This window comes from Cupressus sempervirens, chromosome 3, assembly GCF_028749045.1.
Source record: "Cupressus sempervirens isolate cs-2001-9-10 chromosome 3, ASM2874904v1, whole genome shotgun sequence".
Lineage (NCBI taxonomy): Eukaryota > Viridiplantae > Streptophyta > Pinopsida > Cupressales > Cupressaceae > Cupressus > Cupressus sempervirens.
Genome location: NC_143120.1, coordinates 1,056,425,460 through 1,056,713,817, shown reverse-complemented (window position 1 = coordinate 1,056,713,817; position 288,358 = coordinate 1,056,425,460). Strand labels below are relative to the sequence as shown.

The window sequence follows — 288,358 nt, the reverse complement described above, 5'->3', positions numbered from 1 at the left end:
TGTTTTCATCTTCTCTCATTCTCATTTGGTCAAATTGTCCTCTAAGACTTTTTGCTTTGGCTCTTCTTACATTGTCATCTCCTCCATAGATATCTCTCAGTTTGGTCCACATTGCATAAGTAGTTTTGCAATCCTTGAAAAAAAAATTCAGCATAACTAAGAGAAAATGCAATATCAACCATCATGATATTATGATTCTTCCTTTCAGCAATATCTTCAATTGATAATGTTCTAGTAAGAATTTTGTATTCAGCATCAAGATATTTTCAACCTAAATTATTGATGGTAGCCAGATGTAACCTCGTAAGTCCTTGCCATGCTACAAAATTGTCTCTATTCAGTTTGGGAATTTCTCTTTTGTAAGACATCCTAGTCTTTAGCTTAGGTCCTTGAAACCTTCTCTACAAGCACCAAAAGCTCTGATACCAATTTTTGGAAATGTAAGAGGAGTAACTAAGAGGGGAGGGGTGAATCAATACTACTAAAATAAATCCTAGATCCCTTAGATGTCAGTACAAAATTGCAAATTGAAAACTGAATACTATTGAAGCTTGATAAACACACATAAAATGTTGTAACTCAGTAATAGCTAAATTAGCTTGGTAAATGCTTAACATATAAACTTTTTGATGTTTAATGTGATTACCATTACTTTAATTGAGTTGCAAACATATAAAAGAATATAACATGAACACATTTGACACCAGGATTTAATATGGAAACCCAATTTGAGAAAAACCATCAATTGTAACTAGTTACTATTTTTCACTCTTTTGAAGTGGACCATATTAGGAGCCAACATTGTTAAAGGTTACAAAACACATTGTTAGGTGTGATCCTATTAGAGAATTTAATCACCCTGTTAGGAGTGGCCTTGTTAGAGGTCTTTAGACAATTCAATAGAACTGCCACCTTGTTAGAGGATTTGCAAATAGCAATTAAGCCAGCTCTGTTAAGAGATTTAGATCGCTACTACAATGGTTAGAGAGAAACAATGAGATGACCTAATTTAAATGCAACTAATTTGCTGATTAAAAATCTCTATTTTGGCTTATACTTGATCCTTCTTGATTAAATATAGCTTTGCTTCGCCACAAGGATATTCTTCTTATCCTTCAAATTCACTTCCTCTTCTCATCATTCATTCTTTAATAACATCTTCATGCCTTTTTATACACTTTGAAATCACAACTTGACCTTATACTTATATCTTCCACTTTGTCAAGTCGGCTCAAATACAACTTAGAATAATTAATATTCATCACCATAGTTAATTGGAATCAATAGATAAATCAATTAAGATTATCATGCAAAAATAAGAAAATCCTTCATTAGCCAACCTAGCTTGGTAGAAACTAACTCAGAAATGATTTCCTTTGTTAACCAACAGAAGCTCGGTTAACACTTCCAACTCAAAAAAATTGTTTGGCAACTGAGTGAGCTCAATTAGCACTAGTTCCATCCAACTTTCATTTATTAACCGAGTGAGCTTGGTTAACACTCATGTTCTATGTCTTTTCCTTTGATGCCCGAGTGAACTCAGTAGACACTACCTTCTAAACTAGGCAAACATAGGAATGCTCAGTAGACACTTAGAACTATCTTCACAACTCGAGTGAGCTTGGCATAGACTAACTGATAATGATATGACATTTGTGTAATGTCAAAGAAAACATACAATTAATCAGTTATATCTAACAGTTTAGTCCCTTGCAATAACTACTAATCACATTATTATTTTGCAGGGAATCATATGTTTTATGAAAAAATTAATGATGAATATTTGCATATATTTGGGTCGACCATATGCAAAAGGTATCATATTTTGATTTCATTTCTAGATCATGTTTCCTTAATTTAATTAATTTCTTTAAGTAAATTAAAAGATGGCTTTAGTTCATTTATGAATCTAATAGTTTTTTCTTTTCTTAAAAGGTGGAATTTGCAAGGTAAAGAGTTAAAGAACCAACTCATTGATGCCAGACATCACTTTTTGGACCCAACATCTTTCAAAGACTTAGGCTCCTTGAGAAAGAAGGCCAAGCTTTGGATTATATTAGGTTCAACTATAGGACCCAAATGAAAAAAAACCTAGTTATCAATAACCCCCCTATATTCCCATTATTAAGTGGGATAATATTATAAAGGATGCCACTGAGATAAAAGAAAAAAATGATGGAGAATCGGTACCACCCAAGGAAAGAACGTATGTCATAATATTAAGAATAAAATTATGTAATAATTACTCTTAATACTTATGTGATCTAATATATTTCAAACTTCACATTGGTTTCCTAGCACATCAAAGGAAACCAAAGCAAGAAAATAGAAGCACGGGTAGCACAAGCTTGGCCCAAGTGGATATTCAAAACTTGTTGCACGAGTTGTAAGTATAAGTAAATAAAAAACTATGTGAAAATATTTATAAATTGTAAAAAAATTGGTCTTGATGAAATTTATTACAAAAAAAATTCATAATGCCAAGCAAAAATGTAGGTCATGGAGTTTTAAAAAATAATCTCTAAAGAGGACAAGAAATTAGGCTACACAAAAGGTTATATAGTTGATGCTAAATGACTTCGAGCAATAAGTATGCAAGGTTCTTCTGCTAGATCAGTTGATGAGGTAAATAAGTCAATTGATTTATATTTCAAATTGAATACTCTACCAACTATTGTATTTGATATTAAGTTCTGAAAATATAAGTCGTTATATTTTTGTAAAGTAAGGAAGCAATGATTATATATTTTATATATGAATTAAAATGAATGATTAAGATTTCTCAGTATTTGTCTTGTATTTATATGTATATATTGTTGATAAATGTACTAATTATTTACATTAGATTGTAGCTTGCCAATCCTAATACATCAGTGGAGCACCATGGAGGTGGTGATTCGAATGCGGATCTGAGTACTCAAGGTATATATTTTCTATTTGATTTTTTATTTCTAAATTATTAATACAAGTAAACATTTTGGATGTTGGGCGGGTGTGTAAATGAGCTTCCACCTTCACATGGTTGGCCCTAATTAGTAGATAATATTAAACTATTCTCGAAACCAAGTGAAGCATTAACCTATGATTACATGACAACTAACTATGTGAATCTCTTAGTTTCAAGAAATGCAAAAGGACATCATAGTGAAACTCATTTATTTATGAAATTTAGTTGTAGCGTATGAAGTATTCAAAAGAATGGATTACAATGGGATTTCCTCAAATTATTCTTCTCTAAGGTATTCTATTGTTTCTATTTATCTGCAATCATGTTTAATTGCATTTGATAACTTTTGTTGTAAATTAGGAGATTTGAAGAAGAATTTGAATAGTGAAAACAAATGATATTAGATCATTCTAAAGTATACATTGATTCATGAACTATTCTCATTATTTCTTTGGAGTGTGGTGATATGTTGAATAATATTACAGGGAGGAAGCAGAGGATCCTAAAGTATAGTCATTTTCTCAAGAAAGAGAAAAAAACTCTTGAGATAGTTGAGCTTGTATCAAAAAACATTTATAGACATTATTTCAAACTCCACAGGACCTACCAACATTGAAGAGGTATCTCTGTGAATAAATCCTATCTTTCTCTTAACAAGGCTTTGATACCATGTTAAAGATCTCGTGTAAGATCAGAGTTCTGATTATTCATCCAGTCTTAATTTTTTCTCCTACAAATCCTAAATGACCCCCAAATTAAATTTCCTATTTAGAAACTCTTTTTAGGATATGAAATAGTATCAAGGAATGGGTATTTGGTTTTTTCTCCTAACTTTTTTACCTAATAGTTATTACAAGATTCATATAGATGTAAAAATTTAATGAATGTGATCATTACTATATTCAAACATTATATAAATAATAATAATAATAAATTATAGAGAAATAATTCTAGTATGTATATTAAAGTCACTCTTAAACAAATTTTTAAATATTTTTTAATGTCTTGTCAGATTTGACATTAACTTAAACCAAGATCTCATCATGACTTGTGTCATGTCAATTAATTTCCCACACTTCAACTGATTGTTTGAACGAAGGTACATTCATCACCTTCTCTTTAATTTAAACCCCTCAATTTGATTACAAGATGTCCTTGCACTGAAACAAGCATAGCATGCCATGCAAGTAGCGAACAAATTGTAATATAAAAGCATTCATTTTTTGGCCTGAAAGCAATAGGAAAAGTTATTTTATTCAATCATTACTTTGATGTACTTATTATTCTTCTAGTTCTGATTTATTTACATGTAATTACAACAAGGACGAGATTAGTTGTTTTTTTAATTTTAGAATTAGAGAGGACAATTGCAATATACTTTGATGTATGTATTTTTCTTCTAAATCTTTGGTTCTGAGCAATTGCAATATATGTGTGATTGTGGTTGTCAGGACACTAACCATACATATATGGTTTGTTGGAATATGTTGGATAAGCACAATAATAAATATTCAGATCCTACAAGAGCACTTGAAAAATATGGAATCTTGATCTTAAATATCATTTTTTGTATTTGTTGAAGAGAACTATTCATTGTAGAAGGGCATTGCAATGATCTAATGTTTCTACATTTAGCTATAGTAACACTTGATGGAGATTCGCGGCCATGTCTTTGCCTTCCATCATCATTCTCTTTTAAAATAAGATTACTCGTGTACTTGGACCAATTCTATGATACATTAAACAAAAGAGTAGGTATTATTCATGTTACCTTAATTAGATGGTTTATTTCATGTTTCCAATCAATTCCTCCTTCCATGTTGGCAATTTTAATATGTTCCCTATTTGAAATATGATATACCATGAAAATTTATGGTAGTTCACTAAGTGCTTCCACTCTCATGGGAGTTTGTGATTCCCTGAAGCTAAATCACTCAAGTCATAAAAGATCTCAGCTTCTTTGGTATAGTTTGGCATCAATAATTCTCTAATTAAATTTACACCTTTTGCAAAGCCCAATGAGTTTAAGCTTTCATCTTCATAGAGTTGTCTAAGGTTAGTTGAAAGGTTGCAAGCAATGGTAAAATCGAATACCAAACTACAACCAAGAAAATCAACTACACTCTTTATAATTCTTTTTTAATAGTAGTTTGATCAGTAATTGACATTAATGCAAGCATAATGCAATCACTATTGTAAATAAAAAAATTGTTGTTTTTTACCTCTTCTAGATAATCTCCATGATCTCTGATGATCTTATAGATGTGCTATAGTGGCTCTACCTTCTAAATTTTCACAAATTTGATTGTGGCCTTCTCTTTGGCACTAGAATTGATGGTGTTCTCTTAGACAGTGGCATATGAGAGCTCATCATATAGGCCAATATATGTTTTGAATTATAATGAAGTTAGGTGTATGTGGAACTTAAACTAAGAAGAGGCAAAGGGAGAATGTGGCTCTCATAGTATAAGAAATTTTGGCTGCCAAAACCAATGGGGGATTAAGATACCCAATACTAAGCTTGACTAAATTCCAAAAAAAAAGACTCCCAACTGTTCAATAAAGCATATAACTTGCAGTCCTGAGTCTAGAAAAATGGACCTAAAACATACCTTCTAACTCCAAACTCACTAAACTCTCAAAGAAAAATAACAAATGAACTTGAATTCATAATTATCTTACTAAGACCTCTCCAACTTCTAATTTTAGGGCTTCTAGTCATTGAGGAGATACTCAAACCTTCAAACCCTTGAATTGATGACGATTTCACTATTGAATATGGAAACTGGCCTTCAAACTCCAATACTTCACTTGTTCTAATCTTCAAAAATGTTCCTCAAAATTCTATGAATGTAATTAATCTTCCAAACATTTATTCTGATCATATAAAACTTTTGTCATGTTCTAAATGCAGATTACCTGCATTTTTATTACAACAGCATGTAACTTGTTGATTTTCGATGAACTCTTCACAAAGGGAAATGATTATATTTCAAACCCATGAGATGACTATTAATACAACCAAGAAGATCCTTAACATATTCCTCTAACTCCATTTAGTGATAACATGCAGCTAAAGTGGTGTTTCATTCTCACAAAGTACTAGTCTATTATTCTAAAATAGGGAGTAATGATCCTATATACAAGTTTAACATCAATAGTTATTCTTAGACATTACTTGCCATATCAAAAGAACTTAATAATCACCAAAACCTCAAGAAAAATTAAGGAGAAGATGCTAAGATTGTACCTCAAATACCAGTATATGCAGATTTTCACAAAACAAAACAAACTTGTATTATACAAAGTTATACATCATAATTTGCACTTTTCTACTCCACCTCTCTTCTTTTCTATGTCTCCACATGAGATTACATTGTTTTATATCATAAAAATACCTTTCACCTCCTCTAAGAGGTTTTCCAAGATGGATGACTATCCATTTTCCACAAAACTCTTCATTTTACAAAAATTGCTGACAACAACTTTTTTTTTGGACAATTTTACAATTTTTTGCACATATTTGCATTTTATGCTTTCACATATTTTCTAGGCACCCTAAATAGGTTCAACATCTTATTATGACCTTTTTAACACTCTATCTATTTCCTTACATGACATTTCCCATATTTTGACTCTCTTTGACCCACATTGCTTAAAACATGAACTTGGTCAACATGACCTTAATTGAACACTTAATAACATGAACTTAAATGACTATTACCCTAATCTAACATGACTCAAAAACATGTTACTTATGACTTTAAATTCCATGGGAGATGGTCAGGGTACTCTTGCACCATATGAGTGGTAATATATGATGTAAATAATTTGGCAACACAGTTGCTATATGATTTTATAGTTACCATAGTTGAAGTATAGTCGATATGGAGATTGTTTCAGAAGATTTTTCCATTTGTAAAAAAGCAAGATCAATAGTGTCCCTTTTTTCATTCTTGTTATTTTTTGGTTTATCTAGAATGCACACCACTAGAAAGGCATTTAAATGTAATAAAAATGTTGGTTGCATCTACCACATAGAAAACCTTAAATAGCTTTGAATCATATTGATCATGACTTGTACTTGCTTCAGATCATTGCAACACCCTTCCATAATGAATAGTTCTCTTCAACAAATAAAAATAATGATATTTAAGCTCAGGATTCCATATTTTGCTAGTGCCCTTGAATGATCTGATTATTTTTTATTGTGCTTATCCAACATATTCTAGTAAACCATATGTATGGTCAATATCCACACAACCACAATCTCATGTATATTGCAATTGCCCAAAACTGAAGAGCTAGAAGAAAAATAAGTACATCAAAGTATATTGCAATTGCCCATCTTCATTCATATCAAACAATTTTTTTTAATATTTTAGCAAGTTGTCGCAATTGTGACAGCCTGCCCAATAGAACATCATTGGACCAACTACAATGTCATCAGACTTTTGTCACATCTGCGATCTATTATTGTCACATCCACAGCATGGCTATCTCACACTGTGGCACTTGCGATGGTATTGCGATAGATTTTTGTCAGCCATAAAGCATGAACATTGCTATAGGGATGGTATAATGGAACACTTGGTTGTTGTAATTGTGACGCCCACCTATTGCAATTAAAACAATGTGGCAATAATCGTTTGGTGTTATCATCTACCAAAGTGTGATGTTTCCTACATCACAATTGCAAAGGAAGATATTTTCATCATAATGTACGATGCCAAAAGTGTGACACCCATCTGACAAGAGCCATTTCTTGGAACTGTCGCTTAGGAAATGGTTGACCATCACAATTTTGAGGTCCTACCATTTCAATTTAGGTCCAAAAGTAGTAGTGTGAGAATCAAACCCTTAATGTTCTAAAATATGTAATAATAATGTAAAGAATACATTGCACAATCTACAATAGGAGGTTGATTTCCTACAGGAAGTCTTAAATAAACAAGATTGAGAAAAGAATGTGACATGAACTTTTTTTGGTAGGTGATGGAAGGAAGTGCCACTGGAAGTTTAAATTTATTGCATTCAAAAGATGGAAATGAACAATGGAGTGAAATGGATGAAAGTGAGATAAGAGTAGTTCAATAATTTAGAGAACGAATAATAAGAATTTTAAATATGATAAGGATTATATGAATTCTATTCCTCCTATCACATATATTAATATATAAATAAAATATTGCAGCATTCATCCACTTATAGATTCTCTTCTTTTACAATCAAGCCTTAATCTAATAAAACATGTCAATGAAATATCAATTGCATAAATAGAAATAGAATCACACAATTAATCAAATAAAAATAAAAACACACAAACAATCTAAACTAAATCACTAGTCATCCCAAGAAGTGGATCTTGCCTCCTCAATATGGTTGGTAATGAAATTAAATGTTTTTGAATAAAGATACTTAGTGTTTGGTAATTAGAAAATTGTCTAAGTATAGAATTTGGTTCATAGCAGTGTATTTTTTTGTTTATAACATGTTATAGATGTCATATTATGACAAGAAAAGTTACATGGAGATAGTATACATGTTGGTGATGACGTGTATAACCTTAGAAGTTTGTATAGACTATATAGAATAGAGATAATCATATTTTGATGATGCAGGACAGCAAAAATAAAGGAAAGAATTGTTTTGTTTGCAAAACAATTACTTGTCAAATTAGAGCCGTCATCCTAGATGTTTACTATAACTTGGAAAAGTGAATTGTGGTCTTAGTCGACCCAATAGTAATTTATGTAAAGGAATGGTATTTATGCAAAGGACTTCTTGTGATAAGAAGGTGTACAATCTTGGTGTGTTGTATAAGAAAAGTGTCATCTTGTAAGATTGTGAAGTCAGTGAACTTTTGTGAAATCAATATATGCAAAGTTTTATCTAGTGATCTGAGATCGAGCTAAAGATCAAAGATTGGTCAAAGAAGGAAAATAATAGTAGATTAATTATTTAAGAAATGAGCTCTTCTTATAGTTGAAATTGCATGTTTAGTCAGTGGGCTCTTCTTGCATACATTATACTACAGCTTCTAACATGGTTGGAATCTCCTAATAGGGATTCAAAATCTCCTAACATGGATTCCTTATATTGAATTTTCTCATTGACTCCTAATAGGTTCCATCCTCTAACAAGGAACATATATATCTATATATTATCTAGTAGGTATCATCCACACCAAGGTTTTCTCTTGCCCAGGGTTTCCCTAGTTAACAAAATATGGTGTTATGAGTTATCTTTGTGCATTGTTACTATTACTATCTAGGATTACTTTAGTGCTTCGTTTTGCATGGTTTAAAGTAAGTAATAATATCTAGTTGATGACTAAAATTTGTAGATTACCAATTCACCCCTCCCCCCCCCCCCCCCAGTAATCCCTATTTCTAACAATTGGTATTAGAGCACAGTTACTTTGAAGAGGCTTAATAGCTTAAGTAAGATCCCTATGGATATGGAACAATTGACGAAGAACCTCGAAGAAGCTCTTGAACAAATTGATCTCCTTACTAAAGAAAGAGATAGCTAAAGGATAGATATGAAGACTCCAAAGTATACATTGGTCAGTTGAAAGAAAAGATTTAACATCTGAAATCCAAGCTTGAATCTACTGAATCTAGAACTACTGATGATAACTATTCAAAGTTGAAGATAGATTAAAAGATCTTGAAGCATGTGTTGAAGATTAAAAATCTAAAGTTGACTTTGAGAAATGATTCTAGAAAAGTTGAATCTAATTTGAAGATTGAAAATGTAGATCGGAGTGCAAGTCCGGCAAAGAAAACATCTAAGTTTGAAACATTGAAAGAAGATCATGAACAACTCCATAAGTACAATACTATTGTGAAAGGTGAATTAACACAATGCAAATAGCAGCTTGAGAAACTTTATTCTAGTAGAGAAAAGCTTGATGATTCAATGTCTATACAGAGACCTTCTTATGACAAGACTGGTCTTGGCTTTCTAATTAACATGTCTGCAAAGAAACCTGAGATTAGATCAGATCTAAAAGAAAAAGACAAATCTGATGATAAGATTGAATCTAGTCAATCTTCTGAGAAACCTAAAGAAGTTGAGAAAAAAAAAAGTTAAAATCTTGGATGAACCAAAGAAAGTAGAAACTTTTAAGGCAACCAAGTATGAATTTAGAGGTAAGTTCTTTAATGTAATGAAATAAGTCATATGAAAAGAGATTGTACAAATAAGTCATTTAATCATGGTAAGGACTTTTATTATCACAATTGTCATGGTATGGGTCATAATGCAATTGATTGTAAGAAACCCAAGTATGATCGTGATAGAAGAAATAGTAGAATGTCTAAATATACTAACCCTACAAATAGAAGAAGATCTCATAAAAGGACATCAAGAGAAAGAAGATCTTATGAAGATAGAAGATAGATTGTGTGTTATAAGTGTAAGAACTTATGACACATTACTTGAAATCGCAATGCACCTGATGATCAGTAGAATCCTAGAAGCAAAGCACCTGTATATCAGTTATGCAACAACTTTAGACACATAGTGAAGTATTGTAGAATGGATAGAAACTTCAGATATAGAAGGAACAATGAAAGAAACTTTAGGAACAGAAGGAATGATAGAAGGAACCAAGAAAGGAAATCTAGAACTAGTAGAATCAATGAAGAACAAAGAAACATTGTGAGTGACCTTCAAGAAGAACTTAATGAAGCATTCATGAAAGGAACAAATATCTCAAAAGAAAAGTTAGATGATAATGAGATAGAAAGATCAAAGTTAGTTGTTGACTTTGATTCAATTAAGTTGAATTAAGCTTATTCACAGCATTAGAATTTGAGAACTTTAGTCAAAGACCAAATTAAAGGTAGTGAAATTGGGAAAAGGTATATCTAGTTATGTTTAGATGGTACCTAAGCCTACTTATGATTTGGAGCTCATCTAAACAAGTTATGAAGGAATTTAGAGCTATTGGTATTATAGTAAAGGCTAATTGTATAACAAAAGATGAAAAGTATGTTTTTGCAGAGAATTTTGTGATGCAAAGTTTTAAGGATGATTTTCATGAAGGAAGGAGGCTATAGTAAACCTTGAGTAACATTTGAAGATTGGACAAATGATTCTAGACAGTTATGTGATTACAAAAAATAGTTAACATCTTTTTCATATTTGTGAAGTACGCAATTAATGCAAGTTCAAGTTTATGGATAAATGGAGTACATAATTGAATTTTACTTCATTATGAACACATTTGAAGTGAAGTGCATTCAAAAGAAACTTGTCAGAGTGATTTTGAAGAAAACCCTATTTTTGGAAAGAGGTATTTTATTTTCTTAGCAAATCTATTTGGTAAAAAGTTCATATTGATAAAGATCACGGATATGTTGTTAGTACACAGTATTGAGAATGAGGATAGACCCAAGTTTAAGATAGTTTCCATAAAACTTAATGAAGGAAATGCTAACTCTACACTATCTATTACTCTGAACAACATAGTTTACCTTGAAGATGTAGAAGATTAATTGAATTGCAAGTTTGAGTCAATTAGCAGTGAATATATGAATAAGGATATGGAACTAGTATTTAACCATGACATTACAGTGAAGCTCGAATTTGAACACTTAAAGGAATTGGACTTATTTAAATATTATTTCTACCATGAGCTAGATACAGATGAATGGACACAAATTATACTGAGTAGGATACATGATGGAAAACTGTGGATGCAAGATAATATAGTAGACATTTATGTCGACCTTATACAGGATGTAACTAGTCTTAGTAAACAAGGTAGTGTACCCATTGGTGAGAATATGGTTAAGAAGAAAGTGAAAAGTTACACTAAGGTAGTAAATAATGGGAAGGCTATGGTAATTAGCTCCATCAAGCAAGATGATGTGAGATTTCTTAGTAGAATTATGCTTATTCAGTTTGTACAAGTTCTAATATAGATGAACTCTTAGTAGGATTTATATTTGTAGCTTATAAGATATGTGTTGAGAAAGAGAAAGTGAATCTAAGTGAAACATTGAGGATGAAACTCTTGGAAAACCTTGAAAAGATTAAGAGAACCAAGAATGGTGTGTTTAGATTCCAATCATTGATAAATCACATATTCTTTCATGTGCTTAAGAGATTTTCCTACTTATTGGTAACAAATATAATGAGTAGTGATAGATGTACTATGGAAAAGATTACAAAGGTATGCAGAAGACACCCTAAAGACAAAGTATTAGATAGTGGAAACCTAATTATGAGGAATTTTCAAATTGAGATAAAACAGAGATTTGGGATTTTACTAGTAATTATGGATAGGTTCAAACAAGACATTTGTATGTTGGTTGATACAAATCACACTTACATTCAAGCAGTAGAACATCAGGAAACATTTTTAGATCCTTTGAGCTATGAGTTGAATGATCATGTTGCAATTGGCTACATTGATTTGTTGTTGAATTTAGAGAAAGATAAAGCTGAGTATAGATTTGGCATGTATGATGAGATCATCATGCTCATCAAGCAACCTTGGAAAAGGCATCACACAAGAAGGTTGAGTCAATAATGAAGAAGGCATTATCTAAGGCCAAAATGACAGAGAGTCAATCTAAGGTCGTGAGATAGAAAATCAAGCAAGGTGTATTAAACATACAACCTTTGTTAGTTTCAATTGCTGAGCCAACTTTGGGACAAAGCATTCCATATGTAGCAGTGTTTGATGTTCAACCCAGTAAACAAAAGAGAAAATCAAAAAGATTAGTTGAAGTAGTCTCTATAAAGACTAAGAGAGTCAAACAAATGGCTAGAGGACCTAGTAAGAGGTAGAAAACATTGTTGACAATTGAGTCAAAAAGAAAGAAAGCAGAAAAGGTGACTCCACCTAAACAAGCAGCAGGAAAAACTTGGCAAGCATGGAAGATAAAGATTGAGAAGATTAATATAGCTATTGCAAATGAGGGAAACTTTGTTCAGATAAACAAATTTTATGATTTATATAATAATTTTGAGAAGGATCAAAATGATATATCTACTATGAGACATCTCATTGGAAATAATCTAAGTATGAAGGATATCAAAGGAGTAGTGAAATAGAAAGTCTATGAGAGACATATAGATAAGAAGACTCCAGGAAGAGAAGAAGACCTTGAACTTCAAAATTTTATGCTAAGGGCCATTTGCAAGACTGATGATGAAAATTAAATTAAGAGATTTTTGAATAAACTCGCACCATACTTAAGAAATAAGTTGAGGCCATTCTTATTCATGGTTGGTGAGAAGGATAAATTGAGAAAGGAGATAGTAGCAACTACCAGTAAGATGTTGGAATGATAGGTAGCATCTCCTCCAACTCCTAGAACCTTGATCAGTAAGTGGTGATACCATGAAGATTGATCAAACCAATATTACTCTTAACATTGATGATACTAATCCATTTGGTGGTTCCAAACAAAATGTACCAGATACTGAAGATATTGAGGATAAGTTAAGGCAAATTGAGGAAGAAAAGAGGCTACTAGAAGTTGAAAAGAAGAAGATAGAAGAAGCCAAGTAGCAATTGCTTGAGGAAGAAAGGAAAAGAAAGGAAGATGAAGATAAGAGAAGGATTGTAGAAGAAGAGAAGAAAAAGAAAATAGAGGAAGAAGAAAGAGAGGAAAGGGAAAGGAAAGAAGAGGAAGAGAGAAAACTAAAGAAGCAGCAAAGAAATAGAGGGAGGATGAGACTAAACCATCTAGTTCATCTACTCTGCTCTCTCTTGCAATTTTAGCTACTGATGATGATGATCAAACTGATTTGATTTCATCCTTATCTAAACTTTTATAGAAGAATAAAATGGTGAAATCTTTGCAGAGATCATTAATGGAAGTGACTGATAGACTGCACAGTATTTTGACAATATAGCACACTAAGTTAGATCCTAAATAGAGAGCACAAGCAGTGCTAAAGTCATTCAATGAAGAATTCACAACTTGTTGAATGTTGCAAAGGAAAAGGCTCAAAATTCCCATGATGCTAATCTATTTAGCACCATCTGCTAGAATATCAAGAACAACTTAGTCAATCATACATACATAAAAGAACTTCAGAAATGCTAGTAGGAAGCAAAATCTTTGTATGTTAAGTGTACCTTATCACAATACTAACTAAAGACATTGACAGTCAAATAGAGACAAAAATGAGTGAGCTAGAGGCTTTATCTAGCCAGATCCAACATACATCTAGCACAGTTGATGATTTTGAGAGTTAAGTTGCCAGCGTTCATAGTGAGATTAGGAAATTGTAACTTCAAAAAGAGCAAATCTTGAAGAGAACATCTTATTTTAGAGAATCCATTGCTTTGAAGTTATCTTTTTTTGAGAAGTAGCTAGAGTAATGTGTCAAGACCAAGGACACATACACAAACTTTTTGTATTCAAATATCAATGCAGTTGAGATTGAATCATATGTTTTATGTGCAATTCTCACATCAGAAGAGTCTACAAAAGAGACATGGACCAAAGGTATGAATGGTTTGAAGACTATTTTTGATGATTGTATGAAGATTATTTAAGCATAAGGATAGTAGTTTTGGACAGTTTTTGGACAAATTCTTCACATTTTGACCTGTGTCATTGATGTCAAAGGGGGGGAGATTCATGTGAAAATTGCATACATGTCATTATTGGGAGAGATACAAAGGGGATAGAAACATGTGAAGATTGTAAAAGTGTAAAGTATATTGTAAGGGGGAGCATATATGTAAAGTTACACAAGTTGTAATAGATGTAATGTTTATTTTGATAGTTAAGTTTTTGTCACTTAGCCATAGTTAAGTTTTTGTCACTTAGCCAATTTTCCTTATTTTGTTGTCATCAATGACAAAGGGGGAGATTTTTGACAATTGGATAATAGTGATATGTGATTATTGTCATTTATGCCAACACATGATGTACATGCTAATAGGAAACCTAAAAAATAAAGATACTTAGTGTTTGGTAATTAGAAATTGTCTAAGTATAGAATTTGGTTTATAGCAGTGTATTGTTTTGTTTATAACATATAGTAGACGTCATATTATGACAAGGAAAAGTTACATGGAGATAGTATACATGTTTTTGATGATGTGTATAACCATAGAAGTTTGTATGGACTTTATAGAATAGAGATAATCATTTTTTGATGATGCAAGACAGCGGAAATAAAGGAAAGAATCATTTTGTTTACAAAACAATTACTTGTCCAATTAGGGTCAACATCCTAGATGTTTACTCTAACTTGGAAAAGTGAATTGTGGTCTTAGCTGACCCAGTAGTAATTTATGTAAAGGCATGTTTTTTATGCAAAGGACTTCTGGCGATAAGAAGGTGTGCAATCTTGATGTATTGTATAAGTGAAGTTCTATCTTGTAAGATTTCAAAATGAGAAAATTTTTGTGAAAGTGATATATGCAAAGTTTTATCTGGTGATCCGAGATCAAGATGAAGATTAGAGATTACTCAAAGAAGGAAAATAACAGTAGATTATTTGTTTTGGCAGTGAGCTCTTCTTGTAGTTGAAATTGCATGTTTGGGCAATGGGCTCTTCTTACATGCATTATACTAAAACTCCTAATAGGGTTGGCACAACTCCTAACAAGGTTGGAATCTCCTAACAGGGACTCCTTATACTAAATTTTCTCATTGACTCCTAACAGGGTCCATCCTCTAACAAGGAACATATATATCAGTATATTATCTAGTAGGTATCATCCCCATCAAGGTTTTTCCTTGGCCAGGGTTTCCCTAGTAAAAAAATATGGTGTTATGAGTTATCTTTGTGCATTGTTAATATTACTATTCAGTATCACATTAGTGCTTTTTTTATGCATGGTTTAAAATCAGTAATAATATCCAATTGTTGACTAAAATTTTTAGATTATTGATTCACCCCCTCCCCCTCTCAATAATCCCTATTTCTAGCATTTATATAAGTATATGTTGAATAATAATTAAGGAAATATTAAATAGTTTTTTGTAACAAACAAGTGAGAAAGAGGCTCACATAAATCCTTTGGAAGTAGCCATAAACCAAGAACAAAGTTGTTGGAACAACAAGCCTAAATAAAGATTGAAATTACTTCTTTTCTCCAGTTTTGTAGCCATGTACAAACCAAAGATGTTATTTGTATAAAGCTACAAGATTGTATCTATGTGAGGAATCAATAATTCTTGCCCAACATAGGATTGTAACTCTATCATAGATACAATGGAAGAGTCCACATGAATAGAAGCACTCATTATTGTAGAAAAATATGTAATCGCTGGCCATAACAATAAATTTAGAATTATTATATTTCAAAAGTCATCAACATCTTCTAAATGGTGGACTTTATGGATATTCTGTCACCAAGATATATAAATGGGCCTATTCTGGACAAAACCCATCTCTGAGAATTTTTTCAAATTCATCCTCATTTGCTTGGAAATGACAACGTAAAATTGACTATTCATATTTTTTTCTAGAAATATTTAGCTGAAAATATTTGATCATAAACTAAATCCAAGGCATTAGATAATAATGTTAATTAGTAAAATAATCAATAATAAATTCTATTAATTTATCCACAAACTATATTAAATATTACTTATTCATATCTAATCATATGCAACATAAAATGGTAAACTAGGATAAAATGCAATGGAAATGAAGTATGGAAATGAATATGAAGGTATATAAAATGTATTAAAAGATGATATAAAATGGGTCATAATTGCTTCTCATTAGTCGAGTTGACTCTAGCTAAGAGATCTGGGGGCTCTCTTGTTTTTATGAGCTATCTGCCCATCTTTCTAAAAATAAAAGATTTTGTCAAGTGTCAACATTCCTACATTTCCTCATACTATGATGCTTCCATGAGGCTCCAAGATCCAAAATTTTTCCACATGGCAAAGGGTCCCATCTCTCACGCTTAAGTCAGCCCAATACACACGTGTAGATGAATAGTGGAGACTATGCAAAAGATTAAAAGATCGTCATCTAATCTATAAAATGGAAAACTACAAGATGTTTCCAAGTATCATTATTCTGGTGTATCTTCATACTACAGAGTCTCTACAAGGCTCAAAAGCCTAGAATTGCATGACAGTCATTAGATCTAGCACATCTTGGGGGTCTCCTAGCTACATCTCAATAGTCCACTGGAAATAAGGATAGTCTACATCAATGGCCCACGTATTTTTGTGAGATGGTCTTCTCATTTCACAAAAATGTGAGATGTTGCCACACATCTCCATTTCAAAGTTTTTTCATGCTGCACTATTTTAGTAAGCCCCAAAACCCAAAATTATGCCATGTGGTTGGGGTTTGCACCTTTCATGCTATTTGCCTCCTTCGTTGGGAGGAATCACTTCACTACATCTCAGTCATCATCTACAAATAAAGAGAATCTACATAAATGATTGAGTTTTAATCTATCATAATCATCTTTTCTAGGAAAACTTGATTTATTCCTCACAGTCAACCCCTACATTTTTTAGGTAGATACCACATAGTTTTATCCTTCCCCATTATTTTGTTTGTCCAAGCATGCTATCAGATCCAGTTCTTCAATGTTGAGTGAATTCTTAGCCTACCCTCCATGCATCTATAATGCATGAAATGATCAGATTTTAGTGATTGGATCTCTTATGGTTGGGTGCACTTGTTTTGGTCTCATCCTATCACTTCCAACACCAGATTGTACTTCAAAATCATATTTCATTATAACTTTTTAGTTATTGCTCTCCTCTTCAACTTGACTCCACCCTAGTTAGGGTTTGAACTCAATGTAAACATTAGAGTTATGCCTAATTTATAAAGGAAGTTAGGGGTTCTTATTTGTCTTTATTTTGCAACAGCATTATGTTCTACAAATTTTTCCTTCCATTAATGAAATGGCTCTATTTCTTACCTCTTCTTATCATTCATTATTGTGCATGAATTTTTCCTAGTTTTGAATGTCTCTTTCCTACTTCTTAGAGTTATATGTTGTGTTTAATCTACTGATAATTGTTGTATTCTGAAGATATCTTTCCTTTTAGCATTTAATCAATTCCAAACCTGCATGTGAGTTCTTTGAAGGTAGATTAGAGTCTAGATCTATGTATTGGAGTGTTTTATTGATGTTTTGTGTAGTTTTAGGAAGAGTTGTAACCGCAATTCTACCTTGGTGCATCATCTTTCCCTTTCTACATTTTAATTTTAGTTTTCTTCTCCCTTTTCCTCTCAAGTAGTAGTTTAGTGCACCTTAATAGTAAGAAAGTTAGCCTTCTCTAGAGACTCAATCTCATAGTTCAAGTCCCATAGCTTGGAGATTGTTTCCATGTTTTACAAGGTTTCCTTTAAGTTAAACTTTAGGAAAAGGTGCAAAAAAATTTGAAAAAAAAATTTGGCATGCCCGGTGGGATAATCATTTAAAGATTTAAATTAGTTTCTAGAACCTCCACCAGTCATACCACAATTTTTGGCACACCCGACTGGACATAGATTCAGCTTCATAAGTCCAATGGTTAGCTAGTTGATCTCTATCCATTGACAATTTTCACTTTTTTCTTAGTGCAATTAGCATTTGAAGACACTCATTCAACACCATGGTGTCTCTATGCATCTTTCAGCTACAATAGACCAAGTGCTAGTATGATTTCATATTTTTATGCTTCTTCATAATTTCTATGAATATGTTTGCTTAAATGTTTTACCATGGATCCCCTTCATAGAGATACCTCTCACTTTCCCCCATATCGTGAAGAGATTATTCCTTAGCCATCCCATCCTCTATCTCAGCCACACCCTAGTTATGACCAACACGATTACCTAGATCACCAAGAGGTTGAGTTTACTCTGACCCATCATGTCATCTATGACCAAATATGTGAAAGTTTCCCCCTCCAAGTTCATCATAGTCGAGGGGTTCTAAGAGCAGCAAGAGAGAAAGAACAAATCAAGCCCAAATGTTGATCCCTCCTTATGTCTAGTCTCCCCTACAACATCAAATGATCAACCTACTCAGTTTCCCATGGAGCCTTTTAATGATCCCAAGACCAAGTTAGAAGAGATCTACAACCACATAGATGGCTTGTGCCTTGTTTTTTCCAACATGGGACAGATTTTTTATGAAGTTCATAATCCTTATGAGTTTTCAGATAGTGGGAAATTCACCTTTGTTATGCTCCTCATGAATTCTTGGATTGATGTGATGTGTAGCAACAAGGAGATGTGGATATGTGACCCTTATGTGTGTTAGGTGGCATCTAAGATAGTTAATGTTTTCAAAGAGGCTTAGGAGGCTCCCCTCCATTTGTAGTAGGAGGAAGAATTCAAACAAAAGAGATTTGAGGAGGAGGCAAGACTCAAGCTTTCCCAAATGTAAGAGGAAAATGTGAAAGAGCCTTCAAAGAGGAAGTTTTCTAGCTTTAAACCAAGTAGCCCTCTTCATATTTCTACTTCAAGCTACCTTGAGTCTTAGCCTACACTTTAGACAGCTCCACATGTGAATGATGGGGAGCTCCAAAATGATTGTTGTCCCTTCTTTATGGTTCATGAAGAAGTGGATAGGTCTTTTTCCACATCAGAGATAGCAATAGAGTAGCCATCAATTGAAAAACATGTGCTGTAGCATGAGGTGAGGGAAAAGAGCTTCCCAAAGACATCCTTTTCTTTGAGGAGAAACACATTAATGTGCATGAGGCTTCTCCTTAGCTTGCATGCAATGTCACAATAGAAAACCTAGGAAGAAGATTTTCTTTCTACTTCAATCCATCATAAGGACTATTTTGGCATGGGTACATCACAGTGAATGGGGAAGATTGAACTCAAGTCTATCTTACAAGCCCTCTTCTCCATATGAGGAACATTTTTTGCAGGAGCTCAAAGAGGTGGAGGTAGCAGTTGAGCATAGCAAAGAGGATCTAATCCTCTTATTTGAAGAGCTCCCCTCCCTTTTTGAAGAAGAAGAGGTTGTTCCTTCTTTTGAGGAAAAAATCATTGCTTTTGAGCCTTTACAAGAAGATGTTGGAAGCCAAGCAAGAAGAAAATAATTTATTGTAGTAGATAATCCTCTATGATATGGAGGATGGAAAAGAGAGCCTCAAGGATAGCTTTGTCCTTGAGGAAGAACATGCTAATGTGCATGGGGTCTCCCCTCAACCTATGCATTTTACTATAATAGAGAAAGAGGATTCTAATGAAAAACAAAATTTGGGATGAGATGGAGATGTTTTACTCATCCATGGACATCAAGAAATATGGCCCTTTATCAAAAGATCATGAGTTGTAGCAACATCAAGTGGAGGTGCACACCATACTAGTAGCTCCCAAGGAGGTGGTTCATGAGCAACATGAAGATGATGTGGAGATTATTTCTTCACAAAAGTAGATGGATCCACTTCCAAACTAGAAAGATACTTCCATTTTAGAGCACATCAGTGCGATCAAGGATGATTTCTTTCACCTAGAGTCATTAAGAGGATGCCTCATTAGGCATCTAGCTCTTCAACAATGCAAGTTACCCTTAGTCACACTCATCCCAAAGCATGAGGAAGATTATCGTAAGAAAGAGTGAGCATGTCTTGCTCAACAAGATAATGTCTCAATGCTAGAAAGCTTCATTGTTTTTAGCACTGGAAAGGAACTCCATGCAGTAGTGTGCTTGTTGTGCTTGCTACTATTTTCAGTTGCCCACATGCATGGGAGGAGAAATCAACTTGTAAGGAAGGATGGCTACTTCAAAAATCCATTCAGTGGCTTTGTTTGATATTTTTCATTGTAAATACTTGTATATAGTAGGTTTGATATTTCTTGAAGTGCACAAGCACAACTATTCCCTTCTAGATATAGCAAATTTTGTAGTTTGTTGGTTACAGAGGTAGAATTTTGTGAAGTTGCAAGTGGGGCAATGTTTCATTCTCTTCAGTGACTCCATTCCTAATGGATTGCTTAAGGCTACTAATCCTTGCTTAGTAGGAAAGCATCCCCTCTAAGATGCCAAGAATGTTGGCCATTTTGGCCCACCCATTCAACCCATCACTCATATCTAATTAGAGAAACATTCAATGGGTTAGATTCTTTGTTTTGTGTTAATCCACTAAAGTTGGTAGCTAACATTTTGTGTTATCTCAATCCCTTCATTTGTCGAGTTGGCTCAATTTTTTGTATTGATTATTTTGACTTAGTTTGTTCTTTAGTTAGGTTGTAGTTCATCTTTTGCCAAGTTGACACGGTTTTTTCTTGGTCTGATTGAATTTGGCTATGAGATTTGATGACTCTTGTGTTTTCACGAGCTATCTACCCATCTTTCTAAAAGTGTAAAATTTTGCCAAGTGTCTCTATTCTGGCATTTTCTCATACAAAAATGCTTCCACGAGGCTCTGAGATCTGGAATTCTACATTGTGGTGATGGGTCCCATCTCTGGTAGTTAAGCTAGCCCAATATATACATCCACAAATCAATAGTGGAGATTTTGCAAAAGATTAAAAGATCTCCATCCAATATATCAAATGGTAAAACACAAGATGTTTCCAAGTGTTTCCATTCAAGTGCTTCTTCATATTGTGGAGTCTCTATGAAGCTTTGAAGCCCAAAATTGCATGACATTCATTAGATCTGGCACATCTTGAGGGTCTCCCCACTACATCTCAGTCATCTACTAGAAATAAGGAGAATCTATGTCAATGGTCTACATATTTTCATGAGATGATCTTCTCATTTCATGAAAACATGAGATGTTTCCATGTATCTCCATTCTAGATTTTTGTCATGTTGCAATATTTCAACAAGGCCCTAAAATCCAAAATTTCACCATGTGGTTGGGTTCCCTGCCTTTCATGTTATCTGCTTCCTTTGTTAGGAGGAATCTCTTCACTACATCTCAGTTGTCGGCTGGAAATAAGGAGAATCTACATCGACAGATGCATTTTAATCTATCATTGGGAAGATTTTCCATGGCTAGCATCTTTTCTAGAAAAATTGGATTTATTCCCTGTGGTCAACCCCTCCATATTATGGGTGGATATTACATCATGTTATCCTTCCCCATTGTTTTTTTTGTCCATGGCATGCTATCAAAGCTAGTTCTTCAATGTTGAGTGACTTCTTAGGCTACGCTCCATGCCTCTTTAATGCATGAAATGGTCATAATTTAGTGACTCGATCTCTTGTGGTTGGGTGCACTTATTTTAGTCTCATCTTATCACTTCCAGTATCAAATTGCATGTCAAGATCAAATTTCATTCTAAATTTTCAATTATTGCTCTCCTCTACAACTTGACTCCACCCTAGTTAGGATTTGAACTCAATGTAAACATCAGAGTTATACTTGATATATAAAGGCAGGTTGTATATATTTCTTAGGGGTTCTTCTCTATCTGTATTTTGCAGCAACATTATGCTCTTCAACTTTTTCCTTCCATTAATAAAATAGCTCTGTCTCTTACCTCTTCTTGCCATTCATTATTGTGCATGCCTTTTTCCTTGTTTTGAATGTTTCTCTCTTACTCCTTAAAATTATATGTTGTGTTTAATCTACTGATAATTGTTGTATTGTGAAGATATCCCTCCTTTTAGCATTTAATCAATTCCAAACCTACATGTGAGTTCTTTGAAGGTATATTAAAGTCTAGATCTATGTATTGGAGTGTTTCATTAATGTGTTGTGCAGTAGTAGATAGAGTTGTAACTATAGTTATATTTTGGTGCATCACCTCTCCCTTTTTGCATTTTAATTTAAGTTTCCTTCTCCCTTTTACTCTCAAGAAATAGTTTAGTGCACCCTAATAGTAAGGAAGTTGGCCTTCTCTAGAGACACAATCTCATAGTTCAAGTCCCATAGTTTGGAGATTGTTTCCATATTGTTTCACAAGGTTGAACTTCAAGAAAGGGTGCAAGCTTTCATGATAATAGTAGCTAAGGAAAATAAATAGAAAATTTAAATTTATATTATGAATACATGAGTGAATAAATAAAATAAGGTATAAGAATCATAGGGGCACTTGTTGCATTAATGACTAGTAAATTTTTTATGATTTCACTTTGCACGCTCCATCTTTTCTCACTTCTAAATCTCCAAGTGAGAGACCCTACAATCATAAGAGAGAAATAGGGTTAGATCAAGGGGATCTAAGAAATGACCAGTCTATCATCATTACACCTCATACACACATCCATATTATCTAAATCAAAAACTTTTTTTTTTTCTAACCAGTTTGCGTTGTGTGCAACAAAATTCAATCAATGACACATGGATGTAAATGTGGCATCCACAAATTTTTGATTCTAGTGTGTCATTAATCAATAGATATCTGGCATAAAACAAGAGAGGTGTATAATATTTAAGGGATGTGTTAACTTATCACATGAAACCTTTTATAATATCAATAAGCAGATCACAATCAAAGTAGGCTAAAAAATTATCTAAGGGAAAACATTCTCATAATTGAAACCTTATAGTTCTATAGATAGTAGTATAAGCGGCAAGGATTGATCAAGTTTTGTTTTGTGGTTACAATTAACAAATAGTTAACATAATGATGCTAAGCAAGGGAAATTTTTCTAATGCTATACCTATATCAGCACCGATGACATCATGAATTCATGTATGAAGTGTTGAATAGGAAAAAGTAACTTTTTATTGCAATGACAATGTGGTGTATGTTGATGTGGATCTAAAATTAGTTATGTAAGACAAAGAAGAGATTCAGAAAAGGTTTAAAAGGGGACCATCAATTGTAGTTAAAGGAAAAGAAACTTTCATTATGGAGCACACATTAAGTGAACAACATATAAGAAACACTAAAATATCCATGGTGAGTGTAATGATTTGATGATGCTAGCTACATTAGTAACAGGGTGAGTGTGAGTGCAACATGTGAAAAATAGTGAAGCAATCCAAACATAAAATAATTTTAAATTAGAAACATAATACAATGAGCCTTAGTATCATCAAAGATTGCAATCAGAAAGTCAATAAATAGTGCTAAGTTTCAAGTCAAAAATTTTAACAGTTAACATGATGACATAGAATAGTGATATTGTTAAAGACATTGTCATTCATATCAAAAATATTGAAATGATTAAATAATTATTTTGACATGGGGGTTACAAGGATGGTGAAAACATGAATGAGCATGTAATAATATTTTGTACATGTTAAAAAGGAGTAATGTGCTTGTGTGCTTTCAACTAAGGAGGTGCAATAGAAACAAAGCAAGAGATGAAGGTGAGAAAGTGAAAATGGAATGTAATGTGGGAGAGATTTCATACTATCACTTTTAATATGAATACACATCAATCAAAGAAATGCATAAGTTTTACCGAAGTAAAGGAATGTGATAATATGTTTTAAAAAAATTGTAATCTCAAAGTAAATAATGAGTATGTTACAGGTGAGATAGAAAAGTATTGGAGTGGGTCAACTACAGAAATAAATGATAATGTAAGTGTCTTGCTAATAGAAACAACATAAAGGTGTAATTTTTTTCTTATCAAGCGAAGTCTACAAGGAAAATAGTGATAGTGTGTTAAGCTAAGTGAGAGGCTATATTGGCAGAATGTGAAAGAAATACTATCAAAAAATATGTGCATGAGAACACAAAGTTTGTAGCTTTCTTGGTGAAAAATATTTTTCAATAATGTATTAAAGTGGTGGCTTCTCAAGCATTTGGTAAAAATGGACAAGAATGAACTTGAAAATTCTACTTCTAGATTTTGCAAGCACCATCAAGACACAACATGGAAGAGAAAATAAGTATACTGAAGACCTAATGGGAGCTATTGGTTTTCATCTTAGCATGCCTATAGAAATTGTTCTAGATGAGATTTTGGCAAGAAATTATTGTTTAAAAGAGGATTTTTCAATGGAAGATATATTAGAGCTTTTGGGTCTTGCAATAAATGAATCTCTAAACAAGGATTTGGGTAGTCAATGCAATCATCCTATAAGGTACATCAAATCAGCATTCACAAGCACTTATAAAACAATCTCATGGGCCAAGAAAGCACATCATGAGAAGAAAATGATATCTTCCATCTTAAGAAAGAATACATTAATTTAAGGTGGTCAGATGCTTGGTTTAGCTAAAAAAGGTCCCTCCTAAGAGTACAAAAGCAAAATATGCAGATATCGTGGCAAAGCCAAAAAGAAAATTCAGAGAGAAAGTAGATTGTGAATGGATTTATAAATAAATTTCTAGTAGTTTGGGCTCTAAACAGGAGAATGGAATGAAAGATGAAGTTCAACAATTTCACAAACTAAGATTTGCAAAGTTTGATGTGCAGATTACTTCAATTGATAAGGACAACCTTCCTAAAGAAAATTATAGAATAAATTGTCAAGAATGTAGTTGTATAACAGAGAGTCCCAATGTCAAGGATCTCAATAATCTCACTTGCTAAACAATTCAATTCCTTGGAAATGTTTTACTGTCTCATTCTAAAATGGGTATTGTCAAAAATGAAACTAAAGAACTGAGTCAAAAACTAGAAAAATTAATGTTTGACTCTGCACAATGTAAAGATATACCTAGGTAAAAATAAGTTGTAAAGCAACAAGGAAAAACCTTGTTTTTCTAAGTAAATATTGTGTCTTTTCTAAAATAAGATTTTATGCAAGAAAACCTAACCTATCAAGAGCACACGTAAATAAGAAAACATTAGTTGTACATGTTCATATGAAAGAATAGAAACAAATTGAAATACAACTAAAATAAGCTTGAGTTTAACAACTTATGCAACCAAAAAATAAAATCCTTCTGCAACCTCAAAGCAACTCAATAAGGGCACCCATAAGAGGCCTTGCTGGTGTACTCAAGTGTGAGGGATGTTTATATGCTCTCCCAAACACAACTATTGAATCTCAATGTAATGAAAATGCAATATGGAATATGTGAATCTAGACTAAATGAGTGTAGAATACCTTCAAGAAATGGCTATGAGTGACCCAATCTCAAAGAATTCTAAGATATGAAATGGAAATGCAAAGAAGTAACAAGAATCTATCATGAGAGATGCAAGCATAAATGAAAGTAATCTAACATCTACCAAAGGGTTAGTAAAAATGCATAAAAAATACTATGAAAGCTCTAACTCTATACTAGCATGATAACAATGCAAATGAGAGAGATGTTAAATGCTTGAGACAAGGGCTCTATTTATAGGTTTGAGAGAGGCCTTGGGGAGGTGGCATCTATGTGGCATCCACATAGGTGCCACAAGGGAGACACGTGCACTAAGGGGACAAGCCATGTAAAGGTCAAAATAAGCCTTTTTAGTTAAAGTGATGGCTCAAGGTTTGTTCACACATGTGTGAGAAACTTTGGAGAAAGGAAAGGGGGACAAATATGTAAGAGGTGTAAGAGGTGTGAATAAAATAATAAAATAGAAGCTTTATTGGATCTTGAGTTGCTCACACATGTGTGAGCAAACACTTAAGAGCTAAAAGGTGTTTAGAAATGTGTTTAGGTTAATTAAGTGAGATTAACTAATGGGTAGGCTTAGAAGGATGAGAGTGATGGGTGTAGACGAGGTTTTTAGGATGGGATTAGGATTAAATTGAATTGAATTTAACTTAATCATAGGATTAAAGAATTTTATAGTGGAGGGAATTAAACAAATTAGAATTTATTTAAAAGTGGATTTATGGAGCACTATGCATTAAATGAATTTAATATATTAGAGGGGGAGTATTCAAATTAAATTTAAATACATTAAGGAAATGAGCCTATTTAATTAAATAAGTAAAAGAACATGACAAATATAATTAATTATAATGTCAAAGGAAATATTAAATGACTTAATATAGTTTTTGGGATTATTTTAAGTGCCTATATTTTTTCCCTCTTTGATGTGATGTTAGGATGACATTATATCAAAAAAAAAAAGAAAATATAGGTTGCCCTAGAGAGGATAGGAGTCGTAGGAGTTGCATCATAGTGATGACAGTAGAAGAGGATGCCCCCTCAAGGAAATGGGGTGAAAGAGGAAAATATTCTGCCACATTTTCTCGAAAATATACACAAGGAAAAAGGAAAGAAAAAAAAAAACTTAAAAGAAGGCCTTGCATGACTTGTTGGTAAGAGTGGAATGAAGTAGGGTGAATTGGATAATGATTAATCTAAATGCAACTTAACTAAATGAATGCATGGGATTCTATTGTGTTCATATAGGAGAGCGCACCCTAGTTTGATATTACAAGAGGAGTTATGCATCAAATGCTATAGTAGCATAGATGGAAAGGTTCCTTTGCATGGACTAGACTCTTAAAATACAATGTAGATTTTGTAGCTATGATGGAACAAATGATAGATACACATTAGAGAGGTTTGGGCACACCCAAAGTCTTTTTAGGGATCTTGGTGGAAAGTGTACTAATCTATTGCCCGTAGTGAGAAATGCATAATCATAACTCAAAATTGTCATAGATGTGTTAAAGAATCATGAAAATAGATCATATCACAAAATGACATTTGTAATCAGGTTAAGTCATTCAAAAGATACCAATATATTGAAGATCAAGGCACACTTGAGAAGGTTATCGTTGATACACAAGATAAATTCAAAAAAAAGACCTTATGACTGAGTATTCATTCAGTTCATAGTTCTTGCCATGAACTTTATTTGGATGGTGAATTTGTAAAGCCTGTGTAGGAAGGATTCATCCTGTAAAGAAAAAATTGATTGTTTGATTTAATTGTATTGAAATGTTTGTAATTGTTTTCTAGCAATTGTGTGAAAGGAACAAGGTCCTCAAAGCATTTAGTCTCAATGTGAATTTGTGTAAGTTTTGTTTGCAATCATTATTTTGATAAGCTTAGTTTGAGGGGGTGAAGCTCAGTCTCATGAGAAGAGACAATTAATAGAAGAATTTAAATAAGATATGATAAGATGATGGATGAATTGAATTGGAATGGAAGAGGAATGCAAGAGAGCAAGTGATAAATGTTCTCTAGAGGAAAGTCTACTTAATGGAAGACTAGAAATTTGATCAAGGTATATGCAAATGGATGGTAAAATGAAGGAATTGATTATGGAAATTGATTTGTATGAAATGATTAGAAGAAGGGAATTTGATCAAATTAGGGGATAAATGAATTGATGAAAATGACTAGATTGGGACCATTGACAAGGGAGACGCAAGGAATGGTAAATGGATGCAAAGGGTGGGGATACCTAAATGGTGGAACAATATGGGGGACCAAACGATTTGGTATAGGATAATGGGGAGCCAAGGACCATGTTTCAAAGGAGTTAAAATGCCCCATACAAAGGATAGGAAAATGAAAGGAAATATTGTGGGAAAGGATGCATGAAAATGGAAAGATGGTGTGAAGGCCACTATATGGAGAAAAGGAAGGCATGTGTATTTATAAAGCATGTACGAAGATTGTTTTGTTGTGCTTCTAGTATTGATCATGAGCATAAGCCTAAAAGTGGAATGAATAAGGGATATGTGAGGGAGAGTATCAAATAGGGATAATGATATGAAGAGTATGGATGAAATGTGGTACATGAAATGGATGGGATAACCAAGACCAAGGAAATATGAAAGAAGGATAGAGGTATGTAGGACTATGGATGGAGGATGGAGGGAGGGTTGAGGAAATGAACCTAACAAGGATAAGGGATACAAGATATGGATATGATGTCAAGATCAAATATGTGCAAGTGGATAGAAATATATAGGATAATGGATGGATATGAGAAATGGATGTGGAAAGTGAGCATGAATGGATGGAAGGAAAATGATAGTCAAGATCAAAGAAGGACAAGGATGATGAATGGTAGAGAGGAATATGGAAGATATATAAGGTAGTGTAGTATGGATGAGGCTTTCCCCTAGTGTAGAGTGCAAGTCCAAGAGGACAAGTGAATGGATGGATAAGTGGAATTGGAAGACAATGTATACATGATAGGAAAACAAAGGGAAGACTCAAGCATCTAAATGCATGGATGGTATCCCTTGATATTTATTTCTCTTGATTTTTTATTTTCAAGGAACTTTTACTATTTTCTCATAGATGTTGGTAGGAAAGTGAAAAGAAGGATGAAATGGATTGGGAAATGAAGGTCAAGGAATTATGACAAAGTTTCGATTAAGGGGGTGGAGTGATTTGGAGGAAGACATGGTTTATGGATGCTAGGTTGGAAGACTTGCGAATGAGTGGATGAAGGAGCTAGAAAGATCATCATTGACACACACCTTGAAGGGTGATAGAAAGGAGGAAATTTTAGATGATGTGTAGGAGAAAGTTTGAATTTTGGGATATAGGGACCCAAAATGGATGAAGGAGATGATGTATTTAGGACGATGGATTTTGGGACATAAGGACCCAAAATAGAGTTGGTAAATGGAAGTTTGGATGATTTATGAATGAGGGGAGCCTTTGGATTAGCAAAATTGGATGTCATTTTGAATCTTTCTTTCAGATTAATTGCTTCATTAAGTAGCTTTGGAATCCACATAATTTTTGCATTTTTTATTTTTATCCTTTGAGGCCTTTGGATTTTGTTTTGGATCATATTTTTCTTTTCTTGAACATGTATTTTATAGGGGACATGTTGATCCTTGGATTTTTGAATATTTTTGGCTTGATTCACTTTATCTTTGGCATCCAATTTGCTTCCATTGGCCATGGTACGACAATGTGAGGAAAAATGGGATGGAGAGCTTGTGGATGGTGAACATTGGAAGGAATTCAAGGATGTGTGATTTTGTTTATCTTTAATAGGTATATGAGGGGATGAAGTGGAAAACATGGATATGGTGGATGGATGTATGTAAGGACCCAAAATGGATGGAAGGAATGAAGGTTTTATCTTTGTAACATAAGGACCCAAAATGGATGGAAATGAAGAAGGAAGTGGATTATGTTTATAAGGTCCCAAAATGGACTTGGAATATGGATGATGGGAACATTTAGGTTTGGATGGAGGAATTTTGGATTTGGAAGGAGTGGAAGGCGTACCAACATCTTGAAACATTATTTCTTCAATGGGATACTTATCATTTTCAATACAAAATGTGAGTTCTTGTATATGGGGATCATGAGGGGATTGGATAGGTGTGGCAAGATATTGTGGAGGATTAAGATCGTGATGGGGATTATGAGGGATAATATGATCTTGAGATGGATTCGGATCATGAAATGCAAATAAAGGGATACTTTGATCTTGACTTAAAAGATAATCATGTAGTGGGATGGAAGGAATTATTGGATCATCTAGTGGGATAGGATCATATAATGGAGTGATGAAATAGAATTATGAGATGGAAGATTTTGATCTTGACATTGAGGAGCACTAATGGATGAAGTAGAAGGAAAATCTTCATGAAGTGGAGGATCAATGGATGCTAAGACATGATATGGAGGGGAATCAATAATGTGTGTGGTACATAGAATGTCTTGATCTTGATTAGGAAGGGGATAATGAGATGGAATATGAGGGATAAATGGATCTTGAGGGATACTAGAATAATGGTATGGAGAAAAGCTCAAATCTACAGGAGAATAGGAATCGATAATGACATTCTTTAGAGGAAGGTTTTGAGATGGAATTAGGTGTATGACTTTGGGTGATTAGATCATTTTGTTTTTGTTTTCACACTTAGACAAGGTTTCTAGTGAGATAAACCTATTACAAGGTGGGGATGATGTTGATTTTGGAGAATTAGGATTGTGTGGAGGTTGAGGCATGGGTAGGGGATTGGGATAATTTTTTTGGACATTAAGCTCAAAGTATGGGGAATTACATGTAGGATTTGAGTTGGATGGGACATGAAGATTATGGTCTTTGAAACATGGGGGAAGAGGACATATGTCTTGGGAGGTAGATTTTTGCTTTTGATTTCCTAGGCTTAAGATAAAATTCTTGAGTTCCTCAATTTCTTTGGCAATGACATTTTTGTTTGAGGAATTATGTGGGCTATGAATGGAATTGTATGTGGTTGAAGGATAATGAGGTGGATTTCCCTTATCAAAGGTAGAAGAATAAGGAATGTGAGATGGATTAGGATTGGACATACAATTTTGAGGATTGACTTGATATGGGGTTTGTACTAGAGGTGTGACTCCATATTGTCTTTGAAAGTCCCCAACCATTTGGTTAAGCCAAATTTTATCCATGGAACTTAGATGAGGGGTGATGAAAGATTTGATGATGGATGAAATATGGACTTGGGACTAGGAGAAATTTTGGACTTTGTGTTTGATTGGATTGGATTTGATTTGATTTGATTTGATATTGGATGAAGGTTTGAGATAACCTTGATTTGATAAAGACCTTATGATATTGCAAACAATTGGATGTTGGATTTGAATTAAAGTCCAAGGTATATGGCGGTGATCCTATGTCCAAAGTAGAAGATTTGATGAAAAAATGAAATAGAAGAATATTTGAATACAGGAAATTAGAAAGATTGATTTTGGATGAAGATATAAATGGATTGTATTAGGAATCGGTTAGAAATTAATGAACTTGACAATGGATTGGATTAAGAATCATGAGGATGAATCATTGAATGAGGGAATTGGATCTTGATGTGGATTATGAATCGTGACTAGGATGAAGACCAAGAATTTGATTGAATGATGAAGAAGATGAGGAAATGAATAGGATGGTTGAGATGATTAAGACATTGAGGAATGATTTTAATGATTAAGACAAGAGATGGATGATGGTGATAAATTTGATGGATAGAAGAAGTCATGTGGAAAACAAGAGCCATTTTTTTTTTTTTTTTTTGCTTTTGAAATGTATTTGGATTTTTGAATTTTTATGATGTTTTTGGATTTTTATAAAACATAACATGCAAAGCATACAATGATATATATATACAAGAAAAATCTTGGATGGTGTATCCCCTTCAAATGGGGAGGTTTTTGAACACTTAGCATGTCGAACACACCAAAAATCCTATAAGGTTTTAACTACGATATAAAGCTCAGCTAAGGGATTCCTTGATATATGAAAGGTACGTGAGGCCCAAACCTATAGATGAAAGAAAATGATGTCATATAGCTGGAAGGAGACGGTAACTCAAATATCCACCTTCACTTCCCAAAGGTATAAAGTTATTTTGGGCTTAGCCAAGAGTAACAATATTTTACTTCCAAGAGAGGTGTCTTTTGATTCACCTCCCAATATTTATACTCCACTGGAGTGGTACAGTTGAGATCATCCCAAGGGGTGATGAAATCCCCAATCACACCTCCTAAAAAAGTGTAAAACAAGGCCACTTATTTTTTGTGCACTCAAGATCACCCAAAGGCACGAGAGGAGTGAATATGTAAGTGGTCTTGGGATTAAAAGACACTTTTTCTTTTCCAATTGAAGCTTTAGGTTTTGTAATTTGTTTTTGAAGATACTCGTGTTTATAGCATACATTGTTCTTTTCAACTTGACAGTGTCATCAACATAATAAACATTGAGAGTCCGCCAACATAAGAAAATTGAGTGTCATCAACATAAGAAATATGATTATGTATTTAAATTGAGTGAGTTTTTTTTTTAAGCACCAAATCCAAATGTTCATTACAATGTTCTTTGAACTATAAGAATTCAAGATTGATGAGATTCATTTTAAACCCAAATTGAAATTGTATTATAGCATTGTTCTTTGACCTTTATGCATTCAAGAGTGTATTTGACTTCTAAGCATTCATTCCAATGAAAAGCTTTTCAATTCCTTATGGCATTCAAGATTTTTTTTTAACAACATCCATCCAAATAAAATGTTTTGTTCATTAATTATGCATTCAAGATTTGGATTTTTTCTGTTTTAAGTTTAGTCATTCAAGAGTGTGTTTAATTTGTCCCATTAAGTGCAATATTCATTCAAAGACAAATGATTAAGCATTTAAGTTCATTTCCAAGAGAAATAAAATATTAAGGAAAACATACAAGAAAATATGGTTAGGTGTTTCTAAAATACTCCCATCTACAATGCTACAATAAACAACTTGATTAGCTTTAGCAAAATCTAAAAAAAATGAAAGCTAACAATGGGAAAATTAATTTTAACTTTTTTTTTATTTTTTCTATACGTAAATAAGCTTAGAATGACTCTAATCACATAGAACCACTAAAAGTCAAATTTTGATTTATACTTTTATTTTTAATTAAAAAAATGTAGACGATAGAATGCAGGTGCAAATGATAAACTTTGGAGATGATAGAAGTTCATAGACGACAAAAGATAAAATAGAGAATACCTAATACTTACTATGGTAAATCACAAACGACAATAGCAAAGTGGAGACACCAAATCTCATAGAGGAAAAAACTTGTAGATGTCAAAAAAATTAGAGACACCAAAACTAAGAGTCGTCGGCAAATCACAGATACCAAAATAGCAGGTCATTGGGAAATCACAAATAGCAGTTTACTACAAAGACACTAATTCAAATGTGGAGATGCCAGAACAAAGGCAAAGATGAAAGAACAAAAACAAATTACAAAACCTAAAGCTTCAATTGGCAAAAAAAAAGTGTATTTTAATCCCAAGACCACTTACATATTCACTCCTCTTGCACCTTCGAGTGATCTTGAGTGCACAAGAAATAAGTGGCCTTGTTTTACACTTTTTTAGGAGGCCTAATTGGAGATTTCATCACCCCCTGGGATGACCTTAACTCTACCATTTTGGTGGAGTATAAATATTGGGAGGTGAATCAAAAGACACCTCTCTTTGAAGTAAAATATTGTTACTCTTGGCTAAGCCCCAAAGAACTTTATACCTTTTGGAAGTGAAGGTGGAGACTTGGGTTACCATCTCCTCCTAGCTATATGACATCATTTTTTTTCATCTACAGGTTTGGGCCTCACGTACCTTGAGTATATTGAGGAATCCCCTAGATGAGTTTTATATCATAGTCAAAAGCCAATTTAGAGGTGGTGACACTAGTACAAATTCGAAGATGCCAATCCAAAGGCAAAGATGCCAGTTTAGAGGCAGAGACACCAAGTTACATGTCAAGGAGGACACTTTACATTTTGGAGATGCTAAAAATGGAAATGACAGTTCATTTGCATAGACAACACTATGCATGAATAGAAATCAAAATCCATGACTTTTTCAAAAAAATGATAATTTTAGCTTAAATTTTGAATGTTTAAAGGGGTGTGGATCCCACTGGGCATGTCAAAATGTATGCAAGAAAACCTAACCTATCGAGAGCATGTTTAAACAAGAAAATATTAGATGTGCATGTGCATATGAAAGATTAGAAACAAATTGAAATACAACTAAAATTAAGCTTGAGTTTAACAACTTATGCAACTAAAAATTAAAATCCTCCTATAACTTCAAAGCAGCTCAAGAAGGGCACCCATAAGAAGCCTTGTTGGTGTGCTCAAGTATGAGGGGTGTTGATGTGCTCTCCCAAACACAAGTATTAAATTCAAATGTAATGAAAATGCAATGAATATGTGAATCTGGACTAAATGAGCGTAGAATACCTTCAAGAAATGGCTAAGAGTAAGTCAATCTCAAAGGATTCTAGGATGTGAAATGGAAATGCAAAAAACCAAACTAGTAACAAGAATCTATCATGAGAGATGCAAGCATAAATGAAAAAAATATAACATCTACCAAAGGGTTAGTAACAATGCATAAAAAATCACTATGAAAACTCTAACTCTATACTAGCATGATAACAATACAAATGAGGGAGATGTCAAATTCTTGAGACAAGGGCTCTATTTATAGGTTTGAGAGAGGCCTTGGGAAGGTGGCATCTATGTTGCATCTACATAGGTTCCACAAGGGAGACACATGGACTAAGAGGACAAGCCATGTAAAGGTCAACATAAGCCTTTTTAATGAAAGTGATGGCTCAAGGTTTGCTCTCACATGTGTGAGAAATCTTGAAGAAAGGAAAGGAGGAAAAATGTGTAAGAGGTGTAAGAGGTGTGAATAAAATAATAAAATGGAAGCTTTATTAGATCTTGAGTTGCTCACACATATGTGAGTAAACACTTTAGAGCTAAAAGGTTTTTAGAAAGGTGTTTAGGATAATTAAGTGGGATTAACTAATGGGTAGGCTTAAAAGGATGAGAGTGATAGGTGTAGACTAGGTATTTAGGATGGGATTAGGATTAAATTAAATAGGATTTAACTTAATCATAGTATTAAAAAATTTAATAAAGTGGAGAGAATTAAACAAATTAGAATTTATTTAAAAGGGGATTTATGGAGCACTCTGCATTAAATGAATTTAATATATTAGAGGGGGAGTATACAAATTAAATTTAAATACATTAGAGAAATGAACCTATTTAATTAAATAAGTAGAAGAATATGAAAAATATAAATAATTAATTATAATGTCAAAGGAAATATTAAATGAACTAATATAGCATTTGTGATGATTTTAAGTGTCTACAAAGATTACAAACATTGGAAATAGCTAGGAACAATAAATGGGTATAGAATGGGCTTTTAAAAGAAACTCATTCAAGACTTAACAACAACAACCTATAGGTGAAGATTTCAAGTAGTTACATTAAATGGGTATTACACTTAATTTGGGTAAATGAAATGATGTGCTTTAAGTTGTAATGATCTAGTCTTAATATGATCAAAATAAATTAAGTCTTGACTTTAGATATTTTGTCAAATACTTGGAAAGTAACCTTGGTATTAAGCTCTGAGACCACTATAATAATCTTTGTTGGATTGGATCAGAAATGTTAAACTTGGACTAACAAGTATTTCGTCAAACAATTGTTATATAAAAAATTCCTTAAGCAAAATTGTTACTGACATACCATTGTATTGATTGCTAACAGAAAGGATAAGAAATAGTAATATTGAACTATTAAATCATGATCTTTCAAAAAGTCCCTAGATGGTGGTCTAAAACACAATATTGCAACAATGAATTATAATCATGCTAACAAGCCAATAGCTATTGCACACTATACTAATGACAGATTTCAAACTTCTTATAAAAGGGAACATATAGTGATTTGAATGCAGATTGTATAAGTATCATACAGACCCATCATTACTATGAGTACCAAACTGGAGGTCTGATTGTGCTTTGAATATCCTCCCAGTGCCCATGTCCTTATCTATGGTCTTAAATGTTGACTACTATTTGTAACATAAAAAAACACAACTACACTTATTCACCTCCATTCTCTCTTTAGGATTCATTGTGGCTGGGGTATATTGTTTATGATCAAACGTAATGGTGTTGGTGTTTCTCAATGTTGAGTTGTTGTCTCTGAATCACTGTCAAGTATACAATTGTCCCTGCAACCCCTCCAATCTCTATAATTTATTTTTTATCACCTCAAACCTGGTACCTCTGGGTGAGATACTCACATGTGGGAGCTACTATAAAGATAACTAGACTATCGTACAATTCCCACCTATCTACTATGCTTCTAGTTCTATTGTATGATGTTATACCACATTGTTACAATCTAACTAGACTTGAAAATGATACTTACATAGGGAACACTATTCTGTCATGGAATGACTGACTACTCTTCTTTTTGTCCAACTCTAATTTTCCAAATATGCCCTGTGTGGTATTAGGCAATACAAACTTTAATCACCTTTCTATCCTATAGCTATAATTTGCTAAGCTAAACTTATCATTTCGATCCTTAGTTCTGAAGGTACAATGTGAGTGTCAGGTTTGTGTCTAGCCTCACCTTTTTCCCTAAGGCATTTTGTCCTTAGGAGATATCCAATCACACTCAAGAAAATGATTAGGATTTGAATAATAATAAATATTCATGGTAACAATTCCAATTCAAATGCCTTCGTTTATGTATACACTAAAAATTGTCCCGAATGACTTTATTAATTTAATTAATAATAGTCACATTCTTCTACTTATTTAATTAAAATTATTTTAATTAAATGGGTTCACTTTTGGCCCAAGTATTTAAATTTAATTTAAATACTTCCTAGCCTTAATGTGTTAAATTTCATTAACACGTGATTCTCCATTTATTTCTTTTAAATAAATTTTATTTATTTAAAATCCTCCATTTCCTATTAATTTTCTTCTAGACCTAAATTAAATTAAATTTTATTTAATTTAATTTTTATCCTAATCTTTATTCAAACTGCCTAGAAGTATGTGTATTCACATGAGTTGGCATTTCTTTTTAAGCACATGGTGTCTACAACTTGAGAACTTTCTACACACATGTGCCACCTCATCATTTTATCCTCCCAATCAAGGGTATGAGATAATGAGATAAGGTGCTCAATCCTTATCCTTATCTTCTAGACACCCTCTAGATGTTTTCTGAGAGTCTTTAAATAGAAGCCTTGTCTCAAGCATGACATATAGAGAGGATTATTGGATTGCATCGATACGCCGTCGCATTAAGTCTAGAGTCACCATATTGAGAGCTTGCATTTTAGGTACGTTTCATGTGGAGTTCATAGGCTGCATTTTAGTGACGTGATAGTTGATAAGATTTACATTTTGTATTGCATTTTAGTTTTTGTGGTGCATGCATATTTAGTTTTTACATTCTAGTTTAGCTTTCATTCTAGTTATAGCTTACATCTTGCATATTCAGTTTACATTCTAGTTTTAGTTTTTATTTTAGCTTGCATCACTAGATAGTCTTCATAATTTCATAGAATACCTTTGAGTGTGACTTTCTCCCTAGTCATATCTTGAAAGTATTCTCCTTTTCCTATAGTCTAGGATCATATTGCACATTCATCTTTGCACTCACACTCACATTTGTACTTCCACACAAGAGATTTACTTATTGTTGTGTTTGTGAGAGCATACCAAACATACCCTCCATCAAGGATACACCAACAATGGCTACACATAGCTGCCCTTGTTGAGTATTAGAGGTGGTTGGAATTTTGGTTTGTTGGTTGCTTTTGTGAATTTCTTTTAGATTAGCTTGATTCCTTAGGCTTCCAGCAATTTGCACATTTTTCCAGCACACATTTTGGCACGCCCGGTGGGACCCACGTCCCTGATCTCGCTTTAGAAGTCCGCTAATACAATTTTTTATAGTTCAGATTAGCATTTTGTCATCTCTGATAGTCGCAGTGTCGTCTGCATTGCATGTCTCCGCCGATCAGCGTCTTCATGAATAAGCGTCTGTGCCGCCGCCGAAAAATCAGGTTCTTTTCCTTTTTTCATCTGCGCATTACTTATTCTGTCGTCTGCGTTAGGGTTTTGTCATTTCCGCTCATTTTTTTGTCACTTCCGCTCTGTGTTCTGTCGTCTCTAGTCTGAATTTGGCATCTTCAATTTTCATTTTAGCATCTCTGATTTTCATTTTAGCGTCTCTGGTTTTCATTTTAGCATCTCCGCTTTTCATTTTAGCGTCTTCGCTTCTCATTTGTAGCGTCTGCAATTTTTATTTTGGCATCTGTGCCCTGCATTTTAGCATCTGCGCTCTGCATTTTGTCGTCTGCGCTCTGTGCTTTTTCATCTTCGTGTTTTAGAGTCTCTGATTATTAGCGTCTGTGACTATTATGGTTTAAACTAACGGTTAACGATTTTCTTAAGTGTTTTGTGAGTTTGCAGGTTGAGGATTTGCGTTAGAGGATGAACTAAAGTGCAAAAGGCTTGGTCACATTTGAAATTGGAGAGTTTTAAATGGGTACATTTAGTATAGAGCACATTTGGATTTGGGCCTTAAAATGAATTCACATTCAAAGTCCTAAATAAAATTAACTTCTTTTCAATATTTTCATTTCAGTAGTTTCGTTTCAGTATTTTCATTTTTGGCATTTTCTTTTAGTACTTTATTTTCTGTTATTTAAAGTTGGAAAGAACCTTGTATGCTTTAAACATGCGTATCTTCAATTAGAGTAGCAAACCTAAATTTTTGTGGATAACGAACAAGTGTCTTTTAAACCCCAAATTCACTTACATATTCTCTCCCCTCGCGCCTTTGGGTGACCTTGGGTGCACAAGAAATAAGTGGATTTGTTTTTCATTTTATTAGGAGGCCTACTTGGGGATTTCATCACCCCTTGGGATGACCTCAACTCCAGCGTTCTGGTGGAGTATAAAAAATTGGGAGGTGAATCGAAAGACACCTCTCTTGGAAGTGTAAATATTGTCACTCTTGGCTAAGCCCTAAAGAACTTTATACCTTTGGGAAGTGAAGGAGGAGATTGGGTTACCGTTTCCCCGTGGCTATGTGGCAGTATTTCCTTTCATCTACAAAATTGGGCCTCACGTACCTAGTGTATATCGAGGACGCCCTTTAGCTAAGCCTTGTACAGCCTAGTATCAGCCTTATTAGGATTGTTGTTGTGTTTGGTGTGTTTGTTCAAATAAAAATTAAAAATCAAAAAAAAAATGAGTGAAACTGTGAGGGAACCTTTGCAGTAAGATAGGTTAGGTGAGGTCTCTCTGACTCATGCTCATTTTTTGGGAAGTTTTTGCACTAGAGTCATGTTTTGAGTTGTGGTTGAGTTATTTTTAGAGTCTTGTTTTGTTCCTGCCATGAACAAAACAGTCAACCAAACCAAGCATAAGAAAGTGAAACTGTCCAAACCCCCTGTCTACAAAGAAAGGAAGAGACTAAACCACGGTGATAAAAAATTTAGCTACATGATCAAGGACATTCAAAAAGAAGAAGCTAGGCAAGACCGCTACGATAAGATCACCTATAACGGAAAACTACGGAACTGGTCTACTTTCCAAGGTGTAAACCCAAGGTTCTTATTTCCTATAAACGAAAATTGAATCAATCGTACAAGTGGCCATCATACATTCATCTTTCTTATTCGTTACCATTTCTCCCATCTTCAAACTTCCTTCTAAGAGAGCTAAAAAACCTAAAAACATCTTTTTCTCATGACGTTAGACTTACATCCATAAGCAAACACCTTATTCTAATCACATTCTCTTATTTGGGACCACAAGTCAATCTCCAAATAGCAAGCAATCTATTAGTGTCCTATCTTGCCTATAAGATCATATTTGACTATCTTTGGTGAGAGAAGGATACTCAAGTCTTACTTATTTGGGATCACAAGTCAATCTCCAAATAGTAAGAAGTTCACTCAATATCTTACCTCGCTTATTTGGGACCACAAGTCAGTCTCCAAATAGTACGTGATACATTTGGTGTCTTATCTTGCCTACAAGATCATATTTGACTATCTTTGGTAAGAAAAGGATACTATTATCTCTCAATATCATTTTGTTTGCTAAATTAAGGTCTCTTGTTCAAATTTGGGTGGTTGACCCACTGATCATCTAAGGTTAGGAGCTCTCATTTTCATTTTCTATTTCTCTCATAAGTCTTCATTCATCATTTGGCCATTCTTGTATGGTAAATACACGATCAGGAAGGTTTACATTCAACCCCAAAACACATTTGTGGGAATCAACAAAGCAATCAGTAATGGAGAATCTTCCTCCTGCAATTGCAACTTCATTAGGAGATGTGTTTCCCTCTAATCCAAACCTCGGTATGCCTAATATCCAAGAGCCACAACAACCTTTTCATAATAGCAATCCAGGTGATAGTGATGAAGAATTAGGCCAAGATGAAGACCCTATTGGTTTTGGTGATATTTCTAGTGAGGTTAAGACCTTCCTTGCAGACCCTTACAATGTAGAGATGATGGAGAAATCCATTAAGGCAAACAAGACCGATATATTCTTAAATCTGATCAAGGATGGTGTTAACGTTCCTACAAGTTTTGATGAGAACATCCTATTTACTCAAGTCAAGAAAGGTGGTGCTCCCTTAGCACCTAGTTCAAGTGCAATACCAACATCAAGCAAAGGAAAAGGACCTACAGTGACAACTAGTGCAATGCCCACATCTAGTACTTTACCACAACCAATGCTTCAAACCAACCCTGATATCTTTCAACAATTCATCAATGCTCTATCAAATTTTGCCACATATGCTAATGCTCCACAAAATATCTCAACAACTTCAAATGTAGGAGGCCTTGGTATTAGTCAAGCGCCAACTCAACCAATCGTCATTTCTACACAGCCTACACCTTCACCTCAGTTGCATGTGCCTATGACCATGGTAACAACATCCGCGCCAAATGCAACAAGTGCATATAGGCAGGGTGGTTCAAATGGAGCAACTCCACCACCCCAGCAATCACAAGCCCAAACGAACTCTAAAGTAACACACCTCACTCAAATGATTCATGAACTACAAAATGAGGTGTGCAGCACAAACAATAAAGGGGTAAAACACTTGTCTCTTGGTGAGATTTTTCCTTTCGATAAATCTGTTCCTATTACTCCATTCCTAGTTGGTTTCAAGATTCCAAAGTTTGACAAATATATGGGAAAAACATGCCCTGTCACACATATAAGGGAATTCTATATTTTGTGTCAAGAGGTGGCATACAGCGATGATTACCTTAAGAGGCTCTTTCCACGAACTCTTGGAGGCCCTGCATTTGAGTGGTTCATAAATCTACCTAAGGATGCTCATTCTACCTTTGATGAGTTGGCAAATAAGTTCATAGCACAATACTCTTACAACACAGACAATCAAGTTTCATTAAGCGACTTGTGTAATACCAAGCAACGAAATGGAGAAACTTTTGCCAATTTCTTGCAAAGATGGAGACATCTTGCTAGTCGTATGCCATATAAAATTGAGGAATCTCATCTTGTAGATATGTTCATCAAAAATTTGATACCTGAAATGTCCTTTCACTTGAAAATGGCGAGTCCTGAGGACTTTCCTACTCTAATCAAAAAGGGTAAAAACATTGAAAGTGGACTTTTAGAAAAAGGCACCATCAGACATTATAGTTCTTCATCTTCCCACAATGAATCGAACAACGATAACAAGCCTAGATCATGGTCTAAGAATAGGGGTGCTACACATGATGGTGTTACGGATGTCAAAAACCTTCGAGGAGGTAGCAATAATAATTACCGCAACCGCAACAACAATAACTCAAATCAAGACAGCCAGGGCAATCAGCAAACGTGATTCTTTCCGCGTAACAATTACAATTATGATTATGATCGAAATAGGATGTTCACCAACTTTCGTGAACCATTGGAAGCCATCTTTCAAAAGGTGGTAGATCATAACTTAATGGTGTTTCCTAATACACGTCCTTTTGATGAAAGTCAACCAAAACCTAGGTGGTATCAAGAAAATGAATATTGCAAGTACCATCACGTCAAGGGACATGATACCAATAAGTGTTTCAAACTCAAGGTGTTTATCCAAAACCTTGTTGATAATGGAAAAATTGAAGTGGAAGGAGGTCCTTCCTCTAAGAATGCTAAGTTGAAAATATTTCAAAAGCCATTTCCTGATCACAACGATGGTAACAATAATACGAATCAAGCCTCCACATCAAACGTTGTACCTTATGATTACTCTACTAGCCACATATCAGGGTTTGACTCCTTGTGTGGAAAAATAGATACCAACGATATATGTGGTTTTCACTCCTTGTGTGGTCACATCGAAAGGGTAGACACTCATGTGAATACCCTTGTCTTACAAGCAGCTAATTGTGATGCAACCACTCGACATGGAAGACTCACCTTGCAAGCAGCTACTCCTAATAATAGTAATTCACCACCTCCATACACACTTGTTGCACCATCCACTCCACAAAGGCCCGCTTCATGCTATGATGTATTATCCCAACTAGTAAGACTCCTGCACAAATATCTATCCTTGAGCTTCTTACCACCTCGCCTGTACATAAGGAAATCTTGGAAAAAGCGCTTTTAGAGTCTCGTGTCCCTAATAATATTAATGCCACCCAATTCACCGCCATAATTGGAAACCTTTCCGCTCAACAACATTTGGTCTTCACAGATAAAGATTTCCAAGCTCCCAATCCCAACCATAATATGTCGCTCCATGTTGAAGTCCTCATACAATGACATAAAATAAAAAGAGTCCTCATAGACAATGGATCTGGCTTAAATCTTTGTACATTAAAGATGATTCGTTTCCTAGGACTTCCAGAGGATCTCCTTGATTCTAGCAAAAGAATTACTATAAAGGCATATGATGAAAGAGAAAGGGAATCAAAAGGAGTTATTATGTTGCCTCTTAAAGTTGGACCAGCCATTATCAATACTAAATGTCATGTCCTAGATTTAGATTTTCCATATAACATCTTGCTTGGTAGACCATGGATACATACTCTCAAAGCAGTGCCTTCCACATACCACCAATGTTTGAAATTCCCGCACCAAGGAAGAGAAGTTACAATTCCAGGGGATCCCACACCTTTTGAATTTTGTAGAAGATTGGAAGGTACTCCAAAAAATCTTTGTCCCATAAGTGAGTTTTCTACAGTCATACCTAAGCCACTTGTCATTAAAGAAATTGCTTCCCATACAGTACCAAAATTAGCCCATGAGAGTTCAAATTTTTGTAAGGGAAAAGAGAAAGTTGGAGAATCCTCATTTACTGACTTGGGAATGGGAGAGTATAAATTTGAAAATGCCTTGTGTATTGGACAACTACCACTCTCTCCTTGTTCCCTTGGAAAGCCTTCACAATTGCCATCCTCTATTAATAAGGATACCATGCAAGTTAACAAAACGACATTTGAACATTGGGGTTCCCTTAGTGATGAACACATGGAGGATAATATTTTAGATTGGTTATATTATGATGGCAAGGACGAACCTGTGGAGTTTCCTAAGGACAAATATGTCAAAGCCCTTCCCATTGTTGAAAGCATGTGATATCATGGTACTGGTCTTGGCCCAAATAAAAATGGAACTAGACAACCCTTAGAAGCTAATAGCTATCCTAAAAGATGCGGTTTGGGTTCCCTCAAACCTAAGGTTACCTTTGCTGACAACTATTTGGCCAAACCTGAATCTGAGACTGAAGAGGAGGAATTCTTTGAAGTACCTTTCCAATACGTTGAAGATGACCTAAACAATCGTGTCCATATCATTACCGTAAATGACCTTTCATCCATTGATCTACCTCTCAAGAACCCTGACATGGTAGACTGGGACCTTCAAGATACGCCACCAAGTTTGGACATTTGTAAATATGATGAGGCAGTGATGGCACTTTTTGGCCTTAAGAATCTTCGAGATTATGAGCATGAAATCCAATATGATGAAAAAGCCTACTTTGGTAGCCAAATCAATTCTCTTAGTTGCAAAAGTGAAAAAGAAAACAAAAATTAAAAAAATCAAAGAAACATCCTCTAGTGAAAACCCTACTAGGGCGCTTTTGGATGATGAAAAAGTGAAAATAAAGGACGCACCTTTTGGTGAAAACCTCCTAGAGGCGCCAGAAGAGGGAGAGTTGAATTTACCATTCAGATCCTTGCCACCAGAAAAGTCATCCATTTTGAATGAAGACACTATTGCAATAAACTTGGGAACAGAAGATAATCCACAGATTACCTACATTGCTGCCACCTTGAGTCCTAAAGAATAAAAAGCTATGACGATATTCTTGAAAAAATGAAAGATCAATTTTGCTTGGACCTATAAGGATATGCCTGGATTGGATACAGATTTGGTAGTACATCATTTGACTGTCGATCCTAAAATTAAGCCAGTAAAACAAAAGTTGCGTAAAATGCATCCTAAGGTAGCACTTCTAGTCAAGGCAGAATTACAAAAGATGCTAGAAGCAAAGTTCATTCGACCCATTGACTATCCTGAGTGGATCTCCAATATTGTGTCGGTAGGAAAAGTGTCTGGGGGCATTCGTGTTTGTTCTAATTTTTGAGACTTGAATCTCGCATGTCCTAAGGATGATTTTCCACTACCCAACATAGACATCATAGTGGATCTGACGGCTGGACATGAGATGTTGTCTTTGATGGATGGATTTTTCGGTTATAACCAAATAAGGATTTCATAAGAAGATCAACATAAAATGGCATTTATCACGCCTTGGGGAACCTTTTGTTATCAAGTCATGCCCTTTGGTTTGAAAAATGTTGGTGCCACATATCAACGCGTGATGACTACCATATTCCATGATCTTCTGCACATCATAATGGAGGACTATGTTGATGACATCTTAGGAAAATCCAAGACTAGAGAAGCCCACATTGATGTCCTTACTACTATTTTTGAAAGATTGGAAAAAGTACAAAGTGCGCCTTAATCCAAAAAAATGTGTATTTGGGGTCAAATCCGGTAAATTATTAGGTTACATTGTATCCAGAAGAGGGATTGAAGTAGACCCTGCAAAAGTAAAGGCCATCATGGATATGCCTCCTCCTTCCTCATTAAGAGAGCTTCACAGTTTTCAAGGAAGATTACAATCAATCAGAAGATTCGTGTCACAGCTAGCTGATAAAGTTCATCCCCTTCAGCATTTGCTTCATAAAGGAAATCAGTTTCAATGGGATTGCTTGTGCCAAAAAGCATTTGAACAAATCAAGGCATATTTGATTAATCCTCCAGTCTTAGTCCCTCCAGTAATAGGATGACCATTGATCTTGTACATTTCAGCTACTGCAGTTGCCTTAGGAGCACTCCTGGCACAATTAGATGATAATGGAAATGAACAAGCCATATATTACCTCAGTCGAACACTAGTTGGTTATGAGCTTAATTACACTCCTATTGAAAAAGCATGTTTGGTCGTGGTCTTTTGTACACAGAAACTACGCCATTATATGCTTAACCATACTACATTTCTCATTGCCAAAATTGACCCACTCAAGTACCTATTGTCAAAAGCTGCCCTCACTGGTCGAGCAGCAAAGTGGGTCTTAATCCTAAGTGAATTCGACATTGTGTATAAGGATCGTAAAGCTATTAAGGGACAAGTAATCATAGATCAGTTAGCTGAAGCACCACTTCCAGGAAATCACCCTATTGTGGCAGACTTTCCAGATGATACCATTATGACTATAGCCCCTAGTATATCATGGAAACTGTTTTTTGATGGATCCTTTACACAAAAGGGATCGGGGGCAGGAGTTTTGTTTGTGACGCCACAAGGGGATTTAATTCCTAAGTCCTACAAAATTTCATTCCCTTGTACAAATAACATAGCTGAGTATGAAGCATTAGTGACAGGAATGCGCCAAGCCATTAAATGGAATATTAAGGATCTGCTTGTCTTTGGAGACTCACAACTGGTTATCAAACAAGTAACTGATGAATATCACACCAAAGATGAAAAATTGTTTCCCTACCGCCGAATAGTTGAGAATCTTAAACAACACTTTACAGAAATTATCTTTCAACAAGTTCCAAGGGCTAACAATAAAGTAGCAGATGCCATGGCCACTATTTCTTCTATGATTGCCATGCCAAGATATAGTCCAAAATGTGAGTTTCTTGTTGAGAATCTTGTTACTCCTGCTTATGAGCACAACGATTCTGAAGTGGTGTGCGAGATTGTTGGTCCTGAATCCCCATGGTATGCCGATATCTTTTCCTATCTATGTCATAAAATTATTCCCATAACCCTCACTCCAAACCAAAGTAAGACCTTTATTCGCCAAGCCGCTCGCTATACCATTATAGGTGATACCCTTTTCCGGAAACATTTTGATGGAACCTTCCTCCAATGTCTCAATTCAGATGAAGCCAAAACGGCGTTAGAAGAGGTTCACCAAGGGATTTGTGGTGCCCACTCTAGTGGCTTTACATTAGCGAAAAAGCTTCTTAGGACAGGTTATTATTGGCCCACGATGGAAGCAGATGTATATCATTTTGTGAAGAGATGTATCCCTTGTCAACAGCATGGCGATTTGATACACGCTCCTGCCCAAGACTTGCAACCTACCATCACACCATGGCCCTTTTCCCGTTGGGGATTTGATCTTGTTGGTCAAGTGTATCCTAATTCCTCTAATGGCCACAAGTATATTATTGCTGCAACTGAGTATTTCACAAAATGGGTTGAAGCCATTCCCTTAACCTACATCACTGGCAGGCAAATTTCTAAATTTATCCTCAACTATATTATTTGCCGCTTTGGTATACCTCAAAATATTATAACTGATAATGGAACCCCATTTAAAAACCAAGAGGTAGCCACATTATGCCGAAAATTTGGAATAACCCATCATTCTCCACCAGATACTACCCTCAAGGCAATGGCCAAGCTGAAGCCACAAATAAAACCCTCCTGAAAATCCTAAAGAAAACTGTTGATGCAGCTGGCCATAATTGGCATCTCCAGATTGCTCCAGCACTTTGGGCCTATCGAACCTCCATTCGCACCCCTACAGGAGCCACTCCATTCTCCCTCATCTACGGTTATGAAGCCATATTACCCATTGAGATTGAGATACCCTCCCTTAGAGTCTCTCTACAAAACCTTATATCTGATGAAGAATACCGAGTTGCTCGCTTGCAAGAGCTGGCACTCCTTGATGAGAGACGCCTCCGCGCCCTTAACCACCTTCGCATGTATCAACATCACCTCCAACTACAACATAATAAGAGGGTCCAGCCGAGAGAATTTGAAGTGGGTGATCTAGTGCTACAACATAATATGAGGAATCTCCAGAACTGTGAAAAGAAAGGAAAATTTGAAGCAAATTGGCTAGGTCCATTCGTTGTTACAGCCAAGTATAGTTCTGGGGCATATCAGATTGCTACACCTGAGGGGGATCCGCTCCCTAAACCTGTAAATATTCAGCATCTCAAGCATTTTTATGCTTGAGCATTTGTAGATCTTGTACAATCTTTAAAAAGTCCTGAAAATTTTTTTTTTAAAAATATATATATATATATATGCCAATCCATTGTCTATCGAAACCTTTCATGTCCTACCATTATTCCTTTTCCATTTGTGCAGAGTAGTACTTAGTTTTTCGCTTGTTTCTAAATCCAACAAAGACCTCTTATCCATGAGGCTTCGTTTTTCATTTCCATTCTTGCATGCTTCCTGTCAAATGGTTGTTTAATCACATTCTGTTGCACACTCTTACGATAGTAACCACACTTGGATACACATAAAATCACTTTGCTAGAGGCTTATGATTCGAGAAGTTCATTCGTTTCACAAACCCCTGCCAGAATTACATAATCATATTATCACAAAACACTTGAATCAACATTTCCGCGTAGGTTGAGTCCTTCCTGTAGGCAATATGGGGACTTTCACTTTTCTAGATTTAAGGCTCTTAGTAGGAATGGTGAATGACTTCTTGGTCATGAAGTCTATTTTGTTTGGTTTGTTATATTTTCTTTATGTCTTTTATGGTTTTTATTGTGTGTTTGTCTCAAATATTATTGCCTGCCGCAATGGGGGCAATTACGCAAAGGGGCTTTGGACATTTATGCTTCCATAGCATATAATGCATACACTCTTTTGCAAAATAAAAATAATGGTGTGCTCTCCATATAAATACAATAGAATCCCTTGTTTTCACTTAGTTAGGGTCCATGTAGTATAGGGTTTCATTCGAAGTCGTGCTTGAGACAAGGGTCTATTTATGTCCTCCTCCTATGCTATGCTCCTGGATCTTTATGGGATGATGATTTTGACAGATGTTCATTAGGTTGCATCTTTAGATGGAGTGTTCATTTTTCATCCTTTTAAGTTACATTAATGGTTCAGTATAGATTGCATTAGTTTGTTCGTCAAATTACATTTTTTAGTGATTATTAGATAGTCTAGTTCATTTTAGCATTAGCATTACATTTAGGGGGCACATACATATCATAATGCATAAGTCTAATAATCGCTAGCCAATCTGCATCACACATGTTAAGCATCATATAGTATATAGAAAAGATACATCACATCCTGCATCATAAATGTCAGTCTCATAAGCATCACATAAAATCCATACATATGCATCATAAACACTCATACACATAGGGAATCATCATGTATATATATCAAAAGAATCAATGTCTGTACATTCCAAATACATGTAGAATCATATAGCACAAATGCATCATCAAAAAACTCGCTGCATCTGCACATATCTGTCAAAATATCGGATCTCTATACAAAATCTAGGAGCCATGCTATGAGGGTCCTGCTCCTCCTGTGTCACCTCCTCGAGGTGGTCGGCTCTGCCCTACTGACTGCTCTGATCTAGCTCTACCACCCGTGGTCCAGGAACTAGCCCCTCTCTCAAAATTAGGCTGCCGCTGGTCGGCAGGTACGGCATCATGATATAGTGACCTATAATAGGCTGCCTCTCGTACTGCCCATGCCTCAGATCACCTGGCTGAGATGGCCTCCTACATCACGTTCATATTGGCCCCTGGTGTAACCATCTTCCTCGCTATGTCTCGCTGCCTGCGGTACTCATCGACCTGAGCCTGATATGTTGCTCGCTTGGCATGCAAGGTAGCCACCTCTCCCTGTACTCTCGCTAGCTCCTCGACATCAGCACGCACTACCATACTTGCAAAATCCCCTGCATCCACTCGTGCCTGTAGCACTGCTAGTGCCTCTTGTGTGCTCTTTTCTCTAACTCTCTGTAGCTGTACCTCTGCCTGTAGCCTGGCAAACTCTACCCGTAGACTATCCCGCTCAGCCCTGACTATGTTCGGCTCCTCTCCCGGTACCTGTCTCTGTGGAGGTGCCTGTGGTGGTACCTATGCCTGTGCCTGTGCCTGTGCTTGTGCCTGTATCTGAGGTCCCCTCTATGGTGGCACCTATGCTACTACGGCACCCCTCCTAGCAATTGCCCTGCGACCATGTGGTCCCTGTTGTGCCCCCTGAGCTGGCACAGCTACCATAGCAACCTGTCCCCCATATCCTGTGCCATCTCCCTCTCCCCATGCCTGCTCTGCTAGAGGAACTACTCCAGGCACTGTCAGTCTGACTGGATGGTGTGTTGCCCACCACTGTGCATAGGTTGGTGTCATACCAGCATCTCCCTTGTCCTGACCATGACCCCATGGCACTCTACCCAGCGGTAACCATGATGCTCGGGCAAATCGTAGCATCGTCCCCCGACCCCATAGCCGACCATACTCGTAGGTCACTATAGGATACAGGAATCTGTTTGGAACCACATCCTACATGCGCCCAAACTGTCGTCGCACCCGAGAAGGCATATATCACATGATCATGTGAGCAGATCGACCAATAATCCAACAATCGATCTAAGTAAATGGGAGATACATCTGATCCTCTGTATCATCCTCACCCCCTGCTGCCTGTACTCTCCCCTAGTGCTCCACTCCATCATAAGGAGTCCAGTCAAACATGATGATCTCATCCAGGCACCTGCGCCAAAATCCCACTGACTCTGTCGATGTATACTGGATAGGAGACCAATATCTGCATGCATATGGCTCTCTAGGCTGCCTAGTCTCTCTCCGTGTGATGGGTCAAGTAACCTCGATGTGCTCCCAAGAACAGACCATTAGTAGTGTCAGTCTTGGTCCCATCGTACACTGTGTCCGGTATGCACACATATGTAAGTCATGATATAGCTCTACTAAGATGGTATGTCCCTAGCAGTAGACCTCGCCATCCTCCTGTAATAGGGTGCTCAACACCCGTGCCCAGCCAATAGGCCACCCATGCCCTGCATGATCTAGTAGCATCCTCCATATCAAAGAGGCTAGATATACCGTCAGTCTTGGTAGTCTCTGCTCCAAGGCTCCCCGCCAAGATAACCAAGATCGTTGTACTGGTAGTCTCTGTCGTCGCCTACCAAAACACTCTCTCAGGAAGGGATCAGCTCCCTCAATTACATACTCTGGGTATGTGCCTCTGATAGGTACTCTTAAGATCCGCCACACATCCAGGAGAGTGACGGTGGCCTCCCCTGTCGGTAGATGGAAGCTCCCTATGGGTGTATGCCATCGCTCTATGAGAGCTGATAGTTGTGCTATGTGCGCTCTCAAATCTGGCCACTCGTGGACATGATCCAATCTACACAACCGCACGTGTCCCCAATTCACGTCTATCAGTCTCTCCTGTATCAGCATAGTCGGTGGATAGTGCTCCCGTGACCTAAAAAGCATTGTACCCTCCTGCAGCATGGACATGCAGTAAGTCAATCATTTTATTTCCAGAATGGGGCATTTCATGCTTGCCATTTCTTATTTTTATTATGACCAGCGTAGACACTGATCGACATAGACGCTGATCAGCGCAGATGCTGATCAGCGTAGATGCCAATCAGCGGAGACGCTGGTCTACGCTTACGCAAAACCTATGTTTTCATCTCCTCTTTGATCTCGAAGACGACACGACAAGCTCTGTCATCTACGATACGCTGTCCCTATTGCGCAGATGATAGACCAAGGTCTTTCATCTTCGATGGTCTTGTCGTAGCCTTGGCGTCTGCGCAGACGACAAGATGTTTCTTGTCGTCTCCGTCTGCGCAGATATCCCTTCTTTGTCGTCTTCGCAGACGACAAGGTGGAGACTGTCGTCTCCACCTGGGATCATTTTTCACCACATTTAGGGCATCATAAATGCATCTAACCTAATCTACCTATCAAATTACTAGGAGGATCAAATGACTCACTGGTGTCCCCATCGCGGCTGGTCTTTGGTGCTCCCGAACGCGCTCACCAAGCTGCAATCTCTCGATCGGGTCCATAGCTGCTCTGGATGCTCTTCTCGTGGTGTGACAATGACCTTCCTATGGGTCCCTTCGAGGCTTATGTAGGCCCCGTGGACCCCGTTTGCGCCCTTCTTCGCTCTAAGCCTTGTCTGTCTCATGATTTCTCCATATTTTCATCCTGTTTTCTCATTTCTTTCTCTCCCTTCTTTCTGTTCCGCAACCTTTTCATGAAAATTGCCCAAATTTGTATTTTTTATGCAATTTTCGTGAGGGGGCATCAGGATTCTCCTCCCTTCTCTGGGGCAACCTATGTGTTCTTTGATATGATGTCGTGCCAACATCACATCAAAGAGAGACAAAATGTATACACTAAAAATTGTCCCGAATGACTTTATTAATTTAATTAATAATAGTCACATTCTTCTACTTATTTAATTAAAATTATTTTAATTAAATGGGTTCACTTTTGGCCCAAGTATTTAAATTTAATTTAAATACTTCCTAGCCTTAATGTGTTAAATTTAATTAACACGTGATTCTCCATTTATTTCTTTTAAATAAATTTTATTTATTTAAAATCCTCCATTTCCTATTAATTTCTTCTAGACCTAAATTAAATTAAATTTTATTTAATTTAATTTTTATCCTAATCTTTATTCAAATTGCCTAGAAGAATGTGCATTCACATGAGTTGGCATTTCTTTTTAAGCACATGGTGTCTACAACTTGAGAACTTTCTACACACATGTGTCACCTCATCATTTTATCCTCCCAATCAAGGGTATGAGATAAGGAGATAAGGTGCTCAATCCTTATCCTTATCTTCTAGACACCCTCTAGATGTTTCCTGAGAGTCTTTAAATAGAAGCCTTGTCTCAAGCATGGCATATAGAGAGGATTATTGGATTGCATCGATACGCCGTCGCATTAAGTCTAGAGTCACCATATTGAGAGCTTGCATTTTAGGTACGTTTCATGTGGAGTTCATAGGCTGCATTTTAGTGACTTGATAGTTGATAAGATTTACATTTTGTATTGCATTTTAGTTTTTGTGGTGCATGCATATTTAGTTTTTACATTCTAGTTTAGCTTTCATTCTAGTTATAGCTTGCATCTTGCATATTCAGTTTACATTCTAGTTTTAGTTTTCATTTTAGCTTGCATCACTAGATAGTCTTCATAATTTCATAGAATATCTTTGAGTGTGACTTTCTCCCTAGTCATATCTTGAAAGTATTCTCTTTTTCCTATAGTCTAGGATAATATTGCACATTCATCTTTGCACTCACACTCACATTTGCACTTCCACACAAGGGATTTACTTATTGTTGTGTTTGTGAGAGCATACCAAACATACCCTCCATCAAGGATACACCAACAATGGCTACACATAGCTGCCCTTGTTGAGTATTAGAGGTGGTTGGAATTTTGGTTTGTTGGTTGCTTTTGTGAATTTCTTTTATATTAGTTTGATTCCTTAGGCTTCCAGCAATTTGCACATTTTTCCAGCACACAGTTTATAACTTTGAAATGAGGAGAGGCACAAACAACTTAGCAATGTGGGTAAAAGACTATTTCAACTTTTAGTCACTGAAGTCATTTTTCATAAAGTGACTTTATAACTTTATAATAACATTAAAATATTTAAATAAATCACTTAAGTCACTTGAACTTTAATATCTATTGAAATACTTGTCTAATTTCCATGTCATCTAAAATAGGAATCTCTCCTCATAATTCCCCATGTGACCAAATACACTTTCTATAGTAAGAATGGAAAATGGAGTCCAAAAGATATTGAATGAAGGCCAAATCCATAAATCCCTTAATGTTGGAGACAAATCAATCCTCAAAAGACCCTCTGACCATCCTTGTTAGCCTATGAGTGATGTAGGGAGCTCCCCTTAATACCATAAACTCATAACAGAAACATAGAAATAACAGAAAAAGTGAGAACAAAATGTGGACTTCTTATTTACACTGTAAATGTGGAATTATAGAATTCATAAGTACAATATGTTGAACCACATGGGCACCTTCATTACAACAATCTACAAGACAAGCTGCCAACTATCACCTAGAGCTGTCCTAGACAATGTTTGGGCCTTTCTTAAATAGGTAGTTGTATGTCACTTGGGAAGGTTCTAGATGCTCAAACTTAATACCTAGGGCTGACAAACCCTAACAATACACATAGAGTCATCCAAATACATCTTTGACAATTTATTTTAGAAATTTTGGTAGCCAAACTTTCGAAGGCCATAACTCATTAACTGTTGCTCTGATTGGTTATTATAACCACTTTTCAAAAATGTCACCTTCTGATCTACAGGCTTTGAACAGCCCTAGCACCTTTCCATCAAGTTTTCAAACCTCATTTGGGCACTCTAAGGCCTCCAACAATGAGCTTGAAGATTTTTCAAAAAAAAATTTTACCAAAAATCTGCAATAACTTCTCTGATACTTATGCTTGAGCAATGATATTTTTATGGTAGGCTTAAAAATTTAAAATGAACCTTCCTATAGAAAATGAGAACATTCTAAGCCCATATGACAAACTTACTAAAAATAGCAAGTTCCCATAAATAGTAACTACCCTATCTACTAGTCTTTATTAAAATAGAAAAGATTGAAATACAAATATTTTTTGGGTGATGCAAGATTGCTCTTACACCCAGGATGCTCTTGCATCAACAAGGGTCTAATATTAGTCTAATCCCTAAAATTTTGATGCTAGAAATAAATGGGGACATTACAGTCCTCCCTTTTCGAGATTTCTTTCCCTCAAGAAATCCAACAATCACAATGAACTCCAACCTCCACTTAAATCCCAAATGAAGTAGTATGTGACACCCTTGTTAACATTGAACCAACTGGATACCACTAGCATCATCAAGACCAACAACATAACCTACAGTATAGCACTCAAAACTTGTGCTAATGATGTAAGAGTCAAAATACCACTAGAAGAATACTCCATAAGAAATATCTTCATCTTGGTTCTCACCCATATAATATAAATTAGATTGGAATTCAGATCAACAATCCCTTTAAGAGACATAACTACAGGAGAACCATATGCACTCATGCCAATTATATCAACTATAAGTATAGCCACGTCAAAATCTATGGATATAGGAACATTACTAACTGCCGCAACACAAAACTGAATCTTTATAGATGGTGAAGACTGAGCCTAATTCCACTCAGGTGAGTGATCAACATCAACCATAAACAATGAATTGTCATAAGATAATGTTGCATCCATGTCAAATGTAGAATTATTCATGAAGTGAACATCAACACTTTGTTGATTGATAGCATAACATGACCCTATCACAACATCGCCCACCTCATCAATAATAACAAGTGTACTACCATCAAAGAAAACATATATAATAGCTTTCATACTACACAACTCTTCATTGGATGGCTCAATCAACACAGAAGTGGCTACTGATATGACAATATCCTCACATACTCCTACTCCCACTATAGCTACATCGACATCAAATACAAGATTCGAGGAATTCATGCCAACAATTGCATCATCTAACTTAACCTTACTTAAATCCTCATCGCATTCCACCTTAATTGTGCCCAACTCATGTAGTGTCTCATAAGAAATGTCCCAGAAATCTAAAGTTGCAACTATATCATCACATTTCACTCTTCAAAAAAGTAATATCATGCTCTACTCAAATCTTGGATTCAAAATCAATTAGGTCATTTGTTTGGGATTTTGATTTAGCTCATTCACTAGCACATCCAACTGTTGCACAATACCTTGTATTTTAGAATGGCAGAGAAGTACACCCTCTACGAGTGTAATGAATACCAAACCTTTTGTCACCATCCATGACACTGACAACCAATTCCTCCACCTGTGGATCAAAATAAAAGTGATGAGAACTCCCCATAGTGTAATGTTGATAAAACCTCTGAATCTTTGTCAAGGGATCATTGTCATCAAACTGAAAATCAAAAGATGGCTCCAATCTTTGGCTCTGAACTATTGGTCAGGTAGGATCTTGGGAAACCCTCTCAGCAAGCCCAACCACAAAATCCTTATTCAAAAGCATCATAGCCAAGGTTTTTACAATCTTCCCTACCAATTGTCAAATAGCACGAGAGCCCCAAATGAGAGCACCCTCGGATATACTGTATGAAACCTCTTGCAGATCCAAGTTCTCAAGAAAATACTCCATGACTAACTCAATACAATAGAAATTATATGTGGAAGCATCAATTTGCTCCCCCATAATCCATGGCTGATCTCTCTAAAAATGTGACAATGCCAACTATCCCATGCTACCTGATGTATGAAAAAAAAATAGATTTGCTTCCAGGAGAAGGAAACAAATCACCATGAGAGCTCATCTCCACTAATGCTATCACCTCCTCTATACATACTGTGGACACCTAAAAACCTTAAGAAAATAAAGTATTTTTATTTTTTGAAAAAATTTTGATGACATCATCATTTATTAATTAATTAATTATTTTATTTATTTATTTATGTTTATGCCATTAAATCCCTTTATCTTAATTAAAAATATTTAATTAAGGAATCCCTCCCAAAAATGTTTAAATCTTATTTAAACATTATTTCCTTGTTTATTAATTATTTAATTAATAAATTGACCAAAAAATTCAAAATAAATAAAAAATTTATTTTTTGCCCAAAACTTGGCCAATTTCCTTAAGACCACTAACCTCTTCCAAAATCTTCTAATCCTTCTTTAATTTTGATTAAAGCCTAATCCCATGATTTCCTACCCCTAATCCCAACTCAAAATATTTAATTAAGATTAAATATTAATCCTCATGTTTATTAAAAAAGTTTTAATAAATATCTCCTCAACCCAAACCCTTGAAATAAATAAAACTTTATTTATTTCCTAAAAATCTAATTTATCATCATCCTAAGAAGTTCTAGACTCTTCTAGAAAGTCTTCATCCTCATCCTAGGAAGTTCTAGACCTTATCCTCATCCAAAGTCTAGACTCTTCTAGAAGATGTCTTTAAACCTAATCCTAATCCCCTCCTAACCTTGTCACATTCCCTAAACATGGGTTAAAACTTTCTAACCCAAGCCAAAGTTAACAAATATCTCCTCCTTCACCCACCCTCATTAAATGTCATCCACTTGCCTATCCCTAAGCTAATCCTAAACCATCCTAATCCATCCTCTAATCATTTGCACAATCCTAAGCAAGCTTAAAACCTTCCTAATCAAGCCCAAGTCGAAATTCTTCTCATCTCCCTCAAAATATCTCAACTATAAAACTTTATGAAGCCCACTAGGCCATAAATGACTCTTCCAAGCCCTTTTATTGCTCTTACAAGCCATTATGAGGGCCTTTATGAAGATTTTATGCCATTGAGCCTCCTTTGTTGACTCATCCTTCCCCTTTCCTCCATCCTCTCACCTTGTGACATGTGTCACTCTTTGATTGGCTGTAAGGAAGCACAATCCATGTGCTCTCCTCTCATGCAATCTGAGCCCTCCATGAGCTTCTTCCCATCCTTGCATCTTAGCCCTCAAACCCTCGAGCCTCTTGCCTATAAATTGGATCCTTCCCCTTTGCAAAACAACACAATCCATGAAGTAAAGTCATAATGTCATTTTAAGAAGCTATTTTACATCAAAACCATACACTCACACCCAAATTCCAACTCCATTTGAAGCCCTTTTTGAAGCATAAAGCTTGAGCATACATCCTATCTATTTAGACAAAGCTACTCAAAAGAGAGCTTCTCATTGAGAGAGCTCATTAATGGCTCATATTCTTAATTGAGAGCTCATCTTAGTCTATCTTGAAGTTTATGAATTTTTTTTAGTTTGTAGAAGCTTTATATAAATTTGGTTTCTATTAGCATACTAACATTGCTCATATACATTTTGGCACACCCGATGGGACCCCGCATGGGTCATCTTCATTAGCTTTTTTAGTCAATTTTTGTATGTCATTTGCTAATTTTGGCTAATTTTGTTTTTTTTTTGTGATTGGTAGGATTGTATAAATTGGTTTTGTAGGTCCACATGAGCATGAAAAAGATAAAGGAACTCATAATCTATCTCATAGTGTTTGCAAATTTTTTAAGCTTATAGGTGGACAAAGCACTTGGAATTCTTCTTCCTCTTCTTGTCTATATTCTTCTTATTCCATCTACTTCTTCTTCTTCTTGTTGTGGGAGATCTTGGCCATTTGTTTTTGAAGGAAGCAAAATCATACACACTTCTTTTTAGTATTTAAAATGAACCCCCAAATCATACTTAAATCCATTAAAAACTAAAAATTTGCAACAAAAAAAAATCTTTTAACAAGTGAAACTAAACCAAACCAATCATTTGCATCCTTGCAACATCAAGGTTTTAGATGCATTCATGCAAAGTTAGGAATACTTCATTTTTGAAAATTTAAAAAGAACTTTAAGTTTTCATTTCAAAAGGTTCAAAATCAATACTAAGTGCACACTAAAATCTAAATCAAACTCAAAGCATCAATCAAGGATAAAATGAACCTCATTTGCAAATATTTTAAAGTTCTTTTAAAAATCTCATGAAAACTAAGAGTCCTAAATGGTTGCCAAAAATTGTCCTAAAAGCTTTGTTATTTGTTCCCAAAAAATGTCTTGTTGCAAAATCTTGAATGCTTCTTAGGTTTTTCATGCATCAAAACAATCTAGGAATATCATTTTTGAGTTTAAAATATGCAAACTAGAACACAAAATCTTGAATGAAAACCAAAGTCCAAAGAGTCATTTTCACTTTTGAGTCCAAAACAATCTTGAATGATCTAAGGTTAAAACAAATTACTTCAAAGTTCTTAAAACAACACACAAAATCTCAATCTTGAATGCTCAAAGGAAAAAACTTGAATGTTTAATCACTTGTCTTTGAATGCATGTTGCTAAACACACTCTTGAATGTCATAGATTAAAATAAAATTTTCCTTGAATGCATGATTAAAACAACAAATCCAATCTTGAATGCCAAGGATCAATTAACCATTGCAATATCAAACACTTCATTTGGAGCTTCTAAAATTGAACAAAACAAATCTCTTTTCCACATGCAATTTAGGTAAAGTTTGATTTTTGGACATTTAAGAAACTTTGTTAAGTTAAATACAAATTTGCAAAAATCAATTTGAGTAGTTTCTTGGACTCACCTATTTTCTAATCACCCATCAATTCAACCATTGGTTGCAATCTCAGTGCCATTTATGGGGATGGGTCTACTTGAAAAAGGTGTTAAATGTTCCACAATCTAACTCACTCACTTGGTCTTTGAACGTTTGTTTTAACTTTATCAAAAAATTTAAATGACCAAAACTCTAGATTAAATCGATCACACTTCAAGTTTGGGCACTAAAATTGAACAGCTATTGACGTGGAGGGCCTCCGGGCGCGTGCTTGACAAATCAAGTCTCACACATCTTTGCTTTGGGCTTAAAACAAAATCACACCAACTCTTGAATGCTTTAAAGGAAATTAATCGATACTTGACGTGGAGGGCCTCCGGGCGCGCGAGTTTTCTTTTGTTGACCTAACTCTTCTTCTTGTTTGCATTCTTCGATCGATTTACTTTTGTTGGCGCTTCAAGTTGGAATTGAATATTGTCTCTTAAATATGAGTGCTTGCAAAGTCTAGATTAGCACACATAAGAGTCAGTTGGTAAAAGAACAAGCGTGTTTTTTTTTTTTTAGCCCAAGGTCATCCAAGTCTTCTCTCTCCTTGTCATCTTTCAAGGTCATCTTGGGTGCATAAGATTAGGATCCAAAACCTTGTTTCTTTTTAGGAGGTCTGCTTGGGGATTTCATCACCCCTTGGATGACCTCAAGTCCAACGTTCTGATAGAGTATAAGAATCGGGAGGTGAATCGAAAGACACCTCTCTTGGAATCAAGATTTTTGTCACTCGGGCTAAGCCTCAAGGAACTTTATACCCTTGAGAAGTGAAAGAGGAGAAGTGGGTTACTGCTCCTCTCGGCTGTGTGACATCTTGTTGGTTTCATCTACGGATTTGGGCCTCACATACCTTTGGGTATATCAAGGACTCCCTAGCTAAACCAACTGTCAGCCTTGTAGAAAACCATCTAGAGTGTTAATATGTTTGAAGTGACTAATCAAAACATTTGTAAAACATACACACTCCTCAGCGCAAGTATCACATTCTGAGAATCAAAAACTTCTATCTGGTTGTTCCTATCTATTGCTTGCTTTTTTATTTGTTGAATGAATGTTTGCCAAACTTGGTCAATCCTAGCTTAGGGTACACTTAGCATAGTCACTGCCTATTCTAGAAGTTGAACAAGTTGAAGAAAAATAACCGAGGTCTCTCAAAGCCAAGCAAATTCAAGAATTGATGTCAAAGCAACCCAAACCCAAATAGAAGTTCCACAAAGTTGAACTCAAACCATCTCAGGCATACCAAGAACTTTCAGCCAAGAGAAAGGAACTAACACCAAGTCCTCGAATTGCCAAACTCCACAAAGTAGAGGATAAAGCTGCTGACGAAGCACTTCAAGAGGCCTGGTTAGAGCGCACCATCAAATTTAGCCAACATCTAGGAGTTAATCATGCTTATGCCTTACCAACTAGGCATGATTTCTATGATTAGACACCATTGTTTCTCCACACCATCTTGGATAAGCTTCATCTTAGAGTCATATTTGTAGAAAAGTCAGCCATCTTAGGTTATCCCCTTAAGCATTATTAGCTCATCCATCTCATTTAGGACCAAACCATCTAGCCAGCAATCCAAAATCCTCACATCCAAGCCTTCAAAAATTGTTGTCACCTTGCTAAAAGTTTTCCATTCCTAAAATCTTTCAAAACCACCAATCTCACCAAGGTTATCCCTTTGACAAAGCTTTGTCTAGGGTAATCTAGCTTTGCCACTTGTTATCCCTCATCACCTTGAGCTAAAGGTTGGGATCCACAAGTGGTCAATCTCGTGTTCTTCCTAAAGGATCATCAGTCTATCCTTAAGTTGACACAATCACCACCAAGCTTGCACATAGGAAAGAAAACCTTTTGTGCTTTGGCAACATATCTTTGAAGTTAGAATCCCCAACCTAATCCTCCTTAGCTTTTTTCATATAGCTTTGCCTCAACCTAGGAAATCATTTGCATAGAAAAGCCTTCCTCCCTTTTGCATCCACCATCATTTGTTGCGTCTCATCCCTAGGAGCATTTTTCATGCCACTCGTCACTCGAGTAGCCAAGAAGAAAGAAATAATGGAGCCCTATCATTTGGATCAAACAGCCTCACCCCCCTTGAGCACTCAGCCATCCTTCAGCCCAGAGAAATCTATGCCATCATCTACTGACATTGAAGTTTTCATGAACCAACCATGAAATGCAGTATTGGTAAACGCCATTATAGACAAGAACAAAGAGACAATCATGGCTAATTTTCGAAGGGACAATATAGGAACCTTTGACTTTGGAAGACCCCCTCCATTATCAGATCCATCTCACCCATTGTTTGGGAAGCTGCCACCACCCATAGGCTCTTATGATCCAAATTATCCTCAATATATGCCAAAAGAAGAACCTCCAGCCAATCCATACGATCCAACAGACCCAAACATACCATCATCCACCCAAGTTGAAATCTCCATGCTGCAAGCCAACCCAGCCACCACCACTCCATCCTTGGTTCATACCTCTCCGCTCCAAACCCCCTTTACCCAAAACACCTCACCATTCACACCCTTCACTATTGTTGCTGCTGCTCCCCAACACAACCTTCCAAATCCACCCATCTCCCAAATTAGTGCTAGCATCTTTGGGCAACCTCAGCAATATACAACAGGGATGTCACCCATGGGGCCAAGTAATCAACCTTTCATCACCCCCAGCTTGTTCACCACAGCCCAAAGCACAATCCCATCATTTCCATTAGGTCTTGGGAGCTCAGTGCCATCAGCCACAAATCCACAAGCTACTATCCTCACTCCATAAAGCTATCAAACCCCACAAGCTACTACCAATGTTTTGCCCAGCTCTCAAGTGACCCAAGCTCCCGCCACCACTCTACCAAGCTTCCAAATCTAGCCACCAAGCTATCAAACCCCATCAATTCCATTTCCTAGCTTTCAATTCCCACCACCTCCACCACCAACTAATACATTACCTCCTATTACCAACTACTTTTCAATGCCACTTCTAGGAGGTAACCCACCAATCCAGCCAACCACCAATTATTTGCAGGTACCATCTCAAATGGGAGCGCAGCCCACATACCTTGGTCAAACCCCACAAGCCCCCTGATCCTTTTCCCAAGCTTCACAACCATCTTATACCTTACCTCCACAAAGAAATTCATTTATCCCATAGCCAGCTTATGTTCCTCAATCCCAACCTCAAATCCCATATCAACAGCAAGCCTCGCAGCACATGCAGCACTATGCGCCACCTCCCCCTCGGCAAACCATCATCCACCATGCAGCTGCCCAAAAAATGTACAATCCCTATCAAAAAATCCCTCACAGCCATCCATATTCAGTGGCCCCATCTAGTGCATACCTACCTCAAGGCACTCCTACATTGGGGGCACCCCAGCCATCACCCATTAATTCAAAATGGGAAGCCATGAAAACAACCTTGAAGAACATCCAAGAGGGAAATGATCCAAAAACTTTCAAGTTTGAGAATGTGTGCCCTTACCCATTTGACAGAGCCATTACCATGACACCATTCCCCAAGCATTTTGAGACACCCAAATTTGACAAATTTAGAGGAAAAGGAGACCCTGTCACACATATCAAAGAATTTTACATGCACTGCCAAGAAGTGGCATACGATGACATCTTCCTCTTGCATCTCTTTCCCAAAAGCTTGGCCAGACCAACTCTTGAATGGTTTTATAGAATCCCCTATGGCACAATTAAAAATTTTGCTGAATTATCTTAGGCATTTGTAGCCCAATATGCCCATCTTGTTGAAACAGAGCTATCAATAGTTGATCTTGTCCACACCAAGAAAAAAGGTGGAGAAAGCCTTCCCAAATATCTGCAAAGATGGCAAACCTTTACCACCCATATATCTTGCACCTTGCCAAAGCGCCATTTGGTGAAAATGTTTATTGATAATGCCCATCCTAGCTTGGCTCACCACATGACCATGAACTGTTTGTAGACCTACAAAGATATCAAAGAGAAAGGAATGATCCTTGAGCAAGGACTCATTAAAGATGGTGTGGTCAAGATTTACAAGGAAGCCAACCAAAATCAATCACATTCCAATGACAAGTCTAGGTATTGGAACAAAAACAAGCATGTTGCAACAGATGGCATCACTGACACCAGACATGTGAATATTGTTGGTCCTTCTCATAACCAGTCCAACCCACCCTATCAACCAAACAATCAGCAAGCTATCAACTACCAACAATAGAATAACCATAGCTATCAAAACCACAATCCAACACCAAACTTTCAAGGGTCTAGCAATCAAGCTAATGCCATCAATGTACCTGCAGGAAAAAAGCCCAAATTCCAACCTACACCTGGAAACTATACACCCCTTGGTGAGCCATTGGATGTCATTTTTGAGAAATTAGTCAAGGAAAACCTCATCAAATTTTCTCCTACCTAGTAAATTGACCCAAGCCAATCCAAAGTTGCATGGTACAAAGACAATGAGTACTAGAAATTTCATAGGGTAAAAGGTCACACTACCCTTAGATGCATGAAACTGAAAGACTATGTGCAGGACCTCATTGATCGCAAAGAAATCACCGTAGGTGCCCAAACCTCTCCCAATGTAGGCTTACAGATATATCAAAATGCTTTTCCTCCTCACAACAACCAAAATCCTGGAAAAGTACCTATCCAAGCCAACAACAACAACACCAACAACCACCAGCCAAACCAACAACATGGGAAGAACAATGACCACACTTCATCCTATATAGACTATGGTAGCCTCATAGGTTGTATATTCGAGAAAGAGCCTTCTGTCAATGTTATCAATATTCAAGGACCAAACCATGAGTTTGCAGTCACCACTTGAAGAGCGTGATTTAACATCACAGGCCCACCAGTTTCACCAGCACCATCAGCTCCATCAAAAAGCTAGTACAATATCATGGAACACCTTGGGAACATGCCAGCCCAAATCTCCATTTTAGACCTTCTTTGCACCAGTCCCGTGTACAAGAATATCCTTGAATGTGCTCTTATAGAATTTTGTGTCCCTTCAGATATCAATGCTAATAATTTTCATAATCTTGTTGGACACCTATCCTCCTCATGTGCCCTATCTTTCAAACCCACTGACATACCCATGGTCGAGCCAGATCACACCCTTCTGCTTCGCATAGCCATCATGGTATCCAATTTTTCTGTGAAAAGAGTAATGATAGATAATAGATCAGCCTTGAATATTTGCACCCTAAAATTCATAAAACAAGCTGGGTATACTGAGGCAGATATCATCAGTGAGGTTATCACCATCAAAGCTTATGACAACTTGGAAAGAACCATGAAGGAACTATTTTGTTGCCAATCAAGGTTGGGTCAGTCATCCAAGAAACACTCTGCCATGTTATTGATCTAAACCTACCATTCAACATCCTCCTCAGTCGCCCATGGATTCATGCCATGAAATCCGTTCCATCCACTTACCATCAGTGCATCAAATTTTTGCATCAAGGCACTGAGGTAACCATCCATGCCGATCCAGAACCCTTTGCTTACTGTAATGCGGTTGAAGCTTCATATAAAAACCATTGCCCTAGAATTGATATCGGCACATCCATCGCCAGCTCATCCCACACTTGTAATGACCCAGAAACCATCTTCGCCTCTACCCTTTCTACCGTGAAGATCAATAACAAGGGCTGTGGAGAGTATAGTCTGTCGGATGCATTTGTTGTCAAGGCACTCCCACTTGATCCACATGCCCATGGATGACTGACATATCACAAAGCTAAGGAAATTCCACCTCCTCGATACAAACAGTTTGGCCCAACAACCTTTGTATCCTCAAAAATCCCTCTTCATGAGGAGCTCACTCCAGATATCAACAATTGGTTACATAAGGATGCACCTCAAAGGAATCAAGCACGCCTTGATCACTTCAGCCAGAAGTATCCCCAAGAACATAAGCTCATCACTGAAAAATGAAACTATCAAGGTGGTGGTCTAAGACCAGAAGAAAGAGGCATGCAATGCCCCATTGACGCACACAAGTGGGAATCGAAGCCAGGTCTTGGCTTTGGCATACCCACAACTGAGGGCACCAATATGGATGGTCACACTTTTTTGAACATTCACCGCGACCTTGTCAAAATTGAAGACATTCCTGAAGAAGTTGAAAAGAGAGCCTACGACAATATCCTAGACCAAATCTCCCTCGGAGACTCTGTTCTCCAAGAACTATCCATCCACCTCATTGACCTACCACTCGCCCATCCACAACTCATAGATTGGGACCAACCAAGCGTCATACACATTGATGAGTTCACATCAGAGGAAGCATTTTTGAGATTCATGGGAGCTGAAACACCTCACAAGAAAACAAAGCCAGATTCTGCCTATATCTACAAGCTAGATCCCAAGGGGTATTTTGGAGAAAATCCCCAACCTAGTTCCGATACACCCAAAACTGGAACTAAGGTGAATCTGAGACTAGCTAAGGTAGGAAAGAGAACCCCTCAGCAAGAACATCCAGAGCCACAAGCAGTACATGAGGATTTAGCATTACCTCCTCAAGATAATCAACCAAAGATATCTTCTATTCTAATTGAGGATACTAGGGAAGTCAACATCGGTTCTTCAGAGATCCCTATGCTTGTTCACATTGCTGCATCCTTATCACAAGACCAAGCTGATCTCCTCTTTGAGGTCTTAATAGAGAACATTGGCCAATTTGCATGGTCATATCAGAACATGCCAGGGCTTGATCCAAAGCTTGTAGTTCATAATCTTGCAGTCAATCCATAGATCAAGCCTGTCAGAAAAAAGCTTAGAAAAATGCACCCCAAGGTGGCATTACTGGTCAAAGCTGAGTTAGAAAGAATGTTAGCTACTAAGGTTATCCGACCTATCGACTATTCAGAGTGGATCTCCAACATGGTCCCCGTCACTAAACCTTCTGGTGACATCAGAATTTGCACTGATTTCAGAGATCTTAACAAAGCTTGTCCAAAAGATGATTTTCCCTTGCCCAACATAGATATGATTGTAGACCTTACAGCTGGACATGAAATTTTGTCCCTCATGGATGGATTTTCTGGGTATAATCAAATCAAGATTGCAGAAGAGGATCAGCATAAGACAACATTCACTACCCCTTGGGGAACCTTTTGCTACAACATGATGCCTTTTGGCCTAAAGAATGTTGGGGCTACCTATCAAACAGCTATGACAGCCATTTTTCATGATCTCATCCGTAGCATTTTGGAGAATTATGTGGATGATATCTTGGTCAAATCTCATACCTTCATGGATCATCTTGCTAACCTAGAGAAAGTCTTTGATAGGTTAGCCAAATATCATCTCATGCTAAATCCCAAGAAGTGTGTCTTTGGGGTCACATCTGGCAAGCTTCTAGGCTTTATAGTGTCCAAACGAGGTATAGAGATTGACCCCAAGAAGGTCAAGGCTATCTTAGACATGCCTCCTCCCCAGACACTGCGATAGCTTCGCTCTCTTCAAGGAAAGCTTCAATCCGTTCGGCGCTTCATCTCCCAGCTTGCAGATAAGTGTACACCATTTTCACATTTACTAAAGAAGGATGATAACTTCAAGTGGGATCCTTTATGTCAGCATAGCTTCGATCGGCTCAAGCAGTACCTCACCAATCCCCCTATCTTGGTTCCACCAGTTCCTGGTCGTCCCCTGATTTTGTACATATCAACAACACCTACTACTCTAGGGGCACTTCTAGCACAACTCGATGACTACAGCAGAGAAAGAGCCATCTACTACATCAGTAAAACCCTAGTTGGTTATGAACTCAATTACATTCCTATGGAAAAAGCTTGTTTGGCAGTTGTTTTCTCAACTCAAAAGCTTCGCCATTACATGCTAAGTCATACCACCCAACTAGTCTCCAAGATTGACCCTCTCAAGTATATGCTCTCCAGAATAGCACTTACAAGTCGTCTATCCAAATGGGTTATGCTCCTTAGCGAATTTGACATCCAGTATGTGGAAAAAAAGGCAATCAAAGGGCAAGCTATAACAGATCACCTAGCTGATGCACCTCTAATAGATGCTTATCCGTTGATCACAAAATTTCCAGATGAGCATATCTATTTAATTGAAGAACAACCCCCATGGAAACTTTATTTTGATGGCTCATACACATCTCATGGATCAAGGGCAGGAATATTGTTGGTCACACCTCAAGGAGATTACATTCCAAAAGCCTTCAAGCTACAATTCCCTAGCACCAACAATATAGCTGAATATGAGGCCCTCATAGAAGGATTAAAGATAGCTGCAAAATGGAACATTGCTGAGCCACAAATCTTTGGCGATTCTCAGCTCATCATCAAGCAAGCCCTAAATGAATATCAAACCAAAGATGAAAAGCTATTACCCTACAAATCAGCTAACCCAGCATTTTACAAGGCTTCAATTTACACAAGTGCCTCGAATATAGAACAAAGTAGTAGATGCTATGGCTACTATAGGCTCACTCTTGGAAATTCCCCAGGCAGCTACACAGTATGAGTTTTTAGTGGAGCAGCTCCTCACACCCGCCTATGCGAATGATGATTCAAACCGTGTAAGTATCTTGGTTGGTCCCCAATCCCCTTGATACCATGAGATTTGCGCTTGCCTTAACGATGGTATCATATCCCCTCACCTCACACGTACCCAATGCTAGAACCTCATTCGAAAATCATCCCACTATGTTATCATATCCAATACCCTATATCGTCGAGGTTATCACAAAACTCTCTCTCAATGTTTAGACCAAAACGAGGCCGTGATGGTGTTAAAAGAAGTACACTCCAGACTTTGCGGTGCCCACACGAGTGGTATTGTCCTAGCGTGACAAATCCTTAGAGCAGGCTACTATTAGCCTACCATTGAAGAAGACTCCTATGACTTTGTCAGAAAGTGTCTCCCATGTCAGCAGCATGCAAATCTTGTGCATGCTCCAGCACAGGATCTACAGCCTATTGCACCACCTTGGCCTTTCGCTTGTTGGGGCCTTGATCTAGTTGGAACTATCACACCCCTCTCATCTGATGGACATAAATGGATAATAACAGCTACAGACTATTTCACTAAATGGGTGGAAGCAGTCTCCCTAGTCTCAGCTACAGGAGTTCAGGTCTCCAAGTTCATCTTGTACCACATTGTTTGCCGCTTCGACATCCCATCCACCATCTACACCGACCACAGAGGTAACTTTGAAAATCTCAACATGGAAGAATTATGCACTTCCCTCCGCATCCATCACCGCTTTTCTAGCCCATATTTCCCACAAGGTAACAGCCAGGCAGAGGCAACTAACAAAACCCTCCTCAAAATCCTAAAGAAAGTTGTCAATGATTCTGACCATGATTGGCACCTACAAATAAATCCAGCCCTATGGGCCTATCAAAATTCCTTCTATACATCCACAAGCACAACTCCATACTCCCTAGTCTATGGTGCCAAAGTGGTACTACCTATAGAGGTTGAACTTCCCTCCTTGCACATATCTTTGCAAGGGCAAATATCAAATGAAGAATACAGAGTAGCTCGGCTCACCCAGCTAGATCTCTTAGATGAGAAGCGACAACAAGCCTATGATCATCTCACAGTCTACCAAACTCGTCTCAAAAGGAATTTCAACAAGAAGGTGCTTCCACGACACTTTCAGCCAAGTGACATGGTCCTCAAAGAAAACATGAAAGTCCAAGCAGATCAAGAAAAAAAAGGCAAGTTTGAACCTACATGGCTTGGTCCTTATGTTTTCACTGCATCCTTTGGCTCTGGAGCCTATCAGCTATCTATACCAGAAGGAGAACTCTTGAATGATCCTACTAACATCATTCACCTCAAGAAGTTCTATGCTTGAAGATCCTTGGTATACCCAGCTTTTGAAAAATACAAAAAAAAATAGTAAAGAGAAATAAGCATCCAATGGTGAAAACTTGGCAATTCAAGCGCCTTGGATAGGTACCTTGGTGAAAACTTGGTAATTCAGGCACCTTGTGTACTAAGACTAATCCATTATCTATCACTATCCTATCCCTCATCCATTCACCCACCATCCCATAAAACACTTGCTTGTTCCCTTGGTGTTCCAACCAAATATCCAAAATCTAATGGAGCTTGTAATATACCTTGTAAATCTTGTACCATAGCTTGTATATCCAAAGCTTGTCCAAAGCTTGTATCCTAGTTTGTATCCTATCACATGCATACAAAGAATCCCATTTTCACTTAATCTTTTCACAAACCATCTACCTATCCGCTTATCAACTATTGCAGACATCCCACCCTTCACCAACATTTCCATCTCACAAAACTCAAACATGAACAACCTTGTACATTTGTAACATATCTTGGTCTGTCAGCTTGTGCATCCTCTTTAGCTTAGTATCATTGTATCTATCTAGCTTTTGTGTCAGTTCCTCCTTGATCAGCCTCTTGCACACATCGCACATCTTGGTTAGCAATTCCAATGCATCCTTTAGCTAGATCTCCTGTCACCAAAGTGTTATCCTTCTTAGTTCAGCTTGCCAAACGCATCACTCATCCAAATCCACCAGCTTAGGTCCTCTCCGATAGATCCTTGTAGGATATAGCTTTCCTCATGTCTGATCTTGGTCCGTTAGTACCTCGTCCTACCCATCTCATTGGCAAATGTTTCTCTTTTGGATTTTCACTTTCTTTTGATTTGGAATCTTCCCTTTTGGGTCTTGAAGTATCTTTTCCAAACAATCTTTTTGTTCCCTCCTCAAAGTTGCCATGATCTTCCATATCATGGTATACTGCGAATGGGGCAATCTGGGCGTAAGGTCTTGATCAAGTCTTTTATTTTTTTTCTTTTCTTCCTGTGGGTTACCCAGTGTCGATTCCACTTTTATTCTTTCAAGATTCATGTGTGATGCTGGGGCAATCCTTGTGTGTTTGTTTTGAGTCAGTCCGTCAGTCCTCTGGACAGTTGGTGAAAAGGCCTTGATGTTCTTGGCAACCTTGGCAATTAACCAACAGTCCTATAGAAAATCTAGTGCTCAACTACATGGTGGTACTTCTCTTTGAAGTATCCCCCCACTCAAAAAGCTTCAATGGTTTTCCTTCATCTCCATTATCCCCCATCCATATCCAGCATCTGTCTCTCCTACCCCAACTTATGCATCAGTATCTCTTTGAATCACTCCTCACCTTTAGCTTTAAGGATCCACAATCCTAGTCTTAGGGATCCACCAATCCAAATCAATCCACCAAGCTTCATCTTTCGAGATCCACAATCCTAGTCCTAGGGATCTCCGAAACCCATCTTCCGTCAATCTGACTCTGAGAAATCTTGTTGCATCAGATTTTTAATCCCCTCATCCATCTCCCCATTCTGGATTCCTTTTATAGCGCTCCGCTCCTTCATCCTCTGCAATCCCTAAGATCTTAAGCTTGCTTCCTCTTGTGCCTCTAATTCTCCCTTTATCATTCTCCCGTAGTGAGAGTTTGAGCTAACTAAACCTCTTCTCTTAAGCCAATTTGAGTCTTCTTGCTCATCTCGGATTCTTGTACTTTTCAAGAAGTTGTCGAGCCCCGCTTTCTCTCCCCACCACCTTCTTAAGGGGGCATATTGCAGTCCATTCTCTCCTCTTCTGCTCTAGCCTTGGGCATCTTATTTTCTTATCTTTGATGCCATGCCACTTGCGGCATCACATCAAAGAGGGGCAAAATGTAGACACTTAAAAACTTTTTTCAAATAAGGTATTTTTATTTTCTGAAAAATTCTTGATGACATCATCATTTATTAATTAATTAATTATTTAATTTATTTATTTATTTTTATGCCATTAAATCCCTTTATCTTAATTAAAAATATTTGATTAAGGAATCCCTCCCAAAATTGTTTAAATCTTATTTAAACATTTTTTCCTTATTTATTAATTCTTTAATTAATGAATTGACCAAAAAACCCAAAATAAATAAATAAATTATTTTTTGCCCAAAACTTGGCCAATTTCCTTAAGACCACTAACCTCTTCCAAAATCTTCTAATCCTTCTTTAATTTTGATTAAAGCCTAATCCCATGATTTCCTACCCCTAATCCCAACTCAAAATATTTAATTAAGATTAAATATTAATCCTCATGTTTATTAAAAAAGTTTTAATAAATATCTCCTCAACCCAAACCCTTGAAATAAATAAAACTTTATTTATTTTCTAAAAATCTAATTTATCCTCATCCTAAGAAGTTCTAGACTCTTCTAGAAAGTCTTCATCCTCATCCTAGGAAGTTCTAGACTATTCTAGAAAGTTCTTATCCTCATCCAAAGTCTAGACTCTTCTAGAAGATGTCTTTAAACCTAATCCTAATCCCCTCCTAACCTTGTCACATTTCCTAAACATGGGTTAAAACTTTCTAACCCAAGCCAAAGTTAACAAATATCTCCTCCTTCACCCACCCTCATTAAATGTCATCCACTTGCCTATCCCTAAGCTAATCCTAAACCATCCTAATCCATCCTCTAATCATTTGCACAATCCTAAGCAAGCTTAAAACCTTCCTAATCAAGCCCAAGTCAAAATTTTTCTCATCTCCCTCAAAATATCTCAACCATAGAACTTTATGAAGCCCACTAGGCCATATATGACTCTTCCAAGCCCTTTTATTGCTCTTACAAGCCATTATGAGGGTCTTTATGAAGATTTTATCCCATTGAGCCTCCTTTGTTGACTCATCCTTCCTCTTTGCTCCATCCTCTCACCCTGTGACATGTGTCACTCCCTGATTGGCTGTAAGGAAGCACAATCCATGTGCTCTCCTCTCATGCAATCTGAGCCCTCCATGAGCTTTTTCCCATCCTTGCATCTTAGCCCTCAAACCCTCAAGCCTTTTGCCTATAAATTGGATCCTTCCCCTTTGCAAAACAACACAATCCATGAAGTAAAGTCATAATGCCATTTTAAGAAGCCATTTTACATCAAAACCATACACTCACGTCCAAATTCCAACTCCATTTGAAGCTCTTTTTGAAGCATAAAGCTTGAGCATACATCCTATCTATTTAGACAAAGCTACTCAATAAGAGAGCTTCTCATTGAGAGAGCCCATTAATGGCTCATATTCTTAATTGAGAGCTCATCTTAGTCTATCTTGAAGTTTATGAATTTTGTTTAGTTTGTAGAAGCTTTATTTAAATTTAGTTTCTATTAGCATACTAACATTGCTCATATACACATACTACACTCATATCTTGGATGAATGTGTTCACCACATCTTCACCTCCATCATCCTCAACCATAGAAGCAAACTCACCACCAACTACAATATGTAATTGAATAGGGTCTAGGGCTGGTGTTGACTATACTCGTTCTAACTCCATGGTAACCTCACCCAACTATGACTATGACTCTTGAAGAGCCAACTGAGTATACTGTAGATATTCCATCATCACCTCAAGCTCTTGGCTAAGCTCATCCACCTCCTCCTCTTTCCCTAACAATGCCTCATAGGTGGTGCTACACCACTCTAGAAGGTCATCTCTGTCATCAACTAACTCAGAGTAACTATGCTTCAAGATCATAACAGCCTCTTAAAGCCCATAAACCATAAGGTCATCTTGCTTATCTAACACTAGGTCACCCCAACCATATGTAGCTAGCATATGTGAAATAACATTGTAATGATCAAGAGATGAATAAATGTCACTATCACTCACCTCCAGCTGATAAGTCACATGATGTCTTTGTAATCTTTGACTCCTATGCAAGCTTTGTGTCTCACTAACCGCACCGTGATAGGGAACTAAATCTAAATTGTCCACCACAAGATCACTCATACATGTTTTATCATCCTTGCACAACTTTACATCCTAGATACAACTACTATGTATCTCAAAAAAATCCTCCAAATAAATAGAAGTCCTTGTAATCTCAATCTCCCCACATGTCTTAGTGTCCACCTCAATAGTAAGATCTTGTAAACATTGCTCCCAAGACTCATCCAAAATCTCATAAGATTCATCACCCAATATCTAACAAGGGGTATCATACCTAGTGCCAATCATAGCATCATCCAAAAAATCACCAAAGGTGTCCATACTATTTGCATCCCTATCACCTAATAGAGTCTCAATTATTGCCACCTGACTCTACACAGATGACTCTATGTTAGGCTATGAATCATTAACCCTTGAGCATGAACCCAAATCTATTGTCTCCATTGTAATAACCAAATCATCGAAATCATAGCTAGGTGACTCTATACATACATTGGTCCCACCTGAGGAAGCCACTGCCTCCTGCACTGAAGCAACACTATGAAAACTCCCATAAAAATCTCCAATAATAATTCCCTCTTCAAGAGAGCCTGAAGTATCAGTGGTAATAACTGCATCAATTGTCTCTGCACTAAATGCAACAACTCTAGGGGCCTCAACGTGTTGAATCTCAGTGTTGTTATCCACCAAGGGTATTAAAACATCTACTTATCTATGTAAAATGGGTCCACCATCAACATTACAAATAGGACTAGTAGGTCTCATACTAAATATAGGTACATCTACATCATGGACACCTATTGGGGAAAGCTAAAGCTTCCTTCCCTGCAACCTTGAAGTCGGCTTTCTAAAGGCAAAAACTATATACTTCAATCTCCTCTCAACTATCTCTAGATCTGAAAATATCTCTACCAACCTCTATTGATGAAGTAAATTCTTTCCATACTCTATTGTAAATCATTCATTTTCATGCTAAATTCTTCATTACTCCACCAGCATCTAGAACTACCAATCCTCCTATGTCTATCCATAGAAAAAGAAAGCTAGAGTGTTGGTCACTCCAAATGCAATAGAAAATCTAAACATAAAATAACTTTCCTACTCCATAGGATAGCAGGACTTATAGCTCTAACAATAACATCACTTTATTTCTCACATAGAAGTACTCTTCCAGACCTCCAATAGAATACAATTTTTAGAACATTTATCAAAAAATTTAAACCATTCAGAATAAACCTTTTGTAAAATGTTTATGATGAAATCTTTGATTAGAATTTTTGATAACCACACAGGTTGGTGGAATGCACAGCTCTGATACCATTGTAATGTTCTACTCTTAATATGATCAAAATGAATTAAATCTTGACTTGAGATATTTTGTCAAACAGTTGGAATGTAACCTTGGTATTAAGCTCTGAGACCACTATAATGATTTTCGTTAGATTGGATCAAAAATATTGAACTTGGACTAACGAGTATTTTGTCAAATAGTTGTTACATAAACAAGTCCTTAAGAAAAATTATTACCGGCATACCATTGTACTGATTGCTAACAAAAAAGCTAAGAAATATTTATATTGAACTATTAAATCATGTTCTTTTAACAAGTCCCTAGATGGTGGTCCAAAACACAATATTGCAATAATGAATTATAATCATGCTAAAAAACCAAAAGTTGTTGCACACTATACTGAGGACAGATTTCAAACTTCATAGAAATAGGAACATACAATGATTTGAATGCGGATTGGATAAGTATCATACAAACCCATCATCATTGTGAGTACCAAACTAGAGGTTTGATTGTGCTCTGAATATCCTCCCAGTGTCCACATTCTTATTTTTGGTCTTAAATGCCAACTTTTGTATATAACTTACTAAAACCCAACTGCACTTATTCACCTTTGTTCTCTTTTCAAGATTCATTGTGGATGGGGTATACTACTTATGATTAGACATAATGATGTTGGTGTTTCTCAATGTTGAGTTGTTGTCTTTGAATCACTATCAAGTATACAATCATCCCTATAGCCCCTCCAATCTCTGTAATGTATTTTTGTTATCACCCCCAACCTGCTACCTATGGGTGAAATACTCACATGTGTGAGATAATATGAAGATAACCAAACTTTTGTACAATGCCCCCCCATATGCTATGCTTCCAACTCTATAGTATGATGTTAGACCACATTGTTACAATCTAACTATACTTGAAAATGGTACTTATGTGGGGAACTACTCTTCTGGCGTGGGATGACTGACCACTCTCCTTGTTGTCCAACTCGAACTTTCCAGATATGCCATGTGTGTGGTATTAGGCAATACAAACTTTAATCACCTTTCTATCCTAGAGCTATAATCCCCTAAGCTAAACATTTCATTCCACTCCTTAGTTTTGAAGGTACAATGTGAGTGTCAGGTTTGCATCTAGCCTCCCTTTTTCCTTAAGGGGTTTCATCCTTAGGAAATATCTAGTCACATTCAAGCAACCGGTTAGGATTTGAATAATAAAAAATATTCGCGGTAACAATCCCAATGCAAATGCCTTCCTTTATAACTTCAAAATGAGGAGAGGTACGAACAACTCAGCAATGTGGGATAAATGACTATTTTGTCTTTTAGTCACTTAATTTGTCATTAAGTGACTTTATAACTTTATAATAACATTAAAATATTTAAATAAATCACTTAACTCACCTAAACTTTAATATCTCTTGAAATGGTGCTCTTTGAAGAGCCTCTTTGCTGCTCTCGGGGGTTGTTAATCCATTGTCTTGGGTGGGCACTAGTTGATCTAGAGGCTTAGCCTTTTGCCAACCCATGGGTGGCATTTGCAGATTGTTCACTGCAGTGGGTGCGTCCTCAGTGGGGGGCTTGCAGCGGCCTACAGCTGTGGAGCTCGTGCCCTATTTTTCTATCTCTCTTGCTAAGTCCAAGTTTGTTGGGAAATAAGGGATCGAGGTATAGCCTCTTCTCAACTTTTCATCGGAGATACAGAGATGGGTGAGCCATCTTCTTTGATGCATGCCAATGATAAGGAAGTGAATGGTAAACCCGAATTGGGGGAAGGTGATTCCTCTCCAAAAGGGATGTTTTGATTAAGAAAAGTAAACGGATGTTTGTAGAGATCTAAGGACCAGCCAGTTTTGGCTATCCAACCTGAGCAAGTTTTGGAGGATGTTGAATACTGGATCAATCATGCTTTTATTTGCAAATTTTTGGGCCTTCACTTTTCTTTGCCTATGATGGAATGCTGGGTGCACTAGATGTGGAACCCAGAAGGCGATATGGAGATTCTATTAGCAGCTAATAACTACTTTATGGTTGTCTTTTCAAGCATGATGGATAGGAATAAGGAATTTGAAGGAGGACCTTATTTCTTTAACCAGGTGGGGCTCTTCATCAAGCCCTAGCACATGGGCTTCAACTCTATTAAGGAGATTCCCTCACGAGTTACGGTGTGGGTTCGCTTACTGAGACTTCCTTTGGAATTCTGGAGGGAAGATATAACAGAACCAGAAATGGCTTTGAATTGATCATGACATATATAGGAAGGATTAGATTGATTAGTTTCCTATCCACATGAGATTTGGCAATGTATCTCAACTATGAGATATTTTCTTTCAATCCCTCACACCAACCACATACGTTGTTTTCATGTACAACCAGCAAACTAAATAATAGAATGGTTCATATAAGTCCTTCATCGCTTTCCATAGAGCAGAAAGAAATTTGTTACAATATTGAGAAATAGGGAAGGTGACAGTTTCCTCCTCTACACGATAGAGACATCTGCAAGAAAAAACATGAGATAAGGTGGCACAAATGTGGAAAATTATATAGTTTGTTTCCACGTTAATCATAGATAATCCTTTTGTACATGTTCATTGATATTAAATCCATGTGAGTATATTCATTTGTGTAAAAACATGGAATCATGTCAAAACATGGAATCACGGAAAAATATGGAATCATGTGGAGGCATATGTAAATATTGTCCATAGAATGAAGCCAACAATCCACCTGGTCAAGTAATGGTTCACATAATCAGCATGACTAGATATAACCATTTCCACCTTGGAAGCTTGACATAATTTTTCAGAATGATGGCAAAAGTAAAAGTTCTAGACCAATAGGTGATAGAAATACTTCTTGCATGGAATGTGATACGAAGATCAATACACTTAAATATGCATGTGAGAATGTTAGTAGTAACAATCAATAATTAATTTCCATCTTTTAATCTCGAAACTACATTGAATACTACTTATATATATTTAACCATATGCAACATGAAATAGTAAAATGGGATGAAATAGAATGGAAATGGAATAGGGAAGTGAGTATGAAAGTAAATGAAATGGATTAAAATATGGCATAAAATGGGTCATAATTAGCTCTCATCATTCCCCCCAACTTAGCATATTGCATGTCCTTGTGCAATCAGTATGATCAAGGTGTCTTTGATTTGAACTAGAAGCACTTAGATTTATGACTTTAGAATTTGTCTCTACCCTAAACCCTTTATTTTCATCATATGAAAAGCTTTCTTATTTTCTCGTGTGTTCAATTTTCTATTACCAATACTCATACATCCTTCAATTTTTCATCTTTTTTTTCTTTTTTTTCTTTTTCTTTTCTTTTATTTTATAACATCATGGTTCAAATGGTTACATGTATGAGGGGCCATGAAAAATTTATCTCACAATGCACAAGCTGATGTAAAATGGGTAAAATGGGTGAGATGAGAGACAGAACAAGGGATATTTTATGATGGGATGATTAAGGATGATGGATGAAATATATATAATAGGATGGGACACCTCCCCCCTACTAAAGGGATTGACCATCCATGGGTTGCATATTGATCAACATAATAAGAAATATAAATAAAGTTAAGAGATAAAATAATGAAAAATAAAATTGATTGTTTTACCAACACGCATGTTCAGAGAGAACAAGGCTAGAACATAGAGCAACTCAGCAACTGTCGCCTCCAAAATTGAAGAATTTGCAACAAGGAACTAAGAAAGGCATCCAAAACTACAACACTAGAAAAGACCTCCATCTAACTGAAAACACTAGAGAGCATACCATTGGAGGGAATCAAAACTGTGACAGAGATGACAACTATAAAAGCCACCACCAGCTAACAGAACCATTGTAGAAAAAATAGTAAGTAGCACATTCCACAGAAACACCTCAACTAAACATGTAGCACATACTAAGGATAATCAAAGATTTGAGGATCGTGTTGAATAGGAGGAGAGCTTGACAAGAGGTGCCAAGAATGAAAGAACCACAAAAGCCAATGAGTGTTCTTGAAAAGAATGATTAGTAGGAAAAACAAGAACACCATTTATTACATTTCCTTCTTTTATTTTTTTATTTTTTTCATTTTTTTTTTCAAATTTTGATAACGACAAGTGATCACTAGCAAGCCAATTTTCAATCACTCACTGCTTAATGGCACTATAAAAACAATTTTCACCACTCATAATTTATTTACAGTTAATATCCGCCAGAAACCAATTTTCAAATATTAACTAGCCAACAACGCCTAAATGTTTTCATTGTTGGATCTTTTATTATTTTTTTCATTTCGTTTTGTTTTTTTACTTTTTTCATTTTTCAATAACCGCATAGAATTGCCAAATAACAAGAAATCTTTACATGGATGATGGAAAATGATACCATCCAAAACTTATGTTTTATCCAAGACCTCAGAGAAGGCACTGTTGAAACTTGATTGCATGATGAACTTGAAATGACGACTACGAATAATCTCCACAAACTTGGGAATACTGAAACAATGAACAAATTAACCTTGATCCAGGTATCTCATACCACTGAATTTGAGAGCTTCTTGGAGAACTTTAGAACACACTAGCACGCTTGGATAAGAGAATTACTCATAAGAATGATGATCCTCACAAGACATAGTGCTCTAAGAATGACAACATGTGATCCTCTAGCATGACGTTGTGTTATCCAATCCTTTTGATGAATAAGAGATATCCATTACATTATATAAACACACCTTCATTATCAAGGACAAGGTGGTAGAGTAAAATGCCAATAATAGTCTCCAATGTATCCATAAAACTTCAAAGAGGAGGAGACACATCTCGAGGAAGGAGTGTGGTAGTTGGTAATACGTTCAAGATTCTTATACATGCCTTATGCCAAAATTTCCTTATGATCTTGAATAGTGAAACCAATATGCACTAGATAGCTAGCAAGCCCACACAATGTTAACAAAGCCAACATAGTGTGCTATGCAATGCTTATGTATAAAAACAACATCACCTGGTATTTGTGCTAAGATCATCTCACCACAACAAGAGACCTGTAACCATATTCTCAAAACTAAGCATATCAAGTATGGTAAAGAAATTGTATCCAATTAATAACCCTACCATTACGTGAGTAATACATTTTTACAAATGATGGGTAGAGTTATTAATATGAATAAACACTTGATAAAAACAAATGAATGTGATTAAAATGAATTATACCAATGTAAATCAACATAAGAATACATACCTTGATGTGGTCCAAGAATCACACAATGAGGTATATCAGAAGCATCAATGAACATTTATTAGGAATCAATCAAGAATTAGAAAAGTCATTCCCCGCAACTTTAATTCATATTGCAAGGGCATGAGAATATTAAACCAAAGAAATAGGATAACCCATTAAAAATGCCTCTCATCACCATTCTCAAACCAAAGAAATAAGATAACCCATTAAAAATACCTCTCATCACCAATCAACCAAATATTTCAAAATGCAATGAATATCCCCCAGCTTAATTTCACATTACAAAAGCATTGAGTTGTTAGGAAAATCCATGAAATCAAGAAATAGGATGGCAGTACAAAGAATCAATATTGACAAATATATATTAATACTTTGATTCTTTTGGAAATGAATAACCATCTAGTTGCAACATATTTTATTTGTCCATTAATGCATATAATCCCTTATGATTGTGCTTAATCAATTATTGGTGCCAAATCAACAAGTATGTGAGAACTACACAATTTAACCATAGGCCTCCAAAGATCAATATGCATAAGTGCAAAAGTAATAAAATATAGATCTTGGAGAATCTGACAACACATTTGCGGAATGAGGAAAGCATATGATTTAATATTACTTAGTGAAGGATTAATATAAATACACATGCTTATGAGTCCAATAATTAAAACTAGTGCAATTTGAAGTATGGGCTCATTTGTGGGTATTTGGGATTCACTAAATGGAACAGAAGAACAAGTTGATTATAATTCAAAAAGTTATATTACATTCTCCAAATGCAATTATGCCAAAATCACATCCCTTATGTGCATCAATACATTCCAATGGTGACTGACCAATTTCTAGCACATCATTACATGGTAAAGAGATCCTTGAAAGTTTATATGTAGTTTTATCCACCTTATTATGAAGCTTATGTGGAAGAATTATAATATCCCTTGGTACATTTGGTGGAGTGCAATGTGAATGGGGTAATGGCAAGAATTGTTGAAGATATAAAGTGGATGGGATTAAGGAGGATGGGTAGAATAGAGATGGTAAGGATGGATAAGGTGGAATATAAGAGGGATATATGAATTGTTGTGAGCATGCATGATTACATTCATTGTTCATACTAGGTGGAGAATTATATTCTGAAGAATTATTTGGACTTTCCAATGCAATAGAGTAATCCATACCTTGATCTTCTTGATTTGAAGTTTGAAATTGTTTATCTATTACAAGAAAAACATGTCCACTTTCACCCTTATCATGGTGAGACTTACATATAGGTTATAACTCATTCATCGTGTTCTCTTGATTGCTCAAGCATATGCATTGATCATATTTCCTGTAGAAAATAGAACAATAAATGGTTAAATTGTCATTCTCAAAATCAATTTGTTCTAAAAATTCATCAATTATTGGCTCATGTTCAAACACAGAAATAACATTTGGACATACCTGCGACAATGGAAGATCAAGATTGTTTCAGCTGCATTCATTAGGTAGAGAGGGTATAAAAACATCACCTTTGGTTGACGCAACTTCCCCACTAGTTTCTTCTTTTATTTTTAAATTTGCAAGTAGGGATCTGGGGGTGGCAGCCCCTAGTGGGATCAAGGGGCAACGCCCCTTGCAGGGTCCTAGGGCATTGCCCGAGGTGTGCTCCCTTCAAATTTTGCATTTTTGAAACAATTTTCACCCAAAATTGATGTACTTGAACAATCTTGAAAATGCATCATTTTTAACATTTTTTCTTCAAAATATCCTTTTCTGCAACAATAACTCACAACAACTAATGATGATGTTAAATTGAATCTAACTTACAAGAACTACTATTAAACTCTAAACTAATGCATCTATATGACTTAAGCAACATAAATTAAGATTAATTACTTAAGCAAGGCTAGCAATTGCAAAAGTTTTCATCCTAACGCATTCTTCCTAACTCAACTCATCAAGCTAACATACCTTTGACACTTTTCCCCAGCATTGATGCCAAAATGATAGGCCAATACTGGGGTAAATGAATTTGAAATATTCAATACTTTAAAATGAGTTTCAACTTGGTCTAATCATGTCAATCCGAGGGCGTAATCTTGTGAAAGGTGTCTAGGCAATATGTCATCAAGGGATGCTAGTTGCAAGATGAGGGATTATGAAGACAACTACAACAGATGAAAGTAAATCTATGGAAAACCAAATAAATCCTGGCAATAGGAATTGTCACTCCCTGGGGATAGGAGCATTAAAAATAGAAATAAACATAAATCTATAAAAATAATAAAAACAACTTATGAAATAAATAACAACATAAATATTTATAGAAATATTAAATTCAACTCTAAATTAACTAATATGAAAATCACTAAACAGATAAAAATATGAACATTTAAATTAACAAAATCAAATTCTTAAATAATACATTAAACAAACACACCAAAATAAAAACACCGTTGTTCTTTTCCAAAGAGCGGACCCTTACTCCCTGGATTACACAATGAGTAGTAGAGAACAAATGGATTCTGCACTACTGTGACCGTGAAAGAACTATTCTTTTAATTATTGCAGAGTGATACAGTGCAAATCTGCATATAATAGTCTCTTCTACAGAAAATGAATATATTCCCTATTTATGGATTTGGTTTCATTTGCACCCTAAACCATGATAACACAAGGCTCTCTTTTTTTTCTTTTTTTCTTTTTCCTCATATGACAAGCTTTGTGTTTTTCTCTTGTTTTCAATTTTGTATTTCCAATATTAATACCTCCTTCAATTTTCATAAGTTTTTTTCTCTTTTCTTCTTTTTCATTTCTTTTCATTTTTTTTTATAGCATCATGGTTCAAATGGTTGTATATAGGAGAAAAACACAAAGGTTCACTAAAGAAATCAACTTTTATCAAATTCTTGAAATCAATCATTTCTTTTCAAAATGGAAAATGATTATATGATAGTACTAATCTTTATCCTAAATGTCGAAAGAGAGCTTCCTAGAAAACTGCAATGCTTGTGTAAAAAGCAAGTATGATCCAAAACATTAAAAAGTCTTCTTAGTTTCGATGCTTGCCCATGTAAGAATGTTTCATTTGTTTTGCAAATGAAGTGTAAAGAAGTTTATTAATCATTTCTGAGCAATTTTCCAGAAGAATGGTGGAGCATCTAGAATGCCATGGTGGCTAGGGTTTAAAAACCCAATTTTTTCCTCTCCAAAATGTGCAAAATGAAATCAAAACAACAATAACCTTGTAGTCTTCACACTTTCTATGCCCTCGAGCATTTTGAAAATGTTTTTGAAGTTTGATAGCTTCTTTGGAGTTTTTTAAGGTATCAAGTGGAATGTAATATATGTTGGGAGGAGGGGGGGAGGTCATGTCAAAGGATTTCTTTACACTCTTCCTCTTTCGCACTTTCACAGTTTCCCATCCATCTTCTACCTTGGTTGCCTCATTTTGCCATGCCTTTATAGTAGCCTCTGAACTACACCCCTACCCCAGACCATTCATATCATGGTGATGCATATTTACAATCAATTGTTCCCTCACATTATCTCAAGAACCTACATGTCTTCTTCTCTCTTCCTTCAGGTGTGGTTGAAATCTTTCTTATGTGCTCCCCTCCAAGGGAGGTCATGTCAAAGGATTTCTTTACACTCTTCCTCTTTCGCCCTTTCACAGTTTTCCATCTATCTTCTACCTTGGTTGCCTCATTTTGCCATGCCTTTAAAGTGGCCTCTAAACTACACCCCTACCCCAAACCAATCATATCATGGTGTTGAATATTTACAATCAATTGTTCCCTCACATTATCTCAGGAACTTACATGTCTTTTCTTCCCTCTTCCTTCAGGTGTGATTGAAATCTTTCTTATGTCCTCCCCTCCAACTAATTGTTCCCTTGGAGTATCATGGGAGCCTATAGGACATTTCATCTCTCTTTCCTCAAGTATGGCTGAAATCTTGCTTGCATTCTCCCCTCCAACAAAACCATCCACTCCATCCATACTCCCTTAACAAAGGTTTCTTCTTTCTTGGTTTGATGTCTCACTATTCACAGCTTGAGAATAACTTTTGTGTAGCTTTTCCCTCTTCTCGATTGTGTGAAGTGTTGAGGAGACATCCTTCCACCAAGAAGCATATGTAGTTCTATTGGAATTAGCACACTGGGTTGTCATATGCCTTGTTTGAAAGCATTTCCTGCATCAACAAGGCTTCATAGTCTAAGAGCTGGACCTAAAACCCTTTCAAAGTTTTTATCTAAATCTCAAAAGGAAGATTGCCTGAAATGTCCATTTCTACCAAGATTCGTGCATATAAGTAGAATGCAAAATATTTGAGGACCCTTCATCCACCATTAAAAAGCTTCCCAATGAATTGCCTATTGCCCTCTAAACAGGAGTCAGAGTAGAAAGGAGAAGGAAGTTAGGAAGCCTCACCCAAATAGGAACCATATCAAAAACTTATAAGCAAGGTTGAAAGTCGGGTGCCAAGGCTTCATCATGAGTGTGAACTTATCCTCCCAATTCCCAAAAGTAACATAAAATCTTATTTTTATGATAAACTTTTCAAAAACTGCAATGAAGAAACCTTGAGCAGCAAGGTAAATTTGGACATACCCTTCCAAAATCAGTCTCATTAATCTGATGTCTATTTATTCAAATCTTTAAGACTCGGCCAAAAACCCCTAAATCTTCCAATTAAGCCAAGATCCCAAAAAAATTTAGCATTCCGAGTCACTTCAACATCAATATCCTCCTCTAACACCACTTATTCAGATCCAATCAAAGGTTTTTGCATAAATCTACACAAATGTTTCAGGGGTTTGACCATTAAATCATTCTTAGAGGCATTACCATAGCTTACCTTCTAAGAGCACAACCCATCCCTCTGGATTCACCCTTTTCCCACACTAAGGCCAAATGCATTTGGCAAGAGAAGAAGGTGCATCATTACCTTCAAGGTCCCCCTACCGTCTTTGTTTGGGTCCAAGCACAAGCGATGCCCTAGATGGCATCTTCTCCCTATACTCGGATGTTTTGCTGCATTTCCCTCCTACAACATGATCCTCCTTGGCACCCCCTAGCCTTCAATTCAACTCATCTTCATGCTACACGTGGGATGACCACCCCTCTAGCTTGTGGAGGTTTCTCCCTCCAAAAACCCCTTAGAATCCTTGCATTTCATCCAAGCCACCAAACTGTCATTCGCCCCCTCAACCTACAAAACGTGATCCGATCAAGGATGAGCCTCCAAGATCGCAATATTACAAGATGCCCTAGCTCCAACGATTGGAATGCTCAATCCAATGGATAGCGTCATTTTTTTAAGTCCTTTTTTTACACCCCAAAAGGTTTTTGGTAATCTAGTGTGAATCGAACCATGGTTAATGCATAGCACCAACTCAACTACTCACTCACCCTTCCAATTTTATTATTTAAAAAATAAGCAATACGAATAGTATAAATTCTACACCAGGTGAAAAGTTCTATATATTCATTTTAATATTATTATTATTGTCTATAAGTTTTCTAGAGTGAAATCGTGTACTATGAACTAATGTTGTCATTTGAAACAAATTAATTCCTCTCATCGAAATAATTTAAGTTCTACAGTTCAATACTGTTTTATTTTCAAAAGTAACTTGTAATTAAAAAATCACACAGAACCCTAAGTATTTCTTTGCATAAACTTATAATCATTATTTAATTTTATATTGGTTACTCTCTTGAGCAAAGTCTATGATTCCTTAAACAACATTAACAGGTATTAGAATCTTCGGAGGTAAAATGCATGTAAAATACCATCTAAGTCTGTTTTTCTTAAACAATTGGCAGGGACTAACTCTAACAGAGCTCATGTTAGATATGTATAGCTACTTTTTCTCTGTTTAATGGTTTGTTTAGTATATATTACGTTGCCAAAAACAGAGCATTCCATGTATCGTTCAATTGAAATTAATGAGAACAGTGTTACATTGTGAAGTTAATTGCTAGAAGGATTACCGCAGCATAAACAGTGTCCTTAAACATTCGAGTTGTTTGTGCATTTTATTCCTTTGTATTCCCACCGTCTCATTCTATAAAAAGAATCAAGGCACAACTTGGATTCAAATATATTTCTGAACATCTTTCCTGTACGACACGATGCAGATAATTGTATTAGATGACAACAATGATATAATTTTTTATAACTAGAAACTGAGCAATCAGCACCAGCGTCAACCTCCACATTTTCGAATTTAAGTAATTTATTTATATTTTTGCTAATCGACATGATTGGCGATTTATATGACGTCAACAAATTACACAACTAAAGGATACTCTCTTGTACAAGAGCACAATCATGTTGATGCAACATAATAACACAACAATTGAAAAATGCATTCAAAACCATACAAAGATAACTCAAAAAAAACACATTAAATATACATGATTTAAACAAAGTGAAACTAAAATATATTTGTTAACAGAAATACCTCTTGGTATAACTCGAATACTATTGCTATTAATTAACAGAGCTCCGAGCTAAACTTGGATAGTCTACTGATAAACAGAACAGCTCAGAATTCTAAGAGCAAGTCGCATTAGGATATGCCAAGAGAGAAGGCCAAAATTCCTTTACAATGGTACTACTAAAGCCTAATATTCTGAATCCAGAAGCTTTAAATAGGAATCAACAAAATCCAGAGAGCAAGGACCCATTTGGAAGGCCTTCAATTATCCTCCTTTATCTTTTCTATAGCTGCTTCGATTGCTGGAACACCCTTCTTGAATGCTTCCCATTGCTCTTTTTTAAGACTTATGCCTGCAATAAATACGATAACAAAATTGAGGCAAGGTTAAAGAGAGAAAAAAATTTAAAAATTATATCATCATCACAAGCCCTAGAGGCCCCATCATAGCTATGTTGAAAATGATTTTCAATTAGTAGAGAAATTCGAAACAAAACCAAACAAGCATTTTCAGCAGAAGGGAGCATATTCGCATGGTGATATCTAATAACTCAGTTTTTGTTGCATGTAACGATAAGCTTTTGTATCAATATTTTCACTAGATGACAAATCATATAAATATGTCCAAAATGTGTTTCTGTTATTTCATTCTACTGTTGGTAATTTCAAAACAAAGCAAAATGAGCATTTTCAGCAGAAAAGACCTTACTAACATAGTGATATCTACTTAAAAGTTTGTTGCATGCAATGGTGTGTTTTTATTTTTAAATTAAAAAATTTAGTTTTATGTTTAATCAATATTTTTAGTAGGTTACCAATAGATCATTATTGTGTATGATAATATTGTTAAAGAATAGTGTAGTTATTAAAACAAGCTAGCCCTTAGTCTTCAAGACACAAGTCAACAACTCATCTGATAGTTTGCAGAAGAACCAGAACAGCTTTGTAAGAAGCAGTCCAGAATAATTATGCTCCCAAAACATTACGGTCATGATCTTCTCACTGGTCACGATGAAATATATACAATTTGACTTGATAGGAGTGGAAGGGAGAAAGATGATACATGTGGGATAACTCCTTGAAACAGACTTGACTGTTTTAAATTGTGTTGAACATATCCTCTGTCCAATTCGCAAAGTAAGAAGTAAAACACACAAGTCAAGGCTAATAACTATCCAGATGAACTGAACAAGAAAAGAAATATTTGGTGCATCTAAATGAAAGAATGTTTGTCCAACAAAGGCAGTTTGATGGATACACAAGGAACATACTAGCTTGGGTACCTTAAGTAGAGGTATCTGTTAAGCATCAAGTGATATCAATCTTATAGGGGTGAGAGGAGTGCGATCGCTGATCAGCTTTTTTTAAAACCATCTAAGCATATAAGCAAGCAATATGTTTGTGATTACAAATATGGGGCTATTTTTACATAAAACTTGAATAATGCTTGCAGATGAAATCAAACCTGAACAATACTTGAAAAAGGAAATTACACTAACATGCTCATATATATATATATATATATATATATATAGTTAAGCAATTTACAACAATCTGGTAGATAAATGGCAATCAAATATGTGATCACTCTATCGTCGCACTCCCATTTTGCCAAAGTGGCCTGCCAACAACTTTTCATTAGAAGTTGTACCATCTCAAAATGGACTCATCTGCCTTTTTATGACCTTTTGGCCCCCTCTCCATAATGTCTTCTTCGCACCATGGACATGCTTGTGCTCAATCTCTTTTTCTCCTATCTTCTTCCATTTTCCATCATATTTCTCCTGGTATCTGTCTGAGCTTCCTATGGCTCCTCTGAACTAATCTCCAAGACCAAGTCGACCCAAGTTGACCTACTCTGGACTAGGTCCACCAAGTTGACCTCGTCCTACCAAGTCGACCTGGTCGGGTCGACATAGTCCCCAGTGATTTAGAGGCTAAGGGACCAAAAGGTCTCAAGGGTTTAATTAGTTTTATTTCATTCTCTTAACGGCTTGTATTGTTTTACCACTCGAAAACTTATATATAAGAAGACTTGGAGGCTTCATTTACATATCATATCACACTCACACCATTATTCATATTTTCAAGCTCTTGCTCTCAAGTCCAGATTTTTGTCTTTTGCATTCAAGCATTCAAGCAAGGAGATTTCTATCGAGCATTGAAGGATTCTTTGTGAACATTTCCTCTTCAAGATCTAGCTTATTGTTGGTCATCAAGGGGAGAGATCTACATTGAAGCATTCATCTTCTTCATTGATGCATATTTATATCCATGGCACCACGATGGGATTATCGTAGATCTGTTGTAAAGTGTGGAGATACCCTACATTCCTAATTCAATATCTACGATACATTTACATACAAAATCCTTACAAACAAGGGTTTCAAACAAGGTGAATCCTAATATTTATCTTGTTCTTCAGTCATTTACATTTACATTTCTAATTTATAGTTAATTCCTGAACCTAGGGCTTGACCAAAGTAAGCCCTCATCAAACCCCAACCACAAAACCTTTCTTTTCTGTGTTGATTTGCAAGGTGGCAACGAAAAGGATTACATATCTGGAACCTAATTTTCGTAAGCTTTCTAGAGTTGTCAATTACAAATTGTTGGGCAATGTCAACCTAGTGGAAAGGCGCCCTTCCAAGTTGACCTAGGCCTTCAATATTTGTTTTCGCCTTTTCGGGGATATTTATGGGTTTTACTCCAAGATCTGCGATCAGAAGTTCAAAAAAAGTTCAGCTCTGCGAGTTTTGGAGCCGAAATACCTTTTTTTCTACGTATTTCAAGGTGTGTCTTCCATATTTTATTTCCCTTTATATCTTTACCCTAGATCTATATCTTAATTGGGTTAATTGTATACATAGCATTGAAATTTACATTATTGAAGCAAATAGTTCAATTTCAAATTTACATTATCCTGTCAAAGGCCAAAGAGAGTGTTTCCTTGTATTGCATTCTTCTTTATGATTTGAATTTAGTATTAGCACCCTTCTTTCTTTGGATTCTAACTAATCTAATTTGGATCATAAGTGGAATCATATTTGAAAATTCCCCTTTCCCTCACATATCTATTTGAATGGCTCAATGAACCTTGGAATAGGGAGACCTACTATCCCATTAAAGTGCCTCCCTTTTCCCTGTGAACATTTTGGTAAGCCCAACATGAACCCCCTTCTTTTTGGTGTTAAGTTGTTTTATGTGCCTTTTTCTTTTGGAATTAGATAGAGTGTTTTCTTTTCTTTATGCTCTTTATTACATCTGCATGGTTGGATCTCATTATCTCTTTTATGAGCTTAATTACACTAAGTCCTACCTACAGCATTCCCGTTAGGCGAAGCAGTAGACTCACGGACTCCTTTGATCATGAATTTCCTTCTAGGACTCATGATGATACTCACATTTTCTCATCTTATAATGGAGCATAACTCTTCTCACTCATCCCATGATGAAGATGATACTTCTACAATTCCTCCTTCACAAGTTGATAAGCTTTCTAATGAATTTGATAAATTGGAAACATGGTTTGCTCAAGAAAATCAGAATCCCAATAGTGTTGCTGCTATTGAAGCTCTTATGAAGCTTGTTAACAACGATGATAATAACCTTTCTATCTTGCGTGATATATCTCACCTTATTAATTCTCATGCTAAGTCTTTGATGGAATGTGCTCAAGAGATAGGATATCCTCCTCCTTCCACAACCATTGAACCTTCTATTCCAATTTCTACCACTCTTTCTAGCATACCTACATATGCTCTGCCTCTTATGACTACTACTACACAAGTGTCCACTCCTTTAAGTATTGATCTTCCTCACCTTTCACTTCCTGTGAGTATTCCTCCTACCTCCATTCCATCTTCGTTACCTTCATATAATGTGGTTCATTTTACCTATTCAAACCCTTTACCCATTCCTTCTCACCCTCCATTGACATCCTTGCATATGCCTTCCGCTTCTTATAACTTTCCTAATCCATCTCGTATCCCTATGCCTGCTAGTGTTTCTTGCGATCCAGCCGTGTACCTTGGTTCAACAACTTGCTCAATTAGCTCAATCTAAGTGCAATATTCCTACATGTGATGTTGCTAATCCCCTTTCCTTGGATATCCTGTGTTGTTATCCCACAACATGTTGAGGTACCTCATCCTGAGACTCATAATGGTAAGGAAGATCGCATAATTCATGTTAAAGCTTTCTAGACTATATGTAGTGATTTTGCTCATGACTATAGGCTTATGGCTAAGTTGTTCCTGCGTACTTTTAGGGATAGAGCCTTGCAATGGTATTGATCTCTACCTCCTTATTCTATTGATTATTTCCAAACTCTTGCTAATGCTTTCATTCAAAAATTTCAAAATAATATTGGTCCACAAATTTAATTAACTGATTTGATGCATTGTAAGCAAAATGCTGAAAAGAAAGTTATTGAATTTATTGGTAGATTTAAACATTTGTATACTCAGATTTCTATCATGTGCCTGATCATGATATTCAGCTTATCTTTATTTCTAATTTACAAAAAGACATTAGGGATAAGATTCTCCTTATTGAGTACCTCATTTTCACATCTATGTGTAGTGCTTCACCATTACCAGTTACAAGTGACTCAACTCAAGAGCACTACTTCGATGGCTCCTGTTTCTAGTGATAAGAGTGATGCGGTCGGAAATCCAACCCAACAATTTTATTAAAATCAAGTCTACAAATATACCTAATGATCAAGTGGCTACTACATCTAGAGGTACGGCTACTTTTTCCTCTATATATCATCTTAATCATCAGTATACTCAATTATCTGAACCTTTGTCTAAGGTGATGACTAAATTGATTCATGCTCGAGTTCTTAACCTTCATCCTATTCGTCAAATTGATCCTAGTCAATTGTTGCCTAGGTCTTTTCATTCAAATGCCTTTTGTCAATATCACTATCAACCAAGTCATGATACTCAAAAGTGTTCTCATTTGACGAATATAATTCGGGACCTTATTGATTCTGAGGTTAAATCTATTGTTCTAAGGTTAAATCTATTGATGCTCAAGTTAATAACACGAATAAATTTGTTGCATCGCCTAATCGGAATTTGCATATTTACACTAATCCTTTACCTTTCCACTGAACAAATGTTATTAATCAACCTTCTTCTGATCACCATATTGATTATGATGAGAAGATACAAGAAGCAAATCATGTGGTTAATCCTGTTGAGTTGGATCCTCAACCTCCGATTTCTTCTCCACTTGAACCTAAACAGACACATAGCTTTAGTCAATCTGATATGTTTAAAGCACCTAACGGTCCTCTTTACATGGCTGCTAGAGTTTAAGAAATACTAATGCAACAAGAAGGCATTCCAAAAACATCATCACTTTCCATGATTGCTTCTTCTAACTTATCAAGCCTTCTGCATTCAAGTGTAATTTCCAGAGCCTGCTGAAACTTGTCATTCAAAATTATTATTTTTTTGGCATTCTTTCTACAATCGACTCTAGTGTAGGGTCCATATGTGTTACCACCTCATTTGATTCCACAACTTTTCAGCAGTCCAAAACAAATCAATACATCGAAGATCAATACGGCATATGTTGATTCCTAGCTGTGGGAAAACAGAAAGACACTATCCTCCGGTCGTCCAGCCAAAACATAAAATTGCATCTGTTAGATCTCCTAGCTCTTGGGGATCGTTGTTCACAGGCTTGTGTGATGTTATGTATGACTTTATCAATAGAACACTCGACACACCACTTAAGACAACCTTTGATCCCAACCACGTTTTGGCTGGCAATTTTACTACAATGGAGGAGATCTGCCCCTCTTTATATATATCTGCAGCAACACTCCCAAGATGCTTTCCTAAAGTTGTGCTTAATCCTTTTCAAGATCAACTTAATTCAGACAACTCTCTATATTGATGAACGGAAGAAATTGACCAAAGGAGGTGATCCCCATCACTAATGACAAACACTTGATGCGGCATATATATATGGTAGTTTCCATCAATTAATATCATCAGCTCTTTTTCGTGTTGGAGAAGAAGTTGGAGATGATTTGTCATCTATTAGTTTAACATGGGTATGTTTGCAGTGGGCCAGCGTCCCTCACAAGATTTGCGACATGGCATAACCATCTCTTGTGGTTCTATAAGACTATTGGTTGTATTGGGCATTGACAGGTCAATCTTTTGGTTTAATGGCAACTTTGGCCTCAATTGGTATCAAAGCTTGGTCACAAGTTCGAACTCGCAGGCTACAGCGAGTGGCGTTGGGAGAGGGATTATTAGCAGGTAGGCCAGCGTCCCTCACAAGATTCGCAACATGGCTTAACCGCCTTCTATGGTTCTATAAGACTATTGGTTGTATTGGGCATTGACAGGTCAATCTTTTGGTGCAACAGTAACTCTAGCCTTTCTAATAGGGTACTCATTGTGAGTCGTGCAGTGTTATCATTTCATTGAAGCTTGGATCTTGCGGTATGCAACACAACCATTAACACCTCATATCTTCTTACTTATGCAAATTGATGCTATATACTGACATTTTGATTTACATTTGGCAGTCAGCCAGATTTTGTGCATGTTTTACACAAGCTGCGGGCTTGCACATTGAGGATATATCATGATGGTAGCCTTGTATTACAAGAAATTCAGACTCCCTGACTTGTTTGTAGTGAAGAACACTTTCACCATCATGCTATTTCATCTGCATGCAATCTTGACTGAACAGGGAGCTGGTCTGATGGCATTTATGAATCCATTGATAAATTTGCAAAAAACTCAGTAATAATATATTAGTTATTACAATAACAAAGAGCATAAACCCCTCTATACCTTGTGTCTAGAGACAACTCGACATGTGACGTCGAGCATAATAGAAGGTGGGACTTTGACTCTTGATAGGATTGTATTGCCTCGTAATTATTAATATAGCTCAGAGCTTTGTGTGCCATAATCCAATAACCTTCCATCGTCGGTTCCCATCCAAGTTTAAATAAATATTCTTTGTTGTAGCCGGTGGCATTGAATTAAAATAAAAACTTATAAAAGTTCTTCACTGAGCGGTCTACACTCAACAAGATTATTTTATCCATTCTTTCATTCCATTTACTCGTAGTCAGCAAGCATCTCCAACTCACCCTCTGCGGCATCGGCTATGTAGTAAGTAGCACCCAGCGTAGTTTGAATTCATTTATGTAGTGGCACCCTCTCACTACGACTTTCAAAATGCTACAACTAACAATTCCTGAGCACTAATGTAACAGTCATACATTTGTTAGCATATTCACAATCCAATAGTTCCTTCCTCATGATTCAAGGGGTGATGTATCAGTTATCCTTGTCTTCGCAATTGTAGTTAACGATGGACTATTTGGAAAGCCTACATTTAGAAGTGGTCAGGAAGTTCCACATCATTATTTCAGATGTGTACTTCAATTATTCCCAGCAAACGATCTGCTTTGATACGAGACCCCTGATCTGGTTTCCCGATCACAGCACTGCTCTGATACCATGTTAAATTTTGATGATCAGGTTTAGCAAGGTGTATGTTGTTTCTCTTTATACATGATTGATACTATTTATCAATATTGTATTTAGTAATTTCAGTAAGCAAGTCTGATTGCTGACTCGTATTTTATATATATATATATATATATATATATATATATAGAGGTCCTTGCAGATGAGATTGCACTTTGAAGACTTGACTGATTTTCTGTGTTCTCTGTGTAAATCTCGATCTGCATAGTTTCTTTTATATACAGTGGAACATGCCCGCAGGGAGACATGTGGAGTCATGTCCTTGAAGGACATGACTTCACATGCCTGTGGGCATGAGACGGCATTTTGAAACAGAACACTACTGACTCCTTCAATTACTTAAATTGATATAACTTATCATCAGTTGGTTCAGGATCGATTAAATTTAATATGTTCATTAATATACTTTATAATAATAATAGTTTATATATATATATATATATGCACATGCCCGTGGGCATGAGACAGCATTTTGAAACAGAACACTACTGACTCCTTCGATTACTTAAATTGACATAACTTATAATCAGTCGGTTCAGGATCGATTAAATTTAATATGTTCATTAATATGTTTTATAATAATAAAAGTTTATATATATGTGTGTGTGTGTGTGTGTGTGTGTGTGTGTGTGTGTGTGTGTACGTATGTTATATACATAAATAGACACTGTCATTTATTATTATAAAATGTGAATGCATTTTAATTTCTTCAGCAAAATACAATTAAATCATTTAATTATATGTAGCCACTTATAAATGATATAACTTATCATCAGTCAGTTCAGGATCGATTAAATTTAATAGGTTCATTAATATGCTTTATAATAATAATAGTTTATATATATATATATATGTATGTATGTATGTATGTATGTATGTATGTAATATAATATAATGTATGTATGTATGTATGTTATATACATAAATAGACACTGTCATTTTTTATTATAAAATTAGAATGCATATTAATTTCTTCAGCAAAATACAATTGAATAGTTTAATTTATATGTAGCCACTTATATATATAATCATTCTTCTATCTTTTATCTTATATATATAAGAATGATTTACTTATAAATTCGTTATCTGACTGAAGCTACAAGTGATCAACAACAACAAAGCATTTTCACATCATGAATACCCATATCATTACATTTTGTGAAGTACAGTCATAATGGGAAATCCTTTCATACAGTTTGAGCCTTGAGGGCTTGATTCATCAGAGATTTTGACAACCTTCAAAACTTTTTCTTGCCACTGATAACATATTCATTCCAGATTATTTGTAACTCTAACCTTTTCTGGGAATGAACTTACATTGAATTTCAAACTAAAACAAATCTTTCATGGTGGCAACCAAAACTAAAAAAGCTTAAAGGATTGAGAAATTAATAACTTTTGAATCTCTGGTAGGCAAAAAATACAAATTGTCATGTCTGAAAGCCATCTACGTCACTCTTTAAGATTTTCATGATAACTAATGAGTTTACTTGAAATGACAAGAATCTCTCCATTTTAGGATGATTAAAGACCTTTCAAACCAAGAGCTATCCCACACAAGGTTTTAAATACCAAAAGTTTTCAAATTTCCAAAGTTTAAAAACAGGGGTAACAAACAGCAGACGTTTTTCTTCAGGACTAATCCTCCCCCCCTCTCTCTTGTGGTGTGCTAAAGAACCCCCCTTTTTCTTGGAAAAGGACAACATGAAAGTTCAATACAACAAATAATATCTATGCTGTTGTAAATGCTGATAAGGTTTACAAAGCTGATACAAGTGCATTTTCCTAGAATGTCCAAATACATAAACCAAACACCAAACTAGAAATAACAATATTAATCTTGTCTAAATGAGTGGAATGGTGAAATTTTGCACTAGAAACACTATTTTATGGTAACACTACCGAAAACACCTCCAAACAATGCCCAATATGAAACAACAGCGATATAACTTGATAAATGACAGTAGTTCACTGTTCAAGTTTGATATCACTTGTTGCTGCTATCTCCGCTTCATTGTCGAAGACTAGATTTTAAGAAGTTACAAATTGCTTAAGGTTCTTGGCAACCTATTCTGGGTTGTGTGCTATTTAGAGGGTGCCATTTGCTGCTCCAACCTCGTGGTATTAAAATCTTCCAGTCATATCTATCTTATATAACCCAATTGAATACACATAAAAAGTATTGATCACTAAAAGTTGTTCCAGTCTGAATACTAATAGATGCTCCACTAGAATTCAAACTCCTAAAGACCTGAAATCCATCTCAAATATCCCAACAAATACACAAAATATAATTTGAAGTACAATAGACAAATGTTTATTTCATGTATGGCCTTCTGAATCATGATAACAACAAAAGTTCAACCCAAAACTCTGTTGACTATCCTCCAAACAAAAGGCACTTCCTATTAACAGGGGATGTCCACCAAAAATGCAGCACGTAGGATAGGAAATCCTCATGCCAGCCACATAGGTATCCCATTACATGGTACAGCCCAAGAAATCAACTATTGCCTTCCTTAAACGTGTATGCCTGTGGCTGTAACTATTGTTCTTTAGTCTCCACAATTTAGAGAATCTGCAATCTACTACTCAAAATATGCACACCAAAAGATACAATCAGCAATAGGAAAGGCTTGCAAGTAACATGTATAGCATGCCAATAACCTCCAAATTTTCCCTCTAAAAAGCATAAACAATATCTGCAAAAATCATTAATAAAACCCTATTAATTTGCAAACCCCTCAGTCTCTGCAAAAAACAAGCTCCATCGCAACTCCAATGTAATTTCTGAAGTGAAACCACCATAAACCAGCTAGGGAGGATGTTTCGCCAGTGAAATCAACTAACTTGAGGGTTTCGTCTTTGAGGGTTTTTTAAAAGAACGCAAGTTCTCGCCACAATGCAAAAGCAAAACCACCAAAACTTTGAGCCATCAACCCCATTATATAATTTTTTAAAGCAATAAAATAATACTATTTTCCTTATGTTGATGTTTGGTAGCTTCTGTCAGCTAAATCTATATATAATTATATATGAGATATGATTTATATATACATGTTATATCATATATGAGTTTATATGAGAGAAATATATATATATGATTAAGTCTTATTATATTAATTATCTAACTAATGAATATTTACGGTACACGTCTCTTCATCACTTATTCTCAAATTTAGATAAGAGGTTGCTGCCATTTCGAAAATACATACCAGACATTATGGCAGTGCTTAGTACATTTGCAGTGATCCACGAAAACCACCATGGTATCAAAGCAGGTTTTGATCAAATATGTGTACTTTCATAAAATCAATCATCTAGAAACAAAGATGCATTGCATTCCTTGCAGCAGAGGTGTGTTACATTATCCAGGCATTGGCATTGTTTGATGCATTGGATGGAGTCCACATTTTGCAACGACATTTTTTAGCATAAGTCATGTTTACTCCTGTAAATTTGTATTAGACTATATAGTATATACAAGTGTTTGAAGACGCCTTGGAGATGCAAACACTTACATTGATGTTGAGAAATATGAATGAAGTCATAGTGTTAAATATTGACAAATATCAATTCATATATGTCGTCGGTAGAAATTGTGTATCGGCCGACGGGTCCCTTCAGGAAGGAAATTGTGTATCAGCCGACGGGTCCCTTCGGGAGGGAAATTGTGTATCAGCCGACGGGTTCCTTCGAAAAGGAAATTGTGTATCAGCCGACGGATCCCTTCGGAAAGGTTTTTATGTAACAACATGTATGTGGCCGACGGACTCCTTCGAGAAAGTTCTTCGGAAAGTATTTATAACCCCTTCGAGAAGCATTGTAGAGATATATCTTATCATCGAAGCATAATGTACTGTGGGCATATGCAAATATAATTCTACTGTTCATGTTCGTGTTCATTGTCTGTATGCATTGTTTTTATTTACCCGTACGGTAAACATTTGGCGTCGTTGCCCGATGGACCTAGTACGCAAGCAGGCGGATATGAATTAAATGCCGAATCAGTTGAACAAAGATAAGAATAAGCTGAAAGAAAAAGATGACATACGTGTTGCACAGGAAAATTTAATTCTGGCTCAGCAGACATAGCGTCGAAGGAGATTTCAAAAAATTGCCGACGGAAACAAGAGCGCGGAAGGATTGTTGAAGGAGACTCAACAACGGCTTGAGTGGTGGAAGAAGCGAAGGAGGAGTTTCTGAACCTACATATGCCACGAGAGGAGAATTCTGACGAAAGGAGATCGACTCGCACGGCTCGGAGTGCCGACGGAGCACGAGCATGGAGTGACCTCTTCGTTCGAGATATACTTCCGGAACGAACGGCTTCGGTTGACAAACCCTCTTCTTCACCAAACAGCGCGGAAGCAGAAAACAGCACGGGTATTGAAAACCGTGCGAAAGCAGAAAACAGCGTGGGTGTAGAGAACAGCGCGGGTGTGCAGAACAGCGCGGGTGTTCAAAACAGCGCGGGAGCTCAGAACAGCGCGGGTGTTCAAAACAACGCGGGAGTGCAAAATGGCGCAGGTACACAACAAAACCCCCAACATACAGTGATAATGGCAGGTCCGAAGGAAAAATTGCCTAAATTTGATGGTGATGAAGCAGCTGATCCCATTCAACATTGTAAAACATGTGAAACGATCTGGAGGGCGAATGGCATAACAGATACAAACGAATGGATCCGACAATTTCTTGCTACCCTACGGGTTGTTGCGATTGATTGGTAAACTGATGCTGATCCATAGAAATTAAATAGTTGGGATAACATTAAGGAGTTCATCGCAAAATTTCAACTTTTGCGTGATGATAATGAAATTGTAGCCGAGATATTCAATACCAAGCAAAAGAAGAATGAAATAGTACGGGTCTTTGCTAGGAGATTGAAGAACTTAATCAGTAAAATGGAGAATAAGCCAGCAGATGGGCTCCAGAAAAGATGGTTCATTGAAAGCCTTCACCCGAAGCTACGGAAAAAGATGAAGATCGTGCCACCATCAACATACAATGAAGTGTACAACCGGGCAATGAACCTCGAAAGTGACCAGAAGACAAAGAAGAAGAAGAAAAACAGCTCGTCCGATTCAGAAGACGATGCATCTTCAGGAGCAGATAGCAGCGATGACGAAGAAAGCAATAAGAAGGTACGGGCCCTCCAGAAGGACATGATGCGGATGATGAAGGAATTCAAAAACATGAACAAGGAGACTAAGGGTAATGACCAATGGTGCACGGAGTGTAAGAAAGAAGGCCATACAAAGGGATCCTGCCCGAAAGATCAATTTTGTGAGATTTGTCAAATTCCGGGACACTCGGTAAAGGAATGCCCTTTCAATTTGAAAGCAAGAACACCGCAGCAAGTGTTCCTGACGCAGGAGGCATCCCCGTCAGGAGGGAACGGGAATACCAGTACGGAAGGTGCCACATCGGGAGGATATAGAAACAATCAACACAATCAAAACAACAACAATAATGGTGGGAGGAGTCGAATCTAGTACGATGCCAATGGCCGGCCGATAGTTCAATGTCGCGCTGCAATCTGTGGGGTCACTTCGCCTGAGAGTGTACAACAGCGAACACACCGAAGTTGTTATGCAGATGGTGTGGACCTGGTGATCATGAAGATGCTAGGTGTCCAAAGTCGAGAGTAAACTTGATCACCATTGGGACGGACGAAGAAGAGGTTCTAGCCATCAAACTGCAGCAAGCGAAAGTGTACCCCGACCCAGCGGAAGAAAAGAAGAGACTAGAGGAAGCACGGGCAGAGATCCAGAAAGCAACACAAGCAGAAACGGCACACCTAAAGGACACGCCGAGTACCTCTATACGGAACTGCACAGAACAGAACATTGTACGGCAAATATTGCAAGCCGAGATACCCATCAGGATAAGTGATCTGTTGCTCACTATGCCTCAACTCCGATCGGCACTCACAAACATCGTTCCCACTACTCAACTACCAAGAGAACATGGAAGGAAGCAGGAAAGTGGAGCAAGTGCAGCGGACAAAAAGGAGAAGGAAAGTGGCGCAAGTGCAGAAGATCCAATGCTGTTAGCTCTTTCATCCGGACGCTATCCGACAGTCGTTGAAATGGGAATTCTCGGGACTGTATTGACGGAAACAATTGTGGACGGAGGGTCCGGTGTCAATGTGTTGCCTGAAGACACTTGGAAAAAGTTGGGACAACCGACATTATGGCTGCCTACATTCCAGCTGCTAACGGCCGATCAACATGGAATCAAGCCATTGGGAGTCCTGACAGCACAACCAGTGATGATTGGAACACAACCATTCTTGTTGGATTTCGTCGTGATCCCACTGAAGCAAAGAGGATATGATGCCATTCTAGGCCGGGGGTGGCTGATACAAGCCAAGGTGAAGCACGATTGGAAGAAAAATACTTTATCACTTGAAAGCAAAGGCCGAAAGTATGTCATTGATCTACACACTCAGATGGTTGGAGAAGAAGCTCTATCGTCGGATTCTAAAGGAGAAGACGATGAGAGGAGACAGAGTATGGAACCCAATCAGGAGGGAGTCCTACGATTGGAAGGAGATGATGATCTGGATTCAGTAAATGGTCTTTACCATGGCAGATAGAGGATTATGAGCTCTTTCCAAGTTGTAATATGCTAAGGATCGACGAAGGTAAGAAAGAAGGAAATGAATGTCCGAAGGAACACAGAGAAGCCGACGGGGGAAATGAATGTCTGAAGGAACATGGAGAAGCCGAAGGAGGAAATGAATGTTCGAAGCAACACAGAAAAGCCGAAGAAGGAAACGCGGGTATGACTGAAGCTGAAGAACAGAACATACAGTACGAACCCAAAAGAAGGAAAGATTCTACTGTACAACTGCGTTGGAAGAAAGTATTACGTCGAACCACAAATATAGCAGAAAGGTATCGGCAGCAAGGAAGACACACGATACCGTCTGCACAGGCAACAAAGAGGAAGGGCTCAATAAAAGTTGTAGCAGTACAGAGTGAAAGTGTTATTGACGGACAGAAGGGGCAATTGACGGAGTCCATGGTACGAAGCTTCGGGAACAAACTGGGCGATATGGAGATGACACAGAACAAGCGTAGCAGGTTTCAACTCGGACAGTGGGTGTTGAAGTACAACGATCGGAATGAAATCAAACCAGGCAAGTTCAAAATTAAATGGGTCGAGACGTACAAGATGCGGGAAGTAAGCAATAATGGAGCAATAAAATAGTGGATGCTAGACCGACAGAAAGTATTCGACGTAGTGAAGAGGTCGAAGTTGAATGTCTGCAATGAAAAAAGTAACGCACCCCCGTGGACGAATAACTGAGAGAAGACTGTAAGTACTGTATATATGTAAATATTGTACATAATTGTTCCAAAAGTGAGATTTTCAAACAAAAAAAAAATTAAAATGAAAAAAGTACTGTACAGATTTTGTCTGCTCACCGTACGGTCTTCACTTGGTTTTGAGTTGTACGGTTTTTAAGTTGGGCGCTAGTGTACGGTTTATTATACTCTGAAGCACCGCACGGATTTAACCTGCTCATCGTACGAAATTTGGAGGAAGAGTACGGTTTTGCAGATTGGAAAGTCTGAGAGGTACGGCTTTCTAGCAAGTGTACGATTTTTCCCTTCCCTGGAAAGTACGGATTTTATGTAGTTTGGAATTCATCATTTTGCATCCGTACGGTGTACGATTTTTTTAAGGAGTTGAAGTGAAGACAATGTACGGATTTTTGAGCTTTAAACAATACGGGTTTTAATGTATGATGTACGGATTTTTGAGCTTTAAACAATACAGGTTTTAATGTATGATGTACGGATTTTATAACAATGATGCACTGTATGGATTTCCATCATTCCTGCCATACAAGTTCAGGGAGGGAAACTGTTGTACGGATTTGTGGTCTTTTGGTGCAGGTAGGCTATGTACGGATTTTATGTAGTCACCGTACGGCTTTTGATCCCTATCACCGTACGGACTTTTCAGATGCAGTGTGGCCGTACGGATTTATCAAATGCATTCGTACGGCTTTTGAGTCCCTATCACCGTACAAACTTTCAAATGTAGTGTGACCATATGGATTTATCAGATGCAATCAGATAGGCACCGTACGGATTTCTTAGTGAATGGAAGAATACCGTACGGTTTCCTTATGTACCGCACGGTGTTTAGGGAAAGGAGTGTCGTATGGTTTTTAGGAAAAGTACCGTACGGCTTCATACTTGAAGGAGAGAGTACCGTACGGTTTTTCACATCTGAAGGATGATGTACGATTTTTCAGATAAATTAATATTTGCAATACAGTTTTCAAATTTGAGGTACGGTTTTGTAGACAAGTACGGCTTTTCCAGAAGATTGAAATAGTGAAGACGCCTTTAGAATTGTTTCATCAAAACCCGTGTGCGTGGCAGCTCTAGGAAGGAGGCATCCATATGCAATCAGTAGACAGTGTCAAGATTGAAGCCGTACGGATTTCATCACAAAAGGGTGACAGGAGGTTTTCTAAAAAAAAAAAAAATAGACGACAAAATCAAGTTGCTCAAAATGAATATCAGATGATGCCATAGGGAAGGGGAAGCATTAGCAATTGCCAGAAAGAGTGTAGAATCGGCAGAAAATGACAAAAATGGTGTGTTCCGTGCAGTTTTGTGTGGGTTTCAGAGTGTTAATTTGGTCTTGGCGGCGAGGGGCAGCGCCCCTCAACCCCGCCCTGTACTGCGACAAGGAGCGCACCCAGGGTGCTGCCCCAGGACCCCACGAGGGCGCTGCCCCTCGACCCCACCGGGGCTGGACCCCCAGTCGTTGCGGATATCAGTCGTGGGAGTCTGACCAGTTGAGAAGAGTTGAAGTTGCTGCAGGCATGGACTTTCTGTGTACCAGAGGCAGTGGGAGCAGGTGTTGGCTGTGAGGTTGTCTTGGTGGATGCATAGAGAGCTCGGGAGGAGCTGATCATCCAGTTGGAGGCAGTGCAGCGACACTTGGCTCAGGGTACCGAGGAGTTGGAAGCAGAGAAAGCAGCACAGGTGGCTATCAAGGTCAGCTTGAAGAGTCAGTATTGTGTTAGCAAAGGCTATAGATGCAACGGGATGAATCTGAAAGTGATATTGTTGTATTAGTTGTTTGAGTTTTGTTGTGTAGTCATCAGGAGACGACTTTTCTTTTTGGGGGGGATGATGTCGTCGGTAGAAATTGTGTATCGGCCGACGGGTCCCTTCGGGAAGGAAATTGTGTATTAGCCGACGGGTCCCTTCGGGAAGGAAATTGTGTATCAGCCGACGGGTTCCTTCGGAAAGGAAATTGTGTATCAGCCGACGGATCCCTTCGGAAAGGTTTTTATGTAACATGTATGTGGCCGACGGACTCCTTCGGGAAAGTTCTTCGGAAAGTATTTATAACCCCTTCGGGAAGCATTGTAGAGATATATCTTATCATCGAAGCATAATGTACTATGGGCATATGCGAATATAATTCTGCTGTTCGTGTTTGTGTTCATTGTCTGTATGATTTGTTTTTATTTACCCGTACGGTAAACAATATATATGCGACACCAGCACGTATAATTAGAGAAGATGACAACAAACAGTTTATTGGAGACTTGTCTATGCAAAGACATCCATTATAGAAGGATTTGAAAGGTGGAGAAGGACAGAGAAAAGGTGAGAAACAGTGACAGAAAAACCTATCTCCACAATCTGTGCATGCATCTACCTGTAAATAAGTAGCAGGTAAGTTGACCAGATAAAGGGCACCAACCATATACATGCGGCTTTTGGAATGTATTATCATCCTTAAAAGTGCTCGATGGATTAAAAGTTAGGCCCCCGCTGTGATTGGATAAAGATGTCCACATCAGTCTTAGCGAAAGGCAGTTACATCAAAAGGGCAATAAACCACCACAGACAGAAGATGTTTTCTTGTTCCACCCACAACATAATTCATCAATTGTGGAGAACAATAAACATTATGTCATGCCGATAAATTGTCGATTGAAATGCCCACGTCATTGGGAGGAAAGAATAACAAACTACCACAAACCAAGATGCTGCTATTGGGAAAGTGTTGGAAATCGCCATTCAACAAGCAGCTACTGAGGCGAGGATAGTGTTGAACTTCACAGAAGACTTTGAAAGGCTGAAGACCAAAATAAAGCAAATAAATTATTTTCTAGATGAAGCTGATGATAATAACAGTAGACAAAAGAAGTCTGCGAAAGAATGCAGTCACAGAGTTTCTGTTACAACCGCTTCTAGATATTTCAGATGAGGATCAATTCAAACATCGCCCATTCCACCATGTGAGTAGCTGCATCGGCTCTTGCTGCAATCGTGTTCTGCAATAAGAAATATAAACGTTAAAGTTCTTCACATATATATAATGTTAGAAATTAATAAAGCCAGTGAACTAATGGGTTAATGTGCGTACAAGCAAGATCCCTTTAATATTAGCCTCTGAAAGCTATGCTCCCTCTTTGGCAGAAGTATATTTGAGTTCATGCAGAATTTGCAAGAAGTCCTTGGTGTCACTGTCATCTCTAGGCAGAATCAGGCACTTCTGTTGTTCAATCTTCCTCACCAGAAACTCGTCAAGGCACATCTTCAAGCTCTTGGCTTGGTGAAGAGGCCCACCCAACGCAATCCAATCTTCTAAAGGTATGATATATTATTATTTTAATATTATCTAAATTATATTAATCAAAATAAAAGTGTGGTCATAATGATTCATGCTTATGATTATTTATTAATTCATTTATATGGATAGATATAAATGTACGTTTATGGAAAATAATTAAGAGGCTAATGTAAATGGTTATCTAAATTTGATATTATTAAAACAAAAGAATATTTCACAAGGGAAATTGTTGATGGTGTTAGTATGAGAGGAGATTGATAATCTCCAACTAACAGGAGCATAGAATCTCTTTTAATGAAATAATTAATGCAATAAATAATTGTTTTCTGATACAATAAAGATCAATGGAATAAAAGATAAAATATTGATGTGTAAACAAGTATTTATTTGTATTTTCATAAGAGCTATTTGCCTTGATCTTTTCCTCAGTGAATGTTATAGCGGCAAAAGGGAGATTGATATCAGATTCAGAGGGATTCTGACACTACATCAAAGGCAACTTTGGATGGGGAGCTCAGAAGATTGAGAATCAAAGGAAGCCTGACACTTCAATAGAGCAACCTTAAAAGAGAGGGAGTGGATAGAGGATGTGGATTCAGTCAACTTTCGGTAATCTCAGTCATATTGATTCAAAGGGAGTAAACCATGTCTAGATGGATTATTCGATGATCAATAAATTGTAGCATTCAAGAGGACTGCTTCATGAATATACCTCATGATTGTGATTTTATCACTTGCATTTGCAGAAGTTATTGAAAGGCGACGATCTTACAATAACTTCACTTTCTATTATGATGGATATCTTACGAAGTCTATACAGATCATGATAGATTATACTTTGTATAGTGGATGTTTATATGGTACGCATTATGAGAATGCATGTGCACTTACCTTATAAACATTTTTTGAGTATATGGTGAACGATATACAACTTGATATTTTGGAAAGCCATTACACAGAATACTTGGTGAATATCATGCAACTTGATGTTCTGGAGACCATTACTCACAGTACTTAGTGAACATCTTGCATCTCAACATTCTGAAGGCCATTACTCAAAGAGTTTTTGGTGAATATCATATGTTGATATTCTATAGACCAATACTCAAATGTGATATCAAAATGGTGAATATCATATGTTGATTTTATGCAAACCATTACCTTTAGGCCTTTTTAGAACATGGCGAGTATCAAGCATTGATATTCTGGAGACAATTACTAAGAGTATTCGGTGGATATCATATATTCTGAAGGCCAATACTCATGATATAAAATGTGATATCAAAATGACGGATATCTTCTGATCAAAAATATCCTTAAAAATTTCCATGCCTAATATTACCAATGGTGTAATCATAGTTTGCAAACTCGGACTCAGAGAGTACTGAGCAAGCCCAAAATTTTAAACTTGGCAAAAACTCAGCATATACTCGACAAAAAACGCATGAAAAACTCGGCAACTCAAGAAGTATTAATATTTAAAATCTCTTAAAGGAACATGAGAGTTGTACTTGAGAGTACTCTGCCAACAAAAATAATTGAGAGTACTCGATAACTCTGAGAGTACTCGAAGAGTTTGCAAACTATGGGTGTATTATGTCTTGTGTTTATCCTCCCTAGCTAAGAGGGAGTGTTGATGTTTGGTAGCTTCTATCGGATAAATCTATATATAATTATATGAGATATAATTTATATATATGTGTTATATGATATATAAGTTTATATGAGATAAATAAATATTATAAATATATGATTAATTTTTATTATATTAAGTATCTAATTAATGAATAGACATGTCCCATAAAGGGACATGTATCTTCATCACTTATTCTCAATTTTAAATAAGACGTCACTGCCATTTGGAAAATACATACCAGACATTATGGCAGTGCTTAGTGCATTTGCAGTGATCCAAGAAAACCAACACCTTATTTGTGCTCCAAAACCCTTTTTACAAAATAAATAATTAACTTTATGGAGTTCTTATCAACAAATTGAGCAATAATAATGTTCTCATGAATAAAGTCCATTTTCTAAGGCACCCATTAGAAATAAACTTTCAACACCTATAAAATGAGCTAATACACTTAGTTGTCCCTTTTAATATTTGCAACATTAGACAACTTCAGCAAAATAATCTAATAACTCAATCGTGTCAAATTTGCAACCAGAAGTAAGCAAATGACATATAAAATAAATACAAAACACACAATACAGACTATTACCCCGGGAAAAACCCTCCTCAGCAACGGAAACAACCCAGCCCACCACAAAAATGCTCTTTTATTGATATCATTAAAAACAATTACAAAATCTTTGTTCTTGATCAGAAAACTTCAATACTTGATTTGATTCTCCATACAATAATATATTAAGCTTCACAACAGAGAATGAATTACTTAATCCTTCGAAGACCTGATACCAGACTGAATAAATTAGAATAACTGATATTGACTTGCCCGATCACATATAACTTGTAAAGCATGTAGGATATAATCAGTCACTGCAAGAATGAACTATATAAATATCTAAATATGTCTGTGTTGCACACACATCTATATGTGAATCATACGGAAATGATGACTACTCCCAATAACAATACTGAAGCTTCACCAAAACCTAATCACTCTTTCTCCATCCACATCACCATATGCAAGTGTTCGGATAAAAAATAACCATGCGAGAACGAATACTCGTCAGAATACAAAATAAATCATCAAATAATACAAAACAGTTTCTTTACATAATAGAAGACATTCATAAAGTGTTCTCCGAACAGTGAAAAACTGCTAGCATAGATAAATCATCGCCGATGCTTACAAGGATGCCAAGTCTGGTTAAAATTTCTGGACCATGATAAAAAGCATGCATAAAATATGAATGGTGCCACTAAAACCAAAAATGGTGCACATAAACTATAGTATATGAATAGTGCCAGTGAAACCAAAAAAGGCACATGTAAACCATAATATTTTCAACAATACTTCAATAAGGCTCTCGACGGCACATACAGGAATTCTCAACATATCAGACATAGAAGCCAGCACATCACAAAAAACAAGTATATCCACAACATCAAACAAATGAATGGTTCAGGTAGTATCAAAAGATCTCTACCGCTGCTACCATTTTCAACACTCCCTCTTAGCAAAGAGAAAGATCTTCAAAGTACCCTCTCACAACAAGAGCACATAGCTGCAACCAAAGATATTGTCAACACAAATCTCATCACAGATTCTCTTAATAGAACTGTTATCTCAGCTTAACAATTAACAATTGTTATCTCATCATAACAATAAACAAATTTTATCTCATAAAAAAAAAATCACCATAGCTACTCCTAGAGGGTGAAAAAATATAGATATGTCATGGAATCTCACACATGACTCCCACCATGCCTACTCGCAGAGGGTGAAATGGGGGCTTGCACCTAAATCTTCTCTCAAAGAAGAGTGGATGGATCCACCATGCCTTCTCGTAACGGGCAGAACAAGGGCTTACATCTCAAACTTCTTCCAGAGAAGAATGCATTTCCACAATACATACTCGAAGAGGGTGGAACAAGGAACTTTTCCTTGAACTTCTCTTGCAGAGAAGATCTAATCAAGTGCAAAATGAATCATTGGAGTTGAGAATCTCTCTCAGCAAACGCATCATTCTCCACAATACCAAGCTTATCCCAAAAGTAGCAAAATGTCACTTTTGGAAGTATGTTTTGTCCTCTCATGAAAAATTGGATTAATTGAAAGCTTCACACAGCTTTGATTATCACACATAATCTTAGTAGGTTTAGTAAGTTGTCCAAATATACTAGCACGTAATTTGCAAAGCCACACAACTTCTATTACAACCATACATGCTGCAAAATAGTCTGCTACAGCAATGCTCTAAGTCATAGTTTGTTTCCTATTGCACCAAGAAACCATCGTTGAACCCAAGCTGAAATAACAACCTGAAGTACTCTTCATGGCTGGCACACACCCCACCCAATCTAAATCACAAAAGCCTTGTAGAATTGTCTCAACATCTAATGAAATTTTTAATCCATATCCTATTGTTCCACGAACATATCTAAGAATATATTCGGCTGCTACAAGATAAATCTACCTTCGTTCACACATGAATTGACTCAATGTATTTACTGCATAACAAACATCAGGCCTTGTATTAACTAAATACATTAAGGAACAAATTAGCTGCCTATACATAATATAGGATCAACCAAATCTGAAACAGCTGCATCCTCATGAAATTTTTGCAGGTTTTCTTCCATAGGAGTAACCATAGATTAAAAATTCAACATCCCAAATATTTTCAAGATATCTTTTGAAAATTTAACTTGACTTGATATAATTCCATTTGTACTTTGTCATACTTCAAGTCCAAGGAAATAATGCAATAATCCAAGACCTTTCATTTCAAATTCTGAAATAAGTCCACTCTTACATTTTAATTATAAGATCATCATTACCAGTGGAATAAATCATCAACATAAAGCATAAGGATCAACACTTTGTTATCATTTACTTGAAGATTTGCATCAATCTTTTGAAAGCCCAAACTTAGGAGATAGTTATCAGTTCTCTCATACAGCTCAAGGAACTTGCTTGAGGCCATAAAAACCCTTTTTAAATTGCACACATGTAATTCTCTATCATGGATTATAAACCCTTCAGGTTGTGCAATGTAGACTTCCTCTTCGATGACTCCATTTAAAAATGTTGTTTTGTCATCCATTTGGAGGAATTTTCAGCCCTTCATCATTGCAACAGATATAATTGTTCTAATAGAAGTATAACATACTACAGGTGCAAAGGTTTTTCCATAATTTGTCTTTCTTTTGTGAAAAATCTCTAGCAACAAATCTAGCCTTATACTTCTCTATACAACCATCAAAAATATGTTTAATTTTAAGTAACCATTAAGAAGAAATGATAGATTTACCTTTTCATCTTGTGACAACATCTCAAACATCATTTTTAAGAATAGACTAATACTCTTCTATCATTGCATCCTTCCATACTTGTTGATTAGAAGCTTTTTCAACAAGAGAAGGTTATGATGCAATTGTGTGACACATTGATGCAATGTAACCAACAAACTTTTGAGGTCTCTTGCTTTCTCTAAAAGTACCACAAGGGGCTGCATAGTTTTCAGCTTCTTCCAAAATGTTTCTAGCCTATAAAGGTCTTTTCTTATTGGTCGGAGTAGCACTAGGACCTGCTGAAATATCAAATAAATCAGGTGGAATAGATGAATCAGCATGAAAATCTGAATCTGCAATCTCCCTTTGAATCTTTGAAGGTGACTCTGGATCAGCCACAACAAAACCTTGAGAATTCTCAAAAATGTCTTCATCATTTTCAGAATTAGATTCTTTGGATAATTTGCAAGCTATAATTTCATCAAATGTGACATCCCTGCTGATTTCAATTTGTTTTTGTCCTGGAACATAATTCTATATGCTTTTGAAGAATTACTGTAGCCAACAAATCCCCATTTCTTTCTTGAATGTTCCAACTTCGATCTTTTCTCTTTAGAAATGTGTATATAAACAGGACAGCCGAAAATTCTGCATTAACTAATGTCTGGTTTGATACCCAAGAAAGATTCTTCTAGGATCATGTTGTCAAGAATATGATGTGGACAATGATTAGGAATGTGAACTACTATCCTACAAGCTTTAGCCCATAGAAAAATAGGAAAACTTTGATCATGAATCATTGCCTTTGTTACCTCAACAACAGTCCTATTCTTTCTTTCAGTCACACCATTTTGTTGAGAATTATAGGGGAACACAGAACTCCCTCTTAATCCCAGCCTCAACACAAAAATTATGAAAAAATCCAAACACATACTCTCCACCATTATCTAATCTTAGAACATTAATTCTCTTGTTAGATAGATTTTCAACCAATGCTTTGAATTCTTTGAAACAAGACGGCACTTATCAGATTCCTTAGACTTAAGAAAATAGATCGAACACTTCCGAGAGAAATCATCAATAAAAGGAAATATAATACCAATAACCACTAAGAGATGCAACAAACGTGGGCCCACATAAATTCGAATGACATAATTCTAGAATTTCTTGAGTTCCAGATTCACTATATGGAAGATGCTCTTGATATTCTTACCTAGAGCGCATCCCTTGCAAACTCCTTGATGAATCTGAATTAATTTAGGAAGACTAACAACTTCTTTTTCCATTGATGCTAAAGTTCTGAAATTTGAATGCACAAACCTCTTGTGCCATAATTCGCTTAAGTTTGATGAACTGAGAGCAAGTGCATGAAGAGGACAAGCTGAAAGTTTATAGAGACTATCATTACAATTATTTCACGAACTGTTTTAATATCTAAACTACTTTCCCATGCCAAGACTTTACCATCAACAAAAGCCACATTATATCCTTTATTTTCCAAGGCTGATATAGAAATCAGATTTCATTTTATAATCAGAACAAATAACACATCACTTAACTGAAGAGGAATACAATTGACACCTCAGTACAAGAGCTCTACGGGTGTACCATACCGATACCCAAGAAGAACCCACAACATACCAATACCAACACCCAGACTTTTCCAGTAATAGCAAGTAACTTGGCTTTGATACATCAAGCCTCTCTATGCATACTCCATGTATCCAATCATTAACCACACATCACATGCCATGTTTCACATATGCACTCGTCAAAAGAAGACTAAATACAATGACAAGCAAGCCAAAACCCCAACCAACCAACCTTAAACTACCAAACATGCATTTTCTTTTATAGCCATAAACTCGTGCAAATACAACAATATGGTAAAGTAAAACCATGAGCTCACAAAACCACTGACCCCATATTTACTTTTAAACATAAACAATAAATACTTTTCCCATGTATAATCCATACATTTATATAACACAATATAACATACAACTTTATAAGTGGTCCCAAATAATTAATTAATGTGCCTAAACACATCTCCTAAGATGCACCACAATCCAATAATTATTTTATATAATTAAAGAAAATCAATGTTATCCAAGGTGTACAACACCTAATCCTAACATTTTCCCTCCTATGGACATTGCACAGTATCAATCAATGAAGTACATCATCGTAACCATGCATGAAACCTTAGGAATCTCCACAATGCAAATGCTCCATCGAGATGCTTATGACTACATCAAAGATAGCATAATGTCCCCTTCTAGGATTTTACTTAATATAACCTAAATTTCTCAATTTGTTTTTGTATCGTAATGTGCCTTGATAGGACTAGAAAATTATCTTATTTAATTTAGGATATCTATAGAAATTATTATCATTCATACCTACTGTATCACTATTCCAGCTTGATTAAGGAAGGAATAGGTGTCATCCAAGATGCCTAGACACCAACTTCACAATGAATCCCCTCAAAGCTTACAAGTCCAAGTTTGTATCCCTCAAGGCTTACAAAATACTAACCCCTACCCTATCTTGGGACAAAGATCCATTGCTTGGATTTATACAAGCCCCTCCTTTATAACATTACAACTTCTCTTCTATAAGCCAAATAGTAATAGGTTTTGTATATATCTACTCTCATTTTTATTATTTAAGTTAATACGCGTGTGTCAATATATATATATATATATATATATATATATGGGATTCATTTCCTTGTGAAGAGAAAAAATTTGTTTATAATCATTCTTCTAGATTCATAACATCCACTGCAATAATGGATTTGCATCCTATATTTTGCCAATATTCTAATAAATATTGAATAAATATTTATTATTCCCTAATTCTCTAAGATGATAAGTGATGCCTTATATATGTCATATGAGAAGGATGAAGGGTAGCAACTCTTCATCAAATCCCTAGAATATAACTCTTCATATTCTTTAATATATTAATTTAATTATTTATTATTAATTTCTACTCTTGTCATCCTCCAACATGTCATCTATGGAAGAAGACGAACAAGCCAAGGTGAAAACGCACCAATGCAAAGAACACAAACATCAAACTCAACTGATAACAAAGGCTCCAAATTTATGTCATAACTAAGAAAACCCAATATGACTGAAAATAGGAACCACAACACATTGTAATAAATCTAATCATCCATACTTCCTAAGCTATGTAAACATTAGCAAACTCATGCATCACTACATGCAACCCATAAATCGTAAACACAAGCTCCATGTGCAAGCATGTCGATGAAAAACATACACATTTAGAAACTCCCACTGCATGAATGAATGTCAAGTTTGAAAAGATTGAGGCATACAAGTCTGCCAATAGCATCACATAGAGTGTAATCAATATCATGCAATACCAAGGAACAATCACAAAGGTATGCTAAACTTGCAAAAAAAATGTTGTAACATATCTAACACCACAGGTCTCCATAGCTCTCCCATATACTCTCACCCAATCAAAGGGGAAAAAGAAGGAACCTCTGTGTGAAGGAATATGGATCTAAGATAGAGTTTCGATAAATTTTATTTCTTTTAATCTAACTTACTTAGTAATATTCTTTACTGATTGAACAGTTATGCAACTGTATAATAATTACTGCTATATATACAGTGTGAATTCTTTATGCTTATATAACAGTGTTGATGTTGTCTTTTATTATAACTGCAGGTGTATTGGATGATCAACTGCCAGTAATAGTATGTTCATTGGGATTGATATTTTTCCACAATGATCGGTTTTGATTATATATGTATTTGAACCATCACCCTCCACGTAGAGGCATGGCTCTACATGGCTTGGGCCACATAGGGTCATGACCCTACGTGTATGTGACTCTAATAACCCAAGCATCAATCCTTAACATATGCGGATAACAAATGATATATTACAATTGCCTAAGATGTCATGGTTAATATGGACTTAGATATGATAAGCCACTGCTGATAATGATGTTGTTTCAATTGCAAGCATAATCGATGATTACTATAAATTCAGATTAGGTGTTTAAGTGATTAGACGAAATCATATCACATTCATTTTTTAAATAAACAAATATAATTATTATTATTATTATTATTATTATTATTATTATTATTATTATTATATAGTTATGTCAATCAGATTCAGAATCTGACTGATGCTGCTATTTCAACACTCCCTCTTAGCGAGGGAGGATTTAAACAACACAACCATCTCACAAGAATGGTAATATGAATTTGCAATTAGTAATATCATCTATATGATATTTATCAGTCTCATTCTTGTGGTATGTGCACCAACATCAAGTTTGTGATGCCTACCAAAAGAATATGTTATATCCTAGAAAGATATGTGTTATCTGATATCCAGGACAATAACTGAATGTAGTCCATCAAATAAAAATCATGATCTCCGGGACAGCAACTTCATGTAGTCCATCATGAATAGTAATCAGGTTGTCATGATCTCGGGGACAGCAACTTAATGTAGTCCATCATGATACATATGTTATCATGATCTCTGGGACAGCAACTTAATGTAGTCTATCATGATAACAAGTCAAGCTATTGTTAAGATTGTCACCTTACAATAGCAACCTCAATAAATACATCGATGAAAGATCGTCACCTTTCATGACATTATCCACATATGCAAAATAGTAACTCAGTTAACATTTAAACAATGTTAAATTTAAACATAACTGAGATTCACTCTCAAGAGTTACAATCACATTCTAATCATACCAAGTTTACCTCTAAAGTGCTCCACTTTTAGTTTCGAGAGAGGTTTGGTAAATATATTTGTAGTTTTCTTATCAGTGCTGATATATACCAACTTGATGACATTTCTATCCACCATGTCCGTGATGTAGTGATAGGGAATCTTGATTTGTTTTATTTTGTTGTGGAAAACTGAATTTAATGATAGTTTTATACAACTTTGATTATCACAATGTATGGCTGTACGGTTCAAGGATTTTCCAAACAATCCAACCAATAACTTCCTTAACCAAACTGTTTTTCGTGCTCCCATAGAGGCTACTATGTATTCTGCTTCAGTAGAACTCTATGCAATTGCGGATTGTTTCTTGCTAAACCAAGATATCATTGCAGACCCTAGGCTGAAACAACATCTTGTAGTGTTTTTACGATCAATAGAGTTGTCAGCCCAATATAAATATGAAAACCCTTGAAGTTGTGTTTCAACATTGTCATATTTTAGACCATATACAATGGTTCCACGTAAATATCTTGTAATGTGTTTCACTGCCATAAGATGAATTTTCTTCGGATTGCACAAGAACTGACTCAATGCATTTGTTGCATAATGGATGTCACAATGAGTATCCACCAAATACATTAATGGTCCAATTATCTATCTGTAACATGTGGGATCTATGGATTGAGATTTAGATGCATCAATTCTAAGCTTGTGAAGGTTTGTCTCCATTGGTGTAAGATAAAGGTTTACAATCCATCATTCCAAATTTGTTTAAAATGTCAATAGTTATTTGCCTTGATTTAGTAAAATATAGTTCTTTTTTTGCCACACTTCTAGTCCCTGAAAATATGCAGAAAACCTAGGTCTTCCATATCAGATTCAAATGCAAGGTCTTGTTTACATTTTGTAATAAGATGATATTCCCCTAATATTAGCAAATCATCAACATAGAGAACAAGTATTAACATGTCACCATCTAATACTTTGAAATATATATTTGGATCTACTTCATTTTTTAAATATCCTAGTTTGGTAAGGTAATTGCCTATCCTTTCATACCATGCCTTGGGGACTAGTTTAAGGCCATAGAGAGCTTTCTTCAATTTGCATACATGGGAGTTCTTGTCATGGATGACAAAGCCTTCTGGTTGTTCTAAATTTACTTTTTCATCAATAACACCATTTAAGAATGCGTTCTTTACATCCATTTGATGTATCTTCCATCCTTTAAATGCAGCAATGGCAATTATAGATCTTACAAAGGTATATCAAGCAACAGGGGAGAATGTTTCTTCATAATCAATTCCATTCTTCTAAGAGAACCCTCTGGCAACAAATTTGCCATTGTGTTTTTCAATACCACCATCTAACGCATGTTTGATTTTAAATAGCCATTTGGAGGAGACAACTGATTTATACTTAGGTCTAGGTGTGATGTCCCAAACATCATTTTTTAAGATAGATTGCTAATCCTCAATCATAGCATCTTTCCAAGCTTGGCATGTTAAGGCTTCTTCAACATTTGATGGTTCAGATTTGATGAGCTAAAAATTCAATGCAACATAGCATGAGTGACTTCTTGCTTTCTTATTTTCTCTATAAAAACATCCTGCTTGCCCATAGGGGTTTTTTCCTGTTAGATGGAATCTCAGGATTTTCAGGATTAGATTGTATGGGTCCATGATCTTCTAAATAATTCTCCCTTTGAAATCTCAACAGTATGGTTTTCATCTAAACGTGTTTAGATTAGGTAAGCTTGTCACAATCTTTTCTATAGAGGGTGGGGCACGAAAATGGAGGTGTCCTAACATTCTACGCTAAATTTCATTAGTTTTGGAAGCTTCATGATTTAAACTTTGAAATTGAGTATTACAAAGTTTATATAAACTTCCATCTCTAGATCCTATAGTGATTGTATTCTTGATGTTAGAATTCTTAGGCCAAGATAGAATTTTATCTTCCTGAAAAGTGACACAATATCCTTGGTCTGCTAAGCCAAAAATGGAGACCAAATTCCTCTTAATGCCTGGTACAAATAATACTCATATTTTCAATTGTATTGAACAGGTCCCAATTCCTTTCACTGGATAGGTGGAATTATCCCCTATTGTGACTTCTTCAGTTGAGTGCCCTTCAAAAGTTTCGAACTGATCTCTTAATCCATTTATATGTCAAGATGCTCTGCTATCAATTATCCAAGTATTCTTATTAGTGGTTAGTTCACTGGATAAGGCTAAAAAGAATACTAAACTTTCAGCTTCCTTGACTTCACTTATAGAGGCATGAGTTTTGTTTCTTTTCGTGTAGTACATGTGAGTGTGCCTAAATTTATCACACTTGTAGCATTGCATTTTAGGCATACTCTCCTCTTCTAGGTTTGTTTAGGATTATTCTTCCCCCTTTTTCATTTGAAATTTCTTTTCTTTTCTTTATTGTTTGTGTTTGCATGTAGGGCTTATATTATCCCTCTTTATTTGGACTGATCCTTCTTGTAATTAATCTTAAATCTTCCTAAGTGCAGTCATTCTTAAGTTGATCAAATTTAGGCAGTTCAGGCCGTGCACTGATCCCTTGAATGAAGGATTACAAAACAAGTTCGTAACCCTTTTAGGGCTATCAAGAATAATTCTTTTTCATCTACATGATTTCCAATAGTTGAAAGTTGATCTTTAAATTCTGAAATTCTCATTAAATATGATGTAAGTGTTTCCCCTTTATTCATCTTGATATGAAGAAGTAGTTGTTTCAAGGTAAGAAGCCTGCCTGTATATTGATTTCATGTGTGTTTTGAAGAGGCATGAACATATGATTAGCGGTTTCCATTTTTAATATAATTGGTATTATATGATCCTTTGCAGCATCTATAATAATTTTCATGGCTTTATTGTTATGCTTTTTTCATATGGCTTTATCTGACTCATTGTCTAGCGTGATTTTGTTTTCTTCCACATATGATTCTAATCTGAGTTCTCGAAGAATGATCACTATTCAAATTCTCTATGATACAAAGTTTGATGCACTTTCAAGTCTGTCGTCGAGTCTAACACTGTTCACCATAGTTGCACTTTTGAATAGATTTTATGTATGACAGATTTTTTGATAGTGATTTCAATACCTTATTTTAACTCTATCAGTTTAGCCTTGATACCATGTGAAGGAATATGGATCTTAGATAGAGGTTACATAAATTTTATTTCTTTCAATCTAACTTACTGACTGATTCTTTACTGATTGAACAGTTATGCAACTGAATAATAATTACTGCTATATATACAGTGTGAATTCTTTATGCTTATATCACAGTGCTGATATTGTCTTTTATTATAACTGCAGGTGTATTGGATGATCGACTGCTGGTAATAGTATGTTCGTTCCGATTGAAATTGTCCCAGCAGTGATTGGTATTTGAACAGTCACCCTCCACATAGGGGCATGACTCTAAGTGGCTTGGGCCACGTAGGGTCATGACCCTACGTGGATGTGACCCTGATAACCCAAGCACCAATCCTGAACATATGCGGGTAACACATGACATAGTATAATTGCCTAAGATGCCATGGTTAATATGGACTTTGATATTATAAGCCACGGCTGATAATGATGTTGTTTCAATTGCAAGCATAATCGATGATTATTATAACTTCAGATTTGGCATTTAGGAGATGTGTGATTTGATGAAATCATATCACATTCATTTTTGAAATAAACAGATTTTATATATATATATATATGTCAAGCAGATTCAGAATCCGAATGATGCTACATCTTCAACACTCTATGTCATCACCAAAAAAATGTATAGTACAACACGTGACCACAAGTTTAATGATCACCATAACTCCACACAGACCACAAGTCCAATTACATGCAAATGCACACATCCAAGAAGATAAACAAGACCAAAGAGTGAACATGCAAATAAAGCATGTAGCATGTCCTCCTACATACACTTCTAAAAGCTAAAATGTGTCAAGTATGATCTCTTCCAAAACATCCCCAAAAAAAGAGTCTCAACAACACCCAACCACTCAATCACCAAGATCAAGCACATGTATCATGTAAATGTCATATCAAAGTAATGAGAATTGGAATCAGCAAGGCTGAATTGAATTGTGAATTGGCCATGAATTGGAATTGAATCGGCCACGAATCGGCAAATTTAAAAAACCTTTTTAAATTTAGAGATTTTAAAAATTTAAAACTTATTTCATGCACCCTGTATTGAATATAACTTAAACACACTATAACATCATCAAATAGAAGCTAACATACATAAACATAGAACATAAATGATAAATCCATCGCATATGTAATTATGATACATGTAAAATGTAAATTGTACCTGAAGTAAATAGAAATCGTAGGATCATAATGAGTCAAATCATAGAATGCATGTAAGATGAAGATCCATAAGACATCAAATCATAAATATATGTAAGATGAAGAATCAAGATCCATGAAACGTATGTCTATCTGTATTTGTAAATGTATGTCTATTAGTATCTATAAACGTATCCTTTTTTGATGCTCTTTCTTCTTGCTGGTTACAAACCTATGGTTTTTCTTTTCTCTTCTTCTCTCTCACTTTTCCTCTCTTCTACTCATGCTAAACAATTAGAAGACCCTTTAGAGTTAAAAAAAAGAGTAGAGGCAAAAAACAATATTAGAAAAAGTCTAAAGATGTGCTTTTATTAAAATTTGACTTAACTTTTTCCATACTTGCATGGCCGATTTTTTCGTGATTCATAGAGGTAATTCATGCAAGTCATGCCATGAAATTGCTGAACTAATTCACCGATTCTAAAAAATAGAGAAGAATAAATCAAATCGCCAAACCGGTGATTCAGGTGATTTCATGGCAATTCTCGTTACTATGTGTCATATAGATGAAAGCCTCTATAACCAAGGAAATTAACTATGGAAACTATCATTTGGGTGTTGATAGAAATTGACGATAATTGCAGATCTAATCATAGCAAATATATAGCACCCATTTGACATTCATTTTCATGGTTTTTGATAGAGGTTTATGGATTGAAATAATTTATGTTGCTGGAGATAAGGTTTGAAACTATCATTTTGGGCATTAAACTCGGTCACCATTTCAAAGACCACTTTGCATGCTTGGTATGTATAAACAACATTATTAAAAAAAATTGTGTATGGACAGCAGAATTTGGCCATGTTTGACATTAAATCTGCATATCTATCTCCATTTTATCTCAGAAAATGCAAAATAAGTTGTTGTGGTTGAATACTGAGATTTTTTGGGCATTAAGGTGGTTGTTATATGTTACTAAACTCTAAAATCTGAAAACTATTTCATTAGTTAGCAAATTCAGATCTGACTGACATAATAAATGGATCTTGTTGTGAGGTCTTCATGCCATCGCACCATTGCAAATGGGTATGTTAAGAATATTAACCAAGATAAACCTACAGGTCTGACAGTACAGACCATACTTCCTCTTAATAGTAATATCTCTCTAATGTTGGCATTTAATGATATATATATCTCTCCTATAGGTGCCAAGTTAGGAAGAGTTATGTCCCTTGAGGGACATACCCTTTAGAAAGGATATATAAGTAGGTTGTAAATGCAGATTATAAGACACACAGTTACAGCAGTCTGCTCCTATAAGCATTTTATATCCTGCAATTTATATCTGAGTTTCTCTATCACAATAAAAGGTTAAATATTCAGTATTGTATCTGCATTATAATAAGCACTAATTTCATCAATATTCATACTACTTAGAAGATCATTCTCAGCATATAAGACTGGATTAAAAGTCTGATTAAGAGAAGGATTTAGCAGAAACTTTACATGGTATCAAAGCTCCGGTAATCAAACCTAGGCTTTGCTAAATTTCAATAATCAGACTTTGTACACATCAAGCAATAATCATCTATCTTCCATGGCTTACACAATCAAACCCAAGGACAAGTTTGATGGGAAAGAGCACTTTGAAGCCTGGAAGTTCAGAATCATGGTGATTCTTGAAGAGAACAATGTAAAATAAATCTATTTGGAGCAGAGGAAATAGAAAAGCTATTCAAATCATATTGGATGGAGTTACAAATGATATTGTACGTATGCTTACAAAACATCAAACTACCTTTGATATGATGAATGCATTACGAAATGCCTACGAAGTAAACAATGCAACCAAGGTTCTTGCACTAAAAAGGCAACTAAATCACATTTAGATAAAGAAAGGAGAATCGATAAGTTCTTGCTTCTTAAGAGTTGCCCGCATTAGAGATGAACTATCAAGCATAGGAACCATCATTAGTGACACAGAATTAACACATGGATTGCCAGATTCATGGGAAACATTTGCACAAGGAATAAGTGTTAGAAATCAGCTCCCGAACTTTAACAGACTCAAAAATGATTGTCTTCGAGAGGAATCCAGAAAACTAAAGAAGGAGGAAAACCAAAAGTAGAAGATGAAGAACTTCACGCTCTTAATACAAACTCCTATAAAGGCAAGAAGAAGCATTTAAAGAAAAAAAAGGGAAATCAAAAGAATGGAAAGCCCAAGAAAGATTTATCTAAAATAAAGTGTTTCAAATGTGAAAAATTTGGACACTATAGATCTAATTGTCCTGAAAATTCCAAACAACAGGCAAATTGTACAAATGTCATTAGAGAAGAAGATACTTATGATCCTGAGAACCATGTTTTGTATTCCTCTCTATCAAATGAAATTTCAAATAAAGCATGGGTAATTGATAGTGGGACTTCTAGACATATAATGGGATACAAAGAAAATCTATATTTTTTATCAAAGAAGGTTAACGGTGAAGTTACCATTGGTGATAACTCAGCACACTCCGTTGAAAGAATTGGAAATTGTACTTTGAAACTAAAATCAAGAAATACTCTTCTTCTTAAAAGTGTACTCTATGTACCAGGGATTAAAAGAAACCTAATCTCAACTACAGCACTTGAAGATGATGGACACAATGTTGCATTCATAGATAGCAAAGTATTAACTTGGGTTAAGAACTCTTCCATCAAGAAAGCAAAGTTAATTGATCAAAGAAAGGGATATTTGTATGAATTGAATACAGAATCTAGTCGATCAATTCAAGCCCTAGTCCACATAGCTGAAGATTCAAATGAAATATGGCACAGAAGATTAGAACATCTAAATTTTAAAACTTTATCAACTATGGAAAAGATGGTTACTAGATTACCCAAATTAAATAAAGACCACCCTAATATTTGAAAAGGGTGTGCTATGGGTAAAAGCACCAGAAGTTTGTTTCATGATAGTACTAGGAAAACAAATAATGAACTAGAATTAATTCATTCAGATTTATGTAGACCTATGTTTGTTCCTTCTCTTGGAGGATTTTGGTATTATATCTTGTTAATAAACGACTTCTCTAGGAAAACATGGATTTACTTTTTAAAATGCATAGAAGAAATCCTACAAAGATTTAAATAATTCAAAGTATTAACTGAAATTTTTCAAGACATAAAATTAAAACCCTTAGAACTGATAACGGAGGAGAATATACCTCAGACTTGTTTAAATGGTTTTGTAAAGAATCAGGGATTAAGAGGGAGTACATTGTTCCTTATAACCCAGAGCAAAACGGGGTAGCAGAATGGAAGAATAGGGCAATTATAGAAGCTGCTAGGGCAATGATTTTTGACCAAAACCTAGAATTTTATCTTTGGGCAAAAGCCTATTGTACTACTGTATATATTAAAAACAGAAGTCATCACTCCTATGTTAAAGATAAAACACCAAAAGAAGTATTTACTAAAGTAAAACTCAATAAAAGTCATCTTAGAATTTTTGGATGTCCTATATATATCCATGTTCCAAAAGAAAAGAGAACCAAGTTAGAACCCTCTGGGAGGAAAGGTATTTTTGTAGGGTATAGTGAAACTTCTAAAGCATATAGGATTTTCATACCTGGATAGAAAACTATTGAACTTAGCAGAGATGTAATCTTTGTAGAAGATCTTGCATTCAAAAGAGCCATAAGTTCTGATGAACCTTCTCCTTTATCTAGTTCTGAAAGAAATAGTGAATTAGGGTCCCATCGGGAGAACTTAGAAGAAATTGAAGATGAAATTCAAAATATGAACCTTAAAGAAAATTCAAAGAAAAGACCACTTTGGGCCATTAAAACAATTGAAGCAACTCAAGACTTTGCTGCACCTTTCGGAACAGTCAAAGAAAGCAAAAGACCTAAAACATTCTCTGGTTATACAACTAACATAAGTGATTTATCCAAAACAGAGCCAACCAATCCCTCTGATGCTATTAAACATAGAGCTTGGAAAGAAGCTATGACAGAAGAATACCAATCTATCATGAAAAATGATGTTTGGAAAATTGTTCCAAGACCTAAAGAAAAATCTGTTGTTTCTTCCAAGTGGATATTTAAAATAAAGCATGTTGCTGACGGTAGTATTGAGAAGTATAAAGCTAGATTTGTAGCCAAAGGATTTTCTCAAAAAGAAGGGATTGATTATGAATAAACCTTTGCTCCTGTTGCCAAATATACCTCTATAAGAGCAATCTTAGCAATTGCTGCATCAAAGGGATGGAAGGTACATCAGATGGATGTGAAAACAACATTCCTAAATGGAAAGATTTCCGAAGAAGTATATCTGGAGCAACCTAAAGGATTTGAAACTAATAATCCTAATGTTTTTGTTTGCAGGCTCAAGAAAGCTCTCTATGGGCTTAAACAGGCTCCCAAGGCCTGGTATAAAGAGTTGATAAGTATCTCACCAACTTAGGATTCTCCAAGAATGAAGCTGATCCAAATTTATATTATAAAAGAGATAAAGATGATATGGTAATTTTGATACTGTATGTTGATGATCTACTAATAACAGGTGATGATCATCTCATAAATCAGTGCAAGAAAGATCTAACTAGAGAACTTGAGATGAAAGATTTGAGACTCCTTCATTACTTCCTAGACCTGGAAGTATGGCAGAATTCTAGCAATATCATACTAAATCAAGGGAAGTATACATCAGATATTTTAAAGAAATTTGGAATGTGGAATTGCAAACCTATGTCTTCTCCAATGGAGACTAATCTACATAAACTTAAGGAAGCAGCTGCAGAATCACCATCCATAGATTCTACTCTCTACAGACAAATGATCGAGTCTTGTATGTGCCTAGTAAATACAAGACCAGATATTTGCTATGCAATTAATGCCTTAAGTCAGTTTATGTGTGAACCAAAGGAGATTCACCTAGTCGCAGTTAAACACATTATGAGATACTTACAAGGCACTCTTAATCTCGGACTCAAATATGAGAAAGTTGCTTTAGACTTACATGGATTCATTGATTCAGATTGGGGTGGAAGTGTTAAAGACAGGAAAAGTACTTCAGGATGTTGTTTCAGTTTGGGATCAGCAATGATATGTTGGATATGTAGAAAGCAGTCTTCAGTAGCACAGAGTTCCACAGAAGTCGAATACATTGCAGTAGCAATGGCCTCCCAAGAAGCAGTATGGCTGAGGAAGTTACTTGTGGGATTATTTGGGCAAGCTATGAATCCCACAATTATTCATTGTGATAATCAAAGTTCCATCAAGCTCTCTCAGTGAATCCAGTTTTCCATGACAGGTCCAAGCATATTGAAATGCCTTACCATTATGTAAGAGATATGGTAGACAGAAATTCTATAAAATTGGAATACATTTGCACTATAGATCAGACAGCAGACATACTCACCAAACCTCTATTTAGAGTGAAGATAGAACACTTCAGGAGGAGACTTGGTATGGTTGAGTTGTAATCCATTTGTACTCTCTTGATTATTAATAAAGTACTTTTATTTTGTCAGGCTATTGACTGTTATGGGCTCCACCATTTGTATTCATTATTTTAAGAGGTGACAGTCTCTGAAAATAATGAACACTTGTATAAAACATTATGAGAGGTGACGATCTCTTAGATAATGTGCTAAACAATAGAGGTCTACTGTAAGATCTAGATGAGTTCAAGATCATATTGTGATGTTGGCATTGCTATGTTCATGGGTCACAAATTGGATGAAGGAAGAATCTTAGTATTCTCCGGGTTTATCCTATATTCTGGTAGATCTTAAAACTCAGGATCATGTTGTGATATGGAAATATCAGTTTCTATGAAATCATAACTTTGATAAATGAAGAGATTACTCTTCAGATTTGTCCTGTATAATATCACTAGTGGCAGTGATTTGTCATATCACAGGTTTAGTAATATGACTTTGTATCATGTGTTTTATGATAGCGCATACTAAGAAGAGACAAACAAATATAGAGTATTAATTCTTGCTTATTCATCTGTATTGGTGTTGCTAGATATAATATCTCTTTGTAGGATTATCAAGTTAAGAGGGAGTGTTAAGAATATTAACCAAGATAAACGTACAGGTTTGACAGTATAGACCGCACTTCCTCTTAATAGTAATATATCTCTAATGTTGGCATTTAATGATATATATATATATATATATATATATATAGGTGCCAAGTTATAAAGAGTTATGTCCCTTGAGGGACATACCCTTTAAAAAGGATATATAAGTAGGTTGTAAATGCAGATTATAGGACACACAGTTACAGCAGTCTGCTCCTATAAGCATTTTATATCCTGTAATTTATATCTGAGATTCTCTATCACAATAAAAGGTTAAATATTCAGTATTGTATCTGCATTATAATAAGCATTAATTTCATCAATATTCATACTACTTAGAAGATCATTCTCAGCATATAAGACTGGATTAAAAGACTGATTAAGAGATAAGGATTTAGCAGAAACTTTACAAGATACCCCCTTCTTTTTGCTTTGGCAGGAGTAGTGGTCTTAGGTGCTGGCAATTTTCAAGTCTCTAAGTCGAAGAGATGAGTTTGAGCAACTTTGTCTCGCTAAGTGGTCAAGTTACTCAGGGGGTGCAAACAAGAGCTAAGCTAAGCTATGTCAATAATGTGGGGTTGAAATCAAGGGATTTGTGATGGATGAGTTAGAATTTTTTGAAAATCCTTGTTCCAATTTCAATTCATCTTAGAAAGTCCAGAAAGGTTGTGGGAGATAACAATGTTGAAGTTGCATTGAATCTTGAAATTTGGCTAAGTCTAGAATTTTTTTTTAAACTCCCAAAAATCTAAAATCTTTATTACAACTCCTATGAATCTGAAACCAATCTCAATCATCTTGATAGTATGTTTATATAAAATATAAGTTAAAGTATTAACTTATACTTAAATGTTATATTTTATATAAATCATCATTTTTCTCTTCTAGTTCGAGAAATTGGGAGTTAACTTGCAAAATGAAAAACCTATTACGATAATAGATAGTTTCTATTATCTCTATTTAGTAGCTAATGGTTATCTGTTGTAATCTTCTGTAAATATTAGAATATTTCTAATATTTAGTTTTTTGTTTCTAAAATAGAATGTTTCTATTCTTTACTTAGTTGTAGATAACTGTTAGTTTCTTCATTTAGCTAGAATAGAATGTTTCTATTCTTTACAATTGTTTCTTAAGAAAAAAATCGTTCAGTCTCTTGTATAAATTCATCTCTTCATCATTGTTAATAACAAGCAAATATTTTCCAAGTACTTCGTAATATGGTATCAGAGCCAATACTCTAAAAAAATTTGAAAATAATTATAATTTCTTGCTTGAGATTATCTGCCTTTTATTTTTGAAATTATTTACATGCATATTTACTTCCAACTCTCTCTATAATCCAACTAGGGTTTTCGTTCTAAGAGACTTGAATCCGCCAACATTTGGTTCGGATCTACAACCCATTTCTATCTAGATCCATCTATTTTTCCTACACATTTCTGCCACTTTTGTGGTTATTTTGCAGCAAGGCCGTTTTTGTTCAAAACCCTAATTTTTTGTATCGAATCAATTTTTTTGTTACAGATTCTTGATGGGTTTTTTGAGATCTCAATTAAGTTGTCGTATGTTTTTTTGGGTGCTTCAATTTTCGTGCATCAATTTTCGACCCTGTCGATCCAAAACCCGACAACATTCTTTCTAGGTGTTTTGAGCTCTCTTTTGGGTCATCCTTCAAATTTTCTGGGTCTTTTGTTATTTTGCCTCGAAGAATGTGCCTTTACAGATATGTTTTTTCATTGGAAAACATGTTATGGCATCTCTGACTAATATTTTTCTTGTGGAAATTAGAAGTTCAACGGTTGCAATTATAGCAAGTGGAAATAGTAGATGCTAACCATCTTCGAATATCGCAACAGCAATAAAGTGGATCTGGTTCACAACAATCTTCTCAGCAGAGGTCCTCTGCTCCAGCTTCAGAAGGCTCCAAGAAAAAAAACATTCAATGCAAGTATGGGCACCTAAGGGTTGAATGTCAAAAGCACTCAGCTACCCTATCTAAGCAATTTATTTCACAACCCAAAGTGAACAGTGCGGAGCACTCTAAGCAACAAAATCTATCTATTAAGCTTTTTGACAGCTTCGTGTTCTGGATAGATTAACCATTAAGGAAGGGTATTACGATAATAGATAGTTTCCATTATCTCTGTTAAGTATCTAATGGTTATCTATTGTAATCTTCTGTAAATGTTAAAATGTTTCTAATATTTAGTTTTATGTTTCTAGAATAGAATGTTTCTATTATTTAGTTAGTTGTAGATAGCTTTTAGTTTTCTCTTAGCTAAAATAGAATGTTTCTATTCTTTAAGATTGTTTCTTAAGGAAACATCGTTCAGTCTCTTGTATAAATTGATCTCCTGATCACTGTTAATAACAAGCAATATTTTTCAATTACTTCGTAATAAAATCCTAAAAAGGGGTCAGAATCCAACCATGCCTCAAGATTTTAAATCTCAACACCGGGTTGGAATTTGACCTCGTGTCATAATCCCCAATCCCAACAACCCTCAAAATTTTGCCCAAGTCAAGATGATTTCCAAGTAAAAACAAGGTTTGCATTCAAGTGCAAAATGTTGAAAAGGAAACGAGAAAATGAGTGAAGTGATGAATCAAGCAATCCTAAGAGGAGATCAAAATCCAACCACCTCTAAAGATTCATCATCTCAAGGACTATCCAAACTCTGCCCCCATCACCATTCAAAATCATGGCAAACCCCAAAACCCCACCTAAACAAACAAACACATTAATGAATATTCTCAACTCTACAGTAATCAGATTGAGGAAAAAGGAGTGTCAAGGCAAGTAATGATGAAGTTTTGAAAAAAATGATCAAGCTTCAAACAAGAAATCAACTTAAATGCAATTTGAATTAACCTTTGTTTACCCTCAGTGGGTAATAGATACTAATTTTGCACAGAAAGTAAAGTACTCAACATGAAATGTAAAGAGAGATAATATATTCATTCATTGATAACCGTACACAAATGTACTCCATACCAACATGTCTCAAATAAGGAAATCATGCAGACATATAGTGTCTGAGGGATCGCGGGGCAAATCGTCGTAACCGTGTAACTCCCTTGGATGTGCCAACCGACTAACTACCCAAGAACCCGACAGCATCATCCCCCCTAAAAGAAAAGTCGTCTCCTAGTGACTCACAACTGACAAAATAGGAGACAACTATCCAAATACATCAAGAAAAATCAAGACTAAGGGGGAGGTTGCATCCCTGGAGTGTTCAGCAACTGGCACAACTCGTAGACTTGATTCGTGAGGATGCGCAAATCCTTTTGAGTCCTTGTGTTGACCTCCACAGCCTCCTTCAATAAGAGTGATGCCTCCATGGCCTGTGCTTCCTGTTGACACAAAAGTTTGCACCCTTGCTTGAGGTATGACCCTCAAGCGACCTTGTGTAACATAGAAATAGGCTCCAAGTGTGGGACTTGCACTCTGAGGCTAAATCTCTAGAAAAGGCCAGCTTCCTCACTATCAGGGTGCACCTAAACTACTGCTTGAGAGGAAAAGGGAGAAGGAGAACAAAAAATAAAATGCTAACGGGAAAGGGAATGTGATGCACCAAGATAGAAACATGGTTACAACTCTGCCTATAGCTGCACAAAACATCAATGAAACAACCAAAACACACTAATCTTGACTCTATTCTATTTCCCAAGGAATCACATGCAGGTTTGGAACTGATTGAAGTGTTGAAAGTGAGTGGCTAGCTGCTCCTGAGCCTTCGCCTCCACATCTCTGGACCTCTCAGCTACAACCCTCTCTACCTTAGCACACCGCTAAACATAGTAGGCATCTTTATATGTCGTTACTATCTCATGTGCGAGACTCTCCATGGTGCTAATGATTGGGCCCAAATCAGGTTTTGTAGCCCAATCTGCCAGCATCTCTTGCGTCTCTACTATTAGCCACCCTCTTGCCTCAAAGCAAGATCGGAATCATTCCAAGCACGTTTGTCATATGTAGGCTCGGATCAGCTGCAGTTCCCTCATTCTGGACAAGGCATTATGCCCAAGTACCCGACCACTTTCCAGCACATTCTCCAAAGCCCTAATGTATGTTATGGATCTCTCTTTGTCCAACCCATAGGAGAACCTCTCCTTGTCCTCCTGTTCATCCTGTTGGTCCATTTTTATCTCCATTCCTCCTGTGGCAGCCACTTCCACCTCAAGTGCGGCCTCGTCATCTCCTAGCGCATCCTCGGACAATGGAATTCCCTTTGTGGTGTTGTCCGTGCCCTAGCCAAAACCTCTTCTTACCTTGGGAACTGGATGGAGGGACTGACATCTGTAGAACTAAGTCGGAATTGTTGTCGCAAGAACATACTTGCCATGTCCATCACCTGGACCTCCTCAACCTTTGATTGTGCCAACATTGGTTCGACCAACAAGGTAGAAGCAATAGTAACGACAGCCTCGAAGCCAATTACCTCTAATCTGACCTGGGGCTCGGGTGTTTTGCTCTCGTTTGCCTCTGTCTCTTGGTGCATCTCCATCCCACCTTCTACTAGAACTAAATCCACTACATCTGGGCTAGTCTGATCTTCTGCTATTTGAATCTCGGCAATCATCTCTAGAAAGACTACTTCCCTTTCCCCTATCACCTACTCATTTACCACTGTAGTGGTCTCAATCATCGTCGAGGTTGGTGTCATAACAATCAATGGTCTCCTTTGGCCAAATGGTGAGATCGAAGGAGTGGAAGTGGCGAGTACCACGTCTACCAATGTAGGTAATAGGGGCGGTGTGAACAGTGACTTAGGCAGAGACATTGCCTGGGTTACGTCTGTCTCGTCCTCCGCCTAAGAACTGTCACTTTCCGAAGAAGTCTCATCACTTTCCAAAGTATCTTCTCAACCACTATCTTAGTCACCGATGCTCAATTCCTACATCACCCTCTTCTCGCCAGCCATCGTGCCACCTATGTCTAAGTGTCGCCAATAAAATACGACGAGTTCTCTCTGCGCCAACTTGCCTTTCAATGGTACCTCAAATGCATCACCAGGAATTTGATGAAGTGCAGTCTCTAAAAATAACTTGATGGCATGGTGATGCATGTAAAACGTGTGATGTTGCAAAGTCATAAATTCCTCCATTCGATCAACCAGTACATACGCCCAAGCATACACCACCCCATTCATGATTTTGTTCTTTGAAAACAATCTGTGGTAAGGCAATATCGAAAGCCCTACTTGCCCCTGTTAGTCGGCTCTTCATGACATCCATGATACACCGCCAAGGTCCTTCCATGACAAAGTCATGTCTTAGCCCTCTACCCACCAGCTTAACCCAAGATCCTTCCTAGAGCCCTTTATGAAAGAATCAAAATCATTAGTCGTAAGTTCTCGACCCAACAGCTTAACCCAATATTCCTTTTAGTCCTGTGCAAGTTTGTGATTTTTGGTTACCACTGTGCGGCCTCCCTGTCCTAGAATACGAAGAACTTTGGTAAAATCACGAGCTTTGAACAAAACAGTCATAGGATGTTTTTTTGTATTTGAATGAGCTCTTTCTGCTATGTTTGTCATACGATTCAATCATGATTCTCAACACCTGCTCAAACAACAGGATGGAAAATACTGACATTTGGATGGCCCAATGCACCTGAGCGTGCACCAATATCTGCTTGACGAGGTCAGCATCTGGCATCTCCTGCCACCATCACCTACATTCATTGTTGTTCAAGCCTTCAAATTGAACTGTAGGGTGGGAAATGTCTACCTTGTGGGAAGTTTGATGCCCTTCTAGACGCACCTTTTGTTTCTTACTGCTGGATGGGGCTCCTTGTCCTGCAACACGGACACCCAAGGCCAAAACTCTTGCATTTTTGTCCATATTGAAACTACCTGCTTCCTACTGGTCCTTCCATTGTCTCCTCTTTCCTGTCGACTGCATACTTTAACTGTTCACTGTTTCTTGTTTTGTCAAGTTGTAACAAAAACATTTAGGGTTGCCTTGCAAATGCTTTCCACAAACGATGCTCACACCCTTTGTCTTCCTCCCGTCTTCCTGTCATTCGGATGTGGTGCCCACAATCTCCTCACTTTGTGTTTGGTTTCTTTTTCCCTCGAAGAATGGAGAATAGATTGAATTTCGCTTACACTCGGTGCTTCTTTCCACGCCTATCTGCAATTGCCTGCACTCTTCTCCAATACCCTTTGTGTCCTATGAATGATTCTCGCCGCTTCAAATTCCTTTCTGCAGTCGTCTGTTACATGCACACCACCCTTGTATAATTCCACCTCTGATACTTGGCAAGTCTTTTTGGCACTTTGTGTTGGGGTGTGTTGGGGTGTGGTCGCTCCAACTTCCCTCGAGTTTTCCTTGCTCTATGTCGGTTGGTTGTTGCTTCTCCACAGAAAACTAACAAGCTTGTGCTATGTATCCCCCGCCAACATGCTCCTCTAGTTCTGCTACTTTCGTCAGACTTCTTCTTTCTGTCTACAGGCTCTATGTTTTTATCCCCCTCTTTGAGCTTGTTTGCTGGCTTGTTTGTTTTTTTGCAGGATATAGTGTCCACAACACATTATATAACCGCAGCCAAAGTGTCTGCAACACATGTTCTATAACCATGGCCATAGTGTTCGTGGGACGCACGTCCGCGAGACACATACCCACGGGACAGTGTCTACATGACATCATCCACCAGATTTTATATATATATATATATATATATATATATATATATATATATATGTATATATATATATATATGTATTTTTTTTTTTTTTTAAATTATTCCTCATAGCTAATTAACTTTGTGGGTCGTGCCAACATTCATGCCATTAGTGATAAACTTTGAGTTTGGAACCATTAACTAAATCTGCTATCTCTTGTCCATCGAGAGTCCATAGCTTAAAGGCTCCATTGTCGCCAACTTCCCGTACCTTGTAAGGTCCTAGCCATTTCACCTTGAACTTTTCGAGTTTTATCTCATTTCGCCCATTGTACCTAGGCACCAACCGTCCAGGCTAGTACCTTGTTCGCTTAAAATGTTTATCGTGCCATTCTTTACGACGAGTTTGTGCTACCTCAGTTGCCCATTGCACCATTAGTCGTCGCTCATCTAGCTCGTTTAGCCTATACAATCTCTCCCTGAGACTTTCCATATTGCCAAGTCTATTGTCAATTGTTATCCAGAGGCTTGAGACCATAAATTCGACCACCATGACTACTTCTTGCCCGAACATGAGTTGAAGGGTGTTTGACCTGTTGTGACTTTGTAGGTTGTGCGGTATGCCCGAAGTGTTGATGGTAGCTTCTCTTCCTAATCAGCTTGCTCCACCCCAAATGACTTGTATATGACCAACACTAGAATTTTGTTCACTGCCTCTGCCTAGCCGTTGGCTCTTAGATAGTACAGGCTCGACAAGGAGTGAAAAATTTTGAACTTGGTTGTGAGCAGTCGAATCACATGATTGACAAAGTGACCTCCCCTATCACTGGTCAACTGGATAGGTATGCCATAACGCGTGATTATTTGCTCACAAATAAACTTTGATGTACTTATGGTCAAGTTATTGGGCAACGCTCGTGCCTCCACCAACTTTGTGAGATATTCCATTGCTACCACAATGTAGCGGCATCTCTGAGCTCGACTTGGCTTCAGGGGTTCCACGAAATCTAAACCACATCGTTTGAACAAATCTTGGGCATGTGATGGATTGAGTAGCATAAAATCTTGTTTCAAGGGTTTACCCACGCACTGACGAGTGTTGCAACTGACCATCCACTCTCTAGCATCATTGTATAGCGCAGGCCACCATAGCCCCGCCAAAAGTACCTTCCTTACCATTGTGTACGATCCCATATGCCCTCCTGTCGAGCCTTCATGGGCTTCTCAAAGGATGCTCTGTACTTCCTCCTCCATGGCGCATCTTCTCAATACTTTGTCTAGCCCCATTTTATACAATACACCATTGATGCCAACTTCGTCATCTACCTAGTGACATTTCCCTCGAGAATTGTGAAGTGGATAGATATTTGCCGCTACTTGTATACCATTTCAGAAGGATGGCTATACGAAATAAATGTGCATTTGGGAAGTCATCATTCTGGTAGCTCCCCCGACCTGATCCTACATTGATGATTGGCTATAACGTGGCTCTTCCCCAATCACACAACGATGGTAAAAGTAAATTCCTAGAGTAGCAACAACCATTTGCTCACCCTGAATGATGGGTTTGTTTACCAAGTACATCAATGCCTAGTGGTCTACATAGAATGTGAAAGGCGTTGCCAACAAGGAGTGTTTGAATTTTTGTACAGCATACACCATTCCTAGAGCCTCCCGCTCCATCGTGTCATAGTCCTTCTCCACCTTTGACAACAATCTGCAGCCTCCTGCTCCATGTTGTAGTCCTTCTTCGCCTTTGACAACAATCTACTAGCAAAGTATATAGGATGATTGAGGCCATTTGTGCAAATGTTACACCAATTTCAAAGTTGGACGCATCCACTTGCACGTGAAATTCTTTGTCCCAATTTAGATACGCCAGAATTAGTGCCCCTAGCAATCTCGTCTTTAATTCCTTAAAAGCAGGTTTCTTGCTCTGTACCCCAAATATAGGGTTCCCGTTTTCTTGTCAACCTGTCGAGGGGGCATGAAAATTGAGTAAAGTTCTTCATGAACCTCTTGTAATATCCAATATGCCCTAAGAATGATTTGATGCCATTGACATCGATCGGTGCTTCCATCTCCACAATCATGCATATCTTGTCAAGGTTAGTTTTGAGTCCCGTCTTACACACAATGTGCCCCAACAACTTACCCTGGGGTACCATGAATCTGCATTTCTTTGGGTTCAATGCCAGCCTAGCCCAGCGACACCTTTCCATGCACTCTCTGAGTGCTACCAAATGCATGTCTTGTCAACTGAAGATAGACCAATCGGCCAAGAATGCACGAACGTTCCCTACGGATATTTTATCAAAGATATGGAGGATTATACTTTAGAAGGTCATTGGTTTATTGCACAACCTGAAGGGCATCCGGTTATATGCATAGACGTCATCCTCTACCATGAAAGTGGTCTTCAACGTATCGACATCACTTTCGCTATCTAGTTATTTCCAGAAAACCCATCCATAAAGGAGTACATTTCATGCCCAACAACTTCTTTAAGCTAGGCCTTCCTTTTACCATATGTTGACCTTCTCCTGGGACCAAACGATGATCTCTTGTGCTCCCCTTTATCGATATCTACCAATACGGTATGCCAAAGGGTTCGTATGGTTCCATGGGTTGAGCGTAAGGTTGCTTTTATCGCCATGAGACCTTGGCTTCCTTTGAATTTTTTTAACTTTAACCTCTGAACTAGGCTTCCCTACAGTATATGGGCTTTGTCTTTCAATCGGGCTTCCCTATAGTGTACAGGCTTTGTCTTTCCTTATATCATTTGGTCCGCCTTTGAATTTGGTTTCCTCATTTATTTTCATTTTTCATTTTTTTGTTTTAATTTCTACCTATATATATGTCATTCCTTCTCCTCGCGTGTGAACTATGTCTTCTACCATTGGGAATAAATTTCAAGCTTTGAACCATTTACAACGTCACAAATTTCTTGGCCATCAAGTGTTCAGAGTTTGATCAATCCATTAGCTCCAACCTCCGAAACCTTTAAGGACCCAAGCCACTTTACTTTGAATTTCTTGGGCTTGATCTCGTTCCTTCCATTAAATTTCAAGACTAATTGGCTCGGTTAAAACCTCATCCATCGCAGATGTTTATCATGCCAAAATTTCCTCCGTTGTTGTGTCACCTCGATCGCCCACTGAATCATTGCCCTCTTCTCATCCAATTTGTTTAAGGCAGAGCCTCTAACTCAGACTCTCCATGTTGAGCCTGTTATCAATAGCTATCCATAGACTCGGTAGCATAGACTCTGCAGGTAGCTGCATCTTGCCCGTACATTAGTTGAAAGCGTGCGTGCCTCGTGGTCACCTTGTAGCAAGTGAGATAGGCCCACAACACGGAGGGTAATCTTTCCTCCCAATCTTCACCCTCAACTTCGCATGACTTATAGATGACCCCTACCAAAATTTTATTAGTTGCCTCTACCTGACCATTCACTCGAGGATAATATGGACTTGACAACATGTGGAAGATTTTGAATTGGTGGTGAGCAACTTGATAACATGGTTAACAAAATGTCCACCTCTGCAAATGGTCAACTAGATCAGAATGTCGTACTCTGTTATAATTTGTTCATAAATGAACTTGGTCATGTTCAATGCCGAGTTGGCTGACAATGCTCGTGCTTCTACCCATTTAGTTAAGTATTCAATGGCCACTACAATGTAGCGACATCTTCTGACACGACTAACCCGTATGGGTCAGAGGAAGTCTAACCCCCATCTTTCAAATAGCTCCTGTGCATGTAAAGGGTTGAGCAGCGTGAAGTCGCGTTTAAGAGACTTGCCTGCTCATTAACAAGTGTCACATCCCATGACCCATTCTCACACTTCATTATGTAGTGTTGGCCACCACAAGCCAACTAGGAGCACCTCCCTTGTTGTTGTATCGAGACCGATGTGTCCCTCTACTGGTCCTTCGTGGGCTTCTCGAAGTACTCATGGTACTTCTTCCATCACACACCGTCTAAGTTCTTTATCTACCCCCATTCTGTATGGTAATCCATTGATCAATTGAAAAGTCTTGCTTCGCAATACCAACTTTCTTTGTTTTCCTGGAGGCATGTCCTGTGGGAACTAGGTTGTGGACGAATACTCCCCTATACTAGTATACTAGTATACCACAGAGGGAGTACAGCAATCTAAAGCAAATGTGCATCAGGGAAGTCATCATTTACTCAGATGGATGGTTCACCAAACTTGATACATGACAGTTGGTCAGCAATCGCATGGCTATGCCCTTGTAGTACCGTAATTTTGAATATTAACTCTTGGAGTAGCAGAAGCCATCCACTTACTTTGCCCTGGATAATGGGCTTATTGACCAAGTACATGAGAGTTTGGTGGTCCACATAGAAAGTAAATGGGTTGGCCAATAGGTAGTGTCAGAACTTTTGAACAAAGTAAACCATTCTGAGGGCTTCTATTTTCGTGGTGCTATAATTCTTCTATGCATTAGGCAACAATTAACTTGCAAAGTATATCGGTAATCCAACCCATGCGCCCAAGCAACTTTCCTTGTGGCATCACAAAGCAGCACTTCTTCAAGTTAAGGGCGAGGCGAGGTCGCCAACACCACTCCATGCACTCCCCCACAGCTGCAATATGCTTGTCTTGCCCATTGAATACTAACCAATCATCCAAGAATGTTTAAAAGTTCCCTACTTACATCTTGTCGAGGATGTAAAGGATGATCCGCTAAAAAGTAGTCGGTGCATTGCAAAGACCAAAGGGCATAAGATTGTATACGTATACACCATCCTCCACTACGAAGGTTGTTTTGATTTGTCTTCCTCCGCAATGGATATCTAGTTATACCTAGAAAACCCATTCATAAATGAATAAATTCCATGGCTTGCTTCTTCCAAGTTAGTGAATGGAATACGGAACGGGTCCTTGATGGTAATTGTGTTGAGGCATTGAAAATCCACACATGTGGATCTGGTTTGCTTCCTTCTTCAAGGAAATGACAATGGGAGAGGCCCACTCACTTGTTTCGACTCGAAAAAATGATGCCTGCCTCCAACATTTGTTCAATCTTCACGTTCACTCTTGCAACATAATTCTTGTTCATTCTGTACAACCTCATGTGCACAGGTTGGGCTCCAAGAACAGAGGAATATGGTGTGTTGGTTCCCAAAACCGCAGATTGGAATCCTACGAGTCTTGCCAACTCGATGCTGAAATATCCAACCGATAATGGCCAACTTGACGGGATTGATCGATGCGATCCAAATCCCCTGCACTTCTGGCTCTGCAAAAGCAAGGTGGGTGTACCTAATCCTAAAAAAACACTTGAGCCCAGGATGCTTATAGCAAATTGATTAGAACCCGAATATAATGAAAGCTTTCAAAATGGCAAGAATTATAGAAAGCTTTTAACCTGCAAATTATGAACTAAGAACAAAAGTAAATGATTGTATAAATGTGATGATGTTTTAAATAAAGTATGAACGCAACAAATAAATATATTAATTCCTCAATGGAAAGAAATGAAAAAATTGCTAGCATATAACTTACGAATTATCGAAAATATAAGGACCAGTGCCGAAGGGCGATAGAGTAAGTATTATAAGTTTAAAACATACGACTTTATAAAATTCTACACACATTAATTATAAACAATTTAGTAATCAAGATGCGACAGATCAAATATATGGACGCAATTTTAAAACAGTCTAGAATGTATTTTAACTCTTGTGGTTCGGAGGCAAACCAAACATAGATTCTAAAACAATTAAATATTTCTCAATATCTATGATATTCAATTTTAAAATGCTATAATTGATCCCGTCCACTTATCTATCATATAAATTATTTATAAAATTAAAATAATAATTATAAAGGACGAAACTATATAATATCTTAACTCTAAAGCTTCGTGCAAATATTATATATATATATATATATATATATATATATATATATATATATATATATATATATATATATATATATATATTTTACTGATCATGCCGGAAATAAAATTGCACTAGAGACCCTCCTTATAGACGATCCATCCAATACCATTTGACTCCAAAATCGCGTAAGAATTTATTCAATAATCCGAATTCACGAGCTTAGTTCAAAAATTATTTCTTCGCCAATAAAAGAATATAATATATCATAGCGCATATAGTATTCAAATTTTTAGAAAGTATATATGAATATTTATCAATTGTATCTTTATGGCAAATGAGAAAAACATTTTTCAGGGCTCACTAAATCACTCAAAGACTTTCTGGTGGAGGTTCCTTTCATCCCGAATGCATCATATATATACCTGCACCAAACATAAATATTCGTTAGATGCAAGTCACTGAACAAGACATGAACCCATACTGGATGATTAGAATTCATCATGATTTCTGGAATAGCTCCTCCACAACTCCAAACATGATATCTGATGTGGACTGTGAGAAGATAATATACTCTGTTTACCAAAGATGTTTGTTTCATCCTCTGATATTAGGAGCCTGACATTCTGAATCCTTGCAAGTTCAAGCACATATTTGCAAAAAGAATACTAGATTTTCTCATGGTGAGGGCAACCCCTTGAAGCACAGACTTGTCTGTATTGATAAATGCTCTTTGGTAATCAAAGAACAGTTTCGAAATTATTATGCTCCTTAGGTCTGTACATATTGTATTGTTGTCAGTACACATAAGGCATGTTCATTGTACATACTTCCTTAGCAAGTTCTTCAAGTATCAGATTTTTGTAGTAACATTATCCATTTATATCTCATGTGCTGCTCACTGCTAATATTTATCATTCTGAATATATTCCTCTGTTCGCTACATTGTTCACTTTTATTACACCAGTATTATCACTTCATTTAATTTAATCATGGAGTCGAATATAAGTATCCTCTGGTCATAACTTTTTGAACAATCTGAACCTGCAACCCTAATACTAATTTCTCAATGGGTAGAAGTCAATGATTAAAACACTTCCTTATTCATGAATATTATTGAGTCATAATCAATTCATGCCCTGAATATGTTTCCACGTTCAACAAATTTTCTGAACAATAGTTCCAATATGCACAATACTACTGAAACTGAGTATGTTTGAAGATGAGGATTACACCTAGTGAATATGAAGATTCTCCCCTTGGCATGGCATTTGGGAATCTAAATATTGCAAAAATTTAGAGTTCCATCACGGTATACACATAGCTCCAGAGGTACACCCTTCAAATCTTTGTACGTCCACACAAACACATCCTTGTACTCCGTAAACATTTTGAATGCCACAGTTTTTAGTACAGGATCCCAGTCATACCTTATCAAGATGGTTATTGGGTTCTGCTCATCTCCCAAATTTATTCTCAGTAATTTGACTTCTTGGTATTTAATAGGTTCATTCTTGGGGAATTGATGGACACGACTGTCCTTAACTTTAGCCTCCCCTTCCCTCTATTATCTGTATTTTGGAGGGAATTTGTTCTGCTCCTTGATTTCCAACACATTGCAAGATGGTGTGAATAGATCACAGTCACCCATCTGCCAGTGGAATAGGTCGTCCATGGAATCTGTATCATCTGAGAACTACCTCAATTCCAATATCCCTTTGCCATTGGGTTCCATGCCACATTTTCCTTGTCCTCTCAATTGTTGGATTCAAAGTTTGAGGATGTCATCTCTTCTCCGACCATTTGGGTTCTCAAGTCAATCACAGACTTTCTACCGCCCTTCTCGAATGATAAGAGAGTTCTTCCAATTGTGGTTTGCTTTGGCCATCACCAATCCTCCTCTTCCTAAGATAGCATCATATCCCTTCCACTGGAGAGGGATTACTACAAAGTCTAGGGTAAATGGTTGTGTCAGTTGTTACTTTCTGTGTCATCAAGGTTCCGAGGGGCTTGATGCCATGTTGGTCAGTCACCACAACGTCAGCTTCCCAAGGCATTTCCAAGTCTCCTCCGACAGACATTCACCCCTGACCCACCATCAACAATTGTGTCGATGAGAATGGTACCTAAAATACCCATCTCAACCACAACAAGGTGTCATCCATTGTTCACTTTGAGTATCATTGAGTCGGCTACCATACTGCCAGGAGCCTCGATCCATTCCTGGGTACTTCTTGGGGCCGTTGGAGTGTTAAGGAGGGTCATACATAGGTGGGGCATTATCTCAAGTAGGTCCTTGACCTTCACTAGAATTTCTAGTTTCATCACCTGCCTTAGAATATTTTTTCCGATCGTCGCTCGAGTAGAGGTACTCATCGTATCCCTCGACTCTCTATGGGCATGTAATTCTTTATCAATCTCAGCCTTTACCTCTAGCGCCCTTTATTTCTCTACATGAGGGTCAAGATATGCGGCCTTCTTGGCTTGTGCTCGTGTGCTTGCCAAAATTTCTTCCTCCTCGCTTCTCCCTTTGACGTCAAGGAGGTTGATGCTAGGCTTCGAGCAGTTAGCATCTTCGTGGTCACTAGGTCTACACCACCTACACAACTTTTGTGGGGTCTCTTCCCTCTGGTAATCTCGTGCAAAGTATCACCATTGATTGCAGTTTCTACACGGTATCATTGATTTCCTTTAGCATCGTACTAGATGCGAGTACAGTTATTGTTCTTATTCCCTTAGCCTCCCTGCCGATTATTTTTATAGCCATTAGAAATCAGATTACTGTTATTTTGTTGGGCACTCGTCCTAGACCTAGAGGGTTGCTCTTGTGTAAACAATAACTTGTTGGTTTATGGCCCTCATATTGTAGGGGCATTCTTTAGTGGAAAGTCCCATAATCTGGCAGATGTCACAAAAAGACTTCTTAAGACAAGAACTTTTTGTGTGTCAGGCTTCTTTGCAATCAGTACGCCATTCTTCACCCTCCTTGTTTTTGCTAGTCCCTCCTTTTGTTGCCTTTAGTTCTTTCATCATCCGTCGGAGATCAATCTGCAGGGCATATACTTTTTTCCTCATCACTAGTTCGCTCGAGGGACTCATCATTCGATGATGACTTGTTGGCTTTCTTGGAGGTCTTGTATTCACTCCCCAAATCCATGCCATGGTTGTATGCATTCTCATACGAAGTACGAGGTACAATCTTCATCCTTCTCCAGAGGGATGTTCTAAGTCCCTCGACAAACCATCGCTTTTTGTGTTCACCTGCCGATCCACACTCCATCTTACCAAGTAATTCCTCCAGTCATCGTCTGTAAGCTCTAACAAACTTGCTCTTCCCTTGTTTTGTACCATAGATTTCCACGAGTATTTCACTGTTGTCTCACAGTAGCTTGAACTCTTGAAATTCCTTCTTCAATTCAGCCCATGTCGTCAAATTGATCTTATCTACACTAAAGTACCAATCGATGGCTCCCTCCCTTAGTGTAGTGGGAATTGCTTGACCCATTCATCCTGGTCGATAACCCCATTCGCTATCCAAATAGTTTAGAACGTTCGACAATGGCGCATAGGATCCTCCTTCGCCTGGCCCATTAATATGGGCAATTTCTGCTTGTTCACTGCCAAGGCTACCAATTGTGATACTTCTTGCACCCCGATTGTGTCAGTTGTCCCCTATGCGAGGTGTTGGTCTGATTTTTCGCATGTTGAAATTTCCCTAGCCTAGGTACAAAAAATCAGATTGAATCCATTGTTGGTGAATAGGGTTTCTTGTTTAGTCTTCCAAATTTTGTTTGCCTTTGAAAAATCCTGTTAAACCCTATGTCTCGTTCCTTTTAAAAGTCTTTGGCGCGAAATCTTTTTACACTTCTACAAATATTCTATTTTCATTTTAAATTTTCCACGCCCCCAAGTGGTCTTGTTCCCTTATGTCTGTCACCATCTGATTCTGATGAGATCTACGGCAATCGCTACTTCACTATGGTGAGTTGCACACTTCTTATGTATAGCGAGGTAGCGAATGCCGCGAAACTAAAGAACGATGCCATAAAATAAAGGTGCGGTAGCCGAAAAATATATTGCGGCCAAAGTTTCAATCACGTGCATTTTGTCAAAATTGTCAGAGCAAGAAAAGGAACCCAGTAAAAGGCAGGCAAAAGAAATCACTGGAATAATGATTTTTTCGATGATTCGCCACTTCGCTATCAGAAAAACTAAGGATCTCGCCGTTAGCGACATAGCAAATAGCCGGGAAATATATTTCACGATGCCCTCCAAACTTCCCGGTGACCATAAAATTTTCCAAGTGGCATGGTGCGTAATAATTGTTATTGTTAGAAGCATTTAATAAGAGCGATGGTGACTTGACTTGCCTTTATTCTTTCGGTGCCGAGTTTTTGTTAAGACACCGGAGCTCGCTAATTCGCTATCGGAAATTTTAGGCATCTCACCATTAGCGACATAGCGAGTTGCCATGAAATGAACATTTGGTGGGACCTCAAGCAACATGGAAAAGTGACTAGGATTAAAGTATGGTTTTGTTATGCCAGTTGTGCGGGATTTCTCACGTCATCAGTATCCTGGACCCACGCCCCATTCATAAAACACATGAGGTATTCTGACCATCAGATCAAGTTCAAATCTATGGCCATCGCTATCTTTCTATAAGGAGTTGCACGAAGTTTATGTATAGCGAGGTAGCGAATGAGGAACCCACCACATTTTTCTTACAAGTTGTATCAAATGTTTTCCACACAATCAAGCAAGATCAATGGTTGTCACTACTTCGCTATAGCAAGATGCTCGAAAGATATGTATAGCAAGGTAGCGACTGGATGACATGTGTCCCTAGTCATCAATTGGTCCAGTCTGAAACACCAATAAGGAAGGAATTGCACACATGGCTAAACTTCATTGGGTTGACTGCCAATATGTCAAGTTGAACATGAGTCATTTTTGCCCACATCCTTGGATCGTAGGATTTTTCGAAAATCTACGATGTAAATTTGAACGTAGAAGGTAGTGCCACTCTATGCATTTAGGAAGCTTGAAAGCTTCGCGTGCGAAAGAAAACAGAGTATACTATAGAAGATTTTCGCAGTCTCATCCCACGTGAACAAAGATCTCAAGCCTTTCCCTGAGCAAAAGCCATTACTAAGAAGCTCGTGAGATAAACAAGAACGTGAAGCAAATTTCCAGTGTTCGTGAAGACATTGCAAAGTTACAGAGAGAAATAAGCAAAGCATCAAGTATTTACACTATTGTAATCACCTAAAAATGGTCATCTAGACTATTAGCCCCCTTTTCAACATTTTGGCTAAATTAATTTAATCATATTGCTAATAATCAATTTATTTGATTATAACCTATAGTTTGGCTATGCTATCCTAAGTTCATTATTTGATTAAAAGAACATGTCCCCTTTTAATTAAATAAAAGACCCCATTCTTCTAACCCACTTAAAGTGCACACATAAAGTCCTTTTTCTATTTTGCAATTAAAAGAAAAGGCTTTGTGACTTTTGTCTTATATGACAAGTCAACTTATATTCTATTGGTTGACTTGTGTGTGCACATGGATCACTCCTCTTTTCAAATTCCACCATTGATCATCCACCATCTTCATCTTGATCTCTACCGTCCATACAACTTTAAAAGGGAGAGAGCTTTCCCCCTCAAAGGATCGATCTTTTGAATATTGTTATGCTGCAAGTTTTCTAACAGGTTTCTTGGGAGCTTTGTGGAGAACTTCTCACTCCTTCTCTACATTCTCTCATTCTATCATATTAGCATAGAATCATATGGCATTCTTAGCATAGTTGCATGTTAGTTTAGCTTTCATTCTTGCAATAATCTCACATAGCTTAATATTTGGTTTTGTAATACTCTCATTCATGCTTAGAATAGTTGCACTTTACATATTCATTCTAGTATAGTCTTCATATTCGCATTTGTATCCTAGAGGGATTCATTGTAGACACTTGCATTCTTGCTCTTGTCTCAAAGAACCTCCCGTTGCATGGTTTACTAGCAAGAAGCTTATCTCTAAGGCTCGGCTGAGAGCCTTCAAACTTGAAACAATACCTTCTTGCACTCCATGGATAGGGAGCTCTAAGCCGGCATCCAAGCATTCCAACTCATGGAATCATTTGGATAGAATGGTTTAGAGTGTGACACATTTCTAGTGTACATTTTTGGCGCCCACCGTGGGGCTGGACTGTACGTTTCGCCAAACATTTTCTTATTTTCGCTTGCATTTCCCTTACTGCTCTGCATTTTTCTTTTTTTTTACAGTCGCAGTGTTGGGCGACATTTTTCCAGTATCGCGCAAAAGTTCACAGTACTGTTGTGCGACACTATTTTGGAAATAGTGTCGCACTTGAAGCCTACATACTGTCACCCTCTGTGCAAAACTCTGTCGCACGGCTGAAGAAAAAGTATTGCCTGGACATAAACTGTCGCCCTTGTATACTGTGAAGTATCGCACGACATTTGTTCAGCAAGAAAAATATCGCCTGGCATTTTTTTGCTCGTTCCTTGAGGGATTTGATCAAATTTCTTCTTAGCTGGTTGACCGTTGTTTTTAAGCAGATTTCTAGGCTGTTTTACAAAGGTTTAATTCACAGTTTTTGTGATTATTTCGTGCTAACTTGTGGACTAACGAGTTGTGATTGCAGGCTGCCCTCTTTGTGAAGAAAAAAATTGAAACCTTGCATAAAAAAGAACACATGTCAAAGCTTCAAATGCGCAAGGGCTACTAACATTGTTTGCAGGGCTGCCCAAAGCATAAAAACCCAAACTTGCTTGATTTTTGTTTCCATGTGCGGCATTGAATAATTGTTCATTTTTATAGGCACATAAAACTTGTGATTGGAGTCTTTTGGTAATAGGAGAGTATGCTCTTCACCCTCGTGGTGAATCAGAAATCTTGACTTGCCATTTGGTTTCAAAAGCAAGGGGTAACTGAATCTTCCTGGCGTGTTTGGGAGAAAACGATTGGAATAGGAGAGTATGCTCTTCACCCTTGTGGTGAACCAGAAATCTTGACTTCCAAAAGTTGATCCACTTTGTGTAGTTAGAATCCTTTAGAGGGCCTGCTCTCGGACAACCTGAGAGGAATGACCCAAGTGGGGACAAGCCGATTACCTGGGTCTTCCAACCCACTATAAACTCAAGGCTACCAAGGACACAAAACTTTGGTAGACATAGTGTTTGTCTTCGCCTAGTGTGATCGCTTATGGGATTTCGACCATAGGGAGATCACTAGGCAAGAATGCTTAAGGTACTCTTGTGATCGCGAGATCGGTTACTCATCGCAAGGTGAGGCGTCCCATAATTGGGAGCAAGAGGAACACTATGAACGGAAGCCCGATCTAAAAACCCCAAGTTAGTAACTACCCTTTTTAGCCGCTCAACTTCTTGGTGCAAGGATCGATCCTAGTGGACTACCCGGATCACCCCAAGATTTACACTCACCATATGTGTTCCCTTGGTTGTGCTTCTGGCACTTCCATGACAAAGCCAATATCTCTTGTGGGAAACCACTTGGTGTGAGGCAAAGGAGCATCAAGCGTGGGCCAAGTTGTTGAGTAATGAACCGTGACTCTAAGGTAGATTGCTTGGCTATTGTTTTCGATGTTTTGACCAGTGTTAAAGTTCTTGCAACATAAACATTCCGATAAAAAGTTGTTAGGAAGGCCGTTCTGATATCCCAAATGCGTATTGACAAGGTTGTTTTTACCCTTGATCAATTGTTTTGAGACATGTTAAAACACTTACTGTTTGCAAACCTTGCTGTTTACTGATACGAACTGAAACGAAACACTGTCTGATTGAAACAGCTGTCTGATTGACAAATTGAAACGAACTTCAAACCAAACATTGACTTTTTTTTGCACAAAACTGGCACTCTGTCGTACGCTTTCACGAGAAATATCGCGCAACATATTTTTACCCAAAATTCTGTCGCATGTCAGTATTAAATTCTGTCGCACTATGTGTAAAATTTTGTCGCGCTCAGGTCAAATATCTGTCGTTTAGACAAAAAGTGTACCCTTCTTGAAATTCTGTCACGCGACACTATTTGCTGAACTTATGTCGCCCTCCTTTTGAGAAAGTATCGCCTAGAGTCATTTTTGGGTCAAAAACAAAGTTTGCAATTGGATTTATTTGGTCTGAGCGTCACATTGGTCACCCTTGATCCTGGCTACGTATCAGTGTGTGAAGAATTCGTCCTAGGTTGAAAAGATGGGTTTAGTCTGTCGAATGTAAGTCTTGAAACATCTTGATGAATCACTTGTCAAAATTCAGCTATTATTTTATTGTAGCTATCCGCTATTGAGCTTCTCGCTCGTCCGCTAGGCTCGAGTCACTCGTGCTATAAGATCTTGAGCACTGTTTGACAAGCTATCTATCACATTTTGACAAGTGACAAGTCCTGATCGTAAAAGCTTCAAATTCGGCTCGCTTTTCTTGTCCTACTAAACAAAGACAACTTTTTACATGCCGGTCACAACTAGATATCAAGTTGGTAACAGTAGTCACATGCCTTTTGTTTTCAAGCAATTGGAAACACCACTCAAACGTCCTCGCAAACAACCTTGTGATAATAATCTCGAATTTGCTCAAACACAAACGGCCAACGTTTGGCACAACCCACTTTATAGTTTTGAAAATCCATTTGGTACACCCTTTGAGACAACCAAGGATATGAGTGGTATAGTCACTATGGTGCACCCTGATGAAATTAAACGTCGCTTAGAAGAACAAGCACGTGAAACCCAAAAGACTTTGGAGGCTATATACGCTATGGAGAGAGAAAATCAACAAGTTGAAACTGGCAATCAGGGGCGCTATGAAGGATATAAAGGAACTTGTCCTCAAAATCCTTTTGAGAACAATGATGGTAATCACACGCCTCCAAGGACTCCTAGAGCTACCGCTGGCGCATGTCCTTCACCTAAACCATCTCATCATGATAGTGATGAAGAAGTAACTAGCGAAGACGTGATCAAATTTCAACAAGATGGCTTCGCCCAAAAACTAATGCTCAGAGCTTTAGAAGAAAATGGAGACCAATACTTCCGATACATGGCAGCTAGGGGATGGGAACTCCCTCAAGGTTTTAATGTTGAGCATATTATTCCAAAACGAAAGCCCACTGAGGCTGAAATCTTAAGGGAAGAAATACAGGAACTAAGGAAACAATTTGCACAACTGCAAACTTCAAAAGAGCCACCTAAGACATCATTTGTTGAATCAATTTGCACTCTTCCATTTGATAGGAATCTATACATGCTGCCATTTCCTAAGGATATAGAGGTTCCTAAGTATGACAAATACGATGGAAATGGTGACCCTCACGACCATGTAAGACATTTCTATGCTATTAGCATGGACTTTATGCATGAAAAAACCTTTCTTATGCGTTTGTGTCCTAGAAGTCTAAGAGGACAAGCTATGGAATGGTTCATAAAATTAAGTCCTCCTCTTAAAACATTTGACGAACTTGCGCAACGCTTCATCTAGCAATATTCATACAACATTCAACATCCTGTGACTGTGCTAGACTTATGCAACATCAAACAAAAACCAGGAGAATCTTTTGCAATATACCTTCAACGATGGAGATCTTTATACTCTCGGTATCCTCGGCAAGTGCTTGAGGCTGAAAAAATTGACATTTTTGTCAATACGCTTGTACCCGAATTATACTTTGATCTAAGAAAACAGTTATTCACATCCTTCAACACCATGGTAGAAAGTGCATATCGCATTGACGATGTTGCTATCAAAAGAGGTGACATTGCCATAAACAAGGATAGAGTTAACAATGGAAACGATAAAGATGAAGGCAAACCTTGGAACAAAAACAAGTATGTTGTCAATGACGGAGTAGTGGACACTCCTAAGACTAAGGAGCTTGTGTTTAACCTTTCCAATGCCATCTATGCAGCAAAGCAACAAGAAGGTTCAAAACCACAACCCTTTGACAAAGGCTCTAAATTTGCGAAGAAGCGACAAGTTTACACACCTATGGTCGAACCTTATGAAGTGGTTTTAAAAACCTTAGTTGCAAACAAATTGGTTACCTTACCAGACAACTCACGTCCTTACGATCCACCCGTTAGACCTCCATGGTGGAGAGAAGATCATACTTGCAGCTATCACCGAAGTAAAGGACATAACACAAAGAATTGCTTCAAACTCAAAGATGTAATTCAAGACCTCATCGAAGCTGGCAAAGTTGTTACAGATGGCCTTGTTAAGAATACTGATCATAAGGCTTTCCAAAAACCATTACCTGAATATGAAAAGGGTGAGACCTCAAGGGTAGCTGCCAAAAAGAATCATGACGCCAAAATCAGTTATGCTTACGCTAACACTGATAATGTTATAGGCATGCTTGAGCCCGTTGAATACATATGTATGGCAAGCTCCAACAATGACAACTGGCCAAACTATGATGCTGAAGATGAATGACCAAGAGTGGTCTTAAGGACACGATCCACTCCTCAAGATCATACTGATACTAAACCCAAGGTGGTACTCCGAGTGGCTGAGTCTTCATCTTCTCAGGGTGAATCACTTAACGCTGTCACTAGGGGGCAATCTAAGGTTGTCCTAAAAGTTGCTAATGATCCTAAAAATGCTTCATCAACTAAGCAACCAATTACTTCCAAGATCTCCAACTATGATCTTGTTAGTCAACTGCAACGCACACAAGCACAAATTTCCATTTTCGAATTGCTCGAGTTATCTCCTTTGCACAGGGATATCCTTGAGAAAGCTTTACGTTCTACCTGTTAGGAATAACGTGTCTCAACCTTGTATAATTCCTATTCTTATTATTTGTTTTGTAAATTGTATTTCTTGCAAATAATGTTGATGTGTCGACATCTTGAATTGTGTGTAAGGAGATCATGACTAAAACGGTTATGACGGATTCCTATGACACGTAAGAGCTATGTTAGGAAGATTCAATGATAGGTGAAGACATGTGGCAACTAAGATATTTGAGTACTATACACTCTACCCCAATAGTGGGGTTCGGGGCATCGCCCGAAAAAAATTTTGGGTTCCTATTTTCTCGGAGAATGGTAAAACCCTAATACGGTTTACCTTTGGGAGTAGCCTTAAAGTGAAGCGCATGTTATAAGCGTTTTTAGGGTTGCGAAGAGATGCGATGCGAGAGTGTATTGTTGGTATTGCGAGTAGCTACTAGAGTCTTCTGTTGTTGATGTTGAACTTGCATTGCAAGTGTATTGTAACCTTGTGTTGAAGATAATACATTGTGCAGGTTCTGAAGGGGTGGGGTTGTTTTACCGAAAGGTTTTTCCCCACCGGCAAATCCTTGTGTTATGTGTTTTCTTCTCTGTCTATTTTTTGTATGCATGGTTGGCTGCAATATTTTTGTTTACATGATATTGAATCTATAAGTGTAGAAGATTTTAATAGGATTTGCATCATACTTTCCTTATGAGATTAGTGTAGGAAGTTGTTTCCGCACCTGAGTTTCTTTACAAGTGGTATCAGAGCTTGATCAACTTTTGATCCTAGTTGTTGGGTAGGGCTTTTTGAGCTAATCTCAAGTTGAGTGGGAGTCTTGTGCAGAGCATCCTAAATCTTATTTACAGATTGAGATGGCGAGTTCATCATATGGAAGAATGGAGGTCGAGAAATTTAATGGCACTAATTTCGAGTTGTGGAAACTCAAGATGGAAGACATGTTGGAAAATCGTGACCTATGGGAAGCGACTACAAGCGCTACAAGACCAACAACTATAGCTCAAGCAGATTGGGATATCAAAGATCGTAAAGCTAAGGGTCTCATAAGACTCTGTTTAACCGATGTAGTCCTTCTGAATGTTCTAGATGAGAAAACCGCATATAGTTTGTGCGAGAGACTTGGGGCCGTGTATCAGGCCAAATCTTTGGTGAACAAATTGTTCCTAAGGAAGAAGTTGTATTCTCTGCGAATGGAGGAAGGTGGATCCTTAACGAATCATTTAAATACATTTAATCTATTGGCTGCACAGTTGACATCAGCTGGTGTCAAGTTAGAGGAGGATCGTTGCTACACACTTTTGTGTTCTTTACCGGATTCATGGGATCATCTTGTGATGGCTCTCGGAAGCACATTAGTCACCTTCAAAATGGATGATGTGGTGTCTTCGCTGCTATTAGAGGAGATGCGGAGAAAGGCTTCTATTTCGGAAAAAGAAGCCCTTGCTGTTCGTGGGAGATCCACGGAAAGAGGGAAGAAAAATGACAATAAGTCTGACAATAAGGGTAGATCTAAATCCTGTGGCAAGTCAAAGACTTCCAATAAGTCCAAGGCAAAATGTTGGAATTGTGATAAGACTAGGCACTTCTGTAAAGACTGTAAAGAGCCTAAGAAGAAGAAGAAAGCCTCAGATTCTGGTTCTGAAAAATCTCAAGAAGATGGCGATGCATTCATCGTAGCTTTGGCAGCCCATGCATCTGATGATGTGTGGTTGGTTGACTCGGGTGCATCTTTTCACATGACCTCTCATCGAAACTGGTTCTCAAAATATGAAGAGTTCGATGGTGGAAAGGTGTACTTGGGTGATGATTCTCACCTAAAGATAATTGGACGCGGAAGGGTCACTATCAAATTTCCTGATGGATGAGTAAAGGGAATCAATGGAGTTATGCACATTCCAGCTTTGGCACGAAACCTATTACATGTAAGTATGCTAAATGATGTAGGTGTGCAAGTTGTTTTTTCTAAAGATGGATGTAAGATGATGAGAGGAGCTATGGTGCTTGCTAAGGGTACTAGGAGAGATACTTTGTTTCAGCTTGATGTATACATTTCTTAGTGTAATAGTTCTTCTGTTTCAAAGAAGAGAGTAGCTATCACTTCATCCCCATCATCTGAACGAGCAGTAAAGAAGGCTGTGGTTAGTGGTTCTGATGGTAGTGCAACAAGTGTACCTAAGGGTGCAAACACTTTGGAAGGAAAGCTTCCTGCAGAAAAGACAATGTTGTGGCATATGAGATTTGGCCACATTGGTGAGAAGGGTCTCAGAACCCTGAAAAATAAAAATCTCGTTGAGGGGTTAAATGATTGCAATCTCGAGTTCGACTTCTGTGAACACTGTGTATATGGTAAACAAAATCGTGTTCAGTTTTACTCTAGTTCTCACAAATCTTCTGATGTTTTGGATCTTATTCATTCTGATGTATTTGGTCCTGTAAAAGTTCCTTTAATCTCCAAGTTTGTATTCTTTGTATCTTTCATAGATGATTACAGTAGAAGGACATGGATTTATTTCCTTAAAAGTAAGACACAAGTCTTTAGTCGATTCAAGGAATTTAAAGCCCTTGTAGAGAATCAGACTAGTAAGAAGATTAAGTGTGTGAGAACTGACAATGGTGGTGAGTTTTGCTCAGTAGAGTTTGAACAGTTCTGTAAAGAACAAGGTATTGAGAGGCATAAGACAACTCCATATACCCCACAGCAAAATGGAGTTGCAGAGAGAATGAACAAGACACTGATGGAGAAGGCTAGGAGTATGCTTAGTGGAGCTGGTTTAGAACAAAGGTTTTGGGCCGAAGCTGTGGCCACTGCTTGCTATCTGGTTAACAGATCTCCTACATCAGCCCTTGTTGGTAAGACACCCATGGAGGTGTGGTCTAGTAAGAAGACTTCAATTAGACATCTTCGTGTTTTTGGTTGTGAAGCTTATGCACATGTTCCAATGGAGAAAAGATCTAAGTTGGAAAACAAAGCTGTTAAATGTATTTTCATCAGGTACAGTGCTGGTGTGAAAGGATACAAGCTTTGGGATCCTGTGACTAGTAAGGTGTTGTATAGCAGAAATGTTATTTTTAAAGAGCTAACATCTTCTCCTATTGTGCTACAACCAGATGAAAAAGAAAAGGAAAAAGATGTTGTTCAGTTACCTCCTACCCCTGAGAAGACTGAACAGAGAGACCCTGTTGGGTCTAATGATGAGGAGAGCTCTAGCAGCTTTGATAGTTCAGAAGAAGAGGAAGACCAACCTCAACCTCAGCCCTTGAGGAGATCCACAAGAGAAAGAAAGCAACCAGAAAGGTTTGGTTATTCTATGTTAGATTCCAGTTGTGCTTTTGCTTTGATTACTAACACTGATGAGCCTAGATCTGTGAAAGAGGCTTTGGGCATGGAAGATGCAGGTTCCTGGATTGAGGCTATGGATGATGAGATGGCTTCATTAGAGAAAAACAAAACATGGGACCTTGTACCTTTGCTTAAAGGGAGAAAATCTGTTGGCTGTAAATGGGTGTTCAAGAAGAAATTTTGTGCAAATGGCAGTGTTGAAAGGTACAAAGCTAGATTGGTTGCAAAGAGGTATTCACAGGTAGAGGGAATAAATTATGGTGAAATATTCTCTCCTGTTGCAAAGTTGACATCCATTAGATTTCTGTTATCTCTTGCTGCATCATATGATTTAGAGATAGAACAAATGGATGTGAAGACAGCTTTCCTTCATGGTGATTTGGAGGAAGAAATTTATATGTCACAACCTGAGCACTACATTGTTAAAGGTAAAGAATCCTTAGTTTGCAGATTAAAGAAATCTCTATATGGTTTGAAGCAATCTCCTAGGATGTAGTACCTTAAGTTTGATGCCTTTGTGTTGTCAATTGGATTTGTAAGATCGAAATAAGATCATTGTGTTTATTTCAGAATTGAAAATGATCGCCTTCTTATTGTTGCATTATATGTTGATGATATGTTGCTGTTTGGGAAGGGTAAAGGTATGATTTCTGTTTTTAAATCTCAGTTGTTAGCACAGTTTGAGATGAAAGATCTTGGGGCAGCTAGGTACATCTTGGGTATGGAAATCAGTAGAGACAGGTCTAATAGAAAACTTTGGTTGAGTCAGAGTAAGTATGTGAAGTCTGCGTTGGACAGGTTCAGCATGACAAATTGTAGACCACTATGTGTTCCTATTCCTATGGGAACAAAGTTATCTGTAGATGATTGTCCAAAATCTCCTAGTGAGGTGGAGGACATGAGTAGAGTACCTTATGCTAGTGCAGTTGGCAGTCTTATGTATGCTATGGTCTATACTAGACCAGACATTGCCCAAGCAGTGGGAGTCCTGAGTCGATTTATGGCTAATCCTGGACGGATACATTGGGATGCAGTTAAGCGAGTATTCAGATATTTGAGGGGTACATCAGATTACTCCATATGTTATCATGGTAACTCTTATGGATCTTTGCATTCAGTTTGTATTCATGGGTTTGTGGATTTAGATTGGGTAGGTGATATTGACCGCAGGAGATCCACCAGTGCTTATGTGTTCACTATGTTTGGTGGTGCCATCAGTTGGATGAGCAAGCGACAACCTGTGGTTGCTTTGTCCACTATAGAAGCTGAGTACATGGCTGCTACTCATGCTTGTAAGGAAGCCATTTGGCTTAAGAGATTGTGTTCTGATGTTGGTGTTGATGCAGAACAAATTACTATTTGGTGTGACAGTCAGAGTGCTATTTGCCTTGCAAAGAATCCAACTTTCCATGCCAGAACGAAGCACATTGATGTGCAGTATCACTTTGTGAGAGATATGGTGGAAGATGGAAAGGTAAATTTGGAAAAGGTAGATACTATGAAGAATGTTGCAGATGCATTAACGAAACCGGGGGGCACTGAGAAGTTCAGATGGTGTTCGGAGTCTATGGACCTTTTGGTCTATAGCGGTTAGTTCCTGTTATGTTTCTGTTGCTCTTACAAGGTGTTCGACAAGTGGGAGAATGTTAGGAATAAGGTGTCTCAACCTTGTATAATTCCTATTCTTATTATTTGTCTTGTAAATAGTATTTCTTGCAAATAATGTTGATGTGTCAACATCTTGAATTGTGTGTAAGGAGATCATGACTAAAACAGTTATGACGGATTCCTATGACACGTAAGAGCTATGTTAGGAAGATTCAATGACAGGTGAAGACATGTGGCAACTAAGGTATTTGAGTGCTGTACACTCTACCCCAATAGTGGGGTTCGGGGCATCGCCCGGAAAAAATTTTTGGGTTCCTATTTTCTCGGAGAATGGTAAAACCCTAATACGGTTTACCTTTGGGAGTAGCCCTAAAGTGAAGCGCATGTTATAAGCATTTTTAGGGTTGCAAAGAGATGCGATGCGAGAGTGTATTGTTGGTATTGCGAGTAGCTACTGGAGTCTTCTGTTGTTGATGTTGAACTTGCATTGCAAGTGTATTGTAACCTTGTGTTGAAGATAATACATTGTGCAGGTTCTGAAGGGGTGGGGTTGTTTTACCGAAAAGTTTTTCCCCACCGGAAAATCCTTGTGTTATGTGTTTTCTTCTCTGTCTATTTTCTGTATGCATGGTTGGCTGCAATATTGTTGTTTACATGATATTGAATCTGTAAGTGTAGAAGATTTTAATAGGATTTGCATCATACTTTCCTTATGAGATTAGTGTAGGAAGCTGTTTCCGCACCTGAGTTTCCTTACACTGCCAACGTTCCCACAGATATTGATGTGGAACAATTCCAAGCTATGGTGAACCACATCTCCTCGCCTCACTATCTCACCTTTTCTGAAGAAGATGATTGAGCTCTCAGTCATCCCCATAACCTTGCTCTTCACGTCGAAGTTCAAATCTTTCGTACCCGCATCCGCCGAGTCCTGATAGACAATGGTGCAGGGTTAAATATCATTTCGTTCAATGTAATCCAACAGTTGGGCATGTCTGAATTTGCCATCGATCCTAAGCGCAAGATCACTATAAAGGCCTATGATGAGGTCGAAAGGCCTTCTAAAGGTCTGCTTGTACTTCCAATCAGAGTTGGTCCTGTTGAGAAGAATGTCATTTTCCAAGTCTTAGACATACCACTTGCATACAACTTGTTGTTGGGACGGCCATGGATTCACGATATGCAAGCAGTACCCTCTACATACCATCAGTGCATTAAGTTCCCTTTTAATGGTATTGAAGTAGTTGTCCTCGGCGACAACTCCATGTCTATCAACACATTATCTACTGCTGAAACGCTAGTCCCGCACAATCGCTCTTCTCATGAGCTAGCACCATCTTTCACAGAATGTGAACAAAAACTGAAAATGATTAGCCTTGGTATGGGCGAGTACACTTTGGACTCTATTGCTGCCTTACCAATTTCCCCTCGGTCCTATGGGAAACCAACTATTGCAAAGAAGTCTTCTGCTTCTGCTATGACACTTTTTGGCGCTTTTGTGCAATCTTCCACACCACTAGAAGCAAAGAAGGAAGAACAGGCCATTAGGGACTGGATCTACAGAGAAGAGGAAGACGAGGAGGTTACAGTGACTACTCCTATTTCTCCTAAAAAATATGGAAAAGGCTATAAATTTCTGACAAAAATGGGCTACCAGGGCCACGAGTCCTTAACTGGTTGTAAGAACGCTCTAGTTGAACCTTTAAGTCACACTCAAGGTCGTGATGCTCGAGACACCGCTGGTCTAGGCTTTGGGCTAAACAATAATATACCAACCTGTGATCACACATTGCTCATGTCTAGTGAATCGGAGGATGATGACTCTCCCGTAATTGCGACTACTGCACAAAACGAAGACTTTGTTCCTCTCACTTCCCTCCTTTGGGTAGAAGAAATAGTGACTGCTAATAATGAAGAAGCTTCTACCTCCCAACAACAGGAACAAGAAGGGTCTACTTCTGAGGACATAAATAGAGGACGAATTAGGCAGAATATTGCTCATCTCATAGCTAGGGGCAAAGTACAGATTCTCATGAGTATGAGTGGGAAAGCCTCTCTGATGCATCTTGCGAGCTAGGGGTGGATGTCATTCATGCCTATGCAACCCAACCCGATGTAGTTGAACGGTCTAGTATGGGGTCGGATGAGTTTGACTCACAACATGTCTCAATGGATCACGCTAGTTCCTCCAGGACTATTCCTGAGCTAGACTCCTTTGCGACATTTTCTATAGGCTCAACTTCACAAGTCACCAGAGATGACTCCTTCCATGTCAATCACATTGAAACTTCTCCCTCACTCTCGCTAATTCACCCAGATCTCATAGATTGGTCTATCCAAAATCAAAGACCTAAAATACGGTCTTTCCAAAACGACTCTAGGCTTTGGGCTAAACAATAATATACCAACCTGTGATCAAACATTGCTCATGTCTAGTGAATCGGAGGATGATGACTCTCCCGTAATTGCGGCTACTGCACAAAACGAAGACTTTGTTCCTCTCACTTCCCTCCTTTGGGTAGAAGAAATAGTGACTGCTAATAATGAAGAAGCTTCTACCTCCCAACAACAGGAACAAGAAGGGTCTACTTCTGAGGACATAAATAGAGGACGAATTAGGCAGAATATTGCTCATCTCATAGCTAGGGGTCAATGTACAGATCCTCATGAGTATGAGTGGGAAAGCCTCTCTGATGCATCTTGCGAGCTAGGGGTGGATGTCATTCATGCCTATGCAACCCAACCCGATGTAGTTGAACGGTCTAGTATGGGGTCGGATGAGTTTGACTCACAACATGTCTCAATGGATCACGCTAGTTCCTCCAGGACTATTCCTGAGCTAGACTCCTTTGCGACATTTTCTATAGGCTCAACTTCACAAGTCACCAGAGATGACTCCTTCCATGTCAATCACATTGAAACTTCTCCCTCACTCTCGCTAATTCACCCAGATCTCATAGATTGGTCTATCCAAAATCAAAGACCTAAAATACGGTCTTTCCAAAATGACTATGAGATCGCTTGTTATCTGAACACAATTGAACCTGTCATTTCTTCCACCAGCGAACCCGCGGTTAACATGACCGAATCAGATATCAAGTACCTCATTCAAAAAATTAAAAGGAAATATAAGCGATCAGATGACGAAAACCACATTGTGGCGGTGTCTGATCCTCAAAAAAGTAAAAATAAAGGCATATCTAATGGTGAAAACCTCTCTGAGGCACCTGCGGGTGAGGTACTTGGTAGTCTGCCAAGCTATTTCCAGGATAGATCTTCGGTTCTCGTTGAACCTACACAGCCTATCAACTTGGGAATAGAAGAATGTCCTCAAATTATCCATGTAGCTCAATCTTTGTCAGACGAAGAAAAGACACAGTTTGCTCAATTCTTTCAAGACAAGAAGGTCAACTTCGCATGGAGATACTCTGATATGCCAAGGCTTGATACAGATCTCATCATGCATCACTTATCAATCTCACCAGATGTCAAGCCTGTCAAACAGAAGTTGAGAAAAATGCATCCACATGTGGCCCTACTGGTCAAGACAGAGTTAGAAAAACTATTGAATGCAAACTTAATTAGGGCCATTGATTATGCCGAGTGGATTTCCAACATTGTACCTATCTCCAAGCATGACAAATCCATACGAGTTTGTACTGATTTTAGAGATCTCAATAAAGCGTGCCCCAAGGATGACTTTCCACTGCCAAACATCGATATGATAGTGGACATGACTGCGGGTTATGAGATGTACTCGCTCATGGATGGATTTTCTGGGTACAACCAAATAAAGATAGCTCCAACAGACCAAGAAAAGACAGCTTTTACATGTGCATGGGGTACCTTTTGCTGGAATGTCATGCCTTTTGGGTTCAAAAATGCTGGCGCTACATATCAAAGAGCAATGACAATCATCTTTCATGATATGATGCATAAAAACATGGAAGACTATGTTGATGACACATTGGCAAAATCAAAAAAACGAGACACACATCTCAAAGACCTTAGTTTGATACTGGACCGTATGGAACAATTCCAACTTAGGCTGAATCCAAAAAAATGTGCCTTTGGTGTCGCTTCTGGAAAATTGCTAGGTTATATCATTTCAGCAAAACGCATTGAGGTTGACCCTGAAAAGGTCCAAGCTATCATGGATATGCCTCCACCAAAGACTATCAGTCAGCTTAGAGGTCTGCAAGGACGGCTACAATCCATAAGAAGATTTATCTCTCAATTAGCTGATAAGGCTCAACCTTTCAATAAAAATCTGCATAAAGGATCTACCCATATTTGGAACAGTGACTGTGAACAAAGCTTAGATCAAATGAAAAGCTACTTGGCAAAACCGCCAGTTTTGATGCCACCCATTCTGGGAAAACCTTTGATTCTGTACATTTCAGCTGCGAATTCTTCTCTAGGAGCACTCTTAGCCCAAAGTGATGAGACGGGTAAAGAAAGAGCCATATACTATATCAGTCGAACTTTGGTGGCTTATGAACTAAATTATACAAGTATAGAGAAGGCATGCCTTGCTGTAGTTTTTGCCTCCCAAAAACTCCGGCATTATATGTTGGCCCATACGATTCACTTGATTGCCAAGATAGACCCTTTGAAATATTTATTAAGTAAAGCTGCACTTATTGGTCGCCTTGCTAAATGGATGATGATTCTTTCCGAATTTGACATTCAGTATGTTGAATGTAAGGCAATCAAAGGACAGGCCATAGCTGACCAGTTGGTTGACTTCCCACTTGAAGATATAGCACCTATGCAAATTGAGTTTCCAGATGCCTCGATCATGAACATTACTGACAGAACATGGAAGATGTTTTTTGATGGATCCCATACACAGAATGGAGCAGGAGCAGGGGTGTTGTTTGTTTCCCCTCATGGTTATACAATCCCAAAGTCCTACAAATTATTGTTCCCATGTACAAACAATATTGCAGAGTATGAAGCATTAACAAATGGGATCAAAATGGCCCTTGAATGGCGAATAACTGAGCTACACATCTATGAGGATTCTCAACTGGTTGTGAACCAAGTGAATAATGAATATCAAACAAAGAATGACAAGTTGATCCCTTATAAAAAGTTGATAGACGCTCTAAGGAATTATTTTACCTTTGTAACATTCCAACAGATTCCTAGAGCAGAAAACAAGGCTGCTGATGCTATGGCCACCTTAGCATCTATCCTCCAATTACAAGAACATGAATCGCGATTTGAGTTCCTGGTGGAAGAATTGCGTCATCCAGCCTATGATTCCTCAGATAACCAGGTGATCTACACTGTTGTGGGTCACGATTCCTTCCGCTATGCGGCTATTTTCTCCTACCTACATGATCAAGTTATTCCTGAAACCCTCACACGCAACCAAAAATGCCAACTCCTTTGTAATGCCTCACACTACACTTTGGTCTCTGGTGACTTGTATAGGAAGGGTCTAGACGGAACGTTGCTTAAGTGTTTAGAGCTAGAAGAGTTCGAGAAGGCACTTGCCGAAGTCCACGATGGCATTTGTGGGGCACATTCTAATGGCCTTGCACTTGCCCAAAAACTGCTTAGGACGGGTTATTATTGGCCCACCATGCAAGCTGATGCTGTGCGCTATGCAAAGTCCTGTCAGAAATGTCAGCTCCGTGGCAACTTGATACATGCTCCCGGGCGAGAGTTAATCCCTGCTGTGACATATTGGCCATTTCAGCAATGGGCCTTTGACTTGGTAGGAAAGATTCATCCAAGCTCATCCAACGGTCATAAATTCATCATCACAGCAACGGAGTATTTCACTAAATCGGTTGAAGTTGTACCATTATCTGCTGCTACAGGCAAACATGTTGCCCTGTTTATACTGAATCACATCATTTGCCGATATGGTATCCCATCCTCTATTGTTACGGATAATGGAGGGCAGTTCAAGAATAAAGACTTAAAACAGCTGTGCAAAAAGTTTCGAACTAAGCAACACTGGTCCTCTATTTACTATCCCCAAGGGAATGGCCAAGCTGAGGCCTCTAATAAAGCACTGCTGAAAATCCTACACCGCACAGTTCACAAGTCTGGGAAAGATTGGCACTTGCAAATAAATCCGGCACTTTGGGCCTATAGAACCTCTATTCGTACTCCTACAGGGGCTACACCCTTTTCTCTAGTCTATGGCTTTGAGGTTGTTCTCCCGTTAGAAGTCGAGATACCTTCATTGCATGTCTCCTTACATGGGTTAATAACCGATGAAGACCATAGAGCTATTCGAGTACAGGAATTAGAGACTCTTGATGAACGTCGTAAGGTTGCTTTTGATCACATGAGGGCTTATCAGAAACGCATGTCTACACAATATAACAAGAAGGTTCATCCCCGTGAGTTCCAGGTTGGTGAACTCGTGCTTAGAGAGAATCCAAAAAATCAGCAACATCGAGAGCAGAAAGGGAAATTTGAACCTAACTGGTTGGGTCCTTACATTATCACAGCAGCATTTGGGTCTGGTGCTTACCAGTTGTCTACTTCAGAGGGTGAAGAGCTTGCAGAGCCTATGAACATCCTACACTTGAAGAAGTTCTATACTTAGAGGTTTGCTGCTCAACTATCTTGTATATATCTATGATCCTAAAAAAATCCAAAAAATTAAAATTAAAATTAAAAAAGAAAAAAAAGCAAAAAAAAAAAAATGTGCCTTGGTGAAAACTACTTCTTGTGGCACCTTGGTAGCAAAAGTAAAGAGAAATAAATTTATCCTATGGTGAAAACTACTTCTTGTGGCACCTTAGATAAGTACCATGATGAAAACCTGGCAAACAGGCATCATGCGTGATTCTTCCATCAGCCATCTATCCCCTCTTCTCTCTTTGATCTTGACAATGTTGAGTTATCTTTGCATATTGGCTATCTTATCCACTAGATTTTCTATTGTGCTCTCCCATTCACTCATAACCTCTATCTTGAGCTTTATTCTTATTGCTCTATCCCATTGCTATACTATCTAGTTGACCCCTTGGTCTTGATCATAATAAATGAAACATGGTTCTCATAGGTCTCTTGACATGGCTACTCTTTTGGACTACACACTTCATGCTATCTCACTTGTTGGCTTCATTGCTTATCCTACATGTTATTTTTCTCATTACTTCCATTGCTTATCCAAAATATGCTTCATATGACTATTTCACCTCTTTCTCTAGCTTGGGTACTCTTGAGGAGTCAGTCCTTCAGGATCATTTTCAATTGCTTCATACTCTTTTTTCATCCATCTTTGCTTATCCACTGGCTCGTTGCTCCATCATATCCTATACCTTGCTAGACATTGGGAGAATATGATGTGATCTTGCTTGAGAACTAGTGATATCTAAAACCTTCTAAAAAATTCCAAAAAAAATCACATATGATCCTGAAAAGAATCCTAAAAATCAGAAAATGTCCTGAAAAAAAGATCATCTTAGTGAAAAGCTAGCAATAGGCACTTTGATGTATCACCAAAAAAATCAAAAATACAAAAATACAAAAAATTGAAAAAAGTACTGAAAAAATCTGTCAAGTGGTGAAAATTTGGAAACAGGTGCTACTTGAGACCCTTGCACCTCTGTCTATCAGTCTCAATCACCTATTTTGCTACACATTTTCTAGCTTGCAATTGTTTCTTGTCCTTGTCTTGGGGGCACAACTGCTTAGCCTATTGAGATATTCTTGTGCATTAGGGTCTCTCGGACAACTCACAAAATAGTGTTTCTCAACACTTCCCCCACCTTGACATCAAGTGTTTTTCAACACTTTTCAGATAGTTTACCTACAGTCTCCGATGTCACGATATTTCTCACTATCAGAATCAAGTCTTGAAGAAATGGCCAAGTGACTTACAAACACGCACTTTAAACACTTAAACGGCTGATTTATGCTGACCTTTATCTACTTTGTGTGCTGTCATGTGTTCCCTCCCTAATAGTCTTTCGCGGATGTCACTAACTAGAAGACTGGGGGCATGGGACATATTTTCTTGATTTCTGCTTGTGGGTATACTTTGTTTGTCTATAGTGTTGTAAGCATTTATGCTTGTCCTATTCAACATTTTGACTTACAAATGTATCATCCTTGACTGTTTTGCAAGACCGCACTCAGGGTTTATCCTAGCACTTATGCCTTGATACAGGTGTAATCTTGCTAAATTAAACTTAGGGAATCTAATCGTGTAGTTATCTTGACTTGCATGTCTTTGATGCTTAGATTGGATTTCCACATACCTATCTGATCTCGATCATATTCATATCTTCATAGTTATACTAATGATGGTTGTATGATCTCACGATGTCCTTAATAAATGCTCAATGATGAAATTAAGAGTCTAAATGTTATTCACTTCTTGCTGGTAAACCACTTTTCATATTAGTTTGCATTTTAGGTTCATTTTCTAGCTTAGTCTTGCATTCTTGCATATGGAGAGAGCTCTCTCTTCATCTTTTCATAGATATATCGGCTAACTCCTTTCATATGTTTCTTTACTTTCTTCTTGTTCATGTCTTTTCACCTTCTTAATCTTTCGCTTCATCTCTTTTCTACCTTATCATCACCTTATATAAATTTTTTACCTCTTAAATAATTTTGACATCCTGGATTCATTTTTGGGATCAAAATCCAAATTCAAGTTCATCTTGATGGTCAAAATTGTCTTTTAAAATTCTACTTTCTTTTGAGCAGTTAGCTGACCTTTTGAGGTCTAATCTTTGAATCATCACTGAGGCATCTTCATTTCTTCATGTCTTCATCATTTCCATACTTCATATCTACTTCAATTCACTATTTCATGTCTAAAATCACCTTTCTACTCGTTTCGACCTAATTTTTATATCCTTCAAGGTCAACTCTAGTCAAACTGGGGCATTTTATCAATTTCTTATAGTCATTCTTGGGTTCTAATCATCTATCTGTCATCTTGGACATTGCTATATTCTAATTTTCTCATGTCTAGCCAGTTTCTGCATCCCCTTACCTCATTTCAATTTTGATCCCGTGGAGGCAGAAATACTCTATCACTAATTGCTACATCTATCTATTTCTTAGGCGCATTTGTTTGATCTTCTCACTTGTTCTCGATCTATCTACTTTGCTAAGTGTTAGCATTCTTCTTGAATTCTGACATCATCTTTTCTTAGTGTTTAGTACTACCATTATCAGGCTGTACATTTATGACTTGCTATCTTTTTCTACATTTCATTCTTCAAAATCAGATATCTATTTCTATTGCTGCCTACTTGGCTTCTATTTTCTTTGACGTAATGTGTTTCCAGATCGATCACACATTAGTTAAAGAGGAGCAAATGTAATCACCTAAAAATGGTCATCTAGACTATTAGCCCCCTTTTCAACATTTTGGCTAAATTAATTTAATCATATTGCTAATAATCAATTTATTTGATTATAACCTATAGTTTGACTATGCTATCCTAAGTTCATTATTTGATTAAAAGAACATGTCCCCTTTTAATTAAATAAAAGACCCCATTCTTCTAACCCACTTAAAGTGCACACATAAAGTCATTTTTCTATTTTGCAATTAAAAGAAAAAGCTTTGTGACTTTTGTCTTATATGACAAGCCAACTTATATTCTATTGGTTGACTTGTGTGTGCACATGGATCACTCCTCTTTCCAAATTCCACCGTTGATCATCCACCATCTTCATCTTGATCTCTACCGTCCATAAAACTTTAAAAGGGAGAGAGCTTTCCCCCTCAAAGGATCGATCTTTTGAATATTGTTATGCTGCAGGTTTTTTAACAGGTTTCTTGGGAGCTTTGTGGAGAACAACTCACTCCTTCTCTACATTCTCTCATTCCATCATATTAGCATAGGATCATATGGCATTCTTAGCATAGTTGCATGTTAGTTTAACTTTCATTCTTGCAATAATCTCACATAGCTTAATATTTGGTTTTGTAATACTCTCATTCATGCTTAGAATAGTTGCACTTTACATATTCATTCTAGTATAGTCTTCATATTCGCATTTGTATCCTTGAGGGATTCATTGTAGACACTTGCATTCTTGCTCTTGTCTCAAAGAACCTCCTGTTGCATGGTTTAGTAGCAAGAAGCTTATCTCTAAGGCTCGGCTGAGAGCCTTCAAACTTGAAACAATACTTTCTTGAACTCCGTGGATAGGGAGCTCTAAGCCGGCATCCAAGCATTCCAACTCATGGAATCGTTTGGATAGAATGGTTTAGAGCGTGACACATTTCTAGTGTACAACTATAACCTCTGTAGTGTCTTCATTATGCAAATTACAATTCAAAATGCCTCCAAAGAAGAGATTTTCTAGTCGGGAGAACTACTTGGACAGGAATGTCCATGATGATTTACTTGAGCTGCTTCCCAATTCCACTACTGAAACTGTGCAAGTAAAAAAGCTCACCACATTAAACCCTAGGTTGAAAATAGCAAATGGATTATATGACAAGGGTAATTGGGTCCGTGATGCCAATACCTCTCAAACTAGTTTAGAATTGTTTACAAAATGGTTTTTAGAGAGGAACCTCTTTGCCCCACATGCCAATATTTGAAATTTTGCGCTAGGGAAACTGGTGGTTCCTAGTGTTTTCATGGATTATGATCTTCTTGAAGCTGTGGCCAAAAATTACGACCAAGCCATTAGGGTTGTGAGAAGAACTGATGGCCAGATCCTAATTACAATCAGCCCAGATGAGATACGGAAGTTTTTGGTTTAGGGCCTATCACTGATTACCATGTGCCCATTGATTTAGAAGGATTAGAAAAGGAATACAAAATTAAGAAAGACACCATCAGGCAAGGTGCATTGAAGGCACATATAGGTAAAATTGGAACCCTGCCAGCAATAACACCTCCAGGGAACCCTTCAAAAGGGCATTTTCAATTCCAGGGCTATAGAAATATATAGGACCCTATGCAGAGTTTTTGGGAGAGACGAGGAAGAATTTATGCTTGTAGATTTTATGTATATGGTTGTTCAGATCTCATCTTTTGGTGTGGACATCATTTTTTATTTTGCTTCTTTTTTGGCTGAGGAAATTCACAATGGATTAATTGGGATTGCCAAGAGCAAGGTAGAAAAAACTTGTGGTCATTATTCTTTGTTGATGCATATGTTTTTGTTTGAAGGAGCTTCATATTTTGGTAAAGAAATGAAGTTAAACAGAGAGGAGAATGGGGAAGCACTGTCAGTCCAATTATGGAGTGCAGATATGACTTGGGATGCAGAGAATGCTAGTTTTGTCAGATTTGACAGGTATTTCGCTTACAAACTAAGATGCCTTTTATTGAGTGACAATCCCAAAATCCCCAAAGCATTAATGGGTCTCATTAGGCCTATGGATAAACCCCATAACTTGAAAGTTCCACATAATTGGGGAAATATCATCCCATACTCTGTTTCTACTATTTTCAGAATCTATGGTTTTAAGGGAAGTCCTCATGTATTGCCCTACCAGGTGCCCTTTAAGGTAGGAGTAGCTGAATTTTTGTGGCAATTGGAAGGAGTAGAGGAAACATTTTTGCTGAAAAGATCAACAAGATCAATTTTCCCCACTTGCACAGTAGCCCATCATTTTGTAATCACAAAGGGGGTTGGCTCTCTTTGCACAAAATTTTGGATCCCTACAAGATGGCTATTTCTCACCCTTGTTTATGTGATTCTGAGGGATTTTTCAATTTGGCCTTGAGGTGTAGAATAAAGCTTGGACAAATTAAGCATGAATTTTATTTCCCAAAAGATATAATAAGGAATGAGTACTCCTTGCAGGAACAAGAGACTAGGAAAGAAAAGTGGAGAGTCTTCTCTAAAATTTTGGATTTCATTCATTGTTTTGATCTAGATTATAGTTCTTTGGGTGATGCAATCACAAATGTAGATAAGATAAGGAAACTTATGAATACTTTTCCCGAAATAATAGAAACAATGAATGAAAAGAAACAATTCTTTATTAGATTTTACCCGGATAAGGCCAGGGAAGTAATGAAAAGATTGGGTTTTACTCCCAATATAGGGGTAGGTCAATCAATTGTCCAGAAGAGGCCAAGGTACACTCTTATTCAGAATAAAGGGGCCACTATAGACAAGGGAAAGCAAATAATGGCATCCACTAGTACTGTTGTGGAAGAAAGGCCCTTTGAACCCTCTCTAAAGAGGAGAAAGATAATAAGGGAATCGGATCCTCATGTTGAGGAATACTCACCCTCACAGACCCCCTTGAGAATTGAAGAGGAATAGCTCACTGAAGAGCAAATTGAGCAGTTGGGATCACAAGGGGAAGTTTTGGTCACAATCAGAAATAATTGAAGGGGAACCCCAAGAGCCTCCTGTGCCAAGTTTTGAGCTGGTTGTAGCAGATTACAGGGGAAGGGAATTGGATCCTGTTTTGGAACAAGCTAGTTAGCAATTTTTGTCTAATGATAGTTTTGTAAAGTCTAGGGCTTTCCACCAGTTTGCTTGGAGGGCAAACATGAACAGTTTTGAGGAAAGATGTAAGAATTTGAAAGCAGAGCATCCAGAAATGGATGAAGCCTCCATTCAAAATCAAATAAAGGAACAAATGATTCAAGAGTTTCAAAGTATAACCCCTGAAGAGGGGGGGCAGATGGTAAAAGCTGCAAATATTTTATTATTGTCCAATTCGGACATTGCTGATGCATTAATATTCAATTTTGTGTCAAATAATTTGGGATTGCAAGATCCAAATAAAAAGGAGTTTGCAGGGACTTCATTTAGTGAAGATCAAGCTGCTCTGCTCATGTGGTCACTAATAAGAGGATCTAGGGCTGTTTCATCACAGCCAGATGAGTCAGGGCTAACAGAAAATATCATTGTGAGGAGGGTTGCTGATACCTCTCATGTACAGGCAATACATTGGAATGTGGACTCATCCCAATTTCTTTTGGCCACTGCTAAGAAGGAAGAATAGGCCATGTTCGAATTACAGAGCAAATATGAAACAATTCTAGAGGCCTACAATAAAGAGGTCAAAAAGAGAATTGAGCTTGAAAACAAGCTAATGGGGAGGTCTATAGCACCAAGAATAACATACCCTCGCCCCCCAGTTGAACCTTTCAAATCCACTCCCCTCATAGAAATACTAGATACACCCCAAAGGCCACAGTATTACACTGCTGAAGATTTTGAAGAAGAAAAGAGTAAACTGTGGGCCTTACATGTAGAGCTAAATACACAATATGAGGATAAATTGAGAAAAGCTCTTACATACTTGGCTAATAAAATTGAATGGCCATTAGTTTATGACCAATTGGCTAGCGTGGTGAGTATTTGGAATGAATTGAAAGCAAATGATGAGGCTTTAAAGCCTATTGTAAACAAATGGGGAAAGAAACAGAGGAGCACAGAGGTAACCTTATTGTATTACTCTGTTATAAGGTCATCACATGATCAAATTGAGAGAACCTATGACATGGTTGTTGATCTCCCAAAGTTTGATGAAAAGAGAATTCATTTACAGAGAATAATTGTTAGCTACTTAGATAAAAATTAAGAGCCAAAGGTTTAGCCTATTCCCTCATGCCCTAGATAGAAAAAATAAATTGAAGAGTAAAGATGAATGGACCAAGCAATTAAATGATTTATTTTGTCTCAGAATGAATAAAGTTATCAATGAAAAGGGGCATGCATGGTGGGCTACAACTACAGAAGAAATGGTAAAAGTTCAATTATTCTTTGATTCTTTGAAACAAGAATTTGCTGATATTGACAATAAAGCAGAGTTTGTTATCAGGAAGCAACAAGATATTCTGCAGTTTGATTGGCCAAATGACACATTGTTTCACAAGTGGATGGCAGAAATTGCTCCTAGTGAACAATTTGAGGAAGTTGAGAGTGATGATGACGAGATGCATGAAGATGAATTACAAGTCATCAATCCACCTCCGTCAATACCTGTAAAAGAAGAAGGGTAGTCATCTCGTGCAAAGGAAGCAGCGGATCAGTTAAAAAACTCAGCAAATACAGAATCAAAAGTAACTGTCCCTGTGGTCCCACATGATGATATGAGTGAAACTGCCAAAGTAGAAGTGAAGCTGCACGAATCAGAGCTTGACACATCATTGGCAAGTCTGGCAGCCACATATGCTGAAGATTCAGAATAGTAGCAAATCAACAATCAGCATAAAAAGGATGTAACAGAAAGGGACTTACAAAGGAATGTTCGATCTAGAAAACTTTCTATTACTCACATTTTTGTCATTTTGTGATAGGTGTTTGTAAATATTTCTTGTAAAGGACACCTGTTAGTTCTCTATGCCTGAAGCTTGTTGCATCTCACAGTATATAAGTGAGATCCCAGGGCTAGAGAAGGTACGATTTCTAATGCATTTTAGTATTACACTTGAGATATTTTTGGTCCAATCTTTGAGCAGAACTTTATGATGTATTTTCTCTGCATATTTTTTGAGAATATGTCAATATGGATTGATCTTTGTGTCTTTTCTTGAGATCATTCTAAGTGTACAACATTTGTATACAATTTTCAAAAAAAATTAATACAAGTTCTGAACTGTCCCCATATTAGTTTTTATTGAATCTTGTCTCCTTAGCTATTACCTGGTTATTTTGAGATTGTGTGAGTAAAGCTTGCTCAGTTGAATGCAATTCATTTAGGTTGTATGTCAATTCATTATTGTTGTTAATTCAATGAATTAAGTAAATGCTTTTGATGAATTTGATGGGGTTGTCATGGTAATAGAAAGGATGTCTGTAAGAATGAAATTCAATAAGAATTGCTGATAATTCTTGTTGTAAAGCAACAGATTAGATCCAATTGAAGTAGACTCTGAATCTCAATGGAATAGGCACCAATCGAACTTTACTCAGTATGCAGAATAACATTGTGAAGGAGCATCAATTATAAAATCACAATCATCTTTAAATTACATTTCTTGAAGATCTTAAATGATGGTCAGCACTTGTTTGCATGGAGTGTTTAGCCTTAGTTAGCCATTGTTGCTGTGAACACTTGCAAATCTATAGAAGAAATTTGGCCAAGTCTATTATATGGGATGTGTTTATTCAAAATGCCAGAACCATGCATGTATTTGAGAATTTGAGATGAAAATCAGAATGAAACTAAAATAATTCTCATACAGTATCTTCCAGTCTTGAATCATCCCTGGGTATACCCACCCTGGTTTTGCAGAACCTAAAGAGTAGAAAACCACCCTTGGTTTTGTTGAAGTTGGGTTTGAATGGTCTACACATGTAATTGCTAATGGGAATTGGCTAATCCTTAGGTTATGTGAGTACTATCAATTTGGTATTGAACCTTTGTTGTTCAGTAGTTTTAAAACTCCAACACGAGGTTTGTATCTACACCTATGCACTCGCGTTGCCTAGGTTGCACTGTGGTGTGGCAAGGTCCAAAAAAGGGTTTTGATTAACGAACTGTAATCACTCGTTCGGTGTGTGAAGAACAAACTGAGTGTCTTGGTTACCCCATGCTCATGTTGCTTTAGCACCTCCAAGCACACTAATTCCCTCTTCACTCGTGCTTCACTTTTCCACCCATGGTGCAAAAGACAAATTTTAATACTCCTCTCGTATTTCCTCAATCCAATTTAACCTTTGGCATGTTTCTCCAATAACTCCTCACTACTTCTCACTCGTTAGTGTTCGAGCAAACTACGTTCCCCTTCGGTCATTGCACCTCTCGTGGCAACATCGTGCTCACCCTCTGTGACACCTCTGTGGTCCCCTTCGAGCAACCCTTCAACTGGTTGTCCCTCAGTGAGTTACCTGAACCTTTGTCATCATTCAGCTTGCTATGCAAGAATTAGGGCTTGGTGTGTGGCGTGTACGGCATCATTTGGCTCCTTCCTATTTCTATATGTATATAATAGATTGAGCATCAATTCCAAGAAAACGTCAAGTAACAAACAAAACACTTTTTTATTTATTTATATCTTCGTACAAGATGAGTGGGTTGTCTGTACGACCTTGTCATTATAGATTTACATGTGTTCTTTTTATTTGCCACTCCCAAGGCTTAAAGCTCATGGGTTGGTCCTTTGCCAAGTTGCATCGCGTTCATCTCCCCTCCCAACGAATACTTACAACAAAGTTCTGAAGGATTTGTTGTTGACATTGTTCGCACTTGACTTCTTCCCTTCAGTTTCGCTATGCAAGGGATGCTTATGCCAATAGACGAGGCAGTTGGTGCAAAAGCCTATCCATCGCAAGACTGACACTCAATGCATCCCACACAGAGTCCTCTGTAACTTCATCTTGTGTCGCCTCCCTTCGTACAAATATCTCAATGGCAGCCCACAAGTAAATACGAAAGTCAGTTACCAAAGCACGCTCCCCTTTGAAAATTCAGTAATTTCTTCTTCATTGGTTGTCCTGTTGTTGTTCAGGAGTAGTCCTATCTATTATGTTTGTGTGCTTCCCAAATTCAATTTGGCAATGGTGCCAAATGTTTACCCTGCTAGGGTAACAAGAATTTAATGCATAGATATATAAGAAAAGATATTTGACATGGGAAATATACAAAACTCAAAAGTAATTCATATATTCATTCATCACCGAACACAAGGTTACATTCGCAATACACATGTCCTTGCTTATGAAGGTTTATACATATTGTGCTTGCGAGGCTGAGAAGCAAACTGTCGCACCCGTGTAACTCCCTCGGTTATGCCTAACTACCTAACTACCCAAGTTCACAACAATCAACACATCAAGAAACATGGAGATCCAAGGTGAAAGATTTTCAAGTTCCAAACAATCCAATTCATCATCGAACACAAGGTTACATTTGCAATACACAACATGTCTTTGCTTATGGAGGTTTATACATATTGTGTCTGCGGGGCTCAGAGGCAAACTGTCACACCCGTGTAACTCCCTCAGTTATGTCTAACTACCTAACTACCCAACAATCAACACATCAAGAAACATGGAGATCCAAGGTGAAAGATTTTCAAGTTCCAAACAATCCAATTCAAGGCATTCAAGGTTCAAGACCTCAAAGATCAAAGTTCAAGTACAAATGTAGAAGGAAGAACATAAAATCTTGAAATTCCTCCAAAAATCAAAGACCATCATAGCTAGGCAATTTTGTGTGAGAAATTCTAGAATGACAGAATCATCAACAAGGAAGTCCAATCCATTTCAAAAATGGAAAATTCCAAAGTACATGGAAGGAAGAAGTTGATCGAGGATAGATAGTTTCAAAAGAGTTCATCAAAGTTAGAACCTTGGTCGCAAAATGATCCAATTAGACAATATTGCCTATGTTGAGTTATCGAGTCTGCATGGCATCCAGCATGTTGACATGTCGCTCAAACATCTTCACCACATAATTGAACGTCTTCAAGTTGATAAGTCCAAATTCACAGTGTTTTGAGATAGGGATAAAAGACGAGCTATTTTAAGCAATGAGTTACTAAATACCCAATGTACATGTTTCCCTCATTAGTCTGTTTGACCCCACTTTCTTGCTGGTGGGTTTATTTGTCATAAAAACTATTGTTAGAAAAACCCTATTTAGGGTTTCATCTTAAAATCTTGGCCCTTGATTTCAAATCAGTCTCGTTCATTCATTTGTGGAAGGCACTCTATGAAAGGCCACCCCTCATTTGTAATTCATAGTTAGCACATTAAAAGTGATGAGCTTGTGCTCCTTATAGAAGTAGGATAGGGGAAGGAGATAATATCGTTTAAGAGTTGGAGAAAAAGAGTTTGGGATACAATGCATTCGTGTTTATTTCAACTTGTTGCATGGTGTTCTTCCAATTTCTTAATTGTTAAATTAAGTGTTTTAATTTCAATGGAGAACGTTACAGTGTTTACTAAATTTCAATGGTTTGTTGTATTTGCAATGTAAAGTTAGCCTGGGCCCTTTTTATGGATTCTTAACTTGGATAATCAAATGTGCATGGTTCATTAGGAAAACATTCATTATGATATGAAAATTCTTTGCATAATCCTTAGAAGATTACACCGATTCTTGTGGAGTCATCGTTGACTTTGGCAAAGCAGAACTTGATTTATTTATAATACGTCCATTAGAGCATATTATCCATCATATCATTGCCATTCGAAGTAAATTCAAATCCTTATAACCCTTTCCTTCTAATTTTATTTCATTTCAATTAAGTTTGTTCAAAGGGAGAAGCATCACCACATCACTACATCTGATGATGAAGTTCCAAACACACATTAAAGAAGTGTAGAACAATATCAAACACAAGTCCCCCTTGGATTGCCAACATAAAGTTGCAAATTCTCAGTAGGAACCTTGGAGGCGATCTTTGCAACCTTAGTGTACGAGAAGTCTTTGCTCAAGAAAGGATAGAGAATCCTTCAGCACTTTATTCTATGTTGCTGTGGTCATAAAACACCCATCACCAAGCAGCCCAAAAGATTTGAAATGTGATAAATATCATTCCTCACAAACAATATCTAGCATATAGTAAACAAGCATGCACTTTACAAAAGTTTTCAACCCTCTTAACCAACAAAGGACTCCTAAACCAACCCCTAAAAATCCTCCACAATCAACTAAAACCTCCTTTATGATCCTATTACTATTGAGTTTCTCTAAAACCTACTTTATGATCCTGTTGCTATTAAGTTTCTCTGGAGCTATTGTTCTAGATATTTCACTTACACAAGATGCAAACTCACATTATGCAAGGCTGACCCACTGTTAAATCAATGCATGACAAGATGAGACATCTATTTTGTCTTAATTCGCAAACTATGATTCTTGTATGGAGGACAACCTTTTATTTTTCAAACTCAATATCTTAGTGGGGTCCCTGGACCCCGTATTGTTGTGGGTAGACATCCATGGATTTTGAAACCTTCCCTATAATGCATTCCTTAATGAAAACAACTTTGTAACAAAATACAAAGTATCAATCCTTTGCTCTCATGATTACCATCTTGCATTGGATTATAATCCAGAAGATGGTCAAATTGTTTACCTTCAATTGCTGGTCTGAAAATTGCAGCAAGCTCAATACCACCATTTTGCTCAAGCGCATACTTGTATGTTTCATGAATTGAAACACTTTGTTTGTAGACTAAATTAATGTCATCAGAATTATCATAAGACCGATCAGCGGATGCTGATTCAAAAATTTCAGCATGCTCCAAGTCCAAACCATCATTAATATCAAGTTAAGCACCTTTCTCCTACAAGTCTCTCAACAAAATCATCCTAGAAATCTACCTCATAAAATGAGTTATCATAAGATATCTTTGCTTTCATCTCAAAGAGTGGATTATCTGAAACTGGAGAGTTACTTTCAACATTTTGTTTAGACCAATCATTCACATGATCTGACTCTCTTTCACAAGGAGATTCTAGTATCTACTATCTACCTATCATCTTCAAGAGAACTCGAGTACTCTTCCTCTGCAGTTGCTTTTGAAATCTCAGCTTCATCATCATTTGTTTTTATTCTAGCATCTTCTTTTTTTACTTCCTTGGTGTTATTATCTTCATTTGTTGCAATTGCAGGATCCACATGAGTTATCTAATGTGTAGCCTTTTTCTCATACTTGATTCTGATTCCATAAATTTGGGTGTAGCAAGCATCTTTCGATATTCCCTTTTAATGTATGGGTTCTGCACCAAATTAAACAGTTTTGCATCAACAGACGTGTAGAATTATCAACTGTGGACACCTTTTCAACTCTGTTCTAGCAACTGTCAAAAAGTAGTACTAAAATGAAGCCACTGAAACTGACAAACATTACTGAAACTATATTATGTGACTGCTAAACTGCAACAAGTATTTACCAACAGGTTAGCAAGATCACCAGTATTGAGACCACTATAATAACTAGCCCTATTTTTTGTAATTCTTGAAAATATGAATTTCAACATTGATATGTAACCAATCATATTTTTTTGTTATAAATATGAGTTTTACAAAGTTAATAACTATCATTCCTTGCGTAAATGAGTAGGATGATCAAATGTTGAACTCTAAAAACTCTTAGATGGCTGGTAAAGTAGCTACAGTTCTGCTATGAAAAGATTCAATGCTAATAAACTGGGACACGCTGCTGAAAATATCACCAAGCAATGCCTAGCACGAAGGACTACCAATGAAGTTGAAACAACAGCCAGATGAATGATGAATATTATGTTGGTTCAGGTCTGATATCTGTTACATCCCAATTTTTTACCTAGCTTGAAATATAGATGTTGAGGTTCACATGAAGTCAGTTGGCAGTTTAATTTGATATAATCTGGCAAAATGGTAAGATAGTTAGTCGTTATGATTTCAAGTGAAGATGACATGTTAGTTGATCGTTAATTGTGAATTCATGGAATTAAGATGAAAGGTTAACTGATATGATTATTTATAATATATAATTTAATTACAGAGGAATTCCTTGCAGGGAGCATGTCGAAGGGGTGGAAGCATTGTCAGAAAAGAATTAGGTAGGGCATCACCATCACTGGCAGATGGGTAAAGGACCTAGCAATTTGAAACAAGATACACCCGTGGAATTGCATGAGTTATTTAAATAAATAATTTAAAATAAAATAATTGAGTTAAAATATAAAACGTATCTTAAAGAGTTTTTAATTATCTTTTGTCGTAGTATCTATAATAATTGTTTATAAATATTCATTTAAATATAACCATGATTTGGCACCATTATCATTTAATAATTTAAAAGTTATATTTTATAATAATGTTCGGATTATAATAATTATATTATTATAATCTTTGAATTTTAATTCTATTTTCTTCTTTATTATTCTTGTTTTCAATCGATTATTGTTTGACATGTTTAATAGTATTTATGTTTTAAATTCTTTTAGACTTCTTTGGAATTCGTATAGTTTCTTGTAATGGACGGTAGCCATAGAGTCGGGCTCTTATTAAGTGATGTTACTTATAAGATTTTAATAATGAAAAATAACTTTTTTAAACCTTTTACCTTCTTTCCTTCTTTCTTTTCCTTTAGCCAATTGTTTAATGTTTCGAATGATCTTTGTAACTGTTGGGTAGCCATATGGTCAGCTCAACTCTATTTATGCAATCATTGTCGTATCTTGGTTTCACCTCAGCCTACAACTTCTTCCTTACATCTCTGGCCTGGTTATTAGTTCCAGAATTTTGAATTTCTTTAGGATAGAAGTTATTTCTTTTTGAATGATTCAAAACCAGAACCATACACTAAGGATCCCAGGCGTGGCTTTTCAGAGCTGGTTAGGCAATCTTTCTCAGGTGTTGGCCTTCCAGAGTGCAGTGAGAAAAGAAGTCACGTAAGGTTGGATTTATGCTATTTTCATTTTCAATAAGATTGCTGAGTTTACATAAGAACTGAATCAAAGCAAATAAATATATAATTTGCTCCTGTTATATATTTGTATATCGTTCTTCCCCATGTATTAGAAAAACCCGATTTATGAATATAAAATCCATATTCAATCTGACTTTTAAATAATAGGAAATAATAGTTGAAGCCGTCTGCCATAGTGCATTTTATGCATGTAAGATCAATCGACTGCCACAATGAATTACATTTTGAATCTGTATCATTATATATATCAGAACATGCAATAATGCTGTAAATCTTTCTTGAATGGCTTTTTCCTCCATGATCAAATTTAATATACAAAATAAAAAAATGATTATAACTGAGATAAGCTAACTTCCAATGTAAGTATGATAGGAAAGGATAAATGTGTTTACACCATTTGTAGAACCATGCTGTAAACTCAGATAATGTGATTAAATCAGAATACATCCAAATTAGATATGACTTTGAGTTACAAGTCTGAATTTCTTATTCCTTCACAATTATATTTGTCTGAATATGTAGAGCTAAATGAAATAATTAGTAAGTCTTTGAATGATCTTCTTCTATGATAAAAGTTATAATACAGTATGGAATATTGTTTTAATTTGAATTGAATATCAAAACGGAGTACCAAGGAAATTCACCAAGCTGAGAGCCAGAATAAGTTGAATAAGGTACAAGACTTAACAATAAGGATAATTGTTCAGGCACCAAGAAGTCACCAGCCTGATGGCCTGATTATAGTGAGGAGATATAGATGAAACTGTTAAAAAGAATTACAAGAATGTTGACAATTTGAGAACTCTTAAGAACATAATCATAGAATATGAAGTGATGGATGAATAAATGAAGGAGCCGTTCGCTCTGAGAAATCCTGAATACCTGGAACTCACCCGGCTGTGTAGCCAAGAGAAAGGGTGACAAGGTGAGAGAAAGGAAATCTACTACAACATGAAAAAGTAATCAGTTATGACATTTCAATGTTATCAATTTAATATGAATTAATAGCTCATGCACATTTTTGCTATTGCGATCTCCTGCTGCCAAGTCGTATGGCGTGTTTATATCTTGAAGTCCAGTGGATGGTAAGATGTTCCCTGTCAATTCCGAGTAGGGAGGGCCTTTCTCATTGGAGATCGTGTGGGGATATTATGTGGTCCGAGGTTGGGTGGTAAAGCCCCTAACAATGTGTCACCTCACCCAAGATGTTGACAGAAGTAAGCTATGCATTCGATTGTTCAGCAGCAAACAAGTATTATCATTTTTATTATGAAGAGATAAGCAATCAGAAGGAAAAGAAAACCGAAGCCCTAATTGAATTGTGTGATAGTTGGAACCTTAAATGATACAATGGTTTTGGAAGCCCTAACTGAATCCGTGGTATCGAAAGCCCTGAATTGAGTCCGTCGTCGCAGAAACCCTAGATAGAATCCGTCATCGTGAATGCCCTAATTGAATTTCGTGGTCGCGGAAGCCCTAAGTGGTAAAGCGGTATCAGAAGACCTAAATAAATTGATGGTAATTGATGCCCTAATTTAAATTATAGTTGTAATCATCAAATGATTTTTGAGATAGCAATCGATTTTAAGAAATTGTTAAAGTATTTGTGGACTAACCCGAGTGGTTGCAGAAGCATACTTAGATGATTTTCAGTCTCAGTTTTCCGAGGTATGTGATTTCAATTTTGAAGTAATTTCATTAAAAGGTATTTCAAGTATTTAGTTAAGAAAATTTTGTTTAACTGACTTTAACGGTAAATCTTCTTCACTTGAACATGAATGATGTAACTGCCTTCTTATGAAATCGAAGTTATAACTGTATTTTATGCTTATGTTAGATGTTAATTTAGACCTGGAAAAATCTGGATGTTACAATATCACTGATAGCTTTTTTCTGCAATAACCAAACTGAAAACCACACTAAGAACACACTAAAAATTAATGATCACTGAAATTTGACTAAACTGGTAAAATCTTCCAAAACTAGAATTTGCATTGTAATACCTTAAGATCTGAAACCCATCTAAAACATCTTTACAATGTACATGAAATATGATTTGAACTAGTATAAGATTCTTATAGTCAGATGCTAATTTCATGTGTAGCCTCCTAAATCATGATAACATAAAAAGTTCAACTCAAAACTCTGTTCAACTATCCTCCAAACAGCAAGATGCTTCCTACCAACAAGGAAAGTCTACAAAAAAGGAAGTGCCTAGCTTAAGAAGTCCTCATGCAACCCTCACAGGCAGCCCATTACAATGTACGGCCCACCCACACCAGCAATCTGCAATCTCAGACTTGTACAGCCTACAACTATTGCGCTTTAGCCTTCACAACTCAAAGAATCTGTAATCTAATACCCAAAATATGCACACAGATAAGTATGGCAACAACTAGAAGAGCTTGCAACCAAGACATATGGCCCACCAATAACCTCCAAATTTAGCCTAAAAAACTTCTACTAAATCTCTACAAAAGTTCATTAAATTCCCATAAATTTGTAAACCTCTAAATCTTTGCAAAAAACAACAGGCTAGTCTTTGCAAAAAACAACACTACAATGAAACTCCATCATGATTTATAAAGTGAAACCAACATAAACCATCTAGAGAAGATTGTTCACCACCAAAACCAGCAAGCTCTAAAGAATTTCATCCACCAGGGTTTTTGGGAAAAACACAAGTTATCTCCAAAATGCAGAAGCAAAATCAAATTCATCAACAACCCAAACAGCCAGCCCACAAACCCTTTTGATAACTTTTTAAAGCAGAAATGTATTTGATAAGTAGGAGATAATTTCTACAGCAAGTCAAATTGTGAAATTGCTATCAGGATTTAACTGTGTGATTTTGAGTCAAACTCAAAATCACACAGTTAAATCCTGATAGCAATATCACAGAAATGTATTTCTTTTTTTAACTGTGTGCTCAAAATGACAGAGTTAAATCCTGATAGCAATATCACAGAAATGTATTTCTTTTTCCCTGCTCTAAAACTCCTTTGCAGTATAAATAATTAAACTTATGGAGTACTTCTCACTTATTTGATAAATAATAAGTGTTTTTTTTATGACTAAAGTCCATTTTCCAAGACATCCATTAGAAATAACTTTTCAACACCTATAAAATAAGCTATTACACTTGGTTGTCCTTTTTAATCTTTCAAACACTGGAAAACTTATGAGAAATATTACTTTAACAACTTAATAATATATCCAAATTGTAGAAAGCACCCAAATATAGTTTTGCAATTCTGATCACACCACAATGATTTTGAAGACTAGAGACAATGATTGGACTAACTGAGTGACTTTCTAAAAATAACCTGTTCCTCCAAGAAGCTTGGCAGCACCCAAAAGGTCAGAAATCAATTTCAAAAGCATCAAAGGTGTTGGAGTTTGTAGCTGCAATAGAAATCTTTATCTCTTGGCATTAATTCCGTTATAGTCACCTTCAGCTGAAAAGGACGTCTGTGTTAATTTGTAATGTTAAATATTAAGCCATCATCATGCGTCAAGGCATGGAAATATGAAGAGTTGTGTTTGTGATAGAGTTATATCGTTAGGGATTTCAAGAGACCTTTTGTTGTTAAGTGAAGAGTCTCTCTTGCGTTATATATATCCCATCTAGCGAAAGACATTATACACTCGAATTTTATTATTAATAAAATGATTTTTTTGTTGTGTGGTTGGGCCTTTCCCTTCATTATTATTGTTGTTTATCATCTTAAAATCTGGGCTCAAAATCCAACATGGTATCAGCGCCTGTTTTTATAATAGCAAGTAAGGAGAGTGAATATATGTGTTTATTATGGTGGCTGTGAGAGAAATTCTTGCATGTCCATATTGTTTCAGGTTCTTTCTTTTATGTTTTTCTTCGGCTTTGTATGTGTTCTTGGGATAGTAGGTCAAATCTTTCCTTTACCCACAGATGCTTTCTTATATATTTGTGTAGAACAATTGTTGCATTTTTCATATGGATTCCAAATTTTGGCGGGATATCTTTTATTTTTTCATTACATTGTTTGGCTATCGTGTTTGTATCTATGTTTTGAATTCATTGTTGATATTCGAAAGTATTTTGCCCAAACTAAAATCTTGTATAGTATTTTGGACCTTTCTTTTGCTTCCAAGTTTGTTGGCTCTAGATGGTGACTTCAAGCTTCTGATGGATCTTCCTACTATTTTGTTTCTCTCATATTATCTTCTAGTTTTATTCTTTCATCACACTTTGTGACTCCTTTGTATGAATGAAAGGAAAGCCTGTGCAATTGTGGTTAGCTACAGGGTCATATGCATGAACGGTTGTGATTAGATTTTATATTAAGCAAAAGAAGCAACTCGTGATTCTTTCTTAATCTTTTATATTCTTTTGCATCTTTGCATTCGTCAATTCATTGTCAAGGTGAGTGTTTTCACTTTCATTTCTCTTTCATGTATAGTCTATTGTCGTAATTTCTATTTTGATGGATTTTTTAAGCCTTTCAAGCTTAAGGAAATTTTGTAGTGAGAAAATTCATTGTATCTTACTCTTCTCTTTGCTCTGTCAAATCCTTGTGTGTTGTTTCATTGTCGAGTGAACAGGTGAGTAAGTGGCTCGTCAATCACGAAAGTCAACCTGAGTACATGAAACTTCAGGATACTATGTACATGCAGTCTGTATAATATCTCACTAGACAAGCTTGTGTTGAAGGTCGCAGACAAGGCATGACAGTGAGAGTCAAGAGAGAGTCACAAGCAATGGGAAGACTAGGGTATTGGGAGTCATTTGGTTCTACGTACATTCAATGGATACAGTGGAATCCTAGTATGTGAAGACTGGTACTACTTCCATGGTCATCATATTGCCAGACTCCAGCGTAACAGATGCCATCATCATTGATATTGTTCATGGTGCCAACAGCTCTTATCATGACATTTGATGACATCATGTCACCTTCGTTTGTGCATTTCACCAGAAATTTCGATTTTGTCTTCTTTCAGCCAACTTAACATTTATGTTTTACATGAGCGCTTTTATGCAAGTGCGAAATTTTTGGAGTATTTATTTGCATTGGATTGTTGTCTTTTTGGAAATTTGTGAAGCCTGCATTTTCTGTTAGTCTTATCCTTGCTCTAGTCTTTGTGGGAGACGATTGAGTCCTTTAGTTACTCCTTTGTATGTTTTGCGTGGCAATGAAAGACACTTGGCAAAATTTGACTCAATGCATGAATCACTTGAACGATATCTCCATGCATAAATCTCCTTAACACTATCTCTACGTGTATTACTTAGAATTATTTTTGGGTAGAATATTTGTTTAAATATTTCTCAGTACTAACCGGCTAGAGCCTATTTGTAATAGTTGCATACATTACTTCTAGCACTAGTTATTGATTCACATCAAGAAGATTATACTTCAAACATATAAGTATTCTAAGTCATATATTTGAGATGAGGGTTTAATCTTATGAAGTTATTAATAACCATTGTTGGTTGCAGGACGCAACTAGAAGCGATAAGTTACAGATGTTGAGCTTTAGAGGAAGATTTTAGCTTCAGAGGGAGGCTTCATAATTAAGAGGGAGTGCTTATGGAATCCCTTTCATTCTCATATATGCTTATAATGCTTGTGGTATTTGTAAATTTGAGACTTAAATGGAACTAAGTCTTGTTTTCATAATGCCTAATTTTATTCTTGTGCGAATAAATGAGATTGTAAAATCCGCTATGATAACTCTTTCGCTTTGGAAACGATCATCATGTGGAGAGAATCCATGATGACATCACATGGAGAGAATCCGTGATGGGAGTTGGATGTTATGTTGAGTAATGTCATGACAATTCACGTGGACAGAATCTATAAGGCTTAGCTAGGATTCTTACAAATCTATCATGTTGAGTGATTCCATGATTATTAAGAATGAGTAAATTGTTCTCTTAGTGTCATGACAAAATCATGAAAACAGGTTGTGTTTCCTGCAGGGTTTTCATGTTGAGTGATTCCATGAAATTTAATAGGATCTATGTGATTAGATATTATCATTGACATTTTGGTTGCAACCTTGTGTGACTGTTCAGCTAAAGATTTCTCTCTCACTACGAAGGAGTGTTGGAATTTGTAGCTGCGATAGAAATCTTTATCTCTGGGCATTAATTTCGTTATAGTCACCTTCAACTAAAAAGGACATTTATGTTAACTTGTAATATTAAATATTAAGTCATTCATAATTTGTGAAGGCATGGAAATATGAAGAGTTGTGTTTGTAATAAAAAGTTATATCGTTGGAAATTTCAAGAGACCTTTTGTTGTTAAGTGAAGAGTCTCTCTTGTGTTATATATATCGCATCTAGTGAAAGACATCATACACTTGAATTTTATTATTAATAAAATGATATTTTTTGTTGTGTGGCTAGGTCTTTCCCTTCATTCTAGAAGGGTTTTCCCAAGATATTTCTGGTGTTTATTGTTTCAGTTTTTGCTCCTTATTATTGTTGTTTATCATCTTAAAATTTGGGCCCAAATTCCAACAAAAGGCTCCAGCTAACCAACTGAACTCAAACTCAACAACATTTGTTCTGCAAGACTGATCAAATGCTTCTCCAAGAACATTGGAGTGCTCCTTAACTAAACATTTAGCCTCGGGAAAACTTGGAAACTAGCTAAATGTGCACAAATTGTCTAAATTAAAAAAGGCAACATTACAACTCTTAGTGAACAAAAAACCATTGCAGTCACGGTTCAGTAAAGCAAAGAAATTGGCCAAGTACCCAAGCCCAATCAGAAAACTACAAGTACTTGCAAAGGTCATAAAAGCTAAACTAGTCAGAGTAACAATGAACTTGACAATTAATCTTAATTATGAATTATGCCTCCTTTTGACATGACCAACAGGAATAAAAGTAATCAACAATAATAATCTTTCACAAGAACAACTATGCTATCAGTTCTTCATTAGATCTAGGACAAAAAAAGCATCATTATCCATTTTAAATAGCTGTACTAGACAGAAAGTGGGATCCCAAACTTTTTAAAATGTACAAAATTTCAGTTGTAGCTCAAATATAATATTAGTAGGTCTAAAAATCACAGACCTTTAGATGACGGCAACAGCTTCCCATCCTTCTCATAGAACTCTCTGATGGATACTAACTTCTGTCCTCGGAAATTTTGAATAGTCACACTCCGTCGATCTGAAAGCTACAAAACATGAGTCCACAACCCACAGTTAAAGAAAGAGTCAAAAAATATTTGCCTGGTGCTATTAAGGCTGGTCCCATTAGAAAAAATATTCTTGTCAACTAAGGCCCTAATGTTATAACCATAATAAATGCAAAACATTACAAGGCAATTTATCTTAAAATAATTAATAATCAGATCAATAAAAATAATCAGAAAGTATATACAACCATGAGTCCAAAATATTTCACTACATTATGGAAGTAATTTATTAGGCCTTCCCAAGTGCATGCTCAATGAAAAATTACAGCAGTTATTTGAAACATCTATGTTAACCAGGTTGGGCAGTTTCAGACAGCAATTGGTTATAGGTCCAATTCAGATTTAGATTAAGACAAGGGCAAACTTTGGGTTCACCCAGTATCCATCTGGACATTTTACTGACCCGCAATGGGGTTCATCTTTAGCACAAGGCTTGTGGAAGTGTGGCATGTTTTGGGGCAGTCTCCACGGCAAGGATTCAAATCTCCTCAGGGGACAAGTGATCACAGTGGTAGGCTACACCCAGAGAGGGTCAATTGATCACCTGGATAGGGCCAAACAGGCACAACAGAGCAGAGAATAATCTGTCATGGAGCAAAGAATAGTTGTCATGATATTCTGTGAATAGTTTATCTTAATATGCTCATGTCCTTCCCCAGGTTATATTATGACAGAAATAGCCTTTAAAGCACAAATGACAGAAATATCAACAGCGTTTAAAAAGAAATAACTGTTACAAACATAAATGGCTGAATACTTTCTAATTAATCAGAGATCAAAATGATCTATATATACAAAAAGGAGAGTCGAATAGAATAGAAACATTCTATTTTAGACTACACCTAAATATTAGAAACATTCTAATATTTACAGAGATATAATAAGATACAATAGTGAGCATTAAAAAGAAACATAAAGATTATTTTAATACCCCCCTTAATGCTCAATCTATTTACTACACCAATAGATCCCCTGAATTTAACAAACTTGTCAGAACCATGGGGTTTTGTGAAAATATCTGCTGGTTAATCTGAGGTAGGGACATAGAGTAACTGAATAGATCCATCTTCTACTAATTGTCGGATGTAATGGCAATGAAGCTCTATGTGCTTGGTTCGTTCATGAAACACTGAGTTTTTGGCGAGTTTGAGTACTCCCTGATTGTCTGAAAACAAAGAAGTCGGACCTACTTGAAGAATATGCATATCTGCAAGCATCTGACGGAGCCAAACTGCTTCACAAACTGCCTTGACAGCTCCTCCATATTCTACTTCTATAGAGGAGAGTACATGTGCCTGTTGCTTCTTACTGGTCCAGGTAACTGCTACAAATCCGATACTGAACACATAGCCAGAGATAAATTTCCTGTCATCAACTAAGCCGGCCCAATCAAAATCGGTGAATCCACTGAGCTGAGGAGTAGTGCTCCTTGTTTAAAGAAGACCATAATCTAAAGTACCATGTACATAGCGTAACACACGTTTCGCTGCAATCCAATGATCAATCTTGGGGTTCGTCATGAACCATGAGATGTAACTGACGGCAAAACCGAGATCAGGTCTAGTAGTAGTAAGGTAGATGAAACTACCTACTAGCTGCCTGAAGAGTGTTTCATCTACAGGAGGAGAATCATATTGTGCGGACAATTTCAGACCAGTCTCCATAGGAGGGGAGGCAAGTTTGCAATCCTGCATTCGAAACTTGTAAAGCAGATTTATGGTATACTTGGACTAAGACAAAATAATATTGTTGTTAGTCTGCCAAACCTCAATACCTAAACAATAATGAAGCAATCTGAGATCTGTCATATCAAAAGTTCTGCATAGATCCTGTTTGATTTCTGAAATCAAATGTTCTAAACTCCCAATAATGATCAAATCATCCACATAGACAACAAGAAAAAGAATATCATTACCAAAGTGTTTAATATACAGATTACTGTCTAACGGGCTATGCTGAAATCCCTGAGCAACCAAGTAGTGATCAATCTTTATATACCAAGCCCTAAGGGCCTGTTTAAGACCACAGAGGGCCTTCTGGAGTCTATATACTTTTGGTTCTGAACCGGCAACCTTGAAACCTAGGGGCTGCTTCATGTAGACTTCTTCCTGTAATTCACCATTGAGAAAAGCACTCTTCACATCCATCTAATGAACTTTCCAACCATACTGAGCTACAATGGCAAGAAGAATGCAAATAGTGCTCATCTTGGCTGTCGGAGCAAAGGTCTCCTCATAGTCAATGCCTTCGCGTTGGGTGAATCCTCGAGCAACAAGTCTGGCTTTGTATTTGTCCAAGGTACCATCTGCATGGTACTTGACCTTATAGACCCATTTACAGCTAATAGGTTTCTTCCCAGGAGGGAGATCTGAAAGAACCCAGGTGTGGTTCTTTTGAAGACTCTGAAGCCCAACATCCATTGCCTGTTCCCATTCTGGAATTCCTTTGGCCTTTGCATATGTCTGGGGCTCAGGGATACTGTGGATGTTGGCCATAAGAGCAATATTAACCGTGTTGTGCTGAATGCTCTTATTTATGGAGGTTCTACCCTCAATAAGTTCATCAGGACGAAGATCACTAATCGTTTGAGCCCACCATTTTGGCCGAAGAGTCGAGAAGCCAATATCAGATGCTGTCGGAATAGCTGGATGAGGGGCAGGAGGAGGAGCAGTATTATCTGGGAGTGGTTGAGGTGGTGTATCAGTAGCATCAGATGACTCATATAAAATAGAAGAACCCAAGTCAGAGATTGTTGAAGACTGAATCTCAGAATGCGGCGGGGAGGCAAAGAGCGAAAATGGTTCGAGCTCCTCATCAAACACAACATCACGGCTAAAGATTAAACGATCAGTATTTACATCAATCAATCTGTACGCCTTATGTGTGTGACTGTATCCTATAAACATGAGTTTCTGGTTTTTGGAATCCAACTTAGTGCGTTTGGCATCAGGAATCCATACATATGCTAGAGAGCCAAAAACTTTCAAATGGTTGATCCTAGGTTTGCTACCAGACCAGGCTTCCTTAGGAGTCTTATGGTTAACTGCAAGGGTGGGTGACCGGTTAAGAAGGTAGACAGCTGTGGATACTGCTTTTACCCAATATTTTATGAAAACATTTCTATGTTCTACCATAGCCCTAGCCATTTCTGTGATGATACGGTTTCGACGCTCTACAACATTGTTTTGCCGAGGGGTGTGAGGTGTGGTGAACTGACGTCTAATGCCATGAGTAGTAGAAAAGGCAGAGAAAGCAGAAGAACAAAATTCCCCCCCATTATCGATCTTAAGAGTACGGATGGAGGAACCAGACTCTTTTTCTACTAGAGCTTTAAACTACTAAAATACAGGAAAAGCATCTGATTTTTGCTTAAGAAAATATACCCACATTTTGCAACTGAAATCATCCACAAAGAGTAAGATATACCTGTTCCCAGTAACAGAAGGAGTATTCATAGGACCACATACATCAGCATGGACCAGCTAGAGTACTTTAGATGCCCGCCATGATTCACCATCCTTAAATGGTGTCCTATGTTGCTTCCCTGCTTGGCAAGCTCCACAAACGCGATGGTTTTGGGTCTAGATATTAGGTAGGCCATGGACTAAATTGTCCCAAGCAAGCTGTGTTAGATATTGAATGTTTAGGTGACCGTATCGCTGATGCCAGAGCCTGCTGAGAGTGGATGATTTGGCGATGAAGGCACGCTCAAGGGAATCACCTGAATCTACAAGCCTATAAATACCATGATCCTCAAGACCGACAACAAGTGTAGTGCACGAAGCACGATCAATAATCAAACACTTATTTCCACTGAAAACGACATCCAACTGAGGGGAGTGCTTTATAATCTGACTAACAGACAGAAGATTATGTTTCATGCTAGGAACATAACATACATTGAGGAACAAGGGTCTTTTTCCTTTGGACTGAATCTAAACATTGTCGTTGCCAACAATATTGTATTCTTCGCCGCCTCCAAAGATTACTGAGTCAGAATAAGGAGTGAATTCAACAAACCAATCACGCCTATGAGTGAAATGTCAGGAGGCACTGGAATCTATGTACCAAGCAGAAGATTTCACATGATCTGCAAGTATGCTGGCCATAAAGGCATGGTAGATAGATTCTTTTTGCTCTGAGTGTTGGGCAACAATGGCTTGCCTTTTAATTGACTCTGACTTCTAATGCTGCTGATACAGATGCTCATAATATGTGAATATCTCAAATGGCACAAACTTCGAGGTGAGAAAATGAAAGACCCAAAAAAATCGAAGTACACAAGCGAGAGCTCAAAAAACCTAGAAATAATATGCTGTCGAAATCCAAATCTGCTGGCTCAAAAATTGAGGCACAAAAATCGAGGCACCCACAAAAATCTAATGAAGACCCATTTGAGATCTCAAAAAACCCACAAAAATCTCAAAAATTAGGGTTTCGAATAAAAAAGCCCTGGCAAGCAAAAGCTTGAAAAAACTCAGATTTCTTGATAATAATGCCAGAATTTTTATTTTTTTTGCACGGAGAGCGCAAACGATGAAGAATGGAGACAAAACGAACTGATCCTTGACCCTACAATCGCGATTTTGCTGTCAAATGAGCTTGAAAATATACGGACGAGAGCTGCTTCAAACACGCATGATTGACCCACGATTTGCAAAAACCCTAGCCGGGTTCTTGGTGAAATCTCAAAAATAATTTCAAAAAATCGTAACAAATAATTTCAATAGAAATTATAAATTTTTCGAAAAAAATTGAAGCACTAGCTCTAATACCATGTTACAAACATAAATGGCAGATTACTTTCTAATTACTCAGAGATCAAAATGATCTATATATACAAAGAGGAGAGTCAAATAGAATAGAAACATTCTATTCTAGACTACACCTAAATATTAGAAACATTCTAATATTTACAGAAATATAATAAGATACAATAGTGAGCATTAAAAAGAAACAGAAAGATTATTTTAATAATAACCTGTCACAGTATATAATATTTAAAATATTAACAGAAATAGCCTTTTGTTAAAATTATAAAAATGGCATGACTGTAATAGTTACTACAGCCTATGGTAAAATAATAATAATAATAGTTACCACAGCATATGGTAATTTTACAACACTTTTTATACTCACTGTATATAGGTTTTGGTAAAAATTAATTAAATTTTTGTTTTTGCAAATTTTGCTGTACCTGGATGCACTGAACCCAAGGGAGAAAAATCCTGCCATATGGCAAACACAAACCCTAACATGTAACTTGGAATAAATAATCAAGACAGACTGTATCAGTTGATCATATCCATTAATCTGATGTTTCAATGTTCAACAATGAAACTCACAGAACAATTCTGCCAACAAGATCACCAGTGAAGAGCATAAGGAATAGTACCGATATAATGTTTGGAATTGTTCAGTCTCATAATATGTGAGCACAAATCACATAATGATTCTTTCAGTATACATCTGTTTCACTGAATAATTTAACTAAAACAGGAACCATCTGTGCTAGGATGTAAAGCATGTTAATGGCAATGCAACTGTAGGACTCTAGTGAAAGTGAACCCTGCCACAAAATGATCATCTCATAGTGATCTAGTCTATTGTGTACCTAGGGATATGACATTATGATGTATTAAGGTCGATGGAGATGCCAACATGTGGAGCACATCCCTTAAGTTACTTATATCATCTGGATAATTGGCCTAATTAATTATATCCAGTGATGAGTATGCTCTCAATAGGATTACTCCTCCCTTGAGAAAGAGGTCTGCCTAAAGGAGGTGATCATCATTGTAAGGATGTGTTGAAGTACGATATTGCATTTGGGATCTCTTGGAGATATAGATTGTAGTAGCTTTTTCCCTAACAAGTATTGGACAATGTCACCCTACCTCGAGGGTTTACTCTACTTCTGCATAGTTTGGATATACAGCATCTTGACCCATGAACATTTCTTGTGTTGTATGAGATCTATATTATTATCCAAAATTCTTTATTAATCTAGAGAGGGGCATAATTTTTATCAATCAACCAAGGCGAAGAAAAAAGACCTTATATATGTGACCTAATATGTAATGTTTCCTTTCTGAAATAGGAATTCATAATAAATAATATTAATTAACTAAAATATTAAGAAGCAATAAATAAATAATAACATGTGATATAATATAATTAAAAGTAATTAAACTTTAATTAAAGGTCAACAAGCATGCAATGAAGAGTTGTGATTCCATCAACATAAGATATAAAAAGGAGAAAAGCTCATTTAAAGGGGACATGGAAGAAGGAAGGCAGAAGGGAAGATGAGAATCAAGAAAGAATAAGAGAAAAGAAAAGAGGAATTGAAATAAAATAAGAAATAATGTGGAGTTAAGACTCTTCCTAGGGGTGGTAAATATGAAAGGTTGTCACTCTCTCAAAGGGTGACAATGATAAAGGCTTGTGTACTTTCAAAGAATGGTAGTTGTGAAAGGTTGTACTTGTGACCATTGCAATGGGGCAAATATGATGAAGAGGTGTGACTTCTTCCACACATTGGAAGATTTAAAAGGATGAAGGTTTCGTTTAAGGAGTATGTAAGGAAGATCATTCTAGAATATAATATGTTATTCTCAAAGGCAACAATGAAAAGTGTTGACTCGTTTCTTATAGAGGGAAGACTTATCTATCATCACTCACCAATGTATCAAATCAGCACGCACTCAATCATGACTCATCACTCTAGGAATTCCACATTCATTCAATCATTATTCACTAATATATCAAAACATCAAATTATAGGAAATCGTTCAATCACCCATCAAATGTCAATTGTGAATCAAGCAAAGAGACCAGCAATCAATTCTTTCACCAACTTAATTAGTGAAAAGGAATCGGATCTTTATAGAGAATTATCAATGTATTTATTTATCTCAGACTTGAACCACGTTCAGATCAGAATGTATATATATAATGGTGATGACAATATTGAGTGACTGGAGTAATCATTTATGCCTTGTTAATGATATTGATTATTTCCAGTCACCGATAGCAAGAAGGTATAAGTGTATGCATTAAGAGTCAATGTCCATGGAGGGACATGACTCTCCCGTGGCATATGCCATGGAGAGTCATGGCCCTCTGTGGCTTGACTAAAACAATTATAGACACCGATCTTGGATTATCGATTAGTCTAAACAGTCATGCGATTTCATCAAGATAATTATACAATTAGACTAATACAATTATCTATATGTAAGTTTATTCAATATATATGTATGTATATATATATATACACAGATGTATATGTATGTATATATACATGTGTATGTATGTATGTATATTATTATTTCTTAATTGCATTATATATATATATATATATATATATATATATATAATTTCAATCTGAATGAATCTATAATCTTAACACTCCCTCTTAGAGCAAGGAGGATTGAAATCTTTCAACTCAGGAATGCACTAGTATCAAATTTAGATGATGAAGATAATGAAGTCTTCAATCTATCACAATTATGATACAACCGTTATCACAATTCCAGACTAATTTGGAGCTAGATCCAGTGATAACACTTAGATCAAGATATTCAACACAATCTAGGACTTCAACTTAATGTAGTTGATGTTAATACATCCATCATCAAGTGTTTTAACCAATATTGTGACACATGATAATAGGTCAAGCTATTGATAAGATCGTCCCCTTACAACAGCAACCGTATCCGCATAAAAGATCATCATCTTTCATGCCACAACACATCCACAATATTGCAATATTGATTTTATTTAAATATTCATGAATAAAATTACATAATACGAGATTCTAATCTCGAGTCACAATTTAGTCATACCAAGTTTATTTCTGAAGTATTGAATTTTCAACTTTGTAAGAGGCTTAGTAAAAATGTCTACATTTTGTTCTTCAGTGCTGATGTAAATCAACTTGATAACATCTCTGTCAACCATATCCCTTATAGTGATAAGGAATTTCTATGTGCTTGGACCTATTATGGAAAATTGGATAAGCTGATAATTTAATACAACTTTGATTGTCACAATGGATTATAGTGGGCTTTAGTGGTTTTCCAAATAGTCCATATAGAAGTTTCCTTAGCCATACTCCTTTACGTGCTCCCATAGAGGCGGCCATATATTCAACTTCAGTGGAGCTCTGAGCAACTGCTGATTGTTTTCTACTGAACCAAGATATCATGGCAGATCCAAGACTAAAATAGCATCCTATAGTACTGTTACGATCAATAGAATTCCGTGCCCAATCTAAATCAAAATACCCTTGAAGTTGTAACTTTGCATTTGTATACTTCAGTCCAAGTCCAATACTTCCTCGTAAATATCTTAAAATATGCTTGGCAGCCATTAGGTGAATCTTCTTGGATTCACACATGAAATGACTTAACACATTCGTAGCATAGCAGATGTTTGGTCTTGTATTTACCAGGTACATAAGAGACCCAACAATTTGACGATAATGAGTAGGATCTACAAGATCTGAACCTACAGCTTCATTTTTAAGCTTATGAAGGCTAGTTTCTATTGGAGTTGAAAGAGGCTTACAATCCATCATCTAGAATATGGTCAATATGTCAATAGTTATTTTCCTTTATTTAAGAAAATATAGTTCTCTTTCAGCCACACTTCTTGACCCAGGAAATATTGTAGAAGTCCAAGATCCTTCATATCAAATACAGCTATGAGGTCTTGTTTGCATTTAGCTATAAGGTGGTCTGCACCTATTATCAATTAGTCATCAACATAAAGAACAAGAATTAACATGTCATCGTTAGATATTTTGAAATATATGTTAGGATCAGTTTCATTTTTAGAGTATCCTAACTTGGAGAGATAGTTGTCTATCCTCTCATACCAAGCCCTAGGAGCTTGCTTAAGGCCATAGAGAGCTTTCTTTGGTTTGCATACATAATGCTTCCTGTTATGCGTGGTGAACCCTTCTGGTTGTTCTATATATACTTCCTCTTCAATAATGTCATTTAAGAAGGCTGTCTTTACATCCATCTGATGTATTTTCCATCCTTTGGATGCAGCAATGGCAATTATCATTCTTACAGAGGTATAGCATGCAATTAGAGCAAATGTTTCTTCATAATCAATTTCGATCTTTTGAGAAAAAACCCTTGTAACAAATTTGGCTTTGTGTTTTTCAATGCTTCCATCAAGTTAAATACCCATTTTGAAGATACAATTGATTTGTCTTTAGGTCTAGGTACAATATCCCAAACATCATTTTTTAGGATGGATTGATATTCCTCTACCATTGCATCTTTCCATACTGGACATTTTAAAGCCTCCTCAACATTGGTTTGTTCTATTTTTGTGAGTTCTATTATTAAGGCGACACAGCATTTTTTATTTCTTGTTTTCTTATTTTCTCTAGAAATATCATCTGGTTCATTGTTGTTCTCTTCAATCATTTCTTTGGCCCATAGTGGTCTTTTCTTGTGATTTAAAACTTCATCATTCTCAACATTGGATGCAGAGATGTCTCGTTCTTCAAAAAAACTCTCCCCCAGATTTCCAGTTGAATTATCTTCTGTGGTATTCTCCCTCTGATTCTCAGTATTATGATCATCTTCTATGATGAACTCCCTCTGAGTTTCAATTTCCTCGTCTTCTTTGTTTAAGGATGTTTTGAAAGCGATATCTTTGTCGAACTTAACATCCCTACTAATTTCAACAGACTTTTGTCCTAGAATATATACTCTGTATCCCTTAGTTGTTTCATTGTAGCCAACGAATATGCCTTTCTTTCAGGAAGGTTCTAATTTAGACCTTTTCTCTTTGGGAATGTGAATGGAGACTGGACAACCGAAAATTCTCCAATGACTAAGATCTTGTTTGTTCCCTATGAAGGCTTCTTTGGGAGTTACATTTTCTAATGTTACATGAGGACTTTTGTTTTGAATGTATACTGTTGTGCTTGTTGCTTCAGCCCAAAAAGACATAGGGAGGTTTTGGTCGTGAATTACAGCTTTTGTTGCTTCTATAATAGTTCTATTTGTTCTTTCTGTAACCCTATTTTGTTGAGGATTATAAGGTACTATAGTCTCCCTCTTAATCCCAACAGAAATATAGAATTCTTTGAAGATGTCAGATGTGTACTCACCTCCATTATCTGACCTTAATGTTTTTATTTTCTTTCCAATGTGATTTTACACTAGGGCTTAAACTTCTTTGCATTTTTGTAAAACTTCATTAGATCCTTTAAATTTAAGAAAGTATATCGACGTTTTCCTAGAGTAATCATCAATGAAGGTCACATAGTACAATAATCCCCCTAGTGAAGGTGTTGACATGGGTCCACACAAGTCGGTGTGAACAAGTTCTAGTACAATTTTAGATTTGTGTTTACTTAAAGGAAAATATCCTTTTTTATTTTTTCCTAGGGCACACCCTTTACAAATACTAATTTGATCTGATTTGACATTAGGTATGCCTGTAGTGATTTTCCCTATGGTAGGGAGGGCACTAAAGCCAAGGTGCCCTAATCTTCTATACCAAAGTTCATTTGATTTATGGACTTCATGATTTTGTTGGAAATAATCAAGACTAAAAAGGTTACTGAGAGGGGAGGGGTAAATCAGTAACTCTAAAACTTTAACTCTATTCTGCATAATAATATTTATACCATTCATCCATCTAAACTATTGTATGTATGAAAAGATAAACATTTGTAACACATGAACACACAGATTTGGTGACCCAAAAACCTTCCAATTAGAAAGTAAAACTGGGGTGAGGATCATACCCACAAAACTTCAATACTGCAGTATAAAGTTGGCCAGTTAAGGCTTACAATGATCACTTCTGATGATCTGCCCTATTAGGAGCAAGTAGGATTGCTAGATCCACCTTGTTAAAGGATTTACAAACATACAATGAAGTATGCACTCTGTTAGGAGATTTACAAAAGACTGTTAAGTCTACCTTGTTAAAGGATTTAACAATCTGATTCACCTGTTAGGATGAAGCAGTGGATCTGATTACAACTGATTGCTGATAAGATCCTTTGCGCTCTGATCACCTGATGTGATGAATATATCCTTTCTGCATCAATGTTGACCTTGTTGTATTCCTTTGTTCTGCTGGTGATTCGCTTTCCTTCTTCTCAAAATATTGCAACACATCATCATCTACTCTTTAGCATTTCATCATTTCACATGATATATACCGATCCAATATTTACATTGACAAGGTCGGCCAAATACAAGTGAACAAGTATTATTGAGTCGGCCAGGTGGTAGAGAACTCGGGTTCCACAAACTGACTCGGTGACCTTCTGATACTCGGCATCCACTACAATACACTACATCGTCATGCACTTGGTAAGAGTAGAGGCACAGTCCATACTAATCATTCTAAGTAGCTTGGAACTCGGTAACCATTGGTGACTCGGTGAATATTGTGTCACTCAGTAAAAACTGAATCCATTGATAACCTTCTTCACTTGGTAATTACTGATTCCTTCATTTACCTTAATTATTCGGTAGTCACTGATTCCTTCATTTACCTTGGTCACTCGGTAAACACTAAGTTCTTTGTTTACCTTGATCACTCGGTAAACACTAAGTTTTTTGTTTACCTTGATCACTCGGTAAACACTAAGTTCTTTGTTTACCTTGATCACTCGGTAAACATTAAGTCCTTTTGATAACTCGGTGAGCACTGACTGCTTGGAGAACACTGTTCTGCTCGGTAACCACTGTGAACTTGGTAAATACTGCTGAACTGCCCATATGCTCGGTTTCCAAAGGAATGCTCAGTATCAACTGTTTTCTTGCGGAATTTATAAGGTAACCGCTGAATGTTCGGTGTGAACTGTAGACTAGGTGATGAGCTCGGTAAGCATTCAGAATTGAATAAGTGTTGTGACTAATGACAAATATATCATAATTCCAACAATCTCCCCCTTTGGTATTAGTGACAAAAACACTTATGAGTCAAAACTTATATACAATATCTGACATACTGACAACTGATTCTGCTGAATATACATGGCTTCCTTGCATATGACTCCCTCATACAATATACACAAGGTATTTATCTGAGTTATATGACTTTTATTTACAGCATCTCTTTGTCCGTTTAGTACATTTATCTCACCAATTACTCTTTCTCCCCCTTTTTGACAATAATGCCAAAGAATAAAAAAATGTATTTACATAGAAACACCAAAATGTGAGATAAACTCTGAATGGACCTGAAGAATGAGTTGCAGAGTCTTGTCCCAATTCTCTTGCAGGATTTTGCATGTGGATAGAGCTATTTGAACGTCTGCAAAGAGTTCAATCACATGGTCTACAACGGAGAAATTGTTGTCATGGATCAATATTTTTGAATGGGCAATGTGCTTTTGCATTGTGTCCATGATGGGAAGGATCATATTTTGAATATCTAACAATGTAGATCGGATCCTTGACTCTTCTCTCAGCAATTCTGCTTGTTTTTCTGACAAAAATTTGATTCTGAGGTGATGAGATGAGGTTGAACTGGGGTCAAGCTTCAGATTTTGTGCGCTTGTCTTCAGATCCTCATCTATCTTATTCAATTGCTCTCTTATTTCTTTAGTATACTCGGTAACATCACAAAGCTTAGCAAAAAGAGATGTTACATTATTAAAAGAATTTTCAATGTTGGCCAAAACTGAGGTTAATTCAACCTGTTTTATTGCTATATGCTGAGCAATGTGCTCGAGCACCTTATTATCAAATTTCTTCTCTACCTTCTCTATCAACTTTTCTTGACCGGAGGTGTCCTCATTGAATTTATTGACTGCCTCTTCTAATTGTAGCAAAATGTGTTGAGAAGTATCAACATCAACACCTATAGCCTCAGTAATTATATTTTTCGCTTCATCAATAATTCTAAATTCTCTATCTCTCTCATTCCTTAGTTGTTTCTGCTTTGCCTTCAGTTCTATTTGTTGACTGAGCAGTCTTAGTTCATCAACTGAAGCAGTATCTGTATCTATCTTTGGAATGACAATTTCAGTATCCAAGTCTACATCATCATCAATTGTCTTGCCTGTAAGCTTAAGTTTTAATGGAGTCTTTGGTTTTTCTGCTGTACTAACATCTTTGCCTTTTGAAACAGAGACAATGGTTGATGAGGTTGGACTGGCTGTCAAAACTGGAATAGGACCAACTAAAGGAAGACTGAGAGAGGGGCTAAATGTATCCAAAATTGATATACTTCCCAGAATTGATGTGCATACCGGAATATTTACAATTGAAGAGCTCACAGATGCAAAAATTGGTGCTAATGTAGCTGAAGTTGACAAAATTGGAGAGCAAACTGGAAAACTTACTGTACATACTGCAGGAGTAATAGATACTTCTGATGTGGTGACTGCTGCAGTGGATGACTCGGTAACCGAAGAAGTTGCCTGCAGCTCGGTAGATGAAGTGGAGGTATGCAGCTCGGTAGATGAAGTGGTAGACACTTCCATTGATGATACCTGGAGCTGAGATGTGGCAGGTGCAGATGATATATCTGATGTAGTTGTGACCAAACCTGCCGAAGCTAACTCCAACCTTGATGATATCACAGTTTTAGGTGGAGAGTGAGGAAGGGATGCAATAACTGCTGCTGCAATTTTCACAGGGTCATCCTCTTCCTTATCTGCCTCTTCAGCTTCTTCCTCTTTGTCTTCTTCCTCCTTATCTTCCATCAGTGCATGCAGCTCTCCTGGTGAGACTGTGACGGATGGAGTGCTATCAAACTCATCATCACTGTCGCTGTCATCATCTTTGATTTCTACTGGGTCTACACTGGGCTTATGTAGATGATAGATGTTTTTCCACATGTTTCTAGCATCATTTACAACATGTTCAATGTCTTTAATCAAAATCAAACAAGTGTGGAATCTGATCATCATTTTACCTTCATGGTTTTTCATTTCAGCTTTTACTTCTGCTCCAGTGAGACTTGGTCGGAGATTCCTTAGAGATTGCTCATAAATATCTTTTACCGTTTGGGTGGCTAACTCCCATCTCGGTTGCAATCTCTCCAGTAGTTCTTTTGAGATTTGAGGGGCAATCTGGTCTGGGGAGTATTTCCATTTACCCATCTTGCTGATTACCAGTTCCTCAATCTGCATTTTCTCCGCATCAGTTCTAGTTTCAAATTTCAATGCTTTGAAATTTGTGATGCCAGCTCCTTCCTCCAATTGTTTGAGCCTTTGCTCGAATGTGGGTGCAGGCCTAACTAGTATAGGTTCCTGCTTACCTTTCTTGGTTCTTCTGGTGAATACTGCAGTAGGCTTCTTTTTGGGTTTGGTAATGATTACCTTACCTTTCTTCTTTGGCTGTTCCTCTGCAGATTCTTCTTCTCCTTCTTCACCTTCTTCTTCTTCTCTTTCTTCTTCTTCTCCTTCTTCATCTTCACCTTTTCCCTCGATGAGCATAAGAGAACCGGTAGAAGTTTTCAATTTTGCTATTTTCCTCTTGCCCTTGCTTATGGCCTGTGGTAGCTTGATTTCAAGCTCAATTCTGGCCTTAGCTTCTTCATAGGTTCCAAAAATTGGTTGCCTTGGGTCTACTGGCTCATTTACCAGTGCCTCTATGATGTCTCTGGTTTCATGAATATTTACCTCATAAGGAAGAGGTTTTACCCATGCAACTCGGGGTCTGACTGCCTGAATGTATACCTTGTCACAGTCAACCATGAAGCACACATCATCTTTGTAGTCCTCAACAAGCTTAGGAGGGATTTTGAATCTGTTATTCATTCTTTCCTTGAAGTCTTCAAAATAATTATCCATTATACTATCAAAACTTTCACCCATCTCTGCTACAAACTCATTTATTTGATACAAAATTGGAATATCTTTCCTCCATGCAGCTGTACCTTTTGAAGGGAAAAACTTTTGTACATAGAAAAATAAACAAACTAACAAAGAACCAAATTTACAAGAATTGGTTTTTGAGGTCCTTATACTGTCCATGTTCTTATTAAGTTGTTTTAGCAGCACATCTGCTAGGTCAAACTCCATGTTTTTCTTTACAACCTTATAGGCTAAATCTACAACCTCACAGGGCACGCTATTCAATCTGCTGGAACTATACATCTTATATGCAATTAAATAAATTCCGAATCTTAACTCTGCATCAGATACATTATTAGGTTTTAATCCTCTGCCATCCCATTCAGCTAGGGTTAACTTCTGGAGTTCATCCCGACTTAGGGTTTTGGTGGTTTTTGATTTACTTAACATTGGCAAACCCGTGATCTTATGAATCATTTTCTTTGTTATCAAGACGGGTTGCTCTAACCACAACTGACCATTATGCACACGGCTTAAAATGCATCTTATCCATTTCATTTGGAAGTTCCTTGGCAGGTGCGGGATATGGGTCAAACCTTTGGTTTCCAGATGTTTGAACTCGGGTTTGAGGGTTCCATCCACACACAACTCGGCTAGGGCATTATCCATATCTAGTGTCCCTATTTCTTGAACAGTGAATTTGAAATGAGTGCGAATGTCGTTTATGAGTAGTACCTTTGGTGGAATTTTCGATTGGGCTCCATGTGGGTCGAGCAATTCAGCTATGGTGGGAACGAGCTTGAAGCTGGGTGCTTTCCATTCTGCTCCCTTCACAAGCATTTCAAAGCCTCTTTTTGCCTTGCTGCTGCTGGTGCTTGCGGATGCCATTGCTGCTTGGTGAGTGAATGATTTCGTTAAACAAATTCTTCGCTGGAAAATCTTCAAATCGCTTGAACTCTCTTTCGCACTCTTGGAAATTTCTTTGCTCTGTATATTCTAAATTCGCGGTGAAAAATGAGATCAAATTCTGCCTTTTTGATGAAAAATCTGCCATTAATGCTCGGGTACGAAGGTAGCTGAGATGACCTAGGGTTTGTCAGATAGTCACCGACTTAATCGGTAAACCTTGCAACTCGGTAAACAAACAAAACCTTTCACATTACCGACCTAGCTCGGTTAAGTCTGAAATGAACCTTGCTCGGTAGATGCATCACAGTGAAATATGTCTGGTATCTGAAATACTGATTTGTCTTTTGCACTTCTATATTCTGGAACTACTTAGGATATTGCTTGAAGATGCAGTCCCTGTTCTTTTTTTGATAAGTCTAATTAGAAATGGTGGAGTCACCCACTTCTTGAGTGACATAACCATTATTTGAATTTTCTGGCTCGATAGATTTTGGAATCCACTGTTGTCTCATCTACTTTCGAATGTTGTCAGCTCTGGCTTTCTTTTCATCTTCAATTCTTCCTATATTCATGCAATTTTTGGATATATGACCAAGTTCGGTACATGTATAACATCTTATAGTAGTATCTTTCTTCCTTAGGTGATGCCTTGCACAGTTTATTCCAATGTGTCCATATTCTCCACAATAGTGACATCTGCACCAAGTATTGTAGTCCCAACCAAATAATGCTTTGATAACCTGTTCTGCTGGATTGAATGATTTTGATCTACATTCAGATGCCTTGTGACCTTGTTTCTTGCATTTGTGACACTTGCCCTCAAACTTTGGTTTTCCCTTGCATTTATTTGCTTTGTGACCATGTTGATTGCAATTGTAGCATTTACCATTGAATTTTCTTTTACCATTGCTCCAACATCTATTGGATGTATGACCTAACTTTCCACAATGATTGCAAGTAGGTCTTTAATTCTTTTGGGTACCTTGTTTGGAAGATTCACCTTCTTCATTGTATCCAAGGCCTGCTTTACCTTTTTGTCTATGAAGATTCTGCTCATTTTGCAAATTCAATTGATCCATATCTGCTTGAGATTTTATTATCCTTTCATTGACTTGTTTTTCAACATTTAAGTCATTTTTCAAACTTTCATTGATTTGTCTTTCAAATCTCAGATCACTTTGCAAACTTGCATTGATTTGTCTTTCAGTGATTAAATCATTTCTCAAACTTTCATTCTCAGATCTTAGATTCATAATTTCTTCATTTGCATTAGATAGTTGTCCTATAAGATCTTCATGCTGAAGGGATAGATTATTTCTTACCTCTAAGTCTTCATTTGCCTTGTTTCTCTATTCCAAAACTTCACATAACATGATGGATTGGACTTCTTATTCTCTTTTGAGCTTTCTTACTTCTTCCTGCAGAGAACCATTCTTTGCTAGAAGTTTCTTGATTGCTTCATTAGCTTCATTTGAACTACATGATGGTAAAAGGTCTTCAATCCTTTCTTCAATATACTGATGATCATTCATTTGTCTTGCAAGTTCCTTCCTTCTTTTCAGAGAGTGAGAAAGATGCTCTTTTGCTTCTTTGAGTTGAGTCATGGCCATTTCTAGATCTAGCTTTTCATTTTCAATAGATTTGTCAAGTCTGAATATCTCCATTGTTCTTGATCTTTGCTTCAAGCTGTCAAGCTTTATCCTGAGAACCACAATGCTCTGATACCAATTGTTGGAAATAATCAAGACTAACAAGGTTACTGAGAGGGGAGGGGTGAATCAGTAACTCTAAAACTTCAACTCTATTCTGCATAATAATATTTATACCATTCATCCATCTAAACTATCGTATGCATGAAAAGATAAACATTTGCAACACATGAACACACAGATTTGGTGACCCAGAAACCTTCCAATTAGAAAGTAAAACTGGGGTGGGGATCATACCCACAAAACTTCAATACTGCAGTATAAAGTTGGCCAGTTAAGGCTTACAATGATCACTTTTGATGATCTGCCCTATTAGGAGCAAGTAGGATTGCTAGATCCGCCTTGTTAAAGGATTTACAAACATACAATGAAGTATGCACTCTATTAGGAGATTTACAAAAGTCTGTTAAGTCTACCTTGTTAAAGGATTTAGCAATCTGATTCACCTGTTAGGATGAAGCAGTGGATCTGATTACAACTGATTGCTGATAAGATCCTTTGCGCTCTGATCACCTGATGTGATGAATATATCCTTTTTGTATCAATGTTGACCTTGCTATATTCCTCTGTTCTGCTGGTGATTCGCTTTCCTTCTTCTCAAAATATTGCAACACATCATCATCTGCTCTTTAGCATTTCATCATTTCACATGATATATGCCAATCCAATATTTACATTGACAAGATCGGCCAAATACAAGTGAACAAGTATTACTGAGTCGGCCAGGTGGTAGAAAACTCGAGTTCCACAAACTGACTCGGTGACCTTCTGATACTCGGCATCCACTACAATACATTGCATCGTCATGCACTTGGTAAGAGTAGAGGCACGGTCCATACTAATCATTCTAAGTAGCTTGGAACTCGGTAACCATTGGTGACTCGGTGAATATTGTGTCACTCGGTAAAAACTGAATCCATTGATAACCTTCTTCACTTGGTAAATACTAATTCCTTCATTTACTTTAATTATTTGGTAGTCACTGATTCCTTCATTTACCTTGGTCACTCGGTAAACACTAAGTTCTTTGTTTACTTTGATCACTCGGTAAACACTAAGTTCTTTGTTTACCTTGATCACTCGGTAAACACTAAGTTCTTTGTTTACCTTGATCACTCGGTAAACATTAAATCCTTTTGATGACTCGGTGAACATTGACTCCTTGGGGAACACTGTTCTGCTCAGTAACCACTGTGAACTTGGTAAATACTGCTGAACTGCCCATATGCTCGATTTCCAAAGGAATGCTCGGTATCGACTGTTTTCCTACGGAATTTATAAGGTAACCGCTGAATGCTCGGTGTGAACTGTAGACTAGGTGATGAGCTCGGTAAGCATTCAGAATCGAATAAGTGTTGTGACTAATGACAAATATATCATAATTCCAACAGATTTAGTGCTTGAGGTTTTGCCTTAATACTTAAATTGTCCAGGCTTCCATCTCTTGATCCTATACTAATGGTGTTCTTTATGTTAGAGTTTTTAAGCCATAGTAACACTTTATCCTTGATTAGCTAGACCCGAAATGGAGATTAGGTTTCTTTCCATCCCTGGTACAAATAGTACATCTTTAATTCAAGAGTTTCTCCTATTTTTATTTGTAAGAAGCAGGTCTCAATTCCTTTTACTAGATAAGTAGAATTATCTCCAATTGTGACTTCTTCTATGCAGTACTCTCTGAATGTTTCAAACTGATTTCTGAATCCAGTTATATGTCTTGAAGCACCGCTCTCTATTACCCAAGTATTATTACTTGTATTTAATTCACTTGACAAGGCTAAATAGATTAGAGGATTTTCAACTTCATAAGACTCAGCTAGAGTGACTTGATTTTCCTTCCTTAAATCCACATGCACCACAAGGAGGGTGTACAGCCTACTACTGGGACAATTTGGAATTGAAAATTCAAATAATCTTCAAAAACAACAAATGACTTGTCAAAAGGAGTTGCCCAGTTGGGGCTAACAAGATAATCCAATACCCTAAATGAAATATGACTTATATTCTGAGAAGTTTGAAGATGGATACTTCCTTGAAGAGATTGATTGTTCTTCCTGATGGGTAGATTGATTTATTGGATCGCTATGTATTTCTTTCTTTCTTAGGATGATTGATGTGTCTTAAGAAAATGATTGCTCTCTGATTCGATGTTTGAATGATTAATATAGACTAATCATTGAGATTATAGATTCATTCAAATTGAAATTATCAGATTATTAATATAGTTGTAGTTATATATATATGTATGTATGTATATATATAATTCTTAATTGCATGTATATAATTAAGAATAATAATATACATATATATATAACTACAACTATATTAATAATCTGATAATTTCAATCTGAATGAATCTATAATCTTAACAATTAGTCTATATTAATCATTCAAACATCGAATCAAAGAGCAATCATTTTCTTAAGACAAATCAGTCATCCTAAGAAAGAAAGAAATACATAGCGATCCAATAAATCAATCTACCCATCAGGAAGAACAATCAATCTCTTCAAGGAAGTATCCAACTTCAAACTTCTCAGAATATAAGTCATTTTTCATTCAGGGTATTGGATTATCTTGTTAACCCCAACTGCGCAACTCCTAACTATATTATTAATATAGTTATATATACATGCAATTAAGAATAATAATATACATATATATAACTACAACTATATTAATAATCTAATAATTTCAATCTGAATGAATCTATAATCTTAACAATTAGTCTATATTAATCATTCAAACGTCGAATCAGAGAGCAATCATTTTCTGAAGACATATCAATCATCCTAAGAAAGAAAGAAATACACAGCGATCCAATAAATCAATCTACCCATCAGGAAGAACAATCAATCTCTTCAAGGAAGTATCCAACTTCAAACTTCTCAGAATATAAGTCATTTTTCATTCAAGGTATTGGATTATCTTGTTAGCCCCAATTGGGCAACTCCTAACTATATTATTAATATAGTTATATGTACATGCAATTAGGAATAATAATATACATATATATATAACTACAACCATATTAATAATCTAATAATTTCAATCTGAATGAATTTATAATCTTAACAATTAGTCTATATTAATCATTCAAACATCGAATCAAACAGCAATCATTTTCTTAAGACACATCAGTCATCCTAAGAAAGAAAGAAATACACAGCGATCCAATAAATCAATCTACCCATCAGGAAGAACAATCAATCTCTTCAAGGAAGTATCCAACTTCAAACTTCTCAGAATATAAGTCATTTTTCATTCAAGGTATTGGATTATCTTCTTAGCCCCAACTGGGCAACTCCTTTTGACAAGTCATTTGTTGTTATTGAAGACCATTTGAATTTTCAATTCCAAATTGTCCCAGTAGCAGGCTGTACACCCTCCTTGTGATGCATGGGGATTTAAGGAGGCATCTAATACTCCTTGAGGACTGCAGTATCTCCTAATTGAAGCACCTAAGGGTCTAGCTGGACAAAGTTATTAGTAGCAAATTTAGGAGGTGTCTGAAATCTAAATATTTGTTTCGCAAATCATTCCAGCCGCTCCAGCACTTTCTTTTGGCAAGGGCCAGAAATTCTGAGTGTCGTATTAGTCTTGATGAAGGCATAAATGTACCTAGTGTGAGAAATATAAATTAAATTTAAAACTCACAACCCTAAACCTAAAAAAAATCTGCTCTGCACATGAAGGTGCCAAGTGTCGGTTTTGCTCGGCACTTGAAGGTGCCGAGTCACAGATTGCTCGGCACTTGATGGTGCCGAGTGATAGGCAACAGGTGCCGAGTGAAAGGATGCTCGGCACTTGAAGAAGAATGGAGTAGGTGCCGAGTTAAAGAAAAATGCTCAGCAACAATGGATGCCGAGTAAGCTCAGCTCCAACTGAGAAAAATTTATAACTTAAAAAAATTCTAACGTGAATGCTTTCACCATTAAAACCAGAGAGCCAAGCTTTAACCTTTCAAACAAGTTTCTCAAAAGCAATGAATAGAAGAGGAAGAACAATAGATTCAAGTATGCCTGCTTGCTTTTCTATTCAACTAAGATTTAAACTATTACAAAATCTGGGAGCATTCGGCTTCAACCAGAAAACCCTAAAATAACCCTAAATATTCAAACTGATGAAACTTCAACCTTTAAACTTTAAACTTGCAGCTCTAATGGCTGCATACAATAGCACCTGGAGCAATCACTGCTTCACAGGTCGAACCACACAATAAAGTACGAACTTACAAAATGACCAGAGAAGAGACACGTGCATCTACAGGCACGAAATGAACTTCCTTCTGTCTCTGCACTCTAACGAATAGATTCGCTGATCACTTCTCTCTTCTTCCTTCTCTGCAACTTCTAATCTGCTCTTCCTCTAACTTCTCTCTGTCTGGTCGAATGAATCTGAGAGATTCCTTTTTGTTTTCTACCACACAAAATTTCCCCCTCTTTTCCAAATTTGAAAAACTTACCTACCCGTATTAATTTTTCTGTCTGTTCTGCAATCCGTCAGGGGTGGTAGGTGGGCGTTTAGCTCCAGGGGCAAGACAACCACCGCATTAATTTCCAACACCTAGCACAACTCCGTATTTCATCTTGGCATTCCAATGTATTATTTGATTGGATGAAAGGAGATAAATTCTAAGCCATTGAATTATTGTACCAAGAGTACATTGCAGAATGGTGAAGACTGAAAGAAACTTAGTTGCGAGCAAAGTTACAAGTCTGACATGTTTTGAAAATCAATCAATTTTCAGTTGTAATAAGAGGAGCAGCAATAGTTAATGATATAATTGCTTTGAACCTTGTTTATTTGGTATGTTTGTTTCCATTACTTGTTCGTGCCGAAGATCAAAAAACACAGATGAATTGAAATATGCAAATGCAACCAGCCAGCAAGTTTGTCTTATCCACAGCATGTCATTTCAAGAAATAACTGCAAGCAACTTCAACACTTCAAAAATAACCAGTGGCTCATATTACATAATTTTTATGAACGAGTCGAACCCCCAGGTATATTTTCTACCCAGCTCCATGTCCCTATAACATGCCAAGTGCGGCAATGGCAATTATCAGAGGATATTGTTTGCAGTGGGCCAGCATCACCCGCAAGGTTTGCGACATAGCTTAACCACCTCCTGTGGTTCTATAAGACTATTGGTTGTATCGGGCATTGACAGATCGATCTTTTGGTGCAACAAAAACTCTAACCTTTCTAACAATTGATCTCAGAGCTTGGCCATAAGTTCGAATCCTGCAAGCCACGACGAGTGACGCTGGGAGGGGATTGTTGGCAATGGGCCAGCGTCCCCCGCAGAGTTCATGACATGGCTTAACCGCCTCCTGTGGTTCTATAAGACTATTGGTTGTATCAGGCATTAATAGGTCGATCTTTTGGTGCAACGTCAACACTAGCCTTCCTAATAGACATATCCCCATGGAACACAGTTAACAGGTCAATCTTTTGGTGCAACGGAAACTCTGAACTTTCTAACAATTGGTATCAGAGCTTGGTCATAAGTTCGAATCCTGCAAGCCATGATGAGTGACGTTGGGAGGGGATTGTTGGCAATGGGCCAGCGTCCCTGCAGAGTTCGTGACATGGCTTAACCGCCTCCTATGGTTCTATAAGACTATTGGTTGTATCAGGCATTAACAGGTCGATCTTTTGGTGCAACGACAACTCTGGCCTTTCCAATAGACATATCCCCATGGAACACAGTTGTGCATGAATGACTCAATGTTCAATCTACACCATTGATGCTTGAATTGTCGTTCATGTGCCAATTCTCCATTTTTAGATTCAGCTTTCCAGAATCAAGCAGTGATTGCCACGGTAACCATGACACATCTACTATATGCAATTCTATCAAAGCAAACAATACAACCTCATCTATGTTTATCGAAGTAATCTATTAAACCTTGCTAGTCTATGCAATTTTATGAGAGCAAATACTGTAAATTGCAGTCAATTACAAAGTAACCCTAACCCTTTCTTTGTCATGCCATTTTAGCAGAGCAAATAGTGCAAATTATAATAAAACAAAATGCAAAGAGTATTTTAAGCAACAATTGCCAGAATTACCAAAACCCTGGCAGTCTCTGCCATCTAAAGCAGCGAGATAATGAGATATTCGAACTTGTTCACATATTTTTACCTTGCAAATAACGAGATCCCCGTTGTCATCCGTGCCGGTTTTCTGCACGGCGCCACTCTCTTTAGATTTTTCCTTTCGCTGTTTTTTCGCGGGTCGCTCGACCTCTTCGTCCTCCTTCTCTTCCTCGGACTGAATTTGTTTTTTCTTATGCTCTTTTTTAGATGCCTTTTCGTCTTCTTCTTCCACCTCCTCGTCCTCTTTCTCGACTGTAACTTGCTCAGCAGCTTGCTCCTCTTCACTGTTCTTGGACCGAAGAAAGCCTTCAACAATATTCCTCACCAATTTCTTAGACTTGGCATCTGACAGTTCCTGCCCCAATTTCTCTCCGGCTAATTTTCGAAGCTTGTACTCCGTCATCTCACTCATGTCTGCATTTTCAAGAAGTCCTAAGACCGTCGTCTCGATTTCTAGATTGGTACTGGACTCCATGGCTCGGCTGTTATTAGGGTCTCGGGAGCTTTCAAATTTATCGCGTAGTTTGAAGGAAAAACAGAAGCAAAAACTGTGCTTGTTGCCTTCTGGCTTTAAATCAATTCGCCCGCGCTTGTGATGAACATATTGTAGACTTCTCGGAATTGTTATGAGTTGAAATAAAAAGAGAAGCAAAACCTCTCCCCAAAAAAAACCGGAAAACTTTGGATTGTGGAAACTTCTATAAAAAAAAAAAACAAAAAAAAACAAGAGACGCAATGGTCATATTTCCCTTGCCTAACGCATAATGGTTGTAGAGGTGTAGATGAGTGAGAATAAAGTTAAATAGTTTTAAATTAACATTGTGAATGCATTAATTTTTGCCTAGAAATGCACTTGTGATCTGATAGGATGACTCATATTTTGATAGCAATATCACAATTTGACTAGCTGTGGAAATTATCTCCTACTTATCATATTTTGTTATTAACTTCTCATGTTATATTATTATATATTTGGGTATTGAAGCCCAAGAATAAGAGGTCAAAGTCCCCAATATGGCACTAACTACCTAATATCATACTACGATCAATACATATGCTTTAGACAAATTTGCACCTTCTACATTGACAACTTAAAATATGTGCAATGAGGAAAGTTATCCATACCAATATCTGAATTATAGAACTTGAAGAAGTGATGAAGCATTTGGAGTATCACATTATATGTTTAAGCATGTTATGCATGCTACTAGAGAACCATAAGTAGTTGGAAAAACTCCCTCAACAATCAATACATATAAATTTGATGTTGATGAATAAATATGATGTAATAAATAAGAAATAGAATATAAGTATTTAATTTTAATAAATAGTTTATAAAAACTTAATAATAATTTACATATCTTTTAGAATTGAATTATTTCTTTTTTATAGTTATTTTCTTGAGTATGTTTTTTTGATGTAAAATATAATTATTAATTTAATATCAAAATATATATTTAAGTTTTAAATATATTTAAACTAAATGATAAATTGTTGAAATATAAAATATTAATAATAATAAATGATATAATTTACAAATTGTAACACTTATCAATTATACATATTACAAACACTATTATAAAATGTAATCAAAAATAATATTGCATAATTTATTTTTAGAAAAGTAAAATAATAGTAATAATTTAACTACTCATATTAAAAAATAAAATTTAAAAAATAATTAGAAATTCAAATACAAAGATATAACATATTGAAATTATATTGTTAATGAGAATTAATATTGATTAGACATGTTGTGTGAGGTGGAAGATAAAATGATTGAAAAAAAAACTTATCAACAAATGTGGAAAAGATAAAGTTGTAATTAATGCATTTATTAATGCAAGATGCAAGATAAAGTTAGAAAATATTTGTATTTTTGTGGGAAGAAATTAATTTTCTTACCCACCAAAAATAGTATGGATCAATAGAATGGATGAAAAATGTGATTTATAAAATAATGAAAAATTAGAAAATGATATAAATGTTTGAAGTTTCATATAATGTTTTAAATTCTTTGATTTGATTGGTCAGTGTTAATGTCATATTAAAAGTGACATGAATGCATAAGTATTCCTACTTATGGCAGGGGCTTAAAAAAAGGAAAAACTTTGGATTGTGAAAGATTTTCGTTTGTAAGGTAGCACTAAATTTGGACTAAATTTGGGTTGCATCTAGTGTCTCATAAGACGTTAATATTATAGAAAGATATTTGTTTGTAAGTTAAATGGGTGTGTCTCATAGGACTTCAATATTATAGAAAGATATTTGTTTGTGAGTAAGTTAAATGGGTTTGATCTTGGAGATAATTAGTCCTTGCCTTATCTATAAGACTAGGAACTAATGTTCCCAATAATGGTCCACAATTAATTTTAACAAGTTAAATCAGTATAATACTAAAGTTTGAAAGTGATTTATTTTTAAATTAATTTTGATTGAACAATTTTTAATTTTCTATTGGCTAGCAACATTTTTGCCAAGGGTAAATTTAATTTTATGAGATCAATTTTTTTAGAAATAAACTCTAGAAAGTTCTTCACACAATGGCATTAGACTCCTCTGCAAATCACCAATTTCTGTTAAGCGACATTCTGGGCACAGAGACGGAGACCTCTAACTAATTACCTCCTAAGTTACATCTGTAGATTAGACCGCCATAAGAGAAGCTCGAGGAGTCTCTTGCAAAAGTCTTCGTGATGAATTCAACACTTGCACTATCTACAAAGCTAAATAGTATTGCCCTCTAATCTGATGGTTCTGTATGGCTCTAAAGCACTAAGCAAATGTTGTGTTCTACAACTTTGTGCTGTTGCATCAGCCGCTCCCTTCGCTATTGCTATTGCCCATTCGCAACAGACCAGTAACACAACAATAGTAGCAACAAGTCTCTCATGCTTCTCTCGATTTTTTGGCTTTTCAACACATCCACACTTCTTTAACAGTAGAGAGACAAATGAGTACTACTCTTCATCCATGAGATCTTGCTTTCCTTTCTTTGCACAGATCAACAACAGGGACTTTGTGGTTTGTCACAACTAGTTTGGTGAGTGTTTCAGGCAAGAGTATTTGCCAATCCTCAATGATCTCTGCAAAACCCCATATAAAGCATCAAAGTATTTCCATTTCATCCTTGATTGGGCGTCAAAAGCAGCGCCTTGAGTTGCAAACTACATTGTTGTTGCCTTTCCATATATTACTTAGGAGCTTCTACTCTTGGCTTTCGATCATAATATGGATCTTCACCTCCTTGGGAGCCAACCATTCTAAAATGTGGATTGTAGCTTGGCAAGTCGAATCTAAGAGCGACCACCAGAGAAAAGTGCATGTATCCATCCAAAATGTGGTATTACAGTTAAAGCATGACAATTGTTTATGAAAAATATAATCTTGGAACACCTAACAGGAGCTTCAACACCGCCATGAAACAACCAGAAGTTGTTTGTACATGAGATAACGTTTGTATGCTGGAAATCATTTCAAATTTTATTATGTTAACAACAACCTAAGTATTTCCATTTCAGCCTTGATTGGGCATCAAAAGCAGTGCCTTGAGTTGCAAACTACATTGTTGTTGCCTTTCCATATATTCCTTAGGAGCTTCTACTCTTGCCTTTTGATCATAATATGGATCTTCACCTCTTTGGGAGCCAACCATTCTGAAATGTGGATTGTACCACCAGAGGAAAGTGCATGCATCAGTCCAAAATGTGGTATTACAGTTAAAGCATGACAATTGTTTATGAAAAATACAACCTTGGAACACCTAACAGGAGCTTCAACACCGCCATGAAACAACTAGAAGTTGTCCGTACATGAGACAACTTTTGTATGCTGGAAATCATTTCAGATTTTATAATTGTTATACATCCTAACTTTATTTAACCAGCATACTTGGGGAACACGCCCAAGAACATGGAAATACAGGATATCATTTTACTCAGTTAAGATGAATACACGTTGTCCTTATCTCAAACACTCTAACACCACTCACATTTAATTTCTAATTTATTAAGCCATGTCATATTTCAGTCGTCATTCTCTATCTGTATTGAATTTTCTAATAAGAATCCAAGAACAACTTATAATCATTGAATAGATATATAATTAGTATTACTCGTTTTATTGCAAGTGTCTTTGCAAAATAAATACAATCGTATTAATAAGATTCTTTATTTGATTTGTTCAAGATGAGATCAATCTTTATATATTAAATTATATCAGTTTCAATTTTTTTAGAAAAATATAAAAATTTAATTTAATTTAAGATAAATATTTCAGCAAAGAAAATTACGAATATAGTTGTATTAAAAAATAATTATAATATTAAAATTAAACTCTAAACACTACTTGTAATGCATTGTTACTACACATAATTATAAAATATAACTTTTATATACACTTACTAATTTGTTTTACACAACACAATATTATTACTTAAAAATATTATGTTAATATTGCATTTATGCGTTTGTGGCATTCTTTCACTGTTTGGCAGGCATATCAAGAACCCCCACAATGAGGCATTCTTCCTCATTTGACCTCATGCCTAAAAAATCAAAAACTTATTTTTAAAAAAAATTAATTATAAATGTAAAAGAACAATTCACACTCTATTTCATAGCAAATAATTGTTATTATATTTTCCACTTTATTTTTAAAATACGAAACACCAAAAGCTCAAGGCGGGGACTCAAACTCCTATAGAGCTCTTCTTTTACATTGAAGTGTGTTTTAGTTGTAGTGTTTTAGGGCAACAGTTATGCAGTCGAATAATTTAGTCTGATTTGATCATTTTATATTATTTATTAATTAAATAAAAAATCAAAATCATTTCTTGTGTAGTTTTAAATTTATTTAATAATTATGAATAGTTGTTTCTGTATTTTTAATGGGCGACTTTTTAGAAAGGTCCAATGTCTCATCTCTATGAACATCACCTAGATGTAAAGAAAGTTAAGTGTACAATTCATTCTCATGATAGATAGATTATTGTCAACTAATATTCATGATATATGGGTCAATAAGTTTGACTTGAAATCTACATAGTTGAATTCTTATAGTAATATTATAATTGACTTGTTGTGAAAAAATTATCCTACTTATCAACTAATGAGTTAAAGGGGCTCTATAATGATAAGGCACAACACTAGTTGAAGGTTTTGCAAACGTTAGCAAGTTAAGTGGGCTTAACCTTTGAGGAACTCCACAATTAAACATGTTTGAGTTCGAGTAGCACTAAGATGGTAGTCCTCCTTGGAAGGCTCGATGTTTCACCCATATGAGCATCACCTAGATGTAATGAATGCTAAGTGTGTCATTTATTTCCATCAGAGATTTCTTATGAAGGTCACTACTTTAGAAATAGAAGTCACTGACTTTGACTTGAAAACTACATAGTTGAATCTTGATAGCAATATCATAATTTGGCTTGTTGAGGAAAATATCTTGTACTTTAAATTGACGAGCTAAGGGGGCTCTATAATTAGTGATTCATAATGAAAACAAAAAATCAATCAATTAATAATTTGTTGATCACAAGATAAACTAAAATGTAAAAGCCTCTATTTGCCTTGAAGAAATGAGAGGCAGGGCATTCATTCAATCATTTTCACCAATATTACAACTACAATAATAAAGAACTTGAACTATCAACTAGAAAAGTAAATACATACAACCATATATTCAATGTGTGACTACATAGTCGAGAAAGGTTGCCCCCAAAGTCAAAAAAAGATAACGCAATGGGCATCAATGTTGTCATTCTTCCACATAATGACCATGTGGAAGAACATGAAGTAGATCCCTAAACTTCTGGAACCTTTCATGAGCTAGAGTCATTGTGAAGATATTGTAATGTGATTTTTTGTATTGTAGTACACAATTTTGATCAAACCTTGTTGAACCGATTTCCCAATATAGTGGTGTTGTATCTTAATAAGTTTGGTTCTACTATGAAATACTATAAACTTTTTTCATTTGTATAGCACCCTTGTTGTCTTGATACAACAAGGTAGCTTCATTCTAAATTTGGTGTCTTCTAGTAGTATTCTCAACCATACAGCTTGACAAGTTATTGATGTTGTAGCTTTGTGTCTTGTCTAAGGTATAGAAAGTGATATTGTCGATTGCTTCTTGAACTTTAAACAAAATAATACAAGACCAAGGCTAAAATTATAACCAGAATTACACTTTCAATCATCTACAAAACCTGCACAATTTGAATTTTTATAGCCAATCAATTTATTATCCTCTAAATGCTAAAATTTGAGACCATAGCTCAATGTTTCCTTAGGATGTGACATGAACCTAGATATCAAACTCATCGCATATGTGATATCTGGATGAGTAATAGTTAAGTATATCAAACTTCCAATTAGTTGTCTAAATAGAGTGGGGTTACTAGATTTGACACATCCAAAGTAGATAATTTAACTCCAACTTCATTAGGTTTTAAATTTCTTTGCAACTCTACATTTGAAATTTTTTGTAGGATATCTGAATCATTTTTTTGAGACATAAATATTTCATCTTTGTTTTTTCATTCTTGTATACCAAGAAAGTGTTGCATTTATCCCAAATCTATCATTTCAAACTCAATAATCATGGTTGTTCTAAACTCTGCAAATATTGTTGGATTAATCCTTGTGTAGATAAGAACATCAACATAGAGAACTAGGATAAATTTATTTTTAGTTGAGATTTTGATAAAAATATTTAGAAATGAGTAAGTTTGTAGAAAAACCTTTATGATGTAGGTATGATTCTATTCTTAAATATCAAGCTCTTGGTACATGTTTGAGACCATATAAAGCCTTTTCTAATCTGCAAACATAATGTTCTTTAGCGGGCATGTCAAAACCTTTAGGTTGTGAAACATACACTTCTTCATCAATATATCTATCAATAAAGCACTCTTCAAATCCATTTGATAAACTATCCAACTCTATTGAGATGTCAATGCCAAAACTAATTTGATAGTATCCATGTGTGCTATAAGTGAAAATGTCATAGTATAATCAGTATGTTTATGTTGAGTGCACCCTTTGGCTACCAATTTAGCCTTATGGTTATCAATGCTTCTATCAAATTTATACTTGGTTTTGTATACCCATCTTGTACTAATAATTTCCTTGTTAGGAGGTAATTGAACCAAATTTCATGTCATTCCTTTCAATTATTTCTATTTCATTGTCCATTTCTTCATTCCACTCTTCTATTTCTTGAGTTTTTTCATATATGTGTGGCTCATTAGTTTTGATGATTTGAGTCATCAATGTAAAATTCACTTTTGATTCTAACCTTGTTGTTATTTTTTCAAAATTTGAATACAACATAAGAGTTGATAGATGATTATTTTCTGGCCCTCTTTCATATTTTAATATTTTCTTACTTTCACACTACATGATTTAGGTTCAACTTCTTCTTACTCCTCTTCAATATTATCAATGACCATCTCTTTTCCTTTTGTTTCATTTTGTTTGGTGTATTCTATTGGCTCATCAAATACTATATATATTTTTATCACAAGCTTTTTACCTATTAGATCATACAATTTGTATGCTCTATTTTTCATTTCCATGACCGATGTAAATGCATTTAAGGTCTTTATAATCTAACTTAGACCTTTTTATTTTGGTTTGTATGCATAGGCAACACACCCAAATACTTTGAAGCGATCAACATTAGGTTTCACCCTAGACTATGCTTGTTCAAAATTTATTCCTTTACCCACTTTTGTAGGACTTATATTTAGAAGATACACTATTATCCATATCGCTTCTGCCTAAAAAAAATTATCCAAATTTTTCTCTTTCAACATTCTTATTGTCATTTCAATAATTTTACTAGTCTTCCTTTCAACAACTTCATTTTGTTGTGGAGAGTAGGAAGTACTAAACTCTGTCTTAATTACCATTGAGATGATTTAATTTGTATCCACCTCCATTGTCTAAGTTAATCACTTGATATACTCACCACTTTGTTTTTCAACTAAACTGTCAAATTCTACAAACTTTTCAAATATTTATGATTTTTAAACCAAACAGTACACCCATGTTTTTCTCTATTAATCATCAATGAAGCGTAAAAAATACTTGAAATTTTTCAAAGAAGATGTTTCTATAGGACCACACAAATATGTATGGATTATCTCAAGATGTTATTTAGCTTTGCTAGATTTTGTTAAACAAAATTTTATCCTATTTTGTCTACCAATAATACAATTTTACACATGTCTTTTGTATCTTCAATTAATAGTATACATTCGACCATTTTTACTCTCTTGAGTAATATCTGTAGACACTTAAATCTGATTACATCACTCAAGTAATCATATTTAGTCATCTCCTAAGGCATCATTGATTAAATATTTAATATTTAATTAATCTATTGTGATCCCCTAGTTAATTAATTCATTTAATCAACTATAGCCCAATTGATAAAATCAAAATAACAACCAAAAGTATAACTATCAATCAAATCCCCATTCTTCTATTAAACTAAATAAACACATAAATCTATTTAATTTAATCCCTAAATTTCTCTTTGTTTTAATAAATCATTTTAAATCAATTCCTAACCTCTAACCATTCCTAAATCCCTATCATTAGCTAAACCCAACCCATTCACCCATGTTAACCCCACTTAGTCAGCTAATTAACCTATCTTATTAATGTTAAGACACTTATATCCTAATCCCCTTCTAAGCTAAGCCTAATCCCCCTCCTAAACATGTGCACAACTTTCAACAAGGGTTAAGACTTTCTAATCCAAGAGCATTAATGGCTCTTTAATGCCTCTTACATCCCTCTTCCACACTCCTTCTCCCTCATGACTCCCTTTGACCACCCATTTTTTAACCTCTTCCCCTATCCAATCCCCTCATGACACTTGTCACAAGGCTATGGCTTTGAAGAAGCAAAATCCATGTGCTTCCCCTTCCTTGCATCCCAGCCCTTCCTCATCAAACCTCCATGTTTGCATCTTATCCCTCCATCTTACCACCCCTTTAGATTATAAATTGGACCCTTCCACTCTCACAAATCATCCAACTCTCATGCAAACTTATAATGTCCCTTTGAAGAAAAAATCATCAAAACTCACCCTTACCATGCAAGAATTCATACTCACCCCATACACCATGTTTTACCCCTTTGAAGTATCATATCCATTGAAGGCTTGAAGCACATTTGAGCATACATCCATCATCGCTTGGAAACATCAAAATGTCAAGGTCGCACTTGGGGAGCTTACCATTTTTGGTTTGCCTTCCTCTATAGTGTTTCCTTTGTCTTATCATACGTATTATTGTTTAATATAGTTTGTGACTGTTAGATTAGTTTTGATGTTCTTGGTACACTAATTTTATAGCATACATTTTGGCATGCCCAGTGGGACCTTGCTTTTAGTTCATACTAACATCCCTTATTTTTTTTTTTTATAAGTTTCATACTAACCAAATTATCTAACATCTTGTATGTTTATCATTGTGTTAAGCCTTTTGACTTTGTTGGTAGGTTTCAAGATAGGAATTTCAATTTTTTCCCAAGCATATAATTGGTTTCTACACGATGAACTTAAAAAACATGATCTCGCAATTGTGAGATTAAGGCATAAGCCAACAGGAATGTGTTCCTATGGTGGCAAGAACATGTTCTTGCGGTGGTAGGAATACCTCTAGGAGCCAATCTCCTTCTTCCACATGTCCTTTTATTTTCTTTGTATTCATTCTTCTCTCTCTTTCTTGTCCTCGTGAGAATGCTTAAAGCGCCTCCCTCAAGAATGCCTGAAACACCCCTAGGAACATCTAAAGAACCCTCAAGAATGCCTAATAAACCCTCGAGGATGCATGATAAACCTTCAAGAATTCTTGAAGGACCCCTGGGAATGCTTGACAAACCCTTGGGAATGCATGAAGGACCCTTGAGAATGCTTGAAAAACCCTCGAGAATGCCTGAAAAACCCTTAAGAATGTCTGATAAGCCTGTGGGAGTGCTTGAAATACAAGCAAGATCACTCTATGAAAAATTGCAAGACATGCAGTTTAAACCAGTTTTCAACTCTTCAAACCCACAAATTGATACATCAGCAGGAACACTCTTGAACCTTGCGAGATTGCATCATCACAGGATCACTCTATAAGTATTTTGCCCGACACCCTATTTCTTATCTTTTCTTCACCAATTTTTAGACCACATTCCCACAAATTTGATAGCATTCCTACATCTTGGGATTACTTGTTATTCCCCACGGGATCGTGGTCTCTTAGACTAATATGTTTAAAGAATATTTTTGCAAGTTGAGGAGCAATTTTGCTAACATTGTTTACATGTTTTGGTTGATGAGTTTGTTTATAAAAAAATTACTCAGATGTTTAACCATGGAATAAACTCACATCTCAATTTGGGCTTAATATTTGATCAAAATTCAATCTTGAATGCTTAAAGGAAATCAACAAACAAGTTTTTCAATGGGATAAATGATTAAGCAAAGAACAATAAAAGACACAATCTTGAATGCCAAGGATCAATGAACCATTGCTATAACTCACACTTCAATTTGGGCATAAAATACTTTAAATCAATCTCAAATGCCTAAAAATCAATGATCATTGCAAATTGACTCACTTAAAACTTTGGGGCTTAAAACAAATTCATCCAATGTCGCTCTTATTCCCTCTTTTAAAAAGCTTTCATGCATGATTTTTTTATGTTGACTCGATTTCTTATGTTGACCATCACTATTAAGTTGGAATAAATCTTTTATGCTAATCACAAGTGTTTTAAAGTTATAGATAGGAAAAAACTAAATGCTTAAAAAATTACAATGAACAAATTGTCTTATGTGTATTAAGATTGTGTCTTTTAGCACATCTTTGAGTTCTATCTTTCTTGCAAAATAGAATCATTTAAATACGTGACGCATGTACCAAAATTTGTTAGCAAGATCATCTACAACAACCTAGGAGTGCTTCTAGCGAGTTCATCATCATCCCTTTGGATAGAAGCTCAAACCAGTAAAATCCTCTGGCCAGTGTATAAATGAGAAGAAAGGTAAACTTTTTCTCCATCAAGCAAGTTTGGTTAGTGCATTTATGGGGGTAGCCTTAGGTGGGAAAAATTTCCCATGATTTTAGCATGTCTAGAATAGATTCTTAAGTGAATCACATGTGTAACAACTAATTAGTTGAATCCATAGATCTAATTACAAACCAATCTAGTAGCTACCCTTTTAGCCTTACATCAAATCCAATTTGACCTTAGGGATAAAGCATACTTGAAATGACCTCGTGGAAAATATTTTTTGAACATACACATATGTCAAAGTTGGTTATCAAATGTCCTTTTTACCAAAAAAAATCCATTATTTATCTCCTTTAAAGTTGCTTTGTCCTTTGAGGGATTGCTTTTTCACTTGATCCAAAAATATTGTCTCAAAGTCAAACCAAGGCATACTTAACATAGTCACTATCTTATCAAATATTTTTCCAAGCTTCCAAAAATATTGTCATCCTAAATCACATCCATTGTGTTATCCTTTGCTATTTTCCTCTAAGTATCATCATTTCTAAAGTCTTCCATCAAGTCCTCATTTTCTCTCCATATCCCAACTCGCTTAGTTTTCTTTGTTATTTCCCACCCTATTTCCATTTTCCTTGGAGTTAATCATTTCTCCTACCATGAGCTTAATCTAAATCACATTATGAGCTTACTTTTTATCCTACTCTAAGCTTTAGTGTCCATCCATATTCATCCTTCATCCCTATCCAAATCATCATCAAAACATGATGTCAATCCTATTATGATGAGTTTGGTTGCCCCACCTATTCTACCACTCCATCCTATTCCAATGATGATGAAGGTCTTGTTAACTACGATGGGTGTATTGAAAGCCTTAGAGATATTCCTCCAAACATCCTCCAAAATCCATACATTCCTCCAAACCATTTTCCAAATCCTCCAACCACTTCTAGTTATACACTACATCACCTTAATCCCCTTACTCTTCTCAGTCCAACACACACGTCTCCAAGGATTTTTACAAGGAAACTGAAATAAATATCATCTCTTGCTCCCATCATTCCTCTTCCCCCATCCCATCACTATCATCCATATTTCATCCACCCTACTTATCAAACCCCTTCTATCTCCTACCTGCCATCCATCGAATCCCTCTAAATCCCATCCACATCTCCTCCTTCTAGCATTACACAAATCCCATGTAATGAACCTAACGAGTCCCTCCCCCATCAACTCATCCTCATTGAAGAATCTCTCACCCATCCATCTACCTCACTTAAGGAGAACATCCATACATCTCCTATTGCACCATCCACTTCAATCAAATCCTATCAATATCTTGTCCAAAAGCATGTTGAAATATCCACTATCCTAAATCATGATCCTACCATTATACCTACTCCATCTCAAGATCTCACCATTCCACTTATTCTGCTACATGATCCACATTTAACATTCACTCCATCCAAAGAGTAGTCATCATCCCCTCCATATCTAAATCCTACCATCATATGTACCCCATCTCAAGATCCATTTCCATCAACCCATCTAAATCAAGATCCTATCCTTCCATATCCTCTACTTTATGATCATACATCTCCTATAATCCATGATGACAGATCCATATAAGAAGACCTAACTATCATATATGAAGCTTCAACTCCTTCACCTAGTAATAGAATCACATCTTGTGTTCCAAATAATGAACATCATATTGAAGAAAGAAATAAAAGTGTATCTCTAGATGTTGGTACCCCTTCTATCTCTTTATGATCCCAAGTCCTTCCATATTCACCCCAAAGTTCCCATCCATCTTGTTCCACATCTGTTTTGGGCCCTTATCCCACTACTTCTTTCCAACCCTCCATTTTGGGTCGCTATATCCCTTATCTAAATCCCCCACCCTTTCCATCCATTTTGGGTCCTTATATACCTATTTTGAATCCTTTACCTCCTCCATCTATTTTGAGACCTATTCCTTCCTTGCTTCCATCTATTGTAGGTCCTTATCCTTCATTCCCTCCATCTGTCCTGGGCAATTATGTGCATCCATATCCTATATTCCAATCCATCATTCTTTCCCCTCAAATCCACAAGCTAGATCATCAAATGCACTCATCCTTGAATCTCTTCCAACCTTTAAACTCTATCATTCCATCCATAATCCCTTCATATCCTCCATGTCCTTGTTCCCATACCATGGCTAATAGAAACAAATTGGATGCCAAGATTGACAAGCATAAACCCAAAAATCCAAGTATCAACATGTCCAATCTACAATACATGTTCAAGAAGAGAAACATTTGATCCAGAAGAAAGAAAAAGTTAAAAGGCCATAGAGGCCCAAGTTAAAAAAGTCAAAAATCACGTGGATACCCAAGATGCTCATAGAAGAAATGTATCTTAAAGAAAAATCTCAATTAGCATCCATTCCTGCTACTCAAAAAACCTCATCCATTCATACTTTACCCAAATCTCCATATATACATCCTTCATCCTCCCAATCCACTTTTAGTCCTTATGCTTCTTATATTTCTCTTTACTTTTAGTCCTTATATTTCTCTTCCTCCATTTTCTCCTTAACCTCATTCAACATCATCTTTCTCTCTACTTCATCACCTTTCAAGGTGTGTGTCAGTGATGATCTTTACCCACAAGTCTTATGTCTTCCCATCCATTATCTACCAACTCCCACCCATCATTCCACTCATTTAATCCAATCTTTTTCATGCTCCATTCATCCTACCAACATCTATGAGTAAAAATCCACCAAAGAAAAAATTTAAAAGAAGATTTTTTTTTTAAAAAGGCAAAAAAGCAAGTAAAGAAAAATAAGTGTCCACTAGTGACAACTTGGCAATTCAAGTGTCTTCGACAAGTACCATGATGAAAAGTTGGAAAGTAAGCATCATGTGTAAATCCCTCCATCCAAATTCTCTATATACTTGGGGGCAAGTTCCATCACCCACCATATCTATCTCAACCCACCATACCAACCACATCTTATCCATTTCACCTACCATCTTCCTTTGGATCTTGATAAAGTAGAAGTCACTACCAGTTGCAAGCTTTTGGTCATCCTCTTGATATCCATTTCCCCATCGCAACTTGTATCCACCTATTCTTTCATCCATATAATCCCTTTGGATCTTGATAAAATAGAAGCCATCGCCAGATGCATGCTTTTGGTCATCCTCTTGATATCCATTTACCCATCATAGCTTGTATCCACCTATCCCTTATCCACCTATTCTTTCATCCATATAATCCCTCCATCAGCCTCATCCACCCATCATAGTTACCCTCTACCTCATCCACCTTTCACATCCTACCTTCCATCTATCTCCCTCATCTTCTCATTGAGAAATCTTCCATCCTATCAAACCCCTCATAGAGAACTCCTCATGAATGACATATAATCACTGGGGGCACTATATTCATTGGAGACCATATCATGTCCATCTTTCTATCTCCCCATTCCAGTCTTATTTTCATATCATCATCCCCAAAAGCATTCATCTTCTAATCCCTATCTTTTCACATTCCTCTACCCAAACCTTCTATCATCCATACCCTTTTCTTCTATCCTTGCACTTCCCTACATCACCTCCATCTTTCTATCACTTTGTACATCCCTTGTCATTGGTATCTAGCTCTAGGCTATCCCCACGTACCCCAATGTCATCATTCATATCTTAAATGCTCCTAGGAATTTACCATCAACTGCATCATCCCATTATGCACCTTTAAACTCATCCAATCACTTTCTTATCCTTTGCCCATCCTTGTTACAAGCCTTGGTCACATTCCAATCATCATCATTGGGATGCATCCTTCCCACTCCTTTTCTTAAGGTATACCATTCCCCTATCCATATCACCCTATCCACCATCAATCTATGTTCTTTCACTATCTCCTCATCCTGAGCTTTCTCTCTATCTTTTCATCCACTATCTCCCAATCCAGAGCTTTTTATTCCCTCTATCTCCTCATCTTGAGCTTTTCATTCACCATCTCCTCATCATGAGCTTTTCATTTGCTATCTCATCATCCTGAGCTTTTGATCCTGCTATCTCCTCATCTCAAGCTTTTTCATGTTGTACTATGTTATCCTATCATACTGAGCTTTTATACGATACTCCCTTATAAATACTTTGGTCCATCAGTTGCATATTCCTTGAGCATAAATCCTTAGCTTAGTACCATTGTACATCTCTCATTGCTTTGTGTCAATTCATGGTTGACCATAATCTATAGTTCTCCTAGCTATGCATTTTAGAAAGTCCTCATGCGAGATCCTTTGTCATCCAAGCATTGTCCTAAAAGTTTTAGTTTGTCTACATCCCATCACCACTCTGGATACCACTGGTAGACCCTTGTAGGATGCAACTTTCCTCTCAGGTGATCTTGGTTTGTGTCTCCCTTCCTACCAATCTCTTTGGCAAAAGGTCATTTTCTATGGATTTACTCTTTCTTTCAATATTGGATTTCAATTTTGGTTCTTGATTATCTTTTCCAAGCAATTTGGTTGTTCCCTCCTCAAGGTCACTAGGATCTTTAATATCATGGTGTGTTGTAAATGAGGCAATTTGAAAGCAAGGTTTTGATCAAGTATTTTTCATCTTCTTTTCTTCTCATGAGCCAGTTAGATGTGACCCTTGCATATTCCAAACATGTGATCACTTTTGGTTACATGATGCACTTGGGAAATATTGTTTGCTTGTGCATTACCCAATATTGTTTCCATTATGATTTCTCCAGGATTCATGTGAGATGCTGAGAATATCCTTGCCTATTTATTTTGAGTCGGTCCTATGTAATATTGGTGAAAAGGCCTTGATGTTCTTTGTAACCTTGGCATGTCTCCAATATTTCTATATCAAAATAAGTGCTCAGCTACATGGTGGTACTCCAATATTTCTAAATCAAAATAAGTGCTCAACTACATGGTGGTGCTCCCCTTTTTAATAACCCCATGCTCAAGCTTCAATGGATTCCTTCACACCTCACTTCTATAGAGACATAAGCCATTTTCCCACATCCTATCCAAGCATCCCATCCAATCAATGCTACAAATATAATCCAACAACTCTATCCATCACTCCCATAGTATCTACAACCAATCCCTCCCCATCTCAAACCCGAGTTCTTCATCCATGGTTATTGTTGTGTACATGGTTCTCCCTTCTTTTTTCATTTTCCCATAGTGAGAGTATGAGTCCATGTTAATCCTCTCTTAGCCAGTACGAGTCCTCCCACTTGTCACTGATTCTTGTACTTTTCAAGAAGCCATTGGGCTTCATCTTCTCTCCACGCTGCCTTCTCAAGGGGGCATCACACAATCCAATCTCTCCTCTTTTTATTCAAGACTAGGGCAACTTTGTTGCTTTAAAAATCTTCTTTGTGTCATTTATCTTCAAACTTCTTTGAATTAGTATTGTTCCAACACTATCTCAAAGAGGGGAAAAATGTAGACACCTAAATATGATTACATCACTTAAGTAATCCTATTTAGTCATCTCCTAAGGCATCATTGATTAAATATTAAATATTTAATTATTCTATTATCATCCCCTAGTTAAATTATTCATTTAATCAACTATAGCCCAATTGATAAAATCAAAATGATAACCAAAAGTCTAATTATCAATCAAATCTCCATTCTCCTATTAAATTAAATAAATTCATAAATCTATTAAATTTAATCCCTAAAATCTCCTTTGATTTAATAAATCAGTTTAAATCAATCCCTGACCTCTAAGTATTCCTAAATCCCTATTATTAGCTAAACTAAACTCATTCAGCCATGCTAACCCCACTTAGCCAACTAATTAATCTATCTCATTAATGCTAATCCACTTACATCCTAATCCTCTCCTAAGCTAAGCCTAATCTCCCTCCTAAACATGTATACAACTTTAAACAAGGGTTAAGACTTTCTAACCCAAGCCAAAGTCAAAGTCCTCCACATCCTCTTACATTCCTATCTAGGAGCATTAATGGCTCTTTAGTGCCTCTTACATCCCTCTTCCACACTCCTTCTCCCTCATAATTCTCGTTGACCACCCATTTTTTACTCTCTTCCCCTATCCAATCTCCTTGTGACACTTTTCACAAGGCTATGGCTTTGAAGAAGCACAATCTATGTGTTTATCCTCCCTTGTATCCTAGCCCTTCCTCATCAATCCTCCATCTTTGCATCTTGGCCCTCCATCTTATCACCCCTTAGCCTATAAATTGGACTCTTCCCCTCTCACAAATCATCCAAATCTCGTGAAAAATTATAATGTCCCTTTGAAGAACAAATCATCAAAACTCACCCTTACCATGCAAGAATCCATACTCACCTCATACACCATGTTTTACCCCTTTGAAGGCTCATATCCATTGAAGGCTTGAAGCACGTTTCAGCATACATCCATCATCACTTGGACACATTGAAATATCAAGGTCACACTTGGGGAGCTTACCATTTTTGGTTTGCCTTCCTCTATAGTGTTTCCTTTGTCTTATCATATGTATTGTTGTTTAATATAGTTTGTGAAGGTTATATTAGTTTTGATGTTCTTTGCACACTAATTTCATAGCATACAATATCAACCTATTAAAGCTAAGGTGACCATATCTTTTGTTTTAGATTTTACTTTCATTCATTTCACTAGCCCCTAGTACTTGGTTCTCACGAGTGGAATACATATGAAACATCATATCACCTATTGTGTTTGCTCTTGCAATAACTACATTCCTCTTGGCTTTATCTTTTATCATGCACTCATTCTTATCAATAGTCACTTGATGATTTTTCTCTAACATTTATCCAGTAGACAAAAAACCTTTTTTTGAGTGTTGGAACCAATGGTGTTTCATTGATTTGTTTCACTTTACCATATTCTATAGTAATTTCAATAGTGTTCTTACCTTGCTCCTAGGAGAATTATTATCTCTTAGTACTATGGTACTTTGACACTTTTGATCCAAATCAACAAATAGTTTCTTAGTAGATATCATATGTGAATAGCATCCCAAATCCATGTACACACATTATTTTTTATAACATTTGTATTGAAGAAAGAAAGAAACACATTTTGCTTATCTTCAATAGTGTTATGATTACTTCTTTTTGTTTCACCTTGCTTACTCTAACATTCTGAAGCATAATGTCCAAACTTAATGCAATAAAAGCAATGGACATTCCTTTTACTATTGTATCCACCATTAAAATTCTACCTCTTCCCCTTTTAGCTCCTCTAAAGTTGCTATTTCTTCCTCTAGACTAATTTCCTCTTCCTCTAGAATTGCTAGATTCACCTTTGTATTAATTATTATTGTTGTCATCATTTTTATTATGATTCTTGAAAATGTGTTTATTTTTCCTTTATATTTTTTTTAGAGTAAAATGATTTATCTAAGCTTTCTTCATTACTTTCATTATTTCTTCAATAGTTAATAAAATTCCACTTAATACATTAATTTGCATGCTTGAGAGATCCTTAGATATCTCAATTGTAGGCACCACACCTTCCAAGTTTTGAATCAATCTTCTCAAAATATTTTTAATGATATGCTTGTCATCTACATCTTTCCCTGGTACTTTCTTCTAATTCACTAAACCTTCTACCTTTGTCAGAAATTCATTGACATTTTCTCTAGTTACCATCTTTAAATTTTCAAAAAATTTGATCATCATTTGTAACTTATTGGTTTGTGCACTTTGATATGCATTACTTAATATTTGACATGCTTTCTTGGAATACATAGCACCACATATCCTAGGAAATATCTAAATCAAGAACAAAGCTTTGTTATCTTTCTCTATATTTGTTTTGTATTCCCTTTTTTGTCCATTTAATGCATTTACTATTGACTGATGGAGGTATAAATAAGATAAATAAGATTATGAAAACGGGGGGTGGAGTGAATTAGAATCTTAAATAGTTTAAACTTTTCACCAATTCATTGACATCTATCAGTAAACTTGTTCATGTAAAACTTGTAATGTAAATTTGTTGTAACATGTAAATCTTATTTATAACAAGCATGAAAATAAACACATAACACAATATTTGTTACCCAAAAACCTGTTGAAGTTGATGAAATATCAACTCCATAGCTCCCAAGAATCACCTGCATGCAAACATCTATTACAGAAGAGAGCAATAAAAAGCTATGGAGGCAGAAATTGCCATATCCACAGATGAGATATTTTTGATGAGCAAAAAAGAGATTGTTATAATAAGAAATGAATGAATTTTGACAATGAGAGATCGTCCTTATAAAGGAGGTCAAAACCTTAAAAAAGGTCTAACCTAGGTTGCATCATAATAATTAATAAAAGAAATCAATCATTAGATGCTTAAAGTTTAGCTTACATAGACTAGAGTTAATTAGAAAATATCTAATTACTCTAAAAACCCCCCTTAAGATAAACTTAGGGAGTAGCTAAAAACCTAGAAACTACTACTGAAAGTAGAAATAGGTCTCGACAAACAAGGCCTTATGAGGTACCCAAGCACAACCAAATCTTTGAAAAGAGGAGAAATAGAGAAGACCACATGGGAAAAACCCTACTCCAAAAAGAGATGGAAAAAATCATGAAAAGAAATAGTGAAGGACTCAAGAAGCCTCCAAACTAAGGAATGTCCTAGAAGATAGGAACAAAAGATGATCATGAAGAACACTATTGAAGCATGTAGAAGCTACAAGGCTCTATCAAAAGTAATTGTTGATCTAAAGAACCTCCACAAAAATAGAACCTAACTAGGTAGAGAAGATTGTAATTTGCATCAAGTCAGGAGGCACACAAAGACAAACAACTGAACTCGAATTTATAGATGGCATGAAACACCAAAGCCTGAAGAGCTGATCAATTGAACCAAGGAAGCATGGGAAACAATAGAAGAACCCCCCCTAATACAAACAAGGGTGAGGTGATAGGCAACTAGAAAAGTGGGCCAAAATAACTGCATGTCAAGGAACCATGATCAAGATACACAAAAGAGTACATATGTGTGTACTGAGGTGATCAATCTTAGACACATCATGAGGCTAATGTCATAGAAGAGACACTCACTAGACAAAGGAAGATGGAAAACTAAGGCAAACATCAACCCCCCATGACACTTTATCAGAGTAATGCATGTATAATAAGGCATAAGACATAATGAATTCCAAGAATACAATCATCTACATGAGTGTCCTCAGATGAAACTGCTCGAATCAGAAGGCAAAACAAGGCAAACAACTGAAATGAAAATACAGATACAATATGGCACTTTATCTCAGTGCATTTGCAAGAATGCATACAAATGGTGTATAAATAGACCAAAAGAGACATAATACTGATACAAAAAATAACACAAGTCATGAAAAATCATCTAAAGCAATGAAATCAATCCCCATACCCGAAACAACCAAGATATCCACAATAATACAAAAATGCAAAAGACTAAATAGAAAGTGCCTAGAGTAGAATCTGGAAAAACAACTAGCATCACTAGAAAGATCTCAAAAAGAGCTTTCCAATGATATAAGTAATTCCCAAATTAGAGATGGGATGCTCAAGATATGTCCCCTAGAGTGCAAAACTAAACTCCTAAATTTGATAGCAAAAAAAGCTATCAAAAAAACATCAAAACTATAAACTAGCTATACTACTATGACGGGCTTAGAACAAGCTTTCCAATGATATCTTGTTTGTAAAAATCAGAGTTTGTATGCCTAAGATATGAGCAAAAATGCGAAGGTAGGTCCAAATAGAGGTCGAGAAGGTGACAGGAAGTGGTGATGCAATGCTGATGTGGTGCTAATGTCAGCAAGTGACAAGCCCAAATTTTCATGGTCAAATAGTTGTCGAGGCAAAAAAAGCCTAAAAAATGACTCCTACTAGATAAAAAACACCCGATCACCAAAAATACGACAATGCAAAAAAAATGTTGTTGGTAAAAGAGTCTGTGCTAGATTAAAAACTAGTGGCCAAGGAAGCACATGTGAAATTTTTTTATTAAAAAATATTGAAAAGTCATAATATACCACCCATTAAAATGTTGAAGTCCTCTAAAACTTGCCAATTATGCCTCCATAAAAGAAGTGGGGTTCCACATATGGTGGAGGTCAAAAAATGTGGGACTTCCTTCCCAAATCATACCACATACATAGAGGACAATGAGAAGGTGTATATATTGGCACTAGAAATCACTGATAATGAGAAAAGAATTGCCTCCACAAAAAAGGTGTATGGGGGCTGATGAAATAATCAATGCCCTCAAACCGATGCATGCCAACAAATCTGATGTAAACATAAATTGTTTACTACTCTTGGCATTGAATATTTGAAATTGCCAATAGGGGCTTGGTCTGAGAAAATATTAAGGCCAGAAGGCAAGAGGGGCTTGCAGAATTAGAGGAGGAGGGCTACAGTGTCCCACCATGCATGCCAAAAAATTGAAAAAGCGTGTATGCCAAAAACACAACTCCATGTGTAAAATCACAAGTAGCCAATAAAACAAAGGCTTGTTTTCAATGCACGAGGGCGTTGGAAAAGGGATGACCCTCCAAACTACCTACCACATCCACTAAACCACCTATGAAGACTCCAAAATTGTAGGCATTGATGTGGTACACATGTGGGAGTCTGGAGTGCATTAAAAGCACTCAATAGTCACAAAATCTGCTCACCAAAATCTGCCAAAACCACAGAGTCTTTATCATTGATTGCATGAATAAAGGCCATTGACCAAGCACATGGAAGAGGGAATGATAGAGCTGGTAGAGAAATTCCAAAAAATGTCATAGGTCACTGGAGACCTCTACGCCTCCTCTGATGAACTCATGGCAAAACAAAATTGAGCTGAGCCAATGCCCATTGCTTCAAAGCTTGCATAACTAAACACATCCTTGGGAGTCCCTCAAAGTCAATGTCAGAGCCTAAGGTGAGATCACTTCCAAGAAAATGAGAGAGAGGGGATAAGCCATTTCCAAGGTGGAAAAAAAACAAATCATACCACCTTTTCCAAAAAAATGCATGCACTTCAAGATCATAGGTGTTGACGTGCATGAAAAAAAGGAATATGTCTTCACTAAAAATTGTGAAGTATGATCAAACCTACTTGAGGGAAACTGAAACCACTATCTTAAAAGGAAACCTCCATTGCCAGCTTCACTCCTCCACCATGCGATTCAAAAAGACTGCCCATAAAAGGCCAATAAACATGCCAAAATACAAGAGTGCAACTCTATTCACAAAAATATTCTCTGATACCATGTTGAAGTTGATGAAAGATCAACCCCATAACTCCCAAGAATCACTTGTATGCAAACACCTATTACATAAGAGAGTAGCAAAAAGTTGTGGAGGCAAAAATTGCCAAATCCATAGATGAGACATTCTTGATGAGCAAAAAAGAGATTGTTATAATCAAAACTGAGTGAATTTTTACAATGAGAGATCATCCTTATAAAGGAGATTGAAACACCAAAAAAGGTCTACCCTAGATTGCATCATAATAATCAATAAAAGAAAATAATTATTAGATGCCTAAAGTTTAGCTTAAGTAGACTAGAGTTAATTATAAAATATCTAATTACTCTAACAAAACCCTCCAAGGTGAAGGTAAAATTAGGGAGGGGATGACACCCACAAATCTTCACTACTATAGTAATAAAGTTCATCTATTATGGTTATAATGTTTGATCATAAAATATGATCTACCTTATAAGAGGTTTATCGTATTAAAATCTTAAGAGACTACTAGGTCTCACTTTGTTAGAGGATTTAACACTTACAACAAAGTAAGGACTCTGTTAGGAGATTTACAAAGATCTATTTAGACCACTATGCTAAGAGACTTACCCTAATTCAAGTCAATTAGAACTAATTCAACACCTGACTCTCGAAATGCTCTGTAAGCTAATTTCAAGTTTTCTCCTTGCTAACTAATCCTCTCCCCTGATCTAATAAACTTATCTTTCCTTTTCACTTCACTGCTATGAATAGGTTACTTGCTTTGTTAAGTAATAACAAAACCCTTTCATTGACTTATGATCTTATCTCAATCCTTCACTTGCATATTACTCCTTGTTTGTTGAAGTCGAGGAAAGATCAACCCCACAGCTCCTAAGAATCACCTACATGCAAACACCTATCATAGAAAGAGAGAAGCAAAAGCTATGAAGTCTAAAATTGCTAGATCCATAGATGAGACATTCTTGATGAGCAAAAAGAGAAATTGATATTATCAAAAGTGAATGAATAAATTACAAAGAGAGATCAATCCTTATAAAAGCATATCAAAACCCTAATAGGGTAAACCTAGGTTGCCTGATAAAAATTAATAAAAGAATTAATTGTTATATGCCTAAAGTTTAGCTTAAGTAAACTAGAGATAATAAGTGACTTAATAATTAAATCAAAATAAGTTAATTAATAAGAAAATATCTTATTACTCTAACACCCCCCATGCAACCCCCCTCCCTTAAGATAAACTTAGGGAGTAGCTAAAAACCTAGAAACTACTACTGAAAGAAAATTGGGTCTCGACAACAAGGCCTGATGAGGTACCCAAGCACAACCAAATCTCTGTAAAGAGGAGAAATAGAGAAAACCATGTGGAAAAAATCCTACTCCAAAAAAAAATGGAAATAATGTTTTAGAAGATAGGAACAAAAGATTATCATGAAGAACACCACTTATGCATGAAGTTGTAAACACTGTCAAACTATTGATTTGAAGAACCTCTACTATATAGAACATGACCAGATAGAGAAAACTAAGTCTAAAGAGATGAATAATCAAAGATGGAAGGTATCTTCATGACCTCCAAAAATAAGAATGAAATAATGTCTATATGGTATATGATCCATCTTATCGAAATGCATATGTATCTAGTCACTGCAATTACCTGATACATAGGATCAAATACTAAATACATAGCTCACTCCATAGAACCAAAAAAGAAATAGAATCAAAATAAGCCCCCTATAACGCTGAGAGCTAAGACATAAATATTGAAACTCAATGCAATATCTCCTATAGTAAGAAGAACCAAGAACATCAAGAGTGCAAAAGAAGTACAAGCAACCATAATGACATGTGTCATTGACACATCATGAGGCTAATGTAATGGAAGGAACACTCACTTAACAAAGGAAGATGACATAGATGGTGAATGCAAAACCCCCTAAGGAACTTTATAATGTAGTGCAAGTACAATAAAACACAAAGATGTCCAAAATCTCAAAATGCAATAGAGTGACACTTTATCTCAGTGCGTTTGCAAAAATACTACAAAAGGATGTCAACAAAGATAAAAAGAGACATAACGATGATATAATAGATAATATGACCCATGAAAAATCATCTAAAACAACAAAATTGATCTCCACACCTAAAACAACCAAGATATCCATCAGAATATAGAAAAGAAAAAAATTTGAATGGGATGTGCCTAGAGCAAAATCTGGAAATAAAATGTCTCAAAATATGTCTCTTAGAGTGCAAAATAGAAATTCTGAATTTGACAGCCATAACAGGCCACAAAACAACATCAAAAATCTAAATAAACTACACCATCATGATGGGCTCATAATCAATTTTCTAACACTTCTTTCAGATCGAAAAATAGAGTCTGGATGAACAAGTTATGGCCAAAAAACCACATGTAGGTCAAAAAAGCACTGAAAATGAAAAAAAATACTTTTTTACTGCCTCGAGATCCATGCCAAAATGTCTCAAAAAGCATGCACACCAATACCAGATATTACCTCAAGAAGTGTGCTAGTGCAGTACCAAAATTATCTCGATTTACATGCCCAAAAATCTCAATTTGTGGACCTTTTTAAAAAATATATTTGCATCAAGAATTACTTGATTATTGCCTCAAGAAACATGCAAAAATCTTGATTTTTGCAAAAAATTTGATTTGTGTGCCAAACTTAGAAAATCACTGCCTTGAGAAACATGCTAAAAGCTTAATTTTTGAAACAAAAATCTCAATTTGTGTGCCATAAAATTTGAGAATCATTACATTGGGAAATGTGTAAATAAAAATTATTACATTAGGAAATCTGCGAAGAAATCAAAAAATCATCGCCTTGAGAAATATGCCCAATCTGGGGGTAATATTTTTTAGTCTCAAATAGTGATGTCCGTTTGGGCTCAAAGTGCACCGAAAATAGTAGCCTACTAGATTCAAACACCTATCACAAAAAGAGAGAAGCAAAAGCTATGGAAGTTTGAATTGCCAGATCCGTGGATGAGACAATCTTGATGAGTAAAAAGAGAAATTTCTATTATCAAAAGTGAATGAATAAATTTCAAAGAGAGATCAATCCTTATAAAAGGAGATCAAAACCCTAACAAGGTAAAACCTAGGTTGGATGATAATAATTAATAAAAGAATGAATTATTATATGCCTAAAGTTTAGCTTAAGTAAACTAGAGATAATAAGTGACTTAATAATTAAATCAAAATAATTTAATTAATAAGATAATATCTTATTTCTCTAACATTGTTTGCATGCATACACTTCTCTACTCTTGCTCTTGCTTTCTCTCGCACATGAACTCACTCATACTTTGATCTAGGTTAAGATATTCACTATTTAAAGAGTTTTGTAAAGAGTTTTCTAGATCCTTCCACAATAGCCTCTTCATCTGAATCATTGATCAAGCACAAAATAGGGATATGTAATCCAAATCATTTAAATGTTCTGTAACAACCTCTACATGTATTAAATGTTCCTTCTAAATTGGCTTGAAAAATGTTTTACCTCAAAATTTGTTCCATTCTTGACTTTTATGTAAACTCTGCATTGCTTGGCCTTTGTTGTTTTTTGACACTCGACATTGTTATTTCTCAATCTATATTTTCTCAGCAAAAACTGTATCACTTGACACTTTTATTCTTGAAACTTTCTCGATCATTATTGAGCTTGGCTCGTATAAAAAATACTCGGTGACCATAAACTTACTCAGCTCCTATATAGAGCTCAGTACATACTTGTTATGACTCAACCTATATAGAGTAGCTCGGTCATAGTGATGACCATCTGACTCTACCTTGTAAATGACTAAGTGGTTGAAACTAATAAACAACAATGGTTAGAGATATCAATAATCTCCCCCTTTGACATTAGTGAAAAACAACACTTTGTCATATTTACATCTTTACAATACAATTTGATAATGAGCTCTCCCCCTATGTCTTATGACTTATGCCAATAAATAATGAATAAAAAAATCTATTTCAAATATATTTCCCCCTTGTTTGTAACAAATCCAATTTCCCCTTTCAAAACTATTCTCCCTTGTTTTTTAACACTTATGTCATTCTTGTTGGGGTTGAATGGGTGGAAGTAATCCATATTTGTTAAAAAATTCCTTATGAACTTAGGTAATCATGGACAGTGCATGATCTCATTGTTGGCACTATGGCTAGGTAGATGTATGAGTGTTTTCATTTATGGCAACATATACTTTTGATATTTCATGATGTTATCAGCATTAGAAAATTGTATAAGTATTAGATAGTTTGCAACAATATAGAGATAAATACAACGTGTACAGATGATAGACTTTGAGTTTGCTCATGTGCAGTTGAGGATCAATAGTTGATAGGGTCACAATGATGTATGTCAGTGCACAGACCTGTATAGACAATATGACGAAAGTTACAGTTAAATTAACAATTCAGGTAATGAACAAAGTAGAATAAAGCACAATAGCTAATTGAAAGTGTACGACTTAAGAAATTATTTTGGAAGCAAAATAATAACTTGATCATTTTGGGTCAACATCCTAGATGTTTACCCAAAGTTATTTTATATTTGGTCAAGCATGTGAAAGCATCAAGGCCGACTAAGAAAAAATTTATTAATTTGCGAGATAGAAGTATAGATCATATCTTGTGCAAATAATGTGAAGTATGAATACGATGCGAACTATATGTGAAGTAAGCTTAAATGATATGCAAGCCTTATGTAATGCAAAATATGATGTATGATTAGAGCAAGTGTGAGATACAATAGTAAGACAACATTATATGTATATCTACTCTTGTAAAGAAACCTAATTATATATTTCATGTTAGGGCAGTGGTTCTTCTTGCATACATTGTATTCGATCTACCAACTCCTAACAAGGTTGAGGCTTTTAACAGGGTCTAGTCCTTTAACAAGGACTCAAGACACTATATGTATTTCATAGACTCTTAATAGGGTCAATATCCTTAACATGATTCTTTTGTTTAGTGGATCATCTTGTGAGTATCATCCCCACTAGGGTTTTCCCTTGGCCAGGGTTTCCCTAGTTAACAAATAATGGTGTTGTGAGTTCTCTTTGTGTATGGTTATATTTATTATTCAACATTATTGGTTTACTTTCATCTGCAAGTTATAAAGTGATTAACAATATCTAGTTGTGGCCAAAAGTTTGTAGATACTAATTCACCCCCCTCTCAGTATTATCTATTTCTAATAAATGCTATCAGAGAAAAATTACTTAAAAGAGGCTTAATAGCTTGATTAAGATCCCTACAGATATGGAACAATTGAAGAGAAACCTTGAAAAGGCTCTTGAGAAAATTGATCTTCTTACTGAAGAAAGAGATAACCTAAAAGATAGGTATGATGGATGTAAAGCTTTACATTGGAAAACTGAAAGACAAGATTGATGATATAAAATCAAGAAAGGAATCAAATGAGTAGATTAGTGACAATTATGAAGTAGGAATTCTCAAGAAAGAAAATGAGATCTTGAAGCATGAGTTGAAAATTGTTGAACTTAAGTTAAGTCTTAAGAAAGATGATAGCAAAACTAACCCTGATCTAAAAGCAGAGAATGTAGACCTTAGATCCCAGTTAAGTCAAGTAACATCTCAATTAGACTCTATTAAGATAGAATATTTTGTGTTAGAAAAGTAAAACACTATTATGAAAGGAGAATTGACACAAGCTAAATAATAGTTAGAGAAGCTTTATTCCAGTAATGAGAAAATTGATGAGCATATATTTTACTAGAGATTCTCTTGTGATAAGATAGGCTTTAGATATTTTATTGGAGAGAAATTAGCTAAGAGAGTTGAAATTATAAAAGGACCAAATCCATTTGTCGAGTCCCCTAAAGAATATGATCTGAGTAAGATTAAATCAAGTATAACTACATAAGTATCTAAGAATTTGAACTAGTTGATTTGTTTGTGAAACATGATGAACCAAAGATAACAGAGTAAGTTGATAAATCTAAGAAAGTTGAATCATCTAAGGAAGTTAGACAAGAATATAGAGGTAGATGTTTCATATACAATGAAGTTGGTCATATGAAGAGAGATTGCACAAGTAAGTCTTTTAAACCTATTACTAATTTCTATTGTTATAATTGTCATGGTTATAGACATAAAGTAGTAGATTGTAAGAAACCTAAGTTTGATAGTAATAATGTGAATAGTAGAATATTTAGAAATGCTAACCCTACAGGTAATGAAAGAGGAAGATCACAAATCAGATCCAATGATGATGAAAAACCTAACGGTGAAAGGAAATAGTTTGTATGTTACAAGTGTAACAATCCTGGACATATTGCAAAGAATTGCAGAGCACCTGAAAGTCAAAATGGAACCAAACAGAGAAGGAATGCACCTGTATATCAGATATTCAATAACTTTGGACACACAACAAGATTTTGCATAATGTGTTGAAGTTGATGAAAGATCAACCCCACAAATCCCAAGAATCACTTACATACAAACACCTATCACAGAAAGAGAGAAGCAAAAGCTATGGAGGCTAGTATTCCTAGATCCATAGATGAGACATTCTTGATGAGCAAAAAGATAAATTTCTATTATCAACAATGAATTGGTCGATAATTATAAAGAGAGATCATCCTTATAAAGGAGATCAAAACCCTAGAAAGGTCTAACCTAGGTTGTATCATAATAATCAATAAAATAATTAATTATTAGATGCGTAAAGTTTTCCTTAAGCAAACCAGAGTGAATTAGTAACTATCTAATTACTCTAACACCCCCCTTAAGATAAACTTAGAGAGTAGCTAAAAACCTAGAAACTACTATAGAAAGTAGATTTGGGTCCTGATAACAAAGCCTGATGAGGTACCTAAGCACAACCAAATCTCTAAAAAGAGGAGAAATAGAGAAAATCACATGGGAAAAACCCTACTCCAAAAAGAGATGGAAATAATGTTGAAAAAAATTAGTGAAGGACTGAAGAAGCCTCCAAACTAGGGAATGTCCCAAAAGATAGGAACAAAAAATGTTCATGAAGAACACCACTGAAGCATGTAGAAGCTACAAAACTCTGTCAAAAGTAACTTTTGATTTGAAAAACCTTCATTGAAATAGAACTTGACTAGGTAGAGAAGACTATAATATGCATCGAATCAGGAGGCACATGACGGCAAACAATTGAACTCGAAGATACATATGGCATGAAACACCAAAGCCTAAAGAGCTGATCAATCAAACATGGAAGGCTTCATCTAAAGTAGGAAATAAAAAAGTGTTTATATGGTAAATGATCCATCTCACCAAAATGCATAGGTGCCTAACCACTGCATCCACCTAGTAAATACGAACAAAAACTGTATACATAGCTCACTCCATCAAACCAAGGAAGCATGAGAAATAATAGAAGAACCCCCCTAATGTAAACAAGGGTGAGGTGACAAGCAACTAGAAAAGTGGGCCAGAAGAACTGTATGTCAAGGAACCATGATCAAGATGCACAAAAGAGTGCACATGTGTGTATTGAGGTGATCAATCTTAGACACATCATGAGGCTAATGTCAAAGAAGGGAAGCTCACCAGATAAAGGAAGATGGAAAAAAAAGGCAAAAAATCAACCCCCCTTGACACTTTAATGCGAGTTGTGTATGTACAATAAGGCACAAGATATGGCTAATCCCAAGAATATAATAATCTACAAGAGTGTCCTCAAATGACACTGCTCAAATCAAAAGGCAAAACAAGGAAAATCTATTGAAATGAAAATATAGATGGAGTATGACACTTCATCTCAACACATTTGCAAGAATGCATACCAATGATTTCTAAACAGACCAGAAGAGACATAAGACTAATACATTAGATAGTACAAGTCATGAAAAATCATATGAAGCAACGAAATTGATCCTTAGACCTGAAACAACCAAGATATCCACCAAAATGCAAAAATGTAAATGACTCAATAGAATCTGCCTGGAGCAGAATTTGGAAAAATAACCAATATCACTGGAAAGAGCTCAAAAATCCCTTTCCAATGATATAAACAATTCTCAAATTAGAGATCAAATGCTTAAGATATGTCTCTTAGAGTGCAAAAATGTACCCCTAAGATTGACAATAGAAAAAGCCATTATAAAAGCATCAAAACTAATAACTAACTATACCATTGTGATGGGCTTAGAAATAACTTTCTGAAAATATTGTATTTGCAAAAAATAGAGTTTGTATGCTCAAGATATGAGAAAATTGCGAAGGTAGGTCCAAACATAGCCTAAAGGGGTGATAAGAGTGTTCATGCAGTGCTGACATGGCAATAACGTCAGAAAGTGACGAGCCTAAATTTCTTCAACATGAATTCTAATTACAGAAGGAATTCAATAATAGAAATGATAGAAGAAATGATAATGGTAGCAACAATATTCAGAAGGAAGCAATTAAAGAACATGTTGATGAATTCAAGGAAGCATTTGTGAAAGCTATTAATCCAAAAAGTTCTCATATAGTTTTGGAAGAGTAGTATTTCAATACACCTGCTGGAAGATTAAAATCAATAGTTGTTTGTGACTCAGACTATTTAAACTAATCATTTCTAGTAGAAGTAGAGCATCAATTAATTAGAACTGATGATAGAATGTGAATTAGAAGTTGTGTAGTCAATAGAAGTTAGACGACATAAAAAGGAAGCTATGGTCGAGTGTGCAAGATTTTTAATGATCATAGTAATTCGTACGGAAGAAAATGAGTTTACTGGTAATCAGTGACAATTTTTGAAGAAGTAGATGCACATTTAATGCAGAGTTAAATTTTAAATGATTTAAGGATTGCGAGTAAGATATTCAGTACCATTTGATTGTGTAAAGAGTTTGCAGCAAATTCGTGAGTGATTTGACAACAAATTCAAGTGCAAAGTGAAGCGTTTGAGTGTGAAGTTACAAAATCCTTAATACACAATATTAAAGGTATTTTATGAAGCTTTAAGTTGAAATTTTTTAGTATCAACAGTTAACAGTATGGAAAGCTAGTCAAACAATGATATAAGTGAGAGACCTAAGTACAAATTCAAGAAGCACCCATTTGTTTCTCTTATTGATGATCCGCTAGGAGTGTTTTCTCAAATCCCACCAAATGTACTTCATGCAAAAGACATTAGAAGCTACATTCATTGTAAATTTGAGAGTGTTGAAGATGAAGATATTCGCAAAGATTTAGGAGTTATGTGTAATGGAGACCTAACCCTAAAATTTGAGTATGCATACCTGAATGAACTGAACCTGATTAAGTATATGTTCTTCATGGAATTTGATAATCATGAGCAGAGCAGGATTATCCTAAGTTGAGTTCATGAAGAAATGTTTTGTGTAGGTGATGTGCCTTTTGTAATTGACAATGACATAATTCATAAGGTCACAAGTTTGAGCAATGAAGGGTAATCCAATGAATGAGAAAAATGTGAGAAAGAGAATTGAGACAAACCTGAAAACTTAGTCTGATGGAAGGAATGTGTGAGTTGATCTAATCTAGGACAAAGGATTCAGAGTGTTGAGAAAAAATTGTAGGTTATATTGAATCATAGTTTCCAATAGGATTTTTGCATGCAACCTATATTATGGTAGTTGAGAAAAAGAAAGTAAATATGTGTGATATTATTATAGTGTAGTTGTTGGATAACATTGTGAAGCTAAAGAAGTCTAAGAATGAAATCTTTAGATTCAAATCTCTACTAACACACCTACATTTTTATACAACCAAGCAATTTCCTAGTATGACAAGTTGGAACAGTAATGAGTGTTTAATGAAGATGGTTACATAGTGTTATAGGGCTAGACTAGAGAGTGTTAGAGAGAGAGGCATTGATAGAATGATGAAAAGCTTCCAATCTGAGATGAAGCTAACATACAAAATCACTCCCTCTATGGTGGAGAATTGTAAAGATGAAATATGTTTCATGGTAGAGACTGACACTACTTGTATGGAGGCATTCAGACCTAGAGTAAAGTTTATTGATACCATGGGATATGAAATGAGTGAAGAACTCATTGAAGGATACACACATATTATTCTATAGTTTGAAAGAGACACCGAATGTCAAAGATGGGGTACCTATGAAGAGAAGATAAGGGAAGTTCATTCTGAACTTCATAGTAAAGAGATCAAGGAGAATGTGGAAAAGAAGATTGGATCCATTCTTAAGGAGTTAGGCATGACAAGAGAAGAATTCAATGAAATCAAAGGTATAGCAATGGAGATGAAAGCCATTGGGAAATCTGAGGTGTTGGAAGCTATACCTATTACCATTACAACACCATCTGTGGATGTGATAGTAGTTGGGTCTACTTCACAAATATCTACTACACCTTATGCAATAGTTACACAAGTACAACCAATTAGAGTAAAATCTAGTCAGCAAAAGAGGAAATTTGATGATGTTGAGGTGACAATAACATCTGCACAAAGGAAATTAGAGATATTGGTGAAGGTTAAGCAAGAACCAACACCATCCTCCAAGAAAAGTGTCAAGAAAACCACCATTGGACCCAAAAAGAGGAGAAAGACATTGAAAATTATTAATTCTAAAGAATTTGATGAAGAGACTGAAGAAAAACTAGTGGAACAAGTAGTTGGAGAAGGAAGAACACCAACTAGTAAGAAAGCCTAGAAAACTAAAATTGAAAATCTAAATATGCAGATTATAAATAATGACAATTTTGTTTAGTTAAATAAGTTTTATAGTTTGTATACTAACATGGATAAGAGACAACTAGAAAATGCTATAGTGAGAAATATGATTTTGTGGAATAAGAGATATGATAGCATCCAAAATAAGATTCCAGAAAATTTGTACAATAGATTGCTAAATAGGAAGAGAAGAGTAGTAGAAGAAGATATTAAATTAAGAAAGAATATGATTTTTAAATTGTGTGAAGTAAGCACATAGGAAGACACAAAAAAGATTTTGAAAGGAATTGAACCTTTTCTGAGGAACAAGAGAAGAGAAATTCTTCTTATGGGAGGAAACTATAAAGAGATTAAGAAGGAAATCAAAGAAGCTATAGTGAAGTATATGATTTCCATGCCTAAGGTCACAAAGGAGAGTGCGCAACTAGAAAAAACAACTCTAGTTTATGTGGAGGCCAGTACTCCTACTGATGGTGAAGAAGAAGGTGAAGAGGCACAACAAACCTATGTTGGAAATATATGATAGGCTAAGTTATTGAGAGGGGAGGGGTGAATCAGTAACCAATAAAACTTAATCTTAATTCACCAATTAATCCTTCATTTGTATTCTGATCTAATTGCATGCATGAAAAACTAAAAGCATTAAAATGATCATAACGCTTTAACACACAATATGTTGACCCAGAAACCTTCCAAATAGAAAGTAAAACTAGGGTGGGGATGATACCCATAAGCTTTAGTACTGTAGTATAAAGTTGGACTGTTAAGGCTTACAATGATCACTTCTAATGATCTGCCCTATTAGGAGTAATAAAGACTACTAGGTCCACCTTGCAAAAGGATTTACAAACATACAATGAAGTATGCACTCAGTAAAGAGAATTACAAAATACTGTTAAGTCTACCTTGTGAAATGATTTAACTATTCCACTTGCTAGGATGAACTAGTGGTTGATCTTTGATCTGTAACTTAATTTTCTGAATGAGATTCCTTTGAGTGTAATGATCACCTTATTGTGATAGATAAATCTTTGCTGCTCCTTATACTGTTGTAGCCTTTTACTTCACAGTTCTACTCTTAGTGTCGCATATGATAATCCTTTTTCTTCATTCCTTTGGATTTGATACAATACATTACATATATACCAATCCAAATTATAATTCATCAAAGTTTGACACATTACAAGTTTTACCAAAATACACAAAGTTGGCCCAACTGTAGGTACTCAAGTTCTAAAGGCAAACTCGATGAGGTTTTGATACTCGACAACCATTGTCAATGCTTGGCATCATCATGCACTCAGTAGACGTAGAAGCTTGGCTCATACTAATCACTTCTAAGTAGTTTGAACTTTGTTTGCATTGGTGACTCGGTTAACATTGCAAAACTTGGCATATAAACTGAATCACTTGGTTGACACTACATAGCTCGATCAACACTATCACTACGAGCTTGGTATAAACTAAATCACTTGGTTGACATTGTATAGCTCGGTCAATAGTAGATTCACATTATTGAAGCTACGAATAAGTGTGTGTGTCACTAATAAAAAAACTTGACTGAAATGTCAACAATCTCCCCCTTTGGCATTAGTGACAAAAACACTTATCAATCAAAACTGAATTCTCAAAAAGTTCCAAACAATCTTTAGTCTCCATCTTGTGTCTTCAACTCGGTGACATACTCTCTTTTTGAAATTTTTCAAAATTGCTTTTGTAAGAGATGTTTATTTGTACATGTATAATATTATGATGCTCCCCATACATATATATATTCAATATACTTTACATAATATGTATATCTTCTCATCTTCTCCTTTTATATTAGATCTTCTCCCTTTTTACAATGTACTTTTCATGTTATATACATCTTCTCCCCCTTTTTGATATAAATGCCAAAGGTGTATGCTACATTGTAATGCCAAAATGTGACAAGAAATTAGAATATACCTTTAGAATCAATGACATTGTCTTGTCCCAATTTTCTTGCAACACCTTGCTTGTATGCAATGCAATCTGAACTTTTGCTGATAATTCCATCATGTGATCAGTAATAGAGAAGTTGTTATCATGGATGAGAATTTTAGTATGTGCATTATGTTTATTAAATGAATCCATGTTTAGAAGAATCATACCTTGTATATCTACAAGTGTAGCTCTTATCCTAGCTTCTTCCCTTAGTAATTCTGCTTGCATATCAGTCAAAATTTTGATCTTTGTGTAATGAGAAAAATTGTAGCTCAGATCAAGTGACAATTGGTGTGCACTTGCCTTCAGATCTTTGTCTATCTTGGAGAGTTTATTTTTCATTTCCTGTGTGAAGATGGATGTATCACAAAATTTACCAAATAGAGAAGTCACATTGATGGTAGAGGTTTCCAGTGAGCTAAAAATAGTAGACAAGTATACTTGGTATATTGCAATCTTCTATGCAACTAGCTCCAATGCTTTATTTTCAAATTTCTTCTCTACTCTTCGCAACAATTTCCCTTGTCCATTTAAGTCTTCATTGAATTTTTGGACCACATTTTCTAACTGAACCAAAATAGATTGAGAAGTGTCAACCTTAGTGTTGAGTACCTCTACAAGAATGTTCTTTGCATCTTCAAGCACTTTAAATTCTCTATTCCTTTCTTCTCTAAGCCTTTGTTTCTTAGCTTTCTTCTATAGAAGCTCTCCTACTATATGCATTTGATTAGGGTTTAGAGTAGAGATATCCCAATTTGGAATAACTATATCCTTATCAAGAGCAATGTCTTCTTCCTTATCTTTACCTTTGCTAGAAACTTTTGTACTTTGTTAAGGCTTGGTCTCAACTGTCTTTGTACTTATTATTTGCATGATCATAATAGAAATAATGGTGGAAATGGAAGGATTGATAGTAAAAGTAGATATTGCACTTATTGAAGGAATACCTTATTACTGAGTGACCAAAATTGATGAAGAAGGAAGCACTGACTGCTTGGTAGATGAAGTGCTAGTCACTTTAGTCAATGAAGTATTGAGATGAACATGTGCAAAGATTGGTTGAGAGCTTGGGTTTGCAGTGTTTGACACAACCAACTCAATAGTAGCTTTCCCTAATATAGATGGCTTTAAAGCTTTGCTCTGAAAGTGAAGAAGTGAGGCTATAATTGTTGCTACAATCTTCTCAGGGCTGGTTTCCTCAATGCTTTAAATTTTAGGGAGATGGCTTCTTGTTCTTGTTCCTCATCATCTTTATTCTCTTCATTTGTTTCTTCTTCATCATCATTATGTTCTTCTTCCTTGTCATCTTCACCATCATCATCCTTGTCACTGACATGAACAATAAAATCACTCTTCTTAAGAAGATTGTAAATGTTCTTCCATGTGTTAGTGGCATTCTTCACCACATGTTCAATGTCATTGATTAATATCAAGAAAGTGTTAAATTTCAAAGTAAGTTTCTCTTCATTCTGCTTGATGGACTCTTTCACTTCTTTATCATTTAAACTCGACATGAGTTGCCTTAGAGTCTGCTCATATATGTCTTTGGCAATTTTCATAGCATGTTTCTATCTTGGCTTAATTTCTCCATTAATTCATTGGGAATCTGTTGTGCAAGTTGGTCTAGTCAATATTTCCATTTACCTATCTTAGACATAACCATGTCTTCAACTTGCTTCTTCTCTCATGTAGTTCTAGTTTCATACCTCAATGATTTGAAATTGCCATATTGACTCTAGAATCAATTTCTCTTGAAATGTGGGTGGAGGGAATTTGAAAATCACATCTCCTGCTTCTTCAGCTAATTTTAGTTTCCTTCTAGATGCCCTTCTTATAAACATTGTAGTAGATGACTTGGTAGGTTTGGTTATGATAACCTTACCTTTCTTCTTGACTGGCTCTTCTTCTTTTGATTTTGCTTCATTTTTTGCATCATCTTCTTCTATGTCATCTCCTTTACCTTCTATCACTAGGAGAGTAGAGCTTGTTTGTTTCAGTTTAGCTATACTTTTCTTTCCTTTGTTGATAGTCTGAGGAAGTTTTATCTCTAATTCAATTCTAGCTTTTGCTTCATCATAAGTACCAAAATATGTGCCCTTTGGATCCATAGGTTCATTTAACAATACCTAAATAATATCACTGGTGTCATTAATATTGACTTCATAGCCTAGAGGCTTGACCCATACAATTCTCGGTTTGATTGTTTGTGTATACACTTTTTCACATTCTACCATAAAGCATAATATATCCTTGTAGTCATCTACAAGTCTCTTTGGAATGTTGAATCTGTTATTCATCTTTTCTTTGAATGCATCAAAATAGTTATCAAGGATACTGACATAATTTTCTCCCATTTATGCTATATACTCATTGATTTGATAAAGAATAGGTACATCTTTTCTCCATACAACTGTACCTTTTGAGGGGAAAAACTTTTGTACAAAGAAAAATAAATAAGTTAAAAGTGAAATAAACTTATAAGGGTTATTCTTCAAAGTTCTTATGCTTTCCATGTTTTTGTTGAATTGGTTCAACATCAACTTGACAAGGTCAAAGGACATGTTTTTCTTGACCAATTTAAAAGTGAGATCCACAGCTTTACATGATACACTATTGAGTTAACTGGAGCTGTATATCTCGTGTGCAATTACATGTATTCCAAACTTTAGCTCAAAATCAGTAACACAACTGATCTTCATGCTTCTTCCATCCCATTTGGAAAGGGTTTTCTTCTCCAGTTCTACCCAACTTAAGGTTTTGGTAGTTTTTGCCTTGGCCAACATTGGGAGCCTTGTGATTTGATGAATCATTTTCTTCATTATGGGAATAGGCTACTCCAACAATAGCTGCCCACTGTGCACACGAATAAGGATAAACCTTATCCACTTAATCTGAAAATCTCAAGGAATGTGAGGAATGTGGGTTAAACCCTTCGTTTCTAGGTGTTGATGCTTAGGTTTAAACACACCATTCACACATAAATTTTCCAAAGTTTCATCCATTTCTAGGGTTCCTATATCTTGAATTAAATAGTGAAAATGTGATTGAATATCATTAACCAACAATACCTTAGATGGAATTTGAGACTGAGCTCCAATTGGATCAAGAGTTTCTGCAATAGCTAGACTCAACTTGAAATTAGGTGCCTTCCATTAAACACCTCGAACTAACATCTCAAACCCTTTTTTGGTCTTGCTGCTAGAGGATGCCATCGCTTGGTAGGGTTTGTGAAAACATAGAAAACTTCAACAATAATTCACACATAAATCGCTCTTCGCAAATAGCTCTTGAAAATTCATAGTGAAAAATGAATTTGATTTCACCCTTTTTTAATCAAATTTCACCTTTCAATTATCATAAATTCTTGGTATGATCGCTTGGTTGATGATAGACTATCTTCCACTTGGCTTGAATTAATTGCTCTGTAGCAACATTCATGACTTGGTGTCCACAAAATAACTTAGTTACTCCCGACCTTGCTCGACAAGGTCTTGCAACCCGACCTAGCTTAGTAAGGTCTAGAATTTCCATAGATACTCAGTGATCCCTTTGCATCTTGAATGTTGATATGGATCTTTTCTTTTGATGATTAGAACTAATGTAAGATGACTACTTCAAAATCTTAGTCCTAGTTGTCCTTATGAGAGATCAAGTAGAAATGCTTGAGTCACCCAATTCATGAGTGACATTTGCTTCATTGCTCGGACTTACACTCTCAGAAGATTTTGGAATCCATTGCTATCTCATCTACTTTCTGATGTTGTCAGCCTTGTCCCTCTTTTCATCTTCAATTCTTCTAGTGTTCATACAGTTCTTGGAAAGATGACCAAGTTCTATACAAATGAGACACCTTCTAGTGGTGGCTCTTGTCCTCATGTGATGTCTTACACAGTTTATTCCAATGTGTCCAAATTATCCATAGTAATGACATTTGCACCATGTGTTATAGTCACAACCAAATATAGCTTTTATAATCTATTCTACTGGATTTAATATCTTTGTTTTGCATTCAGAAGATTTGTGCCCATGCTTCTTGCATTTGTGATATTTTTCTTCAAATTTAGGTTTTATGTATGACCTAGCTTACCATAGTGATTGCAACTAGGTCTTTGATTCTTTTGAGCTCCTTACTTGGATGATTCTCCTTCTTTTGTATATCCAATTCCTACTTTGCCCTTTTGTTTGTATTGGATTTTCTCATTCAATTGATCTATGTCTTCTTGAGATTTCATCATCCTCTCATTGGTTTTCCTTTCAGTGTTTAGATCATTCTGCAATCTTCCATTCTATGATCTTAGATTCATGATTTCTTCATTTGCATTAGTGAATTGATTAATTAAGTCTTATTGTTGAAGGGATTGATGCTGAATTTCATTATTCTTTTCTTCTAACTCTTCTTTCATCTTGTTTTTCTCTTCCATGACTTTACACAATCTTACCGACTGGATTTCTTATTCTCTTTTTAGCTTTCTTAATTCTTTTTGAAGTGTACCATTCTTTTCTAATAGTTCTTTGATTGCTTCATTAGCTTCATCTGAATTACTTTCTGAATGGATATCTTTAATTCTTTCTTCAATGTAGAGTTTGTCATTCATCTATACTGCAAGATCTTTTCTTCTTTTCAAGGATTGAGAGAGTTTCTCCTTTTCTTTCTTAAGTTTCCCAATAGCTAATTCCAAATCTAGCTTTTCATTGTTAATAGCCTTATCTAAATACCTCCATAGCCTCCGATATTTGCTCAAGTTGTTAAACTTTTTCTTTGAGAACTATAGAGCTATGATACCAATTGTTGGAAATATATGATAGGCTAAGCTACTAAGAGGGGAGGGGTGAATTAGTTACCAATAAAATTTAATCTTAATTTACCAATAAATCTTTCATTTGTGTTCTAATCTAATTGCATGCATGAAAAACTAAAAGCATTAAAATATTCAAAACACTTTGACACACAATATGGTGACCTAGAAACCTTCCAAATAGAAAGTAAAACTAGGGTGGGGATGATACCCACAAGCTTTAGCACAACAGTATAAAGTTGGGTTGTTAAGGTTTACAATGATCACTTTTGATGATCTACCCTATTAGGAGCAATAAGAACAGCTGGGTACACCTTTTAAAAGGATCTACAAATATACAATGAAGTATGCACTCTATAAAGAGATTTACAAAAGACTATTAAGTCTACCTTGTGAAAGAATTTAATTGTTCTGTCTATTCGGATGAACCAGTGGTTGATCTCTGATCTGCAACTTGATTTGCTGAATGAGATTCCTTTGAGTGTAATGATCACCTCGCTATGATAGATAAATTTGTGCTACTCCTTATATTGTTGTAGCCTTTTACTTCACACCTCTACTCTTAGTGTTGCATATGATAATCGTTTTTCTTCATTCCTTTGGATGCGATACAATACATTACATATATACCAATCCAAATTAAAATTCATCAAATTCAGCTACAATACAAGTTTTACCAAAATACACAAAGTCAACCCAATTGTAGGTACTCAAGTTTTAAAGACAAACTTGGTGAGGTTCTAATACTTGGCAGTCATTGTCAACACTCAACATCATCATGCACTTAGTAGATGTAGAAGCTCAACTCATACTAATCACTTCCAAGTAGTCTAAACTCAGTCTGCATTAGTGACTCGGTGAACACTATGAAACTTGACATATCAATTAAATCACTTGGCTGAGACTGCATACCTCGGTCAACACTATCACTACGAGCTTAGTATAAATTGAATCACTTGGTTGACACTATATAGCTCGGTCAACACTAGATTCACATTATTGAAGCTACAAACTCGATAAGCACTATACAACTTGGTTTGCACTGAGAAACTCGATAAACACTATAAAGCTCAGTTTACACTAATAATCACCAACTTGGTAGAAACTGCTTGGTGCAAACTAAATATTATTCTTGTAACTCAGTAGTAACTGTAGAACTTTGTAGAGCCTGAATTACTTGGTTAACACTGTTAACTATACAATAAGCTTGATAGCCGCTAACCACCTGAATAAGTGTATGTATCACTAATAAACAAACTTGACTAAAATGTCAACAACTTATTCACCTTCTCATATAGTTATTGGTACTGAATCCATGCAAGTGGATGGTACACACATGACTATAGATGCTAAGGATAATCCTTTTGTAGGATATGGGTCCAATATTATTAGCAGTATTACTGCCTATTCTAGCTTAGATGAAGAGGATAATGAAGAAGCAAATAAAAATGCAAAAAAGATTAAGAAGGAAGAATAAGAGAGAAGGAAAGAAACAAAGAAAGTAGAAGAAACTTCTGAATTTAAGTAGAAATGGAAGATTGTGATGCAAGAGTCAAAATTCTTGCCCAATCTAAAACATGTGGAAATAGATTCAAGGAAGGTAGAGTTTTAGCATGAAGCTGATGTACCTTATGTTGCACCAACAATTATACCTATTACAACATCAACAATTAAACTATTTCCACTATTATCTAATAATGATGATGATCTGAAAGGGCCAATGAGCTCTTTGAGCAAACTTATGGAGAAGAGAAAGTTTATAAAGACTTTAGAAAGAACATTGGCAGAAGTTTTGGATAGAATGTAGAAGACATTACAGTCAGCTATCACAAATCCGAACTAATAGGTAAAGGTGAAAGAATTGGTGAAATCTTTTGATGAAAAATTCACAACTTTAACTGATATTGCTTCAGTTCAAGCATAGATGAAGAATGATGCATCACTATTTGACATAGTATGTAACAATGTCATGAATGACTTGCAGGCATTGAATGTGTGCATTAAAGAGCTGAGGAAGTGTATAGATGGAGGAAATAAATTGTATAGACAATGCACAATGTCATACAATCATCTATCAGATTTTGATAATTAGATCAAAGGGTGAATGAGTGAGCTTCAAAGACTCACTATCAGATTACAACAACTAGAGGCAAGCATTGAAGACTTTGGAACAGAGATGGAGAAAATTCACAATGCTATCAAAGGAATTGAATCTGATAAGGAGAAGGTAATAAAGAGATTCTTTGTCCTTAGAGAATATTTATCTCCTAAAGTTATCATTTTTCAGAGGCAATTAGAGGAGTGTCTTGCAACGAAGGCATCTTATGGTAAATTTTCTTATACTGACTTGAGTGCAGTTGAAGTGGCATCCTATGTACTTTGTGCACTCTTTAGTATATTTGATACAATCAAAACTGGAAGGACTTTGACAAGCTGAAACATGACTTTACAGATTGCATATCTAGAATGTCAAGTTGATCAGAGGCAAGCAACACTATTTTTGTGGGTACAAATTTTTTACACCTTTTTCATTGATGTCAAAGAGGGAGAAGCATGTATGGAAAATTGTATTTGTACATGTTTGTATATGTAAGGAAGAAGTATGTAAAATTGTATTTGTATATGCAAGGGGGAGCTTAGCTATGTATCATTGTAAAGGAGTGATAAGGAATGTAATGATCCATCAAGACATGAATAAATCTTTTATGTTTTGAAGGCATTTATTTTTGTATTTATATTGTTTTGAATGACATCACTTTGGGACTTAGCCAATTTTCCCAAATCTTTCCATCAATGCCAAAGGGGGAGATTTTTGGTAATATGGTTAGGTAGATGTTTTTGGAATTGTTTAGAATAACTGGAGGGAGGGAGGTGAATCAGCTATCCAAGGTCTAGATGTACAATTAAAACTTTTCAGAACTTAGTGAACCCATATACATAAAACATTTTTATCATGCATGCTTCCATTAGATTATGCAATCACGCAAACTTGTAGGTTACTGTCAAATCAATTTGTAGAAATGTAAACATGAAACATAACATATTCAATAACACATTTGACAAAATGATTTAATGTGGAAACCATATTTGGGAAAACCACTGGTAACATGCTACTCATTCTCACTCTTCTGAAGTGATGTCCTGTGAAAGGAAAACCCTGTTAAAGGTTACAATACACACTGTTAAGTGTGACTTGGTTAAAGGATTTCAGTCACCTTGTTAGGAGTGAGCCTTGTTAGAGGACTTTAGACCATTCACTTGGAATGTCACCCAGTTAAAGGATTTACAAATGACCATTAGGTCAACCTTAATCCAAAGGATTTATCCTAGACTGATACAATGATTAGAGCATAAAAGTAAGGCTTGATCTAATAAAAACTTACAACTCACTTGCAGATTATAGATTTCTATTTCAATCCTCCATTTTTCTTAACTTTCACACTCTTGAGCTCTGATAGCTTGTTCACCCTTCAAGCATCCATACCCTTAAGCCTTCTTGCTTTGTTTTCCAATGCAGTCTCTTCTCTTAGGTCACTGAATGAAGAAAATATCCTAGACTCCTTGTCTTCCTTAGGTTATTGCACATTGACTCTTGCTTCTTACAAGCCATCTCTATAAATAGAGAATGAATATATTTTGTTGTTTCAACCTCCATCATCCATTTTAGGATTAGGTTAGATTAGATAGGATTCAATGAATCTACCCCTCATTTCATTTCATTCCCTTCTAGAAACTTCTCCTTCAATCCTCTTTGAATTCTCCTCAAAACAGTTTATCTTGAATTCTATGCCACCAACTCACAATGTTATCTTCTACACAGTTCACACAATCTAAGAAAATAAACTTGTTAGCTCAAATTCATCATATTATCGATCTTTCTCATAATGCTGACACTCGACATTAACCAACTTCTGATGCTCAACACATATTGTGTTGCTCAGCATCCACTGTCAAAACACTCGGTATGAACTAAAGTTATTGGTGCTTGACATTAACTAAACTTTACTCAGCTTATTCTGAAATTGACTTTGCTCGGCTCCAACTAATTTTTTGTTTGGCTTGCACTAACTTTGCTCGGCACCTACCATCCACTCGGTCAAGCTTGGTAGACAAACTTCATTTAACTTGTTCTTCTAAACTTACTCAATGTAACCAAATTTTGCAACCTTAAGTACATTATCAATGCACTATAATATCACTGTCTTAACTGATCCTAGTACTCTTTTTCATATGATAATTCAACCTTTCCTCTAGGTGCTATTGTTACCTCATTTGATCAAATCCTCTTCGTCAATCAAACAAATGATAGTACTTAAATCATGTAAGAAATTGTCTTACTAGCAAGTACTAGGTTTGACATCAGTAACAAAGAAATGATTGAAACATATTTATCATACTTGTATCAATCTATTTTCAATAGATGTATGAGTGTTGTCATTTATGAAAATATATACTTTTGATATTTCATTATATTATCATAGTTAGAAAGTTATCTAAGTGTTAGATAGTTTGTAATAGTAAAGAGATAGATACAATATGTACGAATGATAGACTTTGAGTTAGTGCATGCATAGTTGAGGATTGATAGTTGATAAGGTCATGATGATGTATGTTAGTGCTCAGACTTGTATGAACAATATGACACAAGTTATTGTTAAATTACCAGTTTAGGTAATCAACTAAATAGAACAAAGCATGACAACTAATTGAAGTGTATGACTTAAGGAATTATTTTGGGAACAAAATAATTACTTGATCATGTTGGGCTGACATCCTAGATGTTTACCCAAAGTTATTTTATATTTGGTCAAGCGTGTGAAAGAATTAAGGCAGACTAAGAAGAGATTTATTAATTTACGAGATATACATATAGATCATATCTTGCGCAGATAATGTGAAGTATCAATATGATGTGAACTATATGTGAAGTAATCTTAAATGATATGCAAGCCTTATGTGATGTAAAATCTAATGTATGATTAGAGCAAGTGAGGGATACAACAGTAAGACATCATTGTATGTATATCTACTATTGTGAAGAAACTTAATTGTATATTGCATGTTAAGATAGTGGGCTCTTCTTACATACATTGTATTTGATCTACCAACTCCTAATAGGGTTGAGGTTTTTAATGGGACCTAGTCCTCTAACAAGGACTCAAGACACTATATGTATTCCATAGACTTCTAATAGGGTCAGTATCCTTAAAAGGATTCTTTTTTTTAGTGGATCATCTTATGGGTATCATCCTCACTGGGGTTTTCCCTTGGCAGGGTTTCCCTAGTTAACAAATAATGGTGTTATGAGTTCTCTTTGTGTATGGTTATATTTACTCTTCAACATTATTGGTTTACTTTCATATGCAAGTTATAAAGTAATCAATGATATCTAGTTGTGGGAAAAAGTTTGTAGAATACTGATTCACCCCCCCTCTCATTATTATCTATTTCTAATACTCATGGTTCTTATTGCCTCCAAAATATGATTCTACAATTGTAATTTTCCAGCTACATCAATTAAACTATCAACAATTGAGAGATTATGATCTTCTATGATAAGATCTTGGGTTGATGTCAACTCTCTTTGCATTACCTCCAATACGGTATTTTCATTTCTTGAATAAAGATCAATTTGGATCTCATATTGCTATCAACTGCCTGAAGTTTGACCAATGTGCCTTGAGCATTCAATAGATTATTATAATGATCAATGCTTGATCCCCTTGACTCTGAAATAATACTTCTGGATCTCTTCATCTCAACCTAAATTTTATTTATTTGTGCTTGAATGTTGTTTGTGAGTTTTGGCACATCTGGTAGAATGACGTACCTTCTATATTAGTTCTATCATAACCTATACTTGCTCTTGTAATTGCACTTTTTTCTTGGCCATGGTTATGGAGACTTTGTCCACAACCTTGGTCTTGAATCTTCTTGCAGACCAATCCATCAATTTTTTACTTGATTCTATATTACTAGTATTGACTTGATAAACTATATTTACAAGTTGGTTGATGATTGGCTCTTCTTCATGAAAATTTTGAATATTAAAAGCATGAACAAAAATACACTTTACATCATATAGTACTTGCTTCTACTTAAGCTCTCTTCTTAACTCTTCTGGTCTTTTCTTCTTTGCCAAAACCTCTTGTAGCAAAATGGTTTTCTCCAAGGTGAGATTTGCCAGGTCTAATTGTGTCAGCTCAATTATTTTATCCATACCAACTTCAATATCTGGTGAAACATCTTTTATTGATCTCCTTTTGCTTGGTGAAGGAGTGTTGTTGCTTGACACTACTTTGAGAGTTGGTGAAGGAGTTTGACCACTCAATCATGCTTGTGCATCTATGCTCAAGATAATAATGGTTGCACTTGGTTGCACTTGGTTTATCTTTACTTATTTCTTTGTTTTCCTCAATATGAGGTGTTGAAACAATCTTATTATCAACACTTGTTTCTTTCTCTTTACCATCTACCTCTGTATCAATGAGATTTGATTGCTTGGTCTCTGGATTGTCAGGGGTGTTAGCATGTATATGTGACATGTTGCCTTGTAGACTCATCACACCTGAGCTTTCTCCACTGCTGTAATCATCTTTGATGTTTACAATGTCTATCTTTTTCTCTACTCCTTTAGTGGATAAACCAAAAACGCTTTTCCAAAGCAACTCAATCTATCGTGATACAACTTCCATTTTATTCTGTAAGATAAAAAAAAATTGTACTTAGGAATAAATCTGCTCCTATAAAACTCCAAAAAATGTATCCTGTTGATCTTGGGACAAATCAAGCATCACTCTAGCTAATGTGTCAGTCCTTATCTTTTTCTCTTCTAGTTCTGCCTGCTGCCATCTCCTTTCTAGTCTCTCAAATAAATCTTTGGGTATCTTTTTCTCAATTTTGCTAAGGGCATGCTTCTGATTAGCAATCATTTCTACCATAGCCTTTGCAACTTTGGTTCAATTAGTATTATCAACTATATCATACTTTACAAATCTAAAACTAGATAATCCTATAGATCTTCTTAGATCTACACATACTTCTTCAATGGACTTTGTGTGCCTTATGGGTGGTCCTCTGACCAATCTCCTTCTCTTTATTTTAGGGGCACTGGGCTCTGTAGTTTATACTACCTTTTTCTTTGTAGATTTCTTGGAACTAACAGCTGACTTGGTCCTTGGCTTGTTTGGTGGTGGAGGAGAGAGGAGTTTCACTATTGGCTTTTTCTTGGTTCCTTGAGCCTTCTTGCTTGGTTGAGTGACAAAAACTAGGGCTTTACTCTTGTCACCTTCTGCCTCTTCCTCTTCCTCATCACCACTATCTTTTTCTTCATCTTCTCCAAGACCTTATGTCAATTGTAAAGGTTCCTTTCCCTTACCTAGGGTGTCTAGTTTTGCTTCTATATCTTCAATCATTCTTTTCATTTTCTTTCCTTAGAAGCAATCTTGATGCTTATAGTTATTCTAGCCTTACCTTCTTTGTATCTTCCAAAAGGTTTAGCCTCAGCATCTATCTCTTCATTTAATAATGTTGCAATGTTTTCACTTACTATATCACTATCTACTTCATAGTCAAAAATTTGTAATCAAGCCTTCCTCGACTTTATTGCCTAGATAAAAGTGTTGTCTGTGTCTACAAGGAAACATGTATTGTAATATCTCGTGACCAATTCTTCTAGTATCCTCATCCTCAACCTCAAGCTTTTCTTAGATTCATCAAAGTAAGCATCCATTACATTCTCAACATTTGCTCATAATTGAGTAATGTATTCATTTATCTATCTAGTCACTGGTTTGTCTTGTTCCCTAGACAAGATTACCAATACTAGGAAAATACTTCTAGATATAAAAGAAAATACATACAATGAGGGACCCAAACTTATACATTGAGTTCTTTTCTTTCCTTATAGATGACAGGTTCTCTGCTAGTTGTAGTCTTTGTAGCTCAGCAAGATCATATTCATGATCCTTCATTACTATCTTCCATGCTTGATCCACAACCATACATGACAAACTATTCGATCTACTTGATTGGTAGAATTTGTGAGCTATAATCCTCATTGAAAATTCAATTAGTGGATCAAAAATGTTTGTAATGGACAAACCTCATCTATTTCACTCGGCTCATGTGTTTGCCTCAATTTCTTCATGACTTAGGCATCACATGGTTTTCTTCTTGTCTAGGGTTGGATAACCTATGTCCTTGTGAATCCTTTTGTTCATGATCTCCATGGGTCCATTTTGTAACCAATACTTCATGTCATGGATTCTGCTTAGAATAAATTTAATCCATTCAATCTTGAAATTCCTTGGGAATTCTAAGGCACACATCAACCATTTCCTTTCAACATCTTTGAATTTGTCCTTCAAGATACCTTCATTGCACAACTTCTCATATGTTTTTCTAATTTCATAATCTCCTACTTCTCTAATTTTACACATGTAGCAATTTCTATCAGAATCTTAGTAAATCACCCATCGATCGATAGTTAGATAGGATAGTCAGTCCATATATAGATGGGGCAATAGAGATTGCACATGCAGGCAGATACCATTTTACCAATGAGATAGATAGGGTGAAAGCCCCTACGGGTGCCTGTTAGATGCCCCTATTATTATATTATATTATTGTTTTGTTGGGCCCTTTACTATATAGGGTGATTGTGCATGCATCAAACTAACAACTATCTAGAATGCTTTAGTGCCATTTGGTTACCAACATGGTCTGGGGGCTCTACTCTTATGGATCATAATATCTTTAGGTGGTATTGAAGATAACACACCCACTGAATCTCCTTTCATCACAATCTTTGGAATAACATAAAACTTTGGTGGAGGACAAGTGTCAATCTTCACCAGTTGAATTCTACTAACCTCTTTGCTCATTCTAGTGGTTAATGAAGTTGTCATGTTCATTGTTAGGGTTTGAAGTTCCTTCTTTCCTCTCTAAGTTACTTGGCATAGTTCAAATCTTTACTTGTTTAGGGTTCTTGTCCAAATCGCTCTAGAAATCTTTTGTTGATCGCTCAAATTGCCAAATTGCTCTCTGCTCTTGAAATTTTTATGCAAGGTATGAGATAATATCTTCAAAATTTGATATATACCTTCTTTTGGTTGATTTAAGGTCTCCATTAATGTTGTGTACTCAAGTAGGTGGAAGCTAGCTATCTTGGTCCATATTGATGCCTTTTGACTAGGTCTTTACTTTACAACTCAATCTCTTTGGTCTCTACCATTCCACTTTTGACATGCTCAATCTATGTTGCAATGCTCCGTCAACATAGGCAATTTTACTAATGCTCGATAATATTTTATGAATCTATTCTTATACATATTTATATATGCATATATGAACTTTTGGCATATTTATATGTAAGGAACTGATGTATGATATATCAATTAAGTGTAAAGTTCCATACATACAACTCTTGCTTAGTTTGAGATGACACAATCACCTTCTCCATTGGATTGGGTTACCTCAACTCCATTTGCTGCACTAGTTCCATCTTCTACTCCCTTTTTCCATTTTTGATTCATTTCTTTCCCAACTTGCTCAATATCTACTTTGCCTTTGCCTTTGTCTTTTGTCTAATTTGATGAATGTACCTGAGTTCTACAATTCTTGCTTAGATCTCCAAAATTGGGACATTTGGAGCATGCATTATTAGGTGCATTATACTTTCTCTGATTTGTCTAATAAGGTTTTGTTTGAGATCTGCATTCATATTCTCTATACCCATACTTCTAAAAATTATAGCAATATCCTTCAAATCTAGGTGTAGTAGATGTATTCTTCAATCTTGACCTAAACTCAAGTATTTGATGTCCTTGTTTCTTGCAGTAAAAATAATAACCAGTAAAGTTAGGTTTAGAATTTTGCATACCATGTTTACTTTGACAAATATTTGCAGTATGACCAAGTTTTCCATAGTTATACCATGTTGGTTTTTCCTTTGATTTTGCATTCCTCAATTCTTCATTCTTGGATGATTCTCCTTGCCTAGTGCATGAATGTCCTGACCCATTATAACAATTAGATGACTTCATAAGTTCTTCAAAGTACTTCATTGCATCTTTAGGTCTTTTGGATCTCTCCATAGATTTCTTATTTTTTAGTTCATTTTTTAGTATGTCCTTCTGTGATTTGAGATTTGTAATTTCCACATCCTTGTGATCAATTCCTGATTTGCAAGTATTAGTTGATTCATCATGTCTAGTTGTATGTTTGTAAGCTTATGCACATCTAATATCTTTTCTTCAATTCTGGTAGCCATTATCCTTTTGTCTTCTTTAGTCATAGTCCTGTCTTCTTCAAATTTCTTCTTTTGTTTAGTCACTTCACATAGTCTTACTGATTGGATTTCATGTTCTCTTTTCTGTCCTCTTATTTCTTCATTAAGGAGTTTTCTCTTTTCAAGTAGATCTATAGATGCTTTGTCATTTGAATTGACTGACTCAAATAGTCCTTTAGTTTCAACTTCTTCATAAGAAAATTGTTTTATTTGGATGGCAATTTCCTTTCTCATTATTAGGGAATCCTTCAGATCTTGTCTTTCTTTCTCAAGTTTTTGCAGTATGAGTTGGATGTCAATCACTTGATTGTCAATAACCTTGTCCAGTTTGAAAGCCTCCATCTCCAAGATCTAATCTCCAAGCATTTAAGCTTCACTTAGAGAACCAATGGTCTAATACCAATTATTCATTGATGGAGGTATAAATAGGATAAATAAGATACTGAGGGGGTGGGGGGGTGGGGGAGGGTGAATAATATTCTTAAAAACTTTAAAATTTTCACCAATTCATTCACATATATCAGTAAACTTGTGCATTTAAAACTATTGTAACATGTAAATATGATCTATCACATGCATGAAAATAAACACATAAAACAATATTTGTTGCCTAGAAACCCTCCAAGGTGAAGGTAAAAATGGGGTGAGGATGACACCCAGAATCTTCACTACTTCAGTAATAAAGTTAACCTATTATGGTTATAATTTTTGATCATAAAATATGATCTACCTTATGAGGGGTCTACCCTGTTAAGAGCTTAAGAGACTGCTAGGTCTCACCTTGTTAGAGGATTTAACACTTACAACAAAGTAAGGATCCTATTAGGAGATTTACAAAGATTTTTTAAGACCACTCTGTTAAGAGATTTACCTTGATTAAAGTCAATTAGAACCAATTCAGTACCTAACTCTTGGTATGCTCTGTAAGCTAATTTCAAGTCTTCTCCTTGCTAACTAATCCTCTCCTTAGATATGATAAACTTGTCTTTCTCTTTCACTTCGATGCTATGAATAGGGCACTTGCTTTGTTAAGTGATAATAGAGCCCTTTCACTTCATTGCTATGAATAGGTCGCTTTCTCTGTTAAGTGATAACAAAATCCTTTTACTGACTTATGATCTAATCTTGATCCTTCAATTGCATATTACTCCTTGTTGCATGCATACACTTCTCTACTCTTGCTCTTTCTTGCTCTCGCACATGCATTCACTCATACTATGGTCTAGGTTAAGATCTTCACTATTTAAAGAGTTTCGTAAAGAGTTTTCTAGATCCTTTCATAATAGCCTCTTCATTTGAATCATTGATCACACAACATAGGGATATGTAATCCATGTCATTTAAATGTTCTGTAACAACCTCTACATGTATTAAATGTTCCTTCCAAGTCTGATTGAAAAATATCTTACTTCAAAATCTGTTCCATTCTTGACTTTTATATAAACTCTGTATTGCTCGACCTTTGCTATTTTTTGGTACTTGACATTGTTGTTGCTCGGTCTATATTTTCTGGGCACGAACTGTCTCACTTGACACTTGTATGCTTGAAACTTTCTTGGTTGCTTTTGAGCTTGGAGCATATAGAAAATACTCGGTGATCATAAACTTACTCGACTCCTATAGAGCTCGGTACATAGGGTAAGTGCACTAAGTTGCGGTGCCAAAAGGGGGGTATAAGTGGACACCTTTTTTCTGAAATCAACAATTTCTAAACTTCAACAAGAATTTGAAGATAGTTATGCACAAAATTTTAAGATATAACAAAAACAAAAGTAGTAGTCCTTTGAATCTAGTTTCTAAACTACTAATTTTTTTTCAAAATGGTTTAGTTTTAGGTCCTCAAAAAAGGGGCCCACAAAAAGTGGTACTGTTTATTCCAAAAAAAAATAACATAGTACAAAGTGTGGCCCCCCTAAAATTTTAATTTTTTTTTGAAATTCTTTAATCACTCTGGTCAAAAGTTACTTAGCACTATGTAGTTTATCTTAGATTTTTTGAGTAATTTTATAATGTGTATTTTTTTTGTAATGAATTTTTAAATTAGACACATCTCAAAAATGTGAAATATCTGCGTGCTCCCCCTAGAAATAATCTAAAATCAAACTTTTTTTCTTTTCAAAATGTGTAGAATGGAGTTTAGTTTCTAAAAAACTAAGTTGTTGCAAAATTCGATGAACGAGCTAAAATCTACAACCCAATTAGTACATGTTGGTTTTTGACAAAAAATGGACATACATTCAAAAGAAATTAGAGATAAAAGGCTTGAAATAGCTCAAATAAAAAATAAACTATATGGTTATATAGCTAACACAAAGACCTACAATGTCATATAACCTGATTTTATCGATGCTCAACCACAAGGAAACTTAAAGGAGAGCACACAAGAAAAATCAATCATTTTTTGTATGTTTTAGCAAAACACATCTTAGACTAGTTTACAGTCTCCAAACCTTTGGGTTGGATCCCTAAGGAAAAGCTAAACCTTAGGCTTGGTAGAATGCAAAGTTTTGAATAGCGTGTGTGTGCTATAGCATGCACATGCTATTAAAAGCTTTTTAAATAATAGCGCATGCACACTTTAGTGCACACACACTATTGAGACCTAAATAGTGCATAAAGAGGGAAGGAGAGAGGCAAAGTGAGAGTGAGAGAGAGAGAGGAGAGGGGGGATGGGTGTGTGTGTGAGAGAGAGATAGTAGGGGATGGGAGAGGGGAGAGAGAGTAGGGGATGAGAGAGAGAGGAAGTGAGAGAGAGAGTAGGGGTGGCAGAGAGAGAGAGAGAGAGTACAAGATGGGAGAGAGAGGAAGTGTGAGAGAGAGTAGGGGTGGTAGAGAGAGTACGAGATGGGAGAGAGAGATTGAGAGTAGGGGATGGGAGAGAGAGGAAGTGTGTGAGAGAGAGTGGGGGTGGCATAGAGAGAGTATAGGATGGTAGACAGAGATTGAGAATAAGGGATGGTAGAGAGAGAGTAGGCAGTGGGAGAGGGAGAGAGAGAGAGTAGGGCATGGGAGAGATTGTGAGAGTGAGAGTGTGTGTGAGAGAGAGAGTAGGGCATGGGAGAGATTATGAGAGTGTGAGAGAGTAGGGCATGGGAGAGATTGTGAGAGTGTGTGAGAGAGTAGGGGTGGTAGAGAGAGAAAGTAGGGGATGGGAGAGGTGAGAGAGAGTAGGGGATGGGAGAGAGAGGAAGTGTGAGAGAGAATAGGGGTAGTAGAGAGAGAGTACGAGATGAGAGAGACAGATTGAGAGTAGGGGATAGGGGAGAGAGAGTAGGCAATGGGAGACAGAGTGGGAGAGGGAGAGCGAGAGAGAGCAGGATGGGAGTGTGTGTGTGCGTGAGAGAGAGTAGGAGATGGGAGAGGGGAGAGAGAGGGGGGATGGGAGTGTGTGTGTGTGTGTGTGTGTGTTTGGAAGAGAGAGAGTAGGGGATGGGAGAGGGGAGAGAGAGAGTAGCTAGAGAGAGAGAGAGAGTAGCCTAAGAGAGAGGGAGTGGGAGAGAGAGAGGGGGGATGGGAGTGTGTGTAAGAGAGAGTAGGGCATGAGAGAGAGTGTGAGAGAGAATAGGGGTGGTAGAGAGAGTAAGGGATGGGAGAGAGAGATTAGGTGGTGGGAGAGGGAGAGAGAGGGGGGATGAGAGAGTGTGTGAGAGATCTAGAGAGTAGGGGATGGGAGGGAGAGAGAGAGAGATAGAGAGAGAGGGGGGGGATGGGAGTGTGTGTCTATGAAAGAGAGAGAGTGGGGGATGAGAGAGGGGAGAGAGAGAGAGCAGGGGATGGGAGAGAGAATGAGAGAGAGTAGGTGGTGGGAGAGGGAGTGGGAGAGGGAGAGAGGGGGGGATGGGTGTGTGTGTAAGAGAGAGTAGGGGATGGGAGAGAGAGAGTAGGGGGTGGTAGAGAGAGAGTAGGGGATGGGAGAGAAAGTGAGAGTAGGGGATGGGAGAGAGAGAGAGAGTAGGCGGTGGGAGAGGGAGTGGGAGAGGGAGAGAGAGGAGGATGAGAGTGTGCAAGTGAGAGAGAGATATATATAGTAGAGGATGGGAGAGGGGAGAGAGAGTAGGGGATGGGAGAGGAGAGAGAGAGGGGGATGGGAGTGTGTGTGTGTGTGAAAGAGAAAGGGATGGGAGAGGGGAGAGAGAGAGTAGCCCAAGAGAGAGAGAGTAGGGAATGGGAGAGAGAGTAGGTGGTGGAAGAGGGAGTGGGAGAGAGAGAGAGAGAGGGGGGATGGGAATGTGTATAAGAGAGAGAGAGTAGGGGGTGGTAGAGAGAGAGTAGAGAGGGAGAGAGTGAGTGAGAGTGAGAGATAGAGTAGGCAATGGGAGAGGGAGAGGGGGTGTGAGATAGAGACAGTAGGGGATGGGAGAGGAAAAAGAGAGAGAAAGAGAGGGAGATGGGTCTGTGTGTGTGTGAAAGAGAGAGAGAGAGTAGGGGATGAGAGAGGGGAGAGAGAATAGGCAATGGGAGAGGAAGTGAGAGAGGGAGAGAGAGGGGGGATGGGAGCGTGTGTAAGAGAGAGAGTAGGGGATGCGAGAGTGAGAGAGAGTAGGGGTGGCAGAGAGAGAGCAGGGGATGAGAGAGAGAGAGTAGAGATGGAGAGAGTGAGAGAGAGAGACAGTAGGCGATGGGAGAGGGAGTGGAAGAGGGAGAGAGAGAGGGGGATGGGAGTGTGTGTGAGAGATCTATAGAGTAGGGGATGGGAGAGGAGAGAGAGTGAGAGAGAGTAGGGGATGGGAGAGGAGAGATAGTGAGAGTGGGGGATGAGAGAGAGAGTGAGAGAGAGTAGGTAGTGGGAGAGGGAGTAGGAGAGGGAGAGCAAGAGAGAGTAGGGGATGGGAGAGGAGAGAGAGCGAGAGAGTAGGGGATGGGTGTTGGTGTAAATAAGTATTTAATAAGTATTTACTATTTACACTTATTTAAGTTTACCTAGGTTAATGCATTATTTAATTATTTTGCATTATTTAATTATTTTGCATTATTTTATTATTTATTTAGGTGAAACACTTAGGAGCTTGTGTACTTTAATGAGTTACGCAACTCTAATTATGCACATGGTGTCTACAACACAAGAGTTTGCATCACTCACCGAGTTGTTACGATGACATCACAGTTATTCACACTCCTAATTTAGCACATGTTGTCTACACCACTGATTTGCATGCTACACCATTGTAGGCTTATCCTCACATCATCACACATAATTCTGTGCTTAATGGAGGATAACCCATATCTGGTGGACATGTGTCTGGTTGTATGACTTATCATGATGCTGAATTCTATGCATTCTAGAAGCTCTCCTAAGGCCTTTATATACAAACACTCCTAGTGTACTCTCGATGTGGCATATTGATGAATATATCATCATTATGATCATACTCTCTCTATTGGTCTACTATTGTGCTTGTGTCTGAATTCCTTGGTCTTGGGTGAATTCTAGCCTAAGCCAAATTCTTACATGGTATTAGAGCTCAAGGAGATTCTCATCACATAGTCGTTCAAGACTATTCATGCTTTAGCACCTCGACCCAAATTCGGAGGATTTTCAAAAATTGGGAGTGTCTAGAGTTAGATCTAACCTCACCATTGCATCGATTCGGTGAAGATCGACTATAAATTTTCTTATGTTGGGTGAAAGTTGATCACGAGGCAAATTTTTTTTGCAAATCAAAACTTGGATGCCCCGATTTGCAATTCGAGTTTGGTTGTTTTATTGATCTGATTATTTATTGTTTAGATCTACATTTTATTTCTTCTCTATATTTTATTTTTTGAATTGGTATTTTCAGATTTAATAGTTGTACAAGGAGAGATTTTTTTAGCCGAACCAGGCAGTGACACCCCAGCTCGACTTTGTAATTTTGGTGGAATATTTTGTAATCATTCACAGGGATATTTTCACAATTAATCCTGGGCATCCACATTTAAATCAGGCTTCCCAATGAAAGCCGTACCATAGCAAGCAACCAAATCAAATTCCAGCGGGTATCAATAAACAATTTCAGCCTCTAAACCCATACCAGCCCAACACTCACCGACAACCAAAACACTCAATATTTTGGCATGCTAGTCATTTGTTTATTCCCCATGACAAGTTGTTTTTAAATAGCGCATATCGTGCAACTCCCATAAATGTGGGATAATTCCACAAAATAGCCAGTGGTCGCAAAACAACCTTTCTGGCACGCAACAAAAATCACGGCAACTGTTAAAACCAATCTGGCAAATGAAATAGAAATTTGACATCACACTTTTGAGAATCCAACATTCATAGAATTTTTGGCATCAATAGCACTCGCGGTGTGATTAACCTTGCAGACATGCGACACGCCCTCAGTGATCCACACGGAAGCTATCTACTATACACTCGACATATTCTGAATCAACTACCTATCATCGTAGACTACCATAGCACCCTGCCTATGTCATCATTAGAATTGCACCCACGTGGTTCCAAATTAGCTCCTGCACATGCTAAGCAGTGACACGTGGCATTGCCACATCACTAAATCTAGTCAGTAGTACACATGAAGCAATGTATAATCCTAGTCAGCGCCACGTATCATACCATCATTGCATAGTTAGCAGCTCCGTATGCACATATAGGCCTGCCACGTCGACTCAATCCATATAGTCTATACAATTTTGTATGGCTGATGTCATCAATGACATCAACAAAGGCTTAAGGAGTGCTAATGTCATCATTTCATGAGCCTAAATTTGACATTTGCTAGACCTCATTCTTGCCAAATTAGAACTATTGAGACAACCATATGACCATCAAATTTAACCCCATCATTCGCTGGTGCAACCCCTCTCCAGATTGATTTTCAATTTTGTAGTCTGACTTCAGGAGGCCATAACTCGAACATCCAGACTCCAAATTAGGTGGGTTTTTGTTTTGAAATTGGGTAGAATTTCCTAAAATTTTTAGTGGTGTAGCTTTTTTCTAGTTTTAGTGCATGGATTGTTCAAAAATTGCATTTTTTGGTGACTATACCTGCATAATCCTGCATTTTGCAACTTCAAATGCTCCGTATGGGCACATCTGGAGTCAAAAATAGGTTCTATTTTTTTTGAAAGTGCATTTTTTTCATCTACTTTTCTAGATATACTATCAGATTGTAGGGTTGTGTGGACAAAAGTGTCACTTTTAGAAATAAGACCTTTTTTTGCTTTGTAATGCTTCATAATTGTAGCGCATTGTAAAGTTCCAAATTTGTAATTCATTAAGAGGTTGTAACAAGAAAAATTAGAAGTCCATGAAGGCCAAAATTGGCAAGTGGCCCATTGTAATTGCACTACTAATAAAGTGCCTAAAGCATCTATTTTGGGGGGGTTTCTTGATTTAGTGAAAGGGGGGGTGTTCTTGGTGTTGTGTTCTCTCTTTTCTGCACTTTTCTTTCATTTTCTGCATTATGGGAAACTTTAAGTTTCCTAAATTAACTCCTCATAACTATGCTACATGGTCAATCAAAATGTGGTATCACTTAATGCATAATGAAGTTTCACAATATGTAGATGGTACTCTTCCTAAACTAGCAGGTGATAAAGTATCAACAAGTGATATTTTAGCTTGGGTAGCAATGGATAGGAAAGCCCTAGGTGATATATGTTTGGGGGTTGATGATAAGATCATGTATCAAATTAAGAAGTGTTCTACATCCAAGGAAGCTTGGGATACCCTCAAAAACCTTTATGGTAAAGTGTTTGAAGAGGATGTATTTAAAATTGAAGATGAGCTTGTCTCCTTAGATCCTAAGTCATATGATTCAATACAAGATTTCATCATCAAGGTGAATGAACTAAGGAAAAAACTTATAGATTGTGGGAGTTCTATCAAAGATGATAGACTGATCTATCTCATACATAACAAGCTACCATCAGAGTATTCCACATTTGTATCTTCTTTTAAAACCTCAAAAACTACCTTAGGGTTTGCCTATAAGAAAGTCACTTTTGATGAATATGCTGATTTGTTGGATACTGAAGAAAAGAAGTTGAAATCAATGGGGATTCTCAAATCACCTCAGTCTAAAGCATTGGTGGCCAATGAGGGTTCTCAAAATTCAGCTGGACAGTCTTCAAATAAAGGAAATGGGAAGAAGAAATGGAAGAAAAAAATCATAGGATGCAGAAAAGACAACACCACAATCCAATCAACAAGGCAAGTCCTCAGATTACAACAAGAAGGGGACAACAATAAGGAGAAGAAGAAGTGTGCTTATTGCAAGAAATCGAGTTATGAAGAGCATGAGTGTTATCTTAAAAAGATTGATGAGTTGACCAGCATCATGAAGAGACATAATGTTCCATTACCTAATGCTTATAAGGAGAAAAGGTCATCTTTAGATTCAAAGGGCAAAGGGCAAGCACTCATGGAAAATTCAAACTCTTCAAAGGAATGGATATTTGACTCAGGTGCCTCTTATCATATTGGTTCTTCAAAGGAGAATTTTTCTTCAATGAAATAGTCCAAGGTACCACACATCTTCATGGGAAATGATAGAAAAATGGCAGTTGAAGGGAAAAGAAATGTGAAAATGGAAAATGGACATAGAGTTGAGTTCCTTCTAGACTCAGTAAAAGTGCACAGTCTTAAAGATGATTCCTTGGTTGTAGTGGGGAAAGTGAATCATAACAAGAGGTTGTACTCTCTCCCATTTTGTGCCCAAGTCTCCTTCAAAGGCCTTGCTATCACAATAAAATTCAAACATGCAATTATGGCATGAGCGGTATGGTCATCTTGAATTCCGCTACCTTTAGCAACTTTACACATACAAAATGGTCAAAGGTCTACCTCAAATCAACTTTTCTAAAGGTGAATGTTCAACAGATTCAGTGGATATGCATTCAGAGGAGAAGTTACAGAGAGGGAAGTCTTCAAGAGCACAAGGTTTTCTATAGATGGTTCACATGGTATTAGTAGGTCCTTTTGCATTCATCTAGGGTCACTACATACTCACCTTTGTTGATGAATTTTCAAGATACACTTGGGTCTACTTTCTTCATAGTAAGAATGAAGTGTTGGACAAGTTTCGAGCCTCCAACACTCATGTCAAATGGAAATCGAGGAAATCCATCAAAGTTCTCAGAATGGACAATGGAAGCATGTATGTCAACAGAAGACTTATGGACTTTTTCAGACTCAAGGGCATTGATCTTCAGACTTCGTCAGCATTCAGTCCCCATAAGACAAATGTTGCAGCTTTAAGGATCCTCACTCTCAAGTCTATGGCAATTTGCATGATACAATCCAAGTCTCTAGATCCATCATTAGAACTCGAGGCAATCTCTACTGCAACTCACATTCTTAATTGATCTCCTCGTCCAGCCTTAGATGGCAAGACTCCTTTTGAGGCATGGTGTGGCAGAAAACCTATTATGACACACTTTAGAGTCTTCGATTGTCCTACATGTGTAGAAATATCTTCTAGGGGATGTAAGGCACAATCACCTCAGCCTTGTACTTTCATTGGTTATGAAGATAGTGTGAAGGCATATAGACTCTTGGATCTTGAGACACATTAGATTTTTGTGGAGAAGGATGTACACTTTGAGGAAAGTTCACCAAGTTTGTCCTCCAATCCTCTCCACACATCATATAGTGTGGAAACTAATAGTGACACAAGCAATAGTGCTTCAACAGGTTCAGACACGTGGGGTTCTATCAATAGTTACAGTGAGAGGTCACTACATTAGTTCAGTCCACACGCATATATCGCCACAGTGATAGGTCCAGCATAATAGGGTACATTCAGTCTTCCAGGTCTAGGTTCAGTGACAGATTTGGGGGATAGTATTGATGATCTGCCTCTTCTTCTTAATGTAGAAGCACCTTCTTTAGTTGTCACGAGGGTTCCATCCAACTCTCTTGATTATTCTCTACATGATCAATCATCATAGGTTGAAGTGATCATGGATACTTATGATCAGCAGTTGTAGCAGGGTTCTCCATCAGTTGCAGAGATAGATAGTTCTTTGAGATAGGTTCTTTAGCCAGCTGAGCAAGTTTTAGAAACATCACTTATCTATGAGATTCTTTCCACGCACAGTGGAAGTGTCTCATTTGTACCTTGGCATTGTTTCTTCCTAAGGGGAGGAACAACATTCTGTAGTCTTGGATCAACTTCATCATCAAAGTAGTCACTGGCATACATTCTTCTTTGAGGTGGGGAGTCTATCCTGTCTCTCTTCCTCTTCTCATCATTCTCTTATGTATATACTAGATGTATGTTGTAATGGGGGGGTCTTGATTACTCCATCGATCCATACATCATTTCATCTCTCTTTTTAGGAGAGAGTTTTTTCCATGAGGTTTTCCCTCTTTCTCCGCTTTATGAGAGATTGCATTTGATTATGTACATGGGTACCTAACATGGCCTAGTAGCTAAGACCCATCCTGCATTACATCCTATATTGCGTGAGCTTAAGGGCATTCCACTAAGTTGCACTTAAGGGGGGGTCTTGGTGTAAATAAGTATTTACTATTTACACTTAATTTTACCTAGGTTAATGCATTATTTAATTATTTTGCATTATTTTATTATTTATTTAGGTGAGACACTTAGGAGCTTGTGTAATCTTATGAGTTATGCAACTCTAATTATGCACATGGTGTCTACAACATAGGAGTTTGCATCATTCACTAAGTTGTCATGATGACATCATAGTTATTCACACTCCTAATTTAGCACATGTTATTTTCACCACTGATTTGCGTGCTACACCATTGTAGGCTTATCCTCACATCATTGCACTTAATTTCATGCTTAATGGAGGATAACCCATATCTAGTGGATATGAGCTTGGTTGTATGACTTATCATGATGCTAACTTCTATGCATTCTATAAGCTCTCCTAAGGCCTTTATATACACACTCCTAGTGTACTCTTGATGTGGCATATCGATGAATATATATTCATTCTAATCACTCTCTCTATTGGTCTACTATTGTGCTTGTGTTTGAGTTCCTTAGTCTTGGGTGAATTCTGGCCTAAGCCAAATTTTTACAATGGGAGAGGAGAGAGAGAGAGAGAGTAGGGGATGGGAGAGGGGAGAGAGAGAGTAGGGGATGGGAGAGGAGAGAGAGTGAGAGAGTAGGGGATGGGAGAGAGAGAGTAGGCAATGCGAGAGGGAGTAGGAGAGGGAGAGCAAGAGAGAGAGAGTAGGGGATGAGAGAGGAGAGAGAGTGAGAGAGAGTAGGGGATGGGAGAGGAGAGAGAGTAGGGAGAGAGAGAGTAGGGGATGGGGGATGGTGGGCTAGGGAGAGATTTATTTTCACATAGTGCATATGCACTATAGTGCGTACACGCTATAATGCATACGCACTATGTGAAATCACCAAAAAATGGTCATGAAGCAAGTTCAGGTCCCTGCTGATCCATATTCTACTTTTTGTTTGTTGTGCATTTTGTTGCTCCGATAGAAAACATGGGTTTCAAGCTGTTGGAAGTTAGCAAACACTATTTGAAGACTTTTTGAAGCTAGCAAATACCAAATTCAATCATTGGATATTTGAAGGCTTTTTGAATAATTTTTCTATAGAAAAGGTTAGTGCAATCCTTTTTAAATATTTTTTATTGATATATAGAGACAAATTTGATTATAATTTGACATGTTATTTAATATATAATGAATTCATTAAAATTTGTATGTTTGAATGAATTGTTATTTGAAAATGGTTAGAAATTTGGCAAGTTGTTTGATATATATAGTGTATTCACTAAAATAATTATAATTTTTATATGTATTGAAATGATTTGTAATTTACAAATTGTAAATAATTCAGATGTTTGAATAATTTGACATATAGAAATCATCATCATGCCAAGGAAGAAACCAAAAATTCAAACAAAAGAAAAGAGGAAGGCAGATTTGACAATTAAAAGAGATAAAATGAAAATACTACATGAACAAAGAAAATTGCAAAGCAATAATGAAGAATTGACTTTCGAAGAGGAACAAGAACCACTAATACAAAGAAACAAAGAGGAAGAATTGGAAAGACAAAGAGAACGAATGAGACTGTTACATTCAAGAAAACAATTTGATTGTGAAGCTACACCACCTTCTAATGTTGGAGTCATATCATCCTCTCATATTAAAGAGACGTTGATTTGTACATCTGACACTACACACACTCCATCATGTCATGTTGAAGGCACAACATCAACATATCAAGTAGGTGATATTTCATCTTTTGCATCTTATTGCCAAGGCACATCATCTTCGGTTCAAGGTACTCAAAACACTCAACCTTATGTTAATGTTCAAAATGTTGAGAGAATGGAAGAGATTATAACACCTAGAATTCATTTTAGAAGACCAAAATATTTGATTGATATTGATACTAACATTTTGAAATCAATGCCTGACAAGATTAGCGAGCGTATTTGTCAAAGAAAAGTTAATTGGATGTGGAGATTATTCTTTGAAGAATTAAATATTACAGGTCAATGCCAATTATTTGTTGAAATGATAAGGAATTTGAAATTTAGGCCTATCATGAAGATTCTTGGGCTAAGAACGATGGACGATTCAAATAAAAAAAGCATTGTAAAGAATCTAATGATTGCTTATGACAAAGTGAGTTCTAAATCACACACCAAAGATAGTAATATCACACGACGAGTACTTACATCGACAATAGTAAGTACCCAAATAAAAAAATCTCAACTCATGAGAAAGACAAACAAAACATTGAAAATTGTTAGAGGTACTCTAAAGAAAGCCATGCTAAGGCGTGAGAGGTTGGAAAATCCAACAACAATGAGTTATGGACATTTAGCAGTAGACTACCGTGAAAGGATAAATAAATTAGTGAAGCTTTGAAATCATTGATCAAAGATTTTTGGAAAAATAACACACGTGCTTGCCCTAATCAAAGATATGTTCTAAGAAGGAGAATTGGTAGCCAAAATTGTGACCCACATGCAAAACATTTTTTGGACTCAACTTAGACACAATTTTTTGCAAAATTTATTGGTATGTATCCTCAAATTCGAATAAGTCAAAGATTTTTGGAGATGGGTAAATCTTTTTATGTGAAGATAAATCACACACACACAACTTGTTGTTGTATGATACATATTGAATTTTCTAACCATTTTGATATTTTAAGGCATATATGTGTGTTCTTGCATTCTAAGTTAGTTTTGAAAGATTATGACATGAATGAGCCACAAAGATCTTCAAGGGAGTTCATATCCAACATTTTATGTGAAATAGGGGACGACCAACAATTTTACAAGACATCATGCTTGGATGGTACATGCTTATTTTGTGGTTCTTTGCAACTTTTATCAACTTGTGAACATATGGATAGTACACACGCAATTGGAAATAAAATAGTAGATTACAAAAAATTTAAGACAATGACATATGCTTTAAAAAATGGGAAATAGGGTAAAAGATGTGATTTAGTCATTGAAAAGATTCCAGTATATGAGTTCATGAAGATTTTTCGTGAAAAGATTATTTACAAGTATGCAAGGCATACACATAGAGCTCGATGGCTAGATTTCCAATTCAAGTTGTGCAAAGATACATTTCCACTGGATACCATTGTTTTGGTTGTAGACTTTGCAGAGAACTACACACTACAACCATAAAATGAGGTGCAAGCAAAGTATTATACTTCTCAATAGGTTTCCATATTTGTTCACATAACATTCATGCATTCACCTAAAAGTATAGAGGATGACAGGAAGATTTTGAGGGAGTACCATTTTTACATCAGTGATGATTGATCACATTCTACAAAGTTTGTATATAGTTGTTTTCAACTATTTTATGAAGATTTGGCTAACAGGGGCATAACATATCGTCAACACATTATTTGGTCAAACAATTGTGCATCTTAATCTAAGAATGCACACATATTCTATTGGTTGAGCAGGATGCACAAATTGTGTAGAATTCAATATACGTGGAATTTCACAGAGGCTGGTCATGAAAAGGGAGAGCATGATGGTGCAGGCACATGCATCAAAAGAGCCTTAGCTCGTGAATAAATAAAGTACAAAGATGGAGCAATATTGACAGATGCAAAATCCATCATCCAATGGTGTAACACTACAATGGGTCCATGTAAGGAAGGTGAGTCTACGGTTAGTAAATTTTTTTGGTTGATAGATAATACTAACATTGCACCATATGAGGATTGTTGCACACTAACAGGATCAAGTGAGTTGCACTCTTTTAGAAGCTTTGATGCAGGTTCATGGAGTATCCACACACAAAAAATGACATGCTATTATCCATCATGTACAAAGAAAAATTGGGATGACTGTGAGTCGATTGAATGGGTAGACAAATGGGATATACAGGTTTTGGACCCAATTCACACCTATCATCCCCCACAAGCATTGGAAATAGTAGAGATGGATTCGTCTATTTAATTTGACCACTTGTTTGATCTAGTGTAACCTGGTAATATATATATTTATATATCTTTGTAATTTCAATATGTAACTTTATAACTTTTACCTAAGTATTTTCTGAATTAATGACTGTATTTTGTACATTTGTCACTACAGGCCATGTTTTTGCTATTATTGCACCTAAAGACAATGAAGAAGGGATATATTATTATTTGTGTTGTTGTGTCCAAGCCAAACAAGAATTGGATCACTCGGTTATAGATGGTGAAGGTTTAGAGTACCATATCGATGCGGTGGTTGTAATCGACACATGACTTAGACAATAGTCTATGAAGAATACTAACTTGTGGTTATTCGAGGATTGGAAAACAAAGAGGAAGATTCTTCAGTATTCAAACTTTGTTGTCACATCAAATGTCCACTTGATAAAATATGGTGGAAAACCACATAATAAGATTCTTTGGAAAGTTCACGAGTCAAACCACGAGGCAATACTTGAGACATTAAAATGTAGCCAGTTGGTTCATTAGATTGAATAGGGAAAGAGGGAGAGAGAAAAAGAGTGGTCAATTGGATCCTTGGTGTCATTATAAGCCAAGATACCAAATTGAACCAAAGGTCAAATTTGAGGAATTTGAGTTATTTTGTATGCAATAAGGAGTTGGTAGGTATTTAGATAGATTTAAATGCCTTGGGGTCTTTGGGAAAAGATTTAGGTGTCTAGAAGATCAAAAGAAGTTGCAAGGAGTTGGAGTTTCCCTTTCTACCATTCCCTCCAAATTCATTGTATTCCTCTTCCTTGCCTGTTTTTGCATTAGTATGTTATTTGTATATCGAATGTGGACTGTCCCTCACCCAAATACAATGTTGCAACCTCTCCCCCAAGACTGTCCACATGACAAGATAGGTATTGTTATTATGTGTAAGTGATGAGATAAGCTTAAATCATAGTATGTTTTGATTTGTTTAGAATCTAGATACATTATTTGAATTTATATTAGATTCTTTAATAGGACCCATTTTTGATTAGTCATTTGAATAAGTGAAAGTTTAGAATTTGTTGTTTAGATCAAAATGTAATGAAAGAACATGAAAATTGTTAGAATGTGAATGCTTTGTGATATAAAGTCATGATTGTGTGCATGTAACCAAAAACTTGAAACTGGTGAACGCAAGGATATAATGAGAGAAGTTTCCAAGACTCATCAAGCCATTCAATAAGCCACTTGATCATTGCTAGAAGCTCAAACAAATAATTCTTTGCATTTGGAACATTGTTACCAATAATGATATAATGACTAACATGCTTTTATCTTTTATTTGTTTTGTCATTTGTAATTATTTCAGATAAACTCCAAAACAAATTTATTTTTGAATCATAAACTTATAAAACCCATCTTATAATGCTAGATTGAATTTTGATGTGCTATCATCTAAGATATATATAAATGTATGAGAAGATTAAATTAGCTGAATCTATTGGGATAAGTGGTATTGTAATGGATAGTTTTAAGATTCATTTGAAGAATATAAAGGGCTATGAGTGATGTAGGTCATTAGACAAAACAATATCTTCACCGGAAATGGAATTAGGAGCAGCAAGAGTTGGGAGTGGAATGAAGATGAATGGAGTGGAGAAAGCAAGTAAATCTTCTGCCAAATTTTTTTTTGTTGTCATGGGAATCAACACTGCTTTTACCAGTAGAAAATGATGTGATTCTGTCCAACACACTTGGATGCCACAAGGTCAACAACTATACTCAATTAAAACACTTGTAATAATTGTAAGTTTTTAAATTTGAATATTACTATGTCTTGTTTGAAGCCCACAAATAAAATGGGAAATGGGAAATGAGAATGGCAGGTGCAAAGCTGAAGAAGTTGGAGGAGGAGAAGGGGATAGTGATAAGGTTTGTGATTGGGCACAATGCTACACCAGGTGGCATTTTGGATCGTGCAATTGAAGAAGAAGATGTAGAGCATAATGAATTCCTTAGTCTCGAACATGTTGAAGGCTACCATTAGCTCTCAGAAAAGACCAAGATCTACTTCTCTACAACACTCGCTAAATGGGATGCTAATTTCTATATTAAAGTTGACAATGACGTGCATGTCAATCTAGGTACATTATCATCATTCATGGTTTCATCTAAATAGTATATTTTATGTTATAATTTTTAAAGATAGTTCATGTGTTTATTTTTCAAGTAGAACTTATTTGTTGTTTTCATTTGAGATGGGTAATTCTACATAAAAAGCTAGTGCCATTTTATATGTTGTTTAAAGTTGATATATATCTTAAAAATCTAACATTTTTTATATTTTTGCAATATTTTAATCCGAAGATAATTGAGAATTCATTGAGTCTTCAAGAACTAGGTAAAAGGTATTTGAAAAGGTGATAAGTTGGCCTTGTCTTTTGGAAAGTTTGCCAAGGAAAACTAAATTTTGACCTACTAGGATTTCTAGGCCTAAGTTAGGGTTATTGATCCTTTAAAGGTGTTGGGGCCTTGAAAGTGCATGAATCCTAGTGGTTTAGTCCTAGAAATGCTGAATCAAGTCTAAGTTTGAAGTCTTGAAACCTTTTTTACTTATTTTCCCTTAATTTGCCCAGTTGAGGGCAAGTGTCCCTAAAGCCATATCTTGATCTAAGTTTGCCAAGAGCCCTAGGAAAAGGGAAGAACATTAGGAGAGTGGAGTCCACTTGGATAAGTAAAGGTCATCATTTGGCAAAGGCTGGTAACCAAGACATCATCCTAAAGTGGGTTTGGGTACCCTTATAGGTTTAAGAACCAAGTGGTAAAAGTAGGTTGTGTGCTCTACATTAATAAGGGTCATTAGACCTAGTTGTGATGGCTAGGGTGTAGGAAGTCACAATGTATTTGGAAAAGTCACTAATTGGCCTAAAAGTAAAGGCATACCTTTCCATAGGGCAATGAGAAACTTAAGGGATAAGTCTCTAGCTTAGGGAAGGGTCCCTAGCATGGAATTGCTAAGGGATAGCCAATTTAACAAGTTGGAAGTGTTACAAAGTATTTTGCATGTAGTAGAAGTTTGAATTATATAGGCAGGGATAGAAAAGAGTAAAGAATATATGAAGGAAGTGAATTGAATAATGCACATATTGTTTCATCTTAAATAACGAAGTATATTGAGATCTGACTTTCTTTAAAAGGGTTCAAAGGTAGATTGAAGGTCATCATCAACATTATTTTTGTTTAACATAACCTTTCAATATGTTGCTCTTGATTTTCACTTGGTAAGAACTAAGTATAAATCTACACAAAAATCCATTTGAATTGTGGCTCATGTCTCTTAGTGGTGCAAGAGCACTTTCACATGGAATGATGAAATAAGGGTGTTTGGGCCTCTTAGGTTCACCTTTAACCCTTTTGTGTGGCCCTTTTGTAGGTATATTATGAACTCATTGCTCAATGAGGTCACAAGGACACTATTTATGTAATTTGAATGCATATACTTATAATCTAGGGTCTAGTAGTTGTTTTGGGTCAATCTAGACTCATTTGAATGGTTAAAATGCCTTTTAGGCACTAAAATGTAAAAAATGCATTGAAAGTGCAAAAGTTGCTATGCAACTTTGCAACTTTTTGCATAACTAAGAAAAAATGATTCTAATCTTTCCTCCAACAATCATAACCTTTCAAATATGGTTGGATCAGTTGGGGAAGACCTTCATATAGCCCCTTCAGGTAGGTGGAAGGTACAACGTACATTTTTGGCATTGAAATCAATAAAAAGAACCTTGTTTGCTGCATTCTGGGCTATTTTTCTACATGGTACAATTATGTACTAATACCTAAGGATATGTTATTGATATGGTTGGATATATATTTGAATCACCTTTCTAATGCAATTGGTTTGAGGTCTTCAAACACTATAGAACTCAAGTTATTCCTATTTTAGTACCGATAGCCTGAAATTCAAGGGTTTTGATTGAAATCAAGATATAATGTGAGATTCCACCATAGGAAAATTATGGCCTTTGGTGGAATCCTTGTATTTTTAATGCACTTTAAGATTCTTTTGGTTTTAGTTGATAAGATGCTGGAGAGGGAAGAAACATGATGCCCTAGATGCATATACCTTGTATGCATCAATACACAAACCTATTGTCCTAGCATTTTAAGGCCTCAAAACTCCATATTATGGTTTGTAACTTGGTAATCAGACTATTTGGATCATTCCTCAACATGTCCAAATTGTGTAATGTTTTTTAGCACATGTTAAAATGGTACCTCCTTTGTAAATGTGGCCTAATTAACCCTTGTGTCTAAATGCTGTCCCCACAGATTTTGACAATTTACTTGCTAATGGGATCTCTCCACTTTGGAATTTGATAGCACATCAAAAATAGGAAGTAATATTGGTGTTAGTCTTTTCTTTTCATGCTAAGTGTACAAGTTGCAGACCTAAGTCTCATTCATTGGGCTACTAGGAATCCAAGAGGTCAATGAAGGAACTATGTCCTTTTCTCAATTTGGGGTCTTCAATTCTAGTTGATATGACTATTTTGATGTAAGAAAATCATTTATTGAGTATAAGTTCTTGGTTCCATGTCTGGTGTAGGTTTCTTGTATCAAGCAATATTTGTTGTCAAGGTGCAAGTGTGGGGTCTTGAGCCTTGTTTGGGCTGTTAAACCTTGTTAGGTTGTTCTTGTAGGTTGTACTCTCTCAATATACCTTGTTAGTACTGTTCCACTTGCATCACTTAGGTCCTTTTTTTATGTCTTTGAATGCCCTTGCATTATCCTCATAGTTACTAGTGTATAGGTTGATATTTAAATCTCAACATGTGAATAGTTTGTCTTAGTTCTCATATGTAGTCAAGGTCCTTGACATCAATTACAAGTCATAAGTTACATGCATTAAAAAAATGCTATTGGGTCTCACAAAATTGATTGCAAATTTTCTCATGCCTAAGTGGTTGGCATGCCTTAAGACCCAACCAATAAGTCATCCTTCTATGTTGATGGGCACGTATTGTAATCAAGTCTCTAGGAATTGATTGCAAGCTCTTTAAGCATCTTCATATGTCATTGGGTTAAATCTTTCATCCCTAAAATCAAGTCTTGAATACATAATTGCATATCACCCTCTTAACATAATCATAGTTAAGTATTTGAGACTTGACTACATATCAACATGTATTGAACTTACAACTTGTAATGTAGCTTTAGAACCCAATTACATATTGTATCTCTTCTACACTTGCAATCAAGTCTTTAGGGTATGATTACATATCGTATGTATAGACACTTTTAGGCAAAGTGATTTAGAGCAAGATGGGTCCTTCCAAGTTCTATGAGAAAATACTTCAGACAATATGTTTTCCCAAAGGTTTTCGAATGCAACCTTAAGGCTTAAGTTTCCCAAATCAGGTAAATGACTTATCCAAAGACTTCTTAGTAATATAATGGTTTTTAATACCCTAATACACACCAAATATCTAGTTTACCAAATACTAAGAGCCTATCTCTAAGGTAAACCAATCATCCCAACCTACTAGGCCTACAAGCCCTAATTAGCCCTCAAATGCTGTCCTCTTGCATTTTTCTCCACATTTTTTCACAACATAAATATAATAAATTGAATATTAGGATACCCATTTGGCTTCTATATAACATATAAAAAGATGAGGTATGGTTGTTTTGGACCAAGTCTCTGCTGTTACACTATGGGCCACTTTTTAGGCATAAAAATCCCTCTGTTTACAAAGAAACTATATGTAATAATTATCCCCCAACCATAAAACTTGGTAAAGTATCTTAATATGATATTAAAGTGATTATTATTTAATTGGATTGAACCCATCAACTCTCTATATGTGCTTTTTATGAAACCCTCACTAAACAAGACCAACAACTAGGACCTCTTCAAATATGACCAAGAAATCATTTCTAGGACCTGTTAGTTGATCCAACACCATGTTTATGATGATTAATTTTACTATTTTACATAAAACCATGGCCTCCTTTAGGCAAATCTCCCGCTGCTATACCTATGGCATTAAATTTAACGCATTTTCATGCACCCAAGCACTCCAAACTTATCTAGTTGGATGATCATTGGTGAAGGGCACCAAGAAAAAAAAAAGAAGTGTCATCCTAGTTATGAATTAGGAACAAGGTTGCAAAATGATGTAATAAGACTCAAGATGTAAGGTCAATTGGACTCTAGGTGCCATTATAAGCCAGAGTGCCAAATTGAACCAAGGGGTAAAAAATGAGCAATATAGGTGATTTTTCAAGGAAAAAATGATTTTTATGTTTCTTTGAAGGTTATAAAGGTACTTAGGGTCATTGGGTTAAGTTTTAGGTGTCTACGAGTTAAGATGTAAAAAATTGCAAAAAATTGCAAAAGTTATCAAGCAAAATTGTAAAATTGCTGACAACATTACAATTTTGTTGAAAAACCAAGTGTACGTTACAACCACCATTTTAAATGTGGTTACAACCATTAGAATGGAAGAATATATGTATGAGATGACTGTACAGGCCTCGATGGGTGATGGTTGTACAGATTGATGTATTTTGAAGCAATAAAAACCTGATTTTCTATCATTTTTCCTATGTTTTGCTATTGTATGGATGTGTACGGATTGACACATGTGAAAATTTGATATGGTTGGATATGTATTTGAAGTATCATTCATTTGCATTTAGTTTGAGGTTTTGATCTAAGAACCCTAGGGAGAGGGTAAGACCTTGGAGAAGTGTAGTCCACTTGAAGAGACAAAGGTTAGCATTGGGTAAAGGCTCAAAACTTTGTTTGGCATCTTGCAGTTGGTTGGGAACTACTAGGCACTTAAGAAGGTTTTGGTGGATTAAGGCCGTAGACTCTGCACCAATTATTTGCATCCTCTAACTATTCCTTGCATTAGTATGCATAATTACATTTGATACATGTTAATAATCCATCCCCAAGTCATAGTTAGAACAGAAAGGGGATGGTTACATCATTTTGCTTGAAGGAAACTAGTGCAAGCCACCAAGGCAAATGGATAGTGGTCCTAGACACATAGGACATGTTTAAATATGTTGTACATGGAGAGGACAACATGATGGTACAAACTGGTGAACATTTGCATGAATAACATTCTAATTTTCTACCATTTTCACTATTTTTTTGTGTTTTATAGAACTGTACAAATTGTGAGAAGGGATCAATTGACATGGTTGGATAGCTTGATGAACTAGACTTCATTTGCTTTTGTTTTGAAGGATTTATCTTTCCATTTATTCAAGTTATTGCATTTTTTGTTCAAGTTGCTTGTTTGGGGCTAAATTCGAGGGTTTTGGCAAACATGTGCCTCTAACTTGCAATTTAATGCCACTTGGAGGGATGCAAGTTAGGGGAGTGTACTTTGATATGGTAGAGTTTCAAGCATGGAGGAGAAGGTTTCATATTTTTACCAGCCAACCCTAGGTTGAACATCCCTATGTGTTTAGCCCAGATTTGTAGGAGAAGTGGTGATTAGACTTCCAAACCAACTGATTTGACTTAGGAAAAGAGTGAAATGGAGATATGGCATGGGGAGAAAGAGTTCCATGTAGTTGTGTTGGTTCTATGAACCCATATCCTAACACTTGCTTTGGAAAGCAAACCTAATTAAGCCTATTATGTCTATGAACCAAGTGGGAGTTAGGACATGTTGGAGTAGGTTCAGCCCAAGATATTTTGGAGTCTTCAATAACCTGGTAAAGGGTATTTAAAAAGGTAATTTTTTTGATACCTCATTTGGAAAGTTTGGAAGTTAGCCATAGAAAATTGAAAATTGACCTACTAGGATTTCTAGGCCTGATTTTGGGAATTTGGTCTTTTGGGGGTGTTAGAACCCTAAAAGTGCATGAATCTCTATGGTATGAGCCTAGTGATGTTGATCCTTGCCTAATTTTGGAGTTTGGAAACTAGATTTCACATTTTGCCTTATTTGGCCTAGTTGAGGGCTAGTGTCCCTAAAACCTATAATTGATCCAAGTTTGCTAAGAGCCCTAGAGAAGGGGAAAGACCTTAGAAAAGTGGAGTCCACTTGGAGAGACAGTGGTCAACATCAGGTAAAGGTTGGTAAGCCTAATTGGCATCTTGTAGTGGGTTGGGTGCTACTAGGCACTTAGGAAGCTTTTGGTGAAAGAAGGTTGTAAGCTCTGCATCAGAAACAATGTGAAAATGACTATCTAAAATACTTCATCTAAATAAATGAAAACTTCAAATTGGAACTAGGTGTGGTAGTATGGGTATTGGATGCCATTTATTGCAAACTTGCAAACACGAAGAGTTTTATTGTTGCATTTCACCAATTTCACTGTGCCCATGGTCATTGTTCTCTTTTCATTCATGTTTGGGGGTATGTTCCTACTGTACAACACCAAGGCACTTGATTTATATTTTGGCTTTTATTTTTTTTTACCTACTTAGGCTAGAATAAACAACCCTTGGATGAAAAGTCCATGGTTGTCAAAGAAAGACACCATTTTGTATGCTTAAGACACTTTATGCAATTTATAAGCAAAAGTTGCTCATTACGCAAATTTGGAATTTTTAATGTTTTGGGTCAATAAATCCTAGGACTAAGTTTTTTTTAGTTAGATTTAGGTATGTTGGAACCTTTTTCAAGTTCTAGAAGTGGAATCAAGTGAAAAATGTAAAAATTGCACTTTTTGTGCAAATTTGCATTGTTGAAAGTTGTAAAAGTTGCTCAAATTTGTAACTTAGTGGAAAAAGAGTTATAACTATTAAAATATTGGTTCTAACCATTAAAATATACATAGGAGATATATGTACCTCATTTGTGAGGTTTGGAGGGCATTAATATATGGATTGGAAGAAGTTTCAAAGAAAGAAATTTAGTTTTCGAGTCATTTTTACTATTGTTTGCATGTTGCATTAACTGTATAGACTTTCAGACCAGATGTGATGGATTTTTGAGATAGATCTTTGAATTAAATTTCTTTTGCTTCTAGTCTCATCATTCTACGTGTTTTCTAACTCAAGTTATTACATTTTTAGTGAAACTAGGTTTTTAGGACAACATTTTGGTGCACACAGCAAAATGGGCCTCTATCTGCAATTTCCTTGGTTGAAATTTCATGCCCACTTGGGTCATGGTAGTTAGTAGGGTCCTTTTTAAGATTTTATGGTTTCAATACTGGAGGATGTGTTTTTTGATTTTTACAATCAAGCCCTAGGTCAAGTACCATGAAGGATTTGACCTCTTGTAGCATTTTGATTTGTGAATGGCAGGAGTTTGGAAATTGGTGAAGGGTTGAGCATTTTAAAATAAGTTATTTTAGTGTTTCTGAACCTTTCTAAGCATTGATTTTGTTTCCACAATTTCATTTCCTACTGGTTGCTTTGTAAACCAGTCATCTACTTGACTGGGACATGTTTGGGAACTGACAATCTCCATTTAAGCCGAAGTCTCTATTTAAAGGTGGCAATGAGCTTTTTGTTATTCTATTAAGATCATTAATATATTTCAATGAGAACTTTGAGGGATCATGCCAAACTTGAGCATCCCAGCTTCCCAAGTCCTGTAAATGCAAAGTTGCAATATTGCTCAAAAAGTTTCTTGAGCAAGTTTTGCAATTTTTGTTAAAAAGTTGCAAATGGAAGTTTGGGAAGTTGTAACTATCCATGCTCAGGTATATGAGCATGGAAAACATTTTTTTGAAGGTTAGAAGGTTTCCAGTCAGATTTGCATTTTAAAGCAACTTTTTCAACTTTTGCAATTTTGCACAAAAAGTGCAACTAATGCAAAATTCACTAGATTTCACTTCTAGGACTTGGAAAAGGTTCCAAACTACAAAAAAAAATAAAAACACCTAATCCTAGGCTATCTTGACCAAAAATTCAAAAAGTCTCAATTTGGCCTAATTAGAAACTTTTGCTCATATCTTGCACAAAGTGGCCTACGCATACGTATCTTGCTCATATCTCCCTCACCGTTTGTCATGGGATTGAACTATCTATTTTGTTAGCTCAAGGTAGTTGATAAACCCTAGCCCCAAGCTCATCTCATCCTGTTGAGCGCTCGAACATTCTTGAGTATGCCAAACTAAAACATCCCTAAGGGTCACTAAATTCCATAGGGCAATAATTTTTGACGAGGCATATCTTGAAGCTCATGCGTGGTATGGATGTGATTCTAGGTACTATAAGATCATGTTGCAGAGACCTACAATAACATCTCTCACTTTTTGGCTATTTTATTCCATTTTGATTTTGCGATGCCATCTCGGGTGATGTTGAAACTCATAGTGTTGCCCAGTACAAAGTTGCCAACTGCCAAATCTCCCTCATCATTCGTTGTGGGATCAAACTATTTGTTCCATTAGCTCTAAGTGGCCGAGTAAACCTTAACAACAAGCTCATCCTATCCCGTTGAGTGCTCTAACATTCTTGGGCATGCCCAACCGAAACATCCATAAGGGTCACTAAATGCCATAGGGAAACGATCTTTGACAGGGCATATCTTGGAGCTCGTGCAAGGTATGGATGTGATTCGAGGTGCTATAGGTCTTTTTTGTAGAGACCTATAATAAATTCTCTCACTTTTTGGAGATCTTACTCTATTTTGATTTTGCGATGCCATCTTGGGTGATGTTGAAACTCGTAGTGTTGGCCAGTACAAAGTTGCCAACTGCCAAATCTCCCTCACTGTTCATCGTGGGATCAAATTGTCTATTTTGTTAGCTCTGAGTGGCTAGGTAAACCCTAGCCCCAAGCTCATCCTATCCTGTTGAGCACTCAAACATTCTCAGGCACGCTGAACCAAATTGTCCCTAAGGGTCACTAAATGTCATAGGGTAGCAAGCTTTGACGGGGCATGTCTCGAAGCTCATGCAATTTATGGATGCAATTCTAGGTCCTATAGGACCATGTTGTAGAGACCTACAATAACCTCTCTCACTTTTTGGAGATCTTACTCCATTTTGATTTTGCGACACCATCTTGGGTGATGTTGAAACAAACAATGTTGGCCAGTACAAAGTTACCAACTGCCAAATCTCCCTCACCGTTCATTGTGGGATCAAACTATTTATTCTGTTAGCTCTGGGTGGTCAGGTAAACCCTAGCCCTAAGCTGGTCTAGTCTCATTGAGCGCTCAAACGTTCCCAGGCATGCCGAACCGAAACGTCCCTAAGGGTTACTAAATGTCATAGGGTAGCGATCTTTGATGAGGCATATCTTAGAGCTCATGTGAGGTATGCATATAATTTTAGGTCTTATAGAACCATGTTATAGAGACCTACAATAACCTCTCTCACTTTTTGGAGATCTTACTCCATTTTGATTTTGCGATGCTATCTCAGGTGATGCTAAAACTCGTAGTGTTGGCTAGTACAAAGTTGCCAATTGCCAAATCTCCCTCACTATTCATCATGGGATCACACTGTCTATTCTATTAGCTTCGAGTGGCCAAGAAAACCCTATCCCCAAGCTCATCCCATCTTGTTGAGCACTCGAACGTTCTCGGGCACTCTGAACCAAAATGTCCTAAGGCTCACTAAATGGCATAGGGCAACGATCTTTGATGGGGCATATCTCAGAGCTTGTGCGAGGTATTGATGTGATTCTAGCTACTATAGGACCATGTTGCAGAGACCTACAATGAACTCTCTCAATTTTTGGAGATCTTACTTTGTTTTGATTTTGCGATGCCATCTCGAGTGATGCTAAAACTCATAGTGTTGGCCAGTACAAAGTTGCCAACTGCCAAATCTGTCTCACCATTCATTGTGGGATCAAACTGTCTATTTCATTAGCTTTGGGTGGTCCAGTAAACCCTAGCCCCAAGATTCTCCCATCCTATTGAGCGCTCAGATATTCTCGGGCACACCAAACTGAAACGTCCCTAAGGGTCACTAAATGCCATTGGGCAATGATTTTTGATGGGGAATATCTTAGATCTCATATGAGGTATGGATGAAATTCTAGGTCATATAGGATTGTGTTGCAAAGACCTACAATAACCTCTTTCTCTGTTTGCACATCTTACTCCATTTTGATTTTGCGACACCATCTCAAGTGATGTTGAAACTCATAGTGTTGGCCAATACAAAGTTGCCAACTGCCAAATCTCCCTCACCGTTCGTCATGGGATCAAACTGTCTATTCTATTAGCTCCAAATGGCTAGGTAAACCCTAGCCCTAAGCTTGTCCCATCTCGTTGAGTGCTCAAACATTCTTGGACATGCCAAACCGAAATGTCCCTAAGGGTCACTAAATGCCATAAGGCAACAATCTTTGACGGGGCATATCTAAGAGCTCATGCAAGGTATGGATGCAATTCTAGGTGCTATAGGACCGTGTTGTGGAGACATACAATAACCTCTCTCACTTTTTGTAAATCTTACTCTATTTTGATTTTGCAATGCCATCTCCAGTGATGCTGAAACTCGTAGTGTTAGCTAGTACAAAGTTGCCAACTACTAAATCTCCCTCACCATTCATCGTGGCATCAAACTATCTATTCTGTTAGCTCCAAGTGGCTGGGTAAACCTAGCCCCAAGCTCATCCCATCCTGTTGAGTGCTCGAACGTTCTCGGGCACGTTGAACCAAAACATCCCTAAGGGTCAGTAAATGCCATAGGGTAGGGATCTTTGACAAGGCATATATCGGAGCTTGTGTGAGGTATGCATGTGATTCTAGGTGCTATAGGACTATGTTGTAGAGACCTACAATAACCTCTCTCACTTTTTGGAGATCTTACTCCGTTTTGATTTTGTGACACCATCTTGGGTGATGCTGAAACTCATAGTGTTGGCCAGTACAAAGTTGCCAACTACCAAATCTCCTTCACTGTTCATCATGAGATTGAACTATCTATTCCGTTAGGTTCAAGTGGCCAGAAAAACCCTAGCCCCATCCTTGTCCCATCTCATTGACCACTCAAACATTCTTAGGCATGCCAAATCAAAATGTCCCTAAGGGTCACTAAATGCCATAGGGAAACGATCTTTGACGGGGCATATCTTAGAGCTCGTGTGAGGTATGGATGTGATTCTAGGTGCTATAGAACTATGTTGTGGAGACCTACAATAACCTCTCTCCTTCTTTGGTGATCTTACTCCATTTTGATTTTGTGATGCCATCTCGGGTGATGCTGAAACTTGTAGTGTTGGTCAGTACAAAGTTGCCAATTGCCAAATCTCTCTCACCTTTTGTCATGGGATCAAACTATCTATTTCATTAGCTCCAGGTGGCTAGGTAAACACTAGTCTCAAGCTTGTCCCATCCCATTGAGTGCTTGAACATTCTTGGGCACGCCGAACCGAATCATCCCCAAGAGTCACTAAATGCCACAAGGCAACGGTTTTTGACTGTGGCAATTGGATATGTCATCTCATCCAATGATAGAGACTCGTGATAGAAGGTAAAGGGGTGATCATACACATCATTTTTAAAATGTTATTTTTTTATGGTAACAAGGTAATCCTTGTTTGTAAGGTCAAGGAACTTGAGGTCACCTATAAACCCAAATTGCCTTAGTTCTAATGATTTTTCCTTTTTTGTTATTTTTGTTAATAAGTTGACTCAATGAGTGTTTTGAGAGTCATTACACCTTATATAGCTACATGTTATCACTAAATGGAGTTAGTGGAAGATGTTAATGATCTTCTTGGTTGTCTTAATAATAGAGAAGGAAAACTTTAAACATGAACAAGATCATAAATAATATGAAGATAACATATTGGAAATGATAAACTTATGCTTGAACAATGATAAATTTTATTGTTAATCAATATTCTAACAAAGTTTTGAACCGATTAGGTATTGAATTAAGCTTGATAAACAAGGAGCTGATACACAAACAAAAAATTGAAAAAAAAATCAAAAATCTCGTTCAAGGTCCTTATTTATGACGCTCTCCACTGAGTACCCGGTACTTGGGATACGTGCACCTAGTACTTGGGATACATGTACTTGTTACTTGGGTACGTGTGTATGAGTACCAGGGGTGTGGGTACAAGTATTCATGCAACCCCATAATATATTATGATAACCAATAATGTCATACATGAATGAACATATAGTATATTATGATAGCCAATAATGTCATACATGAACGAACATATAATATATTATGATAACCAATAATGTCATACATGAATGAACATATAATATATTATGATAACCAATAATTTCATACATGAACAAACATATAATATAAAATTATAACCAATAATGTCATACATTAACAAACACATAACATATTATGATAACCAATTATGTCGTACATGAAAAAACATATCATATATTAACCAATAATGTCATAAGTCTAATAATGTCATGTATCAAATATATGTCATATATCAAATATAAAATGTCATATATACATCAAATATATATGAAATTTGTCCACTGACATAAAATCCAACATATATGTCCACTGATGCCTATACATGTGTGTCTATCAACTATATCTTCTCCTTCCCACGAGGGGAAGGAAACAAATCTGTAGAGGTCTTTGGTTGTCTTGTGGAGGGAGATGATGGGGATGATGGGGTCTTCCTCACACGCTCACTCATCCTCTTGTTTAGGCTCTTCTTTAACTTGAGTTGATACAAACAAAGTAGATATGAATCAATAATTATTATACATTGAAATCAAATATATATACACACAAAATTAATTATTTTCTTACCACCATCAAATAGTCGCTCTGCAAGTCCACCTCAAAGGCTCACGGACGATCGGGTGTAACAAGACCCTACAAAAATTCAATCAATATAATCACATATAAATAATATTAGAAATTTTGATACTAACTATTATAAACAACAACTAAAACCAAAAAAATTCTTTCATACCTTAGTCAATGGCTCTGAATTAGGCATAGTTGCAGCCACTCCACGATCAATGGACTGCCGAAGATGAGTAGTCTTAGATGTCAAGAGCTGTATGTCATATAATACACGTTACATGTAATATGAAATATGAAACAAATATAATAAAATGAGTTAAATTAACATGAAACAAATGTATCTCTACAAAGCTTGTATCACGCCTAGGCTCAGAGTCCCTAGTGAATGTCAATGGTCCAGTAGAGAACTAATGCACATGCATAAATTTTTTTGTCAATCTTTCATATCATTACTTAATAAATATATGTATTAATTTAAATGATTAAATTGATACATACCTTTGGACTCATTGACGGGATGAAAAATTGGGCTAGGGGATCTCTACTAGGCCCGCCAACACTCTGACCTTGAATTTTGAACAATGTCAGTACATGCTAATTAATTAGTCATTCACTATACATATGGAATTTGATCAAATTAGTTTATAACAATTGTAATTTACCTATGTGTCAATGCCAAATGTCTCATTTAGGAATTAATCAGTGACTAGCCCATCATCCATACTATCTCCAACATGACTGCCAAATGTGCATAAAGATTCACATGATGTGCACATGTGACTGGCCCGCCTCACAATAGGTGTATCATAGTCATGCACTGGGCCTTGCTTAGGAATAATATATTCAAACTAAGGACTATTTCTCCCACTATGAGGTGCATTTAACCTTATTAACCCATGGACATATACTTGAAATGGTTGGCATAGTATGTGCACTAGGTCTCTTAATGAGTCACTAAGCTTATGCTGTAAGAAAGTAAAAATACAAGGAAAAAAACTTACACTATTGCTGCAGGGAACTAACAAACTTAACTCTATGAATACTGAAAATACAATAAAAAAAAAAAAAAAATTCCAACTTAGCTCATCCACTAAAACTGTTCTCACATATGCTACAGGAACATTCACAAAGTGCAATGCTATAGGAAGGAAGTCACAAATTATACTTAAGATACTACGAATGCTTGAAAATAAATCTATTCTATCCTAATCTAATCCACCTTCCAAGTGGGCCCCCTTGGTTGGCTTCTCTAAACTACTAACACAAGATAAAAGCCGAAAACTATTTCATTAGATTTTAGAAATTCATTACATAACATAGAACTATAAAAGTTAATAGTCTATTATCTTAAAATATTTCTTCTAACTGGTTCAAAAACTTAACATACTTGGGTCGATTCCTGTATATATAGGAAATCAACATTTGTTCCCTAACATAAAATTAAATGACCTAGCTTTAAATCTGCAAGAGAGAAAATAGGAGGATAACAACTGAAGGTAGGAAGAGAGAATAACGGCTAAAGGCGGGAATAATAAAGTTTGAACATCCGCTCACCATAGAGTAAACACAGAGAAGGCAATGAGTCTTCATAATTCCTCCTTACTTTCTACCGTGTCTTTTGGAACCGTTACAACTTCCTCCACCATTGTTGCTCCTTGGCGTTCTCTTCTCCTTAAATGTTGTTGACGCTTAGCTTTTGAATTCCTCCAATCATCTTTCAGTCTTCATTAATAGATAAGTTATAACACAAAACATGTTTGCAAATAAACATTTATCAAATTAAATTCAAATATAAGAACACACATTCTGATAACTATATGAAATACTGCATACTATGTATAATATTAGCGAAAGATGGCATATTTTCTACCCGATAGGTTTATCATAGGTTGACAAATGTTTTGACAAAGGTAAAATAGAGTATCAACAAAGTATCTTAAAACCATCATAAAATAAAGGCAAATTTTGGTCTCATCATCTGCCCCCTGCCAAACTAATGCTTGTCCTCAAGCTTTGCACTTCCTTGTTAGTAACCTAAACTCTCCAATTTCTATTCTTCCCTTTCTATTGCTCTTAAAAGTGTAGTAAAATCATCTGGTTCTCTCCCACATTTCTCTCCTTTAATCTTCCTGTAACTTGTCAAGTCTATCAACATTAATGTCATAGAAGGGCCACAGGAACATTGGAGGCTGCATTGTTAAGGGACACCACAACTCCGGTTTGGGCTGCTTCCCTAATTCTAAATATTTTGGAACTCTGTGAAGTGCTTCTTCCAAGTTAATAGGGCTATGTGGTTTTGACTTCTTAAAAGATTTAGGTAGTCTGGCCCACCTACTCCTAGCACCGGTCATGGCTCTCTGAAATGCAAAGTAGGAAAAATTTTCATATTCAGCATAAACCTTAGTTCTGGCAACAAAGATCTTCTCCCTTACTTTTGGATTCTTCTTTCCATAGGTCAATGTGAACCAATCCCTAAGCATTTCATCTGGCTTACTACTTTTTTTCTCTTAAAGGTAAAGGTTCTGTTCTTTCCTCATCCTTGTAGTTATTCAACTGCCTATCATAGTTCACTTCATTGGACATCCATGACATCAGGGCTTTTAGGTGTACATGTTAGGATAAACCACGGACAAAAATAAAAACTACATGTAAATATAACCAATAATAGAAAATAATAGAACACACAGAAATGAACACAAGGCACCAAGATTTAACGTGGTTCACCCAATCCCTGGGCTACGTCCACCAAATAGCAAGTCCGATCTTATTACAATCCAGTGATTACAACCTGATTACAATCCGTAATCCCTTACAGCTCAATATCGCCACAAGAACCAATTTCGTATCACAACATTATGAAAAATACCCAACCCTAAGCCCTTTTATACAAGTATTAAACCGCTTTAGGGTTATAACATGTCGGCCATATGTCGACCATAATATGTCGGCTACCATGTCGGCTACTGCCCAAATTTTTTTTTTTGGGACCCCACTATTTATGAAGTATGTATAGTACTTTCCTGATCAGTCACCACAATCTAACAGTACATCTCCTATGTAAAGAAAGAGATTCCATCCAGTCTCTGAAGGAATAACAAAATTATAAATATATAATTCACATAATAAGTTCTGTTGCCATAGTGGTAGAGTCTGATACAGTCCATAAAATTCCTGTGCTGATTTAAACTCTGCATTCACATTCTTGAGGGTTAACATTACTTGAAACAAAAGAAATTGCTCTTTCACGCAGAGAGCATAAACTCTAGGTGGTGGCCTACAAGCAAGGGCCTGGTCAGCTAGCTTAAGAGCATGGTTCATGTGTTGTTTTTGGCTTTCTAGCTGTTCCTTTAATTCTGCAATTTCCTCATTTTGAGATACTATAATCTTATTCATCTTTTTCTTTTCTTCTTTCCACAATGCCTCAGCAAACAAATACTGCCCATACAATTGAAAGATGAGTTTCTACAGTGTGATAGTGCTGTTGTCTTCTTCATGATCCCTTTTCCTCTTTCTTTGTTCCTACCATAGATGTTTTGCTAAACCAGTGATCCATGTTGATCTATGTGTAACTAAGGCAATGTTTGGATCAACATATTTAGGAACTGTCTCATCCCTACAGCTAGAAGTGCTTGGTAAGTTTGCTGGGGTATCATCTAGATTTTCTTTAATTTCTTCCCTACACTCTTTAGTAAGATTATCAGGAGTGCTTGTAATCTCAGGATGAGGAGGAGAATGATCAGAAATAATTTGCACAAGAGATTCCCTGGTGGATGTTTTAGACAGAATAGGATCCTTAGAAACTTGCCCTCTCATTCTAGGGCTTCTCCTTACAGGGCTCTCTTCCTGTGTTACAACCTTTTGCCTATTTTTCCCCTTGGGTGTTTATGCTACAGGAGTAGTTGCTGCGAGACCCTTCTTTGTTCTCTTTTGTTTTACAATTGTAGGGCTCGATTCTTGCTGAACATAAATTTCTTCTAGCAATTTTCATTTCCTCTTAGCTTTGCTGGTAGCAGGTTTAAGAATTTCTTATACAGGTGGAGGCACATTTTCTTGAATAGGGGTAGTTTCTTGTTCATTTCCTTGAGTCTTTTCAATTTCAGCCTCTTGAATGTTTTGTTCAGCAGGCTCACTAGTGGAAGCAACATTCTCCTCACTATGCTGTTCACTAGGGCCAGCTTGGGGTTGCAAAGTTTTAAGTTGCACAAATTCATCCCACATTAAGGGGATACATCCCTAAGCGACCTCTCTATTAACAACTTAATTAAAGCATGATGAGTAACAACATTTTCTTTTCCTTTCTGAGTCTCCTCCTCACTAATGCAAAGCATATTATACACGAAATTTGAAATATTCACAACAAGATTATGCCTTACACAACTAAGTAGCTTGAAATGATGTGCATGCAGGTATGAAAATTTTCCTTCGCATGTAAAATACCTGATTATGTGCATGGCTAATTCATTGTATGGTGGCGGCAATGACATTCTCTTGCAACCTTGTTTTGTGACATCCAATTGAGGGTTAGATGGACTGGTAAATTGGGCTCTCACTGACCTAGCGTCATGCGTGCTGGGGTAGTGTTCTCCAACCACAGGTAACCCAGTTACCTCAGTGATGTGCTCCTCTATTGCAACTATTGTTAAGCCCCAAACAGAAGCTTCTCCCTCGTCAAATGTCCTTGTAAATTTTGTAGCTGCCTCTTCATCATATGTGGTTAAACTCAGAAAGTACCCTAGCCATCCGCATGCATTAAACCTTCTCATGGCTTCTACGTTCGAGAGAAACACAGTGTGCTCTATCAACTCTCTCCTTTGCAATTTCCCACCCATTTCCTTAACACTTCCTCTATTTACTCTATTTTCTCCCTTTTTGAATTCAAGCTTCAAATTGCTGCGTTATTCTTCAGACTCATCACACTTCTTTGTTTTAGGAAGCAATTAATTGTCATAACAAATTGTTATGCATAATAATTAATCTTTGAATGAAGGTAAATCATAAATTTGTGTGAGAATCGTCTGGAAATTGGGTTTGAATGATGATTTTTTTTTAAACATAGGTCACATCATAGCTTGACATAGAAAATCATTCAAAAATAGGGAGTACAACACCGCACTTTGCGTACTTATGACAATGAATTTTCATTAATGAAGGGTAATGGGAAGATTTAGAAAATCATCATGGATAAATAGACATGCCTTTTGATATTATGACTTTCCCTGCCCGCTGCTAAATTTAGACAAGTGTCCTCACTTGTTAGACCCAGTACGGGTAAGGGACTAGCATAACGCCACCATTATATAGATTATGCAGTATTAAATATAATTAACAAAATTTGTGGACTATAAATGAAATATAATTTGAAAATGTTATACTTGTCAATTTGATTGTCGCACCTACCAAAAGGTGGTAGAAATAACATCAATGCCAGCATCCATTAGCATTTCACAGAATTTTATTGAAAACATGGAAAATTTGATGACATGGAAAGTGGGTGGATGGAAGATAAAGAAATGAGATGAGGTGGATGGGTTGAAGGTAAAGAGATGAGGTGGAAAGAAAGAGTGAATAGAAAACAATGAACTTTATGTGAACATAAAGTCA

At 36.4% G+C, this 288,358-nt stretch overlaps 1 protein-coding gene and 1 pseudogene across 1 annotated transcript; one reads left to right on the top strand and one right to left on the bottom strand.

Moving 5' to 3' along the window:
• Positions 1–85,178: 85,178 nt before the first annotated feature.
• LOC149570377 (RNA polymerase II transcriptional coactivator KELP-like) lies at positions 85,179–204,357 on the bottom strand. Its single transcript, XM_089823023.1, has 3 exons — positions 203,772–204,357; positions 180,076–180,181; positions 85,179–85,582 (listed from the first exon to the last, which is right to left on the bottom strand). The coding sequence occupies exons 1-3, from the start codon at positions 204,198–204,200 to the stop codon at positions 85,491–85,493; spliced, it is 627 nt and encodes a 208-aa protein (XP_089679149.1). The 5' UTR covers positions 204,201–204,357; the 3' UTR covers positions 85,179–85,490.
• Positions 204,358–236,220: 31,863 nt separating this feature from the next.
• Positions 236,221–270,245, top strand: LOC149570376 (putative beta-1,3-galactosyltransferase 3; annotated as a pseudogene).
• The last annotated feature ends 18,113 nt before the right edge of the window (positions 270,246–288,358 follow it).

Excerpts from the sequence above, each read along its gene's own strand:
- LOC149570377 (XM_089823023.1), bottom strand. The coding sequence starts at position 204,200 with ATGGAGTCCAGTACCAATCTAGAAATCGAGACGACGGTCTTAGGACTT. Across the intron at positions 180,182-203,771 it reads GGGATCTCGTTATTTGCAAG|CTTTCAGATCGACGGAGTGT; the intron begins GTAAAAATATGT and ends CATGTTTTGTAG. Across the intron at positions 85,583-180,075 it reads GCTGTTGCCGTCATCTAAAG|GCATAAGTCTTAAAAAAGAG; the intron begins GTCTGTGATTTT and ends TATTTATTGCAG.